This window comes from Sander vitreus, chromosome 22 (assembly GCF_031162955.1).
Source record: "Sander vitreus isolate 19-12246 chromosome 22, sanVit1, whole genome shotgun sequence".
NCBI lineage: Eukaryota > Metazoa > Chordata > Actinopteri > Perciformes > Percidae > Sander > Sander vitreus.
Window position 1 is genome coordinate 13,519,570 of NC_135876.1, and position 243,176 is coordinate 13,762,745.

At 40.4% G+C, this 243,176-nt stretch overlaps 10 protein-coding genes, 1 long non-coding RNA gene and 3 other non-coding genes across 19 annotated transcripts; 11 read left to right on the forward strand and 3 right to left on the reverse strand.

Moving 5' to 3' along the window:
* Positions 1-39,700: 39,700 nt before the first annotated feature.
* gdap1 (ganglioside induced differentiation associated protein 1) lies at positions 39,701-44,197 on the reverse strand. 2 transcript variants are annotated; one of them, XM_078280745.1, is made up of 6 exons: positions 44,039-44,197; positions 42,909-43,098; positions 42,197-42,370; positions 41,639-41,733; positions 40,544-40,658; positions 39,701-40,352 (listed from the first exon to the last, which is right to left on the reverse strand). In XM_078280745.1, exons 1-6 carry the CDS (start codon positions 44,195-44,197, stop codon positions 40,000-40,002), a joined length of 1,086 nt encoding a protein of 361 aa, XP_078136871.1. In that variant the 3' UTR covers positions 39,701-39,999. The 2 variants fall into 2 exon arrangements, with proteins under 2 accessions (XP_078136871.1, XP_078136872.1); XM_078280746.1 differs by lacking the exons at positions 42,197-42,370; positions 44,039-44,197 and having other exon boundaries at positions 42,909-43,026.
* On the forward strand, positions 40,092-41,721 carry LOC144537216 (uncharacterized). Its single transcript, XR_013503831.1, has 3 exons — positions 40,092-40,376; positions 40,572-40,625; positions 41,313-41,721. It is a non-coding gene; the product is annotated as an uncharacterized LOC144537216 (long non-coding RNA).
* A 1,251-nt stretch (positions 44,198-45,448) lies between the features above and the next one.
* On the forward strand, positions 45,449-74,934 carry jph1a (junctophilin 1a). 2 transcript variants are annotated; one of them, XM_078280856.1, is made up of 7 exons: positions 45,449-45,542; positions 45,663-46,162; positions 48,791-49,559; positions 66,977-67,095; positions 73,465-74,198; positions 74,457-74,553; positions 74,673-74,934. In XM_078280856.1, the coding sequence occupies exons 2-6, from the start codon at positions 45,784-45,786 to the stop codon at positions 74,535-74,537; spliced, it is 2,082 nt and encodes a 693-aa protein (XP_078136982.1). In that variant the 5' UTR covers positions 45,449-45,542; positions 45,663-45,783; the 3' UTR covers positions 74,538-74,553; positions 74,673-74,934. The 2 variants fall into 2 exon arrangements, with proteins under 2 accessions (XP_078136982.1, XP_078136984.1); XM_078280858.1 differs by lacking the exons at positions 66,977-67,095; positions 73,465-74,198; positions 74,457-74,553; positions 74,673-74,934 and adding an exon at positions 65,300-65,382.
* Positions 74,935-83,357: 8,423 nt separating this feature from the next.
* Positions 83,358-85,751, forward strand: eloca (elongin C paralog a). Its single transcript, XM_078281060.1, has 4 exons — positions 83,358-83,464; positions 83,923-83,950; positions 84,177-84,320; positions 85,286-85,751. The coding sequence occupies exons 2-4, from the start codon at positions 83,947-83,949 to the stop codon at positions 85,474-85,476; spliced, it is 339 nt and encodes a 112-aa protein (XP_078137186.1). The 5' UTR covers positions 83,358-83,464; positions 83,923-83,946; the 3' UTR covers positions 85,477-85,751.
* Positions 85,752-87,956: 2,205 nt separating this feature from the next.
* Positions 87,957-98,083, forward strand: ube2wb (ubiquitin conjugating enzyme E2 Wb). 2 transcript variants are annotated; one of them, XM_078280326.1, is made up of 6 exons: positions 87,957-88,066; positions 89,246-89,337; positions 92,684-92,786; positions 95,211-95,366; positions 95,471-95,546; positions 95,639-98,083. In XM_078280326.1, exons 1-6 carry the CDS (start codon positions 88,052-88,054, stop codon positions 95,650-95,652), a joined length of 456 nt encoding a protein of 151 aa, XP_078136452.1. In that variant the 5' UTR covers positions 87,957-88,051; the 3' UTR covers positions 95,653-98,083. The 2 variants fall into 2 exon arrangements, with proteins under 2 accessions (XP_078136452.1, XP_078136451.1); XM_078280325.1 differs by lacking the exon at positions 87,957-88,066 and adding an exon at positions 88,913-88,990.
* A 1,294-nt stretch (positions 98,084-99,377) lies between these two features.
* On the forward strand, positions 99,378-188,621 carry stau2 (staufen double-stranded RNA binding protein 2). 2 transcript variants are annotated; one of them, XM_078280226.1, is made up of 15 exons: positions 99,378-99,484; positions 101,326-101,533; positions 101,779-101,909; positions 104,179-104,338; positions 106,414-106,549; positions 120,748-120,907; positions 125,827-125,934; positions 133,472-133,684; positions 134,132-134,269; positions 139,052-139,180; positions 141,318-141,375; positions 148,892-149,247; positions 160,605-160,718; positions 185,959-186,024; positions 187,144-188,621. In XM_078280226.1, exons 2-15 carry the CDS (start codon positions 101,335-101,337, stop codon positions 187,177-187,179), a joined length of 2,004 nt encoding a protein of 667 aa, XP_078136352.1. In that variant the 5' UTR covers positions 99,378-99,484; positions 101,326-101,334; the 3' UTR covers positions 187,180-188,621. The 2 variants fall into 2 exon arrangements, with proteins under 2 accessions (XP_078136352.1, XP_078136353.1); XM_078280227.1 differs by lacking the exon at positions 185,959-186,024.
* A 3,405-nt stretch (positions 188,622-192,026) lies between these two features.
* Positions 192,027-202,922, reverse strand: rdh10a (retinol dehydrogenase 10a). The gene is made up of 6 exons (XM_078280647.1): positions 202,304-202,922; positions 201,602-201,837; positions 195,643-195,741; positions 194,401-194,546; positions 193,669-193,800; positions 192,027-193,560 (listed from the first exon to the last, which is right to left on the reverse strand). Exons 1-6 carry the CDS (start codon positions 202,587-202,589, stop codon positions 193,437-193,439), a joined length of 1,023 nt encoding a protein of 340 aa, XP_078136773.1. The 5' UTR covers positions 202,590-202,922; the 3' UTR covers positions 192,027-193,436.
* A 1,720-nt stretch (positions 202,923-204,642) lies between these two features.
* On the forward strand, positions 204,643-209,009 carry rpl7 (ribosomal protein L7). The gene is made up of 7 exons (XM_078280736.1): positions 204,643-204,710; positions 205,214-205,313; positions 205,433-205,599; positions 206,161-206,298; positions 207,282-207,391; positions 208,163-208,378; positions 208,962-209,009. Exons 1-6 carry the CDS (start codon positions 204,697-204,699, stop codon positions 208,369-208,371), a joined length of 738 nt encoding a protein of 245 aa, XP_078136862.1. The 5' UTR covers positions 204,643-204,696; the 3' UTR covers positions 208,372-208,378; positions 208,962-209,009.
* On the forward strand, positions 206,393-206,484 carry LOC144537535 (small nucleolar SNORD12/SNORD106). The gene has a single exon (XR_013503862.1). It is a non-coding gene; the product is annotated as a small nucleolar SNORD12/SNORD106 (small nucleolar RNA).
* On the forward strand, positions 207,708-207,797 carry LOC144537539 (small nucleolar SNORD12/SNORD106). Its single transcript, XR_013503865.1, has one exon. It is a non-coding gene; the product is annotated as a small nucleolar SNORD12/SNORD106 (small nucleolar RNA).
* On the forward strand, positions 208,427-208,517 carry LOC144537538 (small nucleolar SNORD12/SNORD106). The gene has a single exon (XR_013503864.1). It is a non-coding gene; the product is annotated as a small nucleolar SNORD12/SNORD106 (small nucleolar RNA).
* Positions 209,010-209,660: 651 nt separating the features above from the next.
* On the forward strand, positions 209,661-213,215 carry c22h8orf89 (chromosome 22 C8orf89 homolog). Its single transcript, XM_078280541.1, has 7 exons — positions 209,661-210,134; positions 210,224-210,269; positions 210,533-210,627; positions 211,051-211,189; positions 211,719-211,826; positions 211,927-211,982; positions 212,488-213,215. Exons 1-7 carry the CDS (start codon positions 209,924-209,926, stop codon positions 212,625-212,627), a joined length of 795 nt encoding a protein of 264 aa, XP_078136667.1. The 5' UTR covers positions 209,661-209,923; the 3' UTR covers positions 212,628-213,215.
* Positions 213,216-227,100: 13,885 nt separating this feature from the next.
* On the forward strand, positions 227,101-230,339 carry sbspon (somatomedin B and thrombospondin type 1 domain containing). Of its 2 annotated transcripts, none has more exons than XM_078280260.1 (5): positions 227,101-227,723; positions 228,698-228,892; positions 229,000-229,078; positions 229,601-229,777; positions 230,007-230,339. In XM_078280260.1, exons 1-5 carry the CDS (start codon positions 227,501-227,503, stop codon positions 230,173-230,175), a joined length of 843 nt encoding a protein of 280 aa, XP_078136386.1. In that variant the 5' UTR covers positions 227,101-227,500; the 3' UTR covers positions 230,176-230,339. The 2 variants fall into 2 exon arrangements, with proteins under 2 accessions (XP_078136386.1, XP_078136387.1); XM_078280261.1 differs by having other exon boundaries at positions 227,103-227,723; positions 230,027-230,339.
* Positions 230,340-230,441: 102 nt separating this feature from the next.
* terf1 (telomeric repeat binding factor (NIMA-interacting) 1) lies at positions 230,442-238,472 on the reverse strand. Its single transcript, XM_078280259.1, has 10 exons — positions 238,226-238,472; positions 236,546-236,641; positions 234,346-234,473; positions 234,040-234,126; positions 233,780-233,929; positions 232,137-232,243; positions 232,006-232,032; positions 231,774-231,871; positions 231,515-231,585; positions 230,442-231,107 (listed from the first exon to the last, which is right to left on the reverse strand). The coding sequence occupies exons 1-10, from the start codon at positions 238,407-238,409 to the stop codon at positions 230,946-230,948; spliced, it is 1,110 nt and encodes a 369-aa protein (XP_078136385.1). The 5' UTR covers positions 238,410-238,472; the 3' UTR covers positions 230,442-230,945.
* Positions 238,473-243,176: the final 4,704 nt, after the last annotated feature.

Consider the following 243,176-nt stretch of genomic DNA (forward strand, 5'->3'; position numbering starts at 1 on the left):
CTCGAAGCCCAGTGTTGATGCCAGTACAGCAGAGAGAATGAGGTGCAGTGGTGAGCAGGAGGGAAAGCAAGAAAGAGGCATATAGACAATAGACAGCTTCAACAAGTGTTGCATTGGTTAGGATTCTAGATGCATCCCACCAAGCCAAAATAATTTAAAATCTAAAAGATTTTGAGTAAATAGTGTATAGCATCATGTGCATCTGAGCAATAAACCCAAGACCAAAACAACCAATCATCTGTTTTTTAAATAAGTGTTATTGGACAGTTTTTCACCCAGGTCTGGAGCATAGTGTACCAGGACAATTCAATAAGTAACAAAATCTCCTTAGAATGGCTCCTCGCTCAGTCCACTATTCCAGCAGCAATCAAAGCACATGCTGTAGACTCCAGCTCAGCTGTGCACTTCACCCAAGGCTATTGTTACCGCGCTGGCAGAGTCCACGAAGCATGGGAAAGTCACTAAGAGATCGGCAGCATGTGAATGGATGAATGACAAAAGAGGTCTAATGTGACTTGTAAGGACCAAAACTTTTAGAAGCAGTTTGAAAGGTGAGATAGTAAGCTGTGGATCAAGTTGTTCGCAGGGTGGTCGTGGTGGTTTGTATTTGGATATGCTTTTATTCTGTGAATTTAGAAATTTGATTTAAAGGAATAGTTTGACATTTTGGGAAATATGCTTTCTTGGGCTAATAGTCTATGGACTATTTCTTGGCCAAGTGCAGTCTTTCCAGTTGCCACCTCAAAGGTGACAGTAAGATTCCAGAAATAGTCTGGCAAATAAGAGAAGAAACAAATGACACATAAAATGTTAATTAGTGAGCTGGTTTGTGGCTTTTGTTACCTTTGGACAGAGTTAGGCTAGCTCTTTCACCCTGTTTCTAGTCTTTATGCTACAATAAGATAACCAACTGATTGTAGTATATTTACAGTACAGACATGAACGTGGAATTAACCTTCTCTTCTAACTCTCGGCAAGGAAGCAAATCGTATTTCCCAAACTGTCCGACTGTTCTTTTAATCAGCCATGCCAAGTAATGCAAATATGAGGAGTTTGATAAAAGTACTTATTACTACAAAAATAGGGTGAATCATACTGTATATTGGCTTTGTTAAGTGAATTGTATTGGGGCAGCTGGGAAGTTGTTATGTCATGGGTTGGTTTTTGTTGGAAAAAAGAAAAAGTGACATTTTAAGAGTGGTTTACATTGGTAAGAAGCCCAGTCTCTAACTTCAAGCTGTCCAGGCTGCTTTCTTCCACACACAGCTGTTAAACATTGTATCAGTGGAATATGCAGTTACATAGCAAATACTGTATGTTTCACACAGTCTGCTAACTTACGACGGGGCGATGGCTTGTTGACAGAGAAAAAAGCTGCGGGTGAGAAAGCTTCAACCCTGTGTCCCCGTCAGAAGTTCAGGAGTGGATTATTACTCCTCCCTTGTCCAAAGAGTAACAAGCACAGTAATTAAGTCAATAAATATCTGAATCTTCTGATCAAAGAGTGCCCTTGCTGAGCTTCAATTTAATTCAAAATTAAATTCCTGCTGTGTTTGGAGTGTATATAGACCAAGGTGCTATATAACATCACTGATGAAACTTAGCTGCAATGCCAGCTGTTACTGTAACTACAGTACTTATTGCTGAAGGATCACCCAATATAATCCAAAGCCACTTTGTCTTGTGTTTACTGAATAGTGACCTCCACAAACATGACCGTAGAGAATCTATTCCAGACTGCATGTTTTCCCCTGTTGTCTAGATACAAGTGGCTGTTGTTTGGCTCCTCAGTGGAATCTAAGGTGACTTTGTCCCCAACCTCGATCACAGCAAGGAAACACACTATAAAAAAACATTAAGGGAAGAGTAAACAGCAAATGACAGTGAGAGAAATTAAGGTTCAGATTCAGCAGAATTCTAATAACTTTTTTTTTTTCTCCAGATGAAGTGAATAATTCCTAGAACAAGATGACAAAAGGTAGGAGACAAGGGGAAATATAACACTAGCAAGTTGCTGCACCATGAGCTTTATGCAAGGGCCTGTAAAAGTGCTTCAAACAATCTTAACAAACATAATGTCGGCAGAACATACACAATTAAACACCCTTTTCCCGAAACAGTATTTAGAGTGTGGGAAAAAACCTGAGGGATTACCAGAGGGTGGGGGGGGGGGCTTTCTCGTCAGGAATAAGTCGCTCAGCTTGTGTATCTATTTTTGACATGTTACATTCCTTTTCCCCCAGATATTCTCACCCATCTATAAGACATTTACAACCATCTTTGATGCTCAGGCCTTGTAAGACTGCACACAGATGGGCTGTGGTCGCACACAGACATTTCTCAAGAGGTTCAGATGTCAGCTGAGCGAGAGACAGAGCTGAGGCGTTTTATGATGTATCTTCATGACAGCAGGTAACAAAAAATACCACCTGGGGCTCAGAAGTGAGCTGCCAAAACCAAAACAACCTATACAGAGTTTTCTAAAAAGTTGTGATATAGCCTACATTTACTTTTATGCCAGGAGATTATGCATCATTACAACCCACTTTATGGATTTACATTATGTTTGAAAAGTTTGACATTTGGGAAATGCGCTTATTCACTTCTTTGCAGAGGGTTAGATGATCGATGCCACTCTTATCTGTACGCTAAATGAAGCTAGAGCCAGGAGACAGTTACCTTAGCTAATCAGAACTAGAAAAAGGTAGGTCAAACAAATAGGTCACTAATTAACACGTTTCATCTGGTTTGTTATATTCGTACAAAAACCAAAGCTTTTCCCAAAATGTGAAAGTATTCTTTTAAGTTGAACGGCAATCTGCTCAAGCGAAGTGCATGCAGATTGGTGGCTGATTCTTCTGATAAAGGTGGATTTCTTGTGACCTGCCTTGGCCAGTTGGGAGCAAAAGAGATGGTTAGATGCATGCTGGCTGGCCGGCCGGCCGGCTGGCTTCATCAGGCTGTGGATGTGTAGGCCTGGAGGCGGTCTAGACAGCAGATGAGCAATGAGTTGGGCCCTGGCAGACAGGCCCTGGGACTCTCTTGGGCAGGGCCTTTGGGACTCCTGTCCTTGGCAGAAATGATACATGCACTGGACTATTCTGAGGTTGAGACACCCTAGCCTTTGTAATTCTAATATGTGCTTCTAATTGATGAAGTTAAATAGGAGAAAAATTATAAAACATGTCATAGCTGGTGCCTAAGTCCACTTTTATACATATACCTTCTGATTCCTGTACTGAAATCCTTAGATGCTAAAGTCTGTTTTTCCTATAGTCAAAATTTTGCTCAAGTGAAAGAAAACCTTCAGTCCCGATCCCAATGTGGGTGGTTTAAGACTTGATCCTTGCTTACTTGGCATCTGGTAAGAGCTTTTGTGTTGCTGGAAAAGCACAGGCGAGGACTGCAACTTTTGCGTCCAGAGTGCAGTGGTGACATTTGGTGAACTGTACCATTCATCGTTAAAGAATATGCAAATTGTTATGTTGGATTATTTTTTATGTCAGCTTTTCTTCCTTGATCCTATTAGAGCCCGTTCAAGCAGCTACCTGCCAGAAAACCATGCAACAAAGTACAATAACACAAGTGATACCATTGTTACACTCATGGTTGCTCCTTTCATGATCTAAGACACTAGACACTATTGTTACAGAAACCTTCATTTTACACTAGTTAGGTTTAATAGTGGAGTTCTGTGCTATGGATTTGGCACAGTAGATTCAACAAGATGTTACTGAAGCCTGGACTGTATTGTGTTAAGTATGTTGATTCAACATGCCAAAGTGGAGACATTTTCCAGCTCCAGCATGTTTCAAAATATTGTGCAGAGTGATGGAAATAAATGTTGTGTTTCTTCCAATATACAGTATCGCTTGTTGTGACGCTGTGTGCTAATCTGTTGTTTTAGCTCAGAAGCAGATGAGGCCCAAAAATTAGACCTGAAACAGAGCAAAAACAAAATGTGTTATTCAGATTTTTCTTCCATAGATGTTGGTTGCTCTCTTGATTTTGGCCTTGAGGATGACAGAAATCTGGGAATCAAGCTTCAGAGTCCAAGGAGAGTTCAGAAGGCTACGTACTAAAACAGCAATAATGCTGGAATTAAAACAGATTCATATTTAATTTGTGACTAATATGATATCATAAAAAAAACTTAAGATGTTCAGAATCAGACAGGCTTCTTGTGTATTTATCTCACTTAAGTTTGGGTCAGTGACGTCGAAGGAATAATCATCAATCTGTCATTAGCAGGCTCTTGCCCATGCCGTATTTATGATGAAATCAGTGTTTTTGTTGGATCCAGCTTATCAGAAATGCTTGAGCTTTCTTGTGCAATGTGTTCCATGGAAGTGATGGATTTCAAGTTAAGATGAAGCAAAGTCTCTGTGGGTTTCTGGGAGTCCCCCTTTTGACCTCTTGTCTTCGTCACTCTTGCAATTGGCGTGCAGTTTCTAGGTTTTCCCAATTGGAGTTGATGGGACTGGTCATAGAGTCTCATACTTTTATTGAATTTTCCCAAATACTGGCCCAGAACCCACTTGTTGTTTCGGGTCAAGGCTGGAGACATGGTTGTCACAGTCTTTTGTATTTATTTGATCGGTCGAAGTTATTGAAAATAACTGTTTAGAGTTTAGAGTGTTTTAGAGTTTGGTGGCTTAAGACTGGATACTCCCTCTCAACCTCTCTCTCCCTTAAGACTGTTTTGGTCCAAACAAGGTGACCTCAGATGTTTTGCACTGCACCCCCCTTTGTGAGGCATGAACCCGCTGCGGCAGGTGGCATCCCTTGTAAGACTTTACGACTTGGTTCTTCTGGGTTAATGCAAACAAACCAAGTTTTATGGAGCAAATACTGAAAGGTCATGATCCCTGCAGTTTGATAGTACCATGACAGAGAACCCTGGCTTCATTTATCCTGTGGTACCTGTGAAATGCTCTCCTAAATTCCAAATTACAGTTTTCCAGGCATTTTGACTCTTTGACATCATGAAAAACCCTCATGTCTAATCACATATTTGCAAATCAATTTACTATACTGTATTTCATGTTGTAAAGACATACTATAAAGTAGAAGCCAAAATCAATGGTATCTATGGAGCCTTTGAAAGCCCAAAAAACATTGGTGCATACTGAAGACATATGGTATTAATTTGATTTTCAAAAAGGATCATCCAATCCTACATCATTTCCTAAAACAGCTGGGCACTGTAGTTTTTGGCAAACAATAAAACATGACAACACTGTGCATTTCTAGGGCACTATTTTGGATTAACACACAGGTGGTGCTCTAGTGAACCTTGGAAGTTGTGAGGGACCAAGCTGGCAGGCATGAGGAGTGGATTTTCAAAAGATAAAGCTATAAAGTTCTGGACCCATAAAAGAGGTCAACTAAACAGAACTTAACCCAGGCTATGCTAACTCAACATGAACTGAATAAAATTGAACAGACTTAACTGACCTAATGAGGACTACCAACTAAACTACGAATAAAAAAACAGCACAAATAATTTATATATATATATATATATATTTATTTAGCAATTAACTAAAACAAACGCAAATCGCTAAACTAAAAATCCCCATCCGCCCATGATGCGGTGGGCACTTGGTACATTCTGAATGGAAACTTCCTGTATTTAAGAGCTCTGCCAAAGAATTTCTAATAAGGGAAGAAGTTCCACTCTCTTGTTACTTCCGGCTTCTGAACTGGTTGCAGTTCCACTCTGGTTCCATATAGGGGGCGCTCACAGGCCAGTGCAGAATGAATGGGGCTCTATGGAGCTATACCCCTCAAAATCCACTTTTCTCAGGATATAATTTTTTTGTCTAGTAATTTGAATGTTGCATTCGAAAGGGGAGGCTAAGAAAATACACACTGCTGGGTGTTAGATTTTTTTAAAGTGGATTTTTTGTTCTAAAAAGCCTTTTAAAATGTCAATGACGTCATACACATATACGGCCAGAGATACCTGTAAGAAATCGAAAGGACACAAGTACTCGTTCATTCAACTTTCGACCTATAATCCATGTTGAACTTGCAAAAACTACAATCAAATCTGAGATTTCTCAACGACAATCAGGCGAAAGAAACAAATTTAGCCGTCTAGCTCCATAGGGTCCCATTCATTTTGCACTGGACCGTGATCACCCCCAGTGGAACTCTGGTGGAACTGCAACCAAAGTAGGTACAATGGGGCTGAATAGGGAGTGGAACGGCTTTCCGTAGACGGGCTTTGGCTCTGCATTAGGTGCAGGCCCGGATTATCCATAAGGGCACTTGGGCCAGTGCCCAGGGGCACCAACCATTCACAACCAGTGGGGGGGTACCACATGATACAAGCTTTAACAATATTTTCCGTAAATTGTTATATTATTCACTTGAAATTGTTGAAAGACCATACATTACTCATTTATGAACACTAATTTCACAATAATAATAATAATAATAATAATAATAATAATAATAATAAATTATATCAATATAAGTAAATCAATATTACATGACCACTATCACTCCCGTCACCAATCTGTCAGAGTTGAGTTGGTCCACAGGTACACGCAAATGTATAATTTGGGGAATGATACAAAAATGATATCTTAATGATGAATGTAAAATATTAACTGTTATAAACAATGATAAGTGGTTGGCAAGCAAAGAAAAATATTTTTCACACAAGCCCTGTCTCACCCTCTGGGTGAGACTTGGTAGCGCCCAACCCTTGTTCGTGTTTTTCGAGCACACAGCACTAATGGTGCGCTTCGTGAGTTTATTCAATATGCAGAGAAGTGTAAAAGACCGGTCCGCAGTCTGCGGTTCATTTCCTAGAACTCGTATTTCTTTAAGAGGACTTTGTGCAATAAATCCATATTCTTAGATCTAATATTGATTGAGTCTTTTGTCCATATCTTATTCATTTTAGGTCCTTTTATTGTCGTTAGCTGTAGTTTTAGCTTTCCCATGATGCTTTTGAGCAATCAGAGGAGTTGCTTTCAGGGCCCGTGAAATAAAGTCGGAAAAATACATATTGACTGACCCACAATGCTGCAATATATATAGTATTGATTTTGGCTTTTTGAACATGACATTTAAATATAGTACTGCTCATATGCCTACATGTATGTAGTTGGATAAGTTAGTAAATTACATTTGAGAAATCCCCTTGATTATGTCTGATATTTTTGGCAGGGGGAAAGCAAGTGTTGGTTTCTCTTTGTATAATGAAAATGCTTTTTTTTGTTAGTTTTTTTGGCTTTCTGCTGGATTGATGTACTGATGTGTACTTATTTTGACATTTTGAACTGAGTGCTGTGCTTTTTGAATTTGACATTTTGAATTGAGACATTTGAATATAGTGCTCACTGCTTATATGCCTACATGTATGTAGTTGGACAAATTAGTAAATTACATTTGAGAAATCCCCTTGATTATGTCTGATATTTTTGCCAGGAGGACAGCACGAGTAAAGGGGGTGTTGGACGGGGGGGCCCTTTGAGGTATAGTGCCCAGGGGCACCACATTGTCTTAATATGGGCCTGATTAGGTGGCCATCTTTTGCTCCGGCCTGCCAAGATGTCTTTCCAGCAGCAGCAAGCAGCAGCGACAGCCTCAGCACTGGTAACTCAAAGACATAGAAATTAGAACAAAGGCAAACTCATATAAAAACACACTAGAGTGTGACTGTACAGAAGTTAACTGAAGGTGCACACTACAAATAGACACTAATGTACTGCCAACAATACTAAATAATGAGTATGATGTATGAAACAAACGCTGTGTCATCATTTATCTGTTTGCTTATGTATGTGCATGGGGTCAAAATGTCAACTCAATGAGAAGATGAACTATTAAGTGTAAACTACAGAAAACGGTGCAGGAGGGTTACAGACATTTGAATCAGCTATGTGGCAGCACGGGCAGCCATCTTGAAATTGACTCAAATCAAATTATGGTGGCCACTCTCCCCGTAATGAAGGAACATGCCATCCAGTGCAATCGTGTAGCCCATGCATGTGTTCCAAATAGTTTTTGGACAACACAACAACAGAAGTCTATAGCTGAGAATGTTGAAGTCTTGTAGGTCTACAGGAGACGGATGGGAGTTCATAGCATATTGTTTTTCCTTTCTCATAAAAAAATCAATCATCCCTTTCATTTGTCATGTTTGTGAAGATAGGTTCTTTCCCCCTTCCCATTTCTGCTGTTTACATGAATATGAACTAGAGCAGCATATAATCGACATCATCTTGAACCCCGGTTAAACATTCTACTATTAATGAGCTCTGTCAAACTTTCATTCAAAACCTTACATCATACGAGGACTGTTTTGAAATTCTATCCTTTTTTATCTTTCCACATAGTAAACGTTCTCTTTGTTTCCATAAACCTCTGACCCATGTGACGTAAATATGCTGGTGTGTGACTGGCTGTTGTGGATTGCTGTGGTGGGGTTTAACCTGTTTTGCATCAGCAAGTGTTTTGACTCGTCTGCAGTTTGGTAGCTTTCCCATTCAGCTCATAGTAATCCCCTCTGCCAAATAGTTTCACACCCTACAGACTGAGGTTTAATCATCTTAAAACACCAGGCAAGTACCTCAAATCATCCTATGCATGCACATGTTTAGATTATCACACGATTGACCCTTCCACTGTCTGTTGTGTATGCAAATGATCACAAAGTTTCTAGAAAACACATTACTTCACAAGCCAAAAGTAAAAAGTTTTGGACCTGTTTACTAGACTGGCGGCAGATATTCACAAGTTTCTCTGCAGTAGTACAGCTAGGTTACTATGAGGACCATCCAAAGGTCATTATTATTTTTCATGTTCATTGTTGTACAACTGAAAACCGCTCCTATAATTTTGCCCTGTACCTGACCTGAGCAGCGTGTCCAGTTATGCTTAATGTATCAGTTGTTGCCTTTTGATGTGCTTGGCAAGAGGTTTAACCTTTTAACATGTTATCGTTGTTAAAGGAAATTCCCAGACTCGCTTACTTTTAAACTATCATATGTCAATGTCAATGTCAATTTATTTATATAGTACATTTAAAAACAACTGGGTTGACCAAAGTGCTTTACAAGGTAAAAACAACAATAATACAACAATTGAATACAGAGTGGGCTATCAAAATAACGCGTTCATTTCGATTAATTAATCGGAGAAAAAATAACGCGTTAAAAAAAATAACGCAGATTAACCCATTCCATATATTGACGTTTGACCCGGAGCCGTTCTAGCCACCATTAGGAGGGAGACGAGAATGTGCTGCCTGAATCATTGATTGGAACATTTACTTATACAAATCTTCTTCCTGAATAGGGTTGGGTACTGAAATCCGGTGCCTGTCAGTACCCGATCCGTAACGACTGTAAGATCCGCATGCGCAGAAACTCAACGTGTTTTACGACACTGCCTGATCAGTTCTAGCTTGCGCGAACACCGGCAAACTTCACAGCTCTATGCACGCATTGGCGTAAGGATGTTTGGACATTTCTGGTTACCAGAAGAAAACATTAGACAGTGACAGTAGACCGTTATGATGGCGGAGATGAAGTTTACAAGGTGTTTGCTGGAGTTGCCTAAAGTGTCTGTTAATGATATACGGAGGGTCGTCCGGCCATCCAGTACAACACCATGTTGCAAATTAAAGGCTTCAAATTTTACGTTTCATCATTTATTTGCAACTTTGAAGGTAATTTGCTAACGCTAGCTAGCCTGAGCTAGAAGCCTTGCTTTGGTGTTTTAAGTCATGACTCCGTCCTGCTTCAGGTTAATCATGCTTTAAATCAAGTTTAAGCATGTGTATACCTCTCACTTCATGTGTTTGTACTTTGATTAAAGTCATCAGGTAAAATCAGGTAAAAACAGGGCTACAAATGAGATCTCTGTGAGAGACCAGCAAACTCCTAGCAAACTATTATGTAGCTCAATGCTGGACATTTCACCCCAAATTCCGGTCACTTTACTGTATTTGTTTAGTATTTGGTTTAGAAGCCTTTATTGTTGATTCTTTTACGGTACAAAGTCCTGCTACATACGTACATATATAGCTACCTAGCTATATATGCTCCGCTATGTCGCGTTAGCATGCAGCTACAATAGTTAGCTATGAGTATGCTAACGTTAGATTGTTGTGGAACGAAGCAGCACTTTCTAACGTCAAAAATCGCAGATAAAGGCTTCTGAACCAAATACTACACAATCGGACATGTTTCAGCAGGAATGTGACCCGGAATTGGGGAGAATTTAACAACATTGCCAGCTAAGATGACATGTTTACTGCCGTTAGCATGTAGCTACTATAGTGGTATACAACAGTGGTGGCTGGAAGAGCTGTCATCCCGTCTTCAAAAGGACACTTATGTACGTTTACACTTCATCGCATTAATAATAGACAGTCTATGGTTATTAGTCAAGACGAAGTATTAAAAGTAAAATCATTAACATAAACAACACAACAACGACGTCGCTACACGGTTTTGGATCAGTGACAAGTCTCGATTGTTTGTAGCTATGACTATTGTATAATAAAGATTTAATAAAAAAGTTGTGATGTTTGGTCGTAAAGTGTTTCAACGCATGCGTGGTACAAATTGCACAGGGACGTTAGTTTTCTACCACGTAATTATGCGCATGCGCAGAACAGATCTTACAAGCGGTACGGCTCGGGTACTGATAGCGCCACTGATATGTCTGCGCTTCTCTCTGATGCTCTGAAACAGACGTTACAGGCAATAGAAATATCGCTGCATGTGACGCTAGTTAACACTAGCTACACTCGACAGCAGCTAACATTAGCCTACCGCTAGCTAGTAGCTGCATTAAACACGGTTAAAATGCTGACAGCTAACACTAAACGGTATAAAGTGTGTCTGTATTTCACTGTAGAGGAATCCAACACCGGGGTGTAACAATCTGCAGCTGCCAACCTTGGAAAAACAACACAGAAGGTGCGTTCAATGAAACTGGTAAACTACAGCTTCGTGGTGCATTCAAAGTTATTGTTAAATGTCCTTTTCCCATCTGGTGGTTGTTTTTGTCATTCAACAGCAATTTACTAGTGAAATAAGTTATTGTATCGGTTCAGGCACTGTTAGTTATGTATGCAATTAATTAATAACAGAGTATGTAATTAATTCGATTACATTTTTTAATCGATTGACAGCCCTAGTTTTTAACAGTGATTTGAAGTGTTCGAGAGTAGGGGCGGTTTTAATATGAAATGGTAAACTGTTCCACAAGTTGGGGGCGGATACAGCAAAGGCTCAATCACTTCTGGTCATGAGCCTGGTTTTTGGCACATCCAGCAGGAGCAGATTGGCTGATCTCAACACTCTTGCTGGAGTATGAGCATGAAGGCGCTTGGTCAGGTAAGGTGGCGCCAATCTTTAGATAGATTTAAAAAATAACAGTATGATTTTAAAAGCGATCCTGTAGCGAATAGGTAGCCAATGGAGGGAGCGCAACACAGGTGTACTGTGGTCCCTCTTCTTTTTTCCTGTCGGGGCAGGCAGCAGTGTTTTGAACTAGCTGCAGGTGTTGAATAGATGACTGGTCTAAACCCATATACAAAGAATTACAACAGTCAAGTCATGAAGTTATGAAGGCATTGATCAACCTCTCTAAGTCATTTGGACGTAGATAGGCCTTTACCTTGGTTATATTTCTCAGCTGAAAGAAGCTGGACCTGACAACGGAGGAAATCTGCTTGTCAAATTTAAAAGCACTGTCGAAATAGACACCAAGACTCTTTACAGTGGAGCAAATATTAGGAGCTAGTGGGCCTAGGGTGCCGACATCAACCAGATTGTGATGTCCAAACCCTACGACCTCAGTCTTGTCTCTGTTGAGATTGAGGAAGTTTAGGCTCGTCCATCTTTCAATGTCATTTAGACATTCAAGCAGGGGCTGCAATGTCCTTAGTATGTAATGTTCAATTTGTGTTATTTTGTGAACAAGTTGTGCAATTTAGCCTTTATGTTCTACCTACTTCTCTCTTATGAGACAACTGTAGCTCTAGCTATACTTTGTTGCTTCCTAAACACCCACTTGTACACAATCTAGTGAATAGTTAGGAAACATCTGCTAATTGGCACATATGGAGCAACATTAGCCTTCATTTGGAGTTGTGTGTCTGCCCACCTGACAAATGTCCCATATTCACTTTCATTTGGCAAATATCTGGTTCTTTAGCTGCTAAATGCTCCATAACTGTATGTTCACCAGCTTGCTAACTTTGTCGGCTGTTTGGTGCTGGGCCATTAGCATACATTGGGTTTACAACTAGCTCATTAGTAATATCTGGCTCTTCAGCAGCTAAGATCTCTTTTATGTTCACCCGCTCATCACTGAAGTTTTCTGGCTGTAGTGTGATGCTGGGCAGGTAGCACACAGTGGTGGAGGCCTTTCTCATTTCCCAAATTGTACATCCTCGATTTCTCTCCTTGCGTCTTAGTCCCACCCACAGGAGATTTTGAGCCGAGGAAGAGACTCGAGGAGAGAGGAGTTGAGGCATTGGGCATTTAACAAACACGAGACATCTTTGCCTTGGAGCCATTGTTTAAAAACGATGTCAATTAAATATGACGTGCGGCACAGCTGCATCAGCTGTTCATTGTCACAAGATGTCAGTCATGACATCTATTATTTACTTTCAACTCAATTCACAATGTGGCATAATGTCATAAGAATGTACGGATGTCGTATGTTTTTATTGGTTGTATTTAACACATACACGCACATATTTATAATATAGGCTACATACACAGAATGGCCTTGATGGGCTATTTTTAGTGTAAAATACTACAAATGTTTGTATGAAAAGAACGATACAAATATATGCAGTATTACATAGCCTACACAAACACACTTATCTATTTTTGATGCGTCGATCGGCTCTTTAATCCAAATCCGCGTGTAGGTTTAAAATATCCACCATCCACCCTCCACTCACCTGAACAAATTATTTTCTACGATTTAGAGACCCTCATGGGCTGTCCCTCGGCAGTCCCCGTAGGCTGCGTTGCATTTTAAATTATGTATTAATGTATGAGTGTTTTTTTTAAGAATTAACTTTAATAATTAAAGAGACTGCTTGTAAACATTTCCATGCACGCAGTAATGTCACTGCAGCTGATATCGTCAGACATTTCAGCAGCAAAACTAACCGTAGTTATAAACTTGACAGAGGAAACAGAACTAGACCTTAAGCTTCTGACATAACCACAATGAAGTTTAGCTGCTGTTTCTCCAGCATCCCTCTGGGGACACCCTTACAAACGAAGCTGTCCGACAGAAGCTCTATTCACATTTTAGAGATTCTCTCTCTCTCTCTCTCTCTCTCTCTCTCTCTCTCTCTCTCTCTCTCTCTCTCTCTCTCTCGCTCTCTCTCGCTCTCTCTCTCTCTCTCTCTCTCTCTCTCTCTCTCTCTCTCTCTCTCTCTCTCTCTCTCTCTCGCCTCTTTGTTTACATGCCACGGGTGAAAAGACTTCTGCAAAGAATACATCACTGTATCCTCAATTATAGCTCCTCTGAGGAGCCTCCTCACTCCTCGATGGGCATTGTAGGAATCGGGACGTCCTTCAACATGGTGCGTTGAGAATGATTTCCAGGTTATAAGCCCACGGATCGAGGAGGTACGCATTTGGGAAATGAGAGAGGCCTCGTGTTTACCAGTGCATTTTTGCTTAAAACTGCTATGGCTGAAAATGATGCTGAGAGCCTTGAGATTGAATCAAAACAGTAAAGTTGCGAGCCGCAAAAAACCCAAACAATGCAAGGTAATAATTCAATTTGAGCCTGTCACTATAAGCCACTCCTTTCACATTACACATAGTCATTTGATAAATTTTGATACATAAATATTGGTTGCAGCAGCTTAAGGTCCTTTATTTTTTTAAACATTACATATGGCATGTCACGTGATAAAGTTTATGCGAAAACTTGACATAGTTACTGGAAATAGTCCCATCCACGTCTTCGTTGTTTAAGGGTGTACTTTTCCTTTACACACCCTTCTGAAACGTTTAAATGGCAAATCTTCCAAAAGCTGTGCTGCTTGTTGTGACAGAAATTGCTTGTTATCAACCAGGAAATTTGTCTGGGTCTTGCTAGGCTCTGGATTGGTCAGCCCTGGGCCAAAACAAATCCAACCAGCTGCTGGATTTCTGCTCTGGTTTGTTCGTCGTGTAAGATGTAGCCCAACATCCCCAAGCCAATGCACATTTCCTGTCCCTGTTTCCTGTTGAATATCAAAGTGCTATAGAGACTCATCAAGAGATACTACTGCTGCACAAGTGGTCAGTGTTCCCACAAGCTGCACATGGTTACAATTATTGCAAGGTCTTTTTTTCTTCTTATTGTCTGTTGTTGGAATGAAAATTGAGCACACCTAAACTGCAGATACTATGCTTTCTGGGACTGCTGGCAAAGAAAACCAAAAAATGTGTAGTCCTTGGAAGGGTGCTGTGAATGTATTGAAAAGCCTACAGCTGTCAGTTCAGTGAGAGCAAATTCACAGCGGTAGGATTCAATGAAATATGAAAAGGCAGAGAATTCATAGCCATGATATTTTTTCACTGTACTAAATCAAACCGTGTCTGTCATTTTATAAGCTGATATTTGTCCAAAAATGACAAAGAAGAAAACGTATGGTGATTTGGTTGACAGATGTGAAACAGTGATTTCCTTTCCCTCCGGCCAAAATATCCACAACTTTCCTCACAGCTGACTGCCCGTGCCCCACCCTACAACACACACACACACACACACACACACACACACCCTTTACAATTAATTTACATGTGCGTGTCTTTGTCTTGTATTATTTATTTTGCTACATGCCTTAGGTTTAGAAAATTAGCTTGAGCTCATCACCCACCCATCCATGCGAGAGCCAATTTTAAAGTCTAATGAGCATGTGTAAAATATTACATGATCTTATGTACATGCTAACGAACCTATCCCCTCTTTTGTTTTATACAGTGTTTTAGGTTCTCAGCTGGTGGTCCTTTAGATTTGCCCCAGAAGTAACACAAAGTCCTGAGGCAATAGTGCTCATTTTATTTGGCATAAACTCCCAGCTGTCATAAAGGGTATATCAAGGGAGGGAAGTTCAGCCGGTCTGCTGGTCTACCGCCATCTGCCATATCCCCCTGCTGGCTCCTCCTCAGGTTAGTGGACCCTGTGCTGCTGCTCCTCTTTCTGTGTCTGGAAGTGCTGGACCTCCTCCTATTTCAAGTTTCCCAGCCCCAGCTTCCCAGTGCACTGACCCTTCCCTCAGGTCAAATCTGAAGAAATGACCTTTCCTTGAATGCATTTTATTGGACTTTTTAATATTGGGTTTGGAAGATCTCTTTTTAAATTTCCTTCTACCTTCCTCTGAGTTCCCTCCATTTTTTGCCTTATGCACTCAGTCAATTTCAGTTCATTTTATTTCACCAGGATGATGCACTCAGCATTCCTTTACAGCGCAGGCCAAGTGCTAAAGTGTTTCCTTGTCTTCGTTGACAGCCCGTGCTGGGATGGGAACTGTTGCTGTTGTATGCCTGCTAAACCCACTTTGTATGAAATTTTGGGCTACAAATAAACTTGGCTTTACTTGACTTGAAATTTAAGTGAAATGTAGGCACAAATGATCATTTTATTCCTCCTCATAGCAGCATGAATATAACTCACAATCTTTACAGTTTTTTTTACATCCAAATGTTATCAGTCAAGTTTGGGCAATCAAACAAGTTTGCTTAAAGCTACGTGCGTAGTTTCTGTCTCCCCCATGAGGAATTCTAAGTAATGACAACAACACTGTCGGCACGTCCACATGATACTCACAAGGAGGACATGGAGGATTAAAAAAACATGGACTCTTGAGAAGAGGTAATTATCTTCACTCGAGTTTCTGCGCGGAAAAGTCACCGGACGACACAATCTTCTGAACTTAGCCATACTGAGAAATAGTTTTGTGGAGCTGAGTTGGCTTACTTAGCTTTTTAGCAACTCATTTGACAATGGCTTGAATGTAACAGACGTTCATTAATATCATAAAGTTACACACTAAAGCTTTAAAGGGACTTTAAAGTTGCCCCAAAATCAAAAATACATATTTTTCCTCTTACTTGTAGTGCTATTTATCAATCTAGATTGTTTTGGTTTGAGTTTCCCAGTGTTGGAGATATCGGCCGTAGAGATGTCTGCCTTCTCTCCCATATAATGGAACTAGATGGGACTTGGCTTGTGGTGCTCAAAGCTCCAACAAAATACATTAGAAAAATTAAATGGCAATGTCTCTTTCCAGAAATCATGACCCAGTTACTTAAGATAATCCACAGACTGTTGCGAGCAGTTTCATTTAGAAACTCTAGTAGAAAGAAAATATTCAAATAATATTTTTTATAACAATTGGCTACATCAAATGACAATGGAAAACAATGTGACACTGTTAAAGGGGTCACTCGTATAGTGATGAGCCTACAGAGAATTATCACTTCTCAGCTCACTGTTGGTTATCCAGCCCGCAACTCGACAGTTCTCATATTGTTGTTTTGAGATGCAGTATTCTTTTATGTGAGACAATAGAAAGACAGAAGACAGCTTGACAGTTCCCCAAAAGTGAAGCCAAAACATCTCAACCACCCCCTGGTGGCTGACTGCAGTATAAATTATAAATACTGCCCACACCACATGTTATCATATGGGACATGGCAATGGGCCAAACTAAAAAAATCAAATAAAATTTTAGGTAGTTCTTTTCACACTGTTTGTTCAAGTGTTCATGTTTTGGATAAGTTAGATTTTAATTAGTTATTTTAATGCTACAAAAACGGTGTGAAACGTCATGATTGACAGCTGTGACTGACTGGCGAATGGTCAGACGGGTGTATGGCCGGGATACAGCCCGATCACTACTGCACAGACTCTGGCTCCAAAATTACAATTCTGTGTGAGACTACTTACTTTTGATTCCTTCACATGAATTATTGATGGTGCAAAAACTTCTCTATTTATTTATTTTTGTGAACTTAGGTCATGTTTTTATTCTCGCACATTGTTCACAGTGACTGCCATTCCCATCAGCTAGCATTACACCTCCTCCTCTATGTCTATTGTTATTATTGGATGGACCATGGTTTAGCAGAGTGTCCTTCCGAGGTAATTCTCAGCACTGTTGTAATGACAAACCTTTCTCTGCCCTCTGACCCACAGCCCTCAGTCCCCAGACACACAGTAGCAGAGTGATTCCAGATGGAGGGAGTATGTGGTTGAAAAGGTGTCGCTGTTAAAACGCCATCGCCATAAATTTGGGTTTCAATCGCATTGCCAGTGACCATAAAAGTTATTATAGACTATTGAGATTATTTAGTGGTATGCCCACAGGTTGAAGTGGGCTGGAACGATCCGGACACCGTTCTGGCACCTTTGATTAACAAGTAAATTAATCTAATTGGCAGTTTCATACATCAGTGTTTCCCGTTCTTTTAAAATAACGTCAAATATCCATTTGTGTTTCCCCTATTCACTCTCACGCGCACCGTGACTCCATGAACAAGGCAACTGTCTGTGGTTAGTCCACACGTCTGTAAAAATAATCACGTTCTATCTGTTAAAGTCAGTTGAACAGGTGAAGATCACGTTGCCGGTAGCCTACCGGTTACAAACGGGCTCAGTAGTGAGCGTAAAATAATGTGTGCTCTGATTAATTTGGCATGCACTCATCACACCAGTCATATTTAGTTTTAAAGGGGTGATAGAATGCAAAACCGAAGCAAATGAAAATGGGCAAAACCACCGAGTTGACGTCAACTCGGTGGCTCCTCCTTATTTGGCTCTAGTCTCTACCTTTGTCACACCCCAACATTTACATAGGCTACACCACTGATCTGAGATCAGGTAGTCTTCTGAATAGGTCGCGCAGATCTCAGAAATTGTATACGTAGTTAATCTGCTATTTTATTACTAAATTCACTTCTGAGACTTTTTTATGAGAGAAATCAACTATGTAGAGGTCAAATATGGGCCGTTTTACAAAAATTGATGGCTAATTGCAAATTTTGTCCGACTGTGTCGGTCACCGTTTCTGGGTTACTGGACTACCAAACGCTGCTGCCCTGACAGAGCTCCAGGGCCTGCAGCTCACTGTCCTCCTTCCCCTCTTCCTGCTAAATGGCCGGTGTGTGTGAGTGAGAGCGCGGTCAACGAGCTTGTTACGCCCGCAATCTCTTACCACAGGTTCCAGTTAATCTTATAATGGATATGTGTTTTGAGTTATTTTAACAAATGATCGGGGAAATAAACGCCTCTTGTCCACGAGTGTGCTGGATGGAGCGCTATCAATGAGAGCTAGCTTGCCTCCTCCTAACGAGAACTCGGAAATTCACAAAAATGCTTTAAATTGAAATCGGACGAAAGTGTTAGCTAAGCTTTGTAAGACCTTAGGGTAGCTGTGATATACATGCCGTGACGAAATTCAAAGTGTAAATATACTATAATTATGCCGAAAGTGTAGCTAGCTAGCCGCGATCTTTACCCATAGGACTGAAGGGACACTAGCAGCTAACGAAACCCCTCACATTCACAAAAATACATTCAATTGAAATCGGACATAAGTGTTAGCTTTGTAAGACCTTGGGGTAGCTGTAATATAAGTGCTGTGACGAAATTCAAACTGTAAATATACTATAGTTATGCCGGCAGCCGGCAGCCAGCTCCGTGGAGCCCCGAGCCCCAGTAGTCCAGTAACCCAGAAACGGTGACTTTGCCCTGGGTATGGAGCCCAGCAGGCTGCCGCTTTCTCGTCAGACTGTGTGGAGCTCCTGAAGTCCGACACGTCTTACCAAATTTGCAATTAGCCATCAATTTTCGGAAAATGGCCCATATTTGAGCTTTATATAGTTGATTTCTCACATAAAGTCTCAGAAGTGAATTTAATAATGAAATAGCAGACAAACAATGTATAACGTTGCAGTGTCTAAAATATGAGACCCGGGCCCCATTTCAGGAAGGAGGTTTAACAAACTCTAAATCTAACCCTGATCTCTGAGTTGATGTACCCTGAGATGGGAAACTCTGAGTTTTCGGTTCCAGAACAGCTGATTTGAGTTGGTTCAATCAACTCAGAGTAGGTTCACACGCGTGCACCACTACAATAAAAAGGCAGCATGAATGGAGCCATGATACTACGATTCACCATGGTAACAACCACAAACAAACGGGTCGGCGGAAATACTCATGCACACATACAGCAAGTTAAAAAAACAACACAGCGGCTGCTGCAAAAGAGAGAATTTGCGTGGGAGAAAGGTGCTGCTAGAGTAATCTGAATAATATCATATTTAATCATAAGTAGGCTTTAGCCTAATATTACTGGTGAAATAATATTGAACCTATAATCTATTTCATTTAGGTGCAATACTGCGGGCGAAAAAGTACTACACCTACTAATCCCACTCAGCAGCACCATCATTAATAGGATTATAATTCATAATCTTTTATTTCAAAGGGTTTACCTCATTCACCTGCAATCATGTGGAACATATTTTTAATGGCTCTTACTGGTTTGTGTCCAGGGAACACTACAAAAAGTTTAAAACACGTTTCAGAGCGAGTCATACTCTTCTGACGGCGCTTTGCTATACAGTGGCTTTACTAAAATGCTCCACATCACCAATGTTGTAAAGAAAACTGCCGTTTTCAAAAAAAATGTATGTGACACAAATAATCTGCTGGGATGTAGAGAATGCCCAAGATGGGTGACGATAGTGATATGAGGACGGATAAGGTTATGCAGCCAAGGCTGCATAACAGATTGGGAAGAAAAACGATACCACTCAAATAAAAACATTAAAATGTCGGGGCTTCAATATCATCTCTCGACATATAACACCCTGCGAAGTAAAGCAGAAGTAATTCAGCTTCTTCATCAACGGGATCGTCGACAAAAGGAAATGCCATGTTTTAAGAAAAACGTTTTATAGTCTGCCTAACATGGTTAATAAACCAACACTGTTTTTTTATTCATGCTGATAACAAACTGCGCTAAAATGCGCCTGATACAGACTGAATGAATGAATGAATGAATGAGGAAATGAAAGAGTGCTGTGTCAGAGGGAGGAGACTGAGAGAAACTCGCGGTTTCTTGAAGAAAACCTGCTCCCGACCAGGTTAGGTTCACAGGCTCAGTTACCATAGTAACTGTCTCTGAGGTTAAGTTACCTCTCTTTCTGAAACAGAATACCCAGAGTTACCCTCATCTCAGGGTTAACAAACTCAGAGTTTTCACTAAACCTGCTTTCTGAAATGGGGCCCAGCTGTCTCGTCTCCAATGTATGTGTATGTGGTTCGCTCACCAATCAGCGCGCAGCTCATTTAAATATTCATGAGCATACCATATTTGGAAGAAAAGCTCTTGTTCCAAATAGAGCCATATTCACAGGGTAGTTCAGGGCCCATAGAATAGCACTTGGGCAATTTTCAGCCCAACCAATGTTACATACCCTATTAGGATACCTTAAGGAACAGTGTGAAATACCCTACATAATAATTCTATCACACCTTTAATGAAAACTCAACTCCTGGCTGTTTTGGAAGATGGATATAATGAGAGTAACAGGTGATCTAGCAGTAAAAATCACTCTCAAGAGTGATCATTCAATCTGGACCAGTCACGTTCTCACTCTCATTCTCTCGTTTGGTTAGAGAAAATCACTGGGAAAAGGTGGTCTAGTTTGGACTCGGATCCAGATGGTGTCAGTTGCTGTGAGGACGCATATGCTCAACAAATTATGTAATATTACCTTCTCTTATAATTCGTCAGTGAGATCAGTAGGCAAAATATCCTTTTCTTTTTCAATAGCTTTTCTTAATGCACTGAGTTACCAGTGTTTCCATGAATCAGACACCAGCTGGATTACTTTTCACTTTTGGGCAGGCTGAGCCTGCTAGATTGGGTATATATTTGAGGCAAAAGTGGAAGAGGTTGTAGATTGACATTTCTTTTAAATTAAAGTAATAGATTTATATGCTTTTTCGCTGTTCTGCTAATAGATAAGGTCAAGAGCCAGGCTAGTTGTTTCCCCCCATTTCCACAACCCATTCTCACTCCCAACTCGTGAAATATGGAAACTTGGGCAGTGGCTCTCGTATTAAGAGCGACAACGGTAGCGAATAGTACGAAAGGCCAAAATTCCGCTTAAGGAGGCTGGTTAGGGTGGTGGATGGGTCAAACAACACAGGACTTTTACCCAGTTCTTGTCCCGCGTGTCACAGAAACATACATTTTATAACCCCACCCACGATATTTTCCTACGCAATGGGAAAGTGAGAATGTGTTGGTTTCCAGTCTTTATGCTAAGCTAATCGGCTGCTGGCTGTGCATTTATATTTACTGTACAGAGAATGGATCAATGTTTTTTTTATCTAACTTTTGACAAAAAAGCAAAAAAGTTTAGTACCATAATCTCCAACTTAAAAGAGTATTTAGACATAGTCAAACATGTATTTTTCTGCACACTGCTCAAAGCACATGATTTTATATAGGGGCAAAATATTTTCTCTTCCTGTTTTGTTGCTATGAATTAAAAACCTTTATTGCCCCTAGAGGAATTTGCTTTGCACAAAGAGCATAAAAGAATATAGAAAAGATATCAACAACCATACATGACAGCACAAACAGAGCTCTCAAGTGCATGTCAGCCGCAGAGCAGCGACACTTGTAGCACGTGAATCTCATCATAATTATTTCGACCTACAATTTCAGAGGGCTTTAACTGGAATAAAAAGAGGCAGGCGGTGTGGCATGCTAATCTCTCTGTTAAAATGTAATGCCCGGGCCATTGCTGATTTTAATTAATTTTAAAACGTTAGTGTGAGCTGAGTTCATGCAATGTGACAGTAGAGGGAGAGATGGAGTGACAGCAATACAATGTCAAACAGCAGCTAATGTGCCCTGACATTGCCATGATGTATTCCATCAAGATGCATCACAAGAACGTAAATCATATGTATGGAAATACATATGATTTATACATTGATTAGTTTTGAATTCAATTACCACTTACCACTTAATTATTTTGTTTCTCGCAGTGAGCCTTAGTCTCTGCCATTAGATACAGATATATATCAGTGTAAAAGCATTTTCCAAATTGTCTGTTTGTTACCAGCAAGAAGTAATTTTGCTTACCCCTCATATTAGTTGATTCTACACATGGTGGTGCAACATCTTGGAAAAGTGCATACACCACAGTATGTAAACACAGGCCAACTGTACATAAATATCTCCATTTAGCATTCAGCTGCATCCAAGTGGCATCTAACTGGGAATCCACAGGCTGCCGCTCTGTGTTTTAACTGGAAGACTTTGAGCTCCAGATTTGCTTCAAATCCCCTCCAGCTGGACACAGAGGCAGCTAGACACCACTGGGTGTGAAATGGATTATTTAATAAAGTTTCTTTACTTTACATATGCTTTCTATCCAAGATTCTTCCGTGGTCAGTGCTTAGAGATACTGCTGCAGTATGGGAAACTGTCAGATGCTGTCTAATGACATGTTTGGATTTGGTTTAAAGCACACTAAATTGGGGATTTCCAGCCTTCCAAAATGTGTGACTTTTATTGTTGGTGTCCCTCATTCTGGGACTTTCAGTAACTTTTACAGAGTGTAAAATATTTATCAGATGGAGTGAAGCAAATTGAATGTCCAGCCAACAAAAGTAAAGTTAGCCACCCTGCCAGCAGAAGAGGGACCTTATTTATTGAACTTTCACTACCCTGAGATGAAGACTTGTATGTAGTTCCAGTTTTGCTGTTATTGTTTTCATCTCGAAGACAGAGTTTTAAGTAATAGTTAGACATTTTAGAAACATATTTGTAATACGTCAAGAGACAAACTCAATTCGGCACCAAATATATTAATAATAGTAGTGTAGCAATTTTTAGGAGACAGGGCTGCTCAACTAGCTCTTGGGGGGGAGGAAAAGTGAATCGGTGTATTTCCCAAAATGTTAAACTATTCCTTTAAATGCCTCTGCCACATTGCCACAAAAAAATGTCTCTGGTTTTGGCAGCTCATGAAAATTATGCATTATCTCCAGTGTTCCTCAATTTAAACAATCAGTATTATGAGACACTATATTTACAAACACATTATACATACTGTGTTGTTTTGCATTATGTCTTACAAGCCTTCTCTATTCCAAATTCTCACCATTACTGACACTAATAACAAAGCAAAGCGTAGCTTCGTATAGATTCAAATGTGCACAGTCAACAATCCCAAAACCTAACACTTTTGGAAATTCAAGGTTATCGGACAACATATCCATCATTCAAGTGCTCTAAGCCTTGAATTGTCGGTCCATCTCTCCCCAGCATGTGCAGTGTCAGTGTGGTGACCCATGTCATCAAGAACAGGCTAAGGAAACACATTCCTGGAACTCTACCATATGTGGAGGGAAAGCTGTGGGTGGTAGTGACGTAAAACACGCTCAAAGAACATACTATTATGACCCCCAAACAACATTCCCTTCTTCTCTGCTTTCCCTCTCATCCTCACAGGTTGGACGTATCAGGAGGTATTTTAAGCATACATTATTTTTAACTACCTCTTAATGGCAATAAAAGATTGTTTACGCATGTTTGGGTTAGCTGACGTGAAGAATATTAGAGCATCAAGAGTTGTATCCTTTCTCGTTGCTCAGTGCTAGATGTGTTGTGTGCTCTTAAGTTTCTGCATCTGCTTCTGGGAAACTAAACAGGATGGACGTCACGGTTGTGAAACTGTGCTCACTTCAGCTCTCTATCACGTTTCTTCCAGTATATCGCGTCACGTAGTTTCACTGGTTAACAAGACAAATCATCAGGACCAACAAGACAAATCATCAAGGCTATCATTACGTTTTTGGTATTTTCCCATAAAATAATATTTTGAAAGCAGGTAATATTTTTTTGCATGAATGTTAACTACAACAACTGCTTCACAATGTCTGGTTAGTGGACTTTTATTGAACCCAAGTGTGCCCATGACTGGTTCTTTTCCCGAATCTGTGCGATTCCCCAGGGATGTAACTGACGTAACTCTGCCAGTGTTATTGCAAAGAGCCATGAGGGAGATGACGCATGTGTGCGTGTGTGTGTGTGTGTGTGTGTGTGTGTGTGTGTGTGTGTGTGTGTGTGTGTGTGTGTGTGTGTGTGTGTGTGTGTGGTGGAAACTGAGACTGACAGAAGAGAAAACGTGTGTTTTTGTTTGCAGGGTTTTATTATAATACTTTGAGATGAACAAAGGCTGATAACTGGTAGGGGATGACATAATACATTTCTGAGAAGGAAAAATCATTTTGAAAGGGTTAAAATAATTGTCTAACACTTTTACTAGTAAAATACATTTATAAAAAAAATATATATACAAAAAGCTATAGAGAATATATACTGTACACATTTGCACATGACTCATTTGGAGAGCTCATTAGCAGAATAATTGCTTGTTTAAGGAAGTCTTTTCAGTGTAATAAACCAAATTAATTTTTACAGACATGGTTATGTTTAAAACTAGTTTATTGCACAGTCATGACATTGGAATCGAAAGTGGAAGTATTCTCATGTAATTTAATGTTAGGGAAAATATTTATATTTGGTCAATTATACAACCTTTATTGCAATTCTGAAATAATTCAGTCGTGTCACTTTACACACGTCGTCTTTACACAGAGTGACCCCTCTGACCTCTTCAATAGCACTAGGAACTCTTACTTGACAGAAAGTGAAACTCAGCAGGTTGTTGCTGAGGACATTGCTATATTTGTACAGCAATTATCCATTTACTGAGCCAGAATGCTAAAGTGGAATGGATATTAATTTATCCAGCACAATCCATCATCCAACCCAAAATCTAAATAATGGTTACCCACATTTTAGGCCAAAAAAAGCCAAACACAAATATAATTGCCTGATGTACAATCCCTCCTTTTTTTGTCATTCAAGTTTTTTTTATTATTATTTTTCAACTTGGTACAAGAACCGCTCGAGTGGTACAGAAAGTGAAACATACACTCAGATGGAGGAAAGGCATATCAGTAGAGACAAAGTCAAAGCTGTTCCTGTATATACTGAACATATGGCTGCTGTTACCTGACATATGAGAAGGAAGATGAAAATAAGACTATATATATATATATATATATATATATATATATATATATATATATATATATATATATATATATATATATATATATATATTTATTATTATTGATAATAGCGCACCTTTTTGTTGGCCACAGCCCAGTGTCATATTTAGACTTCTTTTCAGTAGAAGTAAAGTAAGCCATGAAATTGTCCCAAATTCCCACTGTCACAGGCCCCTTCCCTCTTATCCTAGCCAACATGATTTCATATGATGCTGCTTCACTTACTAACACCCTCCATTCTTGAAGTGTCGGATGTGAGGGCGATTTCCAACGCCTCAGTATTATTCTAGCAGCTGAGACTATCCCCACCATCAGCACTGAATAGGCACTTTTTGTCACATTTGGAACTTCAGTTTTATCTCCCAGAAGGCATAAACGTGGGGACATCGGTATGGTTTGACCCACCCACCCTTACCTCATTTTAACATTTGAATGTCCAGTTTTACTTTCCTTACTAATATGCAGATTCCCCCTCTAAGACAAAAATACTGTCCAACTGTGAACGTGTTTCCTATTGTTTATCTGGAATGTTTAAGTTTCAGTTGATGATGGGGTTTATTTAGCTTTGGATCCTGCTGCTGGTTAGCCTGTCGCTGCAGTCTACGTGAGGTTCAGGACATCAGACCTGCAACGGCTGGCCGGGGGGACAGTGGTCACAGCCTATGTTGGCCTGAGTCTAGTCTGGGTTGGCCGGGAATGGGCAGAGCAGGGCAGGGAAGGGCTGGAACAAGCAGTGGTCTAAGGCTGAATCTGTGTGCATGTCTTAACTTAAAAGTCAGAGCGTGAGGTGTGGGTGAGAGTGGCGTTACGGTGGGCAAGCCCTATTTCTTTGCTCCTCCCCTATCTGCGGGTTGATTTTGATTCATTGAAATATCTTTTGTATGCTCTTCCATACAAAAGCGCTATTTATCAGCAGGGCAAGGCCCTTCTTCAGATTCTTTTTTTGTCAGAAGAACTTGAGTTGTCTTGTCTTAGCCCGTCATATATTGAGCCAACAGATATTCATCAAATGAGCCTGGAACACACATCACATGTTATAGACAAACGCATGAAAACTGTTTCCTTCATCGTGATATACTTGTATATTGTGTAGAAAAGCATTTGACTCAAAGAATAACGTAAACAAGCAGAACCTTTGGTTTGAATGTTGGACCTTTTAGTGCTTTTCATTTGCCTTTGTCCCCTGTAACACTATGAATGTAGAGGTATGATGAATGGGAAGAACAATAATGTTTCTCTTTGGTCCCATCTGACTTTATTCCTATTACTTTTGAAGAGTGGGGAACATTGGCAGACATTACTTACCACACAGGTTGCAGCATTATGTATGCTCAAATGTGTATTGTTAAAGCTACATTGTGTAAGAATTTCTCCCATCTAGCGGTGAAATTGTATATGACAACCAACTGAATATTACTTTCTAGCCCCCCCCATTCCGAGCGCATTTTAACTCCTACGGTGGCCGTATTATTCAAAGAAGTACGACTTCGTCCGTGAGTGTTCCTTCCAGTGTAATAATAGTTTTATGTTATTTTGGTACCATTTCATTGCTAACATCAGCTATCAGGTTCCCAAACATATGCAAGCTAATGTTCGTGCTAGTGCTATGGTTATTCTGTATATTGCACAAGATTAATATTGTAAGGCCATGTTTACAGCATAGGAGAGATGCAACTGAGGTTTGTGTTCTTAATATATTTCTCTGAGCAGTATGAACAATGTCAATGGAACCGAAATTAGCTCTTTCTAGCTACTTTTAAAACGGTGCCTGAACCGAAAGATTGAAAGAGCAAAAAAATGAGCTAAAAACGAGCACCTTGTTCAATTGTATTTGTCTGTTCTGTATGTTCAAAAATATAAAACGAGAAAAAAAAAAAGGAGCACAAAATGGCGAAAACAACCACTGGGTGGGAAAAGGGTATTTTACAACAACTTTGAATGCACCACGAGGCTGGCGAGGCTGAGTCTGTGTTTTTCAGACAACGGCAGCTACAGTCTGGTGTTAGAATCCTCTACAGTGAAAGATGGTCACACTTTACACCGTTTAGCTGTCAGCATTTTTACCGTGTTTACTCCAGCTGCTAACGTTAGCTGCTGCTAAGTGTAGTGTTAACTAGCGTCCCGTGAGGCGATGTTTCAGTTCCCTCTAACGTCCGTTTTCGGAGCATCAGAGAGAAGCGCAGGCATTTAAGTGGCACCTAAATAAGGCACCGAAATCCGCGTTGCTATTCGGTCGTTAAGGCACCGGTGCCCCCCCAAATAAAAACTCTTCGGATCTACACGATTCACATGGATGACATTTTCCCACAAATCACTCCGCCCAAGTAGCAGAAGTAGCAGTGCTTCGCCTTTCTGAGAATATAGTTCCCAGTTTGTATACGGTTAGAAGACGGCTGTGTCTCATATGACCTTGTTATTTGTACACGCTGTGACTATACAAATCACAACATGTAAATAGGAACATGTTGGCGTTATTTTGTCACTTACTGGGAGCAGTAGGCTAGTTGGAACCAGTTACCTCCAGGATCTGTGCTCTCCAGGCTAGCAGTGGGAGGGTCAGACAGAGTTACAACATGCACAGAGATGAGTAGGCATGTATCGATTTGTCTAACTCTGGGGGTTACGGTGAATAGGCTAAAGTTCCAGTAAGTCGCCATGTTCCTTTTAAAATCCTTGCTCCTTATGAGCTCTTTCCATTTTGGAAAAGCCACTCCAATATTAACTTTGGTATTGTTGCTTTGCCTGTCGCATTGTCATTTTAATTCTCTGTTTAACTTCCTTGACGATTCCGTTATCTTCTCCCCCTCCCTGGCATTCGTCATGGTGCCACTGAGTTTAAAAGCGCGAAAGGCAGAGGTATGTCCCTCTTTGGCTAATGTATTTTAAAGATGGAGGCGCAACATGGCGGCCGTCATTCGAGCAAGTCACTCGTATGTATTCTGAATGATTCTGAATGGCAGATTCTACGCGTACGAGAATACTTTGATTAGTTGGTGGAAGTAATTACACATGAATGAGCACATATTTGTGAAAGAACAAAGGGGTTTTTGCTAAGAATCAACTCAAACATTACACAATGGAGCTTTGAAGGGCAATATAAATTGCTTCCCTTCCATTCACTTTAACAGCTGTGTGCTGATTATTAAATACAGAAATACCAGTGCATTACATTTTCTAAATATCATCTCTGAGTGAGTTTCACCAGTTTCCAACAGTGTTTAGGTCCAGCTGATCTTGCCAAAATGTGCACGGAAAAATACAACAGTGTATGGAGGCATGACTTAGATGGCAGTGGTGTATCATTTTCTGAGAGGTCTGACTCACTGGACTAAAACGCTGCATTTGCAGTTTGTTGGTTTGAGTGCAAAGCCACATCAGTGCAAATGTTTGTTAGTACAGTACTGCCATCCAGAAATGGAGCCCTCGCACCAAACCTCCAAAAGCATAAAGCCCCCAACGTGGCCCACCACTTCTCACCTCAAATGCCATGGTAATAAAACAGAGAAAAAACATGGCTAATTTGTTTCACTGACTGGTGGTCCAAGACATTTAACTGTCTTTTAACTTTTGAACCAGCTTTTTGTTCATATGAGGCCTAAGCTAAACAGCCAGATTCAACTGGAAACACTGCAGCTTCATTTCTTTCCAGGGCTGCAGTGAAACCCATCCTATCTTGTAATTATTATGTATAAAAATATATTACTGTATTCTTTCACTACACCCCTTGCACAGCCTTCCCACCATCAAGTCCATTTCTCCATACAGCTTGAAGTATCCCATGATTCCTTCTGGCAGATACGAGTGGAAAGGAGACAAAGCTCCGCTCACCATCTTTGGAGAAGAGTTTTAAAAAGTGGAAGATCTATAAAGAGTTTAATGTTGAGTGTTCAGAATGGCAACAATATATGACAAATGGGACAATTAAAAGTACTTTGTGGGACTATTGTCCTGCTGGCTCTGCTGGATTTGTCCATTCGGTACTGTACCACTGTATCACATTTAAGTTGACCAGTTAAATCGTTGTCACAGCATATATACGTTGTCATTGACAACTGCAATGACACACCTGCTGTGAGCCTGTGACATCCCTAACTGTGTTAAGGCCAAAGTGTAACATGCTTACAAGTTTTAACCAACGGAGGGCAGTGCAGTTGCTACTTGCTGGAACCTGTGTGGAGCCCCATCTGTGGTCTCAACATCACATCACCTCCTCTGGCCTGTGGTGTCATTTGGTACAACCCAGTAGCTTGGTTGTAGATAATAAGCTTGCTGTGTGGAGTTCCCTGACTTGCCAAAGTTCAAAAATGTCAGCTAGCAGCCTTTGGGATCCGGGGATGTCCAAAATGAGAGGCAAGCGTGATGTTTGTCAGCACGCCATCTTTTCATTATGAATGAGAACTTGATGATGTTAACACGACAGCTTAAAGATGCATTTGAGGCCACAGCGGTGATTTTAACCTAAGTTGTGATCTATTAGCAGCCATAAATAAATAATAATACCCCAGTAAGAGCGTTCGCCCCATGTTGGCTGAGTCCTGCAGCGGCGCGGGTTCGAATCCGACCTGCTACCCTTTGCTGCGTGTCATCCCCCATCTCTCTCCCCCTTTCATGTCTATCCACTGTCTCTACACAATAAAGGGAAAAGCCCCCAAAAATATAATCTTTAAAAAAAAGAAAAAGCACCTTACAAGAAAAGGTTCACTGCAAACTCAACACTATAACTTCCCTTGCCCCCCCCAGGGTCATAGCTAACACTATCTCCCTGGCTGTAGTCTCAAGATTGAGAACTCCAAGCAGTGGAAAAAAAAGTTTCTCTGCACTTGGCTGGTGTTAATGGGTTCAGGCTACTCAGAGAAAACAGACCCCTCCAACCTTCCATGGATGCAGACATGTCAATAAAACCGTGCCATTTAATGCCTCTCTTTGTAACTGTGAAATACTGCTGAGATACGCAGCCAAACGAGAAACTTTAAAAAGCCTTTTTATTTTCAGTTGAGGCAGCATTTCTGTCTTTTTTTTGTTGTTTTTTTTGTTTGTTTTTTACAAGACAACAGAATTGAAACTGGCATGTAAACAAACACCGACGCACTGTGTATGGATCTCTTTGTTTCTAGTCGAACAAATATTACCATGCGATTTTCTTCATCTCTTTCCCACAGATGCATTCACTTTGAAAGCCCAGTGTTGTAAACTGTTCCAGAGATGGTAAGCATAGCACTGACCTTTGGCACCACACAAACCCATTGACAGAGTGATTGTGCTTATGCCATTTCTTCCATTTACCTCCATTTTGCCACCATACTCAACATGTAGAGGTCATTATGCTCCGAGAGATGCCATTATGATTTCGTTATTTCGGTTGATTTATGTTTTATTTGTTCTTGGACTCACACAGAAACTTGTTTTATCCATTTGTTCTTTCCACCACACTGTCATTTTGGGGAGAAGGATCCAGAAGAGAAAGTGTTCTCAATTAGACAGCAGTAAAGAGAAAGGCAGGTTTTGTCTATTTATTTTTTTTCATTTCCTTTGCAAACTGTGTTTTCTCCTCCAAGACGCTGTACTGCACACCTCCTGTTCTCCAGTCATGAGCTACACCTCTCAGGCATCTATAAGGCAGACAGACCTTTTAATCATTATGGGACTATTTCTATGGCTCTGAGCCAAGGCCACCAAACATAATCAATGTTAATGATATACACCAAAATATGAGCTCCATTCGGTTGCTTTTGAGTGCTGTGAGGCTCGGTGGATTGTTCATTTTGAAACAAGTGTTTCTCATTATGTCGAGTATTGTGCTTGGCAAGGAGGCTGCAGAAACCCTGCCAATGCAAAATCTGCTTTCCAATGCCTGGTTAGAATACCATATATAGTTTCACCTGTTATCCTGCTCATTTCTCAGAGATAATCCACTCTGTCAGCATGTTCTCATGCCTTTGTTACGTTTTTTAGAAGTGTGTTGCTAAAAAGTGTTTAATGCAGGTATAGTTATGATCTAATTTTAATGCTGATCTAAAGTGTTCTTGTTTTTGTTTTTTTAAGTTCGGATTTAGAGTATATTCCTCTGAGTTTCTTGGCTCATCCCTAGTGAACTCTACAATGTGTTGGTAGTACAGTAGGTACTATTTGACCTTTGCACTTTGGATAAAGCTGAACCATGCATGGAACATCAGGTAGAAATGCTGAGCATGTCGCTGGGTTAGCTCAGTTGCTAGAGCGGGCGCACATATGTAGAGGTTTAATCCTCGACGCAGCGGCCGCGGGCTCGACTCCGACCTGCGGCCCTTTGCTGCATCTCATTCCCTCTCTCTCTCCCCTTTCATGTCTTCATCTATCCTGTGAAAATAAAGGCCTAATGCCCAAAAAATAAGAAAAGAAATGCTGAGCAGGCTCTAACTGACAATAATGATCTCAATTACCGTAGCATCAAAATTAGTCTAATCAAGTGTTATGATTCATGTTTATTTATTTAATGCTAACCATTTTGATTTATATCACGCTGTGAGCCTGAAGTTGGCCTTGAAATGTATTCAGTGTCAAGATATTGAATGCTTTGCTCCCAATGAAGCTTCTATTCTGGCAGCCATCTTGAAAATAGCATGTTGGTTTGTAACAGAGACATGGAATTTGTGACACACTGATGAGAGCATTCCAGCTTTGACCCATCTCTGTAAATTGAATGTCTCTTTGAAGATATGTGCACATTTAAAGAACTATACCACCAGTTCAAAGCTTGCACACTGAAAAATGACCCCAATAACACACACACACACACACACACACACACACACACACACACACACACACACACAATGCACTATATCCTCAAAGTGGATTTGTTTTCAAATCTTCACATTGTCACAGAAAAATTCCCCTACTAACAATAGTCAGATTGTATTGTTTTGTTGGCCAGGCCATAAAGGACCAGCTGTTTGGTTGACCACTGACATGACTCAGCTGATTTTGATAAATTTCGCTGCTGACATGAGTTTTCTTTGCTGCCTTGATCTTGAATTTCTAAATGTGTGTAATGTTTTCATTGATGTTCTGACGAATGGAGATTGTGTTTAATAGCAAGCAAGCATTATAACCTAAAATTGAATCTGAAAATGAAAAAAGTTATTTTGTGAGTTGTGTCTTGTTGCTGAGGAAGAATGGGACTAAATAAGCAAAAACAATACTGTAGCTTAATGGCAGGTGGATGCAAACATACAGTATCTGGTCTTAGGGCTGCGTTTCATTAGTCTTTCAACATGCCCTCGTTCACTTCCCCTAAGCACTTGCCCTCGGGGGAATCCCCGCCGCTATCTTAATTGTCGTTCCATTTGTCCAAAAAACTGAAGTGAACTTGGTGAGATCGACCCTCGGAGGACTGAGGGAGCGAGTGAACAACGATGGTCACTCCAGAGGTGGATATCACCCACAATGCATTGCAGTTATGCATTTGGTGCAAGAAAATACATCCATGGTTAGGTTGCAGTCATGTACAATTGCTAAAACTCCTGTTGCTGACCACCAAAGAAAGAGAATATCAATTGAATAAATACATTTCGACTTTTTTGTTTCCTCATTGATAGCTTGATATGTTACTGACATTATCTGTAAATACATGGAAGAAATTCATTTTTTGCAAAATATAGCCTAAGCAATAATATTATTGATCATGCAGCTGATTACCAAGCCTCATTGAAATGAGTCTGCAGGTATTTAAAAAAGCAGTATATAAATACTTTTTATAAATAATATTTGTGTAGCGCCTTTAATACAAGAAATACTTTACAATAAGGAAATTGCATGACATAAGCAGACATAAAATAAACACAAAAACGAGGATAGAATGCGATAATTAATAGAAAATAAGATTGAAAATAAAAATGCACTTGAAGCAGTAGCGCTAAGCCTCCAACTGGCGGTCGATCCGTATAGTTTGGGCTGAAAGTGAACAAGGACAGGTGCGTTCCATTTCAATCCTCTGTGAGACGTATGCTATTACGTCATACCAAAGGCTGAGGGGAAGTGAAGGAGGGCATGTTAAAACACTAATGAAATGCAGCCTAGATGTAAGGGGTTAATGCCCGACAAGATGTCTATTATCAGGAATTAATGGACGACGACAAGCCCAGTTGAGGTTCCCTCCGCCGAAGTCCATTTACCTAATAAGGTACACCTCTAAGGGCATTATCCTGCTTATACCATGACCACTTGCCAATTAATATTTAAGACATTAATTTATATTTTACAATCAAAATTCAAAGTTTTTTCAAATAATAACTGTTTCACTGGTAACACCTGAGGGTTTGACTAATACCCGAAACAAAATTTCCATCCCATAAGGTTTTATGCAGTACAAACGTTGTTCACTGCTCCATCAAATAGGACGGACCTTAGATAGGACTTTCCATGCTTGGCAATGGGAGATATTTATAGTCTGCACAGCTCATAGAACACTTTGGCTCAGACAGCTAGCTAGCTAATGAAGTTTTTCTTTTTGCATCGCTTCTTTTTTTGGGGTTTGTGTGCTTTTCTTTTTGCATCGTTTTTTTATTTGCAGCGCGTTTATGTATTAGGTTGTGTTGTGGTATTTGCAGCGCGTTTGCTGAATGCTGCGCATGTGTTGTCAAATTAATGAAGTTGTTTTCTTAATTTGCTTGTGTTTTGTCTATTTGCGTGTGTTTTCTTAAGTTGCAGGGCGTTTGCCCCTGTCGGCCACTGTAAGAACCTCATTAATAGGTGTCCTATATCACTTTTTAATGGACACCCTGCAGCCAATCAGAATCAAATATTCACCCAGACAATGGTACAAGGTCTTATATTATCAATTAACTTTTTGTTAGTTTACTGTCGATCATGGCTTTCCCTTGTTTTAGCAGATGACAGTTGGTATGCAACGCTTCTGATTCTCTAGAAGTTGGGCCTTATTGCCTCCAGGGGCCATGGGAGAGGAAGTGTTTTCAAAGCATGAGGTGAGTTCGGTATTTACATTAGGATAGCCGTTTATATGGCCTCTGCTGCGTCCAGCCCCCCTCTCAAGGTTTTTTGGCTGTGACAGTCACTGCAGGTGGACGTTCACTGACCTCTGGGCAAGTCAAACGATCCATTAAGGCAACAGTGACATTAATCGGTGTCAAGTTGACGAATGGATGCAAGAATGCACACATTCAGAGCACAATAACCTCTTTAGTTGTAGTCTCTCTCTCTCTCTCTCTCTCTCTCTCTCTCTCTCTCTCTCTCTCTCTCTCTCTCTCAAAATGCAGGTACATTAATCACAAGTGACTCGGTTGTCCTGGAATTGAACAGTATATCCTTAATGACACCACCTGTCAAATCTGTATAATGTCCATGCAGACACAGAAGAGCTTAAAAAGTTGGGGAAATAATTCCTCTCATCACCTCAGATTCCCGCTGAGATTACTGTGGTTAAATTGCATGGTAATGGCATGCCTATCATACACAGAGAATTCATTAACACAATAAAAAAGCGGCTGGTGTGTTTGACTTGGCAAATTGAACAGAGATTTATAATGCAGCAGGTTCGCTCCAAACGGAATTGGGTATCATCTCTCCTACGCGGTAGTGTTTATGTAGGCCGACTTTAAATATTTGAGGAGCACATGTGGGGATGAATGGTGGCACAGGATTTCATCATAAAGCTGTGAAGGGCAAGCCGGCAGGGGGTCATTTTAACAGTAGTGTCAACATCATGAGATCCCACCTCTGTCGACTCAGCAAACAGTATATCGCAGACGCTTTGAAAGGCGGTGACGGCCGCTTTCTGGAAAGGCCCGGTGGTTTTCTCAGAACACCTTTGATGGTGCCAACAGGCTTTGGACATCTTCCCTCATTGAGTCTAAGTAGTGTTGCCAAAATAACCATGAGAGGAAAAATAACCGTGAGATATAAGAGCGTAGAATTGAGGACTGATGCAACAAAAATGCTCACTGGACAATGGTGACAAAACTGCTGTTGACACTGTACAAAGAGCTAAACAGCTGCTGCTCCATTCACTGAGGTAGTTCATTTTGCCATGTCGTTCCTGTGTCTACAGCGACATTACGCAATGTCACTGTAGACACAGGAACAAATGAAGCTATTCTTCAACATCTTTTCCATTTGCCTTGACCTGTCAGAGGGCAAGAAGAATTGTATTGGTTTTGCAGATGTGATGGAGACTAGTAGATGATGCATCCCTAAAACATTGCTCCTCTTTCCTGATTGCTTTCTCATTCTTTTTGGTTTATATCACATTATTTCCCTTCTGCCCCAAAAGTATCCCATCTTTCCTTAAATTTACCACTACCCATGCAGCTCACTGCTCCTGACTGCAACAAGTGTCTGTGGAAGTTTCCATGCTCCCACTCACTCAGTCGCTGGAGCAAGAGCCACATGAAGTGGGCTTAGCTGTCAGCTACTGCTGTGTGGGTTTCTGTTTACCCAGCCTGCCTGTCTGTGGACATCCAACACGGCTCACTCATCATCATCCCACCGTCCACCTGCCTCGCTCACTTAAAACAAAGAGTGTCTATCCAGCAAGATATCCCTCCTTATAAAGAGTGATTATTATTGATAATTATTACTTGTCCAAATCATTTCCACTTCAGTTTCGTCCTCGACTCCCCCCCTTTCATTTGCATCACCAGCATATTTCCATCCATCACTCTCAGCCACCCATACCACGCTCTACCACAAGCCTCCATCCTTCACTCTTTCCACTTTCTGTTTGTCTGTCTGTGGGCTCATGCACGTCTGCTGGGGGTTTCCATGCTACTCTCGCTTTCCTAAAACACCTGCACTATCCCACCCATCCCCTCTGACATAGACACTCCCTACTGGGAAAAGCAAAAGAGAAGAACTGTTTTTGGATAAAGGCAGTTAAAGGGAGAATGAAATAAAGGGAGTGTGTGATGCCTTGAGATTCAGTTGATTTTGTTTATTTGAATGGCAGCAAAGAGAGTGCATACAACTTTCAGTTAGTGGTCTGACCTGACGCCAGTCCCCATCTCTAATGTACACCAGGGGGGTTTAAAGACGCTCTAAATGGGAATACAAATAATCCACCAGTTGGGCTGGATTACAGTACAACAGAAGCTTTGGTGCAGAGATGAGTCAATTCTAATGCCACATCATCAAAGATGTCAGCCACAGTTTGGTTTCTCATCATTCACGCAGTAGCATATATTGGCTGCACCTTGGCCACTGTTTGTGCAGATGGACAACTTTGTGGGGGTTCTGTTGAAGCTTCTGTGCATGTACCTGGAAGCTGCCAAACTCCACGCGAGAACCCCAGCCCATTATTCAAATAATGCAGCCCCCAATCATAATAAGGTGGTGTTAAGACGATTAAAGGCATCAGTGTGCTTCAAACAAAGTGCTTGCTGGAAATGAGGGGGCTGTGATCGATCATTTTTGTAACTTTCAGACAACTTAGTGACAATCCGACAACACTCCCACTTCACACAGCGATTGGTGTGCAGAGGAGTTAAGCTTCAGAGTTGAGAAATCTAAAGCTCTCTTGTTTCATTCTTCCAGCGCAAAACTATGGAGGAGAACTTTGAGGAGAAACTGTCTTAAAGTGTGCGGTCATCTCCATTTTTACATTTCCTCCATCTTGCCCATCTCTATGAGAGTGTGGCTGTTGAGAACAGGTGTAAACACTTTGTATAGCTACATCATTTGAAGCATACTGAACCCTTAAACCTCCCTAATCAAGTCTCAGGTTTTTTCATTTTAAAAACCCCAGAAGACACTTTATTATTTCTTAACTTGAAAACTGTCAACTTCTCACTAGGCCCAATCATAGTTAATAACATTTTACAGTTAACCAATACAGCTTGAAAAGCTTAAAATGTGAAGGCTTTCCTGTGGTTGCCTTAATTTTCTTGCAGTAGTTCTAGCTACATTTTCAGTCTCACCACCTGCAGGGAAAGCAAAGCTATTAAAATCAAAGTCATTTTAGTAATCTGGCTCCAAAAATACTGCACAGAGGTGTTTTCCAAGTCCCTAAATTATCTTCATTCTGCACATTGCCATTTGGGGACATCACAGTATACCTTCTTTTGGCAGGTGCATTAATATGATTGATAGTTTAGGTGCAATGAGGAAAGTGACATGTTTCTCCACTGTGTCTGTGGGTCTGTGATCCACAAATTAATAAAAGCCAAGGAAGTGAGAATTTATTATAAATATTGGAAACATGTCCTTAAAACGTCTGTTAATTTATCAAGTTACCTGTCAGCAGCTCCTATAACCACTTGACCCACTATTTAGAGCAATTCAAATATGTTGTTGTATGTGTCTGGCTAAGGTGTTTAGGACTGTTAAATGATACAGTATTATTATATGACATTGACTCTGGAACAAAGGAAAAAAATCACCATTGTTTTGCTGCATGAGAGAGGAGAACTCACTGACCAATTATTGTGAACCACCTGTTGGATTTTAAACAACAGAATAGCAAGATGTCAGAACTAATAAATATTACGTAACCATGTCCAGCTCCAACAAGAGGTTTATATTGTCAGCTGGATGAATCTGCTTTGGCTGCAACTACAGTTCTAATATATAGCAGTTCACACAAAAATATATATAAAAAAAGTTCTCCAAGTGACGGTGCGGCTGAAATGACATTCATATCACCCTACATGTTGTAAAGAGTAGTAGGTTTAAAAAAAACATACTAGTACTTTTAAACACAGAGGCTTAGGGTGTACGCCCCTCTCCCTGTGAGTTATGGGATGAATGGTATTCTGCCTGTAATTCAGAGGTGAGTGTTGTTTGAGCAAATACTGCCCCCTAGTGGCCACATGTGTACTTCTTTATATTCATCAGAAAAATGCATTTTCCGAGCTTTCATTTAATGGCAGTAGCAGAATTAGGTTTAATTTCCTATTTAAAATGATACATTGTGTAATGTCAATGATAACTATTAATCTCGATAATTGCTTAACACACAGCTATTGTGTCTTGCAATAAACCTAATATGTCTTTTAGTAGGTTGGCCACATATTAACGTATTGTTTCACTAAATGTTGTCTTTTGAATTTCTTTTAGAATGTCTGTGAATTTACACCACAGATCAAGTCTTCAGTGAATGATCTGTAGATATATGTAAGCTGGTACTTTTTCCAAAGGCATGGATAAGTCTAATTTAGGCACAAAAACACAATGACATTTCTATTGCATTTTAGAGACAAATTTAGTGACCTTTGTCTCTGAAATGCAATAGAAATCTTTTAGAATTTTTTACTTTATGACTTTGAATCTTATCCTTTAAAATGACACCTATGTGACATAATCCTGTAGCAAAAAATGATGTCATTTTGGTTGCCATTTGCAGGGGTATGCTTTTCCAAAACTGTTGCTTTGACAGCTTGACTCACATGTGGCTTCAACACATATGAGGCATTTCTTTGACAGCTACACTAGCCAGCCCACTGGACACTGAAAACAAAGGCCACACTTTGTTGAAAGGTCTAGCATGTGTCTGTGTTGTGTGAGGCTGAGCTCGAATGAGAAGGAGTTTAAGTCAAAGCTGAGCGTATGTTCAATGTCAGTGTTGGCTTGGTGGTTCTGACTGGCCAAACAAATTACAGAAGATGTTGATTTACATCCAGACCCTGGGGAAGGTGATGAATAGTCTTTAGAGGTTTCCGTGTGAAATCCTAAGCATTTACAACTTTTATGATATATGATGTTAAATTATGCCGAGTTGTGAATTTGTAATGCCATTCTCAATTACATTTGATTGACAGGAAACCCAGCAGATTGTTTGGAAGCAGTTTAATTTCACACAGATGTTGAATATAACTGTCTAAAGAAGATATAAATGAGATTTGAAAAGCATCCATTCCGCTATTGTTACATAAAGAATATTTCAAACCATTATCCAGCAATCATACGGTTAAACATGAGTGCATGTGTGATAACAGGAAGTTCCTACAGAGCCTTTGTTAACTGTAGACGCATGTTTCGATGGGCTGATCAGTTTGTTAAATGTTGGCAGACTTGGTCACAGAAAGCAGCAGTGGACTTTTAGTGCAGTATTTTAAATTTCTAACATGCAAATATGGACGACAATAAAATAATAAACGACAAAGCACACATTAGGCTCTTAATAGTAATTTAGGTTCACATGAAGATGTCTGACCATGCATTTACTATAAATCAGCTATGCCTTATGCTAGTACTGACACATTACAGTACAGTATGATAATCCACTTGTACGGTATATTTGTGTCAAAAGACCAAGTTTTTGGACATGTATTTTCATTTTTTTAAGAGGAATGTTACATTCATGTGCTATATTTTTAATTAATTAATAATTTTTTTTAATATATGTTTTATATATTTTATTACTAATATATTTGCTCTCTTTCATTCTTTTTTCTTCAACTGTTGCACAACAATTTCCCTTGGGATAAATCGAGTTCTATCTCATCTTTTTTTTATTATATGGACCGTAAAACCGTCAGGCAACTTTCATTTTTTTCATCTTTTGACATCTAATACCTGCCATTCATACTTGCTTCCATAGCATAGCTTGTGAATACAATGCTGTTTGGAAGCTGACTCTTAATATGTAAAGCTACAAAGCCACACAAGGTATGTGATTTATAAGAAATGGTAAAAACATGTAAAACCAGCAGCACAGAAAACAAGACAATTAAGGTTTGTTTGAATAACATAGTATTAATGTCTGCCAAATGATCAAATCCCTCTATGTACTTTAACTTTACACATTTTAAATTATGATGTAGGCGACACATGTCATATTTTTCTGCGTTTATCTACCTCCCAGTCCCTAAGCAACTCAAACATTTGTTGACTCCCTTAGATGACGACAGTCAGCCTCCTCTTCATGTAAAGAAAAGCAAAGTATGTAGCTCCTCCTAGAATGCCTATCAATAGAGTGGTGCCAAGAATAACCGGTGCATTCTTCTTGGCCACGCGAAACGCCACAGGAAGGACAGCGGAGATCAGGATGTTGTTGACATGGCCCAGCACTCTCCTAAAGGCCGGGCGCTCCACCACACGCTCATAGTATGTCTCCAGGTTCACACGGTTACCGTTGCCCCAGAAGCGGCGAGAGAGGCCGAGGAACTTGAGGCGGTGTAAGGTGACTGCCAGAGAGACGTCGGCCATGCTGAAGAACTCCCCACACAGCCAGGACTGACTGCCTTCTTCTACGAGTGAAGAGAAGACAAGGAGTAAGTAAAAGCAACTGATAACATGACATCCAAAATGCTACTTCCGCGTTTCAAATGCCACCACTGGCATGTATGTTAATATTATTACAGTCATAAAAATGTGATTGTGTCTTTTATTGTGTGTTTGTGAAGTGGTTACTAAGTAACAAGCTTGTGTGGCTGTGTACCTGGTGTTTCTTCCACCCTCCTCTGTAGCTCTGTCTCGACCTGGTCCATCACACTCTCCAGTTCATCCAGAAGCTTCTTCAGGTACTTCATGTTGTCATGGTCATACAACTTGGACTGCAGAACCATTTTAATATAGAAAGGCATTAGTGCACATTTACTTCCGTTACATTGTAGATAGAAAACAATGCAAAATAAGGGTTTAAAATGTTCAGGCTGGCTGCCAAACTGCCCAACACATAGAAAGGTTATCGTGCTTTTATTTTATGCCTTTTTAGGCCAATCATTTTGCCAATCATTGCCCTAAAACCTACATAATTCCCAAAAAATGCATATACTGCACTCAGCTGCATCTACAAACAAAATGTGTTCTTTCAGCTGTAGTTTGTTCAAGAAAATAAACTTTATTTTGGTTATTTAAATGTGTTGGTTGGTCTATCAACTATTAATAGTATTGAAAGCAATATAATACATGAATTTACAATTAATAGCCTACATTTAAATGCGTGATTTAAGGGTAGCTTAGCAACACCATTAGAGTCAAAAACTGAGTTGGCAGTTACAGCTACTTTGTGACATCATGACTAGATTTAGCTACTGTCTCATTTAGTTTTTAGGAATAACAACTGAATTGTCAAGATGTTGACTATCAAAATGGATAATTTTCTATTACACATAACCGCTTATCTGAAGGAAAATAAGTAAGTAATTTAGTATTTTCGCTTTTGCTAAGGCTAGCAGAGGCTAATGCATGTCAAATTTTCTTCCTAGGATGGCGAAGGCATGATGAAGGCATGACCTGCCCTACTCTCCCTCTGATTGGCTAGCACTGGGGAAAAAAATACTCGTCTTCTGTATCTGACTGGCTGGCTAGTTTATGCTCTTGCGTTAGCTATCTGTTAGCTGATTCCATCCTCATTTGATTTAGACCTATTTTATACAGTCTGTATAATATAGTTACTGTATATGGTTGCTGCGTTTTGGCTCTGTAGGGCAGAATGGTTCTTGGAGGGTACAAGTGTCAAGGTCCAGTCAGTATAAATCACAAAAAACAGCAGTTTTGCTTACTTGGCACTCTACTAACTTCAATAACTTACTTTCAAGCGCCTCTGTTTTGCTATATAGGCATCTTTAAGCTCTGGGTTCTGCTCTGCCAGTTTCTTTAGCTCAGACTGTGTGTTTCCGATCTGTGCTGTCACACAAAAACACAGCATCATGTTAGAGACAATGAATTATACTGCGATTTCCATTAGTACAAAACTTTTGATGTGGAAATATTTCTTATTAAAAAGTCTACTATGATAATATCAGATTGTTTCACTGTGTCTCTGTGCTATATCCACTTTATCTCTTTATCACTTTATTTCCTGTCATCATGCCACACCTGCCTCTCATAAACCGACAGTTTCACATTACCGGAAATATAAAGCATACAGACAAGAAGGAAGAAGGAAGAAGAAAAATGTAACATTTGAGTAGGTTGAGCTGTATGAGTGTATATACTGTATAGCTGTTCTATTGGCAACAACAATGGATCTTATCTAGTCCTTGGTGAATTTGGCAAAGTGGAAGGGAACACTGTTATGTGTTTGTGCACAAATAATGTAGGGACAAAGCTGTATAAAACTACCCAAGTGCATCTCAGTGTGTCTTACTTCGTATACATGTGGCAGCATACGCTGGTATGTGGGAGTCCACTGTGATCTCAGGATGGAGGATGCAGCCATGGGTGTAGGCATCCATCTGTAGTGAGTCCAGCAGCTCTCTGTAGTGCTGCACTCTGTGATAGTATGTACTGCCCTCTTCAGGGATCAGCTTGGGAGTGCTCTCTAGAGACAAACCAACCATGAAAACAAAGGAGCAATGGTATAAGGGCTCACTTTTTTTCCTTAAAACCTTTCTCAGAAGGGAATCAAAGTGGTTTTGTACACCGTAAGCTTGCCTGGAGGAGAATACACAAGGTTAAGAAAAGTAATGCAATTTTGACGTTTAATTATATAACAGTAGGTATTTTTAATTAGCTTAAATAATGCCATGCTTACCAGATTCCCTCTCCTTTAAAGGTGACTAGATGAGACTCTCAGAACAAAGCTATTATGGATCAGTGCAAACCAAAGGAAAATGGAAAATAAAAAATAAAGTTTGGATGAATGATTGAAAAATCAACAAATGCACAATATGAAATGTACGACAAAATAAAACAAAAACAGTATTTCATTTCAAATCAAAGATTCAAAAAAAAAGAAAAGAGGAAAACTATGTAAGAAAACAAGTAGGAAACTCAGTTGAATGGAGCCCACCTTGAACCTATCCAGCCCTTCTATAGTGTATTAAAACAGTTACCACAGAGTCTTTATTCAGTCTCACCATTAAAATTCTGCTCCAGGTATTCCATGATCTGTGTTGGGTCACAGATAATGTTTTCATTGTGGATTAGTACTGGCACCTCACCAGTGGGGTTCAGATGCATGAACCAGGGCTCGTTGTGTTCACTGAGCGGTAAGCTCACATCATACTCCTCACAGTGCAAACCTTTCTCTGCTATGGCCAGACGCACCTGCGAAACAACAAATAGTTCTTATATCTGTGAAACTATAAATAGTTTCATCTGTTTTTGTCTCCTGATCAAAAAACATCTGGCATCATAGTTTACTTATTTCTACACTTTTTTGTTAACTAGAGATCACAGCCAACCAGTTCACAATACAATGACTGCCACCTTAACCTGGACTAGGTTTTTGTGGCAAAGACCCCCCCCCCCCCAAACAGCCAATAGGAAATGTAGTCCCATTTAATCTCATCACAATAAAAAAAAAGGTTAGGCTACATTCCAACTGCATTGTCAGCTTAACAAATTTTCATTTTAACAGATTTTAACAATTCAACAAATGTAACAACAAACACAGCTATCACTGTGACAGCCCAACAGACAGGAATATCAAAAATATATATCAAATAAAGTGCATAAATGTAGTGTTTTACAAGATCTCTTGTTGTTTTAATGTACTTTTTAGAATCACTTTTAAAGACTAAGAATGATGCTGATTAAAGTACTTAGATTTCTAAATGTTTTTCCTAGAAGTTAAATTAAATGAAAAAATATAGTAGGCTACTCATTTAAAAGAAGAATAATTAATATAACCAAACAGTACATGTTCATAATAAGGGGAACATTTTGGATGGATAATATAGATGAAGGATCCTAAATGACACTTTTAATTTCCAGATTTTCATTCAGTTGTGACCAGAAATAAGGCTAAACGGATAATATTTTTTTGCAATAAAGTATTGTACTGCATACTGTATGGTTCTTCTTTGAGGCGAGACAGATTTGATCAACAGAAGTAATGGCAGTGTCCACATGGTAACTAGGATGTCTAAATATCTACTGTCTTCCTGAAAAACATAACACCAGAAAGATTTGACTAGAGATCTATTCAAACCTCTGGCGAGGAGCTGTCCACTGAACTGTGGTGCTGAAACGTAAAGACGCTCACCTTCTGAGAATTGAACGACTGCGTCCAGTGATAAAGCGTTAATTTAGATTCGCTTTGTTTTGCGACTGTATCACATTCCTGATGCACATCTTGTTCTGGGTCCTTCTCTATAAAAGCTGTTTTCTCATCTTGGAAATCAGGGCTGTTTTCGGACGCCATTTTATCTGTTGGTAGGCTATGTTAGGGGACAAGTGAGGGCAGCACACCATATCACAGTCAACAAAATGCACCGCCTACTGGCCCGGAGAGGTATATTAATCCGCTTCTTAATTTTGATAGAATTGCGAACAAACTGTTAACTGTAAATGCAAACTTATTTTGCGGTAGTCTACACACAAGACATTTTTCTTCATCTTCATCTACGTCTTCTCGTTGTCGTCGTTGTTGTTGTTGTTGCAAATAGTTCCAGTAGTAGCAGTAAGCTACAGTAAACTACCGTTTCATATGCCTAGATGCATTATTACCAATCAATACAATGTTTTAAACGTAAGTATGTCTAAACATTCACAATGTAAGAAATAAAGACTACAAGATTTAGACATGACTACGCTTTTCACAACCAACTCAACACTATTCTCCGCTATGCAATACGTGCATTTGGACAGCAGAGGTCGCTGTTATCTATTCATTCAATGTGTAAGCTACTGCTGGTACACAAGCTGTTTTTGGTCAGTCCTGGTGTAGCCCTGGTGCAAAAAGTGGTCATATTAAAGGCCATTGGTGTCACGTAAGGTGATACTTAGGCTATATTTCCTTAATTGTATGTATATTTTAGAGAGGGAATGGCCTACCTGATTCATGGACTAAATTATGTCACTGACTAATGTGGTGACTAAAATGTTTAAGATTTTTCTTATACACCTATGGTGTCATTTTTGAGACTTTGCAATCATGATTAAAAACCCGTTTTGCACCCACTCACTTTTAGCTATCATAGCGGTAATAAGACACTATGAAAAAAAGAGAAAAATAAAGCATATAATCAACCAGTAATGTAGCTATTATACAAATCATCTCTAAAACTTAATAGAGCTGTAATACATAGCTACAGTATATATAATTTCTTAGTATACACACACACATATAGCCTATATTAGCGCCTCACAAAATAGGCCGTATACATATTATTGTGTAACTATGGCGATAAGAGAAACAAAGTATAATCATAAACTCGCTATTGATAATCACAGACAAATACTATAAGTCTGTGGGTATTATGGGAAATTGCAATGTGGGACTTCAGACCTGTGTAAAGTGAGGCGCGTCTTTCAGCGGGGTTTGGCATAGAGGTGCCTCATTCTGGGGGGGGGGGGCGTTAGGGCTAGGCGTTTCACCGATGGGGAGAGAGAGGGGAGAGTGGGAGGTCCCTGTGGCGTGACGTTGCGATTGGCCCAGTGTCTTTCCTCAGCAAGAACTCGACGCCTCTCTCTCTCTCCCTCTGTGATCAGTGGGTGAGAGGGGGGAGACGAGGAACACACAACGGAGAACCCGGCGTGCGCCTCCGGTAAATGACGCCCACCATTCATACATTTACACTTTCCGTTACGCATACCTTTTGTATTGCATGTCAGTGTCTGGAAGTACCAGTCTACTATCCTCAACCTGCTATTTTTTGTTCCTGTAGTCATCATCTTGTTAGCTCATCCTTTCATTACACCACCGGTCCTGGATCCCCCAACCACGGTCCTGGAGACGCCTGAGTCTGCAGCAGCGCACGATCTGCTTTATTTCCAGCCTATATCTGAATGACGGGCGGAAGGTTTGACTTCGACGACGGTGGCACTTACTGCGGGGGGTGGGAGGATGGCAAAGCCCACGGACATGGCATCTGCACCGGACCCAAGGGCCAGGGCGAGTACGCCGGGTCCTGGTCGCACGGCTTTGAGATAGTAGGAGTGTACACCTGGCCCAGCGGGAATACCTACAAGGGCTACTGGTCCCAGGGGAAGCGGCATGGGCTCGGTGTGGAGAATAAAGGGAAGTGGTTGTACCGCGGAGAGTGGAGTCACGGTTTTAAGGGTCGGTACGGTATCCGGCAAAGCCACAACACACCTGCTAGATACGACGGTACCTGGAGCAACGGGCTGCAGGATGGATATGGGATCGAAACCTATGGCGATGGCGGTGAGAAACCCTGTCTTATAAATATGGCCCAATGTTTGTTTAACCTGCGTTTCGTTTAACGGCTGTGACTGCTGATGTTATGTAGCCTGTGTGTGTGTGTGTGTGTGTGTGTGTGTGTGTGTGTGTGTGTGTGTGTGTGTGTGTGTGTGTGTGTGTGTGTGTGTGGGATGATGCTCAGACTCAAACTGAGGGAGGCTAATGGAAATACATCAGCGCATGAATCTCCATCTGATATGATCTGAGTTAAAGCTGATATTGCGCAATGCGCACCGTGGTCAAGCGTATCATCATTTACCCCGCCAAAAAAACTATGATTTATCACCCTTGTAATGTTTACTTGCTGAATACAGTTTAAGATAATGATTCCTCTCTTATTCCAATGCACATCTCATTTGGCAACTACCGGTTGCTCCTCATATGACAGTGGGAGGAGAGTGACTCCTGTTGCCAGCTCAGTGGCACCATTCCCCGGCTTGAAGGAGTTTGGAAATCAGAGCAAATCAGTCTGTTTGGAGCCAATTATAGCCAGACAGTCACCTACTCCTCTTTCGTTTTCAAAGTTAACTGCAATAACACACATCTTAAAGTGTTTCCTCTGAAAATGAACTTAATGTATTAAAAAGTGTTACTTTTAATAGCAGTTAAGCCAGTCTGCAAGTACCAAGACACTGATACGTGTTTAAAAACTACAGTGAAAATGTTTTTACACATTGGATGCATTTTCTCATTTCTATAACATTTCCCACATTGTTGAAAATACACAAATATATCCATGTCATACACAGGACACAATCTTGGACTTTGGCTGAAAGTGATAGGTCAGTCTGAGCCTCTCTTAGAGCTTTGAGCTGACTAATCAGTGGTGTGTTCACAGATTGTCTAGAAACCTGTGTGATCAGGAAAGAAAAATCCTGATAGGCCTACAAACACAAGAGCTTTGTACAGGCGTTACTTTCTGGTTATAAAACATCCAAGTTGTTGGGTGATTTGTGAGCATCATCTCCACTAAAGGAAGCTTTATGGTGCAGAATAAATGCCTCACATATGATGGATACAGAGGGCTGGGCTTGGGAAACCAACTGATCCTAGAGGATCTACAGAACATCTGGCTGTCTGACCCTGCTACATCCTGATAACTTGATCTGCAGGGTCACTCATTTGAACTGCAGCACAGAGCCAGCCTGTTAATCTCACACTGTTTATCCATCTAAATTCCTGCCCGGGCTGGTATATCATTTTCTGTTAGAATCTGACCATTATGGCTTATTTATTTGTATTTGTCAATGAAAATCGAGTGCTAGCTTTACATGCCTTTCTTATTATGATCCAAATTGTAATATGATGCCCTGAAGAAGCTACAGTAGGACAGCACATGCTCATTGGGCTCAGCAGCACCAATCAGGATTAATGAAGTATTCCTCTCATTATGTGACTCATATAAATTCCCTGTCGTCAGAGACAAACGGAAGGTGGTGAATGCGCCTACTGTCAGTGGGGGAGTTATTGGCCGCCTGAAAATAGGCTCCTGGCTGAGTGATTCACATTCATCCCAAATGATCATCAGTATCAGTACCTTAATCAAATCTCTGAGATTGAGTTAGTTATGCTTACAGTCCCAGATCTGAGGGGAAGGAGAGAAAACATTTCATTAGCTGACATACTCTGCACCCCATACAGCAAGGCTCCTCTGCGCTCCCATATACAATGCTGTTTCAAGAATTTAGTGCTGATATAGAGAATATCTGGCCAGCAAAATGCAGAGGAAATATATAAACCTTCTTGTAACTGTGACCCCAAGTACCAAAAATAAATCCAAAATCACTGTAACTGTGAAGTAAATGTTACCCTGGTTTTACTTAAAAGCATTCTCAAAATAGGTTGAGCTTTACAGACAAACATAATCTGCTGTTATCATCAGTGTTGGTGCAAACACTCCCCTTAAGGACTCATCTAGAGGAGCACTTTAAATTGTTTTCTCAAATAGTTTATGGAAATGCTGCACATATTTCCTGAGCTTGTACCGTATTTCAATTGCTTCAGATAAAAGGCAGCCCCTTTTTTGGAAGTGGGCCTGATGAGACAAACGGACTGTACACACACAAGCAAACTCACAGAAGCAGCTTTGCTTGTTAAAATCATTGTGAGACAACTTCTGATTGTGCTTTGTTATACCAGCTGATGCTCTTCTTGGAATTGATGGGTAATTGAGAGAGTTTCTCACAGAGTAAGGCCTAATTTAATTTGCCAAAATAGTAAACATTCTGAGCATGTAAAAAATAAAAAATACTATAGCTTCTATTAAATTCTTCTTTCCTGTACTTACCTGGCAAATACTGTATTTCCAATTAAAGTCTGTAAAATGGAGTAACACTAAATTATGTTCAAAGTGCCATGCCATTTTTGCATTTGTATCTGAAGGAAACACTCGTATGGCTTTTTAAATATTGTGTTGCATTGTTTCATCCTATTCAGCAGTGGTTCCCAACATGGGGGGTCAGAACCCTCCATAAGGGGGTTAGAAGATGAACCTGAGGTTGCCTCAAGATACGTTTGGAAACCACTAGGATCTGATGTATACAGTAGTTGTGACTAATCTGATTCACTGACCCATGTCTGCTGGTTCCTCAGGTACCTATCAGGGCCAGTGGATGGGTGGGATGCGACATGGCTACGGCGTACGTCAGAGTGTTCCCTATGGCATGGCCACCGTTATCCGCTCTCCTCTCCGCACATCTCTGGCCTCACTGCGCTCTGAGCAGAGCAACGGCACAGTGCTCCAGGACCTCTCCTCCCCTGCAGACACTCCGACAGGCAGTCGTGGCGGCTTCGTCCTTAACTTCCACTCAGACAGCGAGGTTGTCACTGGCAAGAAGAAGGGCCTGTTCCGCCGGGGCTCACTCTTTGGCAGCCTCCGGCAGTTGCGCAAGTCAGACTCTCGGACCTCAATCTCCAGCAAGCGCAGCTCTGCACGCAGTGATGCTGCCATGAGCCGCATCAGCTCCAGCGATGCCAACTCTACTATATCCATCGGTGATGGCGAGCTGCCAGATGAGGACCTACCTCTAGAGGACCATGTGGATGCTACCACGACCGAGACCTACATGGGCGAGTGGAAGAACGACAAGCGCAATGGATTTGGTGTTTCAGAGAGATCCAACGGGATGAAGTACGAAGGAGAATGGCTTAACAACAAGCGCCATGGTTACGGGTGCACAGTTTTCCCAGATGGCACCAAAGAAGAAGGGAAGTACAAAAATAACGTGCTGGTGCGTGGAATAAGGAAGCAGTTGATTCCTCTTAAGAACCCCAAAACCAAAGAGAAGGTGGATCGGGCTGTGGAGGCAGCACAGAGGGCTGCAGCCATCGCCAGGAGTAAAGTGGAAATAGCAGCTTCCAGGTACTGTGTTTATGCGTGTGTGTGTGTGTGTGTGTGTGTGTGTGTGTGTGTGTGTGTGTGTGTGTGTGTGTGTGTGTGTGTTTGTGTTCATTCATGCTTCTGTATGTGCATGTGGGTGTGTACTGTGTAAACACAAGAAAGACATTGAAGAATCAAAACAGTGGTCTGTTTGACAAATGTCTCTTGGTCCGATTGAAGGCGCAGTCTTGTGTAAGTGGAGTCCCATGACAACAGCTCCGACCTTTATGCATCATCAACAGTCAAGGCTTTTGTGTAGCTGGTGTGATCATCCCTGGAAAAGGTTTTGTTTCTATTCTCTGCTCATATCTTTCATTCCCAGGGAGAGGGGTCAGGCATCGTGTGTGTGTGTGTGTGTGTGTGTGTGTGTGTGTGTGTGTGTGTGTGTGTGTGTGTGTGTGTGTGTGTGTGTGTGTGTGAGTGTGTGTGTGTGTTTTGGTCTGCAAGTGTGTGAGAGAGAGATTTGTGTGCCTGTGAGTTCATGCGTGTGCGCAGTATAGCCATACCCGTGCCAAGTGCGTCTCGTGTGCCCAATAACGATACCTGCTCCTCCTGCCAAGTATTGCTCTGATATGGCATCTGTTCTTTAACAGGTGGATGAAATGTGACCTTTTCATTTAAAGCCTCCCTCCTACTGGGACACAGTTCAGTGTACGCAGCATCACTTTGACATCCTCTGGTTTCATAGCATCAGGAATCATTAGATTTAAGACTGTGAGGATGTCTACAAGCTGTGAGAAGGTCTCTATGCAATCGCACATGGTTATTTTTCTTGCACATGAATTTGCGAGCATGAAAACACATTAACATCCATTTATAATACACAAAGCATAGACATGTTTATTGTCTCACTCACACACACACACACACACACACACACACACACACACACACACACACACACACTTAACACAAAGATAATGGACATCATACTCACACACATACCAAAACAATCAGTCAATCAAATAATAAGAGAAACATGATGAACCATAATTTAACTTTAATCAATTAATCAGTTTTTATTCTGCTGGGCACACCTTCACAAACTTCAGATATTAGCTTTTTTATATTTTATATAATTAAGAGTTTATAGCCACCGTAGCTGTTCTGTGAGGCTGTACTTAGGTGTTTTGAGCTACCGTCAGCATGCTAATAAATGTTCACAGTGACAATACTAACATGCGGATGTTTAGCAGGTGAAATATTTATCGTGTTCACCATTTTAGTTTAGCACGTAAGCATGTTAACATTTCCTAATTAGCACTAAACACATTTGGTATTTGGTCATAAATCAAAACACTATTGCACTACAATAAGAGTTAAGTCTAAATTATACTGACCGCTTCCACAAACGCAGGAGGGTCAGCTAGGATCGGTATGATATATAAATGTCATCATCAGAGGATGTATGCAACGTCCACGTACCGGCATTTTTTTGTGACCACTAAGACATGTCTGTGCAGCCATTCCGCTACAAGTGGTAGCGTAGCGATCTACTGCGCACGCAGAACACGTCTTCTAAGCGGATAATATAAACAGAGCTACTGCTCCGTGGTGTATACAGATGTCTGTGTGTGTGTGTGTGTGTGTGTGTGTGTGTGTGTGTGTGTGTGTGTGTGTGTGTGTGTCTGTTCTGGAGTATAATCGAACCTTTATGGGATCACAAAAGTCTAGGATTCATCCTCTGGGCACCATGAATATCATATATCAGTATCAAATTGCATGGCTATTATTCTTTAACCTGGTAATAAAAAAAGCCACACAGTCAATATTGTGGACACAATGAATAAGAGTATTTTGACTCAGGGCTGAACCCAGCCATTACAGAAAATGCAGTAATAACAGACTCTATGAATAGCAGGCTTTATTAAAATATCCAGGCATTCTTTCAAAATATAATAATTCCTTTTCGCTGAGTGGGGAGAGTATAGAGAATAAATCCTTTATTCGGCAGATTTCAAGGATATAAGATAAATATTATATAAGGTGGATTTAACATGCTTAATATTAAAACTCCTGCATACTGTTTATTCTGCAGATAAGACCCATGATATTGTGAGTCTGTGTCTCTGTCAGCGAAGGCCAGTGAGTTTGCGATAAACCCACTGGAAAAAGAGAAAAATGGATAATGTGTTGAAGGAAAGAGCCATCTGATCTTCTCTTCGGCTGTGCATTAGAGTAACAATTTACAGAAGAAGGAAACGCATGACCTGGTGTATAGCGCTAAAGCAACAACAGTGAAAGCATTCAAGCTGATACAAAGTGTTTATTGCAGCAAACAAAGTCCCCTGTACTGTACTAAGTGATCAAATTACTGCCTGGTACGTGCCACTCCATCATGTGCTGCTGGAAATCTCAAAACAAGCTCTTCCGTTCTCTTGACTGAAATCTTTTTAAGACTGCATTTGTGTTATAAACTGCTAGCATGGCAGACTGACGGTTGTGTGTAAGCAGGTTATGCAAGTCTCATTATACAGTGCATGGCAAAAGATGCACTCGTATTGATCCAGTTCTATGTGGAGCGTACCCGGTGGATTCACAGGGAGGGGAGGGGAGGGGAAAATGAGAGAGCCAGGGGATAAATGGTGATTGGACAAGATGGGGGGGATTCAGCGACTTTGCTGAGCAAGAGGTTTCTGAGGAGTCTGGAGTGGACAGAAATGAAAAGAGCAGAATAAAAAAAAAAAAAGGACACAGAGGGGGCACACCCACCCCTCCCCTGTGAATTACTGTACAGAAGAGCTATCCCATCAGCCTCTGGGGTGGAGCTGATGACCTCATGCTCATGATCAGCCAATCGATAGAGAGCTAGTGTGATGAGGTGGAGTGGAGTTCTGTGTCTGTGACTCCCATTCACTGTTGTCAGCCTTATCTATGGAAAATGGACTTCTACACACACACAGCTACACACACACAGCGTTCTGTGTGTGTGTGTGTGTGTGTGTGTGTGTGTGTGTGTGTGTGTGTGTGTGTGTGTGTGTGTCAGAGGCCTGTGAACTGAGATAAGTGACTGTGCCATTGAACGGTTTACCGTGTCATGGTGCTTTTCCCACAAAGCCGTTTTGTTACAGATCAGCAGTTTAGGTATCCTGGTGGCTCAGTTGTGTGTCAGTATATACACTGTGTAATCTACTGTAATGGCTTTTTTTACACCTAAACACATGGACCTATGCTATCGCTTAAAAGCAGATGTCTTGAAATTAAGTGTGTGAGTAGTGTTAAAATGACCTTACAAAAGCTACAATATTAGTTTAATAAATATATTAGTTTATATTTCTACAGTGATTCTTTCTGCTTCTTTTTCTCAGGTTAAGTTGATTAAGAACACTGCCTCTACAATGCTATGAATGATTTCAAAAAAGTGCCAAAACAAACTTACTGTAAGCCAGTACGTGCATGGAGGCCAACGGTGTGTATCCATTTGATAGCATTGTTTGTCCTGCAGGCTCTAGTGAAAAGTTAACCAACACCTAATATCCATGTCCTCTGTAGTAGGAAAGATATTTATACAATGCTTATTTTTTAGCATGTGTTTAGCATTTACCATCATCACATTTTACCTCTGCCAGTGAGGCTGGTTTTGGTCCTGTTTTGATTGTCCTTCTGACACGCCCATGAATAGATTCCCATTAATTTCTCATTTGCAAATGGGACAGATAGGACATTGGTTAAGAAGTTTTATAGATTTTGATGGTGACCCGATATAAGTATAACTTTTGCTCACCTGATTGAAGGTTGATAGGTGGGCAGGCAAAAATTGAAGAAGCTTACAAATATTATTGCAGTTACCATTTTATTTAGAACCTTTTCATTTGTATGCAATGGTTAAAGTCCATGTGCCAAATGTTTAGAGAGCTAAACCGCTGTTTTTAGATGGAGTATAACATCCAACTACAGCTAATTATAATTTGCATAACTATAATAGTTACGATGAAAACTAACTGTAATTATAACCATAATTATGAAATGACAGAGGTCATTACATAATTTTGAATCCTTAAAATATGTTTCAGGATCACAAATGAAGGAAGGAGATTTGTTCTTTTCAAACCTTATACTTAATGTTGTAATGTGTGGTTTATTTGTACAGTGTTGCAGCTGAGATTTAAATTTGCTTAATTTATTGAGGAATCAGGCTGAAAGTACAGAATATTTTGAAGGACTGAAGAAATGGTTGTACTGGTTTCCCATTATGCTATTATCCAATACTTTGTTTGCACTCAACATAGGAAGCTAGCAACTGTACATATTAGGATAGTTGTAAAACATTATGTGTACTGCATGTGCTCTCTCTCTCTCTCTCTCTCTCTCTCTCTCTCACTCACACACTCACTCACTCACACACACACACACACACACACACACACACACACACACACACACACACACACACACACTATATATATGCATTCACTTAATCAGAGCTCACTTCTCTCCACACAGGAACATCTCACACACAAGCACAAGACAAACACATACAGTGAGAGTGCATGCGGTGTGTGCTACTTAGCTAGCGTGTCAGCAGTGAGTACTGACTAAATAAGGCAAGGCATCAGTTGGCTTATCAGCACCAGCCAGGAATATATACCCGTCCCACTACTGATATAGCATCCCGCCATCTCACTCACACTATCATCTCTCCTAAATGTCTGTGTGTCTGTGTGTGTGTGCATGCGTGCGTGCTTGCAGCCGCATGTGTGTGTGTCCACATAAATGAGACTAAAACATTTAAAGAGAATAGGAGAAACTGTGTTTGGATGAGAGAGATGAGATATGCTTGCTATCATTTGGCAAGAGAACAGAGAACGTGTGTGCGTTTATATCCAGGGGTGTTTGTTTATCACCTGCTGTGTGATGACCTCAGCCACTCAGCACCTGCCCTTTTTGGAGAGAGTTATAGATCAGCCTGTGTTTCAACATGTAAACAAAATAATCCCAAGCCACAGTATATCATGTAAGATTCCATCTCGGCTGTCCTCAATGAGGATGACCTCTCCTGCTCCAAATAGGGGCAGAGGAGCACTCGGGTTAATTTTTTTCGGTTTCTGTGCATGCATGTGTTTGATCTTAGTACTGGTGCCACCTCTTATAGAGTTGTTATGAAGTGGCGCCACACACCTTTCAAAAGTATGCCAAGTTTGTCCCTTTATGAAGTGACAAAATATACAGTAGCAACAGGGCACGGAGTGTACAGTAACTGCAACTGTGAGAAGGACTGCCAGCCATCTGAATCACGAGTCAGAGTAAAGCAAGCCACGACATGTCTCATATTTATCGCGATGTGATGGTGTGAGGTAACACAACATTTATTGCTGACAGAATTAAATGGTCACGCATCCAAATGCACACACACACACACACACACACACACACACACACACACAAGAAATAACTGGCCACATGTGCCTCATATTATCTATATCAGTAACATTAATGACCAGCGTCATTGCCAGCTTGTACATACGAAAGAGCTATAAATAATGTAGCTGAGCAGTTTTTAAATGACCCACAGTGAAATCAAATTACAGCATGTAATCATATTCTGTACTTCACCATGTTATCTTTATGGAAAGTCAGAGTTAGCAGCCTGCAAACATGTCAGTGGATGGAACCACAAGCGTACAACAATAATAAAACAACTAATTTTATGTCAAAGTAATGAAGGTGTTTCACTGTTATGCAGTAGACCAATAAAGGTGCATAAAACATAAACTTTAGAAACTTAGTTTGTTAGATTCTAGCTTTACTTGCGGCATGGCCCTATGGATGATAAAGGTTATTGGTCTGTCCACCACTTTGGTCCAGACTGAAATATCTAAAAACTATTGGGTGGATTGCCATGAAATTCATGTTGCATGTAGGTTACAGGAACACTGTATAGCCTCGCAGAGCCTCCAGCATGGCTGTGGACTTCTAGTCTTCTTGTCATTGAATTATTGCACAGCAGCCCTACTTGTAATCATTTACAGTTCAAAACATTAAGACAATTTAAAACACATATGAGGATATGTTACAAATCAGTGCATTGACCAGACAGAGGGGAGCAGATTACAATCTAGTAAAGGTTTATTCCTCATTGAGAAAAGACACATCACTTAGAACATATGACTAAAGCAGGATGCCTGATGCTGCTGTGGTTGTTACACATTATATCATGATGCAATACTACATTCCAGTGAATATGAATTATGGAGAAAGAAGTTGGAGAAAGAAAGAAATATTAAAACATTTTCAGAGTGAGAGTAAAAAGTTATTTTTCTCTCCATTCCTTTGTTAATATTTTTCCTCCCTGGTGGGAGATACTCGGAAGGCGAGAGGAAAACATTTTGGCAGAAATCAATGCTCGGCCTTGCATGTCCAGCAACATGAGTTTACACCAAAAGAGAAGGTTTGATGAAGGAAAGAAAGTGTGAAGAATCTACAGTTTATGTGTTGATGAAGGCTGGGATAGGCACATTTTTTACTTACACTTACACTGTATGAAAGCTTTGTTCCTGGGGGAGTAGAGGAGCATAGCCTGTGGGAAATGGCTGTGTGTAAATGTAAGTAGAGCGCTGGGATGTGTCGATAGCAGTGGTGATAGTAATTGGTTTCACCAACATGCCATTACACTGTGTGGCTGTGGCTTGTAATCTCTCTGAGATTGGCACATATTTCTACAGCTTCTCAGAAAGAGTGGGATGAGTCAGGCAGAGGGGGGAGTAGAGGGGGGAGTCATGTGTAGTCCAAGGCTGTTATAAAGAGGTAAACTCATGTAGTAGTTCACCTGTGATCATTCAAATTTAAAAGTACTCCTTGTACAGAAGGTTTACCTCCATTTCCTCCATAATCTTTCCTCGACTTAATTTATTTAAGACTGTGCTCCCTCCATATATTAAACAGTGAATGTGATTGTAGTATATCTACTTGTCTCTGTGTTAATTGTGTATAACAGCGGTTAATGAGAGTCTGTCAGTGGAGTGAGTTAGATATTGTGTTAAACACACTGTGATATGAGATTTACAGAAATAATGAGTGCTAGCGAGCTCTTTACATTTTTTTATATTGGTACAATGTGTATGTCAATGGCTCTAAAGTCTACTGATGAGCTGAATCCAGATAAAAGTCATTGATTTACAAGTCCATAACAATTAAATTATAATAAGTTGTGGGCTCTGCTAAAGGTGTTGCAGCTCAATATCAGGAAGAAATCCTTAATAACTGTCAATTCAGTGTAGGTTATGGCTATGCTTGACCTGTCTTGATTACTGGCAGGGAATTAACCTGTTAACTCCTCAAAATAGTGTCCACAGCATGCAGACTGTGGCTGTTGCAATGTCTATAAATAGATATGCACTGGAGAGGCAGAGCTTGCTTTCTTTTATTGTATTGTATTGTATTTTAAATACATCATCTTAACTGTCTGTTTTGTATTTTGGTGGCCTGTCAAGATGTTTGCTATGTAGACGTTTGCATATAGGGTGGTTGATATTAATGACATCTTCTATCACAGTCTTTGAATTTAATATTGCAATATTGTACAACATAGTGATTTAGGCAATTTATAGTAGCAATTTATTTCATTATTGATAAATCTGTTCATTATTTTCTCTATTAATCGTTTGGTTTATGTCGGAAAAATGACCATTACAATTTCCTAAAGCCCAAGTTGACATTTTCAAAAGTCTTGCTTTGTCTCACCAACAGTCAACAACCCAAATATATTCAGTTAACCATAGTCAAATACTCATGAAAATAGCAAATATTCAAATTTGCGAAGCTGGAAATTGGAGAATTTTGGCATTTAAAAAAAGGGCTCAAAACTATTCACTTTCAAAATTGTTGGCTTTTTTTTGTCGATCGACTAATTGAATAATAGTTGCAGCACTAATCAAGATAAATGAAATTCAGTTTAAAAGTGTGTGTATCGATAAAATGAAAATGTTTTTTAATGCAGAATTTAAAACAATCACATTGAAAATCACATTTTTCATCACATTGATGAAAAATGCTAAATGTCAATACTGCCATAAATCAGCTCACTGATGCACAGTACTATCAGCAATGGCCTAATAAAAGGATAGCTATCTAATTATGACTGGTATTGTCTTACAGTATATTCTTATATCAGCCAGGCCCATTCATACATAACATTAAATACATGTCATATCCACAGTCAACAGACATGAAATACCAGCTGTAATGTCTTTGAAATGCAAAAATAAAGAATGGTAGAAACAACAGATTTAGCCATTATAATTTAGTTGGCATCGGCTTATCTGAGGCCCAAAGTGAGTCTGTCATTTCAGTTTGTGTCGCCGGAAGCAACTCTTAAAATCTGTCCGGGTTTTTATATTGTACCTGCTACTGCAGCAGAGTGTCTTTAACCTCTGGATACTAATGTGCCCTGCTAAATCTGTTCAGCCACGCTGATTGGCTGGCTAGGCTGCTTTCACTCCAGATGTTCACGGATTGGATTATGGAATTATCACTTCTCTTGTTGATTCAGAGTATTGCTTTTCCACACTGACTGAATCCCTTCGTGAAGCATGCAACCACTCTTGTTATCCCATGCATAGTAGATACTGTATGTTTGGCCGTTTTCATAATGCATCTGTTTGGCTGTAAACATGGCTATGCAATGACGACTGTCACCTTTTCACAATAATCCACTGGATTATTGTAATGATGCAGAACTCAACCCATATATGGTTGCAGTTGCAGTCGATGACAGTAAAACATTTCATAATAGTTGGCTTTTTACTATCAGTGACAGGTCTTCCATTTAGCTCATGGAATAGCCATAAAACTTAAATGTGATGAAGATTACATCACAATTGTTCAGCTGTGGACCTAATGCTAATGCTCCTTTTGGCTTAGCACTGAAGAGGAAATTGAGGCTTGTGTGTATATGATTGTGTGTGTTTGTGTGCAGACAGTGGGGAGAATGGTAGCAGGAGATTGGAGGAGAGAGCACAGACCATAATTAAAACTATTCCTTAAGCTCAAGTGGTTGCTAGGCAATGTGACCTTTACTCGCACAGGTTCAGCGTCGGATGTTGAGCCTCGTAGTTAAATGAGACACACCATGGAGTGGCTGTTTGTGTGTCTGTGTGTGCGTGTTTCTCTGTACCTGCTTGTCCTTGTTTTCAGCCAAGTTGTAAACCTTTTAAAGTGTATTCACTCTGCCAAAGCACACTTAGATTTATCACATCTTATGTTATGTTTATGTGTGTGTATTATGTGTGTGTACGTGCAAGGGAGTGCAAGATTGTACCCATACAGTAGGCTGTAGTGTGGGTTTGTTCATTTGCAAATTCATTAATACAGGCCAGATGCCTGGTTGGACAGCTTGCTCAAGTGTCTCTGGTGGTTTCCATGGTTACTGCCTCACTGCCGTCATCATCGTGTCAGCCATTTGTTGATTTTCTTTATGAAGTAGTGGAGTGAAGAGGCGTTTTTAGTTCAACATGGTGTTTATTCATCCTTTTAAAGGCTTGAACAATGTGTCTGGTTCCAGTTGGTTATCAAAGATACAACACTACCAAGTCACCTCAGTGTGTCCTTTATTCTCACTGATTCCCAGTGGGTCTCATTATGGCATGTCTCACTTTCAACTTCTCATGCAGATTTGATGTGTGTGTGTGTGTGTGTGTGTGTGTGTGTGTGTGTGTGTGTGTGTGTGTGTGTGTGTGTGTGTGTGTGTGTGTGTGTGTGTGTGTGTGTGTGAGAGTAAATTAGAGTTAACACAGTAATTTGCATGAGAGGTAGCAATTTTTTCTAAGGTGTCGGTCAAAAGCTTTTGCATGTATGCATGTTTGGATGTGTATATGTTGTAGGTGTGTAATGTTTGCATAGTCGTGTGACAACATGTCTTGATCAGTAAAGTGCTGTGTGTGTCGGTGGGCACAGTATGTGTGTTGCAGCTTTTGAGTGTAAAAAAAGACAGATGCTGCCTGACAGAAACATAAAACCTGGACAATCTGGTCTTTAAAATCCTCATTTTTGTTTAGAATTTTGACTCAAGTGATGTTTTTTTTATTGAGTGTTTTGCTTCATTTCATTTTAGTGCTGAAACAATTAGTCAGTGTGTCAATTAGTCAATCAACAGAAAGTTAATCAACACAAATTTGAATAATTAATCAATTAAAGTCAAGCAAAAATGCCAAATATTCCTCTTTGTGTCATATCATTTTAAATTTGAAATCTTTGGACTCTGGAAAATTTCATAGGGTTAGGATGCACCTTTTTCTCCTGATACTGAATCGTAATCGTTTATGTGATGTAACATAAGGTCAGGGATCGCTGTGCTGCTAAAAACTGAGTCAGCTGCTCTCCAAGACTCAACGAACGTAGCGGAGACACTGAACGACATTTACAAAGAAACTGTATTTAACGTGAATTGGACATTGGTCTTCTCGCCAATACGCACATCATTTAATACAGATTTGGTTACCCTAACATTTTATAAATGAAACGATTAAGCGATAAATCAGAGAAATTGCCAATAACGAAAATAGTTACAAACCTAGTTCATTTTACTTATCATTTTGGATTTTCTATCTTTCTCTTCAGAGTTAGATTTGGAGTTAATCCAAAAAGGCCTTGTTCTTTCACCAGTACAATTTTGATTCAGTGTTGTTTCCACTACAGTGAACTGTGAACTATATTCAGTGATTGTAATTGGCAATAATTATATGAACTGCAAATCTCTAAAATGAGTAACATGTTAAATCCACTGCATATAGAAGTGTCCTTTAGCCTAATGTTTTCATTTTCGTTGTTGGTGGTGATTTTAAATTGCTAAGCTTTGTTTGGACAATACTAAGGCTTAAAAAGTGTACATTTGGGGTTGTATTGGCTTGATTGACAGGTGTCTCAGCTTTAATAGTTGCTGTTTCTTTCTCAGGATCGTCTGCCTACAGTAACAAAAACTAAGGCAACAGTAAAATCAAATCCAAGCTTCAAAACGTCACAGATACTACGTCCCTGTTTCCTTGCAGTGTATGGCTTAACCACCATCGCCCCCCTCTCTCTTTGTGTCATTAGCTCTATCAGCTGTGGCCATGTTTCACTAGAAGTGTTGACACAAAGAGCACAGAGCTGAGGTCTGAGTCCCTGCCATTGCCCTTCACCAAAACCAGAGGGATCATCTCAGCAAGGGATTCTGTGTCACTCTCTCAACACACCAATAAGGCGTCAGAAGAGAGCGTATCAGACCTTCAAACATAATGGTGCTCTAAACATGTACCACACAAACACATGCACAGTATTTATTATAATACAGTAATTCAGTAGTTTCTGAGTACCTATACACATTCACACACTTACATCCTGATACAGAGGCAGACACACACATGCTGTACCTGTAACCATGTGTTTTTGGATGAAGGCCAGGTGAGGTCTCAGTGGACGGTTCAGTGCAGAGCTCCTGAGTAGAGAACACCAGTGGGAGATTAGGTCTGTTTGTAATCCACAACCAAAAATGTAAGTAGAGTTTGGGGATTTTTTCCCCTATTTAATCAAAACGGATTCTACTCTTTCTTCTTCCCAGAAATGAAGTCTGTTTTCCTGCCAGTTCAGCCTTTGTATCATGAGTAAACACAATGTATTAAAATGGATTGTGTGTGTGTTTAAATCATTAAGATACAGATCAAAAATGACTCCATGGCATGAAATAATATTATAGTTTAGTTTTCACAAATTTATGAAAACATTTTTGGTAAATACGCTTACCATTTGCTTTCCTGCGAAGAGATGAGAAGACTGATACCACTCTCTGTACACTAAATATGAAGCTAGAGCCAGGAGACGGTTAGCTTAGCAGACTGATTTTGTTCAAAGTTAGTTGTAGCTAGTAGCTATAATGTAACATAGCATAAATCTGCAACCTGTTTTCAAATGGGGTTTTAGTACAACTAAAACAAAGAGATATCACTTGTTAATTAGTAAGATTAAGAGGTGCTGGTAGGTGAATTCATTTTAACCATCAGACAGATCCAAGCTTAGCTGTTTAGCTGCTTCTGCTCCTCGTCTTTATGCTAAGCTAAGCTAACCACCTGCTGGCTGTAGCTTCATATTTAGCATATAGACATGACAGAGTGCTATCAATCTCCTCATCCAATTCTCAGCAAGAAAACGACTATGTGTATTTCCCAAATAGTCGTTTCATTTAAGTTTGTCATACAGTGCCATGCATTTAGTAAAGATGTTTCCCTTCCTTGACACAGTGATGTCTTTCCCTCCTTACTATTTTCCTGCATCCTGCCTTATTCTTTCACTCTTCCAAGTGTTTTCCATATAGTTGCGCCACACACATTATTCAAGTGCCTGTTTTTTTGCTGGGGAAAGTTCAATAAGCCTAATTGATCTTAGAAGCTGCTTTTCTATTTTGGGCATGCATATATCTACTTTTACTGAATAGAGTAACAGGATATAAAAGCAGGGGAATGAGCCCAGAGCCCTAGCCTGCCAAACCACAAGGATGTCCTGAGATCTAAAATGCTTCAAGTACAGTACATGGCCATGCACACATATTCTCATTATACAGCATCATAGTTCTCTCTCTCTCTTCAGGATAAAGTTAGCTTATCTCATAATAACAGCCACTTCGTCTCCCATTTAAAGCCTCATTTGCTGTAGCCCTTGTCCCCTAGCACTACAGCCCCTGGTAATGTGAGCCCAGACCTCAACCCAGGAATAATTCCTGAATAATCTCAGAGTCGGTTTTAGCTAACCACTAATGGTGTTAGTCATGCTTGAGTAATCCTGAATTAGCACCAGCCAGGAATTCAATAGCAGGCCTGCACGGATATAAGAGATATGTGCAGGGCAGACTAAGTGCTAATTTGTTCAGACTTTCTGTGATGTTCTGTGCTGCTCTTTTGGACCTGGGGACAGTTTGGCTAAGATACAGGGCAGTAATTTCTGTTGATGTATAATATCCTTTCATGAGCAGATTTGTGCACTGAGAACAGGAGCATCACTGCCCAAATGGAGCATGATCTTGAAAAGTATATCTGTTGCTCTATAGTAGTAGTTAGCTCTTGGTCGTGGGCGATGAAAGAGAGTGATGGAGTTTAAAGGAAGATTGTTGAGTGCTGATGTTTACCCTGGGCAAAGTCAAGATTTATCTTCTCTCTTATTATATACTGTGCCAGTCAGCATTCCAGTTACCAGGGGGGCAGAGGGGTGGGGGGGACCAAGACACCAAGGGGGTGCAGAACTGTGTCAGCATATGTGAGGGAGATTCCTCAAATAGGCCATGGCCTGGGGAGTGATGGACTGAAGCTTCACTCTGGAAAATGTGCACACACAACACACAATCACACACAAACAGGCTCATAATACAGAAATACACATACTGTATTCTGCGGGAGGCCGAGGTATGAAAAACTTTAAAGGCAGATGCACTATGCCACATTGGAGTTGGGGTTTGAAATTAAACCCAACAGTAAAATTAGAGGGGCTGAGATGCATAACTCAGCAGTTCTAAATACCCAGGAGTCTTTAGAGGGTCTCATTCTATGCATCTCTCTCCAGCTCTGTCTCTCTGTATCTCCTTTCCATTTTCATACCTTTTTCTTGGTTTGTGTTTTTACTTTTCTCTCTTTGTTATTTTCCCACCCTCATCCTTTATCTCAAACACATACAGTAGACACACATTCCACAGAGAGAAATCACCGCATGGACTGCCAAACTGACTCAACACTTTTCACACAATTCACTTGTCACAGTAATGAACCATTGATCTCACCAGGCCTTCATCAATAGCATCTCTCAAGTGGGGCTTCAGTCCAAAAGGAATTGCTTCAAAGTCTCCTTTTACACTTTGTCCAAATATCTACAAACTCTGTGTGCGTGTGCGTGTGTGTGTGTGTGTGTGTGTGTGTGTGTGTGTGTGTGTGTGTGTGTGTGTGTGTGTGTGTGTGTGTGTGTGTGTGCTTGTTTAACTATATTCGTGGGGTCCAAAAACATGGAGTCCAGTATACTTGTGGGTGGGGCAAAAATGCTGGACCCCACAAGTTTAAAGGGCTGTTTGAGGGTTAAGACTTGGTTGTAGGATTAGGGATATAATTAGGCTAGGGTGAGGCTAAAGGTTAAGGTTAGGCATTTAGTTGTGATGGTTAAGGTTATGGTAAGGGGCTATGAAATACATTATGTCAATGACGGGTCCCCACAAAGATAGTGCCACAAACCTGTGTGTGTGTGTGTGTGTGTGTGTGTGTGTGTGTGTGTGTGTGTGTGTGCGTGCGTGCGTGCGCGTGTGTGTGTGTGTATGTGTGCGTGTGTGTGTGTGTGTGTGTGTGTGTGTGTGATATTTGCATTTGTGCCAGCAGGTGCATTTATGGATTCAAATACCTTGATTTGCTTGGACCCATCCCCAGCACTCATCCAGACAGGACCGCCTGCAGAGCCCCAAAACTAGACAGGAACAGGTGTTGCTTTATATTCAGAGACCGATCGGCTTCAAGTTTGGAGGGTGCAGACTGTCTGACAAGTTCTAAAACTTAAAACTTTTGCAAAGGTCAATCGTGAGCTTGCATACTGTTGTTTACCCAGACTTTTTTTTTTTGTCTTGAATGTGTGATGCATTACATAATTTGGCCTGAAAAATGTGTCTTCATGCGTGTTTCTGCACACTTTCAATGGGCTTTGCAAGCCAGAATCTCATAGGTAATTCATATTAAAGCTGCTACGCGCAATATTTTTACATTAACAATGGATCAATTAACTATGTGTAATGTGAAAGGGGTTGCTCGTAGTGACAAACCCACAGAGAAGTATCCCCTTACTCTGCAATTTCCCTCAGCTAAACAAACCTTTTTATCATCTTTCCACTCATTGTTTTGGTTTTACAGCCGCAGCTGTTTTGATTCACTCTCACAACTCTCATCTGCGATGCTTTTAATCACTTGAGGCAGCTTTTTTCAATGAAAAGGCTCTGATAAACTCACTGTACGTGACCTGCCCAGCACTGACACAGCACAGACACAGTTAGCAACTAGCTGGCGAACAGATTTAATAACTAAAATTAGCTAATGTGAATATTGGACTATAATATGTCAATGTTGTGTACAGCTTGTTGCACTGCCCCCAAGTGGACAAAAAATAAATCATTGCAAATGTAACAGTCCGTTAGTTTGATTAAAAGATTAAATTGTCCGACGCCTTGAAGAAAACCAACCAACCTTTTCGTCTCTACGCTCCACATGCCCATGTTTTCTCGCCTTTTGTTTCACTCTTGTTCCACTGCTCTATAACGCCTCTACTCCCATCATTCTCTGTCTGTCACCTCCCACCACCAGACATCCTGTCTGTGAACAGTCCACATCGCTTCCTGTGTCTGCCCATGACTTTATGCCCACTCTACCTAAAGGGAACTGTTAAGATCCTTAGGATATGTCATGGGCACGCTATACATTCATGGCTCCTTTCATTTGCCTGCACATTTCACACATTTCAGAAATAGAAGCATGTACTGTATGTCCTTGTGGAAGCATGTGTGGATGTCTACGGTATACATGTCAGTGGTGTGATGTAACTGGAATGCTTTAATGTCAGTTTTTAACAAGGAAGTGCTTTTAAGTAAGATCGTGAAGCTGCTTTTAGTGAAGCTGCTTTTAGTGAAGCTGCTTTTAGCCCCACCGGTGAAATTCCTACGTGTTTGTAATAACTCATGGCAAGAAGCAAAGCATTGTGTGATATACTTATAATTTCTTAAATCTTATTTTTATCTGCAGCTGGTCAGTGTTTTCCAGAGGCTGTAAACACAGCCTGAGTGTGTCCTTTGTCTGTGGGTGATGCAGGGACTTATTTCTGGAGAGGAAACGGTCAGTCTCTCCCGCCAGCATATGGCTCCTCATGCATTTTAATGTCTCACTGTCCCAATCCGTCAAAAACAGGACAGCCCAAAGTCCAAGGACAGAGAAGTATAGTCTGATATAGAGACATCTGTCTTTTGAGGTCACACTTTACAAAGACAGAGGGAGTGAGGGGAGGAGTAAGGATGAGGAGATGCAGCATCAATAGACAGATAAAGAAGGTTCGGGGAAAAAACAGGAACATTGATTGAAAGAGAGAAGGGATAGTGAAGGAAAGAGGGAGAGGGAGATGGATGAGTGGGGTTAAGCAGGGCACAAGGCACAGCTGTCAATACTTAGAGTGATACTTGGACAACCCATCTGGATCTGGTCATGTTAGTTGTTCATACATTAAGTGACTAATCCACTGGCTATAACTAATGCGTTTCATATTGTTGCATAATTAGGTCTTTTTTGAAGGGAGTCTGGTGGCAGCAGTGGTTGTAAAATCCTCCCTCGCCAGTGCATATACTCTTTATAGTTCTTTGTTTGCATGTGCACAAGCATTTATTTTTATTGATTTACATTATTTATTTCATGTACAGTATCTTTCAGTGGAGTTTTCAAGGGATTTGTAAAGCAAGTCACCCCCAGGCCTCTGTCTGTCTCACCATGGTACACTCCCATAATACCTCTCAGTGCTAATGCTATGCCCACATTGATTCCAGAATGTATTACCATTGCCTTTTGGTTTTCAGCAGCATAGTATAATAGATGTGGATGCAGGTTTTGCCCATGGTGGTATTACAGTAAGGCATGTCTACGTATTGATGTCATTACAATGTCACTTTTTTTCACTGTAGATGAAGGTTTATAGAGTAGGTTTCAAAACTTTCAAAACCTTCCGTAGAAGAAGATCTATGAAATTTAGTTAAAAAAAAAAAACTTTTATTTATTACTGTAATGTATTTATTAGCTTTATACCTTATTCTGTCAACTAAAATTATAATTTTTTTTGGTGCTGACTGGCATGGGATTCAAGCGTCCACTACACCACCTGCTGTTTATACATGATATGATATATGATGTGTTAACGTGTGTGTGTGTGTGTGTGTGTGTGTGTGTGTGTGTGTGTGTGTGTGTGTGTGTGTGTGTGTGTGTGTGTGTGTGTGTGTGTGTGTGTGTGTGGGTGGGTGTGCCCTTTGGGCACTGCTCCTGTGTGCAGTGCTCCAGACTGGATTATGGTCTTGCTTGAATGTGGCTGCGCTCCATTTGGAAAATCAGGATTTGGAGATTTGAGATAGAAGCACAAGGGGAGGTGTTATGTTATCCCCAAGAGGAACATGCTAAGTGATACAGCTCAAAGATGAGGAGGAGGAGGGAGGGATGGAGGGTCAGAGGAGCGAGAAAAGAGAAAAAGATAGTAGAGGGAAGCCGATGATGATGTAAGTGTCATGGGTAAAATGGTAGCATGCAGACACAGACCAGTAAACTAGCTGTTTGTGTATGTTTCTATGTATCTACCATACTTCCTTCAGACATGGTGGTTTCCATTCTCTTTATGTCCTACTTCAGAGTTACCTTGCAACTCTAATATTGTCTCTTTGTTTTTTCCAGAACGGCCCATGCCAGGACAAAAAGCGAGGCTGCAGACCAGGCCGCCATCTCTGCTGTGCATGACTCAGAAATTGCCAGGGCGGTTGCTAGGGAGCTCTCCCCCAACTTTTACCAACCAGGTAACCTTCAACAAACAGCCTTCAACACATTTCTGATATTTTAAAGCGTGTTCCTAGTGGACATCACACAGCCTTAGCAGGGATACGTGTCTAGATACTTTCCCACTGTCTGAATGTGAAAGAAACACTCGGAATCAGGTGCACTGAGGGGGTTAGGGAGGTCAAAATACAATACTTTAGACAAGACTATATTTTAAGTGGCTATATTTCCATAAACCTTTGGCTGGCTATGCATGCAAACAAGGTTTTACACAAGGTTTTCAGACAGGGTCTTGACTGACCCAGAGATGAAGTCGCAGTCCTTGCTAAGATTGTCGCTGAGGCCTGGAGGGGGGCCTTTAACACATGAGTGGTCACCCCAGACAGTGGGACATTTACCCAGCCAAGCTATTGTAAAATCCCCCCTTTAACTCCACTTTATCTTTTTTTTTTAGCTACACCCATCTTGAGCAACCCATTTGTCCATTCAATCCATGTTTTTAGGAATTGGGTAACTGGTAAGAGGTTGGGTACTTTGTATGAATAATGATGTTTGCACAGTTTTAGAGTTGTTTACACAGGCTGTGTCTGAGTCAGTAATGAGCTTGTTGTGGGCGAACAAAAGTGTAGGTTTCGGTGTACCAGGACTGTAACCGAAGACTAGAGAAGTATTGAGGATGACTTCTGACACCACAATTGGGGGCCTGCGTGTGTAGAGGCTGCTTTGTAGCAGGGAACTGTATTCTGGATGGAAGCCTAGTTTTTGCTCTCAAAGGCCTGTTGTAACAACTCAGAGATACTTGCTGAAATGTTTCTGTTCTTTTAGTTTTTCAGATCATATCAAACTTGTGCTTTAGTGGAGTGTAGAAATGTCTCGCAGGTATAGTATGTGTGCGGAGGTCGAAGAAATCTGCTGCTTCCAATACCAAGTAGTTCTCATCTTTTCTCTGCTTGGAGGTTTAACAGTCACACTGCCATACTATACAGCAGTTCACAGCTTTGGGTGTGTCAGCTCAACTCTGTTTAGTCCATTTACAAGGTAAGCTGAGTTTAACAAGGCAAGACATATAATACTACACAAACAGTGAGGGGTACCGATCGTTTTTTGTCAAAGAGGTGGGGTCAGAGGTGAAACACAAGGGCACAAAGAGGGCAACATCACAAAAGAGTGAGTTTTTAATGTAGCATTACCTTATTGTTTTCCCTTCTTGGATTTTCAAAGAGCAGATTTAGACAATTTTTTGTCTAAATTTAACATGTTACCTTAAGAGAGAGCATTCATCTACTAACCAGATAAGGCAGTATTTGGTTATAAGTTTTGTAAGAATTTCAACGAAGCAACCTCATAAATTGAATTAATTTGAAATTGTTCTTCAGCCATCATTTGGATGAATAGGAGTGCCAGAAGAACCATGTCATACCTTTTTTTTGTTCATTTTTATTTACAGTGTAAGATCTATACTAGCCTTGCCTCTTCCACTGTTTGTAATATATTTAGGCCTAAAAGTTAGCCGACCTTGGGCCCTTGCCAAAAGCCACCACAAAATAGTGGGTGACAAATAGATTGACAATAGGACCCATTCAAGCACGTCCCCCCACTAAGCCGCAGAAATGGCCAGCCCAGGCCAGAGACATCCTGCGGCTTGTTTGTGTTGTGGAAAACGGCGATCATGCTTGGCAGGCCGAGTGATCACCGGGTTCACAAGTCTGCGCGGAGAGTGTCCTTGCCTTATAAGTCAGATCATGAATGAGAAAATGGGCAACGTCATAATATTGCGCAGAGCGACATCTGAGCCGCAGGGTTTAAACATTCAGTTACGTAAGCGTGAAGCCAGACAGGAGCCTGCAATCCCATTTTATTTCTAGTTTAGGAAAGTTTTAGTTTACATAAGTTATTATATAATTTAGGTTCTTCCAGAATATGGTACTATTTGTGGGTTTGTTGCTGGTGGCAGGTTTCCCCTATTTGCAGTTTTCTGACAAAATGACCGCCACTGTTAACCTCAACGCAAAAATGTACTGTGTTAAACTATTCCAAGTCAGTGTAAAATCCAGTTTCTTTTAACTTGAGTGCCTACCATTAGACAGAACTTGTGTGACTTTCCTAAACTAATCTGCTTTGCTTCCTCAATGTCTACCTCTACAGTGGAAATATTCCAACTTACCCCCATCCCACAGCTTCTAATAAGTCCTCTAGAGTAACAACCAGGGAGTCTAAACCCCTTGTTGTTTGTAATTGGCATTTCAGACTCATAGCAGATTATCACCCAGATTGGGAGTCTGTATTTCAAAAGAGAAGAAAGGGTCACAGGGAATACAACCCTGACCTTTATGATTGGTTCACACACAGCACCCTGGAGGGGGAGCAGCAAGGGTTAGCTAGGCGTGGTCTGTGTCGTGACGTTAATTGGGCTATATTTGGTGCCAATGGGTGCTCACTGTGGTCTAATGGAGACATAGCTGAAATCCTTATGCACTGAGAGGAGCTTGGCCCTGCAGTCGCCCCTCTCCAGGGCTGACACAGAGCAGCTGCTCCTTCCTTCAGCAGGTCACCAGTTGAGTGTGTGTGTGTGTGTGTGTGTGTGTGTGTGTGTGTGTGTGTGTGTGTGTGTGTGTTTCTGTGTGCGTGTGTGTGTGTGTGTGTGTGTGTGTGGGGGGCAGCAGGGATCCCACACCGCTCCTGTTTGACCCAGTCAAGGTACACTTGGACCAGGTGGAACCATAATAGCCAGGACCTGTCAGGGCTGAAAAGCAAACATGAGCAGGTGCTGCTTTACATTCATAGCAGCAGGTGTAGTGGAGTAACTTTTAAGACAGTAGTTCAGCTGAAGTTCCAAGTTATGCACCAACTTCTTTCAAGGATATAGCCTATCAGTTATTTTAGGATACCATGATCTGATCCTTTTCAAATTTCAAAAGCATTTTTTGGAGAAAGAAAAGTGGATCAGATTTGTATGAAAAGCAAACTTCCCAAAAACATTTTGTTTAAAAATGGTTCCCAATCCTGTGGCTGGTTTGGCTCAGTTGGTAGAGCAGGTGCACATGTACATAGAGGAGGTTTATGCCTCGACGCAGAGGTCCAGGATTCGAGTCCAACCTGTGATGATTTCCTGCATGTTTTCCCCCTTTCTCATCTAGCTGTCCTGTGCATTAAAGGTGAAAAAAACCCAAAAATAATCTTTAAAAAATGGTTCCCAATGTAAGTGAGTGTGTTTACATGCTCATTACTAGCCCAGTTTTGAGCCTTATCATGGTTTTGATCATTATCACTACTACTGTAGTCTGCACGTAAATACCCCCTATGTAACAGAAGCGGAAGTAATCTGGCTAAACAATGCCAGCTCCCCCCAGCCCATCTGCCAGTGTGAGTAGGTGGAAGAAAGAGAAAATCTGTCATGAATATTAAATATAACTTTAGACTTATACATGTATAACATGGTATATCAATATAAGTGTGAACTAAATGCATAATAAACAAAGAACACAAACCAGGAACATGCCCTACCACTTGGAAGACATGCTATTATATCTGATGTATAAAAAGCAAATAGTTTGCCTTAGGAAATGTATATTTCTGTCCCCGTAGACTGCTCTGTGCATCTGACAAAGATGTAAAGGCAAAGCAGCAACCAAGACCTGTCATCATTCATAGCAACAACAGCCTTTGGCCAGTGTTTGATTGTCATCGAAAACAGTATTTAAATGGTGAAAATAGATATTTCAGGATGAATACCCTTTCAACTCTGGGGTTTATCACATTATATTACAAAGTATATGCTACGGTCCCCATATAAATCTTCCAGGATGAAGCACAATGGCAACCGATGTGATAACGACACACACCGCGTGTGTGTGTCAGCTCGTGTTTTGCCAAGAGCGCACTGGAGCAGAAAATGTGCTGTGGATGAACATGAAGAATAGACGAAACCTTGGCCATTTGGGTAATTGAGTCCCAGTATATGTTCCAGCTGACCTGGCAGGATTCCTTGGAGTACATCTAATAAATCTTCACTCACTCATCACAACAACATCTACACATGTTAAAGTATCTACAAAAGAACCACAAGTAATTTGATTAATCAAAGTAAAATTATAGTGTTGAAACACACACACAAATGCATGTTCATCAGGTTTTGGAGTCGTTGTGGAAGTAGTTTTAAATGACTGCCAGTGTTGCACTTCTATGTAAGTATGAGGCTAAGGGTCATTTTAGTAGCAAGAACCATTCAGAAAATGCCTGGAACCCCTCGCAGGAATCTGTCCCCAAACAGAGTAAAACTGTCCACCCACCTACGAAGCCCCAACTCTTATTGAGTTATGGTGTGAAATTAAGCTCGGCGGATATATTAAGCCCCGCAGATGTTCAAATGCCCCCCACCCCAATCTCTTTGTAGTGGGTCTCATTGGTTGTGGCGGTTATGAAACAAATTAGAAATGCCACGCAGCTGACAATTACTTTGGGCTTATGAGCGCTTAGGCCCAAAAAATTCTGTGATAAGGCCGTTTATGCTGATATGGGATTGGATACACTTGGAGTTGATGTTTGCACAATTGTTCCTGGAGGGGATAAGTGTCAAATCTAAATCAATATGATATATTTTCCATTGAATTACAGTGCCATACTTAATAGGTGACATGCATATAAGAGGCGACTTGTAAATCCTTTAGATTGATTTCTAAGATTAAGCCATTTTTAAACAGTCAATACTGAACACAGCAACATGAACACTAAAATAAAATTAAAATCACATCACCTTATGCTGACTATGTATGTATTATCTGTAGTGGGGGTGAAAAGGAGTGAAAAACAAGCAAAACAGTATTTCCTTCTACTTAAAAAATAAATTAAATCGATTGTCTATAATTTCTAGATTTATTTCTCTCTATTTCAAATTGGCTATATGGGATACAGAGGATCCTTCTCTGCTCATACCATCTGATGTACTTCAAACAAAGCGGCATTGTCCCTCTTTTAGTCACTCTGACACCGTCTAATTTAGGCGAAGGGGAAAAAAACAGGCAAACAAAGAGCCTCATGTCTCTATTTAATTTTAATTCAGTACAGAACAAAGGGTCAGATAAAGTGTCATTTTTCTTGCATGCAAAAAGGCATTTTCATTCAGATTAAGGAGCTTTTGTCCAGACATTAGAGGACGTAATGTCTATAATGAAAATTAAAAGCATATAGTTAAAAGAGGAGTGCACATTTAGTCTAGTTGCAGTAGTATTCATCTTTAGACTATCTGTGTCCACTAACCCATCACCTCACTGTATAAACTCCTGATGGAGAGAAACCGTATGAGCTTCCCCTGACAAATAAGAGGCCTCACTGCACCTTGAGGTCGACTCTCTTTATCTGTACAGCCATGTTGGTTGGATGCTGAGAATCAACGTGACAAGGGCCTTTCCAGCAAAACAAAATACTGATAAAAGAGAATGGCTGATGATACAGATGAGCCTGCTGAGGAGGCTTCCTTTGTGAAATGGTGTTTGTGCCCCTGCATTAATCAGTCTTTTTCACCCTGTCTCCCCCAGTCTTTGCAGAATGATTGCATATATATTGTTGATTCATGAATATTCTAACTGTGCTTAGGGCCAGGTCTAATTTAAATGTAGCTTGCGGTGGAACTCTACAGTCAGGCAGGATCGATAGCAAATTAAGAGTGCCCCTCTGTTATAATTATGCATATGCATACGTTATAATCATATATGTATGAGCTAGGCAGGTGTTTGTGCCTCTCATGTATCATCATTATATTCAAGCCACAGAGCTACATTATTGTTTTTCTGAGGTAAATCCCTGGTTATCTTTGAAACCCCAAGAAATTTAGAAAGCTACACTTACCACAGTTTTGAAAAAAGAATAATAATGCTTATTTGTGTTCTTGCTGAGAGTGAGACGAGAACACTACAGCCTGCATCTGGTTAGCTTATCACAAAGACTGGAAATGGCTGGCCTGGCTTTGCCCAAAAGTTACAAAATCTACCTACCAGCACCTCGAAAGCTTGCTAATTAACACGTTATATGTAGTGTGCAAGATATAAAATGTTAAGTAGTGAGCTTTAGAGGTGCTGGTAGGCTGATTTTTACCATTGAACAGAGCCATGTTAGCATTTTCTCATTTCCATTCTTGTTTCTAAGTTAAGCTGGCTGCTGGTGTTAACGTCATATTTACTTTTCAGATTTGAGAATGGTATCAATCTTTTCATCTAATTTTTGTCAATTTCCCAAAAAGTTCTCTTTAAAAACACATCTGATTATAAAATCAGTTGCACAATAAAAAATCCAATTTGCAACTAAACCAAACTAGTAAACAGGGATGACATATATCCTTGCTCTATGACTTTATTTAATTATGTTAATGTGTGTCACCTCTCTCACCTCTGCAGGTCCTGACTACTTAAAACAACCACTAAAGGAGCCTGTGGAGATTAAAGAGGTCCCTGTTGAAAAGAAGGACAACTCCCTAAGCGACTCTCCCCACTTCTTCCCCAAGGGTACCACTCCTACATGCTCCCCTGCGACCAGCCCTGTAGCCACGCCTCCCCCTTCGCCTCACTCCAGCAAGAAGAAAGGTCAGCTCGCCAACAGCACCAGTCGCAAAACCAGCAAAGAGGAAAAACCTTCCCGCAAGACAAGCAAAGAAGAGAAGGCAAGTCATAAGACCAGCAAGGATGAGCGGTCTAGTAGAAAGCTGAGTAAAGAGGAAAAGCCATCCGTCACTGATGGCCCCAAAGCTTCCCATGTGCACGTCGAGGCTACACCTAAACCTGCTAAAATTCAGCAGCCTCCCGCAGCATCTTCTCCTCCTCCACAGCCTCCTGCAATTCCAGTCAATGGCGAGGTCCACAGTGAGTACCACAGTTACTACGTCAAGGCCCCTGCAAGGGTCCGTCCACCGCCGGACCGTCAGGAGGATATAGAAGAAGAGCCTAGTATCCTGGACCTGGCACGTATGCCTCCACAACCCCCTAAATCCTATAGTATCCCCCCTCCTAAGCCAGCCTCCTTACGGGAAAGCAAGAGCGACCCCAAACTCAGGAAGCAGGATTCCCTAAAGCCAAAGAGCCTCGCAGACACAAAGAAAGCCAGTATGGAGATTGCAGAAAACATGGAAGAAACAGTAAGTCTCCGTGGTAGGATAGAAAAAGGTATTTTTGAATGACATTTTGGGAAATATGCTCATTCGCTTTCTTGCCGAGAGTTAGATGAGAAGAATGTACTTCTTGTAGTATAGTATTGCTTTGATACGCCTACTTTTTTTCTATTCAAATAGTTCCTAATAACCTTGTTATGTGAAGATGGGCAGTACATATTATTTGATTGTTGTTGTAGATTATAATGTGATATGCGATCTTTATCATGATGTCATTTTTTGCAGGGTCCTAACTCGGTCCTTGTTGCTATGGTAATGCTGCTGAATATTGGCCTTGCAATTATATTTGTCCATTTTCTGACATGATGAGGCTGTTTCTCAGGTAAGTTTATTAATTGTCCTAGACACGTTTTACTTTTTTTACTCTGTGTCTTGTGTGTCTAGTGTGCCACAATATGTGTCTGAAATGTGACAAGAAGCCAATTCTGTTTTATGTTGCAGTGAAACCATGGCAACCGGTACAGTTGCATCGCCGGCCTTGACAAATGAATATGGCGCCAATGAGACACGGGAGCTGCCGTAGGTGTTTAGGAATCAGCGTGACACCGAAGAGAATCAGGAGGAAGGCTTCACTACCACCAACCTGTCATGGGCCTTCTTTAGGGCCAGCCCTGTCAATTAGCACTGATTTGGCTTCTCTGAAAGCTGAGGTGAAATGTCGTGTCTAGTGAGATATATATAAAAAAAAAAAAAAGTTTAAAAATGCAACCAAACATACAAGAAGTAATTGAAACCCACACGTGTGCTGACCCAAGCACTGGTCTCTGTAGCCCACTGCCTTGGCAGAGATAGCGGTGGGCTGACGGACTTTGCTGGAAGAGTGTGGAGATGCACTTTTAGATGACGGGAGCAAACAGCTGCCTTTCTATTTTGCCATCTGACGTTTTGATGAGGAGATGTGAGCCCGGCGGCCGGGGGTGGTGAGGGGGGGGGCGGGGGGAGAATAGTCGCAGCGGGAACATGCTCGGGTGTTCAGAGCGTTTTCTGGGGTTCACACCACTCTTGCAACAGGAAACTGGGCACGGCCGTTGCCAGCAGTTGTCAGTGCTCGCACGGTCACTAGCCAGTCTTACTCTGTTTACCCAATCATCACCGCAGCTTTCTCGAGCTCCGTCCATTGTAACCCAAGATTACACTGCTATGAAACACTCCCCGTGCATGGTACAGTTTTAACATTTTGTTTTTGTTTGTTTTCTGTTTTATTGTAGCTTTTTGCTCGTTGTTGTTCTCTGAATGTTGGTTACCTGCAGTCAAATGCTTGTAGTTGAAAAGGAAATTTCTTCTCTCAAAAATGAGTAAATACATCTGTTTTCCCTTTTTATTTTAAAAATGTCACTCATTTCTAACAATGGAGTTGTAATTTGACATTACACATTCATGTTACTGAAAGTGCAATATGTTTTATTTTTTCAAAGAAAAGCTTATAGTATATTTTGCCAAAAAAAAAAAAGGAGAGAGGGAGGGTGGGGGGTGGGGAGGGTTGTACATTATAAAAATCCTATGTTCCATTTATTTTGTCAGACTCATAATTTGAATAGCCTGGTTTTTATAGAGGGTGTCGCTGAACAGCGGGCATTGTGTTTAGGAAGGAGGTTCACAATTTTAAAGCTACCTAGCTCTGTGAGAGTGAAGTAACAAATGTCTTATGTTATTTATTAAATCAGAAGGAAAATAATTTCGTTGCACATGTCAATGAACCATTTTGCTTGAATTCCTTCATTCAATTCTTTGCTTTAAATGTTTCAGTATACCAGTAAAATGCAAAGACGCAGTTCACGCAGCTGCTTCTGTGGGCCCTTGCGTGCTTGTGAGACTGGATCGAAACAGTCTTGTGGACAGTGGAAGTAGAATTTATTCAGGTTGAGGCCATGGGGAATGTGGCACCAGGGAGAAGGAGAGATGCCTTTAAAAGTCTTTAACAGTACTACTGTTTACCTCAGAAAAAGATGAGGAAGGGGGGGAGGGGAAGAGATGCCATCCTTGTCTTAACTTTGTCGTGTGGGGGATACTTTGACTGTTGTCATCAACTGAATCATGCTTTGAACTAGCCTCATCACAGCTGTTTGTAGTCTTTGTTGCAAGTATGGCATGAGTTTCTTTGATTTTAAAAGTGGTTATTTATATGGTTGACATTTGCTGTCATCTCAACGAAGGTTAATTATTTATTCAATGAACAACTGATGTGTCTGTGAGCATTGGTCATCATAAAAAGGGCTTTAATATGGCTAGGTTTTCTTTGCTGCAATTCAGTTCAGCTTGACTTTATTGTCTGGTAAATGAGCAGCACGTTACATTTGGAGAATGCTTTAGCCAGTTAGATGTTTGCAAACTGTCCACATAACTAACCAATGAAATATATATTAAAGATGTGGCATTGACAATAAAAGCAAACCAAGACACTACATTACTCAAAAAAACATTGTTATATTACAAATGTGATGAATTAAATAACAATTGTTCACCCTTTCTTTGCTACACCCTCTTTTCTTGTTTTAACTGTCTTCACAGGAGCATGGTGAAGACTGAAGTTTCGGAGGGTTAAACAAAACAGCCTGTTTATGGGATATTTTTTGAAATGCAACATTGCATGTAGGAGTCATTTATATATAGATTATTATATACTATTTGTAAGGATTTTTACAGAGCACAATCCAGAATCTGGTATGAGTTGGTATTTTTCTAACAATTTGCACACCTGTATTTTGACAATGAATATAACTTGTTTGTAATTGGTAATGTAATGCACATATGATAATGTTTGACAGTGGAAAAAAAAATACTTTATTTCTAATTGGTTGTACTGTATGCACCATTTGGGGATGTGAAAGGCAGATGTACTTGTTTGAGTTATTTTAAGATATAACGAGGAACTGCGGGAGACTTTTGATATCTCAAGGTTCATGTTACCCCACTGATTTGTGCAAAGTCTTTGGAGATGAAGTTATGTGTATAACAATAAAGATGTTATGCCTTGTTAAACTACACTATCGCTTATTCCTGATATTTTGATACTGCTGAAAAACAGAGCGCAACAATTACAGCACAGCATACAACAAACATCAATGGAACATATACAGTTACACTGGCATACAATCTATGGATTTGAATAAATAAATTAATGGATCCAAGGGTTTCAACTTGCCTTACAAGAATGTTTTAAATTCCAGTGTCATGTTCACTTCTATGTGTCTCCGAGTTTCGTTGTCTCCTCTGTGCTTAGCCTCCCAGCAAAGATGGCCTCATGATGACCTCATAATGAGATCCAGGGGGAAAAGACTAGGCATGAAATCAAAGTATCTTCGTCGGGGTCTCACATTAGCAGTGCGAGCGCAGGCAGGTGCCCCAGATTGTCTCGGGTCAGTTTGTACTGTTTCCACTGCTGATTAGCCTTGGATTAGTTTAGTGTTACACCAGCAATGGCACCTGCCTGGAATCAGCAATACCATGTCATGCACTAGCTGTGCCCTCTGCCCTGACGCCGGCAGACACTGCAAAGCCTGCAGATAGTTTTCTTATCTCACACTTTAGTGTACATTTTGGAGCTGATTGGGCTGTATACGTACATTTCAGTTCTTAATTCACTTATATTGCTATTTGTTTATCATAATGCCACACATTATTTGTTTAATTTGTTTCACAGGTTAAAATATCAGATGTCATTATTCCTACTGACTAGTATAGTAGTATAAACCTTTTGCCTGTGAAGGAATATTCTGTGTATAATCCTGGCATTTAAAACCCCTATGTGAAGCCAAACTTGTCAGTAATAGTATAGAATATCTTGGTTACTATTCTGATATGGCACAGCATGCTGGACAACATTTGGCTGCACAAGCAGTCCAGGACAAATATAAACCAAAACCTTATAAGAGTATCCTAACTTCATAGAAGCCATTTAACAAATTCCAGTGACAGCTATGATCCTGACCAGGGTGAAGAATCTACAATCATCTTGTTTATATTCAGCAAAGGCTGATGTACCATCTACTCTACGGGGAACATACTCCATATGAATTTACTGCAGCAGGACTGGGGTTGACAACGAAATAACACAACGCATGCCAACCTGACCCTGGCATGTATTTGACATGTATTTCATTTTGGTCACTTTGCACATCGGCCTGTTAAAAACTTCCTGCTTGTCGTCTGATTATCTTACTAGCCACTTCATATTGTTTCTCAAGTTTTTACAGCTGCTAAAGGTGAATTGGGAAGAAGAAAACAAGTCAAATTTAGAGGTGCGTAATGGAGGACCAAAGGTGTCATGGAAATGTTTATTGATTGTTTTAATGTTGTTGTTTTTTATAAACATCTTTTTTATTTTATTTGCCCTATTCATCAATAGGATACTTAATTCATTTGTAAGTTCTTTTAATTTTTCGAAATTGGACAATAATCAGTGGAATGCTTAATAACCATTCCTATGACTCTTATTGCAGTCCTCCATATAACGTGACCAGTTTGGACACAGTAATAACTAACTAGATTTTGAAACCACTACATGTGTTACATATCATACTTTTTAAGTATTGATAATAAAACATTTAAGACACGACAATCTGTTAAAAGGTTACAATCTAAAGCCAGAAATAGTCAGGATTCTTATAGCCAATCGGGATCATTAGCAAAGAATAGACACTTTAAATCAACCCCTCTATTTAGCATTTTAAAGCTGTATTAACATTAAATAAATGTGTTTGTAACACAATAATGTCGTTACAAGCAGTTGTAAGGACATTTTTAGTCTTTACCATTGTATTTGTCAACAATTATAACTCCTCCTTTACAGTGGTGTAGTATAATGTATTGTAGTGGATATACTGTACTGTATAGTATATTGGCCTATATATCTGGGCCAGAATCTGCTTTTGGGGAAGGGGGGGCTTATCATTCATTTTTGGTGCATTTGGATACGCTTTAATGCACCAATTTACGGTGGAAATATATATTTAGCCTATGTGAAGAAAAAGAACACAGATGACAATTCAAAATATATCAAAAATATAATAGAAAGTATGTTGTTGATTGTCATTGGGCATTTTTAAGTGGGTATATGGAAATCCTGGAGCTTTCTGTGTGGGTATACTGCGTATACCTGCGTATCAGGTAGACTACACCACTGCTCCTTTATAACTCCTTCATAACTGGCATATTATCGCCTAGTTCCATTCATACAGTATATAATGAAATGTCTTTATAGGATTTAAACCCGACAATGACTAATTACATGTAAATAAACAGTTAAGAAATGCTTTTTTTTGGTAATGTGTGTAATCATATGTCTATGTCTATTAATGATTACACATTCTACATGTTTCACTGTGTGATTTACAACATGGTGTATGTGAGAATTGGCTTGGACATACAGTATAGACAAATCTGGCAAATAGCCTACCCGCTACATGAAAGCAAGAGTTTATCATGTTTATATTTAACTCCAAGCCTCCACCTTCTGACTAAAATAAAAATAAAACTTGCTTGTGCTTCTAAAAGTGGGATTAAGGCTTGTAAGCAGTGATGGGATATCAGTGCCCGGCGTTTTTTTTAAAACTGTTGCTAAGACATCAGTATTAAGCAGATCCCCTTCCAATGCCTCGCATAGCTATCTTAGCTTAGCGTCACTTCATCTGTTATATTTACACAAACAAATCTCAGTCGTAAAACCATAAAACTATCACTCTGTCATCTAAAGTAAACAATTATGAAGTAAACATGCAGCACTTTCTTTTTTTGTCATATGCTCCCATGTGATGTCATGTCCTGTGTAATCTAAAGACAAATGTGAGTTACAGTGAGGGTTTTATCACAGGGGTCTGTAGGGGGAGTCATTATAGTTCAAACAAGCGAGGCCTCAACACAGAGCATTAGCCTCAAGCTATTGAAAGTCAATGGTTGTCACGTCCACTTATCTGTCTGTTAGCCATTTGAAGGGTTCATCCTGTGTGGAGTAGAGGCAATAAACTAACACTGTTTTGTAGGAACATGTAAAAGGTTCATTTTATGATTTTGGAAGATGTTTCTTTCCTGTACACCATTCTCTGCTTGTGACTCAGTTATGAGCAAAGCACTTTGTCTTAATGGTTGCATTAGTTGGTGGCTTTGAATATTTATTGTATTGCTTTGGTGACTCAGAGTGCGTTGTGTTGGTACTCTGGCTGCTGTAGCTATAATTTTCAGAAAATGTTTTGGGCATTTTAGGCCTTAATTTCCAACAGGACAACTTAAACTTGAGCGGGGTGAGAGACAGCAAAGGGCCGCAGGTCAGAGTTGAACCTGCGGTCGCTGCGTCGATGACTAAGCCTCTTTACATGGGGGCGCACTCTACCAGGTGAGCTACCCAGGCACCCATTTTCAGAAACATTTTTGATGAAATACATAAAAAGCTTCTTTTCTCTGTGACTCTATTCCCTATTGGTAAACAGCTCTGCTACTTGCGCATCTTTTTTATCCAAGAAACACATGATTAAGAGGTTAGGTACATAAGGGGTATAACTTTGTTTTTGTGAAGTTGTCCTTGTGTGAGTATTTTTGCAATGCCAATGTCCGCCATTAGCTTGTAATTAGATTAATTGAAGGACTTAACAATTTGCCAGATATTATGACGAGCAACATGAGAATTGCAGGGTTCTGTGACTTGCTGCAGGCAAAAGGGACAGTACACTCAAATTCATTGTGACAAGCCTTTCCCTCTTTCCAGAGAAGAAATGCCCAGAGACATTCTTCCCCCCTCTTTCCCTATAATGACTCAAATTCTGACCTGGTTTCATTTAGTGCCTCTTCAACGAAGCTATTGTACTGTTCATAAATGTATTGACATTTGACCGACTCATATTGAAACTGGTGGTATTAAGAAGAAATTGAGGTATGCTAGTCAAATTATTGTGAGGCCTACTTATCTACCATACCATACCCACCTTTGCATTACTTTTTATCTTTAATAATAAGCAAAAATAGGGTAAATGTTTAAACCACATTGGAACTAACTAAACATCATTGTATCTGCACATTTGCAGGGCTATAATAATATAAACCATGCTGAATGTAACACATTTGACTGTAAGATGTCAAACACCAACATTTAATTAGACTAACAAGCATAAAGATGGACATGTGCCTTTTCTAGCAAGTTGACTACATCCCACCATTTCCAGAATGGCCTGTGTGCAAGCAAGTGTGATCTGAGAATACAGTTGATGTGTTAAAAGCATGGATGATGTCACTTTGCATGACTAGATTGTTTGAATGCATTATATGTGTGTTAAGGAAGCCCTGTTCTAAGGGGCCAACAGCAGCCTCCCAAAAATAGAGCTGAGAGCAGCAGCTGCAGCAGGGTGAGTCGTTTCAGAGAGACATCAAAGAGGCTGCCGCCACCCGCCCGCTCTGATCATAAGCACTAATGGTGTAATAGGGGACTGGAAGGTCAGTGATTGTTTTTGGTTGTGTGTGTGTGTGTGTGTGTGTGTGTGTGTGTGTGTGTGTGTGTGTGTGTGTGTGTGTGTGTGTGTGTGTGTAAGTCAACAGGCAACATGGGCAGTCAACAGGCAGGAGGCTACTGGAACTTTCTGGAACACAAACTGGCAGCATAGCTAAGCCTGGTATGACTGTAAGACAAATACCAGGTCAGGTGTCACCTCTGCAGAGATCACCATTGACATCTGTTGTAGCAATGAGCACAGCCAATTAAACAAGTCTGAAGAAAATTGCTCTCCTTTGTCCCACCAGTTGTAGATCCTTAATAGCTGTGTGTAAATGAACAACAGTATAATCAATCAATCAATCAATCAATCAAACTTTATTCATAGAGCACTTTAAAACAACCAAAGTTGACCAAAGTGCTGTACAGAAGAACAAATAAATGACATAGAATACATAACTCACACAGGCATAGAATACAAATGAAACAAATTAAGAGACATAAAACATGAGAAAACAGCCATACAATAAAAACAATAAAAATCGAAATGTCAATGTCAGGTGTCAAAGGCCAAGGAGAAAAGGTGGGTTTTAAGAAGAGATTTAAAAACAAACAGTGAAGAGGCCTGTCCAATGGGCAGAGGCAGATCGTTCCACAGTATAAGGGGAAATTCTTTACCGTCGTCTTCTATGAGGAGCATTTCTTCAGAAAGCGCCTCTGGGTCAAATGGCACAATTTACAGGCAAGCGCAGTAGTCTACTCTTAGTGTCACAGCTCAGATAACTCTGCGTCCATATGGACGCCTCAGATTTCAACAGTCATCACTTTTCCTGCAAGACAGAACTCAGGATCAGGCCAAAGTCACATTCTGAACCTGACCGTGACTACAGTGTGTGCCCACTGCTCAACTGTCTCTGATCTATGGCAGACACCTCTTTACCTTTTAGAAGAGACTTTATGAGCTGTAATGGTTGGTTGCTGATACAAACAACACACTTATTTATCTAGTTTTGATAATGTGGGTCTTTTGGACGACCCTGCAAGGTTAACACTATTTTACACAGGTGAAAACTCGTACTTTTGTAATCAAAATAATGTCCAATATGGTGACTTGATTGATTTCTACTAACTGGACTTTGTAAAGTAGGCTATTGATAGTGGAGAGTGCATGCCTTCTTTCCCTCGCCCTCCCGCTGTCATTCTTTCTTGAATCCAGATTTATGGGCCTGCAGAACGTCTCTGTCATGTCCAATCAGCACCTGCTCTCGCTCATCACAGCTAGTGGACACAGTCAGGGAGAGTAACCCTGTAACACAGGCGCCCTCTATAGGCGTACCAGAACAATCTCATCTCTTCATGGATGGTCTGTAAAGCAGTTTCAATTTTGACAAGTCATCTCAGCTCTTTATTAAAAACGCTTATCCTTATTTCCCCCATCTTATCTAACCGTATAGTGACACTGACTTTATAGGACAGCGGAGATGTAAATGCTCATTATCCAGAAATAGCCTCTGGTTTGCACGTTACTTTTTCACTTACACATTTTGTGATTACAACAGACGTGATTTTATAAAAACGTGTTGTCTCCTTGGAAATCAAAAAATGAAATTAAAATAAACAGAATTTATAATTTTCCAATGTACATTACGATGAGTATGATATGCAGTAAAGGGGACCGTTTCTCTATTTAAATGAAATTCTACGGAAGAGATTTAACGCGGACGGACGGATGTTCGTCTTAACTAGTTCCGGGTATCAACAGCCTGGTGGCTAACTTTAGCTGAAACGCAATCTCCACTCCACAATCTACTACAGAGTGGTAAGAAACAGTGTTATGTTTTGTGATTACAAGTTGTTTATTGTTGGTGTGTCCCGGACTGTTTATCCGATATGAATGTTAAGCCCTAAACAACCGATATAAGACATTTCAACGTTATCGTTTGTTTAGCAAGGCGTTAGCTTGCTAGCCAACGCTAGCTAATGCTGACGGCTGCAAACTCGATTTAAAACATTTTGGACAGAGAAAGAAATTACCACTAATCAAATATTAAACCGCATTAGAGCAGATACATTACAGCTTTACTTATTTAGATTAGCTTTAGCGAGAGCCATGTAACATTGTTGTACATTACTGTTCGTTATTTGTTTGATCAGGCTTAAGGTGATTTCATTTTACACAACAGCATTACCAAACCAGCGTTTCCAGCCTAGGCGACTTAATACTGTATGTTCGATGAGTAATGTTTATTTACTTGTATTTCTATGTTCCCTTTTTAGGGTGAACAGAAATTCGGCAACAGGATGGGTGAGTGATGAGTTATTAAATATATAATATTAAATATTCTAAGGTTGTCATGTTTGCCAATTCATCAAATGTCTGCTCACATCAGAGGAAGTGTGTGTGTGCCGACTAGCAGAGGTCTCAATAGCAACATATTTGGATGTTCTCCAAAGTTACTACTGCGGGTCAAATGGTACTTAAGCATTTGGCTTACACCTGTTTGAGATTGTCGGTATGTTTTGCTTCACAGACGGCGAAGAGAGAACCTATGGCGGCTGCGAAGGGCCAGACGCCATGTATGTGAAGTTGATCTCTTCAGATGGCCATGAATTTATTGTGAAAAGAGAACACGCCTTGACATCTGGGACTATCAAAGCTATGTTGAGCGGACCAGGTGAGGATTCAGGCAAATTAGTCCAAGTATAGAAAACAACTGTAAATTCTCCTAATGTTAAAATTAGAATACTTATGCATATGGACTAACTAAAGGTTATTCGCTTTAACTGAAATAATTTTAGACCTGGTAAACTAGTAAAAATCCACCATGGGAGCTGTCAGAAGTAAGTGGGGGGGGGTTAGCTCATGATGTTTTAAATCCAGACAGCTTGATTTCTGTCGTTCTGTTTAACCTGTTGAAATGGTTTTCTGGAATTGCATGTATAGAATGTACCAAACAAGACACCCATCAGTAACGAGTAGGTTAAATATGGCTGTAGATGTAAGTACTTCATTTTGTCATGGTGGATTATTATGCCTGAACTCAAATGAACGTGAATGATTTACCATCATGATATAAATTATGATTGATGTTTCTGGGGAGAAGTAGCTGGGTTCGCTCAAAGATTTGGCAGTCATAGATGGTTTACTATTCCAAGAGCCTAATGAGAGACTGGGCAATAAACTAAGAATTGGAGGGTTGGGAAGGGAGTGTTAAGAGCATTATGCTATACAAAAATGTTTGCTTGGAGATTTTCAGGCAGTTCTGTTATAATACCCAGCAAGCTGTATGTCCTGTGGAGTTGCGTAACCTGAGATTATTTTTACTGGGCATTTAAAAGTAGCTAAAATATACCTGAATCATTACTAATTATACCATATGCCCATTCTGTTAAGTGTAACCACACACTGGCCTGCAACCTATGAGGGTGTATAGGAACTGTCTCCGTCCATACGATTTTGTTACCTTTTGTGCCCTTTTTTATGTTTGTGGGTAGCATCTTGCAGAATTATTCAGTTCGATAGCTAAAACCAGGATAGGATATTCAAAAGGTATACTTTTAACATTGCATGAGTTAAAAGTTGTATGTCTTAGTTCATTGTTTCTAACCCGTGACACCTACTGTAACCCTCCATCTGCAGGTCAATTTGCTGAGAATGAAACCAACGAAGTGAACTTCAGGGAGATTCCATCTCATGTCCTGTCCAAGGTCTGCATGTATTTCACCTACAAGGTCCGTTACACCAACAGCTCCACAGAAATACCTGAATTCCCCATCGCACCGGAGATCGCACTGGAACTGCTCATGGCTGCAAACTTTTTGGATTGCTAAAGTTACAGAAAAAAAATGTAGCAGCTCAAAACTGTTTTAGATTTTTTTTGAATATTTAAATTGTTTTGCCATTTACTTATATGAAACATGAGTATGTCGCCATGTTAAACTTTTCTTTTTTTTTTGCACCTGGCTTTCTGTCATAGTTTTTATTAGTATTAAAGGATTTCATTTTAATGTAATAAATGGATAGGGCAGGCTGCATCACCTGTCCCAGAATGTGATAAATGTTCCCTCACCTTTCCAGATTAATAAAGAACTGTTTGGTGAGCACACTTTATTGCCAGTTGCTTCCTCACTATGCATGTTCCATATGAAGTACAGGTGACTTTAAATACCACTTTCACAAAGACCAGCATCATACTTTTATTGTGCTTTTTTTTTTTTTTTCTGGTCTGAGTAAAACAACACAATGTATGAAAGACATGGGGTTAGACATAACAGGGAGGAGATCTTTCTTGAGAAAGTTCTTTATACTCACCTGCTAGGGATGTTTGGATGGGATAGATACCTAGTAAAAGATTGAGTTCTCTGTTAGGACAATAATGCTGTAGCAGGGAAACATGACCACCTCAAGGCTTATACTTTTAAGTCTAATTAATACATGTTGGTAGCCCCTAAATGTTCACCTTTTTTTGTTTCTACATCATCATCCAAATCATCGTCAAAGATTTCCCTTCCATCCTCCACATATCCTGTTCCTTCTGAGAGAAGAGAAACGTTCACATTACATCTCACCATCAGACATATTCTCACAGTGGGCACAGGAGACTGATAGCCTGGAAATCCAGACCCAAAAGATTAAGGGTCTGGCATTGAGTAATGAAAATGGCCCAACCCGAGGGGCGGCACCAAGCGTGCATTTGAAAATCTCAATGCACCCAATTGGGTAACACTACGACCAATCCCAACAATACACGGGGTGACGTATCCAGAGCCCCATACGCTTAGCTACCAGCGGAGCTAACTGGTAAATTAAACTGTCATCTGTTTAGCTCGCCTCTGGCCCGCCTATATCAGATACACCTCTGGATTTCCAGGGTAACACGTTGGCAAAATGGTAGTCAATAATTTGGGTTCATTGTGAGCCCATAAACATTCAAGTAATTAGGGCTGATTATTGGGTATATGTTACATGTTTCAGAAGCTATGGACATGATATTTCATGTGTGCCTCTTCTGATTTAGTGGGTGAAAAATAAATGGCATTGGGATCAGTCAAATTAGAAGAAAATAAGATCGTATAATTATAAATAAGTCCTTAAACAAATATCAGCAACTGTTAAATTGTGGTTACATATTACTGGATGGTATACTGTAATGCTGAGTCTCTTTTACGCTATTATCTGGCTTAAGTCGCTCCTTGTGTCAACCTTACCAAATTGGAGCTCATATCACATCTCAGTCAACCTTGGCAAAAGAGAGGTTTGTTTTGTTTCTTCTTGTAGAAACCTTAGGAGGCTTAGTCAAATTACAGTTCAGTTGAATAAAATGTTCTGAACTTTGCTGACAGATAAATGATTATACTTCCCGCGGTTGAGACAATCTGCCTTGTACAAAGGGGAATGAAAAGATATGACAAGTTCAAACAAGTTAATACATATTTACATTTATTTCATAAAAAGGAGCTTTAGATGACATGCAAAAAATATATTCATTTATCACACAAATGTATTAGGAGATGTAATAAAAGGCGTAATCTATTTAAAATGTACTATCAGATTAATATCTTACTGCATGATAATATGGTTAATGGGAGTGCTCTTTTAATATCTCACTTCAGTTAATTATTTTCCTGAAAGACAAACATGAAAACACTGTTTGTATAAATGGATGTCAGGCAGGTCATTCTTTTTTTCCCCCAACCTTTATTGAAAAACATTTCAATAGACATTTCAGTCTAGTACTCCACACAATGATTCAGAGAAGCAAAAATCTGACTTTAAATAAATGAAAAATAATAATAAAAAAAACATACAATTTTTCATAACTTTTTTTAAGAGTTTATAAGTTTGAGAATGTTGTCTTATTCTTTGAATTCACATAAAAACAGTGACATTTGGGGGTAACTAATTTTGCATGTACTGTAGGTAAAAGTAACCACATATAATCACTACATTTACAGTGAATTCAATGTTATATTTTTCATATTCAAAATGTAAAATGACATTTTTTGCATGTCATTTTGATATTATTAGTTTTACACAACATATAATCTGTTATTCGAGTCCAAAAAAGGGACTGGATGTATGCTATGGTAAAAAATACAAAATACGTAATTCGTTTTAAATAGGCCTATCTAACGATTTAGAAGGACATACCTCATTGAGCAGAGGTCATTGACCTACATGACCTCAGTGGATTTGAACACCATATTTATTTTTGAATTTGATTCAATTCTGTTATAAAGCCGGTGAATAGTCAATCAAAGACATGAAATTAGATAACCGAGGTAAAAATAAAATAAAGTGAACATCGGAGGATTGTTTTCCTCTGTCAAAACAACTTGTGTCACGTGACCGCCTGACGTTCTGTCCTCCACTCTGCGCTGATGCAGGGCCAGGGGGGTTTCCATCATGGCGTCGATGCAGGTAAGAATACAATTGACAGCGTTAGCAAATTTACAATTTACCTGACCTTCAGCCTCGTTTTTCCTGGTAGTTTATTTACCTCTTCACTTACGTACATGTATTTGTTTGAATTACTGATGACATTAAAGTAAAAGCGACGAGATTGATCCTAAACTGTTCCGGTTTAGCTGTTGGTGTTATTGCTATAGCAATACAACTAACGTTAACGTTAGCTAGCATCATCAACAGCACCATGTCAAGCATAGAAACCAGCTTCATTGATGACTGGTGATGTATTTTAATCGCAGCAACACATAGATGATAATTCAAGGAATAGGATGTTATGAGTTTAAGTTCATTCTAATATTTTTAAACAAGTGCTAGCTGCTATTTGACTGGCGTTGACGTTAGCTTACGAGACAGTGCGCAGATTGACCAGTTGTAGTTTCCTCTCGAGCGGAACAGGTGCATCGCTTTTCTCAAGATAGCTGTGTCGAGATCTAAGAAAAAACATAAAGCCAACTTCATAAATTATTCTACTGATTACTGGATGTGTTGCTTATGTGTAAGACCTATCGTTTACAAAGTGTTAGCTTATGTTCAAGGTAAACGAGTCACATCAGTCAGGGTGGACTTTTGCTTTAGATATATTTACACTTAATAATAATAATACATGTTGTTTTAGGGCGCCTTTCAGCACACCCAAGGTTGCCTTACAATGCATTAAAAACAGTAATCATACAGGTAAAAACAATGAAACATTAAAAAAGACACCAGCACACACAATCAAAAAACAAAAGCCATAGCTAGCAGGTGAGCAGACGTGTGTAGGAGGGGAACTCAACAACTTAAAAACTGTGGGGCTAAAGGGAATCGGGCAAAGTGGTTGGGTTTAGAGCATAGACTGTTTAATATTTACAGTCAATGGTAGGCCAGTTTGAACAGGTGAGTTTCGAGGTGGGATTTGAACTTAGCGATGTAACGCTAGCTATGTAGATACATTATTGATATTTTACGGTAGTTTGGTTATTGATCTCTTAATAAAATGAAGGAACAAATAGGCAATGTTTTCTTTACACGCCATTTTTTTTATTGACTTAATCTCTGCCATTTTTTTAAATTACGGTTTGTATATAGTTGTCATACTACATTTCAACATTTCTGAGTGTTGTAGAAACCCAAACACATTCTCTCCAACAGAAAAGGCTACAAAAGGAATTATTAGCCCTGCAAAATGATCCACCCCCAGGAATGACGCTTAACGAAAAAAGTGTACAGAACACCATTACGCAGTAAGTATTTTTGTTTTTTATTTCGCGTGATTTACTTGATTCAACTTGGCAGCATTTTCTAACACAGTAAACATTAGGACACTAGTCGTTGTCATTGAATACAGTTTGCATTTATGAATTAACACAAATCCAATGTGGCTTTCTAAAATGGCATGTTTTATCACTATGAGAGGGCAGTGGGATGGAAATGTCTATTGCAGTGGTAGGAGGTATTGTACTGTTGTAGCCTCAGCAGCGACTGCTGAGGAAGAATCGGGGTCATTCCAGTGACTGGCAGCTCTGGACCCTTAGTAGAGTGTCTCTAATGCACAGTGTCACTATTCATCCTCATAAAATATTTAACAGATGGCATGCAAGAGTTGGGCTAGGGTAGCAAGGAACAGAAGCTGTTAAGCTGACCTTTCTGTCTGGGTGTCTTGGTGTTGAGTATGTTAACTGAGTGAGTCAAATTGTGTCTGATAAGCAGTAAGGATGAACTGAGTTGTAGTCCTGTAAAATGATTCAAAGACTAATCTCTGGCTGTCATTCAGATGTCTTTCAGCTGCAGGCTCGCACGGCAACATTGACTTTCAAAGTTACTACCTGGTCAAAATCATTGCTAGGTATATTTGCCGTCTTAAAGAGGCAATACGTGTTCCAGGGCTTTTTGGTTAGTTAATTTGTTAAAAAAAAAAAAAAAAAAAAATCAAAGCTCCATTACAATGGAACCTCCCTCATTAGATAACAATGTCTTGGTCAGACTGAACAAATGTTCTGTGTTTTGCATGACTGACAAGCAAACCAGTTCAGCCAGCTACCTCGTGCACTGTTTTCCAGGTTTGAGATATGTAAGGGCGTGCCCTTTTGTCTCTGACATTGAAAGATCTGTTGAGCCTGGGTTTATTTATTTTTTGTCATGCTGACTGACAGTAGTGGGGAATTACTTGTTTTTATCAAGCGTATCCTAGTGGAGTAAGATACAAATAGTCTGTTCCTGTTTGACATTCAAGTTAACCTTATCCTTTTCTTTTTTTAAAACAAACATGGAAAGAATGTGACCGTGATGTCTTTCAGATGACGTCAGTTGTGGTAACGCGTCAGCCATTGCAAACATGAAACTTACTGCTTTAAAGCACTGCAGAGTCTCTCAGATGTGTACTCTGTCTCCCCCCCACCCACACACACACACACACACACTTTAACTAAATGGCTTGGTGTTATTTTTGTTGCCTGGATCATATGATCACCAGGCTATTGGGAATTTGAGTAAGTTAAGCATCATATCCTTGGAGTCCTTGGCTGTGATCAGCGTAGGTTGCATCAGGTGTAACTCAGCATCATGTGCAGTGATACTGCCTCCCTCTTAGCTTTACTTCCTGAGGATAAATGGAGCTCCTTTCAGACGCTGACCGTTGGACTTTCTAAGGGTGACATTTTAAACAGGGCTGACCTCGTATGTAGGCCTGAATGATCATGTGCTCGAGGCTAGATTTGAAGGAGACACAGGGCTGTAAACCTGAACAACAGCCACAAGTCTCTTTGGTGACCTATCTGCACTGCTTGCTTAGAAGAAATTAGGCCAGAGACTGTGATGCTGCCATCAGTGTTCCTTTTTCTTTTCCTCTGAGCAGACAATCCCCATAAATGTTCTGCACTGGACTTAAATAACTGGCTTTTTCTTTAGCCTCTGGGTTACGGCCATCAAGGTATATTGAGGAGGTAGACTGTCCTTCATCCCAAAGACCCAGGATCAAGTCTCTGTGTTTGCAGTCATCTCCCATTCTGAGCAAGACATTGAATCCCTCCCAGCTTAGTCAGCACAGTCATGTAGCCAGGCTCCACAGGCGAAAATGGATTTAGTCCATTAGATCAATAGAGTATCACATTATTACAAAACCGCTGTCATAACCCAGCTGAATATTATGTCACTGGAATGAGTCAGATTAAAAGCTTTTGATTACACACTACTGCAGCATTGGCAGATCACATTTTCTATGATCCTTTTCTATTGATAATGAGATGTGATCCATGCGAGTTGTTCTATACATGTTTCCAACTAATTTACTCCACACTGATGAGAAATAACATTCAGAATGTTCTTAATCATTATTAAGCAAGAACAAGAGCCTACATCCATGCTAGCAGCTCTTTGGGGCTTAAGGCATTTACTGTGTTCACCATCTTAGTCGAGCATGCTAACATTAGCTAATTAGCAGGTAACACAAAGGTACAGCGGAGGCGGATGGGAATATCATTAGTTTTGCAGGTATTTGGTCATCAATAAAAATTACATTGAAATGTTTGGCAACTCATTCAATAGTTGTTGAGACCATTCCCTCAAAACTACATGCTGATGTCATGGTGGCACTAGAGGATTGTTAGGATACATCATCTGGGTATCATGGATGTTCAAACTTTGCCATCGCTAGAGCCAAGCCACTAATGTGGCTAAAAAAAATCTCTGTATTAGAGGATGGATACCTGACCTGAGCCTGACGGGACCTGACGGGACCCGATGGGCCGGGCCGGGTTCGGACAGATATTTAGAAATGATGTTCGGGTCACATCAGCGCAATAGGCATTGAACATTTTAAATTTAAAACAGCTTATTATGTAGGTAGCTAGAGATGTTCCGATACTGCCTAAAACGCTGGTATCGGGAAGTACTGGAGTTTATGCACCGATCCGATACCACGTAATAAAGCCCTAAAGAAAAAATACGTTAAAGTAGTTTATTTATGTTCTTTTTCCGTTATAACTGACTGTCAAACTGGATAATAAAAGAACGTTCTGTGGCATTCATGTTTCACAAAGAGTTTAACCTGAGCCAGACCGACAACAAAGATAGAAATAATATCACATCCATACAGGGATAGTATGGGCCCGAAAAATGCGGCCCGATCCGCACTCTACTCTGTATTGCATAAAACCATTTCTTCCCAAAGTAAAGGTTAGTTGTTAAAGGAAGTGTTTACCTGTTATCATCTTGACAGGAGGAATGTCTTAACTCAGGTGTTACCTGCTCCATTATTTTGAAGATATTTTGCAACAGCCAAGTTTTCACAGGGTGTAGAAAATAAAACAAAACACATTGAAAAATCAACTGAACCCTCTCTCTCAGTTGGTCTTCTCAGCTGAGTGCACTCAAACAATTAAAACCTCTTACTATCTACATTTTTTGCGGAATCCAGTGGCTCAGAAAACTAACAAAGCTCTGCATTAAGGACTGAAACAGTAGCCTAAACTGTTTACATTTTCAGACGCTACCTGAGTTTTGGCTGAGTTTCGGGTGATTAGTATCATTTTTTTTACTCTTTGTGTCTGAGTGACATTTTTAACATGTTTAAATATCGTTCTTCTCTTTTAGGTGGATTGTAGACATGGAGGGAGCAACCGGTACACTGTATGAAGGGGAGAAATTTCAGCTGCTTTTCAAATTTAGTAGTCGATATCCTTTTGATTCACCTCAGGTAAGCACAAGTTGCTCTGCAGCCATCCGTGTGTGTTTGTATGTAAGGCTCGTTGTCCTGCTCTCAGCTTGAAAAGCGCTGTGTAAGTTCAGTCCATTTAGCATCTTGTCTCAAGGACCTAAACGTTTTCTGTCTGCTTCAAACAAGCTCCTTCTGGTCGCCACCAATGAACCAACAGACCTAGAGGCTGGTTCCATTTAGTTTCAACTATACTGCTGGTATTCCTAACCAAATAATGACGTTCTTAACTATTAACTATGGTTACCTAAACAGTTGTAAACAATACTCTGTTTCCACTGGCTGGGTTCCTGCAATAATCACATGAAACACATTGGCTCTGCAGTTGTTGGTGGAATGAATCTAAGCTTGGAAACACAAGCCAGGACTCGCTGACAGAGACACCAGTACAGAGCTCCCACTGAAGCCACAGTCAAAGGGATTAGTTTAGTTTATCTCAACAATCTTGTGTCACTCATTAAGGGCCTGGCCATCTAAAAATAGAGAATGAGTAGGTAGAGAAAATTAGATAAACTTAGCTACATAGCTAGTATCCTCTCAAATAGGAAGGACAAGCAGTCAAAGAGGCCCTCTGTTGGATTCCTCTTGGGGCCCCTGAGGGAACTTCAGTGTTGACAGCTACATTGCATTACTGGTTGTGTGAGGAGCTTCAGTCGGAATTCAGAACAAAAACAAAACAAACATTGTGCCATTGGCCTACTGGAACAGCTTGTAGCTTCTGTTGACACAGGAAAAACTGATTTTGCTACCAAAACCTGACACATTTGTTTTGTTTGCCACGCTGCTTAGCAGCTCCTAATTTTTCAATAGTTAAATGTGCATTTTTTTTACATGGATTTTATTACATGGTAAACGTGGCAATCAAGCCAAATGCACGTTTTGGTCACGGCCATTTTGCTTATGTGTATGAGTTTAAATTGATTTTGTTCTGCGTAGACTTGGAAATTACAGTTTTGAAACAAAGAAGCCCAAAGACAATGGGCAGCTTCTTGCTTTGTTAAAGTGAAAATATTTATTAAAACTTCTGTTGCGCACAAAGCAGCACACAGCAGGATACAGCCATGAGTAGTGCAAGAGTAGCTGTAATACGACATTGACATAGGAAAGAATGTATGTAGATTACCTACAGCACCTGTCTGCTCATGCTCAGACCTCCTGCGCTTCGTGTGTAGCCGATATTTCAGTAAATGTTTAAACTTTCTGTAAGGAGGGAGCTTTCAGTTGTCTTGATGTTTTGAGTACAGGGCCAGGTTTTTACTTTCTGCTCCTATCTGTAACACTCATCCTGTCACCCCCCTCCAGCCCTGTGATGCACTCTCCTGTGAGGCCCTCTCTGGTGCCAGACTGCCTCAACCCATTGTTAGCCTTCATTACCCTCTTTACCCACTCTGACCCCGCCCCCCTTCTCTCTACTCTAGCACCTCAAACTTAAGTTCCTCTCTTCTCATCACACTTCCTGTATCTTCCTGTTTAGCCATGACTTTTGCACCCTTTTACTGGCTAATATTCCCTAGAACATTTGCCTCCTTTTTATTTTAGTAAAACATGTCTCTTCTGGTGTTTTTCCATTACATGGTACCTGCTCGACTCACCTCGACTCTGCTCACTTTTTTTGGTTTTCCATTACGAAAAAAAAGTCCCTGGTACCTGCTCGCAGGTACTTTTTTTAGTATCGCCTCCGTCGAGGTTCCAAGCGAGCTGAGGCGATACCAAAAGGTGACCTGAAAACCTGCAGGCTACTGATTGGTCAGAGAGAATCGTCACTAATCACTGCATCATTTATTGCTAGCGACAGACGGGGGGTGTCCTCGTTCTCTTAATACATCCATGGGTGTCCTGAATAAACCCGCCATTTTTTTAATAGTGTTTTTTTTTTTTTGTTGCTGCCTCCAGCTTCTTTTGAAACAAAATGTGTCTTCTGGCTGCGGCGACAGCCACATGCCGAGAGTCAAAAACAACACACCTTCGACGTTCTGTGTGCGCGTTAGGTCATGGCAGTTTCCCGCGGCGTCGCTATGACGACCAGCCACGCTCGCCTCACGCATGAGATGGGTCTAAAATCTGCAATGGAAAAAGGAGGATGGGGCACCGTGGCCGAGCCGAGTAGAGCTGGTACTAGCAGTGGGTAAGCGCCATTAGTCTACCAGTCTGGGATTAGCCCCTCTGTCCTAATCCCAGAGCCTCATGTCGTTGTAGAGGGCTAAGCCTGAGCTTATACAGCAAGTGTCATTAATCAAAGAAATCTCAACTTTTTGTGCGCTCTCCCAAGTTGTATCTTTGACCACCAAAGTCATCCATCTTTTTGGCATCAAAAACCCACCAACTTTTATAGGCTTATTATTATGACAAACTCAATGAATAATCCTAATAACCACAGATTTGTTTTTCTTTGTTTCCCTGTTGCAGGTAATGTTCACAGGAGAGAATATACCTGTCCACCCACATGTGTATAGTAACGGTCACATTTGTCTATCTATTCTAACGGAAGATTGGTCGCCAGCCCTCTCAGTGCAATCAGTTTGTCTTAGCATTATCAGCATGTTGTCCAGCTGCAAAGAAAAGGTAGGGGAACCTGTAGTGATGCTCGGAGGGGTCAAATGTTATGATTCATGTAAATGATATGCTTGTTAAATGTTAAATCTAAATGCCCGTTTCTTTTTCTGCAGAGACGACCGCCTGATAATTCCTTTTATGTAAGAACGTGTAACAAAAATCCAAAGAAGACAAAATGGTGGTATCACGGTGAGTATTTTCCACCTCAAACGGAGGACACGTGTAAAAGCAATTGCTTGTAAAAGTGCCGCCATTTAAATCCATTTTGTTTGCCTTCACAGATGATACATGCTAATGTACAAACTTTGTAATAAACGCAGAAGAAAGAAGTCCTACTGACATACGTTAAGCACTTTTTAATCATTCAGTCTTTGAACTCTGACCTTCGACTGGAACAATGGACACCATGCTCTGGAGGCTCTTACTGCATTTCCCCCCCTGCGGGCAGTTGGATGCATGTTTTAGGCGCCTGTATAATAAAGAACGAAAATAACGGAACGTTTTAGATGCACCCAAGATGGATAATTTTTGGCATAAAGGTAGTAATGCAGCGAGCAAGCAAGGTGGATTTGTAGTGAGATAATTATAATTCCTGTTTTAAGATTATTATTGTTACTTTTTTGTTTGTCTAGGGGTGCATTTTAAGGTCCTTGTGTTGTGCAATAATAACTGATGGATGCATGCTTGGGCCTACAAAGAGAAATCCAAAACTAAATGTTTTCTGGAAGGGATCTGACCATCATAACCCCAAGAAAATACTTCATCCGTTTGTTTGTTTTTTAAAATGATATGCACTGTGAAAGTATCTAGTTCATAAAGGCACTATTAGTATGTTATTTCCAACTTGCAGTTGTACTGTCAGCAGTCCTCCGCTTATTTACCAGGTTAAAGGGTTTTAGTTTGTAACCACTGTATGGATAAACAATTTTCTTCTTCATCTTCCAACTTGAGACCTGGTTGCAGCTCTTCCTGCTGCTGGACAATATGTCAGTACAGGTGGGAATTAAAGAGATATGACGATAGATCTCAGTCAGTACATGACCTCAGAGTGTCTCCCCTCATAAAGTTGGGCTGAACTCGTGTATTGTTCACTAGTCCAGCCTTGAAGATGCGCAGCAGCCTCACTTCCATTTAAAGAATGTCTGTAAGAAAACATCGTTGCATGATTCATATTTATTTGTATGATACCGTTTTTCATTTTTTATTTTCATGCTTTAATCTTCTAAATGTTTGGTTTTCAAATGAGTTCTTTTTTTTGTACTGTTTTTTCAACCAGCTGATACTTTGAAGGGGTTGTTTTGATGGGTCAGTATATTTTGGGTTTATTTTTTATTTGTTATTTAAATTAAATCTTTGTTTTTGATCTCCAGAATGGTAATGAATGACGAAAAGGAGAGTCTTAAAAGAAGCTGTAAAGCCGAGGCTTTTGTGATTCCCCCTGGTCAGAGTTTTGGCTCAGGTACTTTTTTCAATAAAGAGATCCCTTCTAAAAAGATACTTATCAGATATTTTGAATTTACCTATATTTTCACCAAAAGAGACTGTTATGTTGTAAACTTATAACATGTCTGAAACTATTGTATATAAGTCTTTACAATTGTTTGATGATGTGAAAGAAATTAGCAGAGGATGCATTTACTTTATAGCAGAATGATAATAGGAGTGCTTTATTTCATTGGAAGTTAGTCTGCATCGTTTTCTAATTAGGATGTGTACAGTCAGCAACAAACTACTGTTGGTACAAAAAAGAAGTTGAGTAGTTTTACAGTGGGGGTGCATGCAGTTTTAAACCCTACTTTGTGACAACTTTTAAGTCTTTCCATAACTTAGGTAATGGTTTATGGGATGGATATTACATACCTCACCTCTAGAGGTCTGTGTGGCTCTTTGTCATTTCAGACTGTAATCAGTCCATTCCTAAAGAAATGTTTATCGCCATCCAGTCAGAGATACTTGAATTTTCCATCTTGGGTTGTTTGTATTGCATTTGCTTTTTCCAGGTTTTAGCAGTTTCTTGAATGAACTTGAGTGAATGTGATGATACTCTATACTGTAGAGGAGATTACCACAGCACACCGCTATTAAAAAAAAACTATATTGATAACTTAAAGACATCTATTTAACCAATGATTTTTTTTTAATTAACTTTATTTGTAATGGTCTTGTCTGCTCTCACTTTGCTGTGAAAAAAAGACGATAGGCCTGACAAAGATTGTGTAAATGCAGTCACAACAGCATTTGTGTGGGAGACAGGAAGCCTTCACCCAGTGGGCAGTAGATCAGAAGAGATTTGAAAAAGTTGCGAGTGAAAATGTTACAAGGTTTTGGATGTGACATTTTTTTTCTTCTTTTCCTAGGTTTTTTTTTTTTCCTTTTTAATGTGGTTTGAACTCTTAGCTTGCAGGTTGTTGTGAGCAGGGTTCAAAATTAGCACCATTTACTAGCCAAATGCTGGTAAAATATGCAATTGGCTGGTAGATTTGCTTCAGTCACCAGCCCAAAAAACAATGGTAATCCTTTGAGTGGCTGGTAAAATCTGAACATTCACTAGCCATTTGGCTGGTGGACGAAAAAGTTAATTTTGAACCCTGGTTGTGAGTGATCAACACTAATGAGAGTGTGTTATTTATATTTGAAATTTTGTTCTGGGATGTGCAAGCTCCATGTAATAGGTGCCTGTTCATTTTCATAATCAATAATAAAAGCAAAGATTCACTTTTAGTCAACCTTTTGGTTTGCACAATGTTTGAATATATAATGCTTCAGGTTTGTTTTTTCTGCATCCTATAAAAGCCTTTAATAGATTGTATGCTTATATGACTTAAAACTAAATACAGCCACTCTAAAGGGAGTGTACGTGGGTATATAAGGATGATGACTGACAAATTCGGAAAGAAAACCGTATTGTGTTTGCCAAAAATACAGTAAGACAGACAAAACAGAAAACATTGTCTCACAGTTGACAAGTCCAGTCACACGGAAATTATCAAATCTATCAAGCAATCTGTACTGCAGCACAAAACTTCTAATTTTAAGAGTGATGTACCATCAACCATGTGAAATTAGTCCACCATCAGTTAGTCTTTCTGAACATTTAATTTTGTACAAGCTAAAATTATTTAGGCTATTTAAGCACAATCAGTCACAAGATAGAAGACAAAGCTCACCACATTAACACAAGAAAAGGTGGGTTAGTGGCGCCATCTAGTGGTCACTTTACAATAGTACTCATGTTAAAATCTCTAATCACACACAACCATTGACTGTAAAATTAACAGTCTACACAACTCATTTTCTGAGGCCCCTACCCACCACACTTTCAAATAAAAGATTCCCACTGGAATTTGTGGGCCTTCTCCGCCTGTGGTACCCAAGAATAACCACCTATCATCTTAGCACTGACTGGATGTGGTTTCTTGCACCAAGACCTTGGTGACACTGAATCCAGACCTGGTGGTCTTGTGGTTTGTGAGACACTAAATTGTACGCCTCTTAATTCAAGACCAAGGTAAACCCCGGTCCTCCGAAGTGCCCTTGAGCAAATGCAGTGAAACCAATAGCCTGGGGGTCTGTTCTGTAGGCGGTCATGTGCTCTGAAAAAAGCTCTAAGCTTATAATTAATTAATTAATTTCACACTTAAAGCCAATGAATTGCCAAGAGAAATAATAGGCCAAGTAAGTTTTTTTCTAACTTTAACGTAAAACAGAGACGTATATCTCTTGTTCCTAAAAAAAAATGCATGTTATAAAAAAAAAAATCAAATTATTCAATCAAACTATTTAGGGTAAATGCCGTGTGCAGAAAACAAGTTTGAAAATGGTTCAGGCTCCAAGGAAGCAAACTAGGACTAAACCATTCATTTCGCCGCGGGGGTGACTGATTCATTCAAGATTTATCTCAAACTGTAATGATAGTACGTTAGCAATATGCAATGCTTAACACTGACCACATACACGAAATACAAACTTTATAAATGAAATATCAAAATGACCAGTCATTTGCCTCTAGTGGGACATATTTCAATTATTTACCCAGACTAATAACGTGGTCTGTTCCCTTTTCCATCCAGTTCTCTTTAGTGTTTGCCAATGTCGGAGGTGTAACTGGGGTCTGGCCCTGGACAAAGGTAAAAAAATACCCTACAATATTTGCCCCTTTGTAGTCGAATAGTCTCTGGGTTATTCGTCACGCTGTCGCCAGTTTGTATATTATGTTGCGGTGGACTGAAATCCCCCAGACTTTCGTGGAGGATGGGGCGGTATGGAGATGCTAGCAAGAGGGGTGCTCGGCCGATCAGCCATGATGAGCGTTAACCGGCTAAACTAGCGTTACTGGAGGTGGCTATATAGTGTATATTCATCAGGAGAAACCACATAGACATTTTCATGACAGCATGCATGCTTGCCAATTCTGTTGGTTTGTTTTTAGGAGCTGACATTTACAAAGTAAATATCGTTTTCGCGTTGGCAACGTTAGCTTCCTGCTAAGCTGGACACAGTCGAAGCTGCAATGTAGGTTCGGGGGTTGCAGACAACCCTGTAGCTGTGTCAGTCAACCCTAACGTAACAACACCTCCATACTCAAGTGACTGTGTAGGACAACTATGCTTTCTGTTTGCTATGTATGTATGTTAGTGTGAGAGAGAAACGAAAAGCAAGAAAGATTGTGACCCCGAGAACCTCAGGGGCACGCAAGATGCAACGAATACTTAAACAGGTTGCGTGCGATGAATTAAGGTCACAGATCAGAGTAAAAATAGCATTTTTTTTGTGGATACAGTCTATAACACTTGTTTTATGAATATGCCTCTGCTCTATTGTTTACACCAGTCCAACCATGGCCGTCAACTGTAAACAGTGGACTTCGGTAACTCACCTGTAATCATGAATTCAGGGTGAAGCCCATGAAAACCGTTTCAAATCTGAAAATCTGAAAACTGTCTCCATGTGACATCGAACATCTGTCTTCACTTAAACGATTTAATAAAGAAGTATAGTTTTTTGTGACTTAATTTAACAATTTAATAGTGCCAGGTTCAAAGCCATCATTCCATAGTGTCCAAGTGCGAGGCACTGTATTTCTCCACACTCCACGGGTTAAGTTTTGTGGATGACCCTGTGCTCTGACCTCGGTGGGGATGTGAAAATAATTTCCCTCACTTCCCTCCAGTGCCTGCCACATATTAATGTGAACCAGTAGTGGAGCCATATTGGCAAGATGTTGTGATACAGTTTGTACCTTTTTTTATTTATTTTTTATTATTTATTACATTTTACAAACTCTATCTTCGTATTTTGTTGATGAAAAACACATGGTAGCATATAATGTTACTAATGCTGCATAGCCACAGGCCGTGACCTGTGTGTAATTGCATTCACCAAAACGTTGAATGCATGCATAAAAAGATAAATAAGACAATGTGTGTTTTGTTAAATTGTACCGGATTGTTGGACCCTCTCTTCATCTTAACCCGTGTCTACTTGATGTAGCTTTAGTCTCAAATGAAATGTGATTGAACGTCCATTGTCTTGTTCAGGCCGCTATCACAGGATTCTCTCCTTTTTCCGGAGAGCTTAGCAGCAGTAACATGAGCAAAGCTCCTTCAAATAAAGGTTCATTGTCTGGGTGTATTAGCTGCCAGTGGATCAGAATGTGAGATAGCCCTAGGGCTGCTCAGTTTGAAGTCTGTTCTCCAGGCTTTGCCCACAGAAATCTGTCAAATGACAGTGAGCAACTTCTAAATGTTGTTGTTGTTCAACTAAATCGTGCAACATCTGGTGTGGAACAATATAGAGCACACGTGTAGACAAATGCATGCTTAATGATGCACACTTCATAATTGATAATCTTTTTTTTTTTTTATTGAACAACTCCCAGCACTAGCTTTATTCGAATGATTTGATTACAGTATGAGTAGCATGTTTCTAAAGAAAATGTAAAAGTTGTTAATTGTTATCTGTATTTCAGGAATAGAGCATGGCTCAAGTGAAAGTACAGACCTCAGCACCCCTGGCTGGTCCTGGCCTCTCCCCCGGAGTTCCCCCGACGGCCATGGCCAGCCCAGGATCCCTGGGTCTGCAGCCCTCCGTCAACGGCACAGGCCCGGCCCCCACACCCGCCTGCCCTGCTCCTGCAGTCGGATATGGGGACGCCCCTGTGTCTGCTACATCGCCAGGTAGAACAGCGACAGAATAGTTCATTACTCATGATAATTAGTTTATTTCTAATAAATAATGAGCTATTTACATCTCATCAGCATTTTTTTATTTTGAATTGCTACGGGCGATTCCGCATTTCTGACATAGAAATGCTGCACAAGATGTATGCTACAATCTATGAATATCCCATTTCAGTCATGTCATGTGTCACTATCAAATAAATATAATATTCTATCAACACATGTATTCTGCTCTGTTTTAGGCCCGCCCCAGGAGAACATGGCAAACCCTAAAGAGAAAACTCCAATGTGTTTGGTGAATGAGTTAGCCCGTTTCAATAGGATCCAACCACAGTACAAGCTCCTCAATGAGAGAGGCCCTGCACATGCTAAGGTAAGGAATGGTGATGTGACACACAAGTCTAAAACTGTAGAAAAATGATGCTCGGGGATGAAGGTTTCATTTAAAAAGTCTCAGGATTATGTTCAGTTTTATTTTTTAAATGATAGTTTTTAAAGACTTGAGGAAGAAACTTAAGGTGGCCAAACAGGCATACAGACAGTGTCTGGAGGAGAGCTATAAAGCTAACAACCCCAAAGGACTCTGGGACAGTATGAAGAATCATACTGTCCCAGAGTCCTTTGGGGTTGTTAGTCTATCTGGTGTTTGCAAATGATCTAAATAACTTCTTCTCTCGTTTTGAATCTGCCTCTAACCCTAAGAAATGTGAAGACCTGCTCCAGAGCATCTCACCCACAGACTAGTTCTAAAGTCATTTGCCAGGGAATTAGCCCCTGTCGGGCAACCTATCTTTCAAATGTCTGTTGACACTCACACCATGCCATTAGCATGGAAGACATCAAACATTAAACCTCTTCCTAAAAAACAATGACCTGAAGAGTTTAATGATTTTAGACCAATAGCACTTATTTCTGTTGTTATTAAATCATTAGAAAACAATATGATTCAGCAAATCAATAAGTACAGCACAAGACCCCTTTCAGTTTGCCTAGAAGCAAGGTTGCAGTACAAAAGATGCAGTTGTCACATTTCATTTTTTTTTATTTAACCTTTATTTATCCAGGTAAGTCAATTGAGAACAAATTCTCATTTGCAACAACGACCTGTCACATTCACACAGTTACACATCCATACTTGGAAGCTGCCCAGTACAACCACAGTCTGATGTGCTGGCCACTGAGCAGCTTCACTGGAGCAGTTGGGGTTAACGGCCTTGCTCAAGGGCACCTCAGTGGTGGTAATGAGGGAGGGACAAGCGCTGCTCTTTTCACTTTCCCCACCCACACTGGTGCTGAGGTGCACCAGTCCACACTGGTGCACCTCATCACCAAACACCTGGACAAACCTAAAATATACGCCAGAGATCTTTTTCCTGGACTTTTTATCTGCATTTAATACAATCCAGCCTGATGTACTCCTGTTAGAAATGATCAAGTTAAAGTTCAACCCAAACCTCCTTCACTGGTATAACTCCTTTCTTACAAACAGGGTACAGTTGGTTAAGGTTAAGAATACACTTTCCTCTCCTATTAGAACAAACGGCGCACCTCAGGGCCCACCCATATTGTTTACATTGTAGCCTGCAGTATGTACCACCAGTGTGCCCAAGTAGTTTCTTTTGAAATACTCTGATGATTCTGTGTCCTTGTTGTCTTTGGCCTTTTTCTGGAATGTCAGGTGCTCCCCGTGACAATTCATAATGCAGAAATTAAACAAGTATCATGATAGATCACAATCTATCATGGACAACTCCTATAGAGCATATTTGTAAAAAGATATAGCAGCGCCTTTACTCTCTCCGTAGGCTTAGCTCCTTTGGAACCAGCTGCCAGATTATCTCTCTGTTTTGTGTGTCATGCTGTACTGCAGCACAGCCTGGATCTGCAAAACTTAAAACTAAATTATATAATCAACTCAAAGTTAGTTTCACAGTTTCAACCTGTGGCATACAACTTTCAAACAACCCACAAGAAAAACATGCTCAGGCTTGCAAATGTAATTTCTTTTTAAATAATGAATTATTATTTTTATTAACAGCATCCCTTCTGACTACATACCAACTTTTGCCTTTTAACAGGTAATTAAAGTGCTCATATTATGCTTTTTGGCGTTGGTGTCAGAAAATATATATATCTTTTTGAAGACTCAGTTAAGGCGGCATGCGCATGTTGTTAAGGCTGGCTGCCTAAACTGCAAAGTGCTGCGGGAAACCCTGCGATCCGATACCAGTGTGTCATACATTTTATTATGTTTTAACAACTGTATACTACTATCCCTGTATGGATGTGATATTATTTCTATCTTTGTTGTCAGTCTGGCTCAGGTTAAACTCTTTGTGAAACATGAATGCCACAGAACGTTCTTTTATTCTGCAGTTTGACAGTCAGTTATAACGGAAAAAGAACATAAATAAACTACTTTAACGTAGATTTTCTTTAGGGCTTTATTACGTGGTATCGGATCAGTGCATAAACTCCAGTACTTCCCGATACCGATACCAGCGTTTTAGGCAGTATCGGAACATCTCTACTTATTAATGGCATTTCCTCCTGTAATGATCTTTTTCATAAATTAATATTGGTCATGCAGAATACAGTTCCTAGCATAGTAATTTCTCTCCCTCTGGGTGTCACTGTTCCAGATCTTTACAGTGCAGCTGACTCTTGGGGAGCAGCTGTGGGAGGCCGAGGGCACCAGCATTAAAAAGGCCCAGCACTCCACAGCCTCCAAAGCGCTGGATGAGAGTGTCCTTCCCAGGCCAGCGCCCCGCTCCCCTAAAGTGGACATCAACAGCAACCCAGGTATCGCAACCACAACAAAATCTCATAAAAGTACTAAAAATGTGTCTGTGAAGGATTACATTTAAACCCACTTTGTGTTACGGCCGGAATAGCTGATATTATACGTGTACAAAATGGATATTTTAAGTGAGGAAGAATGAATTGGTAAAAGCTACAAAGCAAGTTAATGGTTGTCATCAGGAAGTGTAATTTCCCAACAGAAATATTTGGAGTAAACTGTGACAGCCCAGAGACTAATTCATGTCTAATTAATGTTTAATACTTTTAAGATATAATGACTTTGTCGGTGCAGATAACCACAGCAGCAGATAACAGATGCTCGCTGCAGTAGCCAGACAAAGTAAAGATGGGACAATGACCTGTCAGATTAAAAAGTCAACCTGTTAGCTTCTTCTCATTAGAGTGAGCTTAATTTTTCAGAGCAAGACAGCTGGTTGCAGCTGAAATTTTCTCTCGAGCTAAACTTGTTTACACATTCAAAAAGTTAATCTCAAGCATCACCACCGGTTCCCATTTTTAGGGCCAGACTATGTTTGGTTGTAATTTGTTCATCAGGACATTTTAGCTAAAATTTTCACCCCTCTAACTGCTAGAAAAAAATGTGCGTTGACTGTGTTTACATCTCACTAACAATACTCCACATTAAACATAGAGCATACATTTTTTAAGTAGTGTCAGCTAAATGTGTGAGAGTGGAGGTAGTGGTAAAATAATTAGTAAACTATGGAATTGCACATTAGTTGTCACTGTGTGTTTGCATAACTGAAAGCTGAGAGCGTGTCAGAAAGCGCTATACAATATGACAGGGAAGGTATAGAGTGGTAGGAAGGACATCTTTTTCTTTCTTCGCCTCCTTATGAAGTGAAGTGGCAGAGGTAGTTCAGATTGTTGCTGTTTTGATCGTTGGTTGTGCTATTAATCCATGGACATGGGTCCAGAAAATCCCAGCTAGCCTGGAGCTCGTGAGACGGATATTAATTGCAGCATGTTGCTCTAGTTAACAATGACATCTTAAACCAAGACAACATGCTCAATGAGGTTTTAAGTATCCAACACAGAATGCAACATTTTTAGTGTAGTTACAATGCTTTATTCTCCTTTGACCTCTCTGTATCATGTAACTATTCAATAAAGTAGCTGATGCAGGGAGTTGTGAGAGAAAAAAACTTTTGCTAAAGATGTAAAATGCTGTTGTGGATGGTTAAAACTGTTTTCATTGCAATGCTGTGTTGTGGTTTGAAAACTATTTGTTGTTCATTTATGTCTGCATTTATACCACTACCAGTGATTAACTCCATATTTAATGAAATCTAAACAGCTCCTTTAAGATTGCATTAGCGCCCTCTACTGTTCATGTTTTTCTAGAGCCAAGTGTGGTGAAATGAGGTATATCCATTTAGAGGGAGATGGGGGGGCCTCAAAAGTCACGTCAGAAAGCAGCATTTTGCTTTGGGACGTCACTGATTTCCATGTGTCATCATAAAGAGGGCTGAGGTTAAGGGTGAAGGGGAAGGAACGTGGTGAAGCATTTGTGTTTCAGTATTTTAGATTTTCACCTGCAGGAGTTTGGCCACTGGATATATTAAATGTCCCATAATGTTCAGAACTAATTCCATACAGACCTTTGAGTCCAGGCTTACGTTTTATCTCTGGCCAAAATAATACCACAAGCCCCCTCTTACCTCCCCTGCCTTCTGTGGCATTTTAGTAGTGAAAGACCTCATAGCCAGCTCTTAATGGGATTAAGGCAGCCCAGTGATAGGTTATGCAACATCTCTTGGGATTAGCAGTGCACGCATCATACACAGTCAGACAGGCAGGAAAGTTATACAGTTTTTAGGTAGCATACACACATCCTCATATTTTAACATGTTAATTAGAGTACAACTGTAAAAGGCAGTTGTTGCTTCTGTGTTATATTCTAAAAACTGAATTTGGAGCTTCAGAGACAGCGTTTCTGCATTTTTTTTTTTAAAAGTTTTATTTGCTGATGTCAGAAATATTTTATACATTATTTTGAGAACGCTTTACGAATTATTATTGCCTTGGTTTGAATCTTTCGTATTTACTCTCAGGCAGTATAACACCCACAGTGGAGCTGAATGGTCTGGCCATGAAGAGAGGGGAGCCAGCTATCTATAGGCCTTTGGATCCCAAGCCCATGCCCAACTACAGAGCTAACTACAACTTCAGAGGGATGATCAACCAAAGGTGAGCTCCCAAAACTGAACTCACCCAGCTGCCTGAACTGTTGACCATTTCAGTCCCAAAATGTAGTGACACTTTATGTCTTAACAATAGGGATCAGGTATCATGATGAACTATTCCAAAGTGAAATCCAATCAAGTGTATTTTTGTTAACTCATTCTTAAAACTAGTCCCTGTCCTACATTTATTTGTGTATGTGATTCCTGTAGCTACATGTAGCAATGACTGCAGGCTAAGGGTGTATAAAGTGGCACCTTCTGCTGTGAATAATCACAATTAAAGGGGCGATAGAGTGATTATATATTACACTGTTCCTTAAGGTCTCCTAATAGGGTATGTAACATTGGTTGGGCTGAAAATTGCCCGAATGCTATTTTATGGGCCCTTAACTACCCTGTGAATATGGCCCTATTTGTAACAAGAGCTTTTCTTCCTAATATGGTATGCTCATGAATATTTAGATGAGCTGCGCACTGATTGGTTTGAGCGAACCACATACAAACACATTGGAGACGAGACAGCAGGTGTCATATTTCAGACACTGCAAAGTTATACATTGTTTGGCTACTATTTCGTTATTAAATTCACTTCTGATACTTTTTTATGCGAGAAATCAACTATATAAAGCTCAAATATGGGCCGTTTTACGAAAATTGATGGCCAATTGCAAATTTGGTAAGATGTGTCAGACTTTATGAGCTCCACACAGTCTGACGAGAAAGCGGAAACCTCCATACCCAGTGAAAGTCACCGTTTCTCGGTTACTGGACTACCGGGGCTCCGTGGAGCTGGCCAGCTGCCGGCATAACTAGAGTATATTTACAGTTTGAATTTCGTCACACCACTTATATTACAGCTACCCCAAGGTCTTATAAAGCTAACAATTGTGTTCGATTTCAGTTTAATGCATTTTTGTGAACATGAGGGATTTCGTTAGCTGCTAGCTAGTCCCTTCAATCCTATGTGTACAGATCGCGGCTAGTTAGCTACACTTTCGGCATAACTAGAGTATATTTACAGTTTGAATTTCGTCATGCCACTTATATTATAGCTACCCCAAGGTTTTATAAAGCTAACAATTGTGTCCGATTTCAATTTAATGCATTTTTGTGAATTTGAGGGGTCTCCTTAGGAGGAGCTGCTAGCTAGGCTGTGTGTCCCATTTAATCCTATGGGAAAAGGTCGTTGCTACACTTTCGGCATAACTATCGTATGTTTACAGTTTGAATTCCATCACAACATGTATATCACAGCTCCCTAAGGTCTTAACAAAGCTAACACTTTTGTCCGATTTCAATTTAAGACATTTTGTGAATATGAGGGGTCTCCTTAGGAAGAGCTGCTAGCTAGGCTATGTGTCCCATTTAATCCTATAGGAAAATATTGTTGCTACACTTTCGGCATAACTATCGTATATTTACAGTTTGAATTTCCACGGCATGTATATCACAGCTCCCTAAGGTCTTACAAAGCTTGACGTCAGTGTTCAGAACGGTCTGAAATCTGAGGTTTTTGCTCACAGGGATTACTTTTACATACGTTTACCTCATTATTTGAAGATTTGGCCTCATTTACTATGAACATCTGACATTGTAACATTATATATAGGACAGAATATAAGGAAACGCATATATAAGTACACTTTAAATTGAGCTTTAATATAACAAAACTTGGACTTCAGTTCTTCACATTCAGTCCAATGCTTTAGCAAAGTCGTCATAAACATAACGCCTGTACTATGTGACTACCTATATTGGAGTGCAACGCTGAAACTATAAATTAAGCTTTAGAGGGGACAGTCAGTTGTCTTGTTCACATTACTGCCACACACCACATGGCTGTGTCTAATGATAGCTTTGTTTTCCCCATCCACATTTAAAAAAAAAAGTCTAGTGCTTTTGAATTTATCCACTTTGGAAAAGCTTCATTTTTGGCTTCATTTGTGGAATGGATAGGTGGCTAAAACACAGGGCTTTGAGCGTTGAGATTTATCTAACTTAGTGTGGACATGGCCTTGATATATTTTGGATGGCCTCAAACTGCATTTTATCTTTGATCCCACTGGCTCAGATGTGTGGCAGACATGGCCCTCCACTCCATATGTTTTCTAAACTGATGAATGTGGTGCCCTCATGGGGTCCCTTTGCACTCAGTTTCTGTCAGCGTTTTTTCTTCTCTTCGTTTTCTTTTGCTTTACTGGAGCCATCCAGCCATTTCCAAAACTCCATAAAAATGCCACAGAGGTGCAATTAATGATCCCCTTTCCGTCAGTTAAGGAATGTTATTTAGAATGTGTTTGACTTGCCTCACAAGAAATCCAGGTAGACTGATACTCTCGGTTAAGAAAGGGCAGGATGCCACTTTTTGAGTCTATTAGTAGACAGCATCAAGAAATTCATCAACCAATGATGGTAGCAAAAATGAGAAATTGGTACACTTATGTTTAAAAGACAAAGCATACATGTTTTTTAAGACTGTCAGCTTGATATAAATATTTTATTATAGTAGTTTATGGTGTTATTAATGTTCTAAATATTATGATATATTTTTAAATACAGAGGCAAAGTAGCATAAGTTGTGCATACAGTTTACAGAAGCTGAGTTATGTGGCTCCAGAGCGCACACTGTTCCTGAGAGCACGGCACATTTCATAAAGCCAGTGTGCATTTCTAGGTTTGTATGCGTGTCATTTCCAGGAGACATTATGATTCCCTCCAGATGGCAGTGTTTCCTTATTTTAAAAAAAATCCTATAGCACTGCTTTTCTTAAGGTGATCGAGCACCCATTTTGTAACAGGCAAGGTAGGAATATGGTGATTTGATATAGGCTTTCAAGATTATAGATCTCTGCAGTGTAATCTGTAGTATTTACTTGCAAAAGCTTTGTTTATTAAAGCACAAAACACAGAAAATCCATAACAGAGAAGCAAACATGTCTGTTTTGCTTGTTACATAAACTTTGGCTCATTAAAGTCCTATAGTAAGGTATTCTGATGCCAAATGTGTGGGATTTATTTTTCAAATGTGGATCCGTTGCCAGAAGAAGTCAGTGATTCCGATGCAGTGTTGGGTAACTGAGTCTAGTCAGCAGACAGTTTCTCATCTGGCTCACATCTTCTACTATTTGATCCATGCAGGAACAAACAGGGGGTGAAAGATAAATGTCTGTGGGGTAGAGGAGTAAATCTGTTTTGCAGCATCTGTCCGTCAATGTCCTATGTCACAGGGATGTGTTTCTAAGAGTATCTGTTCCTCATGGTCTGTATTGTTTTCTTATGCCGTTTTGTATGGAAGAGCGAGGGGTGAGGGGATGTGTGTGTCTGAAAAATAGAGAAGGCGTAGGGGTATATATTATCCCAAGGTCACTTATGTTTTCATGAGGTCTCTTTCTTTCAGTGTAGCCAAGCCCTGGATTAATGAAAGCAAGACCTTCTGAATATGAATTCTCTTCATCAGATGACTGACTATGTGGTGGAGTGACAGGCCACATCCACAATCAGTCACCTTAATGATGCTGCAGGGAAGCGAAGGTTTCCATACGCCCATGTCCTTACCTATTATGATGAATAAGAGTGATCCCGAGTCATGTTGATGGAAAATCTTACCATTAAAAGGGCAGCCTGGCTCTGATCCATCAGCGCTCTAATCACCACCAAGACCAGTATTGATTCATTCAGAAAGTGCCCTGATGCGAAAATATGGCGATAATATGAATTGTGCATTTATCAGCGTCTTAATGAATCTTATTTATGGTGAAGGGCCTGTGCACGATTTCTTACCATCCAAGTCCACCTTTAAATCAGTGATTCATCTCTGTTATCCTGCAGTCCATAACCACACCATTGCGTTTGGTCATTATTGTTCATTCTCAAATACTGAACATGCGTGTTTTTCAGCTTTTTAAATCAGTGACTGAGCTGTGAAACGTTATATGGAAATTCAGCCCAAATGATTCACATAAATGATTGAATCAGGAAAATATTTTTGTTATCAAGAAATGTGATTACATCAACCTTTTTGGTGGACAATCCCTGACTACCGTGTTATCATTGGAACACCTGATTCCAATGACTCATACCGGGCTCATCCAGTCTATCCACAGCACTCCCAACTTTCCTCCTGCTGCTCTGATCCCAGGGGGGCGGGGCGCCTGCATCCTGCATTTGGTCAGAGTTGGAATTTGGATAGGACTTTCCCTGTTTGAGCAAAGCAGAGCAGTCAGAAGTCGCCCACCTCCTCCCAGTCCTCATTTGGTTATGGCAGTAACATTATGACAGCTGGAAGAACAGTGGGCTGAATGACTGGGGGTGCTTTGCTCTGTGACATTTCCTTCTGTGATGATGATGATGATGATCAGATACAGAGCTGGCCGTTACTGCTTTCTCTGTCGGAAACGGAGAGGAAGAGTGAGTCACCTGTGCTGCAGAGGATTCAGTACCTACAGTAATGTTGTATTGGCTTTCTGGAATTTTACACCAATAGGTGTGTAAAGACGCCTCCTATTTATTTATTTATTTTTTAAGTGCCGCTATTTAATATTTGTATATTAACTAAGGGCATACATAGGGATTTTCCTGCGTGTCTCTACGACATGTTACTTTAGACAGCCAATCACGGGCATTATTAGATCTTGGTAGAAGCATGCCGCATACTTATTAGCTCGCTGATGCTGATGAGATTTACTCCTTTAAGTATAGAAATTTGGTATTGAATAAAGAGGCATTTTTTGATACTCAATACTATAGAGGCAATTCGGTCAGTGCCTAAATAGTATTGAATTCGGTACCCAAACCTAGTTATTGTGTGACTTTGGTGAATCCAAACCAACCCCTTTAAAACACAACACCACTTCAAAATATCTGAACTATCCCTAACTGTTTTGTTTCATTACTCTTAATAACTAGCTGTTTCAAGTGAAAAAGCAAATAAACCCACTGTACGCTACCTGCCCAGCAAACAGCCGACAGACGAAGTTAGCGACTAGCTGGTGAACATAGTGGAACGCTTAGCAGCTAAAGAGACAGATATTTCCCCCAGGAGTTGGTGGAGACCAAAACAGAGTTCAAAGGAGAGTGAATATTAGACTTACTTACACCAGGTGGCCAAAGACAGGAAACCAAATATATGCTAATGTTCAGTGTCTGCTGAATGTGTAAATAGGAAACTGTTTGCTAACACATTGGCCATATGAGTTTTCTAAGGTTGTGTTTGTAGTTTGTCCCCTTGCCCCCAAGTGGCCAAAAAAATGAATTAATGCAGATTTGAAATAAAGAAATCAAAGAAAGAATCAATCATCTGTTAGGGCTAGGGTTTTCGGTTTGGTTTACAATTTTTTTAAATTAAGATTTTTCTTCCTAAACACTCTGTAGTTGACGATTAGCCAAATTGTCTTTATAATCAGCAGATCCAATACAGATACATATAGTATAGTGCTGATCTTGGCTTTTGATTAAGGCACATAACAGGTTACAATGCGTTATGCACCCTTTCTGCATTTCCACCCAGGATGCTGATGCATAGAAGCATCCTGGTACACATTTAAGTGTTTTGTGTCCTTACACCACATGAACAGACATGTTCCGTCTGTATTCATTTTACAGTACAAGTGTACACTCAGGTGTTTGTATGAGTCTACTTTTTCCACCATAGTTGCTGTAATTCTGACATAGAGGACCCCTTTTTGGGGGGAACAGATTCTTAAGTTTCTTTTTTTTTTTTAAGATTTTTTTTTTGGGCAATTTAGGTCTTTATTTATATAGGACAACTGAATACATGAAAGGGGGAAGGGGGAGATGACGTGCAGCAAAGGGCCGCAGGTTGGAGTCGAACCTGCAACCGTTGCGTCGAGGAGTAGACCTCTATATATGGGACACAGATTCTTAAATTTACACTATATCACAGCAACTAATCAATCCTGTGGTTGGATGTGTCAGAAGTGATGAGGAATACAGAAATATCACAAATCTATTACAAATGTATGCTTAGTTTACTTTGGTTTGAATAATACCAGCGGTAGACACACTGTTGGACTATGCATAGATGCATTTACAGTGCCATATTACTGTTAGAGGATCTGTCTTTTTGCTTCATCATACTTTTCAATGCAGGGAAAGTCCAAACAAAGTTTATTCTGTTGAGTGATGCTGCACTTCTTTGGTGGTCCTACCACTTGAGAGCTCACAAGGAAATCTGAGCAACTGGCACTAAGACTTCCACCATAGTGCCAGTTCAAAGCAGACTGCAGTATCCTGCCACAATGATTACATACATTTCACACAAACACCAGTAATCATTAATGCCTGGAAAGACTGGTACCTCAGGTACATCAGGGTTGCTCTCCCACCCCACTCCACCCTGTACTGCTCCACCTGGAACGACGGGGAACATGCGCATGGCTGCTGTTTGTGGATTACACTCTGCCTTTAATACCATCATACCCAGCAGACTGTTTATCAAGATGTTCGACCTAGGCCTCCACCATATCATCTGCCTATGGATACAGGACTTCTTAACAAACCGGCCACAGGAAAAAGCAGGTTGATCACCAGCCACTGTACGTAAAAGGAGATAGAGTGGAAAGAGCCTCTAGTTTTAGGTTCCTGGGCACTCACATTTTGGAGGATCTCACATGGACAACAATCACAAACCCACTGGTTAAAAAAGCACAACAGCGACTCTACTTCTGAGAACTCTCAGGAAGATTAATCTGTCACCACAGCTTCTGGTGTCTTTCTGCCGTTGCTCCATTAAGAGTGTCTTCAACTATGGGATACTCGTATGGCAACAGCTCTGCAGCTGAAACAAGGCTCTGCAAAGAGTCATTAAAACTGCAGAGAAAATCACCAACACACATTTGCCTACTTTGAAAAACATCTATACCTCCCGAAGCCTGCGGAAGGCATTGATTATCATAAAGGACTCACATCACTCAGCACATGAACTGTTTGAACTTGTCCCCTCAGGGAAGAGATACAGGTCCATCGGAGCACGGACCACGAACACTGATGAACAGTATTTATCCAAAAGCCATTACCACACTAAACTGCACTGAAATCACACACCTTATAGACACAACTGTGCAACATTATTACATTTATTTATTTATTATTACAACTGGTGCAGTAGCTCAGTCCGTAGGGAGTTGGGTTGGGAACCGGAGGGTCGCTGGTTCAAGTCCCAGTACGGACCAAAGTACAGAGCTCAGGACACTCAGCACTGGCAGCCCACTGAGGTCCTGAGCGTGTGTGTGTGTGTGTGTGTGTATTTCAGTCCTGTGTGTAGTGATTTCTAACAAACAGAGTGTAAATTGTAATTTCCACACTGGGGATCAATAAACAGTATAAATTATTAGTTATTATAAATAAAAATTATTATTACAAAACTCTTTTACTCTTTTAACATGTTTGACACATATATTGACAATTGTGTATGTGAGTTGCACGTGTGTGAATGTTAGATAAAGATATATATTTTTTAGCACCGTCTCAGGTAGTGTACCTGAATTAAATTATATGTATCATGCAATGACAATAAAGGAATCTTATCAACATCATGTAAATGGTTTGTGTTGTGTTCTCAGCACAAGCAAACCACACTCCAGCTCTAAAATCTACATTTTAAGGGTGTCAGTGTTGAACATCTGAGTTTGTACAGCACTGTTCTCACCTGATCTTAAATGAATCAAACTAAGGGGCCATATACACAGAGACGCTTTTTGGTGCAAACGCACATGTTTAGCATGGTTTGGGCCCGTCGTCCACACAAATCCAGTAAACGCACTGCCTGAAAACACACTTTTTTGAAACCTGGTCCCTGGGGTCAGGGAGAGCTGGGGTCAGTTTACATTGGGCCGTGACTTCTCGTGAGCCAGGCATGGAAGGAGGGTACAGAGACAGCACACTGATTACAGAGCTTGCACAAAGAGAGCTTTAATCTCTTGTTCAAAATTGCAACCACAACAAACAGTAAAAACAATGAACACTGTCAGATTGGACAATTTAATTAAAATCCGTTATGAAACCTCTGTTTTATGCACCTTGTCTGTTAGCAATTCTTGATAAATAGCTGTTGTCGGTGAAGGCAGTGATATGAGTAGTCCGTATGAGACAGCAGCTGTCTGCTGCACAGAAACACAGCAGTACATTAGAGGGATATGAGGTAAGAAAATACAATGCTCCCATGACAGACTTTAATGAAAAAAGGTTTGGTTTTATTAAACTGTAGTATGAGAGCTTATAGTGACCGGTTGAAAGCCTTGGATGGTGAGCCAACATACGCTTTGCTTCACATTTGCACTTATTGCATTTTACACCTGACTGATTTGATATGTGTTGGTGCCAAATTCCATTTAAACATTCAAATCTCTGCTGCAAGATTCACATCCTAATGCTCCAAAACATAAACCATTTCACCTTCACAGTGAATACAGTATCTCATAGATGCCTTTAGGGGAAGTCTGATCAAATGATTAGTTGTGGATTCTCAGTTTCTTATTATCACTTTAAACCTGTTTAAACCTAACCCTAACCCAGGGGGCTACGTGAAACAATGCCGCTTAACAAGCAATTACTGACAAATAATGTCATGTGAAACCACAGCGCTACCATCACATTGACTCCATTTATCCCATTTGGATTAGTGCTCCAGTGTCCAATGAACTTTGAAGACCTTTTTATTTCCTTCTGAAGCAAAAAGAGTTACACCTCCAATACACAACAGATAAGACACATAATCAAAAGAACCCAACAACACAGACCAACTGAAATGACAGCACCGTCTCACGACCAATTTTAGAGTCAATTTTTACAGCACCAGTCCAAGGCCGAGTCACGGAGAGCTATACGCAAAAATCATTAACAATATCCATGACTCTACTATAAATGCAAGGGCCCACCTATACAAAGATCACTCACATATTACATATTATTGTGCTACATTATCAAATCACCATGAACTGCTTAAAGTATCAACAGTCTTGCATAGCTTAATGACAATTTTATTTGATGACTAGTGAGTAGAATAGGTGACCACCAATGGGGTTTCTAACAACCACTGCAGTTGACTGGGCTGATTAAGGGCAGCAATATATTCCTAACAAAATTGAATTGAATGTGTTCTCATGAGCAAAATGGCAGGTTTATGACTTAAAGGAAGCGCTGCATTTGGTTTTCATTGCTGTGGTCTACACCGGTTTGCCAGTCAAAGCTGTTGAAAATGTCTTTCTATACACTACCATCTGCAACATGGTCAAGTGTCATTGTGTTAAGTTGCAGGCCAAACATTTTCAGTACACTTCCATAGAACTACACAAGCTCTTGTATCACTGTCTGTTTGCATTTAGTTTTTTAGTCTATTCTATTGATTTGATGTGGTCACCATTAGGGCTGTCACAGTATTGTTTTCTTCGCACCGCATTCAAACCGTCATGGTTCCCGCCATAACAGTTCCCGGCTGTTATAAAATAGTTCCTGAATAAACTTTTCAAATGCACTCAATCCTGTAGTAGTCCATTCTTTATAGCTTATATAGTCCAAATGTCTTTCTTTTTTCGATTGTTGTCATTAAGAGGCAGAGGAAAATTGATCTGCAATGAGGAGGAGTGGAAATTTGGGACCCTCCACTCGCTCACATGCATTCGGCAGGCATACATTCGTTATTGAAACATAGTCAGAACGGCTACTGAACACCGTTTATTGATTTTTTTTTAACGAAAACAACAACAGCGGTGATGCAGTGATAAGCTTGACTCTGAAGTGGGCGTGACATGACTGCGTCGCTGCTGTAATGGGGTAACTTCGCTTGTCACCATTAAATAAATAAATAAATAAATAAATATTGTACATCACAGTAACTACTGAAAATAATGCGGGATTTACCAAAACACAATACCTAACCAAAAATAAATAAAAGTAAAGTACAATCCAGCTATGGAAACAATAATGCATGTCTGATACATTTTCATCAAATGTACTACATAGCCTGTTTTACCCAGTGATGGGCAAGTTACTTTTAAAAAGTAATTGGTTACAGTTACTTCTTCCAAAAAGTAACTAAATGAGTTACTCAGTTACAAATTATAAAAGTAACTAGTTACTTCAGAAAGTAACTATTGCGTTACTTTCAAGTACTTTTTTAAATGCTCAAATGTGACCCCAGCTCCACCCCTCTTTAACGGAACTTAAAATACATGTGCATGTTCAATTATTTATGATAAATCTGAATATTATAAAGAAATGGACACTTAATACAATACATTATTAACCGAAACAATATACACAAATCTAAACTATTTTAATGTTGCTGTGGGACAAAGTGAGACTGGCCTCCAATCAAATGCCATGTATGTAGATATTATGTTATGTGGATCGATACAAATAACACAATAGATGTTTTGGAACTTTTTATATTTATTGCCTCTCAACAGGCCACAACTGGACAAAATGTAATTATTTAGGCTCGCCATACCTGTCTCTCGTTGACTGACTCGCTTGTGTTGTTCGTTGTGTGTTCGACTATGCGTGCTTCCATTTAGAGAAGGCTACTTTGGGATTATTTGGGCTCGCCATACCTGTCTCTCGTTGACTGACCCGCTTGTGTTCGTTGTGTGTCCGACTATGTGTGCTTTCAAACACCCGCCCAACTCTACCTCTGATTGACTTACCATGAAATTTTACTCAACCTCAGCCAATCGTCAGCATTTATGCGCTTGTCTCGTGCACTGACCACTAACCAAGGAAGAACAGTAAAAAAAAGTATTTGCTTCTCGGCTCAGAGACCTAGTTGGTCTGACGAAGAAAAACAACTTCAATTATAGTAATGCGCCGCATTTTTTGGCAGTAACGGTAACGGCGTTCTTAAGATGGGTAAAGAGTAATCAATTAGATTACTCGTTACTGAAAAAAAGTAACGCTGTTGGTAACGCCGTTATTTATAACGGTGTTATTCCCATCACTGGTTGTACCATGGTACTTTCCTGTGTGTGAGCTGTGTTATTTTTCTATTATACAACAAGAATATTGATATGATCTACCTGACATCACTGTACTATACATGACATGGGATATGGAAACAAGTGGCTGTATCTGGTGCCGTGAATGTTAATATGCAAAACAATGGTTTAGGAACAAGTGTAACACATGCAGTGAGAGAGAATGGGCTGTATTTTTTTCTGCAGAGGCAATTAGAAAGCAAAATGTTTTCTATGCCACAGGAGAAAATAGTTTCCAGCCGAAATGTCACCCTGCCATTTATAGTAATAATTGCAATACCATATCTCCCATTTCTCAGAATAAGACTGTGTGGCTCAAAAACTCCAGTGTCTTTGAATGTGTCTGTCTGTGTTCATGAGTCTTTGAATGATTAAAGATGAAAGCGTAACCTTTACTGGCGTGGCCCACATTAAAGGGAGCTGCAGGGAAGCTTCATTTCTCAAAGTCAAATTCATTACTCACTCCTAAATGCTGATGAGTTATCATTTGATTGACTTGTGGTATCTCGGTTTTCACAGCAGCTACACATACACACATCATCACACAGACACAGTGGTGTTTTTTGTATTAATCTTTTTTTTGCCTTTCAGCAGTCCACACCCTCCCTACAGGTGCCCTGGTCCAATTCCCCCTCTATAGTAATAATAATAACAAAAATAATAATTGATAACACAGAACAGGCAGATCCAGCCAGAATGTGCTGATTTTTGTACTGGCCACAGAGCGCTGACGTGATTTTCCTGCCTTTTTTGTCTGCACGATTTTGATGTGTGTGCGTGTGCTCGCCTGTGTTCTTGGCTGACTTGCTTGTGTGTAAGCCACTACTTTCCCACGTTGTGGAGTAGCGTCTCCCACAGGCCTCCCTCCATGTCCCTCTCTTTCTTTACTTCCCTCTCTCTCTCTTCAGTCTCCCTCCTCTCTGTTTCTTATCCCTCTCTTTCCTCCTATCTGCACCTGTACTCAGCGCTCCAACCCCAGCTGCTCCCATCTCGGCTCAGCGCTGTTGGCTGGAGCCCGTGTTGCACTTGGCATGTCCTCTGAGACCCTGGGGCCACACTTGACGTGCGAGGGCCAGGCAGGCCCCCGCCCAGGGAAGGCTCTCGTGGCCAGGAGGAGCTGAGAGCAGACGGATGAGAGGAGAGCTGTGGGCTGGAGGTAGACCTGCTGGAATTCTGGGAGTAAAACGCTGACTTATTGTTCGGCCTGCTCTGCAGGAGATTGAGGAGAGACATGGGGGAGCGAGAAGAAGGGGGGGGGGGGGGGGGGGGGTATTCAGAGGAATTTGTTGTTAAGAGTTCTCTCGTAAGAGTTACTGTCAGTAAAGAGGCAATATTTCCGGTATTTTGGTCAAACATATATATATATATATATATATATATATATATATATATATATATATATATATATATATATTTCCAGTTTATTACAACTTATCTTATCTTCACAGTTAGGTTATAGCGTCTATCAATTGTGTTAACACTGTACTCACCAAAGTAACTGCTGATATCTGGGAACATTAGGTTGACATTCTTCTCGACAACTATTGGATTTATTGCCATGATATTTAGTGCAGATATGCATGGTGCCCCAATCATTAACCCTAATGACTTTGGGGATTCCCTGATTTTTCATATCATGCCAAAGTCAAAGGTTTCACTTATCCATTGAAATATCTTAACATCTACCAATTTTGCACACACATTCATTGTTCTGAGCGAGTGAATACCACTGACTTTGGTGATTTCCTATACAGCCACCGTGTGGTTCACATTTGTGGTTTTGATTGAATTTATCGACAACTATTGGATGGATTGCCATGTTATCTGGAACACACACTCACGTCCTTTTCTGGATATATTGTAATAACTTTGGTCATTCATTGACTTTTCATATAGTGCCATCATCAGGTCAAATTATTTGTCTAGTAAACGTAATGACATTCCATCAACCCTCAGCTGTACTCTTGAGTTGAGGGCTAATTAGCAAATGTTAGCATGCTAACATGCTAAACTAAGATGGTAAAAATGGTAAACATTATACGTGCTAAACGTCAGCATGCTAATATTGTCATATTAAGTATGTTGGCACACAAACGTTAGCATATTGTGCTGAGCACTGCTCTGCCTAAGTACAGCCTCACAGGGCAGCGTGGCTGTAGATATTTATATTTTTAGGAGAATTTATGACTTGTAACATTCGATGTCAGTCATTAAAAAACATTACCATACAGTAAAGGGGAGTGTTTGTAGTTTTCAAACATATCAAAAAGCGCTTGTTTGGCTGCTGTTGTATATGGCGCTACGACTTAAGATCTCTTTATTTAATGATGTGCAGTTGTGAAAGAAACTTCAAAAGTTTCCAGTGGTTTCCTTGCCCTCTTGGGTTTTTCAAGCTTCTTGTGTTCCCCAAATTCCAATCAAGTATTAAATCTCACATCTCACGGCTGCTGCGGTGCCAAGTAGGATGTTTTGGTATGGCTGAAAATGAACAGATATGTATACACGGAGAAAAGGGATTGCTGCGTTTTTGAAAGGCTTGTTTTAATTAACTCCACAACATTCACTACAACTACTGATTTTCATTCTCTCATTAAAAGCTCAATGCTTTGGCCAAACATTAAAATATATAATGCATTTGGCACCAGACCCTAGTCAAGACTCAGCTATCCATTTGTGTCAACCACATATGGTGGCTGTATGTCCTTGAGAATATAAGTGAATAGTGGCAGAGAAGAAAGAGGGCAGGGAGACGGTTATTAAAAAAGTTTGGATTCCTCTTCTCTCTTGTAAGCTTTCCCACTATTTCTCATTCCTTGTTCTCGTTCCGGCAGACATTCTCAGCCCTTCTCCCCCTGACCCAGGAGGGGGTATCACACATGCAGACTCACAGACCTCTAAATCTGCTCGGTGACAGCTCAGTCCCGCTCTGTCAGGACCCAAAGAAAGAGAGGAAAATCTATGTTCGGGGCCAGAAGAAAGAGGAGAGGATATATAAGTCCCTGTGCTTTGTTTGCCATCCCGGAGCTGAGATTCAATAGCAATCAGTCAAGTGGTTGGCCAACAGGCTATTGTGTAGCAATTGACCCTGATGAAGTGGTGGGCCTTTAATTTGGGAACAGTGTAAATGGTGTGAATTGATAACTTGGCTCATAATGTATAAGACAATTTTAGAATAAATGTTCTATTCTCCCTTCTGTTGTTTTGTTTATTCCAGGTACCATTATCCTGTTCCTAAGATCTTCTATGTGCAGCTGTCTGTGGGGAGTCATGAGTTTATTGGCGAGGGACGTACCCGCCAAGCAGCCAGACACAATGCTGCCATGAAGGCCCTGCAAGCCCTGCGCAACGAACCCATCCCTGAACGGCCACCACAGGTAAACGCACAAACAAGCACTTAGAAACAGAAAGCCTCACAGTAGCAGTGCGTACTAGTAGTTATTTAACAAGCGCTTTTTTACTGCCCCTCTGAGAATCCCTGCCGCCATTTTCAGTACAGTTCCATTACTGTAAAAGCTTAAATGGACTTCTGTCTGGCTGACCTTATAAATCTAATGAAAAATCTTCTATTTCTCACTCAACCATAATTGTTGACGTCTGCCCTGTATTGTACTAATTGCATATTAAAATAAAACACATTAAATACAAATACAATTAAAGTCATATTAATAGTTAGTATATTAATGTGATTATAATTATTGTTCATTAATACTTAGTCCAAACAGTTTAAGGACCACAAACAATTAACCCTACTTTGTGAATCTTACATTTGCATCCTGTCTATTTACAGCGTGAATATATAGTATGTAGTATCCCAGTGTAGAAGGGCTGCAACTAACTTATTCATTAATAAATCAATAGCCAAATAATAATAAATAATTGTTAATTAATTGTGTGGCATATACAATGTCAGGAAACAAAAAATGCCTGACATGTGAGTTCCCAGAGCTAACATGTTTGTTTTTTCCAAATTACAGTTATAAACTCAAATATTCATATTCAGTTAACCATCACATAAGACAAACAATTCTTGAAATCCTCAAATTTCAGAGGTTGAAACCAGGACATTTTTGTCATTTTTCTTTGGAAATGACTCAAATCAATAAGCGGTTTGTTGCATATGAACCAATTAAAAAAAATTATTTGTTATAGCTCTAAAATGTAGCTTATATGCTGACATTAAACATGTATTAATGTGGAAACTGAAATGCTTATGTCTGACTATACATGATTAGTTGTGCTGTCTAACACGCATTTCAGTCTTATGAAACCTTTTGTCCCCTCCTCCCCACAAAGCTGTTCCATTCCAAACCTGATGTTTTGTCAATAATTCTGCTTCACTCCAATCTCCACTCAAATTGTCCTCCAATTATTGCAACCTCATCTCTACAGCACTTTTGTCACCTTGTGACCACTTTCACCTCAGATGTCTCTCTGCTCAACCCCCTTCCACTTTAAAACCCTTACCTTAATCAAAAGACAGGATTTGCGCTGTTGATCTGTTGGTGCCCTCCCCGGAGAAGCTCTTCAAAGTGTTATGCAGTGTTTTTTTGCACATACTAAGATGAATACATAAACACCATTCATCAGATTGAATCCAAATCCTCCTCCGCTCTAATTACTCTAATGTATTAAGCCTGGCAGTGTCCATAGTTTAGTGTGCACCTGGCAGAAGTGTATTTTCTCTCTTTTTGTCCTTTTTCTTTCTCCTTACTCCCAATGTCACTATACCTTTCCAGAGTTTCCCCTCAGGCATAGCTGTTAACTGTTGTTATCATCTCCCACCGGAAATCAAATTACCCCGTATCCTCACCGCCTGGCATCCCTGATGGTTATTTAAAACGCTTTGGCTCCTCTCACTTTCCTGACTCGCTGTCTTGTGGCGTCAGCCTCCATAAATGTGCTCTTTGTTTGCTGCTCCTTCTGAGTCTTGCTTTACAAATTGAGGCACATTGTGTCTACAATACGTCTGTCATTCTGTCTTTGTGTGTGTGTGTGTGTGTGTGTGTGTGTGTGTGTGTGTGTGTGTGTGTGGGGGGGGCTAAAAGTGTTCTTTTTAACCATGGGGCTGTCAAAGTTTTATTTTGTCAGAAGACCACAGGTAAATATCAGTGGTGCTCTAATTGTGTTGTGTTTATACACTGGTAGAGCAACAATATGTAACCATAGGAAACAAAAAAGTACCTCCAACTTTACAAGGCTTCAGGCAATATAGATTATCTAATGAAACTGCTGACTTAACTCGTAAATCTCTGCCAGTTGGTTCGGATGCTGGTGATACTATTAAACGAATGATGTCTGCTGCTAAACAAGTGTGCTTCTTGTCTTGAAAAAAAGCATGTTGGTTCCCTCACAATCACTGATGTGACTGGGTATTTATTAGGGGAAATCTGCATCATTAGTTTCTATGAAAAAGACATGGTTGGTGTGAAGGAAGATGTATTTAGATCTGTGAATTGCAACCTTTTTTTTATAGTAAAACGTTCACTTTTCTAAGAATTAAGTCACTCTCTCCATTGGGAGACCCTTCTTCCCATCCTTTTGATCTAGAATCATTTTGCCCTATTACAAAATCAATTGCCCATGAGCATAGATGTGAATATGAAGCATTCTGTTCGCCCACAGTCACTGTTCATTCAGACAGCTCCTTCTGCGTGAGAGTTATTGTCAAGTGAAGAACCCACATAGCTTCACTTGTTTATTCTTTTCCCAGGACTCTCTGTGTCCAGTAAATCCATAAGTACAAGCAGCTCCAAAGTCAGATTTAGCCCTCTATTTGTCTTTGTCACAGGAAGGTCTCTGATCTGCTTAGTTATTCCGGTTTGCACGCTAATACACACCCACAGACAGATGCGGATGCTTACACCCTGCGGCTTGTTAATGCAGCCTTGAGCGGGGATTCACACTATTCAATCAAACGTATTCAGAATGCTTGAAAAAGTGACAGAGGAGCATGTAACCTTGAACAATGAATACATATTAGTATTTTAATGAAAACAGTTCATGAAGGAAGAATGGATGAGGCCCTTTGGACTGACTCACTCAGGTTTCTCTCCACATACATACAATACAAGAGGCAGAATGTGTATGTCTCAGGACACACTAATCAAAGCACACACACACACACACACACACACACACACCACGCGCCTCTCGCCAATGTGAGGTCTTTCACCCAGTGCGGTAGGTGCATCGTACCATGTGACTGTTTCCTGTGAAATCCAAGAGATCTCACAGTATGAATCATGCGTCGGATCAGGTCACACAATGAGGCAGGAGAAGGGAAGAAGCCCAAAGGGAAAGACCGCAGCCATTCAGATGTAATCAGACAAAGAGCTGGACATGAGAAGATAAAGATTGAGACAGCACTGCATTCCCATAGACAATTGGCACCAAAGACCCCTTGTTTAAAGCTGATGATATGATCTCTATGGCGCAAACTGTTCATTAGTAGAAGGGACAAATAGCAGGACTTCTATTCCGAGGTGAATGCAATCATCATTTAGTCTGTCTGATCCATATTTAAACAACTTTTTAAAATAAGACATCAAACTGAAGGCTTAAACCTGAGTCATCTGATATTATGTCCAGAATGACTTCATAGATTCATGGGCAGCAAAGTTTGTGGATTGAGAAAAATGTCTTTGTCTCAATTTTTAACATAGCCAATGTTGGATCCGTCCGAATCTAAAGAAATGTAATGTAATGAAATCTGCTGGTGTTTCCCCACTGACCTTAACTGTCTTTTCCTTATTCATTTTCAATGTGCCGGATGAAAGCACACATTTTAGCCCTGGTTCTCTAGTTTCTTCTTACAATTCTTGATGTTCACTAATAATAATTTGACTATCTAGAACAGAGAGAGTTAATATTCAAGAAATCTCATAATTAACGCACTTAGGAGACTTTCCTGTACAGACAGAGGACCACCAGTCCTGGAATACTAAGTTCTCAATCCCATATCGGATAAGGATCATCCAGAATACAGACAGGCTTCTCGTTACAGCAGCTCGGCTGACATCCACCCTGTAGGTGTGTCGTGTAATTCTTGGTTTGATATGTGCCACAGTTTTGGGGTCACAGTTTTTTGGTTCTTAATAGCAAAAGATGCATTTTCTTTCCATTTATAATGAAAGAGTTTATTCGCAAAGCTTATGTCAGTGAACTTGCATGTTGCTACTCCCCACAGTAGGCTGCTTGAAACACTGACTATCAACACACAGGACAAGTTGACCAATCACAGTCTTTGCGGTCTGCGTCGCCTCGACGCAAAGTTAAAATTTTTTGGAGGTGCACGTTGAGCTATGGCGGAGGGCTTGGAGAGGGGTTCGCGTCGATGCAGAGGGGTCTGCAGGGGTACGCCGTCGATTCGACACAGAGGCATAAATCAGCCTTAAGTCAACTAGAAGAAAACAAGACAATATCTCTGTACTGCTCCAACTTAATACAAAGATCTAGAGATGGTCCGATACCATTTTTTGCTTACCGATTCCGATACCTGAACTTGGGTATCGGCCGATACCGAGTACCGATCCGATACTAGTGTGTCATATATTTTATTATGTTTTAAGAACTGTATACTATCCCTGTATGGATGTGATATTATTTCTATCTTTGTTGTCGGTCTGGCTCAGGTTAAACTCTTTGTGAAACATGAATGCCACAGAACGTTCTTTTATTATCCAGTTTGACAGTCAGTTATAACGGAAAAAGAACATAAATAAACTACTTTAACGTATTTTTTCTTTAGGGCTTTATTACGTGGTATCGGATCAGTGCATAAACTCCAGTACTTCCCGATACCGATACCAGCGTTTCAGGCAGTATCGGAGCCGATACTGGTATCGGTATCGGAACATCTCTGCAAAGATCTGCACATGAAGGCTATTTCCACAGAGATAATGTTACCTGACATTTAGTAGGTTGAACAGTGTCCACATTTATTTGTGGTCTAATCCACTCCATCCTTTTTCCAGTGTTGCTGGGAGACCATAATATTTCCAAACAGGGACATAAATGATGTAAACGAAACTTCCAGCTTTGCCGTCTCTTCTGAGTTGACCATACCAGTGATGCTAGTTATATGAGTCAGGCTAACCTGTAACAATATTTGGTTTATCTACCAGTCCACAACTAAAAAGAACTACTAAAGCGTTCCAGGTGGATAATACATTACTTAAACTAGTGTTACAGAACAACAAATCATTTCAAAAGTGGTACCAGTTTGAGCAGTAACGATCAGTATGTCCCCTTTTACCATTTTGACCTCTGACCTCTATTTTCCCCTCTCTTCCAGAGCCCAGAGGAAAAAGGGGAGACTGAGGAAGGCACTGATGCCAGCAAATCAGAGATCAGCCTGGTCTACGAAATTGCCTTGAAGAGGAACTTATCTGTCAACTTCGAGGTGAGAAAAACATGACGAATATGGCCATGTGATGCCATTATTATGAGCATAAGGCCACACAGATAGGAAAAGTATGTGTAGTCATGATGTAAGTACTACAAAAACTAAACCACTAATTAGGAACTGAATGAGTCACACTGATAACACTATATCCCCTTATTATAAGGAATAAGAATGCTGCAAGAACATGTGCGTTTACACAGTTTGCTTCATTTTGCCATCAGTGAGGTCATTTATCTTAAAGAGAGTCAAAAAAAATACATGCACAGGAAGTGTTCAATGGCTCTCTGCCTTTTTAAGGCTTGTGGAAATTCTTATGGTGTTAAGTTCAAAATGTTTCTGGACTGATGGAGGACATTGGTATGGGTTCTAGTGATGTGGTCCCATTGCCTTTGGAGGTGATTCAGCTGATAAGGTGCTGCTCAATGTCAATAATATGGTACTAGAAGATGAATTCCTTTAGCAGTCAGCCTAGTGAACAGAATTAGATGGGCTTATATTTATAATTGTATTATATCATTTTTTCTAAACCTGTATTTAACATGTTCCTCTTCAAATGGTCTCTTATTATTTAGCTGCAAAGTTTGACATTTACATGTACTTGAGCCCTCTAATAAATCTTGAAATGAATCTTTCTTTGTAAAGCAAGGTCTTGGACACAATTTCATCCAAAACAGACTTTTATAAGTTAACCAAAACTTATATCACACCTGCGTTTAATATTTACACTTAATGTTTTTTATGGCTTCAATGCTGTCTTGTTCATTATTTTGCACAAATGTATGTGTAATTCAGCATGACATGTGAACCTTGGGATTTGGACTAGAATTCTAACTAACATTTCGAGGGCTTGAACAGTGCTCACCTGCACATCATAACCCATATAAATTTGTAATAATGGAACCCAGTAATGGCATGAACATATTAGGAAATAATATGAGTTGAGTATGAACCCTGCTATAAAACCATCTGTAACATTGCCTTTTGCTTTCTGCCTCCCCCTCAATTCAGCCAAAATGCCTTTATTGTCTTACATTACAAACTTACAACACAAAGAGTCCGGTTCCTTCATTTGCTCGGTTTACTGTCTGCCTTTGGGTCCTACACAGTTTACAGAATTACAGTATGATTGAATCTAATCAGTCAAAATTTAAAATCGGCCTTTTTATTTGAGTCATTGAGGCAATCAATACAGAGCTATTGAAATTAAAATTAGAACTCCAGCTGTTCAATTTCAAGCAAATTACCTCAATTTCACTGCATTACATAGAAAGTGTTACCAGCTGTAGATTTAGACTAAACTAATGGAAATTCAGTACTTGACCAGCAATGCTGCTTGCACCTGCAGCTGACTGTGGCTGAGCTCTAGCTCTCAATCAATCAATCAATCAATCACTGTCATCTGCTGAGCCAAGTCTTGGAAATCCTAACAGAATCGCATCTTTTGTAATACAAAAAATGTCCTTTGCTGTGTGAAAGGGCTTAGTGTAAACATTTCTTAAAGCCTTAGCAAAGGCAACTGGTGTGTGTGTGTGTGTGTGTGTGTGTGTGTGTGTGTGTGTGTGTGTGTGTGTGTGTGTGTGTGTTGAAACCACAGTGCTTTGTAGAAAAAAAACTCTTGTTTGGGATTTACCTTTTCACATCATTGCATTCAGGGCTCCAGCGAATGTTTGCATTTTGTGACCATTATTTGAGACAATGCGAGTAATTTTTAAAACTGTGTGCGACCTGCAAATTTAATAAAAAAAAATTATTTCACGTTGAAAAGGAGAAAGCGAGTCTGCCAGAGTTGGCCAATGTTTGTGAGATGGGGAGGGTCCGTGAGTAATTGATTCAATTCAAAACATTCACTGCTTTATTTACATTTTTACATAAATGCTAATGTCAGCTTCAACATTTGCACACGCAGCGGTACCGCTCCCTCACTTGGGCGAGAGATGTAACGTTCGAGACGGCAGAGAGCGGAGACCGCTTCTTTGAAAAAAATACAGTACAGGCTGCTAAATATATAACTATTTACCTCGTAAAATAGTGCTTGTATGAGTGTCGTGAGCTCATTGTCTCTGGCTCCCTCATCACTCAATAATTCCCACATGGGTGTTAGATACTCCCCATTTCCATGAAAGTCTAATCACCTTAGATATGATTGCTATTTTAGTGTTTAAAAAAAAAAAAAGAAAGAGGAGTGAGGTAGACCCTCCATGGGGCTGAGGCAATTATAATGTTATAATTGACAATAATAGGCTACTTCGTTTACATTTCTGAATGTGCATTTGTTAAGCACCATTCAATTAAAATGTGACCGTGAACTAAAATAAAACAACACATTGTAGTTGATGTATTTATCCCCAAAGCATTATCAGTAAAACAGTTAAAATGGGGGAAATAAGAAAAATTGCGTTGCAGGTCAATTTAGGTGTGCGCCCATAGACTGTTAATATTAATGGACAGAGCATGTGTGACGTCACCCATTGGTTTGTGGAGATCGGCTATGAGTTGTTGAGTTTGCCGTTACGGGCGCAGCCATCCTGGTTGGGGATGTGACGATTTTAGACGAGAGGGAAGAGTGAGAAAGGAGCCCTTACACTCTACGTTACGTTACACACTTTCACTGGCAATCACATCATAGCCACGCCCTAAAACACCCCTGATTTCTCGCGATTTTAAAATCAATACCAGAACATATTCACAACTGCATCTGAGAAAAGCTTTTTGCAACGAAGTGTTGGTGACCTTGATAAACTCAGCTGGGTGCTGCCCAATGCTGCTACAATCTCCCACTGGCATGTTCCACTGGATAAGACAAGGGTTATCCACTTTGGTCAATGTTTTAGTTTTGTCCAGCAAGTTGCCTCTGGCCATTACAGGGAATCCTACCGCTGCTTTTCTAATCATAAGAGCCACTGTCCCCAACTTTTCTAAAGCCACAAAGAAGTCTAGTTTGTCCTTACATGACCTGCAGGGTCTGTTCTTTTTGGCTTTTACCATATCTCAGCTGACTCATCCAACATCCAATATTCACTCCCCTCTCTTTTACTGCACTCTGCAAGGTGCCAAAAACAAGGGAGGCTCAGTTTACTCTGTGTGCCCCCTCCCTTCCTCTGCAGAATCCCTGCCTTCCACCTCTCCTACCATCACCCCCAAACATCACACAGAAGGTGGTTGCTTGTTGAGGCTTAGAGGGATAGTCGGCTGGGAGGTGAGAGGAAATGGAGAGACAGGGATGGAGGGAAGGGAGGGAGACTCTTCTCACTCTGTTGACTTTGCTTGCTAATAAAAGTTTACACAACATTGGAAAAATGATCTGGAAAGCTGTCCAATCCTCCCTTTTACATCGCCCCCTCTCCTCCTCTTTGTTTTAAAACGCATTTGCTCATTAGAGCGTGACATGGCTATCCTTCCTGGAATTACTATTAATAATTTCAGCCAGCTAAAGCTGATGTGATGTGATTTATTATCTGCCATGTCTTTGTCACTGGCAGCAATTACGCCACTTTCATTTTCAGTCCCTCCAAATTGGAAGCTGACAGCGGCGGTTTTTTAAAAGCAGACCACAGCCACATTCCTCCAAACAGTCTCTGTTCTGCTCACTGTCAGTGTTCCTTACTGCTGTCTGATGAGCAGTAAATCAGTAACTTCTCTCCACTTTGTCTTAATTTTTACCATCTATCCATATCTCCGTCAACAGCTATTCTTTGCCTAGTTCACAAATTGTGATTTGTGGGCCTGCAGTGACGACCCTGTTTAACTTGGTTTCTTAAAGAGAGGCTGGAAACAAGTCAGACGAACAGTTTTACTTGCCCTTATTTTTGTCTTTTCATTTTCTTTACACTCAAAAACTGTTAGTTGATTAGTTTTGTTCTCCATTTCTGCATATCAGTCACGCCACATTTGTTTTCCTGTGCAATGTCAAACTAAACTATCAGAAGGCCAGGCTGCATTGAGGCAATTATCCTCTCCCTCTCCTGGCATGACATACCTTTGTCTTCCCCCTCAAATAAAAATAAAATTGAACACCCCTGATGGCTCTTCAGCAGATTCACTTTCATCCTCAATCAGCGTGTTGCCTGCATACGCTGTGGTTAGAGAGAGAGTGTGAATTACACGTCTTATGGGTCTTTTTTTCCCCATTGGGTCCATTACATTATAACTCATTAGACAAATCATCTCCTACCCAGCTATGTCACACCCCCTTTACCGTGTCGTCTTTGATGCACTGAGAAGAAATGGTACACTCCCACACCCCCAGTCAAACTCACATACATACACTCACAGTTACACATTCATTAAACGTACACAAAACTGTAACGGTCATCTCTTATGTGAATGCCTTTCACAGCAGCCATGTTTTCACATCATCTCCTCCCTGCCCTCACTGGGGCATGAAATTACCCATGAGTCACCACTAGCGAGTGTCTGCTTTCCCATCCCTCTGCAATGATGATGGTCGCCGCCACCCTGAGAGCCAGTTGGCTCATTTAATCCCCCCGTCAGGCAATATCAAACAGATGTCAGCATCAAAGAGGAACCAATCTATAAATCACAGCTTGTGTGTTGGATCGGAGGCTCTCTTTCCAAGGAGGACACAAGAGAAGAGGGTCCGGGCCAAGAACCACCCATCTTACAAGAAGCAGCTTCCCTCAGGGCTTGTCCATCCACGGCTCGTCACAAAAGAGCCTTTCTTCCCTCTACCATTCCACACCATTGTCCTACCCTGCTCCCATAGCCTCCTCTCCCAGAGTACCTGAGGTCTCGCATGCACGGATCCTCAGACTGCTCAGGGTATTAATGTCTCTATGAGAAGCCGAAGAGAAGGCCTCCCATGTTAGAGAAAAAAAGAGATGAAGCGACAAGAAGAGAAGGGGATCAGGGAAAAAAATCTACATTGAATTACCAAATGTTTCCTGTGTACAACCTGATCCTTGTGATTAGGTGGTAGACGGGTGTGTTTGTGTGTTTGTTTGCATGTATGTGTGTGTGGGGGTGCGTGTAAATGAATGGAAGTGCTGAAATCCCATCGGTGTGCCGCAGATCCCGTGTCGTCTGCCAGGAGACTGACTGCAGCTCGTCTGCCGCCATCCCGCGCCAAGAGTGTGTGACGTGTGCACAGATGCACACTTTTTTGTCTCATGCTCTTTGTTGACTCTACCTTATACATATACAGGCCACATTTGATTATTTTTTATTTTTTATTTTTTGGTTCTTCTTAGTTGTACGTTTCCACTGTATGTTTCCACTTAAGACGGCACAAGTGAGTCTTATCAGTGCACTTTTTCTTCTGTATTCTTGTGAGTTCCCAGTGTTTTGGATAAGCAGATAACTTAAAAGGCCTAAAAAGAGCTCTGCCTCAGTAAAACGCGTGCTTGACCATTTGTCTCTGTAAAGAAAATGACCATTATTTCTAAATAACAAAGCCACAAATGTTTGAGCAAATCACTGGATGTGAGAGTGTCATTGGTTTCTTTAGTTGACAAAATAATCCCATTGCCAATTAATTATAACATACAGATTTTATACTGTGATCTTAATGGAGCATAACTTGGCTATATATTATTTTGAAGGAACAGTTTGATATTTTGGTAAAATTAGCTTATTCGCTTTCTTACAAAGAGTAAGAGGGGAAGATCAATGCAACACTCACGTTGGAATGGTAAATATGTAGCTGCTGAAGCTTAGTTTATATGTAGCCTTATCTAAGCTTATGAAGTGAATAGGTGCACATGTTTAGAAGTGCCTGTGATGGACAAGGAGACAGAAAAAGCTTGAAAGAGTGATTGAGTGCAGCCACAGAACTTGAGGACAGCTGAAGAGGCTTCCTCTCCTGCACATCCCATCATTCACCGCAACAGCATCAGAGACTTGTGTCTGCTGGTCTATAACCAAACACAATTTACATCTACTGTACATTCTGTTAATAGGTCAAATTTATTTTCTCCAAGTGACATAATCTCAGCTGACCAGAGCTAGTTATGTGTAGTGTCATCAACACCATCGACTGATTTAAAAAAGGTTCAGAAATTGGATGTATCCCGTCCCATTGAAGGTTGTAACATGCAAGAAGCTGCCATGTTATATTTCCTTTCTCTGGTGATGAGCAAGACCAGAGCAGAGCCCCTGGGTGGGAGTGAGTTTGGCTGTTAGCTTGGACAGCTAGTGCTTCAAGGCTGCCCTACAACACACATCCTGACTGTATAGTTCAACGTATTGTGCAGGAATGCTGACAGGCACATTGACAGTAAACACGAGGCCACTGTCAGCCCTGTTAACACGAATGTCCTGCAGTTACCCAAGTAGGAATTGTTAGGATCAGGAAACCTAATATATATAACTTTAACTTTAACTATATCATGTTTAGCCTGTATTTAAAAAAAATAATCACTTTCTGCAGTAATAGGAGTGTTTTGTATATGTTGTAGGAGTTATGTTTTTCAGCCAATTTGATCTTTTGAAATTTGAATTTGTCTGAGCGTGATGAATAAGGCTTTACCTTTCTTTGTTTGGTTTTCATGCACCAGACTCACATTGTCAGTACAGTTTATTGAAAGGAAACGCAAGTTTGTGTAGGTATAGTTATATAGAAGAGAAGAAGGGGTATGCACACATTATCCTTTGTTCTCCTCAAGGTCTGGTATTAGTCTGTGTTGATGTGTGAAGTATTTGAGGAATGCTCAAGGTTCCGCTTATCAGTTTAATCAGTTTTATCGGTCACTGGGTTCAAATGAACTGTTCCTAGATTGCATCTGATTGCAACAATTTGTGCTGTCTACACCACAAATTGAGCTCAACAAAAGGAGAGCAGGAGAGAGGGAGGGGGGTTTGAGAAAGTCTAAAGAAACATTCACACACAGCAGCTACAGGGAAAGCGGGGGAGAAAGTCAGTGAGCTATGAATCGGAAAAAGCATCCACATTAGCCGAACATGTACTGTTGGACTCGGCAAGTGTGTGAAACCTAATTCTTCTTAAATAAGGTTGGGGATAACCCCACCTGCTACACTCTCGCACGCTCACACACACACACACACACACACACACACACACACACACACACTGTTCCCCGACTTCACAGGAAGTAGATGTGATTGCAGAAGCATGACCTAACGCCAGCCGGTGTTTGTTTTAGGTCTCCCAGGTGACCAGAGGCTAGAGGAAGGAAACTGAGCCCTCATCACTAGAGACTGACATCTAGGAACATGTTCCTCTGTGTGTGTGTGTGTGTGTGTGTGTGTGTGTGTGTGTGTGTGTGTGTGTGTGTGTGAATAACGCGCATATGGGTGGGTAGCACTGTGACCATCGAGAACAGATGTTTTGGACCACCTGGTGTAGCTGCTTGCAGAGTGCGCTGCACACACTCCCTCACACATATCGTGCACGACAAAAACACCCACATTCCTTCAGTTCTTTCTGCCGTTTGTGCTCTTTTAAATCTGTTTTCCTGTTTTCCATAAACCATCTTGTGTCAAACCTTAATTTCCTTAATTTTAAGTAAGTCCCTCATTTTCAAACTGGTCCTCCTGTATTCTCTTCCCCCCCCCCCAGGTGTTGAAGGAGAGCGGCCCCCCGCACATGAAAAGCTTCCTGACTCGCGTCAGTGTGGGGGAGTTCTTTGCAGAGGGTGAGGGCAACAGTAAGAAGCTTTCCAAGAAGCGCGCTGCTCTGTCCATCCTGCAGGACCTGAAGAAGCTGCCCTTCATCCCCATTGTGGAGAAACCCAAGACGCACTACAAGAAACGTACCAAGACCATCCTCAAGGTACTGCAGCTGGGCCGGGAGAAGCTGGGGCCTTGGTGCACAGACACACAGACACACTGTGCACCAAGGCATCATCCTGTGAATTAAAATGACTTTACGTCACGTTATGCAGAATTTGTTTTTGCAAGGTGCAGTCAACACAGAAGTGTTGCCACTGGTCAGTCATAAAACATTTTAGCATTGGCAGAATTATTCATTGTCACCATTTTACTTACTTGACTGCAAAATGGGGGAAAATTGACATGGGTGTCTCACATTCAAAAATGTGTGAAATTTGAAAAATGTGAGATTTTTTTTGTCTACGTCTATATCTTCTGCATCTATCCACTGCAGATGAGCGGGATCTCATTTCCATTCACTCATATACAGACTGCAGACGATTGTGATAATATGATAAATGAATGTGGTGATTTGAATTGAGCATTGTGTCTCCTCTTTTTCCCCCAGACGGGACCAGACTATGGCCAGGGCATGAACCCGATCAGCCGTCTGGCTCAGATCCAGCAGGCCAAGAAGGAGAAGGAGCCAGAGTACCTGCTGCTCTCTGAAAGGGGGATGCCCCGACGCCGGGAGTTTATCATGCAGGTAAACAATGTCTTTTTTTCTTCATATTTTCATTTTATCACTATTGTCACCTTTCTTTATTATGTGTCCCTACAGGGAATTTGAAGTTTTGGGTAATGTAGTCTAATTTAAATGAAGTGAGATTGAGATGGAGAAGGGTGAATGGATGGGGGTTATGTATGCACAGGAAGAAAATTAGCTCATCTATCACCTGCTGAACAGTGTGTCTACTCAGAAGGTGTAGCGTGAGCAGGACGCCAGCAGAGCAACAGCAGCTTCAGTGCAATTGAGGCACAGTATGCAGTGTTTCCCACACATAGACTAATTTGTGGCGGTGCGCCACACAATCAACACCGGCCGCCACATGTTGCGTTTTGTTATTAATTTTTATTTGAACGCTATTTAAAATTTGAAATTTCCTTTCCCTGCTCTCCTCCGTCTCTCTGTCGCTCACGCGTCTCTCAAACACACACACAGATACACACACACACAGCCCCTCCCCTCCGCACACAGCGTCTGTCTCCATGAAAACGAGAGAAAGACAGCTGGCGAAATTCACAAGTTCACGAAAGGTTGGTATCTCGTGAACACCTTTACACAATCACACATTAAAAAGTCCTATAAAAATATGTAATATTCTGAATACAATGTCAGTGTGTTAATGTTGGAGTCCCGACCCGACGATTGACGAGCGATTGCGCCTGCTTTAGAAAGTTAACTAGTCGCAGGTTTGCGGTAAAATGCAGTTGGGTTGTTGAGGTCAAAACACTATATGTAGCAGCTGTGAATTAAATAAACTTATTAATAATAATGTTATGTCATTTTTTTACTCGTACACTGAATGTTTGCTGCTTCAATCCAGATGAGTATTGAAAAATATTTTCCGTGATTGAAAAAGGCACGTGTTGAGGATGAGGACCAGCCTGAACCAAAGGTATCAGTCTGAAACAGAGCTGAACAGTCTTTTATTATGTTATTAATTTGTTTACAATATTTTCAGGCTTGAACCAGTGCTATTCAAGCAGAAAGACAGAAAGAGATAGATTCGTTAGGCATTGAAGAAAGAGTAGGAATGGAGGACAGCATCCAACAGCGTGTCCTCCTCAGTTTTTGATACTTGATTGTTACGAAAATAAGTATTCCCCCCTTTTCTAATCTGTGGGAAACACTGGTATGAGTGTAGGTCGGCAGCACTCAGAGCCCAGTACACAATCACTTTAGTTATCTGTGTAAAACGGAAGAAAATAGATTTGAAGGGTAAACATTTGCTTCGGGTTATGTTTATGTGAGTATAGCATGAGTAAAACAGCTGGAATGATTAAAATAGAAGCGTATCTGTTCTGTCAGATGTACGTGAGACGGACAACTTAAAAAAAACGTCCTGTGAAGACACGGTGTAATGGATAAATCAAAGGATTGGTTTATGAGTTGGTGGATGCTCTGTGAACTTGTTGTGGATGGTCCTGAACCAAAGAGCACGTATACACTGACTTTCTTTATCAAGAAGGGAAACACAAGCCAATGGCTAAACAAGAATAAACCCTCTCTGTCTGGCCAAAGGACCCCAGCAGCATTATATAACATTTTTACACTAGAACACAAGTTTCTTGGTCCTCTCATGGGGCTATTGTCTGGTTTCATATTTCTGTTATATGTGTACTCTTATCCCAAAGACGAGGCTTGAGGCAATTCAGGCTTAAGAACATAATTATGCATGTTTATGTTGTTCTCCTAAGTTCTAAAATTGTGACCTCTCCTTTCTGTTTTCATACATATGTCGTCTCTTTTTCTTCAACATTTTTTAGTAATTTCTCCTCTTTTAGCTGTACAGTGGACAATGATAGCATTGTTTTCAACATACAAATGTAACAGCAGTGTCATTGATTATGAGGATGAAAAGAGATATTAAGACAAAGTGCAATATTAATGCTGTGTCCAAATAACACAGATTTTAAGATTAAATTGTTTTGCACTATTGTAAACCACCAAAGTTGGTAGTATAGTAGTGTCTTGCTTTGCACCAAATATCAAAGCTTGACAATTGACTTTTAGCTCTGGTTCCATTTGATGTAGTAGGTGATTTATAATTTTATTGGAAACCGTCTTGGACCTCCCCTGTTTTTCCCCTTACCTTTCTCGACTCTTTACTCACTCCTCTCTGTCATCCTTCCCAATCCCTCTTGAAAAGTTCTGTTTGATATTCATTATTTTTATCACATGCATATGAAGCTCAGAATAGATGAACATCCATTGCTTGCTTTCCTCTGTGGAACAGCTAACTCTTTATAGAATTCAATTGAAATTTCAAGCTGTTGTTGCTAATAAAGAATCACACAGGCTGTCTTCTGTACTACTGAACGATATTAGAATGGGGTCTGTGTTAGTAAGGAGCCAGTGTTCATTAACAGAATAAACTGTCATGGTCTTGCTGCAGCAAGGACCTTTAACCCTTGACTAAGGAGGAATGGTTATTTATCACTAATCCATCCAGGAAATAGAGCACACAGGTACCTTATTCAGAGTTGCTTAAACTATTTGAGGCCACGCATAAAACAGCCACCTCATTACTAGATGGAACCAGACTGGGTAAACCCAGCCCGATCTGCCGGCGATTTGATTTCGCCCTGCAGCTCAGGCTGGAAACGTTTATCTATCCTGCTTCCGTTACAAATTTGCAGGAACCAATCACAAACTTGCTTATCCACCTGGCTCGCTATTGGCAGGTTTAACACGATGACGATAGAGAAGCAAAGGCAAGCAGCTTTTTGTTTACATTCAACATGGCGACCACCGAAGCACAGCAACCCGTTGATGCCGCTGTTGCTGCTTTTTAAAAAGATTTCAAACTTGCCCTGGAACAATTCCTACAAAAGAAGGATGTGTTTGCCTTACTACCGACCGGCTTTTATTTATTTATTTATTTTTTTTACTACCGACCGGCTTTTTGCTCTGCAAAGTACGTCACCCTGATCGTTGGTCTGATTGGTTGAAGGACTATCCAATTGCGTAGAGTCATTTGAACTATGCCCGTTGATCACGCCTCTTATGCAGAGAAAATACAGAGCAGACTCCCCAGACTAATGTTCAATCTTAAAAGATTGAGCTTGGTCTGGTGATAGCCAGACTAAGATGGAGCAGGAAAACTGCAGCTGGGTCTACAAGTTATGAACACCTGTCAATTAGTAAATTGTGGTAAAGATCTTGGTCAGCCTTAGAAACTGCCATTGCCTGTCTCTATTTTATCTCCATACCTTTTACAGACTTGCAAGTGAAAGCTACCTTGTTACCCCATAGTCTCTCTAAGTGCACTCACATGCATAGTAACAAAATTAAGAAAATATTATTAAAAATCCTACATGAATTAATGATTTAAAAAAAACGTGAATGTGAACTTTTAATTTAGTTTTTATATTTAATTTGATTCCAATCATTCTTTAGTGAGCTCCCCTTCAGCTTCAGTGAAACCCTTACTGAAATGTAGGCACGGTAAATGTTTCGGATCTGTCAGGATCACAAGATTATCGATAAACCATTTGGTAGTCTTTGTCGGCAGAGATGGCAAAAAGGAAAGGACAGTTGCACTATTTTGATTTTAAGTGGCGATGTAAAGATTTGTGTTCATTTGATTAAAGAAGGGACAATGCAAATGAATGAACATGAGCATAAGATTTGGTAGGGAAACAAATGTATACTCTGCTAGTTGGTTTCTTGTCCTTTACAGTAGGTTGTTGTTGCTACAATCTGTGTGCATCCACAACCCCAGTCAGCAGTCTCAGATTCATGTAAATGAAAAACAACTAGCAAAGCTGGGACAGTCCATTTTAATGTATGCACATTTTAACTGCAGTTCTTTTTGTCTCACTCTTCCTGTTCGTCTTTCTGTGTCCGTCTCTCTGTCAAACTCTCGCTCTTTGTCTTTCTTTTCCGTAATCCTCTTCTTTCATATGAAGAACAGAGCTTCTCTTAGCATCAGGCAGTAATTCAGCCTCAAACCTATTCTCCATGCCTCTTTGATACACACATTAGACCCTCCGAGTGTGTGTGCGTTCCTTTTGTGCAGTCCACTCACTCTTCTAAAATTTCCACATTGTTTCCTTTGGTAAGCAGCAGGGCTCAAATGAGTCTCTGTTTTCACATCTTTTTTTCTGAACTCATCACTAGTTAGAGAAAGAGGCTCCAGGCAGCTTGTGTCAGGTGCCTTTGAGTGGGTGATCATCTCTTAGAATTTGATAAAAGAGCGATTGTGTTTATTTTAGCAATTTGGTAATTTATTGAGGCTTTCCTCCTCATTGTATGTTGTGGCCTACTTGATGCATTCAGACGAGCACTTAGAGAGCATGTCAGACCACTTTGAGTAAGTGCACTGAGGCCTGGCTGTTCACAGGCTTTGGCTCCCAGAATGTTATTTGTACTGTGTAATTGTCTGTTTGCATAACATAACAACGTCTGATATTCTCTTGGAAATTTCTCTGCTTACATTCTGTGTCGACAGATTTAATGTTTTGGGATCACTGGAAAACAAACACTTCCCTAGGAGCATTTTTGTGTGATGTAAATCGCACGGCCGACTCGGCCCAGTGAGCGAAGAAATGTGTTCTGGGCTGAAAGGGAATCAAAGTGTGACAGGAAGAGGAAAGTCATGAGAAATCACATTTTAATCTTGTTTTAAGCAAATCAATCAGTGGCTCATTATCACAGGATGTACTGTATCTGTACAGCCATATTGTGAATCTGAAAATAGCGTCATTCTGGATGTTTTTATCTCATGTACCTGTGTGTTTGTTTCTGTGCATGTGTTTGCAGGTGAAGGTGAATAACGAGGTTGCCACGGGAACAGGACCCAACAAGAAGGTGGCCAAGCGGAACGCAGCCGAGGCGATGCTTCTGCAGCTGGGGTACAAGGCCTCCACAGTCTCTCAGAACCCCACCGAGGTAAAACTCTACTTCTCTTGCTCACATCTTGTATATTTGGTAGCCAGTTGATATACATGTCTCCCGCTCTGTTCGGTTATTTAGGTGGGTAGTTTTTCACAAGTTAAACAGTATGTATGAACAGTATGCTGTCGGTGCTCTACTGAGTCGGACTGCAGTTCACAGGGATTTATACGCACATCATATAGAGCCGCATTAGGCTATTGGAAAACAGCACACTGACTCCAAACCAAAAATAATACGTAGACTGCTTTGTGATCCCAGTCAAATCTTTGTCATATATACCAACAGGCTGAAAGGCTCTATGATGACCGAGTGATAATAAACATCACGAAACAAATAACAGTAACAGTCGTAAGTTACATGAAAGAAAACCTTATTTAGTACCTGATGAAAAGCATTAAGAACGTATTAAACCAGAAACACTCAACCATCACCCATCAATTCATTTTTCTATTATGCGGTTAGTATAAAATGTCAGTAAAACTAGGTCACTCCAGGTTATCACAGGAACTGCCTTCTCTACATATTAATGAACACACATTTGCGCACGCACACACACACACGCACACACACACACACACACACACACACACACACACACACACACACACACACACAGATGTATATAGGACATCTTGCCATTGGTATTCCAACCACGGTAGCAGCAGGGATAGTGATTGGTGGGGAACTGTATAACTGTATACTGAAGGATTACATAACAAAATTCTCTGCACGGCTCATATTTTTTTCGGCACGCTATCTCATCTGTACAGCACTGCAGAATTCAAGAAATCCCGATACTCAGTCGATTTTCAGTGCAGCTGACATGGTCGACCTATTATGTAACCTGCTCAGCTCCCCTGAACCGAATGTGTTTTGCAAGCAACCATTGATCACCATCATCTTTATTCACCTCATTGGTTTTTAAGCTTAAGGGAGCACATGAAGACAGCGATGGTGTTACATAACCAGACTCTGTGTAAATATTAATCGTTCCCCGGACAGCTCATTAGTTAGATATGTGCTGCTGCATAGATCTTATGAACTGAAGGATGACATTTGCTCTAATCAGAATGTCTGTGAAGTTGACTCGTTTTCTCTCAAAGAAATCACAACCCAGTTTGCAGCAGTCAATATCCCCCTATGCCTTCATCCTCATACTTAACAGTCAAGCTCTGCTTTAACATTTTTCAGTTTGGTCTTTTATGTAGTTACCTTTGACAAATTTCTAAAGCTTCAACACATTAGTCTTTGAAAGTGTACACTCTGCCCGCTGAACGTGCTCCGGTTGAATGTGTCAACAAGAAAATGTCAAATGTTGCACACGAGTTATTGGACTTCTGCTTGCATCATTGCATGTTTTGTCTGTTAGCCCTATAAAGTACTATGTTTGGATGTCTAAGGTTTCAGATAAATGAGAGGCTGCTGCACTGGAAATAAGCAGTGCATGAAGTCTCACTGTTTAAGCTTATTCCTGGCAAGAGGTGAGACCGTTCTGGTTACACTCAAGGCAGGTTATTTAGACTGAATGGAGTTAGTGGCTGATGCATGGCTGTGCAGTGGCCTGATAACTCTGAAAACATCTCTATAAGAATTGCACGGCCTACTTCTCATTAGATCCTCAGACAACTCCAAGCTACATGGAATGTTTTGTAGGATAGGTTGTCTCTCTTCAGATCTTTCTCTCTTTCTGTCTCTCTGTCCTCCCCTTCTTTAGGGAGCTCTGTTGCACTACATTCCCATCTGTGCAGAAGTGTGAAGAGACTTTGGGGTGTATTATAAGGGGGGTGCATTTGTTTACAGCCATGTTATCAGCTGTCACACACATTAGAAATTATTTGTTTTTCTGTTTCACACACGTGTGTTTGTGGCTGTGTGTGTTTATGCAGGCAGACGTGCATACCACAGCAGAAGTAACACATTGAATAGGAGCCTTTTTTCTGACAACACCCCTAATTAAGCTGGCCTAGACAGACACTAGGCTCCTTAAGCATCCCCTCCTGTGAGCGCTTGTCTTTTTGTGGTCCAAACAGTAGGAAGGAACTCGTCTGACATGCGTGAAGAAGCTGTCTGTTCAAGAATCTACATCTCTCTTACCCCCCGCCCTTCTCTCCTTCTCTCCGCATCACTACAGATGGACAACAAAGGCTGGAATGGACAAAAGGCGTCATTTACCGAAGTGACGAGTAACAGTGAGTATCCGCACGTCTCCCTGTGTGTCTATCCATTTCCCTCTCCTCCTCCTCTTCGGCTCTCCATCGCTCCCTCTATTCCGCAGGTGGTTTTAGCCGCTGAGATGGCCCGGCGTTTAATCTCTGTGACTGGTCAATGGGCTTCTGACTGTCAGCTTAATTGGCCGTGCGTCCTCGTGGGGAGCCTGCGAATTAAGGTTCATTCAGACACTGAGGCCCTCCGGGGAGTCCCCCCACTGCCTTCCTGTGCAAAAAAAACGTAGCCTTTCACTCAGGATTAACACACAAGCACACTGGAGCACAGATGCACACACACACACACACACACACACACACACACACATACACACACATAATCCTACACAGAGAGACACAAAACGGTAAGGCAGGATATATGATGGTATGACATGAGGATATATATGAAGCAAGATATATCTCACTTAGCTGTGTCTCTTCCACATACCAGCTGTAGACAAAATAAGATAAAGACTTCGTGAAAAAGCCCCGGAACTTTGAAGTTACTTAATCATCATTACAAACAATGCTACAAAGGAAGCTCATATTAACCCATTACTGATGGAGTATAAAGCACAATAATAAGACCTTTACACCGTATATACACCGTGTAGCTCTATAATTTCCATTTTGATTAGCTTGTGACTGCTGTTCATCTTTGTTGATGCAGTTTGCAGTACTTGGCACATCAACATATTAAATGGTGTTTCCCTGCAGGTTTTGGTGAATCCCTGACTTTTTATTATGCTGATGTTTGCGTGGAGCTCATAGTGCATTGAAAACTAGACCCATTTTATAACTGACAAATGCTGCTAGTGCTGCTATGTCATACGAGATTCCCCCTTGCTGCAGTAAGCTGACAATAACCTGTTTATATAACTGCATGTAAACATGCAGCTGTCTTTGTTCATCTGTCTCTGTCAAAGATGAAACTACATATGAAACAAATGGGAGACATGGTAAAGACAGCCTCCTTAGCCATCAAATATCCTCCACTTGTGGACATTTTTTTACTGTAGACAGATACAAAACAGTTTAATGATAGGATTTATGTATGAATTTCATGGGAATGTGATGGCCTTAAGGAACATTTTATTTATAGGGGGGGGGGGGGAAGACTCAAGGACCCTTCACTGAAAAGTGTAAGGATGCAGTTTTGTAGGAAACAGCTGGTGTCTATCAGCTGTATCTTTTAAGTTGGCTGTCTTGTCTGTAATCACAATCACAAAAACAATGAAAAAGCCTTCCTCTTACCGAAGTCAAAGGCTATTTCAAGACATTCTATTTTCAGTTGTCTCCAGAGTCTGGCAGCAATGTTATTTTTTCCATTCCACATGGTGTAGCAGTTAAGTAAGTTCATATTTATCAGGTGTAATAAGTTTTGCAAGGAATTCATAGTCATGGAGTTGTTTAAGCTGATCAACGTGCAATGTAATATCTGAGCTTAATTTGTTGTGATGTCCCAGCTTGATAAAAGGACACACGTCAAACAGTTTTACTCTGGATGGCAGCAAAGTAAATGTCAGCAGCTTGAGAAAGTGCAGTTTAGGGGACAAATGAACAGTGTGTGAGATGTGGAGCAGCAGAGTGAAAAACAAAACAGATAGCCTTATTAGATTTGAATGTGCTGTCGTCACTTGGGTCTAATGAAGGCTTTTGGCAGCACTGCAGTGCTCTGACATGGGGTATCCAGCTTCAGTCTAAGGAGGAGAATCAATGTGATATTTCACATTTTGAATGTTGAGTACAAAGCAGATTGGTAAGACTCTGACTTCTTGTGTTTGCTCATTGCTGGTCCAGACTCGATATACAGAATCCAGTTGAGAACTGAGTCACTGCCACAACTTTAATAGCACTCATATGTGTGATTTAGTCCAATTCTCTGAAAGATATATCATCTAGATGATGTTTATAGATAAATGGTTGTTCTCTTGGATAAACTATTTTGGTGGTTGTGGTTTCTATGGTAGCCCAAGCTCCAGGCATTGCCCAATACCTCCAGAGCAGAGCCCCGTGGGAAACAAAGTCTTCCTTATTTGGTGATTATTCCTATTGTTGGCCTGGAGCGTGTCTTTGGTCCCGTGCCATTCCCACTCATAGTTTATCTCTCACTCAGTGTGAGGCGTAACTATCTGCTAATTACCTCTTTAAAGTTGCCCAAACCGCACAACACTCACACAACGCTAATGTCGGAATGATGTTTATTGCATAAACACCATTTACAACTCATTCAAACCAATACAGCTGGTCTCAGTTTTCTGTGTGTCTATGATTGCTAAATGGAAGATGTTTCTGGTCTGTCCGTTGTTTTGATAGACTATGCTGTTTATTGAATAGAAGTGAGCATATCTAAACCAGTTTGCAGAATTGCAGCATACTCAGTAAAAGTCAGCTCTGGCATCAGAATGATTGTAACATGTTTTATACGATAGACAGAGATAATTTGTTATTTGTGCTTCAGTGTGTTTTTTAGAGAAATGAAATGGCAGATAATTGTTTGTCAGCTCAATTTAAACTTTACAAGTGTTTAAATTACAGGAGCTGTTTCACAGCTAAATTGCTTTTCTCTATTAAATAGAATTTTACAAGGATTACAAGTCAAAACAGATGACCATCTTGTTTTTGCTGACCTCCAGTGGTTTAATTTCTCACCTCGCTGCAGTAGTGTAAAGTGATCTCCAGGGTATGTCAGTACACTGTGACATCATTGTGGGTGTGGTTACAGATTCAGCAAAGCACACTTCTGACCACACCGAACCACACCCTTCAGCGATGATGGTGATGGGGGCAACAGGCTTGAAGTGTTCAACCGGAGAGAGCAGTGAAACACTACTGGGGGTGAAATGGGGGGGTGAAATATTCAGCTGTGGTAAGGTTGTGTGTAAAGCTCCTTTTGTATGAAAACATGCAACCGATTAGGACACATGCAGGGGTGGAGAAAATTAATTGAAAGTGGTTTGGAGCGCACGCTCGCGTGTCACTCAAGCAGTCAGCAGCTGGCACGCCCCCGGTGATTTGACTGTGAGATTGGCAGTCGTATCAGGCTCCTTCGATCGAAACATCGAATATTCGACTATTCCCTACAAAATACAATAACATGAACAAAATTGCCCCAAAATCGCCCTGCTGGTCTTGGTTGTCTTTTCTAGTGTATCTTTAGGATCCTGAAGTTCTCCAGCAAACTTTGTCCAAGGGAGGAGTAAAACTGTTGCATAGTAACGCAAGGGTCCCTGCCGGCCATCCTCTGCACTCATATTTTGGGATGAAACGTAGCTCTTTTGCAATCCAAGCGAAAAGAAGAAAGTTTTTGGGCAGCATTTCGCCCCACAGCTACCGAAGCTGAAAAAGCAGTTCTTCCTCACCACCAACTACGTGACAGCGCTAGTGGCAGGAAGAACAACAGATTTTGCACCTGCGCCAAAGAGACACAGAGAACATCGGCAAGAACTGCAGGCATTTTTCACCCTATATCCCTGACTCGGATAGATACAGTAGCGATTATGTTGAAAATTGGCAAATTTAAGAATTCCCTTTAAGATTTCAGCCCTGGTTGATTTACAGACACCTTATGTTAGTGGTGGTAACAGCAAGTGTGTTTTAATAGTACAGGTCAGTTCAAAATGACACCTGTCAACAATTCCGAGCAGCAAACGCACCAGAGGACAAGCAACTTGTGTATGTGATTCATATATGTTTTAAGAGAGCTGGATATTATTTAGCTTGTTCTCTTATAAATAGACGTCCAACATTCTTAATTTCATTGAATGGCCGCCATCTTGGAGTCTGGCATACAGTTGTCTTCTGTTTTTTGTGTATTTTTTGGATGGGGATGGCATGGGTATGTAATTTAAATCCTGCGCAGGAAAGGCGGACTCCACCAGTAACAGTAAAACCTATAATAAAGATTCACTTACAGAATGTGTTGCACAATGGCTGTTAAAAAACAGCCATAAATACCATAACAAATGAGTGTGATATGATGGATTATAATGGTGTGGTCCAGAAAGGGGTTAATTGTATCATTAGGGGCTTTCCGACCAGAGGGATTTTTGCAGTTCTTAGAACTAAACGTTCCTAGAACACTTTTTTCGTCAGCAAAAATTTGGGGATTTTTAAGTTCCTCTGGCCTCAGTAGCGTACTTTTTTAGCTCCTACTTCAGAGCAGGGTCTTTTCCCTTTTCCTAGGTGTACTTGATTGGTCGAACTTATAAGTCACGCCCACTGCCAACTCGGAAACTTGCAGACAGAGCAACAACCAACAACGGGACATTTTTAACAATTTTCACCATCTTATTCATCATTAAATTAACTTCTGACAACGTTTTAGGCGAGAAATTAACTGTTTAGATTTCGAATATAGGCAGTCTTGCGAAAATTGATGCCGAATTGACAATTTGCTTCAAAGTTTTCGGAGTTCAGAAGCTCCATCAAGTGAGGCGACAGCCAGCAAGCGCCTGCCCCGGCCTCTAGCTCGTCGCTCGGCCAGTCATGCTCAGACACCTCGCGGTAAGCTGGCGGTCTCTCAGACCGCTCTCGTAAATAAGAGGCTTTTATTTCGCCGTTGACGGTTCGTTTGTTTAAATATCACAACACATGTCCATCATAAGATTAACGGGAACCTGTGGTTAATTGTCTTTTCGGAGTTAAACTCCACAAGCGTGTCCTGCGGCTCACCGGCAAAGACCGTTGCAATGCTTGCATCACTCCCTTACCCCTCCTACCAGTCCCATATGGCCACTTGGCCAATGGGAATGCAAACGGAAAAAAAGATTTTGGGGGAGAGTAGTTCTTGGAACTGCTTAGAAGTGTACTTTTCCTCTAAAAAGTACAAGTACTATCCGGTCGGAAAGCACCTATTGTGGTCGGTTGTACCTGAGCTAACATACAAACTGTTCTTTAAACACCTATAAAGTCATTGGCCAGCTGCACGCCACATAAAGAGCATTGCCGCATTTTGTAAAGCCAAGTGGAATAAAATAGGTAAATGTGTTAGAGGCTATCGCTCTGTCCTTCCGTTCTTGCTCTTCCACAAAAAAACAAAAAACACGCACACACCTCAGGCTCCCACAAGCACTTGTGTGTGTGTGTGTGTGTGTGTGTGTGTGTGTGTGTGTGATCTCTGGGATGCAGTGCTACAACAAACAGGGTGGCTTGGAGACAGGAAGGGAGTGTAAAAAGAAGTAAGAAGAGAGTGATTTTTCTCCCTTCTATTCCCATGGGTATTGCAGCAGGGCTTTTCACTCGAGTTGCCACATTTCATTTCCTGCTGTGCATATGTGCGTGTGTGTGTCTGTGCGCTGTGTGCATGTGTGAACTATGTGAAGGTCTTGCTCCACCGTGGTGATTTATAGCGGCGGGCTCTGGCCCTATCTGTTTTCGATCAGTCTCATGCTTGGCTCTGGCTTCCCTCCAACGCTCCCCTGGCCCACCGGACGCCGAGTCTGGGTGGGACCCCTCCAAAACTGCCTGGAACCAACACCACAAACACACTCTCCCTTACTCTTTCATTCCCCACTTCTCAGCCTCACTGTGCTTCTCCCCTGCTCTCTCCTGTCTCTAACTTGCTCCCACTTCATGTACACAATTTCACAATCTTTCTACCCAACGTCCTCACGCACAAACAAAGTCGGTCACTCTTACTTATTCTCTCTCACTGTCTCGCCTTCTTTGTCTCACTCTTGATCTTTCTTGCTCTCACGCTCTTTCTTGCCATCTGACACCAGATTCAAGCACTCAGTCACATGCAAACATGCAAACATCCTCACAGGCACGCCCGCGCACACTTAGGCAGACAATCATACACACTCACACGGATTACATTCACCCCACCCCCTTCTCTCCCCCACCCCCCAACTCAATATTCTTTGTCCACAGCTGATGTCATGTTGGCTAACACCTTTAATTTTTTGTGATGCATTCAGAATGTGCAGGCCTGTGAGTTTTACTTGCGTAAATTCTAATTAAAGTTGTCATCATGATTGGGAGGTGGGGGGGGATCCTAGCAGTTGTGTCATTGCTGGCAATGGGTAGTTTGTTGTAGTATGAGTAATAAGTCCTGGATTTTGTTGCTTTCCTTCAGCTTTTCTGTTCTTTTGGAAAGGAACGCAAACTTCATTGTTCATAATGGGAAATACTGTCTGCAGGGTCTCAGAAACCTGAGACAAGAGTAAGCTACAAGTGCGCAAAACTCTGTCTTTGTGTGTGTGATGGTAATGTTAACTCAAACAGGAAGTGGCCTGTCAGTCATGCGCTCACTCCAGCGCTTTCTCCCAGCTGTTGGCCTGTACGCACACACAAACAAGCACACACAGACAGACACACACACACACACACACACACACACACACACACACACAGCTGGTCTTCCTGTCTCTGGTGACCTTGGCTGGGCTTTGGAGGCTCTGCATGGTTTTCATATCCACTCATCTCCACCTCCTCTTCCATCTGATCTGGCTTCCAGCTCATCCTTCTCTTTTATCCTTTCTCTCATTTCATATCTCTTTTTCATTTTCTTTTACATCTTATATGCTTTCCTCTCACTTTCACTGCTGCCACAAAGTGCCGAAAGTATTGAGCCTCAACCCGTTGGTGTTTCCTCCTTCCACCTGTCACGACCATTTCAGAACAGTGATGTCAGAGTACAAGGAAGCCAACATAAACGAGATTTATCCAAATGGTCTGGATCGGAACAAAGTCTTGGAGCGCTGTTGTGCTCAGCTGGCTAGAACCGCAGCATATCTGGATCGAGCTGCGTCCTGTTAAACAAAAGCTGGTCAGAGTTGCCTCGGGCCTGTCGGATCCAAATCACTCAGGACATTTCCTCGAGCCACCGAAGTATTCTCACAAGAACCTCGATCTGAGACCAAACCTGCTTTCTAGTTCTGTTGGGTTGGCATTTGAAGAGCCATTATAAGTGAAGCAGGATGCCGGTTAGCTGACAGCGCTGTTTCCCATCAATGATGAAGTCATAGCCACTCTGTTGATATTGGTAGATGCTCCATTTGTGTTTGTGTTTGAGAGTGAGAAAGAAAGAGGCTGTGTGTGTTTCCCAGCAGACACTTTGATAATGCTCGGAACTGCCAAACCACATGAAACTGTCATCTACGTTCGGTGATGGAATGCCAGTTTGGGAGCCAGCACACACGCTTGCACACACACAAATGGCCACAGTTAGGCACACACACACACCCCGGCATTGTCTGGTTGTGAGTGACAGATGAATGTGTGTGCACTCCTTTAAACAGTTAATAATGAGAGCCATAATAATCCTTTTTCTCTCTTCTTCTCTGTCCCTCAATTTCCCACTTTTGTCCCTTTCTGCTCCTTCATAAACCATCTGACCTCATCTATACTCAAACATTATTTATTCCCATTCCATCTCTACCTGCTCTCTCTCTCCTCATCTCTGTCCTTTTATCCATTCATCCATGTCCCTCTTTTTTCTCCTCCTCTCCCCTCATCTCAATCTCCATCCATCCTCCCTTTCCCTTGACCCCTCCAGCCCAGAAGGGTCTGCTCCACCTTAGCCCCGACGTCTACCAGGAGATGGAGGCCAGCAGGAAGCAGGGGGGCAGTGCTCCGGGCCCAGGCTGCAACAGTGGGGGCTCTGTCAACTACATGACATCCAAAGACATGGGGCCTTGCTCTGCCCCGCTGCCCCCAGGACACACTCCATACTACAGCGGCTCCTCACCCAGCCCAACTGCTACCATGGCCAGGGAGCTGCTGCTTAATGGTCAGTCACCCACAGCCGACGCTTCCCTGCCCATGAAGGGGAAGAACTCGGCCCTGCCCTGCGGCGTCTCGGTGCAGCCTGCACAGCAGCTGGACTACCTGGCTCGCATCCAGGGCTTCCAGGTGAGATGCAAGAACGTGGACATGCTACTTCAAGGGTGTCTGTAGATCCAGAAAAATGTCTTAAATGTATACAGTAAATGGAAATTGTAGTATTATACAACTAGAATCTTACTTCTTTAGTTTTAGCAAAGTCCAGGTTAGGCAAATGTATTTGGAAGAGAAAACAAAGGTAAATGGTACCCAAGCTGTCCATTGTAAACATCACAGTTTCCAAACTGACTTCCTGGTGTAGAATTTAACCAATATAACTTATACAGGGTTTCCCCCAAGAAATTTGTTAGCAAAGGTTGTAAGCTACTACTGCAAAGCATTAGGATGTGATTGATCAATCACCTGCTAAGTCAGACAGATCCTGATGCATCTTTTTTTTTTTGTCAGTGTAGCACAACTGCACATTGGCCTAAAGCTTAATAAGCCTAATATTAGATTTCACAAAAACAAGCCATTTTCTCTGACATAAGGGAGGTGATTTTTATTTCAGGCAAGCAGGGGCACCTCCACCACAAAAATCTGCAGAAAACCTGCCTACTGTGGTTGTCCATGTGCACAGTTTTCCCTGTGCAATTTTGGCTTTGTATTTTGTTTCTGATCGTCTGACTGCTCGGTTTCTTGCCATGTTATCAGATCTCAGCAATACACTCATCATAACTGATTGAAATGATGGCCACAATTAGGAAAGTGAGACTGTAGTTGTATAAAAGCATAATTAGCAACCAAATGTTGGTGCTTTTTTTTCTTCTGGGTAAAAGCCCCATCAAGGAGGCCTCCATGCTGATAGGAATACAATAGTTTCCAATTTCACATTAATTCCACCTGTGGAATGTAGGCTTGTATTTTATTTTTAACTGCCATAAATTAGGCCATAAAGTCATAATTTAAACTTGGTTAAAGTTGCAGACACCCTGTGGTACTGTCGTACAGTTTGCACACATGTTCAAGTGACAGCACAGATGTTAACATGATCATTCCTGCTCTGATTCTTCTTCCCTTGGACCATGCTGTAAATAAGTTTGTGAGTATGAAGAAGAAAAGTTGCACACAATCCCAGCCGCACGCACACACACCTCTCCACATAAGTGATGCAGGCTTTCTGTATCTTTCTAAAAACCCATGCACTCTACACACAAACATACATACAGCAGTTAGAGGTGATTTGTGTTGGAGGAGACTTTCCAAAAAAAAGAAAGAAATGAGAGTGGTGCTCCTACAGGACAAGTGGTCCGTTTTCTGTTTCTCACTGTGGACATTATTGGCAGGCTATGGATTTAGAGCTGGAACTAAACCTCACAGGTGCTTCTGTCATTACCAGACTGGACACACACACAACAGAATCACACACTTGCTGTTAGCACTCTGTGTGTGTAAAAGAGAGACAGCCCAGCACAGTGTGAGTTTTAATCAGTGCCGGCCGATCTGCGGTGCATACCATGCCACTGATACCAGTGCCTGTTCATTTAAGCTGCAGATGCTTTTTATCAGTTTGAGCGAAAACATTTTATCTTAACCTGCTGAGGGTTCCTTTGAAAGGCCTTTGTTATTGCTCTGAGCCTTCCTGTGTGTGTGTAACCTGAGAGAGCTCTGCTGCCTGGCCAAGCCCAAACACACTTGTACATATGTGCACACACATACACACACAGCAGGTTCTGTTTACTGGAAATGGAAGAGTTGGGCTAAGCCTGTGTGAAGTTGAAGTCCTTGTCGTTCTCATACTTCCCAAACCATATCCCACTTTGCATAAATCTTAGTATATGTATTGTCTATGCATCTTTACATGCATTGATCTGAGTAAATAGTAAAACATATAAGTTAAACATGCTTGTGTGTGTGTGTGTGTGTGTGTGTTTCTTAAGCGAGGAATTCAGGCTGTAATTGAGCCACGCAGACAATATGTGTTCTATTGAGGGGATGTTTCATATCATGTGGGTTTGTAACGAGAACCTCTGGTTGCCTACAAAGCCATGTTAGGTCAACTTTTAAGGCTTATGTATTCTTATGTGTTTTGTGGGATAAACCACCACAGATTTAAAATGTTTTTGCCAAAAAATGCACTTGTCTGCTTTTTCACTGGACACGTAATGTGCCGCTTTGTGTCGAGCAGGCTTTCCCTCGACCACCATCAACAACAAACAAGCACTTAGATCCACCGTAAGATTTTTTTTTTTGTAATTTGATAATAATCTCCATGTCTGATTAGTAACTTAGTTTTTGTAATGTAATTATGTTGTCCAAATGAGTGGATTACAGTGAATGCCGCAACACTGGATTACAGCAACTAAGAAAGCACTGAGGACATTCTCATAGTGTCTGTTTCATCCATCCAGCTCCACAAACAAAGGCCTGGGCCTACCTGCTAAGCCCTTCTTTTGATTTGATTGGAAAATAGCCTCTGGTGGAAGCTCTGACTGGATAAGCAACAGTGTGCTGTACTCACGCCAGCTTGGAGCAAGGATGCTGGCACTCACTCCTGTGTGTGTGTGTGTGTGTGTGTGTGTGTGTGTGTGTGTGTGTGTGTGTGTGTGTGTGTGTGTGTGTGTGTGTGTGTGTGTGTGTGTGTGTGTGTGTGTGTGTGTGTGTGTGTGTGTGTGTGTGTATTTCCTATTAATTTGGCTGGCGTGTTGTTGGCACGATGGGTATGTGCGCTGGAAGTAGGGCAGAAACAAAGAAGCAGGAGGTAATAGACAACACATGGACCAAGGATGAAGTACTGCGTAAGAGCCACATAACAGATTCTCCCTCTTTCTCTTTGTCCCTGTATTTCTCTCTTTGCTCTCTTTGGTTAACGATTTTTATGTGTTGGTCTTTCTGCACCACCATCATAATAGCTTCCTCTTATCTTATTTCTTCCCTTTTGCTTCCACAAATCTACTAACTCTCTAATGCCTCATTTCTACTGCATGGTTCGACTCAACTCACTTTTGTTACCAGGTGCTTTTCTCTATTTCGTTTTACACTGCAGTCCAGAATCCTGCCTACACTGGCGTGATTCTACGCTGATCGCCATAGCGACACTGCATCAAACTGTTGTGACATCATCTTGAACTTGCACTTGCTGGATCCTTTGATCGGCAACCGAATGAGAAACGTTTGTACTTCGTCAATTGTACGGCATAGTGGACGCTGTAGTTTTGCGGGCTGCCATTTAAAAAAAGAAAATCTGGGTCGAGTGAATAAAACATTGCCGTTGCTATTGATGGCAGCTTGTCTATTTGAATATGCCGGGTTTTTGCAAGATGTCGCTCCAGTGACGATTCTCTCTGACTAATCATTGGTCGGCAGTGTTTTAACTCCAACTTCTAGCATCAGCTCAGCTCGCTTGGAACCTCGACCGAGGGAGTACCAAAAAAGTACCAGTTACTATCCACAACATTTGCTAATGGAAAAAAAGAATGGTTCCTAGCGTGTCAAGTTGAGTAGAGCCTTGCCGTACCATGCAGTGGAAATACGGCATAATTTATCTCACCATTTGTGTAGTTTTAAGAAGTTGAAGGGTTTGACCCTGGCATTGCAGTCACCAGCTGCCTATTAACTCTGCCATCACATTACTTAATAAAATCATCATAAACTGCCACCGCTTCAGATTATTAACTGTTACCTCCCTTTAAAGTGTGCCGGAGATTTTTATATAGAAGATCAATGATTGATGGAAATCTAATGATTTTTTTCCCATTACCTTCAAATGGAGCGCTGATACACACCTGGACTAAGACAAATCTACTGCTTCAGATCCATTGTCTGTCATGCCTTCATGCCTTTTTGCATGCACTGTATTTCCATAACCTGCTTGGTTCTTGGAAGACTGGAGTGTCTATCTGAGAGGCTCTCTCTGTTTGTCTGTGTCTGAATGTGGACTGGCAATGGAGTTATTTAGTGGTTGAGAAAGTTAATAAAGAAGAAGGGAGTGAAAGGGAAAGAGAGAAAGGAAGTGAGTGAGTGCGTGCCCCATCACATGCTGCTTTTATTTGTGGAGCAATACTGAGAATGATTACTCAGACATGAGTGACACAGTGGTGAGCATGTGTGCAACAAGGTGTGATTTTAAATACAGTGTATATGTGTGTATATATATATATATATATATTAGTTTGAGCTATAAATCTTCTCATCTAAAGCAACACACATTAGTTCAAAACAGACAATGTGGAAACCCAAATTTGTGTATGTCTGTGTAACTTTTGCTGAACAGCGGTCACTGTCACAGTAATGGAATATTGCACAGCATTTAGCTAAACTGTTAATCTAATGTTTACTGTAGCACATGTGAAAAAGAAATGCCTTTAATAATCCTGCAAGGGGAAATTCACATTTTACAAGAGTCATTAAGTCAGCGAACTGACACAGTAATGTGCCTTATACAGCAATATATGTATAGTATAGTAATATTTCCAAGTTTGCTAATATTAGCTAACATTAGCCACCATAAGCTACTGGTCATACCAGACCAGGTAAGGCTGTTGCTGCAAACTGTGGAGCACATTGAATTGAGAAACAGTGTGTTTTCATTCTAATGAATTCAACTTTTCATTTTGGGAAAGGAAGAGGAAGGGAATGTGTTATTTCTTCTTTCTAAAGTTACTTAGTCCTGCTTTAAATCATTTCCACAATAAAGAGCAGTTGATTTGACACTTAAATTACATGTAGTCACCCTGCCTTTAGGTTACACTGTATTTAGATTAGATGAACATTGTTAAACTAAATGCGCATAAAGCAATATTACACAGAAGAGTAAGCAAGCATCTCATTATTTTTTTGCTGTGCATAATACAGTAAGCCATATTCCTGAGTAACTGGCATGTACAGTGAATGCAGCACCTTTCCAGCATGAATTACAAATTATACCCCTCCTGAGATTGTGCAAATGGAAAATATGACAGAACTACTTTGTGTATTGTAGCAGAGATTTTAAGCAGCCTGTAGAGTTTTGATGACCTGCATAAAGCATAATCTGATAGTTTTGTGTTATTTGGAGTGAAGTATGGAGAGTTGGATCTCTGAAATCATGAGCGCAGGATCACTGTTATGTGTGACATTAAAGGTTTACTGTAAATGTACAAAAGAATCCGCACAAGTTCATGTGGGTCAGACCAACATGGCATCATGACTTTGCGTAAATATACACGCCAACTTTCTTAAGCCAAGTGGCGTCTTATCTGTACGCTTTTTGAGCTATCCGCGTGTATGTCTACGCTATATAGAGCGGGCGTACAGATACACACCACTTGGCGTATTGGCAGTTTCATTTTGAGAGTTTCTGTTTTAATTTCTTATTTCCCTCACCTGTGTCCTCTGATAACAGTTGACCGTAGATTTTCACATCGCTGTGCCGGCTCCAATAAACAACAACAATCCCAAAAGCAAAAGCTCTCTGTCTCACTTGTGACTCACATAATCCTACGCCGTGTGTGCACAGAAACAGTGGTCAGTGTTAACTCTTATTGACACAGGATATTGCACCCATTTAGAAATTGTTAATATCCTCTTGCATATGGTGATCATACGGTACTATAACATTCCAGGTTGTGTCTGGGAGAGTTGAATGGTATCTACTGTATCTATCAGTTCTGTCCAGCTGCTAAATCCAAACGCAATAACACCGCACAGATAGCAATCAGCCGAGGTATGTTATCTAACCAGGACAGGCTTAACTTGGGAGATAGATAGGGAGTGCCCGAACTCTTTGCTGTGCTGGAATCAGAACTTCCATGTTGGAAATCCCATGTTAATGAAAACACTATCCTTGGCAGGTGGCTTGTGTTGATATTCATTCAGTTCAGTTCCCAGGATTTCTCACACTTTTACGTTGTTTGCTCTTCTCTCTTTCTCCGCTTCCTTTTTTGGCTTTGTAGAAAAAACACTTCAAATGGTGCCGACTACACCTTGTACCCTGCCTGGCACTTTCTACCCTCTTTTTCCCCCCCATTTTTTTTCTCCTCTTTTCCTGATCTCCTTTGCTGACTCTCATCTCTACAGTATGTATCAACATCAAACGCCTGATCTGGTACAAACGTTCAAAGACTCTTAACAGTTTGTTTCCAACCTTCTTGTCATCGTCCCATTCATTTACTCTCTGTTTACTCTGGGATTTGTGTTAGAAAATACATTTTGGGATAGCTAATCCCACCACGTTTGATTTCTGCGGCAGGGTGATGGCTTCCAGCTGCGCTCTGCAGCATATTTGTGTGAAGAGCGACCTTCGAAAACAAGTTTTGTCTGTGGTATAAATCAGACCGTTAATGCTGTGCTGGCTTGGCGCACAGTCTCTCTGCTTACATGGTGGCCCTCTGTGTGCGTGTCGGTGTGTATGCCTGTGTCTGTGTGTGTTTGGCAAAACTGAGTGATGATGTTTTTACACCACAATCAAGCCCATTTGTAAACCTTTAAATCAAATACACTCAAGTGCCAGCACAGCATATTGCAAATTTGAATATGCAGCATAATCTTTACTTGCTTTTGTTCTCTGTAATTTGATAGTATTAATCATATTTCATGTAATTCTCAACACTAGGCAGTGATAGCAGCTGTGTGCCAGCACAATCCCAGCATGGGGAGATGGAGGGTGTGTTAACCTGGCACTTTGTTTTGAATCTAAACAGTTCTCTTTATTATCTGCACAATAGTGGCTGTAGAAACAGCTAGCCTGGCGCTGTCCAGAGGTCTACCTTGGCAGCCTCACAGAAACAGCAAGACGCAGAGAAGTCACTGCGCCCGGCAAAGACAAAGTCTGACACATAACCACTGTAAAACCACACATTATTATTTTTACACTGTTTTGTTGAATTAAACAAACAAGATACAATGTGTTCATTTGTAGGGATGTCCCGATCCTGATCACAAGTTTCGGATCGGAGCTGATATGGGCATTTTTTAACTGATTGGGGATCGGCATTCACTCCAAATACCTTACTCCGATCATTTCCATCAGCTTGTAGTGATCGGGGCCTTTGATCACACACCCTGCGCCACAAACACACCGCCAGACAACCTGGATGCTGGCACTTTCAAACCAAGATGGCACGCGGCCACGCATCAGTGTCTGTCCAGAGAGTGTGTCGTAGCTTGCCAGCCCTTGGCAATTAGTTAAAAAGTCTGTCTTTCTTAGTCATCCGTTTTACAGAAGCGGATTGCTCCAATCCTCCACACGTTTTCCGTGATTCCATGCTTACAGGCTGTTATTCCCTGGAGCCGACATCGGAGTTAAACACAGGAAGAAAATCAAAGATTGACTATTAAGCGCAAGAGGCATCACTAAGTTTAGTTTTCATTGTCCAGCTGGAAACTTGACTGTTTATTTTTAGTTGGGGGTTTGCTGGGATCCTAAAGAGAACTGTTTTTGCTGATTGCGACATCCCTATTAATTAGTGAGCTTTAGAGGTGCTGGTAGGGGGAATTTGTTTGTCCTTTAAAAGACCCAGGCTAGCTTTTTCTCCCTGTTCCATTTTTTTTGCTAAGCTAACCAGCTGATGGCTGTGGCTGTAGAACGGCATCAATCTTCCTACCTAACTCTCAACAAGAAAGCAAATAGCGCATTTCCCAATATGTTGAGCTATTTCCTCAAATTGCTTAATACCTACAAAAGTGATTATAAAAGAGCAGGTCTCTTTTGTGCGCCACATCATTCTATTAAGAATAACAGGCTCTTTCTCCAGCTGTTGAAGAAGTGGGGTCTGTTATTCTGGTCATTTATTTTTAACATGTATTTCTCTTGAAAATCTATTTAATGATCCCAATTTCTCAATAATGAACTGGCTTCCTTAGAACTCACTTTATCTCATTGTCTGTGCAAAGTGTTCTAAGAGTTTTTTTTTAGAGTGGCAGCTTTGTTTGCCCTTAACCTCCTCCCATTAGGAGAAGTGAAAGGTATATTAACAGAGTTCTTTAAACAGTTGTGACCCCTGATGTCCCCACTGAAGTGGCTCAGCTTGGACCTCTAATTGCTTCTCACCAACAATGACAGTGTTCCGCAGCTTAGAGGGCTTGTTTATTAGTAAAGTCAAAGTTATTTCCGTGCTCTGATTCTTCACAGCCTGCACTCAGCTTAGTCTGGAATCAAGCTCTTAGTCCTGCAGTGCTTGTGTTCTGTGGTTTTAACTGGAGTAACATGACAACAAACCTAATAAGTGTTTGTTTTTGCAGTTGCCTTGACAGTATTGTGTAACACAGTGCTAATGATATGGACTTGTACATGTAATTTATGTCCGTTGTGTATTTGTACATGTATTTGCGTGTGTCCCTTCACACAGGTTTCTGTTTGTGAGTATGCACATGCATATTTGTGCACTTAACATAAATTAAAGCATGGCTGCATGCACACTATGACTGTGATTGCTTTAGTTTGTACATGTTCGTGTTTGTTCAAATAAAGAGGAGCCATCCAAGCTTTAGAAGCCAGATGTCAGAGTTCGTTCCACGTTAGTGCCGCCGATCAATCGCAGGCCTTGCGTAACTCTCCTACTTCTTTGTCTCTAAAGGAAGTGGATTAGAGGCTGTTTTCTGAGCTGGAACCTGGGATGATTAGTTAGGCCTGTTTAGAATGCATGCACTCAAAACAGACATCCTGGATGGGAGAATAGACAGTTTGATTTGAGATGATATTTCAGATAGTTATTTCAGTTTCCGCTAAATCATCGCAAATGAGATGATGCCATAGTGTTCTTTGATGCTGGCACATCAGGCAACTTTCTTTCCTGCCTGCAGGTCAGAGTCACTGGAAAATCCCCAAAGTAACCAGGAACTCTGACTATATCATCAACAAGCCACCAAGACAGCAAGACCTCCAGGTGACGTTGGGTAGTCTGCCAAATTTTCTGTTTTAACCAGAATTTGGCTGGTGGCTAGAGCAAGTCATGTTTATTTATGTAGTCCAATATCACATACAATGTGTCAAAGGTCATTAGAGGTTTACAACAGCATGTAGTCCAGACCCAGCTCAAGATCTCTAAGACAATGAGGAAAAATAAAAGCACATAAAAAACAAGATTAGGAGTCTACAGCCATGCTAGATGCTCTGTGAGCCTGTACTTACACACAGCTGTGCCTTGAACTAAATGCTACTGATAATGCTAACATTTGCTAATTAGCACTAACTACAAAGTACAGTTGAGGCTGTTCGGAGGTATTTGGTCATACCCCAAAATACTGGACAAATTAAACTTTTGACCTGATGATGTCACTAGAGGGAAAGTTAAGGGATACACTCGCAGACAATGTGCGAAGTTGGAAATTATTAAACTTTTTTTTATATATCCAAGCATAGGTCTGAGAGAGAGCATCTGTTTCGTCCAGCGCCATCGAAGGGCCTCACCCTCGGTTGGAGGCCTGACAGCTCGCAATAGATGACCCAAGCGAAGTTCCCGCTGATCAGACAGCATTATTACACCATACATCACAGACTCCCAGCCACAGGCCTTTATACTGCCTAAATGAACCAGCATACTGCACAATTACATACGCACACACGCACACAAAGATTAATATCTTTTCAAGCACAGTTCTGTACGTATTCACACACAGTTTGAAGAAGATTATTGCAGAAGCTGTATTTTCATCGCAGTCTTTCATTTTCAAACTTCTGAAATAGGATTCTTGTTCCTAAACAATTATATTCTTACCCCTAAAAAGTCCCCCTTCTCTGTTTTTTCCTCTCTCTCTTTCTTTCTCTCTCTCCTTAATGTTGAAGTCTGGAGAATTTATTGGAGATTAAGTTTTCAGAGAAGGCTTTTTACACAGCTCACTTTACTACATTCATCATTCATACACATAACATATAGCATTCCACAATTTATCACTGTGGGCCCATCTCCTTATCAGCTGGTGTGTGTGCACATGCACGTCCGTACTTGTGTGTCTTCTCACGTATTGTACGTAACATAACATGTTTGTGCATATCTCTGCATGCACATGTTCATATCTCTTTGTGTTTGTGTATGTTCTGATGGGCCTGTGTCTTAATGGGAAGACATCCATGTCTCTGGCAGGCCTGAACACACACACACACACACACTTTTCCACATATGTGCATAACTCATTCAGAGAGACACACACAACTTGCTCTGGAAGCTTTCAGTCACAGACCATATACAGTGGCTTGTGTGTATGCATGTGCTTACACACAAGTTTGTGTATAGCCAGCGAATTGTAGGCTAGGTAAGATGAAACTTCCAGTGAACAGAGTTAATATGCACAAAGGAAAATACACAAACGGACACACACATTTTTGTGTTGTGACATACATTTTCTGTTAATTTAAACAAAGGTAATAACTTAAAACTCTTCAGCCAACAAAAATACACAGGGACAAACCAACACCCACATGGTATATAAATTCAACAGATGCTGATATCAAAATGTTTTCAACAAATTTTTTAATATTAGTTTATTAGTTTAATATTAGCTGTTGTGGAAATTATACGTTGATCTACAAACATATGTAAAATAGATTTATGCATCATGATTATGGTGTTCATTTTGTTTATTTTGGCTGTAACACATTCCACACATCACTCAGAAACCCTTTTTATTATGCTTGACTTATCTGAGGAGTTTAAAGTACAGTCCTTTTGTACAGAAGTAGCGTGAAGCTCTGTTATGTTCATAGCTATATTCTTCCATACCTGTTGGCTTACTTTTTTCATTTGCTTATTGATGTGTAAAAGCATTTTGAATCAGCAATATCATCTCTCTCTCTCTCTCTCTCTCTCTCTCTCTCTCTCTCTCTCTCTCTCTCTCTCATTCTTTCTGTCCTTTGTGTTTCTGCATCTGTCAGATATTTCTTTTCTCTCAATTATTTATGCCTTTATTAAGATTCCTGCAGCTGTCCCTGCCATAAGTAGGCCAGGCAAACACCAACACGCACTCGTACACAGACATACACATGCAAATACACACGCGTTCACTGAGTGAGAGCCAGTGAGAAGTAGGGCAGATAAGCAGGCAGTATTACCAAAGCCCTTGGATCTCAGGAGCAGACTGTCCCAGAGGAGCATCATGTCATAACAGTCCTGATTGCACAGCATTTAGGAATGCCTGCAGAGTTAACCTTTCAATGATCAGGGGTCGCCAGTGATGTCATCACTACCCCCTCGGATGCTGACCCCCCCCCCCAATCTCACATACACACCCTTACATTCATTCCCCTCCATTGCCATCTCTGTATGGTGTGGAGTAATTGTCCACAAATGCTCTGTGGTGGCAATTAGACATGCAAGATTTACTCTCAAGCCAACCACTTCTAAGAACACAAGACTGTATCCCACTGAAAACTTGAGATGCTTCAGTTCCCTTGTCTTTTGTGCTTTGATTGATCTTTTCCTGTATTTACTTTTGGGGTAACTCAGTTTGCCTACCTTTGCCCTCTCCTCCAGGTGCAGTACAGTGATGCGCAGAGTGGTAAGGATTTTGTGACCTATCTGACCCTCTCCCCTGTGCAAATGACTTTCCACGGCACCGGAAGCACCCTTCAAGCCAGCCATGACCAGGTATGTGTTTGTGTGTGGGTGTGGGTGAGTATCACACCTGTTGAATGCTCTTTTTGAGGACACAATGTAGTGATTTTAGTCAGCTGGTTTTAGCATTAGCTGGTCATAGCAGCCTCTATCTAAGAATCATCAGATGTACAGGTCTCATCAATTTGATTGGCTGTTGCATGAATCTGGTTGCACTTCATACACTTTTGGGTAAATATATACATGATGCACACATTTTTAGCAGCCAAAAAGTAGAAAAAGATTTACACCAATCTTGATGCCTCGATAAATGGGCAACTTTACATAAATAATACGAAAAATATCTAATAACTGTTTGTTGTCAATACCATTTTTTCCCCTTACATAAATACATTTAAAATAAACATTTTGTAATAAAGATTTATATTTAGGTAAAGATATTTTGCAGTTAAATAAACTGTATTATTATTGATGGCAGTACACAAGTTGATTGTGTAAAAATAACAAACATTAATTGACTATTGACTAAATTATTCTGAGTAATAACTATAAATGAAAACACATAAAACTTAATTGAGAAAATTCGATGTCAAATATACATTAAAATGCTGTCAATAAGTCATTTATTGCTGCAGTTTACGGCTCTGCAGTTTCTTTTTGCCAGCATAGTAAACAGTGAGGCCGATATTTCTGTGAGAACACAATAATGCCTGATAATATCAGCCGGGCTCTACTCTTTAGGTTCTGCTTATCCTGGTTTAGTGAAGTGTAGCATGTAAAAACCTGAAAAAACTTGCGGTGTTCCTCTCTTTATCTCTCCCTCTCTCTCTAGTTTTCTCACTCATTCTCGCGTACTCCCGTATTCAGAAGGAGGCTCTTTGTCTTGTGTTGCCCAAGCAGAAAACCAGTTGCTTACATTCTATCATCTAAACATAGGACGCCCCTTTATTCAGCACTCTTCAAAGCTTTAATAAAGGGCCTGAGCCCGGCCCTGAAAGGGACAGCTGACAGGGGGCTAGTGCCGCCACCGCTAACTGAGAGCCAATATAGGCCAGGCAGGTCTGCGTCCTCAGGACCTGTTGTTGCCAGGAGCACTGGGGCATGACCGACTGTTAGAGAAGGCCTTTCTTTTTCTCTTCTCAGTACAGTGAGGAGTACGACCACAAAGGGAGCACCTAACAATAAGGGGTCACCCTCAGCAGCCCCCAAACCCGACACTTGTTGAACAAAGTAGGTCTGAAGGCGTCACACATTTGGTCGACTTTGCCATGATGGTGCGTGGACACTGGCGGCTGTGAGGGGTGCCCGTTGTTGACACATGTTGACTGTAAGTCGATAGAATAGGTTCCCTCATGTGCTGGAGAATCTCAGGCATCCTGTTGCACACATTCAAATCGGATCGGGCATGTCTCTGATTTGCAAATTAACAGTTCACTGGAGATCCACGTGTTTCCTATTCCACATGTTGGCCTTGGCACCCATACATACAAACACACACCTTGCACCTTTATCTGTGTAGTTAGACATTGTAAATCTAATGAGAATGAGCAGGGGATCTCTTGGCTAAGAAGGGATAAAACCTTTCCTGGAGCCTGCCTCTGTTTCTGCGCGCACACACACACACACACACACACACACATACACACACACACATACATACACACACACACACACACACACACACACACACAGTAATGGTGGTGTTTGATTATATACATCTCTTTGGGAATTTTCTGCTGTGTCATCTGCACTGTCATGGAGGTTTATGTCAGGTAGACCAGAGCAATTGATAAAGATCAACCGCTAAAGGAAATCCTCTCTACACCTCTCTGCCCATGATGTATGAAGGAAAGATGTATAGGATATGAGCTGCAGTTATGGGTGAATGGCTGTGGAAATGAGTTAATTATTTACAGTTGGCAAAACAGCACTTGATGAAAAATTAGCAAGATCTGGATGATTTATTACTGTTGGAAACCTTGTGGGGTTGGATTTACAGTTTTGTGACTCTTTGCTGTTTGCAAACACACAACAGACATTAGTGTCATCCATGCATTTATGAATGACTTCTGTGTTTCTGATTGTTCTAATAGTTTTATTGCGTGTTGTTGTAGTTTTGTATTTATTTGGCAACATGAGCAATTCTTTATAGGTATTGTTCAAGTCTTTATTTTGGTGTCAGAGTTAATAAATTTAAAAAAACATGTACAAAGAGTGCCAGCTATTGGTTATCACGCGTAATAAGCCTCCATGTTAAATGAGTATACCACAATGACTTAAGGAAAGGACACACATGGTGCCAAAACGTAAGAAAAGAAAAAACATAATCTAATCAGTTCATCAGCTAACTTTTGAACGGTAGCAGTAGTAACAATGGTAAGCATGTTTACTATAAATAATGCTAATAAAGAGAGAGTGCAATTTGTGGCCAAAACTTTGTTTGTCTTGGTTTAAACTCCAAGAGCATGCACAGCGTTTCTCCCATTAAACTTGTGTGGGGCGCCAGTAGCCTTATGGTTAAGGTGCATGCCTCTCTCTCCCCAGTTAACTAAAGTCCAAAAGTCCCCCAAAAACTGTAACGTTCCTAGTAATGCCTTGCTGGTTTCAAACTAGGGATTTACTAAATTGGGTTGCACCATTAAAACCTTAAGAAATGTCTTGGCTATGAAAGACTTGAGAAATGAGTATATCAGTTGTTAGAAGACATATGAAGCGCTGTCCAATCAAAAGTCCCTGTAGCATAGGTTCCCAGTTGATGTTTTGTTAAATAACACCACCAGTGGGATATAAAATGGAGGTGTACAATCTTCAATGTGCTGCATTAGATTTGAATAGTGAAAGAGAATGAATTACCTGTTAAAGGTACAGAGTTGGTGATCTGAGAGTAAAACCTTTGTATAACCTACTGTTGGAGAGTAAACATTAATGACCAAGAGCAGAGGTGTTGTCAGTGTAATTTTTACAATGGTGTGCTTTTTATCAACAAGTGCAAACACACACAGAAGCACTTACACATAAACACACACCACAGTGCTTCGGTGCTATAATCCTTGGCCTTGTGTAGACATTCCTGGAGGGCCTGTATGTGTGAGAGATATACAGCTGAGTGCTCTCTCTGACCTCATGTGCCATCTACTCTGTGCCATCTGCCAAACACATGTAAGCCTGTAGGCTGCTACGCTAGCTGAAATTCGCCTGGAGCCTAAGATGTTTGTCAACATGTTCTCCATTTTGGCTCAGAGTTATTTTTTCTGATAGTTTCAGCCTTAGGGTACATTATGTTGGATTAATATCTTAAACTAAATGAGAAGGAAAAAACACAGCGTTCACAGCTTTTTGACCAAACAAAATGAATATGAAAACAATGTTTAACCCTGTTTTTTTGTATGCTTTATGGTAAGCCTCTCTCATGTTCTCAGTTACTATATTTAGCTGCAAGTTTATTTTTAGGTAACCTCTAGTTTGAAGCTCCTTTAAAATTACAACCACGAGTGACTCTGAAACTTCCAGCCTCACTCTCTGCTCAAACTCTCTCAAGTTCTTATCAGTTTTGCTCAGTTAAATCTGTGCTCACTCAATTGATAGCTGCCGTTACAAGGACAAATTAAAGGCTGTAGCAGTGAGATATATTTAGACAGCACTAGATGCTTTTCGGACAGGCTGATTTCTGTGTTTGTTCTGCAGAGCTGAAGTAACTCTCTGGCAGTCCCTCTGTGGCGGCAGTGGGACACCAGGGGGGCCGAGGCCCACTGAGCTGTATATGAGGTGTCGTTGGTCCAACATGAGCGGCCCGCAATCGAAGATGACAGGGTGACTGTTGTCTGCCACCAGACTCTCTGTGTGTGTGTGTGTGTGTGTGTGTGTGTGTGTGTGTGTGTGTGTGTGTGTGTTTTTGTGTGTTAGCTTTGCGTGCAGTAATGTCGTCAGCTGAGCCTCCCTGGGGCCCTGTCTCCCAGATAGTCAGCTGTGGCTGCTTTGGTTTTCTGCAGCAAGAGCACATTTTGTCTGATTTGATGTGACATGTTGAACATAGTGTATCAGGATTAAAATGTGTTTTAGACATGCCTTCAGGTAATGAGGCCTACATTTTTGCATTATGTTTTTATGGTTGTATCTATTATGAATTGTACCAGCCCTGCCTGCTCTGTTTGGTGTCCCTGGAAATGTTGTCTCTCTTCTCTTTGTAGTTTGTAATCTAGCTAAGCAATGGTTTTCAAAGTTTTCCATAGCCTGTCTATGGACAGACTTAATTCACTGCAATAGTCCTATGATTCCTCATGTGAAAAGGCCTTTCACAGGGCTGGCATTGGCTTACCAAAACACCATTTGGTCACATGCTTGCTCTCTTGACTGTTCTGTAATTTTATGATGCCAGATTCACACACGCTTACAGATAAGCATGCCATGTGAGGTAACCCACTCCTCCCTACAGAAACAAAACATTGGACAGTTCTGCTAGAATTAATTAGGCATCTGACCTTGTCCCTGGTATGTGCACTTTTGCTGCCAGCAGAGTTGCGATGAGGAAACAAAGGATGAAGGAACAGGGCTGTAGGGGAGTGATATTGAGGACAAGTGGTGACTTAATTTATATGTGCACACATTCCTGCCTTTGTTCATTAGGCTTGTTGAAAATGGCTATAAATGAGAGAAAAACGAGTGACCGTAGGAGAGCATGGTGGCAGCAAGAGGATAGACGGTACTGACTCATGGCGTGGTGACTGCTGGGATGGTCTTCAGAGATCCCCCGTGGAGCTCAGGGGAACAGCAGGAGAGGGAGCTGCAGAGGGGTGGAGGTTGTACAGCCCTTGTGTTTGAAGTCTTCCTTCCCGACTGGGGCGCAGACGTTACCCCAGGCTGGGCTTCCTCTCAGGGGGTCCTGCAGGAGTGTTTCCCAACCAGGCAGCTGTCGGACAGCCTCTCCTCCCTTCTTATCCGTTTTGTCTGTCTCCTCTTTATGTGCCAGTGTTGTGTAACCAATCACAGCACCTGGACGTATCCTAAATCACTATATGTGGAGTAGACAGGGAGTGGGACCTAATCTGCATCGACATGGCTTGAACTTTTTAAATGAATATGGAGCAGATATTAGTACTATTAGTATTTCTGACTAAAGTGAAGCCTCCCTTCAGTGATGTTTATTGGTGTGTCAGCATTTCAATTCGTTAAATAAGAGCATAGGCTTCATTAAGACAACTTAGATGTTAAACCTAAGGCTTGTGTGAGTTGATTAGCAGCTGTATGTCCGTAGTTTTTGGGTCAAAATTTAAAATGCCAAACGCTTTAAAAGACTTGATCAATATTTGGCTATAATAAAGTCACGTCGAAAACTTTGGCCTGCAGGAGCATTCATCTGTCGCTTCTATGAGCTGAGCTAGTAGAAAAGCTCCTCAGCGACATGGCAACAGGTCATAAGTGGAAATGCAAGTACTGTTACAGCCCCGATTGGAGAACCACACGCAATGTTGTTAACATTGAAAGACTAAATGTTGATTGGAACATTGGCATTGAGAGTAACTGTAATGGCAGGAAACTCAGTCAAATCAAGCTGAGAATGAATATCACTTGTGAATAGACCCTCTTCTATTAAATTATTAACCGTGGATAATGTCACAAGCTATGTTCACATCTTGAGAGACTACAATACAGACTTCTTCGTTTACATGGAATTTAAAGCGGGGTTTTTTGTATACTTTTTATTCTGTTCAGTAAATTTGTGTTGCCCGTTTTACAGGTAAATATTATGCACACGCTTCCTTGCTTCAGTAAGAGATCTATTATATGATGGAGACTATAGATCATATACCTGTTGCTTTTACTGGACATGTTAAGAGCTAACAATTATCAATTATATAGTAGACTCATCTGTTCTGACCTCAATATACAATAATGTATAATAGCTAAAGTGACCATGTTTTAGTAGCATAGAACTTCTCAAAGATGCTGCTCTGTTTAAAAAATGATTTTATTATTTTTTTTTTTAATTAGATTAAAATTAAAAAAAAAAGTTCAACATACAAGGGAACTATGTGTTGTCAATGACAGTTATGTTGTGCAAAATGTAAGCATATAATATTTAAGTTAGGGGAGAGGATTTTGTGTTGTGGGTTTGGGCTGGAAAAGACATTAATCCCCATTTGAGCTGATTTTACTTGCTCTCTTTGCGTCATTAAAACAAATGGGAGTATTATGAGGCCTAAATGTGTTTGCGAGAATGTAGCTATTAGTTTATTACGTTTTTGGGAAGTTGTCTGATCTATAAATGACAGTAGAACTATGTGATATTGATGACTGACTGGGCCACATTTAGATTTATTTAACTACTGTATGTGCACAGCAAAAGAAGTTGCTTGTCTTGACTTCTTTGCAATGTTTTGAATGTTTGAATTTTTTAATTTAGTACTATAGTCAGTGGTTCAGGAATAAAGCAAATTGATATTAATTGAATATATAATAAGACAGCTTTGATCAGAGTTTGCAGCAGGAGGCACATGTTTGCAGAGCTCTTTTTCGTCACTACAATTAGCTCACATCATATAGAACCAGAGGGGGACCAGTCACAGAGAGGCGCTTGTACCTTGCTTCCCTCCCCAACACCACCTCACCCCGCACTACCACTGTCAGACCTACCCGACCCCTGCTGCTCCCCTTACCCAACCCCACCCTGTTCCCGCCCTGGAGAGAGGACAAAGTGAAGCATCCCCGGAGCGATCAATCACTCCCGCCTGTCTTCCCACATGCCCTCCTCAGGAAACACCTTTCAGACCGGGAGATTAGAGTGTGACGGGAGAGGTGAGGAGCAGTGAAAGAATGATGGAGGAGGAGGGAGAGGTGGTAAACGATCCAGAGAGGCTGAGCGAAAGAGCGAGAGGGGGCACTGGAGAAGAGGAACTGGAGGGAAATTGATTGAGTGGGGATACGTGAGATTGATTAGAACAGGCAATGAGAAAATAGGAGATAGATGTGACTGTCTTTTATTTTCTTTGCGCACCAGAGGAAGCATCGTCCAGCGGTAAGATAATAAACATGAACTTGCCCATTGGACGTGTTGATAGCTCCAAGTGGCCCCTTGGAACATTAGCATGTCTATTAAGGGCTGACATGGCGTGAAACTGAACACACTCGCACATGCGGGCACACACACATGCAAACACTCTGAGCCTTATTTACTTTTGACATGATATGAAAGATAGGCAACAAACTAGAAGTAGTCATTGTTGTACTGTTTTGAACCACTACATCATAGCCTCTTTCAGACATGCACACATTGTCGTTTAATGTGCAATTTAACATGTCTGATTAAGCACCCGAGTTAATTTTAAAAGTCACCACGGCCATTAGATTACCTGCAGCAGCACAAGGTAAAACATGCAGCGAACGAGAGATAAATGCACATCTTGTACGTTACTACCTTCTACGATCATTAATAAATGTATTCTCTCACTCTTCAGCTCTTATGCACAAAGAAAATAAAAAATAATCAGTTTAATAAACACTGTGAAAGAGCCAATTTTAAGTTGTTATAAAAACTATTTCCCCTCGTGGTACAACCTTCACAGTCACAATCTCACTAACACTCTCTCCATATGCTTTCAATGTTCATTCATGCCAGCAGCTGTTTATGTGGCCCAAAAGCCCAAAGTATATCTTGTCTGTCAGAAACCCTAGGATATATTTCATTTACAATGATACCAAATGGTAGATATCGGTCGTTTGGGCACCGGTGCCATATAAGCACCGGATTTTAACGTGCCGTTCCAGTGAACAGAAAATTGTGTTGCCTGTATCTTTTCACGGCAACCCTCCATAGAGATTTATCAGCCTACTTTAAGTAACGGCTACAGTAAAAATGTATTTGACACTATTATTATGGTTAAACTTTGCAATTAATCCGCGGTTCACATGCATTCCGAACCATGTTGAACCAGTGTTGATCCGTACGTACGGATCAACACTCATGGTCATCAAACAGAGATGAATAGAGTGTTGTTTGTGTTGCTCAAAGCAATGAAAATTGACATTAAAATATTCAATAGCAACATCTCTTTCCAGAAACAATGTTTCTAATATTGAGGAGAATCCCCAGGGCATGCTGCCAACAGTTTTAATAGGAAACTGTTCACACTGTGTAAAAGACATTATTGATTACTTACAAAAGCCCTGAGAGGCCTCGCCCCATGTTATTTATCAGATCTCTTATTGCCCTATGTCCCTTACCCCGTTCGGAGATCCTCGGATGTGTCGTTCCTTGTTCCAAGGTCCAGATTCATACGGAAGGTCATAGAGCCTTTGCAGTCAGAGCTCCTAGACTTTGGAATGTCCTGCCTGAGGAGATCAAGGCTGCAAACTCTATCTTGTCTTTTAAATTACTTTAAAAAACCCAACTTTTTAAAATTGTTTGTTTTTTACATTTTACTTTTTTTTACCCTTAAATAACTTTTTGTTTTTTCTTAATGTTTTAAATGTGTTCTGTTTTTATTCTAAAACATTGGTAACTGTGTTTTGAAAGGTGCTGTATGAAGTTTATTATTATTTTAAAAAAATGTGATGTTGGTGAATGAATTCCTTTAACACCATGAACAATGTTGCATGAGCAGTGTGACTGAATACTGACAGATACAGCAGGGGAAATAAGTATTGAACACGTCAATTTTTCCCAGTAAATCTATTTCTGATGGGGCTATTGGAATGAAATTTTCACCAGATGTCAGTAACAACCAAAGTAATCCACACATATAGAAATCAAAACATGCATGTCCATGACAAAAGTTTGTGTAATAAAGTGGAATGATAATGGGAATAAATATTGAACACATATACACATAAAAAGGGGTGTAAAAAGGCATGGGAAGCCAATAAACCAGCTGAAATCTGTCAGTATTTAGGAAGCAATCCTGCCCCCTATTAGTGCAAATTAATATCAACTGGATAAGTCCTAATTGATGGCCTATAAAAAGGTTTCTCATTACCAAAGTGTCACTCAAGAATCATTTCATATTGGGTAAAAGCAAAGAGCTGTCCTTCACAAGCTTATTGTAGAAAAACATACGGATGGCATTGGTTACAGACAAATATCTAAACTTCTGAAAGTTCCAGTGAGCACTGTTGGGGCCATTATCCGGAAGTGGAAAGAACATCATTTTACATAGGCCATAGGCCTGCAACAACTTCACTGCTTACTAATGCTTTGTGTACCATGCTGTGCAGTCTACACTCCATAACCTTATCAGTAACTCATTGAAGAAAGTAACCCATTTATGAAGGATGATTAAGCGGGCTTCTCTTAAACGTAACACTGTTTACACACAAGTTTTGGCAAAGAAGATGATAACTTCTGTCCTGCCCTTATGAAAACAAATCTGAAATGCCTGTGTCTGCGCTCTGGGCTGTTGGCATGTGTTGGTAAAGTATGTGCTAGAAAGTAACTGGACACGTTTTAGTTGTCAGAGATAAAATTCACTGTAAAATTGTCACTCAAATACATGAACATGACAGATGGTGTTAGCCTACCTGCCAATTTAGATTAAATTCCATAACGTGGAGTTTCTCTGAAAGCTAAATTGAGATGTGATACACTTAAAGAGCCGAAAACATTACATTACGTTTTATTAGTGGCAGTATTATCATTGCAATCAGAAAGTTTTTTTTATTTTGTGCAAATAACTAGTTTCGTTATGGAATAAAAGTGATCACAGGAAGTATAATTTATATTTATGTGTATACAAAAAAACTCCCTGTTGGTTTCTGGGATCTGTCAGACCAGGGTGATTGTTTAAAGGCAACCAAAGGTGTTACCTTCATTATCACCTCTATGCTAAGAGAAGCAAGATGTTGTAGCAGTGGCCTTGCAACCTTCAGTGCTGTTAGGCATCGTGTGTGATTTCCCACACATGCAAATTTGGCATGGATAAAGGTCTCTAAACTAATCACACCTTTATTCACTCATCACTCCTCTGGGAGGCACAAGCAAGCCAGGCTGCTAATTCCCTACCTACCGCTCTTTTGTAGTATCTTTGGCTCATTATCTTAATGTCATTTGATACTGAGTGATAGTTCGCCTCGCTGAAAAGGTCCCCAAGATAAAAGCCAGGCATTTGATTTTTTTTCCTTTGCTTTGCCATCTCCCAGTGACAACATGTGAGAAATGTCACCTGTGGAGAAAACACAATTTCTAACACCACAAGGGTTGTCATTTCCCCTTTGTTTCATAATCAGCATTATGCAAACAGTTATATTATATTTTATTGTTCTAATGCAGTATACAAACTATACTGCAGTAGAGGAATGTAAGGGGGTATTTTTGAGAGGTTTTCAAAGATAGAATGGTGAGAGGTAATGAATATTCCTCTATATAAGTGTTTAGGAAAACTCCGTTTTACACACAGTTGATATGGCGATGTGTAATGCTGCCTAATCTCCTGTTCTACAGCTCGTTATGTCACCATTGCAGGATATAGATAAAACAGAGGACCACAAACAGTTGTGTTTGCATTCATGCATTTTTATGCGCATTCTGAAGTTTTGCATCAGAAAAGCTGTATGGAAACATCTAAATTGGATAAAACTCCCTCAACTGGGCAAACATGTTTTATGCATGCCTGAGGTGGTGGTTTCCTTTTTCTACATCATGCGTAGCCTGTAGTGCCAACTTCAACTACTACTACTTTGCATAGCCTTGTTTATACGCTCCAGACCAGTTGATGGAAACAAACATAATTCGCTTTTTGTTTTCTTAAAATTTGCTTGACAATTGAATGGAAACACAGATGAGCTCAGTCTTGTCCCACTCTTGTAAAGTTGCACAATGCATCAAACATCTATTGTGCAACTCTCTGAGGAAAAGCTCTGGATTTTAAAAGGCCCTTTAACTTGATATGTGACACGCGTCTTGTGGTTGAGAACTTAGAGGAATTAATCATCATAGAGTGCTCCAAAAGCAAATCACACTCTGACAGTAATTGCAGTGCATTGCAATGAATATACCTCACAGGCATAAAAACAACCACACTTACACATTGACAAACACACACACACACACACACTGCACAATGACTTGTATTGTTGGTTGTAATTATACTATTTTGTTGCTTTCCTGAATTTAATGAAATTGTATCTGCCTGATGCTTACATGCTATTTGTTTGTAAAAGTTGTTTTTGATTTCCATCATACACAATATAATTCTTCCTGAAATTACATCACTCAGATTACGCTGACAGGTCCATAGCCGTGCAAGAAGAGGGTCTTCCTGTCTGATACAGAGTTACTACAAGTGATTTATTTAACCCTAACTGCAACCATGAGGCAAAAAGATGAGCCTTTCCTTCACAGCAGTCATGAATTGGGCCCTAAATGACCCTTACTGTTCACCGGCAGGTAACGATGCTTCCAGTGGTGGGAGTCGGGTCGTTAATGTCCTATGTTAGGATCAGTGCTCTCTGGCTGCGTACTGAGTTATGGAGATGAGCGTAGCGACTGGGGAATGTTTTTCTGTCTGTCTGAGGCCCCCCCCTCCCCAACAACCATCTTCCTCTCATCTGGATGTTAACGCATTCTCAGGCCTCAAACAGCAGACATTTTGAAACACTCAAAACAACAGCCACGTCAGGGGTTAACACCAGTTACAACTAAGGTGTCACACACTCCTGCGGTTTAAGTAAACAGTGTGTGTGTGTGTGTGTGTGTGTGTTTTCCCACCTCATAACAGTATCTTCATGATCTTCCAAATCTCTTTAAATAAAGTCACAAGTGACAGCTTGTGTTCTGTTTTACATGCAAATTCAGCCCAACCCTTTGCATTTAAAGGAGATAAGGAAAGATTAACCAAACCACACTCACTACCTAAATGTGAAAGGAAGAAATTGCAGCGTCAAACGAAACAGGAGATGTATACCTTTTTTTCTTTTCTTCAGGAGATTAACTCTTCTTTTGCATGTCTTAGCTAGCTGAGCAAAAGGCAGTCCTGCTGTCTGTCCTGTTGTGTATGACAGCTACCACAGGCTCTGAGGGCTGCAATAATTTAGCCAACATTTTTCTGGAATATGATCTACTGATATGACAAATTATACGTTATTGTACTCTTAGCTGCACAGTTTTAGTGCATGTATTTTAATGTGAATTTATCTGTTAGGTAGGTATCTGTAGACCATTTTAAAGGAGTAACTGTAGTTTAAGTACAATGTGTTGTACACATTGAGCTTTTACTGTGAGTTATTTGCTGGGACAAGTGACTTCCTGGAGTCTCCGCTAGTAGCCTGGAAACTGCTCCTAGCTAAGAAATAGTCTGGCACATAAATGCTGAATTTTCTTTAGAGCTGCACAGATTAATCAATTAGTTGTCAACTATTAAATTAATCAGCAACTATTTTGATAAGCGTTTTGAGCCATTTTTTTATGCAAAAATCTCTGATTCCATCTTCTTAATTGTGAATATTGTGAATAACTCTTCTATGACATTAAACTGAATATCTTTAATCTCCCTTCACTACCCTTTGTTTTCTTTTTAAAATTATGTTGATGAATGTATCGTTTTATTTTCCCTTTACGTGCTTCAAGAGTGTCTGGTTTTGATTAGCTGCTCTCAGCTTCATTTGCATGATGTGTGTGTAGAAAGACTGTATATGTAACAACAAAATCTGTAGTCAGGAAAACATCCATTTTAAATCCATATGTAACTCATCTGGCGTCGTTATGAATGCATAGACTAAAGGAAACCACAGAACAGCATTTTCTCAACCATCTTTTATTTTTCTATAGAACGCACACCTCAGTTAACCATGAAGAGAGGGAAATTATGTTTTAATTGCACTTCTACAGATGCTTTGTAAACTGAACATGTGGAACAGAGGAAGGTATTTTACACGACTTTCACATGGTGCCCTCATGCACACACATTGTGTTAGTGTGGTGGTGTAATGACTTTCCCAAAATGGTGTGATTTATTGTACATACTTTCAAGTGAGAGGTCTAATGCAGCAGAGTTACTAAATAAACATTTGTTTAGGAGGCCCCGTTTTCCTCCGGGATATCTTCTCTATTGCTAATTTCCCTTCTACTTCTTTCTTAAAGCAAACTCATTCTTTTTCTTTCACTTCTCTGGTTCGCTGTCTGTCTTTCTCTCTTTGAGTCTCGCACATACCCCCACATTCACATCTCCCTTGTGCCCAGTGAGTAAACGTGGAACCGTGTGAGCCTTCAGGAGGACTTTGAAATGAGACATGGCTGGGACATCAGAGGACTCTGTCACTCTCAATGAAGCCTACTTGATTTATAAGAGAGCAGGGAGTGGGGGGTTGTTTCCAGATGCACACAAGGCCATGAGGTCCTCCATTAGTACCCTGACCCCTTTTTCATGGGACCAACCACTGCATAAGAGGAGAGGGAGGAGAAGAATGGAGGGATGGATGGATGGTGGACATGGGGGGTTTGTGTGTGAAGGGGTCTTTTCTTTTTTAACCATAGAAAGTCTGCTATTTACATTTTCACCACAGAGAAGGCAGCAGAAATGAGAAACCCTAGCTCAGTCATTTGTCAGTGGCCTGTGGTGTCCGGACTTAAACGTCTGCTGGTTGTACCTAGTCGCTCATTCAGGCCCGTCTCTGCTCCCTCTTTTACGATTCTCCTCACGGTTTTACTGTCCACAATCTAATTAGCTGTGTCTTAATCATGTGTTAAAGCGCAACGCCTTCCTGGTGTTTACTTTCTGTTTGCCATGCTGTAAAAATGTGTGAGGTGGCTTGTAAAAACTTGCCCACAGAGGATTAAGTACTCGCTCTCCTTTTGTGGATAAAATCACAGCTTTACTGACAAATAATGGGTTACAGCCTCTGTACTGTGCTACTGCAGGAAAACTGCAGCACTATTGCAATGTACTTGTTTTTGAGAGTGTTGACATTGCCACGTCTTTTAAACAATTTAGATACTTTAGGGAAACTATGCCATTCTGGGAAAATCTTAATTAATTAGAATAATCTCATTAGAATTTATTTTTGCTGTAGCCCATGACATTATAGAGAAATTTGACATTAAACATAATCTTATTTGGCTGAAATAGTTGCCTACATGACTTATTCAATTTCCATTGATATCCAACTTTGATCATGTCATACTGCTTCATTTTGCATGTGAGGCCCACCACGCCTACGTCAATCTTTGTTTTCTCATCAGGTCAGCCATTCTGTGTTCACAGACTGAATCCCTAACATGGCTTTGTTCATCTTGAGATCAGTTCCTGTTGTTTATGAACACTTTTTGACAGGCCCGCCGGCAACTCGGTAATGGCATTATGCTCACATTTTAAGAAGACATATGTTTTCAGTGTGCATTACGTTACATTTTCCCCCATCACTTTCCATCTTTGGCTAGTTAGTGTGGCCCCTAGACCTATTCATCAGAAAACCAGCCTGGTTGGAGGAGCCTTACCCAGCAAGGCCTGCTTCTTGATATACAATGTATTGCTGGAATGTATTGTTTTCAGTAAACATGCCTTATATGATAATCTGTCTTTGTATTACACACTGCCAGTTGCCATAGGAACATAAAAGGGTTTTCATAACACTTCAAGGGCTCCCTTAGGCATGATGGGTCTCAGCTGACCCCTGTCACACATTGAGTTGAAGACCCATTCAGTATTTCTTGAGATTTAGGTACAAGACAAAATGTCCATTCTTATAGGCCCAGCGAGCATGCTGGGTAATCAGAAACGTGGGGATCCATAGCAAATTATAATACACCGCAACAGGTTTTACAGGCATGTCCCTTGTGTGTACGAGGTGATTAAAAGTCAATGCAGAAAGGAGCTTAGGGAGCTACAAGGAGGAAGAGACAAGAGGAAGAAGGTGTAAAACGCTGTCTGACTGTGCGTCCTCTCTTATTACCGGAAGTCCTTGTCCACCAGACATCCACTCTCTCATACACACGGCTGTGTCTGACAAGAAAATATAAAGTGTTTGTGATGGAGAGTTGGGGATTATTGCATGCAGCTGGCAGCTGTCACAGTAAGACACTTAGCCCTTCAACCGTTTATCTTAAAGCTTTCATATACTACATCCCCAAGTTCCTCATTTTTGCCTTTCCCCACCTGTAAGTCTCCTCTGTAAATCCTGTTGCCCTTTTTTGTTGGTCTAAAGGGGTCAGTACGCTTTAAAGAAAGTGTTTATGGGATTACCATACAGTGTCTGAAACCCCCTCCCCCAAATACCTTTCCAGTGTAGGAATTGGGGGGGATTGCATCTGACATTAGATTCAGACATGTCGTACGAGCTGCTTCGTTTCAAGCATAACTCTCAAGTTCTGAGCTCAAGACAAGCAGCAGCTGTTGTCAGTATGAGGGAATAGAAGGTTTTAATAACTACTCTGTAATTTGAAGTTGCTGCTCTGATGACTCATCGGACCTATCTCTTCATTTGTTTGGACCATTTTTTTAATACAAATGGAGTTTTAGCTTCCATCACTTGCCAGTATCTTTGCTAAGTTAATTATCTATGCAAATAGGGGGGAAATGATTAAGTGCTTGGATCCTAAAGGCCGTTTTATGGTTATGCGGAGGCTCCACGCAGAGCTTTCGCCGTAGCCTACTTAAGTGGCCTGATGTTTATACTTGTGCGCTGGTGTGTGCGTCGAGCCAGCGTGTGTGTGTGTGGGGAGTTGGTGATAGAGCGAGGGAGAAGTAAGAGAGTGAAGGCGATTAGCGTTTTTCCATTACATGGTACCTGCTAGCCTCGACTCTACTCGCCTTTTTTGGTTTTTCATTACGAAAAAAAGTCCCTGGTACCTGCTAACAGGTACTTTTTTTAGTATCACCTCCATCGAGGTTCCAAGCGAGCTGAGGCGATACCAAAAGGTGACCTGAAAACCTGCAGGCTACTGATTGGTCAGAGAGAATCGTCACTAATCACTGCATCATCATTGCTAGCGACAGACGGGGGTGTCCTGAACAAACCTGCCATTTTTGAAACAAAAAATTTTCTTCTGGCAACAGCCACATGCTGAGAGTCAAAAACAACACACCTTCGACGTTCTGTGTGTGTGTTGCGTTATGTCACGGCAGTTTCCTGCAGCGTCGCTATGATGCCGACCAGCCACGCTCGCCTCACGCATGAGGAGGACAGGGCACCGTGGTCGAGCCGAGTAGAGTCGAGCAGGTAACATGTAATGGAAAAACGCCAAAAGTGTCTCCCCTGTTCTTTCTGACCACGGTGGGAAATCTTTAGCAGGAAAAGTTAACCCTATCCTTGATTTCATGTTGTTTATGGAGAAGGAGAACCAGGAAATGAGTCGGGGGGGGGGGGAAATGCAACGCTACCAAGCCACGGCCGAGCAACGTGCGTCGCTGCGACGTGTAGTTGCAATTTTCAAGAGGTGCACGTCGGGCTACGGCGTAGGGTCCGGCGTAGACGCAGAGGGGTCTACGGAGGTACGCCGTTGATTCGATGCAGAAGCATAAAACAGCCTTAACTCTGATGTGGGTTGCCCGTGCTTGCATGCTGCTGACAGACATGGTCTTTTCCTCTGGTTGTGTAGCAGCCAGGCAACAACCACAGCCATCACATATGCATCCCCACCCAACCTCTGCTTGTACCACTGCCCACTTTAACTAGGCTGTGCACTTCATCACCAAGCAAACAGTGTGAGTTTGTCATTTTGAATTCAGGACAATGAAAATCATTGCTGTTAAAAAGATCACGTGGTCGATTTTTCACACAAAGAGAAAAGTGGGAATAAAAGGGAGTTTAGGAGGCAGAGAAGAGCAGAAAATAGAGAAAACTGGATGCCCGTCGGGACCGATTTCTATCTCTCCGCTGATAAGAGAGCGAGTGCCTAAAAGGCTGGCTTTTCTTCCCACAGCCTTTTGTACCTCCCCTAGAGCAACTTGATTCCAATTGTTTAGGATTATAGAAGCTTCTCCCTCCGGCATAGAAAGGTGGATCTGTGCAGGTGGCGATGAGGTGATGTAACACTGCCTTGGAGTCACTGGGGAAACCTCATGGAAACAGACATTAACCATAGAGGACATTCAGATGGGTGTTTCCCAAATCTCCCAACATGACTATACTATTAGCTCAGGAAGTGAATCTTCAGTACGACATTTAATGATCTCCTTGACTTCCCGATATTTGTGAAGCATCTTCAATTCTTTGGATGACTTATAGGCATACTAATGTCAGTGAAGCAACCTTATTTTCGTTTCGGGGGGGAGGGGGAGGTCCATGAAAACTCAAGGACCTTTCTTTTTGGGGAGGATTTGAGCTTAGTCAGCGGTCATGTCTGTGAGTCACTGGAGGCTGTTTTCTCTTCTTACCCAATATCTTTACAGGCAGTATTCCCATCACTAATGCATTCTTCATGCCCTATATCTCATCTCATGCTGTATTTAGTCACTGATTCATCAGCAACCTTGGAATAAGTTAGCAATATTGAGGATGGACAAACATAAGCTCCCCTGCAGAACTTCCTGTGGGTGGCAGATTCCTTTGAAATCAATCTTTAAAAAACTAAAATTAAACCACTTAACCCCTTCCTCTATTTGTTTATAATAGCATGGTACTTGTTTAAATATTGGCTAAATTCATAAATCGTCAATAATAAGATATTTGTATATTAGCTTATGATTTTAAAGTGTTTAAAATCTTTTTTTTAGCTGTTAAACACATGTAGAAATGGTTCACAAGTGTCTTTTAAAACTTATGCTTTTAAAAGTATTTAAGACAAGTCATTAGGTATGATTACAACTTGTGTTATTAAGCATTCTATAACTGTAACCCTACACAACAAGTGATAAGGTTGTTGACAAATACACTAATAAACACTATCTATTCATTGCTTCATTGCTTGCTCATGTACTGGTTATAAATGCTAACTAGTGTTACCAGTTCAACTTGCTCACGTTCTATTGCTGTTATCCTTTAACATATATAATAATAATAATTATTATTATTATTATGTGATGTTTTAACATAAAAAATAACCAAGTTCAGCAGTCTGTTTCTTGACAAAGTTTGATTCTGGCCGTCTTCGGTTGTATCTGCTTTTCCTCTGAGAAGCTTTGCTGACAAGGCAGGAGTATGGTATGCTGAGTTGCTTCTGCCCCTCGCCCTTTGCCCATATGTTTTGTATTACGCACTAGGAGGTGCCATGCTCAACAGCTCGCTGATGGGAGGGGACAAGTGACGCATGACATGGCGCTGCGCCCCGGACCCTTATTTATGCCTTCCCATATCAGCGAAGGCTTGGTCCCCTGGGAAGCCCCACAGCCATTACCCGCTAACTTAGCTCAGCCAGCCTTCAGTGCTCATCTCAGGCCTGGGAGACACAAAAGAATACACACACTATCCACTGTAAGAATTACAATCACCATAATGTGGCAGCATGCACACATGACTGAGAAGTATTCAAAAATCTAATATATTTCCTCACAGAGAAGTTGATTTAGCTGTACAACATTCACAGTTGCTACACAGTTGCTACACTGTTTCACAAGAGGTGAAGTGGCCTGTATGAAGTGCTACTTCAGAAGAATTAACGTCATGTCCCGCTACAGCTAGACCACTGACACACACACTGCCTCTTTCATCAGTGCCTCTGATGTGAGAGAGGATGTGAAATCTGGAGAGAGAGTGAGGAAGAGATTTGGTGAGAGGATCTGAAAACATTTTCTCTGTAGTTACTCAAGAATCCATGTACATATCACACCGCATTAACAAATAAGACGCATACTATGCCAGCACTCATGCACACACAGGTGTTCTCTCTGAGCTAACCGGGAATATTCCAGTGATCCCTGTCCAGAGTTTTGATGTGGGTAGAAGGAAAATAAAAAGAATTCAGAGAAAACGAAAGCCATGGAATGAGAAGACGCTTGAGAGCAGATGACAGAAGGAAAAGGGAGTAGAGAAAATCTGCAATAGATAACATTTAAAAGAATTGAATACACATCAGAGAAATGTAATGGCATGTTAGTGACAACAGGGTTAACACAGGACAAAAAGATGGCTGGGGTTTTCTCTTCCCTGGTATCTCATGTTTCTTTCTGCTTTGGGGATTGAGTGCAAAAAGAGGGAGCACTGTCATGTTTTATGGGGTCTTTTGAAAACAGAACAAGCCCTCTCCAGAACAATATATCCAGCTTCAGAACTTCTCTGACAAGAGGGTACTCATTTTTCCAAATTCCCAGGTTCCTGACTATAAAAACACCCTGTTTGAAATCCACTCTGGTCATTGTTTAGTCTGGTGGTAGTCCCTTAGATCATCTTCATTAGCAGCTGTCCTGCATCTCCTTCATGTTCCGAGTCTCCCCCCCGACTCACAGCAGCTCAGAACCAGCCACCCGACGTTAATTAGACTCTTTCTAGCATTACTAAGCCAGTGTGTTGTAGCAAAATAAGAGGATGAATGGTGATTGTATAATTGAAGAATCAAACGTGAACAGTCTGGGTTACAGTCCATCCACTCCAGCATCGTCTCGAGTTCTAAGAAGAAACATTTTGTCAAACAATACTGTGGTTTGTGTTTATCAGTGGTACTGAGTAGACTAGAGATGTGATCACACTAGCTGCGAAGCCAAATCAGGCCAGTGGCGTAAAGCGTTAAGTTCCCTACTTTCTACCCCCCTACTTTCGCCGCTCTTGCTCACACCCATCTTCAAACTTGGCCTTTATTTTGAATGTGAACTGCACATCTGTCAGTTTCAGTACTGTATATTGCGCGGTTGTGACACAGACAGACAGACATATAAACACCTGGCAAATTACTCAAAACCGCCTCTGTGGTAGTTCCCACTACAGTAGGTGTCTCTAGGACCACATTTTGCCATTATGACACACACTCCCACTCACAAGGTGAAAACAATACCAGTGTCGCTGTCGCAGCTGGTAACAAAGGCATCACCATCCTCATACGTACCCAACAACAGTGTCCACTGACTTAACTCCACGTGTCTATTAAGTTGTTGAGGGATGGTTTCCAGTACTGCCAAAGACCTTGTCTAAAAACTTTGTCTGAAGAAGAAACCAAATATTCCCTCTCTCCTGTCTCTTGCTCCCTTAGATAATGTGGACGTCCAAACACATGACTTAGACAATAACGCAGGATCAAAGCAAAGATGGGATGCTCTCACTAATGCTCTTGGCCTGGATTTAAGATTAGAGAAGAACTAAAGTCATCCAGCTGGACTGTCCAGAGCCAGAGAAAGCCCTGGGAGTCTGGATCTGCTTGGTAAAGAGGGAAATACCACACTGTACTACTGAGACTGGGTCATTGGGTTAAACCTTAAGCTGTTGTCTACGCTTTCATCTGTCCTCCAGCAGAGAAGAGGCAGGATCTGATCTGATAAAGCCAAGAGAACATGCAAACTAGGCTAACGTTTCTCTTTCTTCTACTGCTCTTAAGATTCAGAGTAGGAGGAGAGAAATAGATGCAAGTATGTGAGAGTGAATGATGTGCTGGTGGTCTTCACCTCATTAGGACCTCCTTGGTGTCTTTGATGGCTGCTAAGGGCCAGAGGGCGAATTGATGGAGATCGAAGGATTGAAGTCTTCTATCCTCTCCTCTCTCCTCTTTCTTTCCCACCCAGCATTTCATTTTTTCTGCTTCTTTTCCAGCCTTACCTTCTACTGTCTCTTCCCCCTTTTTTTTTTTTACACCTTTTTCTCCTCAGCCGGCCTCCCATTCCCCAAAATGTCTTCATCAGTAGTCCAGCAGTTAGAGCTGACACAGGGGTCTGATTTGTCAGGGTCAGTGTGATCCAACGATCCATCAGATCCATCTGGCCGGTGCCAGGGACTCCTGGGGGACTGGGCCTCTGTTTGACTAAGCCGCTGACGGAAGCAAAGCCTCTGTCGGGGAAGCCATTAAGAACGCAGCAGGCCCAGAAAAATTAGCCGCCCTTGTCACTCCACATCAGGAGCTCGGCCACGGTCACAGATCCTCCTCAGACGCCATCACATTCGACCACTGTTTGTCCAAGCCTTTGAACTAGGGACAGCTAGATAGATAGATAGATAGATAGATAGATGAATGTGTGAAGTGGCTGTGGGGCGCTTCAGCTTGGCTCCCAGTCTTGGATTGATGGAGAGTGCTGGGTTGTTATCTAAAGTTGGGGCGAGGAAAGGATAGGTGAAGAGGGAGTGATGAGGTTGACTTCAGTACTTCTTCCATAGGATATTCAAGAGGCAGTGTTGGTATGGGCATGCTGTCATAGGTACTGGTGAGAAGATGAAAAATGATCCAGGAACTACACTTTGAGTTTGAGTCTTGACGATTGCTGGGTAAAAACAGCATAATGCTGTTCTCATTACAAGGTATTTTACCTAGAATGTGTGCTTGACAATGAGCTGCGTTGCGGCAAAAGGTTACATTTTGCTGAACAAGTCTGTATTTTGTTGTTGGAGCACCCTGCGTCAGCACACCTGCTTTGCCAATGCAGTGGTCTCATTTTTTAGACGCAGTGCTATTGTTGGTTGTTTTTTATCTTGTGTTCAAACAAGTGCAACACTATGAATGCATTCCAGGAGAAAGTGTCTGAAAACGTGTGTCATTATACCCATATTTAAACGATTAACTGATCTTGCAGCTAAACGACGGATGGCTTTCTGAGTGCGGCCGTTCAGAACACCTATAATCGTTAAAACATCTTCAGACGTGGTAAGACGACACGTAGAACAAACTAGTTTATTTCTAGCTTAACCCAGCCCTCAGATTTGGTGAAGCCCTTAGTGGGCAAGTAACCTTTTTTTTCAGTTTTAAGCATACATTTTCAAAAGCCTGTGCCATTCCATTCCTCCCCCATTTGTGAATGACTCAGCATCCTCTCTGGATATTGTCTCCTAACCCACCCCTTACTCTCTCTTTGTTCCATGACAGAGATGGAACACCTCCACCTTGCGTGTCTCGGCATTAGACTAAACACTCTGGTGTTGATGCATCAGTGTAGCGGCTGCCTCTAACGATGGCCAACTTATCTCATTAGAAAAATAATGATTTCACTGGCTGCCATTCCCACAGGCCCAGTATTTGTCTTACGCTCTGTCTTTCACTGAGCTGCTGGGCCCAGGGATTGGCTGCCACGGCCCTCATGCCTGCCTGTCGTATATCAGCAGTGCTGCCACCGTCAAGCCCCTGATTTATGGCTGTTTATCTCCAGTCACCACCCCCTACACCACCCTTCCAACAGATGGGCTCTAGCTATTTACTCAGGGAGAGAACGATCCCAAACCTAATAAATACAACAAACAATAGGTAATCATGGGGAAGTTGGTTGTGATTACAATTTATTGGTCCCCAGATAAAATGGAGATTGATCTGTCCCTGTTGATTATCAGGTGTGACCTGATCATGTGTCCTAGATTAATCTGGCTGTGTTAGGTTTCCCTTTTTATCTTAATTACCTTTTACGTTTCAGTATGTGTGGACAGTCTTGGTCATTTTGAGATGACACAATTATACATATAAAAAACAGTTATACCAAGAGTCCCCTGATATGATTTATGTTTATTAACAGTGTAATTATGAAAACATTCCTTCAGCTGTCATGTTCTACAGGGTTGTCGCCTTAAATCCCTGCAAGTATATTCAAGCTCTAAATCTCACTGGCTGTCAGATCTTCCCAGAGAAAAAAAAACTCATTGCACCATAAATTGTCTGTTACAGACTTAGAGGGGCTCCAGTTGATTTCTGAGTCTCTGGAGAAAGGACCAATTTTTCAAACCAGTCCTACTATATTGTTGCACATTTTTCAGTACCTATAAGCATTACTTTTTTGTTTTTGTTTTCTTAATTTGATGGATACAAACCAGATTTTGACCCTTGCACCTGTCAGTCATAAATTATGATTCCTTGTTTATGTTACTCATAATCTGAAGTTAAACATTTTAAAAATTATTTTGAACGCAAGCACACAGATAATAGTGTATAACATCCTCCTCTACATATTGCATTCCATAGAGACACATCGATATGCAGTGGGATTTATATTTTCTCAGGATTAAAGCGTGATAAATGTTTCCACTCAGTGCATATTAACTTGAATACAGACCATTATTCACATGGAGAACATCTCTGTCTGTCTGTCTGAGAGTATCAAAAAATGTCTCCCATTCAGATATTCTTGTGGGGAGAATTTAATTTGTCAGCACCACGTAGCAGATACTGTATTACTAATAAAAATAACATACAGATTGACGTTGGTGGGCTTCATAATGAGGTAAACTCAGCCAGTCATCACATCTCACTCATCTACTGAGCAGAGCCACGTACGCCTTATCTCGCCCCTGATTAACCAGTCGTAGAGTGTAAAGGCTACGTCTGACCACTGTAGCTCCAGATGTCTGTAAATCAATAAAGTGGAGCTTTAAGGTGACGTAATGTGTTGTTTTTTTTCAGTGCAGTATTCACTTTATATTAAGCAGTATTTATCAGTACTTTTATTACTAATGCATTATTTATTATGTACAGTGGTGCTCATACGTTTATGAACCCATGCTAAAGTTGACTTAAGAGAGGAATAAAAAAAATCATCTTTTGGAAATTGATCTTAATGCCTTAATTAAAAAAAATAAGAAAAATCCAATCTTTAAGGACACCAATTTTCTTTGTGAATGAATAATGTATCGTAAATAAATAAATGTTCTTCCTTAAAATACAGGGGGCATAAGTAAGTACACCCCTATGTTAAATTCCCATAGAGGCAGGCAGATTATTATTTTTAAAGGTCAGTTATTTCATGGATCCAGGATACTATGCATCCTGATAAAGTTCCCTTGGCCTTTGGAATTAAAATAGCCCCACATCATCACATACCCTTCACCATACCTAGAGATTGGCATGGTTTTATTTCAGTTAGCCTAATAGCTGGTTTGATTTGCATTGAGAGATGATTTTATGGAAAGTACCCCATGCCAATCTCTAGGTATTTATTCCTCTTTTTAGTCAACTTTAGCATGGTTTCATAAACTTAGGAGCACCACTGTAGATAGACGATACAGTATGTTTAAGAACTACTGTTGGAGGATTCAACATCTTCAGCATCAGAATGTTTCAACCTGTGTTGCAGCTAGTCCCAGTAGTGTTGGTTCTGCTGGGAGATATATTCCCTAGCTACCCCCTCTGCTCCAACACTGAGAAACAGAGGGGCAAACACATCTGGAGCCAATATTTAGGATGGAGGAAGGATCTGTGCAAGGATCGGACCTGCATTCTGGTTAGGCTCAGATTAACCAGTCTTAAGACAGCTCTTTTCTAGAAGTGGTCCACAAGTGGTTTCTGGTTGTGACATTAATTGTTTTTTTGGCGACGATGGTTTAGCTCAGTGTTTGTTTAAGTGTCACCGCAGGCGTCGATCGACACTTGTAAGTTACAGTGTTACAATACAAATGTCAAGAAAATTTCACTAAAACACCTCTGCCTCTCACGTTTCATTTGTTATTTTGTTTATCTCCCAGTCCCACTTCACATAGCATGTGTGTCAGTCTACACGGCACCTCTGGACTCCCACACGTGTTGTGTATATTATGATATCAGGCCGGACCCTCCTCACATCACCAGCAGCCTCTCTCGCTGGCACAGAAAGGCGGGCGATGAGCAGGAAGGAAATGACATCATGGTGTTTCTGATGAAGGCTTGACACAAGGCACCAGTGAACTATTTAGGCTGCATAGTGTAAATTCATGGAAATAAAGATAGGATATAGTTTTTTTAGTGGCATGGCATTAGATTGCTACACATGGCTGGTTGTGATTATGAACTAAATGTGGCACAAACAGTAAATTCAAAGCTATTTCCTTAATACTGTGAGGCCGAGAAGTGTAATATTGCACTGAAAGCTTCCCTTCTCAATGACAAATTGAACATAATTAAGTAATTACACAATTAACAATACAAGTGTTACACACACTTGTTTATTTTCACTTATTTAGTGCGGGTTATAGGCTACATGGATGAGATTCTGCATGTTGTTACCATTTCGATTGATAGGTTTTTCAGACGTGCTGCTATTTGTTTAGCTGTGGTCAGAGAGAATACAGATGTCACTCAGATTGACTTAGGGAAAATGCAGAGCAGCCAAAACATAAAGTGGAAATGTTAACCCAATAACGCTAGATAAACAGTCAGCAGAGAGGAGCCAAAGACAACAGAGAGTGAAGGGAAAGTGTCCTGCTGGCATCAGGTTTCCCAGAGTAAGTGTTATGTGAAAAGCAGCTGAAGGGTGACACTCACTCTCCTCCTACCCAATCTCCCTCCTCCCTCACTCACTCAACCATCTGTTGTTCCCTCTCTTCTCAGGCTGCTCTAAGTGCCTTGAAACAGCTGTCGGAGCAGGGACTGGACCCGGTGGACGGCCCCATCAAGGTACGGTCGGACACGGATCGCGCCAAATACACAGACAGACGCTCCACGCTCACTCAGTGTTGGATGTTTAATCAATCGGCCAAACAGGGTGGACAGATGCTTGTCTAGTGAGGAGCCAGATGTGCGTGTGTGTGTGTGCCAATCTGGCTTTTTGCAAATCTTCAGCGCTGCAGGCTGGCCCATCATCAGCTCCCTTCCCACACACGTCCAACATTTCCGCTCGACATTTTTCTTCCATAGGAAAGCAACAGTAGGCGTCTCAATTTACATGCACTACACTCCTGTCCGTGTTCAATACTTTGCATGATGGCTATCACCAAGTCTCAGTCATGGCAGAAAAGAGGGCTTTCTCCACGTACCTCGCCTCCACGACGAGGAAGGGAGGGAAGGAAGAAGGAAGGACGACAGCGGAGAATGAAGTAGAAACACTGGGGGGGGGGGGGAATCACTGTCAAGCATTTCTGGAGTATTTTCATAGTAGGTGTGCCCTGGGAAAAAAGTTCAAGCAGGGTTGTTTTCTTGCAGCCCTGTGTCTCCTTTAGAGAGAAAGAGGAAAGGAACAAAGAGAGGAAAGCCAACCGCAACTTCATTTACGTCACCATCACAGGAGAGGGACAAATATGGCAGCAATTACACTTTGAGCAGTTAATCATTCATATCTTGCTTCAGTATTTTCCCTCTGTGTCTCTAAAACTTATTAAGTCACACATACTTTGCTGTTAACCCATTTTTGGTCATCAGGCTTCAGATGATCGCAGTTATCAACATGAAAATGCACCTTTTACCTCTAAATCAGCTGCTTTCCTTTTCTCTGCACCCCCACACATGAATCTGTCTTTACAGTCCTTTATGATTAAAAAAATAAATACAGAACAGGAGCCAGTTAGTGTGAAACAGATTGAGGTCAAGGACTTCTGAAGTGTTTTCGAGTAACAGTGGCAGAACTTTCGATTTCTTTAAAAGTTGTCTTTTACAAGAATCACTTATCGCTTCAGAATTACTCATTAAATCCTGGGATTTCCCGTAGAACAAATTACCAACAGCAGGGCAGATTATTAGCAACATTGCTCGAGTTCTGGGACAAAATCTGCCCTAACACAGTTTTATTTGTCTTTTCAGACCAGTGAACCATGTGGGAGGGAGGACGGACATTAAACAGACTAACTCAGGCACCACCACTCAGGTCTGCAAGGATTCAAAGGCTTTCGTCTAGGAGCTGACAACCCTGAACCCCTCCTTTTGCATACACAACCCCCCCCCCACCCCTTACCCTGATGTCCTACAACCAACATTGTCCCCACTACCCACAATTCCCCCACCCTCTTTGCCCCCCCTTCCCCACGACTGCCACTGTATCCTGCAAAACCTGTCAACATGCAATAGGGTGGATGTGCACCGAGAAATGACCGACTAAAACACCATTACCTGAGTCTATGTGAAGACAACGCTATGTTAACACGTTTATTGATGATTTCAGTCAAAATTTATAGGACAAAAAAATAAAGTAATAAAACACAAACTAATGAGATAAATGCATGGTACTGTATGAAATCAAGGGAAATCCAAAGTGATACACTGCATAGACAATTTTCCCTTTGGATAAATGTCTGTTGGTATGGTTAAAACAAATATGTACATCATGCCATTGCAACACAAAAGAAACATTTTTGGGGAGAAACCAACTTGCGTACAGTAGCTTATTTTTTCGGGGGTAATATATTTCCGGTCTTTTTTTATTATTTTATTTTATTAATCTAACAATGCTTGAGTACTGTATTTAAAATTAACCAATGCCAGTGCTGTGAAAGTTGTAGTTGTTGTCTTCATATATAGTCACCCAGCTTACCTTGTATGCTGACATAAAAAAAAAAAAAGAGTTCATCTATCTATATGGATGTGTATGACTTGCAAGAGTATCATATTCCGAAAAATAACACAGAAAAGTTTTTTTCATGTGGACAAAAAGGACAAAACTGGTGTTAGCAGTAATCAGTAGAAGTGTTGACCACCCAGGAGGGAAGGTCGGACTAACCTTTACTTCCTGAAGGGTCTAACTTTCCCATTTAACATGACCCCACACTGGCATAGGATCACTGGAGCATCACCTGACCAACCGTGGAGGCAAAGGGGCAACTACAGTTGTGCTTTTTATCCAGAGAAAGAGGCCAGTGGCTAGTATTTGTGCATATTTTCCAATGCCAGTAAACGTTTTAAGTCCAAACTCCAGAGAGTTTTGTACGGGCGTCACTGCATGTCATCCAGTGAATGAAAAGTCCAGTGATTTTGTGTCAGTGGATCGTCCCCCCTCTCCCCCCACAGTTTTGTCGATCACATCTACACCCATTGTGTGTGTTGTATTGACCCGCCAAGGCATCAACTGGGTGCTTTTAATGCCTGCATTCTGTCTGGAGTGCATCTTTTGAGCGGAGAGAGCCTGCGTCCAATTCGCAGACTCCCTCCCCTAAAGGCCCTTTGAGTCACTTTGTTCACTGACATTGAGGACGTGTCTTCTTCTTCGCTGTGAGTACAATGTGTAATAAGGCTGTTTCTGTTACTGAAATGCAGTAAAAACACCTCAGTTCATGTGGAAAAAAAAATCTGTTTCTTTGTGTCTTATTTTCTCTTCCTAACAGGTGTAAACACACCATCTTGCTCCAACTTTTTCACACATTTACTAAGTGCATAAGCTGGAACCCAAATTACATTCAAGTAATTGAAAATGAGAAACAGGGTGATCTTTACTTAATGCTTTACTATCTTTTTCTGGTTCTTTCACACACATCTAACAGTCTACAGCAGTAGATAATGTTCGCTCAGTTGTCATAAAGGTCTACTCATGCACGTGATGTGTTTAAAAGCTCTGGAAAAAGCTAGTAAGTGGACCTTGGGTTAAGATCATTCTGCGAAACCACTAACCCTAAGGTCAAAAATGAGCTTTCAATCCAAAGGCAGTTGGGAAAAGGTTTTCCTCACAAAGCCCTGCCATAGCTCATACTTCTCAGAAATCACTAACATTTTACTCAAGTGAGTCTTCACAAGAAACAAAGTACTTCTCAAATAATTATTTACAAACAATCTCAAAGAGGAAAAGACTGTAAATTGTCCTCATAAATAACAACATAACTTAAATACCTGTGCTACTGCATTCATTAGTCTTAATGACTAATAAAATGTAATAAGCACAACAAATTGGGTAGTTGTGCTCCAAAAATAGTGTGTTGTTATTCCAACTCTCTTCATACAAACTGCTTTTTCTAATGCTGAATCATATGGTATATATGAGTTTATAAATCATCTAATGACTCTCCAAGCACAAGATTTATCTGCAATCCGAGCTCAATATGGTTTCTCATCTCTCAGTAGTATCATAAAGTATCCTTTATCTTAAAGGATAAGTCTGGGGATTTTCTATATTTTTTTCTACTGTCAACAATTTCTGTCAAAAGACCAAAACCAATATTGCATTAATCCTTCTGACAATACTGACTTTTTTACCTTGTCTGTGGCTCTCAGCCTACGCCTGCTGATTCTTATAGATAATGACATTTCACCCACAGAGGAAGAAGCTATATCGACTTAGGCTACACAGACAATACTTTAATCCATTGTTTATTGCTCATTCATTGGTTTTGGTCTTTTCTTGGGATTTATTGACATTAAGAAAAATCAAGAACATTACCAGACTCATTCTTTAAATACCTCTGCAACATTTCCTGGACAACCTGCTGGTTTACAGTTTAATATGTAGCCATGCAGCCACAAATGACTTTCTGAGGACACTGTTTCTGTTTCATGTTGTCCTTCACTCGTTCTATTTGAAGATCGAGCTTTACAAATGAATAACTACAACTTTTGAAATGTCATGACATCCTGTTATTTACACTGGAAACAAATGTCATCCTGTAGTCAGTGAAGGGAAAAAAAGCTGTTTGTGTTTTCCAAATAGAGACTCTTAATCTTTAACTTTATGACTCTCAGCTGGTGCGATAAGGATTGATTGTATCCACCTTATCTATCGCGTGCTTGTGTTGCATCATTCCATCGCTTTTACTTGCGTCCCTACAGGTACCTCTACCACCTTTGCTGTCCTCCAGCACGCAGGCCACCTCTGCACCTCCAAACCCACTCTGCTCTCTCTCATTAGCGAGATGAATGAGCGAACGGGACAGCGGCGGTCTAATTCAACCTCACTGACTAATGGTCTCAGCTGGCAGCTACATCTGCTAGCCATTGAGTAGCGCCAAGGCTGTTCACACACATTAGCACTAGATCTCTATTCCAGAAGCTTGTTCAGGTAGTGGAAGAGCAGCTTGGGGGCCGTGTTAGAGCCGAGATGAATTGCTTTGCTCTGACCAGCCAATATGTGAAGTGAACCTTACTTGCCCAAAATAGAACAAAATCAATGGGGCTGTGGAGCTTGTTCGTGCCATGCAAAAGCAAATGCCAGAGTCATTGATTTTTCCATCTGAAAGATGCGCCATCGACCCCCTTGAAGTCCTCTAAATTAGAGCTGTATTAACAGGAGGAAAAAAGAGTGAGGGGAATCCTATAGATGGTGAGCAATGTCCAAGAAACGACTCAAGCCAAAATCCTAATAGTTTTCTTTCTTGGATGAGTCAAAAGCATTTTTGCGTGTGCTTAAATAAAGGGTTATTTCACACAATGAGGCCGTTTTGATCTACATGGAGTCCTAACAGTAGCTGGAAGTGGATGCACTTGGTGCTGATTGCTTTTGTACACAGAGGGATTGAAACTGTCAGTACAATTCTTCCTCATATTAGAACTAATCTGCCACTGAGCAACTTTATCCAGCCCCGATTAGTCACGGCAGAGGAGTGCTGTGTGCTGAAGCCCTGACATCCCCGCGCTTCCCTGTAATGCACTGAGGAACTCGCAGCGAGCAATCAAGAGTCTGGACGATGGGTGTATTCTCTGTCACTGACCAAGAAATCAATTTGTTCTGTGGAGAGATGAGTGTCTGATAGATGTGTCGAGGATCACTTAATTCCCAGACTCCATTTTGGAGATTTTCAAGCATAGGTGTAATTTACAGGGGGGGGGATGGGGGTTACAACGCCCATCCCCCCCCCCCCCCCACCACCAATAATCCAAACTGGCCAGTGCAACCCCCCCAAAAAACCTATTATAATTTCAATTTCATATAATATTCAATTACAAAGGCAGCTACAGCCATGTACAAAGATCTCAGCAGTTTGAGCATTTAAGTCTAAATCCAGCTCATGACATATTAATGTGATGCTGACACCAATTAGGACATTTTGCTTTCTTCTCTTGCTTTCCTTTGGGTAAGTAAAATGTCAGGGTCAGCTATATAACAACTCCAGTAGAAATGTCATTGTTGCTCCCAGATGTCTCGGCAGGGCAGACAGTTGCCAAAACTGGGTTTTAACCCAGGTAGTACAACTGATAATGCTAATTTTTTATTCTATATGAAGTTACACAAAGACAAATATGTGACCCATTGCCAACCTTTCTGTAACATGACAGCGTTGTGCATCCTCTTAACCTTTTTAGTAATTGTCAATTTTTCGGACTCTTGTGTAAACTTTATTTTGGTTGATCACGTCTACTTGTACTGTGCATACAGTATCTTTATAAAGGCAAATTGTTCTTGCCCTCTTTAGCCAACACCCATATCTAAAGGCTGCCTGACTCATGGTGTGGTACAATGTGGGAGGACAGTGATACCGATACCAGTCAAAAGAGTAGTCGTAAAGAGGAGAAAAGGCTGGGTGGGTGTAATTTTAACAATTCAGTTCAGAAGATCCTCTTTCCTGTTACTTTCTGGGGTGATTCACAGAATGCAGAATAACAGATACTAGCCACTACTTGTGTATAAGTGACGGACATTTTTAGAGTGTGGGTGTAAAAACACTAACGTTCAGGAGAGTTTCCCCCTACCATTTTCAACTTTTACTATTTTTCTTGCCAATTCAGGATGAGATTTCACAAGCCGAGTAGCAGGTAATAACGACACCCCATTTAATAATCTAAAATCACTTTTATTAATTTAAGTTAGGTAGAGACACTAAACATTGGAACCACATTTGCTCTGCTATGGAGCGCTCTTCAGAAAAAAAAAAAAAAAAAAAGGCTTATGTCATACTGTCAAAAAAAAAAAGAAATGGCAAAATTAAGAGGTAGAGAATTTAGGCTCATCACGGACTGAAGGGATGATGCCTATTGGAATGTAGTTGTAATTCAAAAACTCTTGTCCCAAAAATGTATATAAAATATTCATACATCAAATATGGTGGAGACAGTCATTTTGGGATACTTGGGGTATTCACAACATTTAAACATTTACATTTTACTTTAACTGGACATGGTGAACAATGGACAGGAGAGTTAATGTTAATAATGGAAAGCTAGTGTGTAATACATTTCCCTCAACCACACATCAGTGTTGGGACAGCGGTTCTGGAGTTATGTCGGGATTTTTTTTTTTTTTTTTTTTTTTTTTTAAATATTGGTAACAGATAAATTTACAATATAAACACCACAGATCTTGAAAATAAAAGGCAAATTAAAATCTACCAAAAGCAGTACATTCTGAATGTGTCACACATGCTAGTTCATCCCAGGACATGACTCCCTCGTCCGCTTTTTCATTTGAGAGGTTCGTCAATACAGACCTGAAATAACAGGGCCATTACAGAGACAATGTTGAGTCCCATTACACTGGCTGAAACTCCTGGGCCACAGTCTGGCCTTTAAATGTCCCATTTGGAATGTGTAGACTTCATTATCAACATATATGCTACATGTCTAAGTATTTAACAACAATGGAATATGGTAAACTTTGACATATTCATCTAGCTTTGTTTAAAATGGCACAAGCTATAATCAGAGCCTTATTAAGCTGCAAACGAATTTCCTGACTGCCTGGAAAAAAAAAAAAAAAAAGAGCCTCTGCATGGGGAGACCTTGGGTAGTTTGAAATGCATTGAGAAAGCTGAAAAATCTGAAATTACAGTGCATGTCTACAAAAATAAAATAAAAGTGAAAAACAAAATGTTACCGTTTGTACAGTAACATACTGTATATTTCCACAATGACACTAGATAAGGCTGGTGACTACATTACGTAAATAGTTAATTATAGGATAGCTTTTCTGTATGATTTCAAAAACTAGTGACACAGTATATAGATGTTGGTTTCTTTAAACAAACTTTAAAAAAAAGACAAAACAAAGTCAAATAAATCCTTTGTGTAGTACACAGCTTTCTTTGTTCCAGAGGAACAATATGGTAAACCTTTGCATTTGCTTAATGCAAGTGCACCAGTCTAGATTCAGTCTTTTCTTCCATCTTCCCCATTTTCGTCCTCAGTGGTTGTTTCCTCATGCTTGCAGGTTTATGTGCCTCTGTTCGTGTTACAAACACCGCCCCCTAGATCCCATTCTTTGCATCATTGTTGTTCATGGCCTCCTTTCTCTGAGCTAGGAAGGGGTACATGCACTTGTCGGCGCCCAGGAACCGGTACATGCACACAATGGCCTCGAAGGGCAGGATGCTGCGGAGACAGAACAGAGATAGGGTTAGACACAAGATACCCCTGTACCGTTTACTCAGAGCCGAAGGACTAATGAGGGGATGTATAGAAAGATGGGAGACAGCTCACCTTTTCATGAAGTTGACCATATAGACAATGCGAGGTGTACAGATCATGGGCTGGTCAGTGAGAATGGCCCTCATGGCCTGTTTCACACAGAACTCTGGCTTCAGGGGAGGCAGGAAAGGCTCAATCTCCTTCCTGAATGAAAGAGAAAAAAAAAAAATCTCAATTATTTACAGGCCCAAAATTCAGGGAACTTCAAATCTAAATTGCTAAAACTGGCTGTGATTTAAAAGTTGTTGGGGAAATCCAATTACATTTGATTGAAATCATTCAGAAATTAGAGTGGAAAGGGTTTGTTTTTTTCTTAGTCAATCCATGAATTCAGCGATACTGGTTAAAAGACAGTGAACAGTTGTTGCTCCAAAGTGGAGAGACAGTAAAGCCAAAGAACATGCCACCTGCTGACTGTAACCATCAAACAAAGTGAGGACTATTACAGCAGCGGGGGGGGGAGCCCAGGTGCACCTGTTGGTGAGGCTTTTCCCTGAGAAAGTCTTTGTTTAAGCAGAGTGCTGACCAATGGCATACAAGTGACTTTATAAAACCTCACCATCAGCTGCTGCTGCTTTGAACTTCAGAAAAGTGTTTGGGAGGCAATTTTATTTGGTGAAAATTAGAGATGACAAACTCACCCCCAGCCAGGTGCAAGAAAGCTTTAAAAAAAAAACAACAAAAACAGAGAGAACTGTACACACACACACACAATTACACTGGCCAGTGTGTGTTGAAGCTCACCTTATCCTGACGCCTTTGAACATTCCCGTTTCGACCAGGTAAGGGCACACCAGAGTCATGTTGATGCCATCCTTCTCTGAGGCCTTCAGCTCATGGCTCAGTGACTCGTGGAACCCAATGGCACCGAATTTACTGGCGCAGTAATCCTGAGGGAGTAAAGAGAGAACAGGTTAGCCCTGTAAAACTCTGCCCCTGCCCGCACCCAGGGACCACAGACATTATCAAACATGCCCTATGGGCGCAGAGGTCTCTCCTTGCCGTTAATGATACAGCCACAAAAACCTGAGAGAGCCTGTCCGCTGTTCTACAGTTTCATTAGCATTCTTCTCCAGTGCAGCAGGAGATTGCTCGGCGTGGCGGGAAGGTTTTGATGTGGTTCGCCGTGGAAATTCTCTTTTAAAAAAAAAAAAAAAAAAGGCTTGGGCAAACACAAATGCATGTCGATAAACATGGGGAGGATAAAGAGATTTGACTGTGCCCACATGACAGACGAAGACTTTGGTTCCCTAAAATTAATGTGCACGTCTGAAATCATAGTCGAGGCATTTCCAGGAAGCATAATCACTTAACAAAAACTGACTAAACTTCAAGTCCCTTTGAAGGGGGACTTAATCATTATGAATGACTGCTTGTACAACAAAAGCAAATGTGCAGCTATAAAAACAAAAAGGCAGTCCCTGTAGACCATCTGAAAATGACACCATTCTCAGCCAGGGGGATAAATGAGAACGGTTCTCTGAAATATCAAAATACACCTTCGAGGGCTACCAATTTACTCCCACTGTGGTTATGGAGATAAAATGACTCCACTTAATATTTTAATATGCATTAAAATAAAAAAGAATCTGTACTGGGGGAGAAAAAGAAGACACACACTATAGGGGAGGAAAACCAAAACCTATCCATTGAAAGCTCCTGTGAGCTGAATACAGAGTGAGCACCAAGTTGTTCACAAAGCAGTGATGAAGATGTCTCTGTCCCTCGGGGAGCTGTCAGCTCATTCTGGCCCTGGGGCCAGAGCCCAATAGGGGCTCCACACCCCCACTGCTGCAGATAGAGGAATCTATAAGAGGCTCCCCAATGCTCAGCTGTGTCCCTTAATTTAACGGGTGGAGGGACAACGAGAGAAAGGGGGCCTAACCTCCCCCGACGCAGTGTGCTAGCTGGCACGCTGAGGGCTTTGGAGAAAAGCACTGGTTTGGATGGTGGGAACGATGGGTGTGTGTTGTGTATGATACTAACCTCCACTCCAGCTGTGCTGAATAAACCCAGGGAGCTGGCAACCGTCACAATGTGACCATGATTCAGCTCCAACATCTTGGGGAGAAACGCCTTGGTGGTCTGGGAGAAGGACAGAAGGGCAAAGAAAAAAAAGGAGGAAGGTTAGTTCACTTGTGCAGTTTGTCTGTGCCAAAGTCCTTTGATCCTCTCTGTCTCCCTCTTATTGCCCCTCTCCATCTGCTTCCCCCTCTTCTCCATGGTGATGCAGAGAGAGGCGTCTGAATGAGAATTCATAACCCGCACACAAAAAAATAAAACTGAGCACTGGAGGTGCAGCATTTGAAAGTATAAACATAATTAAGTTGAAAGTTCTCTCCCCCCCCTTTGTGGTAGGTGTGAATTAGATGTTGAGGGAAGAGAAGGATGAGGGTTTTCCCCTCTTCAGGTATTCACTGAACAAACAGGTATGTGGTGTGTGCGCTGCTGTACAATCTGTTCTTTTCCCACACAGATCTGGTGCCCATCCTTGGGCCCGGCTCTAAAGACATGGTGACAACACCAATCATAGGCCTCCGTTCACTCAATACAATTCAGCCTCTCATCTACCCACACAGTCTTGCGCCCTGCCTGAGCAGCAGTCAGTGTCCTGCCCGAGCAGCAGTCAGCAGAACAATCGGCAGGGAGATGAGCACTGAGATGAAAGAGTTTCACCGGAGTGCCACGTGAGAACCTGAGTGGTTTAACCAGCCGGTCCAGTGAGGTGGTGAGAAAAGCCACCCCGCAGAGATGATGAGTTTTTTTAGTTGATTAATCTATTCCTCATTCTGCCCGTCTGCTGACTTTGGACTCCGCATGAGCCAATCAGCAGGTGTGACATGACGGAAATGACAGGAACTGACCAATCACTCTCCCACTAGGAGGTCTGCAAATAAGCAGCAGGCCTTTTGTTGGTAGCGCTGCTAGTTCTATTCAAGTCAGACGTGCGCTGCCATAGTAAATAACAAAGCACGTAGCCTTCAACACCCAGGTCAATCGAGGTTGCAAATAAAAAACAGGACACCTTTATAGCACAGTAAAATGAGATTCCCCAATGCTGAAACAATGAGTCAATAACTTGACTAAAGTGAGTTGACAGAGAATTACTAAATACCATAAACACCCAACTCTTGCTGGCTACAGTTAGTAATGTAAAATCTAAATGTGATACCTCTGGGTTTTTTTAATGCAAGTTGAAGACATCACTTCAGGTTCTGGAAAATGGAGTTGAGCATTTGTGAATTCCTAGCTTCCAATAATTCTGTGGTCATATAAACGAAAGGTAATAGGTCCATTGGTTGGTACAGTATGTAAGCCTGGCCAGAGAAATGATTCAGCCTCCTTTGTAAAGATTTGCTGGAGGGGAGCAGAGAGCCAGAGAGTGCATGGTACTAGGTAGTACAACCATGGAACCACTGGCAGGGGAGGAAAAGCCTCATTAAAACTAACGGCATCGGACCTACTGACTTCTAGTGTAATCTCTCTGCTAAGTCCTTCTCCTTGTTTTGTGCGATAAATAAAACCGGAAGGAATAAATCAGATCTATGCAGAGAAAGGCGGGGGGGGGGCAAGGAAGATTGCTTCACCATTTTGGGAGTTTTATTCTACAGCAAGGTAGAGTATAACTGATCTGACTCAGCTCCAAACATCTGCACCTTTTCAGGACATACATTTTTAAGTCGCTGCAATATTCAACTCATCAAATGATGGGGCCCAAAGAGAGGGAGCGAGAGAACATGAGGCCTAGGCAAAAGCTGAGAAAGGCCTCTGCGAGCCAGAATGGCAGTGGATGAGGGAGAGAGTTGCGTGCAAATGAAGCATTCACTTAAGATATGCCCATACCTGACTTGAGCCAAAGTTTCCCACTCCCACTGCAACCTTTCAGAGAGCAGTGAATGACTTGATCTGGCACAGGACTCTACGACTAGAAGCCAACACTCAAAATACAACTGGACAAGTTTGCCGAGTGGTCTGAAAATAACTGGAACTGATGGGAGGAAAGGCTGATTCCCTCAGCTGGAGGACAGGGCTAAACATGTACAAACGTCCCATCTCTCTCCCACCCTCCTGTGATGTCCTGCTTCTCATGGCATGTGGGTATGACCCCCGCTGACCTCTCAGACACAAAATGTGTGAAGGCAACCAGGGGCTCGTGTCTTACATCAGAGCTGCCGTAATTGGGTCTCAACGCTCCCTTGTTCCGCTAAATTACCCGCTGACACAGTCGGCCTCCTTGGCCTATGTGGGGGTGCCTTGCCCGCTGCACCCCCCAATTGGTGCGTGCCCCCAGGAGCATTTAAGCCACACAAAGCTTCTTGCAGCTGGGGTGTCAGGCTGCATTAGTGCCTGCGCCTGACCAACAGGAATATGAACAAAATATTGGCCTTTGCTTAGGACCAGATGGCCATTTAATTGGGCCAACTTCTCCCTGGGTGAGAGAAAAAACGCCTGAGCTCAAGAGCTCGTCTGATCCTACAACAGATGATGGAATTTGAGTGGGTTGGGTTTACAGGTCATCAGGGATGATAGATGCAGATTGGTCTTGTTGTGTGGTAGCCATGCGAGTCAAGAAGCCTCTGCTACAGATGACTAGACCTCAATCCCCTGTTGGTTGTACAACTGGCATCAAATTTACCTGGAAAGCAATCACAGCGACAGGACAGGGAGGAAGTAGGGTCAATGCGCTACAAACACCAAGAATCCCAGCATCCATTATAATGTGTCGCCAAATGCAAACAACCCCATTGGCTGACAATGAGCTTGACTCACTATCCTGGCCGTTAAACTCAGACTTGTGAATGTTTTACCTGAAGAACTTATGGTAGACAAGGCCTGTATCATTATTTAAAGTTGCTTCGTAGGACTCATTTTCAAGTCTAGTTACTGTTTTTTCTCCACTTTTGAATGAATGTAGTGATAGAAGTTTGGTACGATAAAATCAATTTGTCTTGGATCACAAAATAAATACTAATCTCATCCCTTGAGATGTGAACAGGTACACTGTCAGGGAGAGACCCAATATGGGAGTGGGCATGTCTAGCTCTTGTGAGGGGTACAGGTGCACCAGGCCTGAGTAGGGGCCCGTATAAAACCAGTCAAGTAGGACCCTTCTGCCTGGCTGCCTCCTTTCTCTGGCTACAGCAGGAATGCTGCCTGGAGAACTTGGCTCCTGTCGCCTGGCATCTTGTCAAGCTGATCCACAGACAAGAAACCAATTGTCAGATAAAGTGGGTCAGCAGCAGCTTACCATTACCCTCTCGCCTCGCCTGTGGATGGGAAGGCACTGCCTTCCTTCCTCTTTTCTTTCCTCTGCTCTTTTCCCGCCATGTCACAGTCGAGCGCTATCCGCTTTAATGTAATCACAAAAGAAAGGTAGGCTTTCCATGTGAGGGGAATCGCTGCTTATTGTTCATAAACTACCTGTTGGATAACCAGCTCAAGATGCAGATGATGATTTCCTTTTGTCATTCCAATAGACACGCTAATCCTCAAACAAACTTTGATGACACTTACTGAGATGAGTGCACATTCCCCGTCCCACCATGACAGAAAACTGAGGCTCAAACATCACAAATCGCCAACTGGACTGATCAAAGCCTCAAACAAATGAAATGCTATAACCCCTGCCTCATAAAAACCTTAAAAAGGGAGAGCGGGACTGAATCATAGCTGTGTGTGTGTTTGTGTGTCAGAGCCGGATGAACAGAGTTGGCCTCCATGACTGCCATGCAGCTGCACCCACTGCCTCCAAATCAGGTTGGGAGGAGTCAGAGGGGCCTGTGGAAGGAGGACAGAAGAAGTGTGGGGTCTGAACTGGCTAGTCTGCAAACACTGCGATTACCATCCTTGTCCTGCTCACTAAACACAAATCTTTCTTCCTTTATCTGAACTCTGGCCTTCCCTTTTCTTATTTTACAGTCAGTGGTGCAATGTAGATGTAGGGAAAGCTTTGAACCTGCTGTCATGTCATTCTGGAGAATCTGGATAAGGAGGCTGAGATGTTTTGGGGGTTGACATCGCTTCTCTGATGTCTCCCTGAGTGGCCAAACTCATATTTTGCCAAATAGTGATGCTTGACAAGCTGAATAAGATGAACACACCTCAAGAAGAATGCACCTCAGACTATGTTCACTACTGAAGCATAAAAAAAATAAAAGAAATGACAAGGAGCAAGCAGACCTCTGCTTCTGTAAATTAAAATAAGAGCTGAGTGGCTCTTTGATTTAATCTCAAACTGTCTTCAGAAAAGACTAAACTTTTATAACATTCTTTAAAAACGCAATGAAAGCATGAGCCTTAATAAACAGGTTTAAACTCCACGTAAACCTTTTGTATGACTAGGCCCTATATTGAGGCTTTTTGTTGAGTCATAAACCACAATTAAGCCATTTTAAAAGCCTGTTCTTCAAAAAGGAAAACACTAAAGCAAAGGTTTGTGTAATGTACCACCTAAATGCATTGGGTACTGTACCGTGTTTGTGTAGAGGAAATTGGACAGGTCCCTGTTAGTCTAAGCTCTATTCATGTAGCTTGTGTCTTTAATGAACCACATCCTCCATTCGGGCTGTCGCCATTCATTAAGTCCTTCTTTCATCTGCCACCCGCCACCCCCCACCCCCAAAGAAACCAAGCTCTCCACAGAATATAGGAGAACACAAACACAGACCCCTATTAAAAATCCCAAATCTGCCACCCAACCACTGGATCCTGACTCCAAAATCCTGGATGTAAAAGAATGTGGAGATAGCCAGCAGAGAGGCTCATGAATAGTTGAATGGAGCATCCATTAAGGAAGAAATACACAACCTGACTGACAACACAAGAGATTTTCATGCTCAATTAGGGAGCTCAAAATCACTGTGGTTTCATAGTATCATTAAGAATGCAGTCCTCCGTAAAAAGAGCCTACGGCCAAAGTCTCAAAATGAACATCATCCGCTTCACTAGATACATTACTCAATATTTAGTGACAAATACAATCAAGATGACATGGTCAATTCAGAGCCATGCCACCAGACAAAATACACTCAATTTACTCCTCAGCAGGCATTTAAACCAATTTGTGCACAATCACTACAATTGGCCCACATAGGTGGCTGTAGCCTAGCAATGCAATCAATTATCAGAACTGGTGTTTTTGAGCTTGGAGGAGAGGGGCCTAAATGCTGAACAATCAATTCTCATTCTCAGAGAGAGATCTCTTCTCAATGATTTTCTAAATACCAGGCGGCAACCATCGTCTTTCCACACACACATAAGAAAAGCTAAGACAGCACCCGGCCTGTTCAACGCTGCAGCTTATGCTTATCTAAAGTGCAACATATTCACTCTATCAAGTCCACGTAGCCTTTCAGGTAAGTATTCACATTGAAAAGGCCCAAGGAACAGAGCCAAAGTAAAATCTGATACACAACAAATTACTGCCTTTCAGCAAAATGTTGTGAGCTGATCCGACACAGATCCAACTCACGTACAGAACCCCCTGCTTCCATCACGCAAGTCAGATTTGTGCAGATCTTTGCGGCAAAGGAGAGGAGAAGGAAGGGCTGACATATCATCACTGATTGCCAAAGAGCATGAAGGCAAGACTTAAAAAGCCAAACCCTGGACTTTCCTCTGGCAGTATGAAGCTAAGCGGAGCTGAAATTTTAACATGCAAGGCAACTATTTAAGGTCATACTTTTTCCATTACTGGAGGCACATGTACACACACACCTTTGATTCTTGAGTTTGGCACACAGAAGGATAAGATTATGAATAGGGATGAAAGTCAGACTGGAAACATTCCTGTGGACTTGGCATCACAGTAAATACATTTGATAACACTGTGCCCATGGAAACTGAGGCAGATATATCAAACCATCATAATGTAAATCCTAATATCTACACAGGTTTACTCTTTTCAGCCAAGTTGGCATGCTTAATTGCCTGTGCGCCAACTCACCCAGAAGAGTGCATGGCAGTTGACCACCATGGTGCGCTCGATCAACTCATCGGGGCACTCCAGAAGGTGATGACCGGAGACGACGCCGGCATTGTTGATCAGTATGTCCACATTTCCCACCTCTCGACGCATCTTCTCAGCTGTAGAATACACACTCTCACGCTTTCCCACATCACACGCATAGGTGTAGACCTGGGGCTGGAAAGGAGGGACCTCCTCTACCCCTCCAACAGGTCCTGCAGGGCCAAAGAGATGATCAATGAAAAAGTTGACTCGCCAGGCTAGGTTTAGACGTAGCAAGTTGTTGTAACATCACATCTGAATTATTAAGTGAAATTAGAGATTAAAAATGTAAATATTGGTGATCTGCACATTAATTAGTTATTCAGAGATAATGCATGTTAAGGGGTCACTTTTCAGCTAAGTGATGCACACTTTCGGTTAAAAGTCAGACGACTTGTGTAAAAATCTGAGACCGTGTGCAAAGATGTCTGCGAAGCACATATCTTGCCAATTTGAAACATTCAGTCTAGGCTATTCTTGTAACACTGCCTACGATAATAGCTACTGCAACTATAGTAGGCTATCCTTGAATTTTCCACTGCATTAGCAAAACAGAATGCGACCTAAGACAAGCAGATTTCGCTGACCATGCTTAAAAACTGATGGCATCCTAATTGCTGCAAAAGAAAGCAGACTTACCGTCTTTGGTAATGGGAGTGTCAATTTCATGGTATATCTGCCGCACCATCTCCGCTGTTTCCTCATTGCTTTGGCTGTTTATGTCCCACAACACCAGTATGGCTCGTCTCCGGGCGAACTCCTTGGCGAAGAGCCGCCCGAGGCCGCTTCCAGCTCCGGTGATCACGCACACCTGTCCCGCCACGCTCTTTTCCTTGGGCCGCACAACCCATTTAGCCCCGGCAGTTACAAAAGCCCAGAGCACCTTCAAAATGACCACGAAGAACTCCGCAATAATTATCATCATGTTGACCGAGTTTTTCAAATAAATGTAAATAAAGAGAGGAAGAAGCGCAGGGAATGTGTCCCTCTTGAGACCTGTTCAGCAGATAAGTAGGCTAGTGTTACACCGACAAACTTGGACCATAGTGCAGGTAGTAAAACGCTAACAACGCTCATACACAAAAGTGGCGAAAAAGGACCACAACTTGTGAGTGAAAAGAAGAGTTCAGATGCTGCTCAGTCAGAGTCCAGTTGTCACTAAACGCACAGTTGCAGTGAGTTATGAGCAGCTACCACGGACTGTGCCTCCTACTTCCTCTGCTGCTCCTCCACTCATCTCATTCTCATCCGCATCTCACTCGCTATTTATTTAGTCCTCCCATCAATGCTGGACCCAATAGGACAGAGACTTGAGCGCCTGTCAGAGTTATAGGCTACGCCAAGTCCATACATTACACTCAGAGGTGATGTAACGTTAACCTAAAAAAAATTACCTAATACTAATCTGTTGTGATTTCCCCCAATGTAATAGCCTATCCCAAAGGAAGATTAGAGAATAGGCTTTCATATCCTTTAAAAGCCACCGCTGTTTTTCTCTTTGGGTTTTTTTTATTTATTTTATTTTTAAACAAAGTTAGGTTATTTATAATTTACGTTTAGCCGACAGTTGCACAAACAGGCATGACAGATCAACTATCCTGTTGATCGTGTTTAATTTCATTAATGATTTTGTTTTAATTCATATTTTTGGTGAGCAATATGATTATTGGGATTTCATTAACATTGAATATAGCCTACTGATAGCCTACCGAGTGTTTCCACCACGAAATGCAGATTTCAAACAGCCACAGATCAGGCCATATCCTGCAAGTCCAGGTCAATGTCCGTCCACATGGGAAAAGCAAAACCATCATTATTCCCTAAAGAATATTCCGATTTTATGTCATTTGAGCTGTTATGCAATATCCAACTGAACTTAAATTAGAAGTCAGTAGCCTAGTCTAGTATATCACAGTAGGCTAATGGCAATGATCCAACGCGAACTGCTCATTGTGGGAAGTGAAAGTGGATCGATAAACTAGGCGCAGACAGGCGTAAAACGGCTAGGCAATATAACCCATAGTCTATAGACTGTATATTGTTTTTATTCCCAACATGAATGTTATTATGATTAAACCACTGGAGGAAGAATTTTCAGATCCTTTCATGTAGCCAAATGTGAATATTGCATTCAGTGAAAGGACCTAAGTACATCATGCTATTAAAGCAAACGCAGGCCTACTCCGAGGTCCATTACAGATCATATATTTTAGCTCTCTAAGTTATTTAGGGCTTAAGCTCATAATGCTTTAGCCTATAGGCCTATGCATAACATTTTGCAAAAATAAGTTTTAAAGTAGTCCAAAATGGAAATACTCAAGTATGGTAAAACTGTAGGTCTACTTCGGGCCTCACATGAAATTAAATATGCACTATGCATTTGGCCTTATGGTTAATATGGCCTTTACAGTCAGTCTACAACATATTTATTTTCCTAACCTTGCTGTGCATCACGCTGACAAAGTTTTAAAACCTGAAGTAGACGAGGTGGTCTTTTTTTCCACTGAGATCCAATATTAAGCTGAAAGGTTCAGCAGCGAATTAAACTTTCATCTTCGGACGCTCTGTGATCCTGGTTTACAAAATGAAGTGTTTGCTCCCTCTGCCGGGACAGCGAGTGTAGGCGGCTACAGCACAACCATCTTTGTCCGTCTTATATGAAAACAACAATGTTGTGCCTAAAATAGAGTCATAGATGACAGAATAAACATTTTAAAGTTAGAATAATTTTACTTTGAGTCTGTTGAAGTTGTAACGTACCACTATCTAAATAAAACACGATAAAAAATGTACTGAGATATGACACCCTAAATTTCGGGGCTAACCAACCTATATTACAAGAGAGCACTCTAGCAACTTAATGCCACCCTTTATAAAAAAAAATACATTTTTTTTGGAATACTTCAGTAGGCCAACGCTTGGGTTACAAAATAAATGTACTAGTCAGGCAGCTGGAAGGACAGTCCGTTTAGGTCCTAAATCCTTTAACGGGGACATGCGCACAAGAAAATTTCTCTTTCTCGGTGGACGCAATGGCGGACGCAGAGTGAGTGTTTTCCGCTGTATTAAAATCTAAGCACATCCACTATTTAAATAGCCATCTTTGGTTAATTTTACACCCTGTATGGGTTGTTTAGTTTACATACACCATAATCCTAGTAGTATTGTTTAGGATTGTGATTTTTATTGTTGTTGTGATCACTTTATGGAGTCTTGTATGTAGCCACAGTAGTACAACATGGCTGTCTCTCCAGCCTCCGTGCACTCGAAAAGTAGCTAGTATCTGTGCTAAAAAGGAGAACAACGTTAAGAATTAACTGCTAGAATAAATCGTGGACTTTTATGGTGATGTTATTGGTTCTGAGGCACGTAGGCTAGCGTTCAAAGGAGTAACGTTAACCCAACCTATATGGAAGCCGGTAAAGGACGGGTTAGCAAGCTAGCAGCTAACGTTAACGTTACCAGCGGCGATAAGATATTTCATCGTAGTAATTTAGCTATGTCAGGATAACCGATATTGTCAATGCAAAGTTTTGTATCTCTTAACAGAAAAAAAGTACCGGCGGTCCCTGAGAGCCTTTTGAAAAGGCGAAAGGCCTTTGCCACCATGAAGGCCATGCGCGTCAAGAAGATGCTGGCTGAGAAAAAGGCAAGTTGCATGCTGGTATATTGGCCTGTTAAGAGCTGATATTTATTAACTCGTGTAGCTGTCTGTGCGGCTGAACATGTAATTTGTGCACTGAATGAGCATATATTGTGTGTTCTCAGGCCCGCAAAGTGACCAGGAAACTGATCTACAAGAGGGCTGAGAAGTACCACAAGGAGTACAGACAGATGTACAGACGTGAAGTCCGCCTCGGCCGTACTGCTCGCAAAGTGGGAAACTTCTATGTGCCAGCTGAGCCCAAACTGGCCTTCGTTGTCAGGATCAGAGGGTGAGTGGTTTCTGGTGTTGATCTGGTGACAGAATTGTTCACTTGTCAGACAAAAGCCTTTCAGTAACATTTACATGGATTACTAGATTTCCAACACAACCTGATGCTCAAGCTTGCGTTGGTTAAATGACTACATGTTCATGCATATATTATCCTGTGTTGCCTACTTGATCCACTTGTTACTGTGGCGATGTCTTGCATTCTAGTTCTACAGAAACTGTTTCAAGCTGTTCTGTTTGTAGTGGTATATGATGGCGTGTGAAACACGTAAGCATAAGTCAGTTAAGGTAAATCAATAATTGGTTAGATAGTGCTGTTTTAAAAGGCACTTTAAGTAATGCCTAAATGTGGTTAATATAGCAATCCATGTAAATGTACTGTCTGCAAATGCTTTGTTCTGTGGTTAATGATGCACTCTCTTTCCCCGACTTATCGACTATGGTGATGCAGCTATGCAACATAAGCCAATTTCTTTCTGAAACCACATTAAATTGAATTGCTGAGAAAGCTGTATACTACTGCAAAGCTTTATGCTAACCACTGACTTAATTTGTTTTATAGTATCAATGGTGTCAGCCCCAAGGTCCGCAAAGTTCTTCAGCTGCTTCGTCTGCGCCAGATCTTCAATGGTGTATTCGTCAGGCTGAACAAGGCTTCAATCAACATGCTTAGGATTGCTGAGCCTTACATCGCTTGGGGGTGAGGCTGTTATTACTAAAACTTGATGGAGACACAAGTCAGTGTGTACTGATATTAACACGGTTATTAGTGACTATAAATGCTCTATCTCTGGAATGTGGTTGATGATGCTGAACTTTTTTCCCCTTCTTATCGACCATGGTGAATACTGACTGAAACTAAGCCAGTTTTGTCTGAAACCACATTCCTTGATAGTAATAGGTACGACAGTGTGCAGTATCTACACATCTGTATTTTAAGAAAATAGTAAGTTTTATTATTCTATGGTTCTTGACTTAACATATAAAGACCTCCTAGTTATGTGAATATCTTGATAGGGGAGAATAGACAGTTTTAATCAGGGCTCCATTAAAATTTCTCCTGATGACACCCTGGATATGCTTCTTTTTGTCTTTGTCTAAAGGTGTCCTCTCTCAACCCCATAGATATTAACGATTTAATGTTGCTGTTCAGGGCTGTTAAATAGACCTAATGTCAAATGTAATTGCAGGAGGTAAAATCATGGCTACACAAACTTATAGGTTATGAGTGAACAATAAAAAGGTTTTTGATCTGGATGTTTGACACTAGTGCTGTAAAATAATTTCCTTCAGTAAAGAAAAAGCTTCATAGTGCTATGGATCTTATTCACAGCAGACATTTTGACTTGTCATAGTAGGAAAAGCATAGCTGAAATTGATAACCTTAACTGGCTCAATTCCATCAGGTGACTTTTCTATGTACTGAGAGGTAAAAGGCATGAAAAATACGACACTCAGTTCTATATCATCTGCTGTGTTCAGTCACAGAGAGCTGCTGCTGCACTGCTCTCTTGGGTTGAAATCTTAAAACAAGTAGCACCTATGGCCCCAACCTAATGATGTAAGAGCAGGTGAATTGACTGATTGAAAACACCTATGACTTCATTGAGTGTTTTAGGTAGGAACTACATTCCATTGTTTTGAGCTAATTTAATAACCTTTTATGACCTGTTGTTCCCCCAGATACCCCAACCTGAAGTCTGTGCGTGAGCTCATCTACAAACGTGGCCATGGCAGGATGAGGAAACAGCGCATTGCCCTCACAGACAACGCTCTGGTGGAGAAGGCCCTCGGTATGGAAACTTAATACTTTTTTATAATTTTTTTTGCTTAAAACCCCTAAAGAAATGGGTTGTACATAGCACAGTATACAGGTGCCTCTATTTTGGGAGAGGGTTTCATAAGAGAACCTCATGTGTAACGTTTGACCAATAACGATTAAGTGTTATTTCTGAGGGAGTGATAATTATGCTTTCTCTGAGCTTAATTTTAGATAAGACATGCTCTTGATCAAGGCAGTATTAAGGTACAATTTAGTGTTATTTATTGCTTCTACAAAGCAAAGTGTCCCAATATAATCAATTACTGTTAGATTAAGGTGTAGTGCTACATGTGGTTAATGATGCACACTTTTTTCCCCGTCTTATCGACCTTGGTGAAAAAACTGAAAACTAAGCCAGTTGTGTCTGAAACCCCATGCTTGTCCAACAGTGACTTTACCATTAGGATGTATTAGTTTTTAGCATAATTATACCCTTGCTTATCAGACTTGTTTAGTTCAACCTTATTGGAACTTTGTGTCGCAAGGTAAAATGTATGTTGAGCTTTAAGAGTCTGGTGAAATGTTGGAATACAATTAACTCATCCATTCTGGGTTAAATTGCTCAATCATTTTGCTAATCAGTAAAGCCAAAGTTGTCTAAAATGCATATCTCAATTGGTAAAACATTTAACATAGCAACTCTTGCTTTCACTGATAACTCACATTTTTAAGTAAAAGTAGTTAAGTGTACGAGCGGTTATGCAATTCAACTTGTTCAACACATTGCTTTTTTGATCTGCAGGCAAATATGGTATCATCTGTGTTGAGGACCTCATCCATGAGATTTACACAGTTGGAAAGAACTTCAAACCCGCCAACAACTTCCTGTGGCCCTTCAAGCTGTCGTCACCCCGCGGTGGTATGAACAAGAAGACCACACACTTTGTGGAGGGAGGAGACGCTGGCAACCGGGAGGATCAGATCAACAGAATGATCCGGAGGATGAACTGAAGTTATGGTGAGTTGGAGGAATATTACAGGTCTAGAAAGTATAACTGGCTCATTGGGTGTGGTTAATGATGCATACTTTTTTCCCCGTCTTATCGACTATGGTGAAAACCAGCTGAAATTAAGCCAATTATGTCTGAAACCACATCTTAGCCATTCATCTTTAAATTATCTACTATACATGCTTTAGTCTGCAAGACAGGAAGAAGTAATATAAGGGCAAAATATTAGATCAAATTAAACAATATGGTAATGATTTTATTCCTACTGACTGTAAAGTTTCTAAATGTGACATCCATCTATGGCACACTCCAGATCGTCTTGTTTGATAACCCTGGATGATTCCTATCTTTAAAGGAAACTTATCAGCCACCTCTTTTGTTCCAAACATTACCACTGTGAAACAAGTGTCTCCAAAATGTAATTTAAGCATCCTCTTACTATGTTAATACAGGTCCAATGACCATACTTTACAAGAAGCAAAAAATGAACATTGTACTTAGTTGTTAACCTAATCTATTGGACATGGTTTTGCATTTGTATTTTGGATCAAGACTCTCCATTTATAACATGGGTTTTTTTTTGTCTTTCAGGTTTTCAAAGGACTCGACATGGACAATAAAAACTTTGGGGGAAAAAAACCGTCTTGTTGTCATTAATGTTGTGACTGTGCCATCCTGTGCAATACACTATTTGTAATTTGGTAATTAGCAGAGGGTAGCCATTTCCCCAGTTGGCCTTATTACATTTTTAATGTGTGTGTGTGTATGTGTATATATATATATATATATATATATATATATATATATATATATATATATATATATATATATATATATATATATATATATATATATATATATATATATATATATATATTTTTTTTTATAAAGCCAATTATTGACCCCTAAAATGACAAGTTGACGACAGTATACAAATTTACAAGTGTAAAACAAACATCGTTCTGAACTGTAGGGCTGATACTTCAGTCACTGACTGAAATTCCCCCATATCTAATATTAAAAAAATGCCTTGTCATTCAATACTAAGTTGAATACCTAAATCAAATGTCATCTTCGTCAGTGAGCCAATACGCGTGCAGCATGTACCAAGATTTTATAATGCTGTTTAACATGAAAAATGCTGTACCGCATAGCAGCTGAAAAATGAGTGAACCGCAATGTTTTGTTAAAATGGGTCGGTATCGGTAAGGTATTTAGCCAACTGGTAATATTGAATTTTTTTTTTAACAATACATGCACATAAAAATGGGGGGGGGGGGGGTTTGCTATCTCAAATGTAAAAAGGGATAAACTTGTTTTGGCCTTAACTAAGATTTGTGATGGAATGTACTATGGACCGACTAACGGTTTTCACTAAGCATGTTACCATGGTGACGCAGTGACTCGGTTACATTTACCACAGTGAGCAGCAGCCTAGCATTGCTGCTCGGGGATGTCTAGCTTTTACAAATTGGCCGTTATAATGGCCATATGTCGTATGTTTGGTCTATAACAGAGTTATGTCTTAAAACGTGTTTAATGGCAGCTCCAACATGATGACTTTCCAGGTTAATGCATCGCTGCCTAACGTTACCGCAAAGGCTTTATTGTCGGAGGGAAGCTCAAATTGCAGCCAGCGCGGCCCTGATGCGGCTAGATATCCAGCATACTGGAACGTTGGCATGGGAGCAGGTGGAGGACAAGCAGCTGTCCGACAAAATAATCAAATAAGGAGGAAATTGCCTGTGATTCAACCCTTGAGCAGTGAGTAAGCGTGCTGTAACGTTAGATGCTAAATTAATCAAGATGCTGCTACAGTAACGGTAACGTCATGTCACCGTTCTCTGTTGTAGAGTCCAGGGATTGGAAAACCTTGGTTAGCGGCTACATAGTTCGAGGGTGAGATGTTAACATTTTGACATAACTTGTTTCTTAGACCAAGCTCATAAGTCAGAATAGCCTCTGGCTGCTATAGAGGTCGCTCACAACAGTAGGCTATGCGAAAAAATAAGTTGTTGCACAAAAAAACTATTGTATGAATGTTAGTAGTGGTATTACAGTTGATAAAATATCCCAGAATAATACACAAATGGTGTACTGTCATTCTGCGTGGTATTCACCTTTTTAAAATCCATGTTTCTCTTCAATCTGTGTTATGTTAGCTCACCTAACCTGGCCAAAGATGACAGACTGGGAACAGAGATCAATGGCCCAGAGAAGGACATCTCTGGAAGACACTTTCTTTTTGATAAACAATGTAAGAATTGCAGAAGAGGCGTTGACCTGTCATTATTACAGTTAAGAGTATATTTATAGGATTAGTTATATATTCTCACTCAGAAGTAAATTCTTTACTTTTCACCTAAAACATTACATTGGATACACATTGAATTTGAGTTTTATTTTCCTGGAATGTAACCCAGACAGCCAGTAGGTGGAGTTGTCGTCATACATAATGATTACATATATGTACATAAGGTTTCATTTCTGTGACTGCAAGTTTGATACTTTGATACTTGCAAACATTGATACTTGAGTGCAACTTTACAGTCACAATTAATACAGTTTGAAAGAGCTTAGCCACATTACATATACACTTTTGTTTTAAAATATCCTTTTAGAAAATGACTTTCTTCATATCAGATGTCAGTTTTAAATAGCTATATCTAATTATGTTTAGGTGCGAGGTTAGAGAGGACCAGAACTGTGATTCCTCCACTGACAAGAGACTACCATGTGCACAGACCCGGCAACCAGCATCCCCTCAGCCTCTCCAAGAAGCTTTCCCACAGTCATGCAGGGCGGCCTTTCACCTTAGGGTAACCAGTGGATTAATGTCACTCAGCCCAGTAGTTGTAGCTGTAGTCTTCATGGCATATTTCTGAAGACAGCTGCACAGATTGCAGTAATTACACTGAGCCACTGTCTCATATATAAAAATAATTACAAGAATATGAACTGAGAAAAGGTAGCCAGACACAATTTTGACAGGCATAATTTCTCTTTCACAGACAATTTTATTAATCTGGCAACATGGGGAGCATGATTATAGCTAAAATTGAATCAAGTGTTTGCACAATGATGAGCTCATAATCAGTTATTACTATTAGTCCATTTGTGGGAACAGTTTAGTTTGATGGCACACTGCTTCACTTTCACATAGTACGTAACAATCCTTTAATATAATTTCATATAATTTTCACATGAAATAATTGGGTCTTCTGAAAGCAAAATATAAAGGAAATTGAAAGTAATTAACCAAAACCAATTACAAATTATTGATCCCAAAAGCCATATGTGCAGCCCTACCTTTTTATATGTTCATAACGTCCTTAATTCTTCTTCCAGCTACCCTGAAAGATATGATCTGAATACAACTCCAGCCATCCTCTTTCCCTCCACTTTAGTCCTCAATGGCAGAAACACCTTCTCCGCTGAGAACTGCAAGCTTAGCAGGTATTTTTGCCCTTATAAACTAAATTAGACCAAGCTAATCAATAGTTCTCTCAATTGTTTCTCACACTTATCCCTCTTCTGCTTCCCTTCTGTTCTGCAGGCCTAAGGTGAATTATCCAACCTACAACCTACTGACTGTTAAAGATAATCAAAAGAGTGAGTTATTTTAGTGCATCGACTGTGAAGTATTCATCGTGGTCTTGACGAGTTAGGTCAAAACGCCTCTGTCTGCGTAGCAAGGGGAATCCAACCTGCATATGTGTTTATGATGTTGATTTATTGGCAGCAAACATGTTAGTTTTTTGGATTTTCCTTCTTCAAACTAAAAGCATGGATACTTTGCCTAAGTATTGCAAGTTGCAGGGTACCTTGTTGTTTGTGGTTCATAACAAAGTGGGTCAAGAGGTCACATGAAGAGAGGGAGGGTTCGGTGTTGTCAGGTGGACTTTAAATTAAATCAATATTACTCTTAACATGAGGAGATGTAGAATAAACCCAACACCGCAGTCTAACATCATGAAAATGCCCCATATATTATACGTATTATTTTTAGTGTATATATCTTCTTATAGATGTCATCCTAATATGTCTTCTTCTCTCCCTTTTATCCATCTCTCTTTCTGTGTCTTTCCCTCTCTCTTGCTCACCTCTTGCCACACAGGCCAGTCCTATCCAGACCCAGTGGTCGGAGCCTCTCGCTCTTTTATCCACAGGATATCTGAGCTGTCCACCTTGGAGGGTGAGACGGTGAGACAAGAAAAGCTCAAGAAAATGAGGAAAGCTAAAAAACCTTCATCCTGACAATCACCTTCTTCCCAGTCACTCTGGTCAAGGATCAAAACCTTTGAGTCTGTGCCAACAACTACTGAGCAAAATAAAACATTTAAGGCACCATGTTCTTTTCAGTGGCTTGTTCTGACTGCTTGTTTGTCCTCAGTGGTATTAGTTTTCTGCCTAACATGGCTGGTCTTCACATTTTGGGATTCCTGACCTGAGCTCCTCTATTAGTGATTGCATGTGGTATTTACTGTGGTAAATTACAGTGTTCGCTATGACAACAAATGCTGATGATGAATATTAAATATTTTCTTTTCTGACTCACAGCTGTCAGTAGTTTTCCACTCAACATATGCATGACAAGATATTTATTTTACCTATCTAATGACTTGTAATGGCTGTTATGTAATTCTGCCATAATTATCGCTGTATCATGAATATGTTGAAGTGCTGTAAAGCTCGGATCTCATTACAAGAGTGTTTAAAACATTGCCGTTGTATATGAATCAAGCTGTGTGGAATATCTATGTACATATTGAATAGTTTAGCAAAACCATTATTGTGCCTTGTGAAATGTCTTCCTGGAATTAAATAAATTTCTTTTTGTTGTTACTCCTTTTGTTACGAAAATTTCTCTTTTGTGAGTCATGAGTTTTGTTATAGCTTCTAGAGGAAAAAAAAGGGAGCGTCCCCTTTTGGCACATATACTACATATCGACCAGCGCGGTATTGAGAATGCCTAAAAGATTGCAATGAAACATAATCTGCATTCCATATCTACAAAACAGACAAAAAACTGTGCCCCCAGATCCCAGAATGTGGTACTTTCCCACATAATGCATTGTTGTATTGTATGGAGGGAAGATCATGTCTCTGAATAGTCTTCATTGTATTTCACAAAGACAGCATAGTGTTTTTGTTTAGAGAAATGAGGATTTTATTATTTAAAGATGTAGCAGCTGGAGTCCTGATTTCTTGTTTATTTGTGATACTATGAATTTTTGTGACTTTTTTCGACATACTATACAATGACTTTTTTCGAAATACTGTACTATGACTTTTTTGCTTTTTTTGGCATACTATAACTCATGTTTTTATGACTTTTTTTCGACATACTATGGATCTACTATGACTTTTTAATTACTTTTTTCATAATACTATGACATTTTGGACTTTTTTTGACATACTATACCATGACAATTTTATGACTTTTTTCAATATATACTATGACTTTTTTCACTTATTTCGACACTATATTATACTGTGACGTTTTTATGACTTTTTTGACATACTATACTATGACGTTTTTCGACATAGTATACTATGACTTTTTTTGACATGCTATTCTACGACCTTTTTCGACATGTTATTCTATGACTTTTTATATTTGTTTTAGCAATAATATGTAACACTTGTACATGAATAAAGGTGTTTCTTTTCAATGTGTTATGTTTTAACTTTTTTTTAATTTTCAGAAGAAAGACACTTCTTAACCTCATACAATAAAACTTGGTTTCATGATACCTGTGTGTGACACTACTCACAAAGATTTGATATTTCAATGTAACTATGCTATGACACTTTTTTCGAATTTTCATATATTTTATTTTGATACTATACTATGACTTGTTTTTCATTATTTACATACTATGCTATGACATTTTTCCGAATTTTATACTATTTTATTTTATACTATACTATGACTTGTTTTTCTTCTTTTTTTGACATACAATGCTATGACTTACTTTTTTGACATACTATGACTTTTCAACATGCTATAATGTCTTTTTATATATATATATATATATATATAAACACAAATTATGATATATATAGATATATATATATATATATCTATATATATCATAATTTGTTTTAGCAATAATGTGTAAGACTTGTACATGGATAAAAGTGTTTCTTTTCACTGTGTTATGTTTTTACTTCTTCTAAAAAAGTTAAAAAGTGACAAGACAGACACTTCTCAACATTAATACAATAAAACTTGGTTTCATGATACCTGTGTGTGACACTACTTTAATAAAGTGTATTTTTATATTTATTATTACTAATACTTTTTTCTACATACTATACTATGACTTTTTCAAAAAAATGTTGACATACTATACTATGACTTTTTTCTACATATTGTACTATGACTTTTTTTTTAATTGTTTCGACATACTATACAATGACTTTTTTATGACTTTTTTCAACATGCTATACTAGGACTTTCTTTTTTAACTTTTTCGACATACTACATTATGAGCTTTTTATGACGTTTTACATACTATACTATGACTTTTTTTAATATGCTATAAAATGACTTTTTTTGTTTACTTTTCTTGACATGCTATGATATGATTTTTTTTTACTGATTTCGACATGCTATACTATGTCTTTTTTTGACATACTATACTATGGCTTTTTTCGCCATGCTATAATATGACCTTTTATTTACTTTTTCTGACATGCTATACTATGACTTTTTTACACATGCTATAATAAGACTTTTTTTCGCCAAACTATACTATGACTTTTTTCGACTTTTTTCGACATACTATACTATGACTTTTTTTTGACATACTATACAATGACTTTTTTTAATATGCTATAATATGACTTTTTTGTTTATTTTTTTCAACATGCTATGCTATGACTTTTTTCGACATGCTATGATATGATTTTTTTTTAAACTTTTCCGATATACTACATTATGAGTTTTTTATGACGTTTTACATACTATACTATGACTTTCTTTAATATGCTATAATATGACTTTTTTTCGACATGCTATACTATGACTTTTTTCGACATGCTTTGATATGATTTTTTTTTACTCATTTCGACATGCTATACTATGTCTTTTTTTGACATACTATACTATGACTTTTTTCACCATGCTATAATATGACCTTTTATTTACTTTTTTTGAACACTTTTCCGACATACTACATTATGAGCTATGACGTTTTACATGCTATACTATGACTTTTCTTTTCGCCATGCTATACTATGACTTTTTTTCGACATGCTATACTATGACTTTTTTCGACATGCTTTGACTATGATCTTTTTACTCATTTCGACATGCTATACTATGTACTTTTTTTGACATGCTATACTATGACTTTTTTACACATGCTATAATATGACTTTTTTACACATGCTATAATAAGACTTTTTTCGACATACTATACTATGACTTTTTTCGACTTTTTTCGACATACTATACTATGACTTTCTTTTTTAATTTTTTCGACATACTACATTATGAGCTTTTTATGACGTTTTACATACTATACTATGACTTTTTTTAATATGCTATAATATGACTTTTTCTTTTTTACTTTTTTCGACATGCTATACCATGACTTTTTTCGACATGCTATGATATGACTTTTTTTTTTTTACTTATTTCGACATGCTATACTATGACTTTTTTACACATGCTATAATAAGACTTTTTTTCGCCAAACTATACTATGACTTTTTTCGACTTTTTTCGACATACTATACTATGACTTTTTTTTGACATACTATACAATGACTTTTTTTAATATGCTATAATATGACTTTTTTGTTTACTTTTTTCAACATGCTATACAATGACTTTTTTATGACTGTTTTCAACATGCTATACTGTTGACTTTTTTGACATACTACATTATGACCCTTTTATGACTTTTTAAATACTATACTATGACTTTCTTTCAATATACTATACTATGACTTTTGTCAACATACTATACTATGACTTTTTTCGGCTTTTTTTTAACTTACTATATAATGACTTTTTTGACATGCTATACTATGACTTTTTTTTAAAACTTTTTTGGACATCCTATACAGGACTTTTTATGACATTTGTTTTAGCAATAATGTGTTACACTTGTACATGAATAAAAGTGTTTCTTTTCATTGTGTTATGTTTTTACTTCTTTTAAAAAGTTACACAAGACAGACACTTCTTAACATCATACAATAAAACTTGGTTTCATGATACCTGTGTGTGACACTACTTCAATAAAGTGTTTTTGAATATTTATTATGCCATGACCTTTTTCGACATACTATACTATGATGTTCTTTGACTTTTTTTAGACATGCTATACTATGACTTTTTTGACATGCTATGCTATGAATTTTTGTCACATTTGTTTTAGCAATAATGTGTAAGACTTGTACATGAATAAAAGTGTTTCTTTTCACTGTGTTATGTTTTTACTTCTTTTGAAAAATTACACAAGACAGACTTCTCAACATCAATACAACGTGGTTTCATCATACTGTGTGTGCGACACAGTGTATTTGAAAATGTACTATGTAACACTATGCTGTGACTTTTATAACTTTTTCGACATACTACATTATGAGGTTTTTATGACTTTTTCCATACTATACTATGACTTTTTTTTCGATATACTATATTACTTTTTTTTCTCAACTTTTTCGACTTATTATACTATGACTTTTTTCCCTTTTTTCAACATGCTATATATACTATGACTTTTTCGACTATTTTCAACATTCTACACTATGACTGTTTTTTTTTACTTTTTTCAACATACTATGACAGTTTTATGACTTTTTTTTCTACTTATACTATGACTATTTTTACTCATTTCGACACATACAATATTATGGCGTTTTCAAAATACTATACAATGGTTTTGACTTTTTCAACATACTTTGCTATGACTTTTTTATTACTTTTTTTGTCATACTATATCAATTACTTTTTTCGATGTAATATACTATGACTTTGTTATGATTTTTTTTGACATACTATACTGTGACGTTTTTTTTACTTTTTTAAACATACTTTACTATGACTTTTTTCGATGTACTATACTATGACTTTTTCACGACTTTTAATGACATACTATACCATGACGTTTCTATGACATAATATACTATGACTTTTTTATGACCTTTTGGACATACTTTACTATAACGTTTTTATGACTTTTTTTAACATACTATACTATGACTTTGTTATGATTTTTTTCGCCATACTTTTCATGACATACGATAATATAACTTTATGAGACTTTTTATGACTTTTTTCATCATACTATACTATTTCAATAAGGAGAGACCTCAATTTGAGTGAACAATTATTTATTGACGTGTGCACATTAATTATAAATTATATTCTTTGGCGATTAGATATCGTGACATCATCGAATTCCCATCGTGACGTCATTATATTTAAAGGGGGCATGTAGGATACCCCTCTGATGGAGTCTAGACACTGGTGGTGATGGTAATGACTGAAGAGGATGCTGAGACCTGGATGCATGGGAAGAGGAGCGAGGTCTGGTGAGCTCAGACCTGGGAGCTGGATTTGATGAACTGGAGGTGAACAGGCTGGAGGAGGGTCGCAACGATTCACACTGAAATGAGAGCTGACAGCAAAAGAGAGGAAAACATTTAAATATTGACAGCAAAAATGTGATTGGGCTAAAACTAGTTGGTTTAACTTAAAGAAACATTCTCTAATCAGCAGATAATGTGATGCAGGAGGAGAGGGAGAGTGAGGTGAATGAGAATGAGTGAGTAACAATACAGTCTTCCTGGCTGAACCTATGCTAAAATTCATGACTTTTTTTTTTGACATACTACACTGTGACATTTTCATGACTTTTTTTGACATAATATACTATGACATTTTATTACTTTTTCATGACTTAAAATACCATACTATGTCTTTTTTAGTCATACTATACCATTACTTCTTTTTTTTAAATACTATACTATGACATTTTATGATTTTTTCCGACATACTACTGCCACGTTTTTTTAAAACTATTATTAAACTGTTATACTTTAACGGTTTTATGACTTTTTTCGACATGGTATACCATTACTTTTTAGTACTTCTTTTGACATGCTATAACGTTTTTATGACTTTTTCAAACATACTATACTATGACTTTGTTCAACATAGGAACTATACAATGATAGTATATGATGTCATAAATCAATCATAAAATGTCATAAAAGTCATAGTATACTATGCCATTAAAAGTCATAAAAAGTCATAGTATAGTATATTATAAACATGTCATAAAAATGTCACAATGTTACTAATTGTCATGGTCATAATATAGTAAATCATAAAAATGATCATAGTAGTATGTAATTAAAATTGACATTTTATAGGATTTTATAAAATTGTCAGTGAAAATGTCATAGTATAGTATGTTTTAAAAGTCATAAAAATAAAGTATGTCATAAAATATCATAAAAAGTATCGTACAGTATGCCATAAAATGTTATAGTATAGTATGCCAAAAAAGTCATAAAAAGTCACAATATAGTACTTCATAAAAATTATCATAGTATAGTATGTAATTAAAATTTGCATATTATAGGATGTCATAAAATTGTCAGTGAAAATGTCATAGTATAGTATGTTATAAAAGTCATACAAATAAAGTATTTCATTAAGCAGTTATAAAATATCATAAAATGTCATAAAAATGTCTTATTATAGTATGACATAAATTGTCATAAAAAGTCATAGTATAGTATGCCCATAGACTGTTAAAACTAGAGTATGCCATAAAAATGTCATAAAATGTAGTAAGTCATAAAATTGTGAAAAGGTCATAGAATAGTATGTCATAAAAATGCTATAAAAATGTCATAGTATAGTATATCATAAAAATGTCATAAAAAGTTGCATAATAAAGTATGCCTTAAATATATAAAAATAAACTTTTAATTTTGTTTATTTGATAGGGACAAATGCTACCACATTGATATTTGAAACACAAATCTCCAATGTACAGCATCACAGCATTTATAGCTATTGCTCATTTCCAATGCCCGTCCCTAGCTTGATGGTGTTTTAAGCCCCCAACGTTGACTTCAAGGCAGCGCTGCGACCGTCAATTTCAAGGCACCTAACCCTAACCCTAACCTTAACCCTAACCATTGCCTAATCCTAGTGTCTTCCAGGCAACGACGTTGGGGGCTTAAAACACCAAACACCCCGTCCCTATTTGTTGTATTGCTTTTAACTCAATGGGCAGCTCATTCCATGCATTAGCTCCCTTCATTGAGAAGGATGTCTGGCCAAAAGAGGTTTTTCTGTAGGATATTTTACAGTTCTCTGCGATTGTATTTCTAGAGGACAATCCACTGGCCTGTGATGGTTGCACCATGTAACAGAAAGCCTGATGAGCCTGTCCATGTAAGCACTTCTAGATGAGATTGGAGTTAGGGTTAGGCATAGTATAGTTCGCCATAAAAATATCATAAAGAATGTCATAGTATAGTATGTCATAAAACGTCATAAAAAGTATGTCATAAAAAGTCATAGTATAATATGTCATAAAAATGATCATAGTGTAGTTGCCATAAAAAATGGGGCAAAAAGAATGGGTATGCATATTTCTGACTTTGTACTTACATTGAGTTTTAGTTGTGACCCTACACTGAGTTTAATGCATCTGACCCCTACTGTCTGGTCCCGTAGCGGCTTTGCGGCTAGCATGTAGCATGTGGGACCGGACAGGGTGGTGCCTGAGAGTGACGGATCAAAGCTTCTTGATGATTTGAAACACTTTCAAGTGAAAGATCAAGAATGGAGGAGAAGATAGTCAACAAAGAGCAGAAACAGTCATCGAGATGTGCGTAAGGATTTTGGTCACTATGTCATATTGAAACTCAGCTGTTAACTGTGTTTAATTTCAGGGAGTGTATCCCTAAGCTCCCTAATAAATACAAATGTGATGTTGTCAAATGTTGAGCTCTGTTTGTGTTTCTCTCTCCCTCCCTGTGGATAGTGAGGTGTGCATTTCAGAGACACAGAGTGACCTAGAAACACAGAGCCATCCCCTTATTCAAGTGAAGGGGTTGTATTCACGCTCAGACGGAGGCCGAGTCTCCCTCTTCTTGCAGGGTTTTTAACATCCCTTTCAAGTGTAGTGGAACAAAATGACCTGGAACAAACAGTCAACAATGAAGTCTTTAATAAGAGCTCTATTGGGGCCTGCCCACAAGTGGTTTATCGTTTCACTGTACTTCCACGGTACTCTTAACCAGGACAGTGCTAGATGAAGAATACATACTCTGTTGGTGCAACAAAGCTAAATAGTTTGATCATGCCTTGAATGGACAGTTCAAGTTCAGGTACAGCTGTGTCTTTATGTTGAATGGAAAGGTTTTGCTGACATTTGCTTCCAAAATCTACATGTCATATAATATTATTAATGTGGGATTTCTCTAAGAAAGTGAGGGTAGAGTGTATGTCCCAAGTGAAGAAAAACCAGGTTGTGTTACTTTTTCACCTGACTTGATTTGGTGCCAGTTGACTCTATCAGCTGGGATCAGAGAATGTAGCCTGTCTGCCAAATTATAACTTGGCCAATGCCTCAAATAAAAAAATGCTCTAAATATGTTTGGGACAAAGATCAGTGCTTTATTCCCTTCAAAATAAATGTGTTTGCTGTTTAATGTGCCAGTGCACTACCTGAAGTCATAGCAGCTATAATCAATATTTCTATAACAACAATGGGTCAAATGAGTAATATGTAATGTTTTGTTGTTTTCAGCCTGTAACTTTATTGTTTTGGTTGACACTTTAGGGTTCCAGCTTTCTCAAATGTAAGGAGTTGCTGCTTTTACTTGTCTTACATTTGAGTAAATTGAATATTTGGGGTTTTTAAACTGCTGGTAAGACAAAACAAGACATTTGATGACGTCATCTTAGGCTCTAGGATATGGTGATGAATATTTTTCACTATTTTGTGATGTGTTTTGTAGATGTCAGACACACATAAAACCGACAGATGTCGGACTGCCAAGCTCATTGCATTGCAGTCTTCATCAGGTGAGTAATCTCTCCCAACCCCACAGCATCATATCTTCTATTTACAAAGAAATGAACATAAAAAGACCTCCAGCCAACCAATAAAAATTCTTGCTTAATAAAGGCTTTAACCCGCCGACTGATCCCTGCTCTGTTGTGAAACCAGTTTGGGCTCTAACGAAGCATGTCAAAAGATCCTTAAAGATAGTTACAGTGATAAAAAACAAATAATAGAGCAAACAAGCAACATTTGTCAACAGGTCCTGGTCCCATGGTAAGCTGTGTGTCTGTGTATTCATGTGGGGCACTGGGAGGTCAAATCTTTGTCTTTGCCATCAGAGCAGAGCCAAAAACAATGTCAAATACATGGCGAATGGGCTTACTGTGCTGCAAATATTCTAGTTTCTTTGCTTAGCAAAATACCCCACACACACACACACACACACACACACACACACACACACACACACACACACACACACACACACACACACAAACTAGTGTCTATAGGGGCCTAACCTTTCCACTGCTCTCTGACATTTCACAGTATGATTAATGGAATATTACCTGAAGTCTCATCTCTCTCAGAGGCAGGGGTCCCACCCCCACCCACACATTGTGCCTCATCTGCATGCCCCTACTTCTAATGTCCGCATTGACCTACACACATATGGGACTAATATGCCAAGATAGGTAACTGATAAGGGGACTATTATCTGTAATGAGAGGTTTGGGTGGGAAAAACCCTTCACTTTCACTGTCTTTGTTGTCATTACAATGGTGCTGATCCAAGGCCGGCAGCCTGCAGAGTGTGTCATGAGCCTCTCTGCTGCCGCGGCCCTGGATTAACGTATTATCATCCATATCACACAGTAATGACCTGTAATGAATAGAGCATCATTAGTGGGATGTACAAGATGGCTCCTCAAATAGATATTCATGTAAGTGTGATGTGAATAGCAAGAGACTCGCCAGGGTCATGATGGTAGTTGTAATCCTCAGGTAGAGAGCAGGCACTGGCACTTACATGTAAATATGTACTTATCTGTTTCCCTGTTCGTCCCAGTGTTCTGATGACACAAGCCAAGTCAAACATCCACCTTCTCAACTCTTTAAATAATGAGTCATACTTTACTGTGTGTGTCATAGCCAGGTACACTATTCACAAGAACTGTAAAATACTTTCTCAAATGACATTGCATGGTCAATGCAGTACACAAATTACTGAAATTCAGTTACATAAACAAATAATGTATGTACACTCTATTACAGCCCCCCCACACCCACCCACACACACACACACACACACACACACACACACACACACACACACACACACACACACACACACACACACACCAAATGTACGGATGTAAACGTGGAGGGAGGAAGTAGGGGACAGCTAAACAGTAAATTCAGAGGAACGAGGACAAAGGCTTCCATTCATGGGACAGAAACTGACTGCACTCGTCAGACAGAAACAAACTCAGATTAATTAGTCGGACTAACTTTTAAATTAAATATTTGGTTATGATTAAATAGTTTTGAGGTCACGCTATTTTGCATTGATGTAAAATTTTTGGTTATATATTGGATCTTGGACATCAGTATGAAGGTGAAAAAAGTGACAACTAAAAAATAAGGTTCCACCATGTACCACATATTGGAATTGCCATTAGTTATTGTCAAAATATAAATACTTTTTGTGCACTGTGCTATTGTGTATAATTCCCCACAAAGCAAAAATACCTGTGTGATAGGGTGTTATTCTGGTCAGAGGTGACATCATCAGTGTACCTTTACAACAAGTGGCGCAATGAAAAGGTGAATTCTAGCATTTGTCAACAAAGGTTGTAAAACTATAGCAACCCAGGTCAGTGGTTACCATGGGGACAGCCACAGTTTGCATTCCCCACATAGGCGAGATGAAGCAAGGATTCACCCTGCCGTCTCCTTGACGCCCAGCACAAGAAGTGGTGGCACGCACACTTTCATTCCAATCTCTCGTCTCTCGTTATCTCTTGTATTTGTCAAATCAAATTAGTTTAGTTCAGCCTCTCACATTGCAGCTTGTGACAGAGTTTGAAGACAGAAAACACACACGGTTCACCATCTTCAGACACGCTAACATGGGCTTAATCTCCTTTCCTCTCTACTCACATACACTAAGAACATTTCAAGCAGGGTGTGTTACTGTAGGAAGGCAGATTGTCTTTGACAAGTGCACAGTGAGGGCAGGAGGTCCGGGGTTGGGGGCCTGTCAGATGTAAAACACACAGGCTTTGATGTGCACTTCCAACATGCTGGAGCAATAGCAAACTGATGCAGTTGTAAGTCTTGCATCAGTAGACAGATCAAATCAGCAGTGAAAATGCAATGTGTGTGAGTGTGTTAGCCTTAGAGAAATTTTAGGGGACTAAATATCCACGATTTGGAAAACCGACACCTTCTCAAAACAATTGAAAATAAGTTCTAAGTTATATAAGTTTCTTTTTCAAAGAGAAATTATGTAACATAAGACTTTACGATGAGATCATCTATTATCTGAACATATGTCATATTTAATATTTGTAGAAAATGACCAATACAACTTTTACTTCTGAAGTCAGTCTGGGTTCAGCCCCCTCAAACTTTAATATACACAGATTCAGACACATGTTCCACAGAGATGCTGCTGCTGCTGATGATTATGGTGAAGATGAAGGCTATTACATTCGCTTGACCTACCTGCTTATGTCGAGAACAAGAATCAAAGGACCCAAACAGACCCCCCTCCGCTTTCCGCAATGCTTTTTTTCAAGACAGCAGAGGCAAAGTATCCAGATTATTGCAAATGTCTGCTCCTTCTAAAGCAGTAGGCATAGGGAGGCCTCATTTGTTTCCCATGAGATGGAGGAGGAACTGCTCAAATAAAAGCTGACCTTCTGGAGTTCTCAACATCCTCAGACATTCAGGCTCCCTGAGCAAACATACTACAACAAAATACTTTTTGCCGGAGCCCGGCTAAATTATAGATCTAATTTTTCCTAAAATAAATATGCATGAAAGAAAGCTTCCTTTTGAACATAGAATTTGCAGAGATCTGAAAAATGTCTTTTGCACTACATTACAGTTTTTTCTAACTGCTTACACACGTTTTCAAAACTATGTCTCCTTTTTTCAAAACTCTACACACAATTCCCAAAACTGCACACACAAAATGCAAAATGCCTCACATCTCCTTCAAAATGAAACACTGCATTCAAAATGCCATAAACACATCTCAAAATGAAGCATTTGCATCAAATGGCAAACACTTTTTTCATAATAGTAAATTTTTGGATATACCATGTACACACTGTTGTGTAAAATCTAAAGCTCTTTTGTCTTTCATAGGCATTTACAATGTTCTAGAGTGAAAATAATCTGCTGAAAGTGGTTGAAAAGTGCACTGTAAAAAACAATGCAATGTTACAGTAAAACAGAAAATATTTATTGGACAAAACATCACGTTTGTAAGAGTAGCACAGCGTTGTATACAGTAGCATGAAACAAAAAAACTAAACTACAAACATATGTAAACCAAAGGTATCATTTGTAGAATAAAGAATATGTGTGTGTGTGTGTGTGTGTTGTGTGTGTTTGTGCGTGCTTGTGTGTCGTGGCGGGATGGTAAGGGGTGGGGGGGGTAATTGTATGCACAAACAAAGTCTGATTGATTTGTAATGCTGAAATAGTCATTAGATAGTTGCATGCAAAATGGACACCATTGTAAAGCTACTCACGATGGGCTTTTCTCATTGGTCAATCCGTGGTTGATCACATGATGAATACATAAGTGTGACCCTGATCTCATCAGAGATGGCTCTCCTTCCTCTTCTTCCCTCCTCCTCCTCCTCGTTGTCGTCCCCTGTCTGTCCCTCCTACTCCCCTTGCTCTCTGTCTATGTTGGCATCCATTGTTCAAAACAGGTAATCTGACCTTTGACCTCTGTAAAGGGCTATACTAGAGCAGTGATTGGTTAGTGTTTAGTTATGACATAATGTGTTTGCACATGTGAGGAGTGTGTGTGTGCCCTGGTAAATAAGTGTAGCATTTTGATTGGTTGTGTTTAGAAAAGGAAAGCAAGTCACTTCCTGTTAGATTTTTGTATCTTGTATCTTTTGTAGCTTATGGTTTTGGAGATTTGCTGTGTAATTTTGCACTTTGAGTGAGAGGTTTCAAAAATCGTGTGACATGAAAAGATTTTGTGTGTAAGCAGTTGAAAAAAACTGTAATAAGACTACAAAAAGGGCAAAGTAGCATGATGTTATCAGCTTTTATATATTGAAATCCTCACATTAGACATCATAAAATACTTTCTCCTGTAAGCGTCTTAATTTCACAGAGGACCAAAGCTAATAATCGTGTTAATCAATCATGTGTCAGCGACAAGCCCCATCCTAATGAGATAAGATTGTCATAGACATGCCTCTCCAGAATTACAGTATATGAAATGAATCTGTCAAGAGTTATAAATTAAGGCCAAACCCAGGTCTGCAAATAATGTCACATACACTGGAGCTCCAGCTCACTATTCACAGCCCTGCATCAGGACTGAACCTGAACAAGTTCCCCTTTTGTATCCATGCAATCTATTGGGTCCTTAAAATAGTCAGACATTTTAGGAAATATGCTTATTTGCTTTCTTGCCAAGAGTTAATTGGAAGATCAATACCACCTTCATGCCGGTACGCTGAGCATAAGGCGGCAGCCAGGAGACTGTTAGCTGGGATTGGCATAAAGACTAGCACGGGACAACACCTAGCCTGGCTCTGTCCCCAGGTTAGGAAATGTACCTACCAGCCAGCAACTCTAAAGCTAATTAACATGTATATCTCATTTGTTCAATCTGTATAAAAACTGAAGTGTAAAAACGTCAGGTTGTAGTTTTACGGGGGCTATTTCTTGACTTTCCCTTCCTCTCTACCGGGCTGATGTGTGGTGAGCGTCTGGCGTCGTAAGGCTGCCGTGCATAACCCAGGTGGGTGCTACACATTGGTGGTGGTAGGACGTACTTTTACACTTCAGTTTCTGTAAGGATTAAACAAATGTTTATATAATATATTAATTAGTGAACTTGTGAGGTGCTGCTAGGCAGATAAAAAAAGCTAAGCTAACTGGCTATTGACTGTAGCTTTATATTTAGTGTACAGAATAGATATGAGAGGTATTGAACTTGTGGCAAGAAAGCAAATAATCATATTTCCCAAAATGTCAACAGCTAAATAAAATATCGGAGAACTCAATCAACTGATCAAATAAAGGTACAAAGTAAAATAAAGATGTCTCAAGTGTTGGGATTTCTGATAGATTACAGTAAGCTGAAAGAGAACGAGAAAAAGGGAGAGAGGTGAGAACCAAAGGGTGGCTTTACAACACTCAGCGGGCCCCCTGGCACAATTGTCTGGAGACCTGCCAACTGCTCACATTCCTCCCTTTCTTTTGGGACTCAGAGGTCTGGGGTGGCACAGAGTGGCTGGGCCAGACTGGCATCAGGGTCACAGTAAATCTGCAGGGAGAGGGTAAGAAAGGAAAAAGGGTCAACAACAATAACACAGGTGAGAAAGAGGCAAGAGAGAGAGAGCGAGAGAGAACAGAAGTAGGAGGCAAAACAGCTCACCCCTCCCTTGCCCTCATAGTCTCCTCCCGTGTGCAATAGACTGGAGGGAGGTGCTCAGCTAGGAACAGGGAGAGAGACACCAACTCTGAGGAAGAGGACGCACACACAATATGAGAGACATGGGAGTCTGATCAGAGTTGGAATGGGTCATTCTGTACTGTAGTTTGATTTGAAGACCTGTTACTGGAGGGAAACAGAGGGGCTGGACACAGGAGACGGACACAGGAATTCCAGGTCACAAGGGCTCCTGTGGCAGAGCACAGGCTTGCCTGGGCTGGTATTCCAACCTCTACCCTCACGGTCATGAGTGTGACAGACATAGAGTAGGACCAGGGAGGGAATAATTATATTAAGAAAAGGAGAGTGGTAAGTTAAATATTAGGGCAACTAAGAGGCTAGTGTTTTACTTCAGGGGTCTGACCTGACCCCATCAGAATGGGATCCTCTGTTGAGTTTGCCTGTTTGCTGCTGGTGGTTTCCAATCTGGGAAAGAACCACTTGGTGTCTGGAGGTTGTGCAGGGAAATGCTGCCGGAGCAGAGACTTGAGCTGTCTGAACACTGACTGGAGGATGGACCGCGTGTATGGAACATGCTACTGCGACATGGGCTGCATCAGGACCAAGGACTGCTGCTTCGACTACTTCACAGAGTGCCCAGGTGAGGGATGAATGGTGGGGCCGCTCTGTGTGAATAAATCACTAGTGGAGGTACTGTTTGTTTTCGTTGCACACACCCTAACTATATGATACCAGTGGGAGATAACCTGTTACATGATATAACCCAAGCTCTTGCTAAAGATAGATTATCTGGAGAAGAAAGATTATTTGCAGTACCTGAGCTGCTTATCACATACTGTATCTCTGATGACACAGAGCTGGCAGGAGTGGATATGTTCCAAATTCATCCAAGGCATGCAAAATTGTTTGTGCACATTTATCTCCTCCTTCTAACTTGTGCAGTGCACCTCAAGTGATGTCAACACTATTATTTTTCTTCTCCAGCATGTGTCATGGTCGCTACATCACAAAAAGGCAATAATCAGTTCACTAAATAACCCAGGCAGCTCGAGGGTCTAACCCATAGACTGTAAAAGGTCTAACCTCATTTCAGTGGACTGGCCCACATAATGGAATTAGTACAAATATTTGAAGAATGTGATTCTGTCAAGTAGTTGTAGCAATTACAGTTCCAGTCAAACAATCTGAGCGTACCTAATACTAATGTGTTACAGGCCGGTGGTGACTAAATTTGCATGCTTAATGCATCAAAGCTTGAAAATAACTAAAACGGAAAATCACAGGACTTGATGATTGAATGGGTTGCTCACTTGGCATGCTCTCAAACCGCAGGGAACACTAATTCTACAAGTCACAATCAATGCTTCATTGATCTAAGGTTATTTAGCTCCATTGCAATTTCACAAGGAAAATTCTTATTATGCAGTCTGCCAGAACACTGCAAGGTTCTACTGTTGCTGTGACTCAGAAGTGTCACCTCTGCACACACGGTGAACTTAAGAAATCAAGTGGTTAAGTCCAACATCTGTGAGTTTCAAAGCAGTTTGATTGTTTGCTACCACAGAGGATATCCTGTAATAATCTTTCTCCCACAATACGGGTGAAAACATCCAGCTCAGGACTGTGCTGTGAGCGACTGGAGCTTTTGGAGCGGCTGTGCCAAGCCCTGCCGGCCTTCAGTGCGAGTCCGTGTCCGTCACATTGAGCAACAGCCCAGTAACAGCGGAGAGCCCTGTCCCAGCCTGGAGCAACAAGCCGGCTGCAGGGAGTACAGAGACCACCAGGGCCGCCACTGTGGACTCAACTCAGGTATACAAATATATATTTCCCTTGTTTTTATGCATTTTTACTTGGCACCTTAAATGGGATAAACCTGAACTTACCAATAGAAACACTGAATTGTTTTCTCTTATCAGGCCCTGCGTTTATCACCAGCATGGAGTTTGGCAAGGGAAGGCCCAAGCATGACAACTATGGAAACCCCCTAGAGCCGGGGTAGGTTTCACATCATGTTCCTATGAAGCCTCCCTAACAGCACACCACCTCAGGCATCTTTAAATTCAAGGGTTGAAAAGTTCATGTATGCTGCCAGGAGTTGACTTCAATTTAACATTAAACTGTGATAACCAAACTATTTTGAAAAAAGAAAAAGATAACAGCCCAACTTTGCCTCCACCTGCGTGAGCGACCAGTAGGCTAGGTGTTTGCTCACCTGGACGTCTGTCTACAAACCATTAAATATGGCAAATGACCGCAACCCTTTGAAATTGAATACTCATCCTTTAATTAGGACTGTCACATGAAAAGCACATGCACAAAAGGTAGGTGAGTTATTGTGCGCACCCATTGGCTGAATTGTTATTCCCATTTTATAAAGGGTGTGTCCATACAACATTGACTGGTAAAGCAAAAATCCTCCTATTGTGTACATTTGCTTTAGTCCTCTATCTTGATTCATTGGTCCTAATATCACAGGAATGACTGTGACCTTCGTGACCCTGCTCCTACTCCCCTCAGGTTCTGTGTGGAATTCACACTGGAGTCCCGGACGCCCCACTGTACAGTGGAGAACCGGCCACACACACACTGGATGCGCTACATAACAGAAGGCTTTAAAGTGTGTGTGGTGTGTGAACCTCCTGCCATGCGAAACAATAGCGGCAGCTGCCAAGGAGACGGTCTGGAATCAGAGAAGTATGAAGTTATGTTTATATGTGTGTTCTCCCAGGTTCGTACAAACCTGGATTACTGACAATGATTTGATTAAACAGCATCTTACATTTCATTTTTTCCCCCTAATTTTGCAATTTTTTTAAATCCCAAATGTAACATTTAGAATTAAGTAAAAACAACCTACACTACACTTGTAGACGGTAAATGTGTGAATCGGTACATGTGGTGGTATGAAAACCATAAACATTAGGGGCTGTGACTGTGTTGCAGAGAAGCTTTGCTCCACTGGCAGGCGGTGGGGAACCATCAGTGCAGGGGGACATGGAAGAAGATCCAGAAAACCCAGCAGTGCAACTGTCCACCACAACACAGCTTCGTCTTTATCTGATCCAAACAAAGCACCACAGAACATCGCCTGATGTTCAGAATACCCTTTTCACAGCCAAGCTCCCCTCATCACTGAAATATTTTGTTCAGATCAGATGCTTCAATTCTGCAGGCTTTCAACACGAAGAGACTTAAGACTCGAGACTTGACGATGGTGCAATGCAAATATATCTCTAATAAATATGCTACACATTGATTTATAAGCATGTTCAAATCACTGCAATCACCATGCACATTTCCATTGTTCTGTGTAACTTTGCAGCACACGATGTGAAGACAATGTTGGAACTTAGAAGTATTTTACCTAGCACACATTGAGTACCTATCAAAGTTGATTTTGCATTTTTTTTAATGTAACAAACTTTATTCGTTTTTAAGCAATTTTCGGGCAATAATAACCTTAAATTATAACAATATTCCAAATTCTTTACATGTGTGACCTATCAAAGAGGCAATGCTAACAGCCCAGTTTATTGTTCTGTGTTGAGTGCCCTCTGGTGGTATTACTTTTCTTTTGGTGCAAACAGAGCAGCAGCAAAGCACAACACACCCACAACATGAAAGATCAACTTCAACAGTTTAGCCAATGGACGGAAAAGGGTTAAATGAGTGAGGAAGCTAATCCCTTGTTTCATTCACAGGATTGGCTACACTGTACAAGTTAGAGGGGCACACTTACAGATTTTGTAAACTATTAAATGTAGCCTATCATAGAAGGCAATGCCTGTAACCAAAAGCGAGATCTTCAGCAATTAAGCTATGGGCTGATAAGAGTTAAGTCCACATTTTAAACTCTCCGTCTTCAGCCTACTATATGTGACTTCATTAGAACTCTCCAGCGGTCTTTGAGCATGGTGCCGGTGCGTCCTTCAAAGTCATAATCCATTAATATGCGAGACCACTTCCCCTGGCCGTGGTGTTTAACTCCATCCTTGAGGTATTTGTCCAGCTGGGGTGTCCATTTCTAAACAAAGTAAAACATAAGGAATTAAAGGCAGAGTCCCGAATCGCATACTTTTTCTTTTTTACTTTTGGGACATACTACTTCATCATAACATTGCGCCTTCAACTTTGGCCCTCTTCCTCATACTGTATATGCTGTGTAAAGGATAAGCATGCTGGCTTGCATACTGCAAAATCTGACCGGATGCACTAGGATGTTCTTGTATTTTTGGCATAATGCATTTGACATACTATGTATTTGGGACAACCGAAGTCTTTTGCTGGCATACTAAATAGTGTGGTAGTATGGGTATTGGAATGCAGGGGAAAATTCAGAAAATTCAGAAATCCGAGCCCAAACCAAAGGTAGCATTTGAGTGCTTGATTTGGGATTAATTAACTGGACATGAGCTGTGTGGTTGAACTTACCTGTGGTGGTTTTCTTGTTTTTGTGATCTTCGAGGTGTCCGTTGACTTCTGAGATGTCATCTGAGATAACTCTGATGGTGGGAGGTTTTACATTCTCTTTAGCTTTTGTTCACACTCAGAAATGTGTATGAAATACAATGTGCTGGTGAATGCATTTCTACATTTGATAGAAAATTGAAAATATTGTTACATCAGATAAAAACTAAATACTTTGTGTTGTGACCAGAAACATCAAAGGCAGGGGAAAGATAAAACTTACCATTCCTGGAGATTCTTCGGAGTGAGACAAAAGCCTTCTTGCATGTATCAGGTTTCCATGCATCCGTAATTTTAGTCGACAGTAGTTTCCGTTTTGTCCTGTGTAGGTTTAATATAGTGTGATGAAATCATTTGTTACCCCACATAAGGCCAATATCTAGTGTGTGCTGAATTCCCAACTTTACCCAAACAGAGAAAGCAAAAGACACATTCTAACACTCATTTCTACTAACCTCAAACATACTGTGTTCTTCTTTTTCCTGTTAGGACATACATGTAAAGTATTTTATTTAATAAAGAACAGAAATGGATCATGTGCAATTCTCAATAAATACAACTGGGGACGTTACAGGTTATTTCCTACTTTCTATCCTCTGTTGATTCGTTGGCTTCTTCTGAGAGAGAGCTGTCCCGTGTCACCACGTCCTCCAAGCCCTCAATGTTCTGGGACTGCACCATCATTTCGGCTGCCTGATAGACGAAGAGGCAGAAGAAAAAAGCATAGACTAACATAAATAACGTAAATATTACCTTTTTTCATCCTCTTCCAAAACAATTAACTTCCAGGCTTAAGTATTGCTATAATGAGAAAGCAAAACTAATGAGGCCTGTCATTACAACACCTTTCTACTGTAAGTTTAACCTTGGTCAGCGGCCTCTATGTAAATCATTCTTAAAACTTTCACAAATAAGCAGGTCTGTTGGGCCCTGAGGAGGGCTCTGCTGTATGTAGCAGTTTGCCCTTCCAACTAATTCTGATGACAAATTGCCAATTAACTATGACTGATAATGTCACATCAGCAACTTCGGTTGGTCAAAGTGCCATTAATCAGAAGGACGAGAGCAAAGCTGAACAGGTGTGCACACAAGATCAAGGAAATGTATTGACAGCGGTTTGTTACACCTTGCTGTTAGCTGGAGCAAAACATTAGACACCTGATGTATTGGCCGATTAAATTATGTGTAACTGAAGATATTCTCCATCTCACAAACAGCTAAGCAGCAAAAAAAGTGACAAGTCTTTTCACACTTGTTTGGATCAAAGGACAGATGTTATTGAGTTAAACTCAATTATGATATGTTGGTGTGGAATTTTCAAGCATCAAAAACAGCACCACTCAAACTATATTTGTCATTCACCTCTAAAACCAAGACAGAATAATGTATTGCACAGCTATTCTCATTCCTCAGTTTTAGCCATACAAAGTTGATCCTTAATTTTACATTGGCATTAGTCGTGCAGGGCTAGCAATATATAAATGTTTACTCTCATCATGAATAGACTGAATAAATCCTACCCTGGGAAAACTATTTTCCCAAGTAACAGTCTAAGACTTGCGCTTTGCCTTTTTGCACAACCAATTTTCAAAGGTCATGTTACACTTAGTCTATGTCCTTGACGTTCCACTTCAGGGATTGTTCCGGTGCCGCAGGAAATTCCGTTGGATGCATATATGTCCGTTTCCTTCCGCTTTCTTTGTGTTGGAATAGCTAGCTAGACCATCTGTCCAATCTGAGTTTTCTCTCACACGACTATTTTGCAGCGGCTCAGTGAGCAGCTTAGCGCCGCCCATGACGATTGTGATTGGTTTAAAGAAATGCCAATAAACCAGAGCAGGTTTTTATCCCACCCCAGAATGCTGTGTGGACTAGCCAGACCCTTCTCCGCTCTGCAGCGCGTGGACGGTCTGGCAAAGCGAGACTATGTTATACTAAGATGAACAGCACTTGTCAATCATTTCCCCCACACAATTTCAGTGTCCGAATATCCTTGTCTAGTGGTGTACGACTGTACTGTTCATACACATTCAATCAAATACATACATATACATACATACATGAAATGTATCTGTGGAAACATTTTTTGAGCTCCAGTTAGAGGTGGATTGGGCCTATTGTCAGGCTTGCCTATACATTTTATGAACTAGGCTGAACTTAGAAGGGGTGACCTAGTGTCATTTTGAAAAACAGGCTGTGACCTACAATATACTGGCTCGGGTCATGTACCTTGAGTAGGTAGTCAGAGGGATTCTTCTCCAAGTAGGCATCCAAGTAAGTTTGTATTGTCTCCAGCAGGCGGCTGAAGCTGAAGCTCATGAGGAATGGGTGGTAGGTTTCCCTCCGTGTCACTATTGTCGACAACTTAACTCTCACTTTCTGTTGAATAAAGTTGTTAAGGATTAAAGTCAATCATTCTAGGCCACCAAATATTCAAGTATTGATCTTGTGCTTTTGAAAAGAAAAGAGACAGTAATGTACATACAGACCTGTGGGAATTCATTGTTATTTTCAAACCACTTCAGGACAGAGGAGGCAGAATATAGTTTGCCTTTCTCCAAGCACACAGCCACCGACTGGGAACAAGGCAAATGCATCAGGCAATCAAAATTAGGAAAAAGCATCCCTGTGTGACATAAGGACTGAAACCTGGCTTATTCCTTGAAGTGGTGATATCTGTCTATTAGCAGACTGTAGCAATCTCCAGAGTTACTTTTAAGTCATTCAATCACACCAGGACCCATTTAAAACACTGTCCGGACATTCTCCACCCCGCAAATAATGTGTGTGATTACCTGGACAAGCAAAAGAATGGTGACGGTTGTGAACAAACTTTTGTCCGCCACAGTTTGCTCTAGGTTTGACCATATTTTGGCAGCAGACATCAAAGGCATCACATGGTCGTCCTCTTCAAACAGAACATCTGGTGGAAAACAGTGTATTACATGGTTAAAAACAGACCATTATTATGATTATTTTTTTGTGTGTGGACATTCAAAGTTATGTACGGATGCAGGGTAAAGATGCAGAAGAAACAGTTTTACATCATGAATTTTAGCTTCAAGTTACTTTTTTGATATTACAGTTGTTATGGCAAAATACGTCATCAAAACATTGTCTCTATGTCTCTAACATCTAGGCATTTTTACTTGAGCCTGAATGTCAGCTGGGATCAGTTTCAACTGGTAAACATCCTCAGGCCTAGACCGTAAACTAGGCCTGCATGATTCGGGGGAAAATATGAATCACGATTTTTTAGCTTAGAATTGATATCACGATTCTCTACCACGATTTTTTTCTCACAAAGTGTAATGTTTATTGCACACATGAACCATAACAAAACAAAACAAATTGGCAGTACCAAACATAGATTTTTTTTGGCACCTATAGACCCTTTGCAAACACGTGACGACGCCATGATGGACGGCAAAATCACCGGCAATAACAAGCTAAACAGTGTAGTAGACGAGCGGAAAGTTTCATAGTTTGAAATACATAACACTAAATACATTTTATTTATGGCTTTATGACTTCTTCTATTGAACAACAAGTTGCCGTGCCGTTATCGGTCGAGGTAGGGCATCTGGTAGGTGCTCACAAAGAGCAGTATTTGGAGATGTTGGAGATAGCAGGATTGGATACCGACTCTTAATTCTTCCTCCCTCCGTTTTCACGGACCTCATTAAATCAACGAGTCTGACCGACTTCAGTCCACACGATCTGTACCACTATGTGGTAAACAGGGTATCCCCATATACTGGTGCTGATCTCAAAGCTTTTAAAAGTCTGGATGCTTCCCAGTTCTTTGTAGCTGGCTGGGTTACGGGTACGTGATGCTACGCTAACGGCGGGGGGAGGTACCTCATAATGGCAAAGATAAGACATCAATCTAGGGTTTATTTTGTATTAACTTCTATTCTTCACTTAAGTAAAGATTTATATAACACGTAGCCCATGTTTATGGAGGACATGGTCGGTCGTGGCTACCCACATACCGTTGTTCACTGGGTGTGCCAATGCAACTTTCTAATGGATGCCTGAACGCATCCCAGCTCTGGGAAGTGCAGTCATTAATTATCTATCACACATTAATCCATGCAGTAAATCACGGAGTAACCACACATAATTGTAACATCTAGCCATCTTCTTATCTGTGATTATATTCGCTGTGTAGCCTATGTTAAGATTTGACCGGTGGATATTACGACGCGACGGGCAGCAGCTAGCGAGCAGTCCAAAGCTAGCTGCAGCTAGCTTGTCAGCTAGCCGGGGTAGGAGCTCCGCAGACCCGCATTTAACTTGTTTTGTTGGCCTTTTTGAAGCTAGTTTCCGTGCCATGTCATCTTTAATTTAACCAATATTTTTTTGTATGTGTGTTAAGTTAAATGATCAAGGGAACAGCTTTCTTTTTTGGATATGTAGCTAGGTCAGTGAATAACCGGTGTTAGTTATGTGGGTCATCATCGGGTTGGACCTGTTAGCAGGAACAGCTGGTTAGCACGGCAGCTAGCTAGCTGGTTGAGGATAATTTTATTTATCACTCATTTAAAACAGAAAGGCAATACATACACATTCTTGTGTTGGTGAGGATTACTCTGCAGATTATGAATGTGAGAACACAAACGAAAACGTACGCGTTTAGCTTGCTGTCCGAAGTCATTTAAAAATTAAATCGCGAACAGGGGTGAATCGAGATCGCGATTTTATAACGATTTATCGTGCAGGCCTACTGTAAACAGACCCAAAGATTATGAAAAATAAACTAATAAAGACTTTTTTTATAGGACATTTAAAGAGTGGTTTAAAACGTTTGTATTGCATATGTGTTTATATGCAAATGACAAAGTTTGAATAACAAATTACTTTGTTCTGACCTCCCTGCAGTACTAACTTCCACTCAGAAGCACCCAAACAGTATTGCTGCACAGAGATAACGTATGCAGATGTAGAAAGATGCCTAGAGGACTAATTCAGCTTTGGACAGCGACAACTTACCCAATTGCTTTCCATGCATGACTCTTGCAAGGAAGGAACATATCATCTTTTTCTCATCATGAAGGTCTCCTTTCAGAGATGGAGTCTGAGAAATGGCTAAAGCAAAAGCACAAATAAACAAATTCACAAAACTGTTTTAGCCAGTTAGGTCTTCAGAAACATTATAAAGATATGAAGATGGTGTCTCTGTAGAAACGTTAACATTAATGTAACAAAATTAACTATTATCCTTCCTCATTACTGATATAGCAAGTTACAATGCCAGGGGTAACACGGATGATACTTTGTTCATCATGTTTTTTTTAAATGATTGATAGAGTTATACCAAAGCCCGTCTACGGAAAGCCGTTCCACTCCCTATTCAGCTCCATTGTACCTACTTTGGTTGCAGTTCCACCAGAGTTCCACTGGGGGTGATCACGGTCCAGTGCAAAATGAATGGGACTCTATGGAGCTAGACGGCTAAATTTATCTCTTTCGCCTGATTGTCGTTGAGAAATCTCAGATTTGATTGTAGTTTTTGCAAGTTCAACATGGATTATAGGTGGAAAGTTGAATGAACGAGTACTTATGCCCTTTCGATTTGTTACAGGTTGAGTCATTGTTGCCCATAACACGCTAGCATTCTGCTAATGAATGCTGATTGGTCAGTGAAGGATTGATTACGATCGGAGATCCCACTTGATGGCATCCAAAGCAGAACCAGAATGTCAGCGTGAATATTTCGGCGTGGTCTTTAAAACATTAGCAAACCTCTTTCTAGCACGTGTATCAACAGGGAGAGCCTAACCTGTCAGCTGTGTTGTCGATGCCTCGAGAGAAAAAAGAGCTTGCGGTAAAGCAGCATCTCTGGCCGTATATGTGTATGACGTCATTGACATTTTAAAAGGCTTTTTAGAACAAAAAAGCGACTTTAAAAATAATCTAACACCCTGCAGTGTGTATTTTCTTAGCCTCCCCTTTCGAATGCAACATTCAAATTACTAGACAAAAAATTATATCCTGAGAAAAGTGGATTTTGAAGGGTATAGCTCCATAGAGCCCCATTCATTCTGCACTGGCCTGTGAGCGCCCCCTATATGGAACCAGAGTGGAACTGCAACCAGTTCAGAAGCCGGAAGTAACGAGAGAGTGGAACTTCTTCCCTTATTAGAAATTCTTTGGTTATACTGTTGTAGCTATAGGAGCTCACAATTTACTATAGGCTAGGTGGATACTCGGGTCAGAAGTGCACCCAGAGTTTTAGCATGGAGGCTAGCAATTATCTTCTCATATTGATGGCTTTATATTGCCGCCTCAGCACCACCGTTCAAATTGTATTTCTACACATATTCTACATTATTTCAGCAGCAGTCTTCGTACACTCTGCTTATAGGTGCTGCTTATATAGTGCAAACTTACCGTTAACATTACAAGTTAACTGTAACGTTACGTTAATAAATAAAGTTAGCTAACGTTAACGTCATATCTTACGAGGTATGAGGTCATTTCAGCTTTGTCCATATGTGCGCGCGAGTTATTAACATAACGCTAGTTAACGACTTTAAAAACTTGTAACATTATCGCTAACTGTTTAGTTTAACCCAGATCTCTCTGGACTCGGCAGAGATGTTGCCTGGATACTTTAAATAAGTAGTTTACGTTAGCTAGCTAATGGTTTGTTAGCTTTGAATAACTTACCCTGGAAAGTCAAAAGTGCTTCATTGAATTCATCAAATTTGCCTTCCTTGAAACGTCGACACAGACTTACAAACATAAAGTCCAACATCCACCCAGTAGCAACAGCGGTAACATGGGAAAAACGGACACTTCCATCTATATAACTAGCAACTGTAGCAGTTTTATTGTTAATTTCAGGCTCCATGTTTATATTCTCGGTTTTGGTCAGAGATCCTCTGTTAGATTTCTTCTTTGGAAGGTGTTTGACGATTTCCGCGCGCTTTAGTTTGCTAACGTGTCCTCGCTTGGCGGTCTGTAGCGCCATTCTGCGTTTGGGAGGAGTAACTACAGCTGTTTCCATCCAATTAAACAAAAAAAATTAATAAAGTAAATTTAATTTTCTTCTTTTTTGGTTGGACTATGTCAGAGCCATGACTCTTAAATGTATGGTATTTTTTATTTTATTGGGCTGCATTACAGTGAACGGTGTGTATGTAAACACAGGGAATAAAGTCTTGGCACATTTTAGGGATTTGAGCTGAAAATACTGCCACAGAATGACGCTTGTTCAAGTTTTAAAACTTTTGATATGTTATCAACATGGGTAGGTGATGATGTCTGTGCTCATTTTACTTAAAAATGCCCTTGGTATGTAGGCTTAAAACTGTAAAAGATTTAAGAGATCTACACAAAAAAGGAAATAAATGTCAGACATTCCAGATAGCACCTTTTAGGCATTGTTTTTTTATAAGGTGCTTACAGTTTACAATACACCTGAGACAAGTTTTGGATATGAGGAAAAAATAATGCAAACATCCTCACCCATTATGTATTTACACTTATGTAATATACAGTTATTATAATTCTGTGTGACACAATGGATGTAATAGATACTGCTATTCTATATAATACAGTGATAATAAGTCAACACATTACTATAATGCATAACTTTCTTTGAGTTTTTTTTTTTTTTTACGTTAAAGACGTTACATGCCAGAGCTTCTGGTTTGGGAGGGCTGTACGGCTGTTCATGTTCAGTAACACTGTTTGGCAGCAGCACACACAACAAATGTGGAGATCCATTAATTGCATCTAATGGAATGGAATACAGTGATAAATCATTTATCAGCCAGTCTTGCCAGATTGCTGAGTTGTCTACACTATTGGATATGAAAAACATGCTAACCTTCTTGCTGCAAATGCAACATCAGAATTCATGAATGCTATGTTATGTATTTATAAACTCACATTTGTATCATATTATGCAATGATCCATATTAAGCACAAAAAAAGCATTCTTCAAATGCAGATGTGGCCTATAAACAATAGCTCATTTATAGAGTAGAGAACACCAGACACACAAACACATGAGTTATATACACATTTATTTGTTATTCTGAATATGCTAATAGACGTAATGGGGAACAATGCTCTACAGAAATGTTGACATACATGTACCATAACAAAGTGTTCTGTGGTCACATAATTGTTCGGACTACTACATGCATACAAATATGTTACTTTGAACAGAAACAGTCTGTAGCTCAGATAATAATAATAATAATTTTCTCCAAAAGCCGAACAGAAAAAAAAAAAAAAAAAATCAAAAACTGTAAGAGGCAGAATACATAGAGACACAAGAAGAAACAATGTAGTTTTATGCATTTTAGGGAGCAAGGTTCGGTAAGCACGCATGAGTGACACGGACAGTACCCATTCTCTCAGAGAAAATAAAGACACAACCTTTCCACTCTGTACGGTATCACAGATGATAATGCCACTATGAGACAGTAAGACAGAGCGCAGTCCTTTCACTGTCAGCTCACAGAATTTATTTCAGTATCCACACAAACATCATCCCAAGGGAATATAGCTGATCAATCCCTTGTTTCTCTACTCTACCTGTCAAAATGAAGGATTACTCAAGGCTAACACGGAGACATGCATGCTACAAGCAAGGGATAAAGAAAAAACGTTTCATTGAACGTAGAGGTACAGAAAAAAAGAAATAGCTTTAACGAGAAGGTTATTATCAAACCTTCCTTCATAAAGAAAATATGAAAACCCCAAACAACAACAACCACCGCTGACACCGCATTTTTACTTTGGATAATACCAAAGAATCTGTGTTTCCGATGAGTGATCAATCTTTTCAACGTTATTTCCATGAGCTCTCATGCAAATCTGATTACTGAGTTAAATTATGTTGGTCTGGGCATACAATATGTAACCAGACAAAAGGAAATATGGACCACAACTGATCATCTGATGCAATGGAACCATTTAGGAGGACTCCATTTCATCTCTCTTCTTAACTCTCATAGCCTTCCCATATCCTGGTCTTCATTTTACCCACTGGTCACTGGGCCTGAGGCATGACATGGGGTTATAGCATCTGAAGCTATAGGGATTAGAGCACTCAGTGCTGTCAGCATGGGAAATAATCAGATGTAGCAGTTCAATGACAGTAGGGATCTCTCTCCTGCCTGTCTGTGGTCAGTTAGACACTCTCCTTCTGTCTTTTTCTCTTAAAGAGCCCCTATTATGCTTTTTTTTTTCCATCTTTCAGTGTGTTATATAGTTTTTTTGTCTATGTAAAACACATTTCACTCCAAATGGAGCTTTCTCTCTCACAGACAGCACTTTTTCTCAACTGCCTGAAAACACCTCGCCCACATTCTTGTTTGAAATTCCTCAATTAGTGATGTCACTGATTGAGAATGCCAGCCCAGTTTTTCATATGTGCTGCATGGGTGCTGCCTGAGCAAGCACAGCCCGCCCAGCGGCTTTTTGGAATTTGGTTGACCAATCACAACAGAGGGGGGCAGTTGACCATTTAGAGCAGACTGGGTTTTTTGGGAAGGCGTGCCAAGAGCTCAAACTTCAGGTGGAGGCACTGCAGCAATGGGCAGTATGAGATACATGATGTGTTTTTTGAACATCAAGGCATGTTAACCTATTCTAGTAGACCCCAAGAATACAAATATGATGCTGAAAAGGAGTATAACAGGGGCTCTTTAAACTCTAACAGTTAATCTTCTCTCCCTTTGTTCATGGGGGTGGATACTATATGGTGGTACACAGATTACCCAAGAGGAGGGAGAAATATTGTTGCTCCTTACGCCAGGAGCCAAGACATCAATGTGGATTTTGACAACATCACCTTTCAAAAAATACAGAAGTAACTAGTTGACATTAGCTGTTAAGGAAAAAAACAGAGAATCTATCCAATCGGAACATCAGAGAGTTATAGAAAACCTGAGAACTCAATAACATTACTTGTATCTATTACATAAAGACCTGATTTCTCCTATAAAATTAGAATTTTCTGTACAGTGCTATATGAACAAAGCAAAATGACTTGCTACCTTCTCATAAACAGAAGTGTTATGAAAAGGCAGGCATCATTTCAACCACCATATGGCAGGAAATTGTGGTCATGCTCCATTTTGGTTTAGAAAAAATAGAATTATTCTCAACGTTAATTCACAAAAAACATAAAATCCTTTGTGTGTGGCCATTGAAATTAGATTATCCTTATTACTTTCTACAGACATTTGTTAGATTTTTATGTAAATCTAACAGAATATAAAAGGCCCAAAGCGGTCAATTTGGATCCCTATTTCCACAGATAATCAAATTTGAGGTCCATTGATATCTGGCATTAAGGTGCCAGACAGCATATGCCAGCCATATAATACGAAAAAGTAAAAGTCAAATTCTCATTTGCATTGTTTGTGAGATTGTGGTAGTTGTAATACTGTTTGCCTCATATTAAAGATATAACATTTGAAAAATACAAGTAATTTCTGCCTGTACATTTACTGTACAAATCCCATAGACAGAAAATAAAGTGCCACAATTCTTGGCCTGCATAGATTGCAGTATGCGGTATTGCACATTCCACACCTCTCTGTGAGAACAAAAAAACATGAGAATAATAATAACGAGAAAAAAAACCCAATAAAATAAACAACAAAAAAATTCACCCACCTACTTCATGTTAGTACCATTCTGGTTTGTGTGGCTTTCACAAACACACTACTAGTACACTCAGCTAAGTGTCATGCTGAAACAATGAACAAATATTCCAGCAATTAAATTGGAATCAAAGGCAACATACAACAGATATTTTCAGTCAGTGTAAAACAAAAGCGAGAAAGAAGATGAACTCCTTTGGGTTTAAGTTTGACTGAAAATAGTTTTGTTCACATTAAACACAATAAATTACATTTCAAGACACTACGTATATACAAAAAAAGATGCCTTAAACTTATCAGCAGGATGGGATAAACTTGCAGTAGTATGGAACAAATGTCAATAACGACATCAGGGCGCTGAGGATAGGAGAATGAACACAATGCAGGTAAAAACCATAAGGAAACAAAAAAAACATAACTACTGTCATAATACATGTTATTACCATATATGTTACTATGCAGCTGAGATAGATGAAAGCTTGTCAGTGTGCTTGATTTGGTCCATTGATATTAGAAGGAATATTGTCATTTTTTTGGTAGTTTATCACTTATGAATTTCCAAAATAGATAATTATAGTGTAAAGCATACATGTGTGTTAATAACCAGATCTACTGTGCTGAATAAATAAATAGTCTGAACTCTGTTTAATGGAATCTCACTTACCTACTGTAGATTATTCTACAACCAATCTAGACCTACATATTTCATATTTTATTCTTAAAACTACTTTTAGATGTATATATCTAATGTCGGAGAGTAAATACGATTTATTTTTGTGATTTGGATGGAATCAAAAGGCATGAACAAGGAATAAAAAATCTTAAACCCTGTTTTAACTTCTGAAACCACTTAATAAATATTTTCAGTAGCGGTAGTATCTGATATTCTCTTGTTACTGGTTACATTTATTTGGCAACTACAGGTGTATGCGTGGCAGGGGAATCAAGGTGTTTTTGTCCTTCTTGCCCACGGCCCTTTAATTCAAAGACTG

Coding starts and splice junctions, on each gene's coding strand:
- gdap1 (XM_078280745.1), bottom strand. CDS start 44,197: ATGGCGTCCGAAAACAGCCCTGATTTCCAAGATGAGAAAACAGCTTTT. Junction 41,734..42,196: donor TGCTGCCACATGTATACGAA/GTAAGACACACT, acceptor TTTGTGTGACAG/CACAGATCGGAAACACACAG. Junction 40,659..41,638: donor CAAAACAGAGGCGCTTGAAA/GTAAGTTATTGA, acceptor ATGGTTCTGCAG/TCCAAGTTGTATGACCATGA.
- jph1a (XM_078280856.1), top strand. CDS start 45,784: ATGACGGGCGGAAGGTTTGACTTCGACGACGGTGGCACTTACTGCGGG. Junction 46,163..48,790: donor CGAAACCTATGGCGATGGCG/GTGAGAAACCCT, acceptor CTGGTTCCTCAG/GTACCTATCAGGGCCAGTGG. Junction 74,199..74,456: donor CAGAAAACATGGAAGAAACA/GTAAGTCTCCGT, acceptor CATTTTTTGCAG/GGTCCTAACTCGGTCCTTGT.
- eloca (XM_078281060.1), top strand. Junction 84,321..85,285: donor AGCTATGTTGAGCGGACCAG/GTGAGGATTCAG, acceptor CTCCATCTGCAG/GTCAATTTGCTGAGAATGAA.
- ube2wb (XM_078280325.1), top strand. CDS start 88,970: ATGGTAGGCCAGTTTGAACAG. Junction 88,991..89,245: donor TGGTAGGCCAGTTTGAACAG/GTGAGTTTCGAG, acceptor TCTCTCCAACAG/AAAAGGCTACAAAAGGAATT. Junction 95,367..95,470: donor TGTCCAGCTGCAAAGAAAAG/GTAGGGGAACCT, acceptor CTTTTTCTGCAG/AGACGACCGCCTGATAATTC.
- stau2 (XM_078280226.1), top strand. CDS start 101,335: ATGGCTCAAGTGAAAGTACAGACCTCAGCACCCCTGGCTGGTCCTGGC. Junction 125,935..133,471: donor ACTTATCTGTCAACTTCGAG/GTGAGAAAAACA, acceptor CCCCCCCCCCAG/GTGTTGAAGGAGAGCGGCCC. Junction 149,248..160,604: donor CTCGCATCCAGGGCTTCCAG/GTGAGATGCAAG, acceptor CCTCTCCTCCAG/GTGCAGTACAGTGATGCGCA.
- rdh10a (XM_078280647.1), bottom strand. CDS start 202,589: ATGATGATAATTATTGCGGAGTTCTTCGTGGTCATTTTGAAGGTGCTC. Junction 201,838..202,303: donor CACTCCCATTACCAAAGACG/GTAAGTCTGCTT, acceptor TTGGCCCTGCAG/GACCTGTTGGAGGGGTAGAG. Junction 193,801..194,400: donor TTCAAAGGCGTCAGGATAAG/GTGAGCTTCAAC, acceptor TCTTTCATTCAG/GAAGGAGATTGAGCCTTTCC.
- rpl7 (XM_078280736.1), top strand. Junction 205,600..206,160: donor TTCGTTGTCAGGATCAGAGG/GTGAGTGGTTTC, acceptor TTTGTTTTATAG/TATCAATGGTGTCAGCCCCA. Junction 207,392..208,162: donor TCTGGTGGAGAAGGCCCTCG/GTATGGAAACTT, acceptor TTTGATCTGCAG/GCAAATATGGTATCATCTGT.
- c22h8orf89 (XM_078280541.1), top strand. CDS start 209,924: ATGATGACTTTCCAGGTTAATGCATCGCTGCCTAACGTTACCGCAAAG. Junction 210,135..210,223: donor TGTGATTCAACCCTTGAGCA/GTGAGTAAGCGT, acceptor TCTCTGTTGTAG/AGTCCAGGGATTGGAAAACC. Junction 210,628..211,050: donor CTTTCTTTTTGATAAACAAT/GTAAGAATTGCA, acceptor AATTATGTTTAG/GTGCGAGGTTAGAGAGGACC.
- sbspon (XM_078280260.1), top strand. CDS start 227,501: ATGGGATCCTCTGTTGAGTTTGCCTGTTTGCTGCTGGTGGTTTCCAAT. Junction 227,724..228,697: donor CTACTTCACAGAGTGCCCAG/GTGAGGGATGAA, acceptor GAAAACATCCAG/CTCAGGACTGTGCTGTGAGC. Junction 229,079..229,600: donor GGAAACCCCCTAGAGCCGGG/GTAGGTTTCACA, acceptor TACTCCCCTCAG/GTTCTGTGTGGAATTCACAC.
- terf1 (XM_078280259.1), bottom strand. CDS start 238,409: ATGGAGCCTGAAATTAACAATAAAACTGCTACAGTTGCTAGTTATATA. Junction 232,244..233,779: donor CCTCTGACTACCTACTCAAG/GTACATGACCCG, acceptor TTCGTCTATCAG/GCAGCCGAAATGATGGTGCA. Junction 231,108..231,514: donor AAACAAGAAAACCACCACAG/GTAAGTTCAACC, acceptor TACTTTGTTTAG/AAATGGACACCCCAGCTGGA.